The following is a 275,709-nucleotide window of genomic DNA, read 5'->3' on the forward strand; positions in this document are numbered from 1 at the left end:
TGACGATTCATGCATTTTATGTACGTGATTCCTTAACAAATTTTACTTTGTTAATTTCATGACCTTCAAATTTAGAAGCCGAGAGAGCATACAGTGTGGATGTGGACAAATAGAAGGCAATTTGATACATTGCCTTCAAACTGAACTTCATGTATCATAAATACGTGGGGTGAAAAAAAAACGAGTTTCTGTTTATTACATATGAAAAAAAAATCGGGTATATCTGAAACGGAAATTAAATAGAATATTTTTCAGCGTTATTTGGTCTTAATTTATATGTATATAGTCTAGTTTTTCCGTATCTTAATTTATGAATGTTTTTCATAAACAGTTAGCACTCCAGATATTGTCCTTTGCCTTTGTAATTTATTAATTTGATTGTATACCATATATTTTTTAAGGAAAATTTAACCTTGAGAAACTTCGTTGGAATTGTTTCAGAATTCGTGCGATAGCTATTTAGACAGAGAACTAAACTTGCACTAGTTTGTTAAAGAATCTTGTTCACATATATGTGCACTGCCAATAGCCAGAAAAAAAAATTATGTGACCATAATTTAGATTGTAAGTTAGGTATCCATGATTCCTTACTTTCTGGTACTCATCATCTTTGTCACAATTGTCACAAGAGAGCTCAAATACTGTCAAAGTGCAATGGTGACAAGTGAGAGAGCAGAACACAGACTCCTCGTGATGGCATCAGGGGCTTTGGTCATAGAAAAAATCCAATTGATCGATCAACAAATTAATACGAAAAAGACTTGTGCACAACTTATATATAATTAAATACTGATCGAGGAACCTTCTAGTTGTTAGTAACTGTTCCTCCTACCTATTGCTGCAGCTACGTACCGTGGAAAATATGGACATGATCGAAGAGGCCAATGTCCATTCTCTATGTATGATGTTACAAGACATGTGACTTTTGGAAACCCTGCAGGAGAGAGGAGCAAGTTTATTTGGTCATATCTTCTCCACATTTAGGATCCTATCCAACTGAACTTTTCTAATACCTACACTTCTGATTAAATGTAGTTTTTCCGAAATATCTTGATAAGTGTTTTTTTTTTCTTCACTTTTTTTCCAATAAGCTTTGTTTGGTCATAGGAACAAACAATATGATGTGTTGCCCTTAATTAAAATATAAAAAATTTACTGTGTTGCGTGAAAGCAATATCCGTTTCTGAGATTGATCAGAAGTTACAATCTCTACAAAGGAAGTAAAATGAATGGTTAAATAAAATTAAAAACAGGAAGTACACGAAATTTTAGAAAATATTGTTATAATTTGCTCTTGTTTTTATTTATCATATTTCTCCATTTTTACGTGCTTTGTTGGTACCCATATGCATGATTGTTAAACTCTCGATTTAAATCGTAAAATTGTAAGATTTTACGATTCTACCGAGGGTTGGCGAGTTAAATCGGAAGTAGAATTGAAATCGGAGTAGACTCGTCCGATTTTGCGTAGACTCGGACGAGTTTGGGTAAACTCGCGAGTCTGCTCCGAGTTCACGAGTTTATGAAAATCCGAAATTGCGTCATACAACAACCCTCAAAAATGACACTCGCGACTCTCTCTACTCACTTACTCTACCTTGTTCAAGCTACTAACCCCCTAAAATGACTCTCGTTGAGCTACTCGCGTTGTGGTGGTTGTCATCATCACTGTCGTGCTGGACTGTTGAGCTAATCGCGTCATGGTGGTCCTCGTCATTGTTTGAAACTTGAAAGCCCTCACTCGTCGAAAGCCCTCATTTCCTGACCTAGCTCCAAGCTTTGCTCCATGACACTAAGGTGTTTTCTTTCTCAAAGCTTCTTTGTTAATTCATCTCTATTAATTGAAAGTTTGAAACGATGCTTATTAAGGGAGTATCTCTTAATTGAAATTCTGGCAAGGCTATTATTAGCTTCATTGTAGTGTTGAGTTTTGGGTTCTGTTGGTAAATTAAGGGAGTATTTGTTAATTGAAATTTCTGTTAATTGAAAGTTTAAAACGATGCTTAGTGTTAAATTCTGACAACGCTAATGATCCTCCAAATATAGACAAATTATCTGTTAATTGAAATTTTGACTTCATCAAAGGTGGATAGTGTTTGTTGGTGCCTTTTGAGTAAACTCTTAAGAATTTACGATTCGAATCTACGAGTCGAGTTTACAAAACCTCCACAATTCTACTTAGAATCGCAAGTTTAACAACCATGCCCATATGTTTTGGTTCTTCATTACAGAGGCCACTTAGTTCACGTGGCTTATAAAACTACGCCACAACGCAACTTACGTTGGGATGAGTGTGGAAGTGCAAGGATAAGAACCTTCCCGATATATATATATGTTTACTGTTACTCTAGCCCACCTGTTCCCTAAGCTGGACCACATTGCTTGATTAGTTGATGCTCGTATGTCAATATGTCATAGCACCGCATGTGCTCTCATGCATGAACGCTTGAGTCTAATCTGATTGCGACTACACGGCACATTACGATGCAACTAGATGGCTGTATATTTCAGACTTTCATACTCGTCTTTATTTCTTTCAGGTTCTATTGTCAGGCAATAGACAGAGTGTAATGTTTTGGCTTATTTCACAATTAAGTACATACACATAAAATACAGAGAAAAAAAAAATGTATGCTATTATATATATACCTTTAGTTGGATATCTGTTCTCAACCACTTTTTTTCATCTAGCAGGCTATTATATGACTAACATGTTAATTATAAATGTATCTATGTTGAAAAGGATTAAGTTTTTTCTATTGGAATATGAGAGGAAAATAATGAATTTAGGGCTTTTTTAAGAATAAATTTAGGCCTATCTTTAAAATATTACAACATATATCTGAAAACTGCATGTAAACCAAATTGGCTAAAATTAATTAATTTATTAATGATAGTTTTTCAATTTGAGTCAAATATACCAAATGCTTACATTAGAGATAAAAAAAAAATCAATTGCATTGGATCGGTTGCATGTTTCTTTTAATTAAGACTGGTCTACAAGCACCCTGAATTCTTGAGAAGAAAAATAAAGAAACCATTACAACATCCCCCAGATAAGGGTTTTTTATTAAAAGATATCTTTTCTCTAATATTAATAACCATGGGCTTGTTCACTAGAAGGAAACCATAGCAAAATTTTGAAAAAAAGCAATGAAAACAATTAATACATGATGCATCCTTCATGAGTGGATTGAACTATATATAAGCAGTGCTGCGAAATGTTTGAATGGTGCATTCACTAAGAATTTTGAGGAGAACCGGGTTGTTAGTGCACCTGGGGGTCTTGAACTGGCCCAATCCTGCCCCATTCTCCACGAAATAATCCAAAATCTTTTTAAAAGTTCCTCTCTCTACAATGCACAGCATCAAAGGCCCTATTGAACTGGTTTTCCTTGCAACCACATAGCCATGGTCAACAAAAGCTGCATCCATTTCCCTGCAGCATGCCTCAAGTACCTTATCCTCGGCCTCACCTTTGATCTCCCAGAAAATGACGTAACAACCTGGCTGGTTTGAGACATCTGCATAGCTTGTAAAATCAACGAGCTCAGCTTTGGCCTTGTTTAGGAGCTGTGACCCTTTCTCTACCACTATTTGAAGGTCTCTCTCTGTGTTCTTGTCTATATTCACGGTTAGAATTAGTTTTCTTCTGCATATGAAGTTCAATTTTGGGCTCCCATTGTGAAAACCTGCCACTTCCACCACATCTCCTAGTCTGCACCTGTACAGCCCTGAAAGCAAAAATACTTTATTCAGTCTGTCTACAAATTTAAAAAATGGAAAAGAAATAAATATCTGTAGAAAAATCATACATATCAATATTCAATGTACACCACCCAAACACTAGATGACACGTAAGGACAGAAGAAACAAAAATATAAATATGATAAGTAATATTGAATGTATTAAAATAATATTATTTTAGATACATAAAATTATTATAGATAGCAAAATTTTAAATAATTAACACAATTATATATTTAAGCCTTAAACTTAAGAATATTAGTTAAGTTGAAACAATTAATCAATTCTTGTGATTTGTAGTATATAATAGGTTATTATATGATATGGCAGAAAAAATAAAAAGAAATAAGATATCTTAAGGAAGTATTGATGCACAGGAGTACCTTTATATCACGACTCATCTTTATATTAAAATGTTGTCTGAATCCATATATATTAAAAAATTCTAAAAATGTATAAACTGTAAATTTTATATTTTAAGAAATTATATCAACTTTATACATAGAGAGAAAGAGAGCCTGCGCGCTAGAATACAAACTCATGCATACACCCGATAGGTTAATGATTCACTCACACCAGTTCTACCTATCGGGTTATCTATTCACTTGAAATTTGAAATTTTTAGGTTAAGCCAAATTAAACTAATTTCATAATATTCTCAATTAATCTAGCAACCTGTCCATTAGTGGTATAAGGTTGGACCAGTCTTTGAAAACACTTATTGATAACATTTATATAGGATCGCTTTATTTAAATTTAAAATAAATAATTTTAAAATAGGCGATTTTTTAATAAATAATTATTTAATAAGAATATAAAATTAAACAAACATATAAAAAACATAAAACAAAACTATTATTTTATTAAAATAAACATTTTTTAAAAAATAAACTTAAACAAACACACTCATATTCGAAAGAATTACATTATTCCAGTTTGGATAGAATTTTGAAAATGACTATCACTGACAATGTGATGAGAACTCAGAAAAGACCGAGATGACAGGTACATAACATAATGGAAAATAACAAAAGGCGGAAGGTCACGACATATGATATGAACACTCCCGTGAGATGGGGGCACACAACCCAAAATATGACCAACACCCGCGAGAACTTCAGAAGTTTTCAAAACCCACATGCAGAATATTGTATTTCAATTCAAATATTCATCTCACATATCTAAACCAACTTTTCTAGAGTTGTGTAATGAACTAACAATTATATCAAAGATAAGAGATTATTCGGTACATATCCTTGTTCATGTCCAACTGAGGGTCATCTATAGCTTCTTTATGAAATAATGTTTCCACGCTAAGCATTATTTTATGTGAGGACAATGGTTCTAACCAATCCTGCCAAACCGTGTGAAAAATTTTCTGTTGAGTGGGTGACCCAAATGTTTGGAAGAGCTTATTTGGTGTTACGAAAAGAGACTTATGTACAACCTATTATAAGTTTTATTTTTTAACTTATTTTAATAAGTTCTACAAAAAAGAATTATCAAAATACTTTTTAATTTATTAAACTTTATATTGAAGTTTATTATTAGACTGTTATTTTAATAAACTTTTATCAAACAAGTATTTTGATTATTTATTTATCCAACACAATTTAAACTATTTAATACTTTAATTAGAAGAACAGTGTGATAAATGTCCACCAGAAAAATGGGGTGGAATGAGGTATAAAGAAGAGAAAGGCAGGAAAAAAAGAAGAAAAGGTAGACAGAAGGATAAGTGATATAATAATAATAAGTAATAATAAAGCCAAAACAATGAGATGGAAGAGATATTGAATGTATGTTGAGTATTTTCATCATTAAAAATAGGTTGTTATTATTTACTAAAAAAAGTCAAAACATACAGTTGGGATATAATTCACCCCATGTTAAATATTTGAATGAAGAATAAAATTTTCAAATATAAATCATGATCAATGAGAAAGCATGCATCGAATAAATGAGAGAAGAAGAGGAAGAATGAATGAATAATTACCAGTAAAAGTTGTGAGCACTATTTCGTACTGTTGGCCATCTTTAACCTGGGATAGTGGGATTGGCTCCTCTTCCATGAAATCATGATCAGCTACTGAGCTGCAACCTTGTTTCTGTCTATAATAAAGTGGTATGAACTCAAAGTAAGAAAACGTGGGTACTACAGCAAAGGTTACTTTCTCTGGAGCCAAACTAGGATCCACATTAACCCCTATCCAACTCTCAGTTGAACCATAGTCACCACTTATTAGTGGCACCCCATTTGTATAATGCCTTAGCTTTTTCAAATATGGTTGCATAGAGCCTGTCATTATGGAACAAACGAACTTTGCGTTTGGCCAAAGTTTTGGAACCAAACCAAACCAATCCACATCTTCTAGCTCCAAGCAAGTTGCTTCTAGTTTTGAGGCCAAAGAGGGGTTTGAAGTGATTATACCCAAAACAGCTTCTCTCATTTTGGGTAACTTGATTCTTGAACTCAAAGTGCCATCTCTTATGTCATTGCAAAGGTCTTTCCAAACCTCTTCGAAGGTGCAAAATGCTTGCACTATGCCATAGACAAAAGCTGAGGAAATAAACTCTACGTGATCAGAGAAGAAAAGGCCAAGAAGGAGGTGACAATACGTGGATTGTTTATAGTCCCCTCCAGAAATTACTTCATAGGGGCTGCAAGTGAATGCCTTTGTTTTCTCCTGTTTGGTTTTGAATTCTTCACTTGCATAGTAGTGTGTTGTGGCTGTTCCAACAGTTAAGCCTCCTTTTGTTTTGAACTGGTTGCTGCTGTATATAAATTCAAGAATCCTACCTCCTTCCCTTGTGGGATAAACCCTATAAACAGTTCAAAAAAGCATAATAAGAACTTATAACATAATTAACTATGTATCTCATACCTAGCTAGGTCTTTGACTCGTGAAAGAAACGAGACTTTTGAGAAGCACACCTTGATCTATAGGCTGCTGCTAAAGTGAATGTTTGAAGGGTCGTTTGAGCACTATGGCGGGTAAAGGGTACCAACTTTTGCTTTCCCTCTGTGGTTCCAGAGCTGCACAACCTCTACCATATAAGATTATATTTCTAAGAAAAATAAAAAAGTTTATCGCACAGTGGAGGAAGATCTGACATATATAAGAAAAGCCAATCATATATCTTAATATATATCTATAATCAATATGCATGAGCATGACAAAACTTCCATGGTTAATTTCTTCAGTTGGCCTATTATCAATTGATTTTGTCAATTAATTACTTGCACCTGCACTTGGTCATTATTAAATCATGGTATGAGATAAATAGATAGATATATAGAGAGAGATAGAATAAGGAAAGTGCCACATATGGCCTGTATTAAACATCACCCAAAAGAGGAAGGAAAGAGATAAAACTAATGGTACTACAATGAATCCCATAATTTATCACCCAAAAGAACTATGAAAGAATTAATAACACGTGTAAATAAAGAAATAAAAGGCAATATAGTACCTTAAGGAAAGAGTGGTTATGGGTTGTTGTGTGAGTATAGGAGCTGTGTCTCCATCTGCAATGTTTCGGATATATGGCTCGAAATCTTTATGTGAAGCAAGGGGAACCACAGAAGTAAAAAGAGATTCCAAGGCACTTGCATCCATTTCTGAGATATTGTAGTCCCCCAGCCATTTCTTTAGATATTCAACCCCACAGTTCTGCTTCAGAACCTTGCACAGTGTCTGAGTCTGAACAGAACCAGCGTTCTTGGACACGTCTTCAAACCAGGTAATGATATCAGAGTCACTGATGCAGTTGCCATTGTTGTTGTAACCGAGAATTTGGGGTTCCATTGAAGAAGAGGGTTGTTATTGGTGGTGGTGCTGCTGGGGCATTGGCAAGTGTTGCAATAGAAATGAATAAATTTGAGTGTTGCCGGTGGGAGTCTGTTTCCACAAGGCAAGTAGATAGAAAAAGGCCAAACTAGGCACTAGCCCACCATTGAAATATCCCTTTTTCTTTTCTTATTTTGGTTATCAATCAAGAGCAATTTCCCGTTATTCAAACGGTTCAGCAAACATAATCTTGCATAAGTGGAGGAGGGGAAAGTTATCAAGAGCGGTAATTCGTTTTGTAATTTATTAAATGGAAGCAAATTTTGAATTAATATCTACATGGGATAAGTCCTAGGATGGTCACAATTTTCCTGTAACAAAATCATAAAAATAGATGATTTTGATTTTTTTACTAAAGTCATACAAAGTCTATGACTTCCATTTTTTTTTTTAAAAAAAAATCATGTAAATTCGTAAAATAATTAACAATTTCAAATTCATTTAATTTTTTAATTAATTATTTGAAGTCCTAAAAAGTTATAGGACTTTATAGTTGTTCTAATTTTTTTTAGAAATTAATTTTAACAACTTTAAATTAGTTTTAATTTATATTTTTATTTAATATTTTCTATATTTTTGTATATTTTTTATTTAATAATTTTTATATTTTTTTCATATTATTTTATTTAATATATTTTGTGTATTGTTTTATTTTCTATATTTTTTATACTATTTTATTTTATATTTTTGTTATTAATGTTAAGGATTATTATTTATTTTGAAAATTAGAAAAATAATGAAAACAAAAGACTTAAATATAAATAAAAAAATAAAAAGTTTTACACATATTTATTTTAAAAATATTAATAGTGAAATGATATATTTTTTTTAAGATCTCTATTGATTTCCAACATCTTGCAACAAAAACGTACACGTCTAACGTGTGTTTTTTGTTAATCACTCTGAGCAAGGAGAGCAAAGAAAAAAGAGAATAAACTGAAAGAAAAAGAAATTTAAAATTCAAAACTGGAGATCTCTCTGTCTCTTTGATTTGGGGTGCTTTTATGTGAGGAGATAAAGCTAAAAGTGGAAGCTTTTTCAAATTGGTGAGTTTTGTCACACTTACATTAGGTTTAATTGTCCAAACGTACCTCCAAACAATCAGTTCTATTATTATTATTATAGATTACTCATTACACTATATATTGAACGCTAAGTTATAGGATTAACGTTTTTAATTGAAAAAATAAACTCTTATTTTAATCGTTCAAGTCATGGGAAACTGTATGATAGAATTTAAAATTAAAAAATAAAATAAAATTTTATCCATCAAATCAATCTTTTTTAACAGAATAAAAATTATGGCATTTCAAAACATGAATACAAGTGAAAATACAATCAAATACTTGATCGTAAATATAAAATTTTCAAGCTCTATAGCTTGGTTAACTAAATTTCATTATTTATTTGACTCCTTAAAAAAAAAAAAAACTCATCCTAGAGTAGAGTTAGAGAAATATTAGAGCATCTCCAGTTTTAGTATCTTTCCGGATTTCTTAACTAAGATACTGTTCCTTGTTTTTTTAAAATTGAAGATCCCCATCTCCTACAAGAAACTTTTGCTTAGGAAAAAAAAAACATTATTTTGTACCATGAGAGAGAAACTTGGCATTGTTTTTGAGATGGGGTTGTTTTAGGAGACAGGGGCGTGAGTATATGAAAAAAATATATAAAAATGCAGATCGCCCCAGTCATCATTTACTACTCTTTTTCTCCTCTTCTCATTTTCTTTCCTCTATTATTATTATTATTATCTCATAAATCAAACAAAAATATATCTCCCATGAAAACCCTTACACAGACACCATTTTGTAGAAGATCAAGAAATCCTCCTAAGCTCTCACCAGTTTTTTTTATATTTCTTTTCAAGTAAATATCTTTAAACTCTATCTATCTTATCCTTCATCTATTTTCATCCATATTAATTTAGTCTCTTACTCCGAACTAGGATGCCGTACAGCATCATACTTGATTGATAGAGTCAAAATTCGGCAGTGCTACTGTGGTTGGCATGCAGTGTTCCAGCTGGCCGTTCACACTGAGCACCCGGTGCAGTAACACCGTACAGTACCATAGCTCGTCTTTCGGACCTCTTTCTTTTTTTGTTTTAATTTTGTTTCCTTGAACTTGAAGCAAAAACAGACTTCTACGAAATATAAAAAAACAAAGAAAATTAAATGAAAAAAGTCTGGGAAAAGACGTTAATTACATCCAAAACATGAACCTAACACATTATATATTAGCCAATAACGTATGCAATAATATTTAACGACCTTAATTACTTGGAAATTCTCTTCTTCTCCTCTTTTTACCCTATAGATGTGTTCTCCTGTGACACAATTTTGATGCCAACAATTGTATTTGACTTATTTAGTATTGTCAATGCTCAACAAAGTATCTATGGAACAACCGAAATATTAAAAATTAAGGTTTTTTTTAGAGATGGCATGTATCTTTTATTCAACATAACTTTACTCAAATTGGATCATCATAAAACTTATTTTCTTAGTTTTAACAAAACTCTTAAACTTGAAAACACTAGTTAATAAACATGTCAAATGCAAAATTACTGCATGATTATATTTTTCTTTTTTCTTTCTGGTATTATCGTCAGAAATTATACTGTTGGGTCAAAATTCACTAGATCATCCAGGTATCAAAAAAAACTTCTAGACCATCTTCCTATAAGTGGTGGACCATGATGACACAAATTGCCCACAATGTGTATATATATGATTATGATTTTCTGTCATATGAGACTTATACCAAAAAGTGCGTTAATTGTTAGTGATTGTCAAAAAAATGATTTTTTCACACCTCCGGAAAGGGTATATATCTTGAAAAGGGAGAGAGATAATAACCAAAAAAGAAGGGAAAAATCGAAAAAAAAAATCCAAAAAAGAGATCATCTTTGTGTAAAAAATTTAATGTGTCGTAATATTGTAGCAAACAGTCAAAGTTTTGTAAAAAGTAAATTTTCAATGGTGTTATTGGCTTGTGAGTAAAAGAATGAGAAAATTTGAGTGAGAGAATGCATTATAGTATCAACCTTTGGTGAGGAAGATTAACAATATAATTTTAGTTCAAAACATGTTGGAAGATGGGATATGGGGAAATAAAATAATAAGCAGGACAAATCTTGACAAATAATCTTATTTCTAATAGAAACAGATCAAATTTTGTGCTGTGGCCAAGGACCCATTAAAACACATGAAAAATGGTATTTGAGTATTAGTTTATATATCGACATATTATTGTGTTTGTTGCTAACGTACGACGTTTCTAATGCATATTGTCGGCCATTCTGCTCAACCTGTTTGGACCCCTCTCTGAATCAACCTGTTTGTAAGGAGAAGAAAATATCCGTAGCTCTCTAAATGGTTTTACATATGTGATTCATGGTCTTAATTTGCTCACTTCCAATGCATTATACGTGGAATCTATGCTCTGCTGCCAGGATACGTGGGAGCCTATTCTTCATATGTTTTAATTAGTTAGGCAGCAACGCAATAGGGATCCAAAAGTTGTAATGCCAAGCCCAAATTGCATATTGGTTTTAAGTGTGCCAATAAAGTGACGTGTAGTTGGTCATTTGGAAATTTTGTGTTCAATGTGTATTGCAAGGACAAGTTATTGTCTGGTCCGAGATCATTACGGTCAATAAATGTATGACACATGTGTTTCGGATAAAAAAAAAATTAGGTTAGCATTCTTATCTTTTGTAAGTTTGCAGGGTGTCACAAGGAGTTTATAATTTTGTTTTCTTGGGGTTGTGCTTGTTGTAAGTAGGCTCTAGGTTAGCATTCTTATCTTTTGTACGTTTGAACTAAGTTGACATTCCTTTTTCTTTAACTTAAAGCAAGAAATAAAGACAGATGCTAGAGAAAGAGCATTACACCAGTTCACAACAAATTAATAACACAACAATAGAACAGACACATACACTTAGTCATTTGGCTACTCATACAGTAACCGTGAAAAACCTTGCTATAGTCTTAGACATTTATACATTCTTTTTTATAATTCCTTTCGGATTGACACTTGTTTAGCATCGATCTAAAAAAACACAATGAATCTAAGTAGAACAATGTTGTGTAACAGAAACAAATTTGACCATATATATAGCATTTGAGTATGAGGATATTATATAAGTTTTGTATGAGTGTTGTAAATCTGATATTGTGTTTAATTTTTATGGATAAAAAAATATAAGTTTTGTGTTTAATGTTTATGCTAATTTAATATTTATTATTATTTATTTTATCTAATTTCAACGAAAGGTTATAAGTTCTATTTCAAAAGTTAAAATATTACATATGCATTTTCTAATTTAATGATTAACATGCAGTAAAGAAAATTATTATATAGTTAAATTGTGGAACATGAATTGTGAGTGTATAGATTCGATCCTCCATGATGTTCTCTATCTTTTTAAAGGTAAAACACCATTTTAATTCTTAGAAGTGTAAAGTGAGTCACATTAATCATATTAAATAATTCAGTGACACAAGTTCAAATAACACAAAACAAATATTTTTGGTAGAATTACATATTTTAATTTTGGCGAATATTTTTTACATAAATTAATAATGCATAAAAAATCAATTAAAGATTAATACGACAAATTTGGGTTTTCTATGACCAGAAACAACTTTATTGACCAGCGACTGCGAACCAGTATGTAATATGTGGTTGCGTAAAAGGCAACCATAATTTTCCTATGAACATGCACGCACAGATATTATATGTATTTATGAATCATGAATTACGAGTCTGCTCTTCTGCTTCGATCTGTCAAACTGGCATGGTGTCCAGCACTGGGCTTCTTCTTCTCTTAATGCAATGTCATTCTCTGAAATCCTGTACAGTAGGGACATTTTATGATAATTGTCTCATTTGGTGGATGTGGAAGATTACCAATACTTTTATTTTTCTTTCAAAATATTTTGTTTGATATATATAGAGAAAAGGAGGAACAGTTAAAACTTATTCTCTTAAACTGTTCCATATATATATATATATATATATATATATATATATATATATATATATATATATATATATATATATATATATCCAAGAAAATCCATCCGATCTTATATTCAACCCCCAATGCTACATTTGTTGGTTTTCTTTAATCCATCCATGGTTCATGCCAAAATGAAGTTTCTTGTGTTAGTTTTGTAGTTTTCTAGCATCACAATAATAAAAAGATCAAATTGAATCTCAATATCAATGATTCTCATAATTAATACAAGAGAATATATACATTTTTCTATAATAAAACTTTTAAGAAATTTGAATCGTGCTTTGATTTTCTTGAAAGAAAAAGAAATTAAGATTTGATGATTAGGATTGAGACATTAAATCTTACCTATTGTCACTCTCCAACCTTCTTATAGATTGACTCTGAGAACCATTTTAGTGGAAAATGATGGTCCTTCTCCTACCGATGCTTTTCCATCCTCCCACCTCCTCTATCATATTTACCTTTTAGAACCATATATACTGCAATGCATTATGCTCCCTTTTCAACCACCACCGCCATTTTTCTAGTAGTGTCAAGCTAAAAAGCTCCTAGGTTTTTTACACCTATAACAGGAAACATGTTCCCTCAATAGTAATTTTGTAAAAGAAATTGAAAAAGTTGGAGGTGAACTTAACCAAATTGAGGTGGGAATAACACTCCCAAACTTAAAAGTTAAAACTACCTTTGGGTACTTGTACTGACAAATTCAGTCTCAAGAGGTGCTACGTTGAAAAATTGTTTGGTCTGGACCGTTTAGCCTTGTTTCAGCTCCATTGTACTGACAAAAAAAGTTATGCTCTTGTTAAATACACCTCCATCGTTTCTAAGTAAGCCCCCCTTTCTTCTCTTATTACCAACTATACCCTTTTAACCTTGTTTCTACACACCCCCACCCTACGACTGTGATCTTCCTTTAAACCACTTTTGTACCTCTTCCTTTCATTGAACCCCCATTTTTTTGTTCCTCAACACCCCATTTTTGCACACAAGCTCCTCGACCCCCTCATGCGTATCGAAGAAGGGTTTGGTGTGGGGCGCAAGGTTTGGGAGGAGTTGAAGGTAGATGTGAGCAACAAACGGGTTTGGGCTGAAAATCCCAACCCTCAGAAAACCGACCACTAGAAAATACGACCCATGTCCGACCGTTTAGCCTTCGGATTACAACGGGTCAGTTTCATTTTGGGAGAAAAGGACGCAGGGTGGTCGTTGTGGTTGAAGTGGAGACAGAGAACGTGAAGTTGCAGACTTGTGGGGAGCTAAGAAAGCACATGAACTTGCTGGTTCAAGAGATGAATTTCAGATTTTGAAGATTCGAGATCTTCAAATTTTGTTTTGTTTATTTTATTTACCAAAAAAAATATAGTATGAGATGATTTTTTCTCAAATTTCAAACTGTAGATCAGTCACTTGAAGTTGCAGAAGTTCACCTCTAAATGTCTCTTCAACATTTACTTTTATGGTGCCATCACATCAGAATGAAAGGGTGTAATGGGTAATAGAATAAGGAGGTTTACTTAACAAACATGTAGGTGTATTTAGCAAGATCCAAAAAAGTTAAAGATTAGCCTGTACAAAGTACAAGCCGATGCTTATAGGGCCTGATTTGGGCTATTTTCTGCCTCTTGCGCTGCTATCTAATATTTATCGACAAGATTCTAGCGTTTTGATCTCATTTAATATGTAGAGATTTCCTTGTGATTAAAAATTAATTATAATGAACCAATAGTTTCATTTTTTATATTGTCATTTAAGTATAAATTATTGCATATGATAAAACTGTTAATTTAAATAAAAACTACTTAAAAAGACATATGTTTCATGGTTTCTACTTGATTGGTAATGTAAAAAAAAAAAAATACATTGTCATATATGAAAACTAAACTCTAATAAAAAAAAAACTTAGATGTTATTATTGTTGCACGTGTAAAAGAATAATATAAAAAAATCTAAAAATGAGATCTATTTGAGGTACTTACGATCTTTCAATTTTTAATTAAATACAAATTAAAAAATTGTTCAATTACAATGATGTTGAATTAATTTTTTACTCAAATTTAAAACAAATCTTTAATTTCATTTATCTCTCTTGTGAGACTTATATTATTGTGAATACTATAAGCACCATTATTATCAATCGAAACATGAATATATATTATTTTCATTATCTTATCACTGTTATTATGATCATACCAACATATTTTGCTTTTATTATTAGTATCACTAATATTATTCTTATCACCAGAATTATTTTTATTATTCTCATCAATATTATTACTATAATTATTATCATTACCTTCATTAATTTGCATGCACTTCCTTTTTTACTGATACACTTCTCTTCCTTTTTTACTACTATACTATTTTTATTGCCTATACATTCGAGAAATTGACACCCGTTCCAAACTATTGTTTTTACTATTTTTTTTATCCTCCCTACACTCCATACTCATACGTACCTGAGAGTTTCCCCTTATCCCGGTGCCTTGAATAGCCATTTGTAGCAATGGAGAACATAATTGAATACAGTGATGAGAATGAAGAAAAATTAATGGTTAGTTATGTTTGGAAGGTAGTGCATGTGGATTTTTTATTAGGATTGTAACTTTAATTTAGACCAGGTCCCTATGGCGGGGCTAATCTTGAGTAGAGACTAGAGATGGATGGTGGTGCATGTTCCGTGAAGCTAAGTGCAACAATTGATTCTCAAGAGGAAAGTTGGAACCATTATATTATATTCAACCGCTCCATTATTCTACTTCGTTGTTAACTTGTCATATATATAACTTAATTTTTAAGGTGATGATATTTAAAGATCCATAAATAACAAACATCTCATCAACACCAAGGAATAGATCTATCTTAAGCCTTATGGGGTAATTCTCTCCACTAAGATATTTTTTTTTACTTAAATATATTTGATAAAAAATTATCCCATAAAAAATAAATGTTACCCCAATAATATGAAATTATTTTTATTAATAAATATAAAAAACCATAAGAGATAAAAGAAACAATAAATTAGTACTAATTTTATCTTTTAAACAAACAAGTGAAACAAAAGCACACACTGATCCAATTATAATTTTTTTTGCTGACCATAATATTAATAAAAACTAAGAAATAACTTTTGTGGAAGGTAGTAATTAATTTTTGTTGGGAATGTACGTACATAAGATTAAGGGACATAACTATCACCCAATCGTTGTTGGTTTCTAATCATAATTTCTAGAAGCTTAAATAATTTAAATTTTTTACCATTTGATTATATACTTTTGTAAAAACTTAAAATTAATATCTTTTCTCTACTATAAACTAGTATTTTATTGTCCCACTATAAAATATTTCTAATTTTTTTACATAAGATGGGTATTTTTTTTATTTTTTTATCACATTACATCACCAATTAAATTAATCACTCATTGCTTCTCTCTTTCTATTCCTCTCAAAGGTACAAACACTAAAAAATATCCAATAATCATTTTCCTTGTTTTTAACTTTGGCTTCGGAACGTGATCATCCAAAAGCTCTTTGTGAGCGGATGATAAATAAAGCAGTGGGAAAGTTTTTGAAGAGTTTTCCTAAATGAATTTAATTTATATATACTGAAAATTTAAAATAATTTTATATTATCATTTAATTATGAATTATCTTTTAAATTACTTTAAAATAATTATTTTAAAAGTTAATAAATTTATCATATATGATAAATTATAAATAGATGATCTATAAAATAATTTTCCCTTATCAATATCAATACATAACTCTTTTTCCTCTTCTTAAATAGACAAGTGAGAATAGTTTTCGGAATCTTCATTAAAGAAAAAAGAGGTGGAAACTATGAAGGTTCATGCCAGAGGGAGAAGAAAGTGGGAATAATTTGAAGATTTTTTAAAAACAAATGAAGGTGAAATGTATTAATAGAAACTTAAGTGTTTGAACAAGCATCATCCCTTTGAGATCTCAAGTAATAAAATATTCAGAAGTTCGAGTGTCGAATTCATATGAACTTTGTCTGAACTTAAATTGATGCAAACTCAATTTACAAGCAAGAGATAAAAAATTTAAAATAAAAGATTAGGAGAAAAGACAAAGATGTAAAGAGATATGAGATTTTAAAAAATAGATAAAAGATTTAAGGTAAAAGATAAGAAATATAGAAGATAGAGATAACAACGTTTAATGATAAATTCATAATTTAAATATGTTGGAGCCTAACATGCCAAAATTATTGTGATACAATGTTAATGATTTTCTTTATCTAATGATTTTTCAATTTCCACCCACGTTTGAACAACCTAATTTATCTATTATCTCTCCCGCAAAGATAGAATACTACATCTCCACAAAGTATGGAGACGCATGCAGAAGCAAAACAAAATCATTCTATCCCTAGTAATGAATTATTTAAATGTCTTTTCCCATTTATTTAAAAATTATCATTTCCCAATATATAACCCTTAAAACTAATGCATGGATGATCCGATCATATAATAACAATAAAGCACATGAAAGAAACAATAAAAATTAACATTGCATTAAATAAATAGTAAGGAAAAATTACATTACAAAGAAATTTGGCTATTAGGCTCCAATAATGGGGGTTTAAACTCTCATTGTCATGAAAGGTTTTACATTCTAGGGATTGATGTAGATAGAAAAAAAGAATTGGATAGAGGAGGAGAAGGAGATAATGGATATAGAAAAAGAATTTTTCCTCTTAGAGATACTCAAGTTTAGGATATATTCATTAGAGCTCTCAGTCTATGTGGGTGTCGGTGTAACAGTGTATTTTTCCCTTCTGTTTCATATTCCTTTTATAGGCATAAGGTAGTTTAATTTTTCGCGCTAAGCGCACCTTTGGGTTTCTTGGTGGGTCTTTTTCGCGCTAAGCGTGAGCTGGCCACTAAGCGAGGAGACGCATTGAGCCTGTTTTGTGCGCTAAGCAAGCGGTCTCAATCTTCAACTTTTTTTCAAGACTTTTTCTTTCCATTTTTGTATCAATTTTCCTCCAAAACACTTGAAATATTATTCTTTTAAATTTGGTTGATAAAAAATTATAAAGATATTGATTTCTTCATTATTTCATTAAAACAACCGTAAAATGAAGAAATTGTAATCAAATTAACTCAAATTTTACAATTATGAGCCCACATCCTTAATAATTAAGATGCATTTGAGTATTTTCACATCAATTTAAGAGAGATATGAAAAAAAATTATAGTTGCTTTTGCATTAAACATAATAAAAGAATGTTTGATCCATGTCCTTAAGTTCAAGTGAAAAATAGACACTAATTTATGTAGTTAAAATCTAACTTTTGAAAAACACAAATTACAAAAATTAAAATTTAAGGATCATTTGGTGGAAAAATATGTTTACACTTACAATCAATTAAAAATCATAATTAATATAATTTTTAAAATAATTATATTAAAAAGTCAACACATATAGTAACTTTTTATTACACAAAAAATATAAAATTATTTTAGATCAACCGTGAATAATTTATTTTCTTATATATAATATGCCACATAGCTTTTATTCTTTTAGATTTTTTTTAAAATTTGTTAAAAAATATATATATTCTATTACAAATTTTTAAAAATGAAATAAAATAATATACTGTATATATTAATAAAAAAATAATTATTAACAATCAAATCAGTAAAAGTGTCCAACATTCCAAAAACTGTAATATTTTGTCATATTGTGCACTTTTTCGCACGCTTGTAGCCCCAGAAAGCACGTCAAGGTACACGCTTGGTTGCATACAAAAAAGACAATCCACACTAACACCGAGAAGCAAAAGAAGGCTCTGTCTTCCTCTTACCCCTCCCCCATAAAGTAAAGAGGATGCATTGCTCTATTTCGAGGACCATTTCCATTGCTTGACATATTCATTTTTTATTCACTCTACCTGTCAAAAAAATACTACTGCTTATAATATAAAGTATCCATATGATTAGTAGAGATCAAATAGAGTTTAATTTGAACTACTAAATAAAGATTGAAAGGCACACCTTCTCTAACTATGCCGAGTGTGTTATTCTTTTACAATAATGAGCTCAGATCCCATAAGTTCATCACTTTTTATATTTCAATGCTAACATTTTTACATAATTTTTACTTTTATTAAAAAAATGAAAAAATATTCATTAAATACGCATCAAATATAATGTTAGTCATTTTTTAATCAAGTTAATTCTATAATCAATTAAGTCCATAAAAATTTATATAATTTTCACTTTGTAAATAATTAAGTCTACAAAATTTTATATTCTTTAATAATTAATTAATATTTCATCAATTAGGTTCATTTTATAATGTTGTAAATTTTTTATTTATAAGTATTATACTTTTTAAAATATAAATAAATATCAATTATACAATAAATATTTTATAATTTAATAACTAAATGGACCTTTTCTAATCTTAATTCCTACTGTTTTTTAAGTTCAAAGGCTTTTATCTGGATATCCTTCTCTCATTAAATTTTTGCAAAACAAAAAAAAAAATGAACCTCTTTACTTATGTTTTATTTAAAAATTGTATAAAGATATTATCAGAAAACAATTCTAAAATTCTCTTACTATTTTTCTTTTTTATTAATAAATATTGAATGCCTTTTATATTTACAGGACATTATAAGAATTTATTTTTCTATATAGTATTTTTTATAAAATAGTAGGAAAATTTGTATAAAAAAAAGGCATGAGAAGATATAGAACTACTCAAATGCAATACATATATATATTATTGTTATTATTACTGCAGAATGCCAGAATGATCACATCACATACAAGTTCACCATCCCTGAATTGGAGTATGGAGATATGACAAGAAACAAGGCAAGGACACCAGAAAGAAAGGAAAAAAAAGAAACAAGAGAAAAACATCTTTGGAGATGTACGTATTTACAAAAGCAAATTTTGCGAGCAACAAGTCCCACAAGGAAACAAATGAACTCCAACGTTATAACAAACAAGCACTTGAAACGGAAAACATGCCATTAGCTTCTGGGAAAGCAAAACCAGAACCTTGAAACCGAGAAAGAAAGAAACGTGCTTTCGAAACCTACAGAAAAATAAAGCACTCTAATGACACGTGTGGGTTTTCTAGTGACTCCTTCACTGAAACGGTGTCGTTTTCCTCCACAACACCCTTAGCCTTAGCCGGAGGAACTCGCCGGCTGATCCCTCCCGGCGGCCTGAGCTGACTCCGACCGCCACGCGACGGAGACCTCGACTGCCGGACAGTCCCCTCGCCAGAATGACGGCGGGCATGGTCGGACTCCCTCCCGCGAAGTGGCCGTGACCTTGCCGGAATTTCCGGCTTTCTCGCCGGAGATTTGGGCCTCCGGTCTCTGCCGTCGACGGCGTAAGAACGCTTCCGATTGCGAGTTCCGTTGCTTCTCTTGCTCGTGGCTTCGTCTTCTCGGTTTTCCGTGACGGTGGTGGCGGTGGTGGTGGTGGAGAAGCTCTCGCCGTTGCTGCATGTTTCCAACACGAGAGAAACTTCTTCTAAATCCAACGCTTTTCGGATGGGCACCTTTTGGGGTTGAATAACGGGCAATTGGGTCTTCGTTTGTGGCATCAAAGTTGAAACTTGTTGAGGTTTGGAGATGGGTGTCTCCGAGAGAACCTCTTTCACAGATTCCTCTTCAACGGATTGTCGGATTCTGATTCTGCAGTTTTGTTCGTGGGATCCAAGGTGAGGTTGTTGGTGTTTGTCGCCATTTTGAGGTGGCTTAGAGTTAGGGGTGCTGAAGCAGCAACCCATTTGGATTTTTGGACCAAGTTAATTGTGAAGAGGTTTCAGGTTATTGTAATGGTATAGTAGTAGTGGTTGGAACAAGACAGTGTTCGATGTTGTTGCATGGCTAGCTTAATTGGTTTTGAAAATTTTGATGGGAAAGTAAATGATGAAAAGTGGTTAACGGCTATAGAAATGTAGGGTGGTTTGGAAAGTGAAGTAAGGAAAAAGGTTGTTTGCGGAGAATAGGGAAGTGAGGAGTAAAAGGGGCAACACAGAAAGAATAGTGAGGTTGCATATAGATAGATAATAGATTGTAGTAGTTAGATTGAGTGAACAAAGAATATGTTGAACCTGCTTAAATAGCTTTGATCTTGCTCTAGATGAAGGACAAACCAGCATCTAACAATCTCACATTCTAGCTATCCTAATTAAAAGGGAAATTATATTTTACTTAAATATATTTTTTATACACTTAATATATCCATTTTTTAATTTATTATTTAAATTTTTTACTTAAATATATTTTTTACACACGTAATATATCCGTTTTTTTAATTTATTATTTAAATTTTTTACTTAAATATATTTTTATACACGTAATATATCCGTTTTTTAATTTATTATTTAAATTTTTTTACTTATACATTTCCAATCTTTTTACTTAAATATATATATATTTTTATAATAAAGTGGGATTTTTTTTACCATGAAATTCATGAAATTGGTATAAAGTGAGATACTTTGTTATTCCTTACACTTTAAGGGAAATAGATTTAACATCAACGTCTGTTGATATAATTTTTATATTATCAATCAATTAAAAATATTATTAAATATGAATTTTTTATATAGATAATTATTATAAAAATTAATAAATATATCATATACAATAATTTAAGATAAAAAATAATCTAAAATAATTTTACATGACAGCTACTCTCATACACTATTTGCTCAAATATAAATGAGAAATAAAGATAGTTATATAAATCAACTGGATGTTTAATGATGAAATTAAAAAGAAATTACATTTTGATTTTGCAACTAAAAGAATCTTAATTATTTTTGTATTTTATTGATTATATAAAAAAAATGTGATTTTTTTAACCAAAAAATCACTTGGCAGGATAATAAGCTAAATACTATAATGTAATATATTTTCCTCGATCTTAAACCAAAAAAATATAAGTATGTTATATATTTTGAATTTTGAATTTAATGTTTCTAATTTTTTAGTTGTGTTACTCTGCATGGGGGCAATTAGCATGTGTTCCATTCCATGACATACATAAAGGTTGCGCATTTTTTTTACTGAGTTGTCCGTATAGAAGTTCAAAAATAAAGATAAAGCAATTTTTTATTATTTTTTTACGAGAAAGATAAAGCAATTTTAAAGTATCGCCTTGGAATGCACCGAAAAAAAAGTTTATTTAGCAAAAATAAAGAAGCATCGCCTTGCATTGTTTTCAATAAGACATATATAAGTTTATAAATTTTATTTTTTTAGAAGAAGTTTATAATTTTATAAACATCACATATAAAATTGTATTAAATCGTAGAAAAAATATTTATAGTTCTGTTTTATGGAATTAATATTTGAAGCTTTGACCTAGGCACCTAGCTGTTCTTTGCAGAGTTTTCATAAATAGATATTTAAAGTAGTATTTTTGAAGATCTAAATATTTTAAATACCTTATTAATATTTACTTTTTTTTATTTTTCTGTTATTATTATATCTATGTTTCTCTCCCTTATATTTCTCTCTCAATAGGTATTAAATAACATTTTTTTTACTGAATTAAATAACAACTTATTAAAATTCCCATATCTTTACGCTAAGAATTTAAGTAATTTATAAGTATCAAAATTATTAAAAAAATAAGTTTTATGTTGCTATAGTAATGGTTAGATATTGAATTCATTTTATGACAACATATTTATGTGCTATGGCTTGTCAATTCAAGTTAGTTTATGATGCAATTCATAAACCGTGTTTATAAAACTCTATTCGTGTGTTGGGTTTATTAAAAGAAAGTAAGTATATTTTGAAACTTCAAATTGTTTTTGCAACTTTAACTGGGAAGAATTCAAATTCCAAATCTTCGAAATGGACGAATGCTATGCGGTGAACAAAAGAGATAAGTAGATTATCAATCTGACCTGCGTGCGTGTGAGACCACTAGTTTTTCAGAAGATTTAAATATTATATATTACTCGTAATATTTTTATGCTATTAAATATAGTTTTTAATGCTGTTTTAATTTTTGCACATTTTGTTAAATGGTAACACTTATTCTGCTAATTTTATTTTTGCGGATTGAGTAGTGTTTCTTGCATAATCATTGGACACTTTTATGTAATTTAGATTTCACCGTGATAATCTCGTAAATTTTCCCCGTCCCAAACATTCTGAAGTTTTTCTTTTCAGAAAATGGAAAAGATGAATTCAAAAGTGAATTCTGAAATTTAATGCAAAGAAACTGAAAAGGATGAATTCAAAAGGCAATTCTAAAAGTTTATGCAAGAAATGGGAAAAGATTATTCAAAAGCGAAACATGCTGGGCAAGGCTGTCAATGTCTTGCTAAAGAACGTAAGAAAAAGAAAGGTGTACATGTACTCCTTTCGAATTGTCAATTGAGAAATATAGTAATTTGATTTTAAACGAACAAAACGAATAGACAGAGAAAGCTATGAATACGTGAAAAAATTAGGTGGTTTTTTGCGTACCATTCTTGAAAATGTTTTTGTAAGCTTTGAATTAATTTTATGTTAATACTATAGAAATAATTCTGTGTATCTCTATGCATACACGAACATATTTTATATCGTTTATCTTTTTATAATATTTATAGAGTGCCAAATCCAGATTTTACAAAAAAAAAAAAAAAAAACACATATTCTAGATGTCATTGTGGACAAATTTGTAGTGTCCCAAACTTGGAATAATTTGTAAATATGTAGAAATTAGAGAGATTGACAAACGATTGGGAATAGAGATACCTAATCCATATCTAAATCTAGTAAGTAAAGCCTGTAACAAAAACTTCATACTGAATGTTAAGTTTAAGGGATAAAATCCTCTCAATTGTTGAATAAACCTTGATACGATTAAGTTTAAAGATCTTACTTTTTGTTCTTGTCAGCCTCATCTCCAAAATAAAAATATTTTACAGTGATACTTGTCGTTCTCGTACCGATACTTGTGGAAAGGTTAAATATTCAAACTCGAGATACTTATGCTTTCACTTAATTTCTATCTACATAAAATCAAAATTTGACAAGCAAAATTTAATATGAAAATGATACACTATATTATTACCATTATTGAAAAATTAATTCCCAATAATAGTCTTAAACATTCACCTTTTATAAAATGTCATATATATGTATTTTTTGGGTACAATAATCATGACTGAAAAATAAGAAAACAATTGTCACTTTAACTTGTTAAGAACGTTGGAGTACGTAATAATAAAAAAGTTAAATATTATATAAATAAGAAGAAATTTATGAATCTAAACTTTAAGATTTTGAGTTAAAGTGTGATATCAATTTTTTCTTGTATGATTGCTAATGACAAAACTTGGAGGATAGTTTCACACATGAAACAAATGATCCCCCCGTTCCTTTGATCAACATCAGTTTCTTCAATTGTAGTAGTAATAGACAATCAAGACCAGAGCCCCACCCAGATTATCCGAGCAAGCATTTTACACGGAGAAACCCATAAAGTACCAAAGGGACCCCCCAAACTTTCCATATTTCAACAGGTTTTTATTTGGTTGAGGAATGAATCGTAGCCAAAAATTGCTCAAAGTATTCCAGCTTTCAATAGTTTAACCATTAGTCCCCACAGGATGTTGTGAGACAGACACTAGCCAGCCTGTCACAAGTCACAACCCAAAAAAAGAATACCTCACTGCTCTTCCAGGCTATCCACCAGATGATTGTAACGGTAAACACTACACATGGATTCAGGACAATTTGCCAGCAGAGTTATATTATATAGGCTCTTGGTGGTGGTACTCTGCTATAAAGTAGTACCCAATTCCACTTCAAAATTCAAGTCCAGTGAGATAAGTTTGAATGTCAACCACCAAACAAACCCAAATTGAGTAAACACTTCAACAATATTAAAATCAACAGCTTTAAACAATTTCTCAAATAAGAGGTAAACACTTATTACTTTTAACAACTACAGCAGCTGGTGTAAGTTAGCACCAGTTAAATAGAGAAAAATGAGTTAACGTAAATGAGAACATATACAATCAACCTTTGAAATTTGCATTTTCTAAATAAATCAACCAATCCACTCATGGGTGTTTGGGTTGGGGAGGAGGCAGTGAAAAAAATAGCAGACAGCTTATGCCCGTTTATAGCTTTTTACTGATTATTACACGTGGCATGAGCATCAACAGCAATGTAGTAAGCCTGCGCTCCTTACATATAATGCACATTGAAGTGTGTAAATAACAAAAATGATGGTGGATCAAGAAGAAGTCAGCTTTGAGGGAAAGCGGCCCGATCTGATTCAATCATGGATTTGATATAGAATTCACCTGCCTTGTATGATGACCTCACCATGGGCCCAGATGCCACATATCGAAAGCCCTACATACAAAGTAGAATTATTCGTCATTCATATCACATGATCAAGCTATAATTAAATATAGTATGCAGCTTTTATATTAATACATTTTTTCCACAAATCATCATGATGCTGGATGCAGCAATTAAAAGGAGAGAAATGTGCCATTATTACACTCGCTTGATGTATAGGATGCCAGATGAATTGCTAGATAAAGATTGCTATTGGCAGGAGCCACTGGGGTGTGCTAACTCCTAAAGATTAAATAAGGGAATGACAAGTCTGAATTTACCATGGATTAGAAAGTTTAATCCTTAAGGTGCTCAAAATATTCTATAAGATAAAATATTGATAGTATGAGATATTCGTCAAATATTCTGACAATTACTTTGGTAACCAATTACTTATGAGAAACAACTGCTTTCTTTTTCAATAACTCCCACAAACCCACAAAAAGAATGATTATTTCTTTCTCCAAAATATGTTAATTCAAACACAAACAAAAGACTTACCATTTCCATGCCAAGTTTCTGATACTTATCAAAGGCCTCTGGGGTAACATATTCAGATACCGGCATATGGCGCTTTGAAGGTCTCATATACTGACCAAATGTCATCACATCAACACCAGCCGCTCTCACCTTCTCCATTGTCTTCACAACCTGATCAGGTGTTTCCCCACAACCTAACATTATTGAAGTCTTAGTAAGTGTTCCAGCAGGCGCATATTCCTTGGCCATCATTAGAACATCTAATGACTGCTTAAAATTAGCGCGATGGTCCCGTACAAAATTCTGAAGCTCTTCGACTGTCTCAATGTTATGTGCAAAGACATCTAATCCTGATTTGGCAACCTTCTCTACACAGTCAGCATCTCCTCGAAAATCTGGAACTGTAACAATAAAAAGAGTGCAACAATCATCACAGGAATAAATTTGTGAAGCTGTATTTAAAAAGATTTTTAATTAAGCATACTAGCATAATAATTGTCATAGTAGCATCCCCTAGATAATAATCCATCTCAACAAATATATACTCAGACTGAAACCTAAAACAAAAAATATGTAAAATGTAAATACAAAATCAAGCCAAATTTATTCTCCATGCTCTATCAACAAGATCTCTTTTTAATTCTATTAAAATTCATACAATTAAAATAACCGATTTCAATAATAAAACTATGTGTATGGAATTCATCAACAAAAACTGCATAGGGAATTAGTAATATAGGTACCACCTAATTCACCTTGCAACCTACAGTTGAAACAAACAAACAAAAGATGGTCTTTCCTTTCATATCCATTATCCCCTAACTATAACTGCAAACCATAAAAATGCTCAATTTTTCAAATAGAGCTACGTGCCCATCTATCAGGATTAGACTTGGTTGTTTGCTATTTGATAGAACTAGATGTTCATGCAAATATTCAGGAAGTACAAATATTCAAATGCATACCTAAGGCTTCTATCAGCATATTTGGCTTCAGTGCCTTCAGCTTCTGCACTGTTTCAGAAAAATGACCACTCCCTTGATCAGGTAAATCATCACGGTCAACACTCGTTATAACCACATAATCCAGGCCCCATGATGCAATTGCTTCAGCCACATTGGTGGGCTCATCAGGGTCAGGTGGTGGAGGAGTCCTGGATGTCTTAACATTACAAAATCTGAAAATTGACATAAAATAATTAAATTGAAGTGAACTAGTGAAGAAACTATTCCAAGTGCAACTATAACTCTGTAAGTCTATAACAGGTCTTGAGTAATTACACTAATCTCCCCTGAAGTTAGTTCCTATTACATCCAATACTTCTTTGGGAAATTACACCTACCTTTCTTACCTTCTCATTTACAAAGAGAAATAGTGTAGAAATATACATAAAGTAGGCAAGGTGGGGGCAATTTCTCAAATAAAAAAGGGTAGGTATTACAGAAGTACACAAAGTTATGGCTGTGTGTAATTTCCCAAACAAAAAGGATGCCAAGTGTAACAAGGCTACCCTTAAGAGAAGTCAGTGTGTAATTAACCCATGTTTTAGTAACCTATAAAAAATCACATAAGGCAGTACAGATTAAAATCAGACATAAGCATTATTTTCCTTTTAATTAACATAACAATTTGATCATAACTACAAGCTAACAACTAGATAAAAGAGGATTTGGCTCCTCTAGAGTGAGACAAGTACACTTTAAAAGACAGGGAGTACAATTTTAGTTATTGATTAGAAAATTAAAGTTAGCATTTTAACAACATAAAAGTTTGTTATACTTCCGAATCTAAATTCTAAGATTGTATCAATGCCTATTTTAGTGGTTGTTGTTGGGCCTATCAGACCACATGTTACCAGACCATTATCAAACCAATCACAGATGTTCAGTCTTTCAAACTGAACGCTATAAATATTAAGTCCTACAAACTTACTTCATGCTCAAGATATCCCGTCCTACAAACTTCACACTCAAGATGTCCAGTCTTCAATGTGAATGAGATGTGTTGGAGATCCTACATTAACTAACTATATTATATGACTAAAATAGTGTATATAAGTGGAGGAACAAGTAAAACCCTCAGCTCATGAGAGCTAACTTTTGGAGTTGAGTTACCCAAATTGTAAGACATACATGTATTTTGTTACAATCTCAGCCGACTATACCTACATTTAATCCTCTAAAGCGCACTCCTTCGCTTTGGAGAAATTAAATCCGATGAAAGGAATCATTCCACTCACCTCAACTCATCATTCCATAGTGTGAAAGTGTAAACAACTCAAACAATTAGAAAAAGTAAACAAATACATAAAAATAAAACGAAATGATTGGATTATAACCTGCAACCTCGAGTACACGTGTCGCCGAGAATCATGATAGTGGCGGTGGCAGTGCCTGTCTCGCCGCCGGACCAGCACTCCCCCAAATTAGGGCACTTCGCCTCCTCGCAAACCGTGTGGAGCTTCAATTCGCGGAGCTTCTTCTTTATCTGCACGTACTTCTCGCCGCCGGGAACGGCCTCCTTCATCCACTTCGGCTTCGGAAGCGGCTTCTTCTTCGTCCCGACCTCCACTGAGTACGCGCTGTCCGATTTAAGCGCGACGAAATCCGACAGCGACGGCGATTCCTCCGCCAGCCGGGCTCGGAGACCCGCCAGAGTCTGCGGGAGCTGCGACGGCGCCGCCGCCGGCGTGATCGTCGAAGATGAACAGAAGAGTCTCGCCGCGCATTTGATGTTTCCGGCGACGCTTCTGATCCGTGAATGCATCATCATCTCTCTCTCTCTCTCGGACAATCACAGATCGATCGCACAACGGAGATAGAGAAAAAACATAAGGATGAAGATGCACGCGACACGCACACACACACTAACCCCGCTCCATATGGGCCTGAACGTTGCTTGGAGCCAAGTTGCCCCAACTATTTTACACTATGGGCCTATATTACAATAGCGGCCCATTTTCATTGAATATGCACACTCAAATACTCTACGGATTGTGGACTTGTAAGTTCAAACTGGATAAAGGGGATGAAAAAACGGCATTACAAGTATACAACATAGAACAATATTTTTTTACTGCATTGTTATTATTGTATTTAAAAATAAAAAAATTCACACTACATAAAATATATAGCTGTCATCTCTACAAAAATGTCATTAGCTAAGATGATAATGAGTTCGTGTTGTTAATGTTATTGTAAAATGAGCTATGTTTTGTTTTTATTCATCAAGAAAAACAATATATCCATTGACAAGGACATAAAACATGCAAATGCAATACTGCTGGCGCTTTACACAAACCAATGTCTAAAGTTTAAACCGCCATCTAACAATGACTAAATGTTTTCGCGTATAACTCTACACTTTTTAAAACGGTGGCCAATTTGTCTTCTTGTTGTCAAAGATGCCCATTGGATTTGGGCTTTTTCGGCATTCATTGGAATTCGGATGCCAAAAGGGACGAAAATGTTCGCTTTTCACGTTCCTTCAATCCATTTTTCCCATATGAAGAATGCAAAGGTGTTGCGTTTTATGTTTACACACACACAAGTGTCTTTTTTCAAATAATTTATATTTTTCGAAAATTCTTAATTGAGTGTTATAAGTAATAGTTTCATTTTTTGTCAAGAGTGGTTTATGGGAGAAAGAAAAAGTCAAGTGGTTGATGTCAGTATATACTACGTATAAGATAGTGCTCTCGCCTCTTGACCATGATCAACTCTTGATAATCCTGCAACGATATTGAAAAATAATTTCAAACTGTCACTCTGTAAAGTGCTTTTTCCATGGCAAAGAGATGATTGAAAAAAAAAAAAAGTAGAGATCAATTGCAAGTGTCAGTCCTTCCAACTTTATTCATTTTGCAATGGTTTGAAATCCTTCATTTATTTATGGAGGAAGAATTCGTGAAATTGGTCCAAAAAAATCTTATCATCGGAGGAACAATCTTGAGAAGTATATGAGAACCCGCTTTGAAATATATCATCCATGAATTGTTCGATTATTTTCCATATTTCGACGATGTGAAAATTCTAAGAATTTGGATATTGTTGAATGGGTAGTAATTGAGGGGGAGTTGGGGTCCCGATACTGCTTAATTGTAAATGACTTCTAATATAGTAAAATGAACTCATAAAACTGTTGTGTTTTGTTTTTGGCCAATGGCTTCAAATGAAATCTATCTGGAAATATTTTTCTTTATGTGAGCTCTTGTCACAAAAATTATGGTTCCATTTGAACTACATTCCAAAATCTAGTTTTGAAGATGTTGTATATATCCTAGTGGGTTTGAGTTCCATTTAAGAACAAGTGTTTTCAAGGAGGTATATGTTTCCACAATTTTGAAAGCTATAGGTTTGGAAGATAAAGACATGGAAGATGCATGTTTTACCTCTAGGAGTATAATTTGTCTAACAACATTTATATGATCATTTGTCCAAATTTTTTATACCCCAAACACAAAATGTAATTTACAAATCAAATCAATCTATCCGTTTTTTTTTAACACACTCTTTTGTTTTGTATGCTGCGTATTTGTTAGCCACACAATTTTTTCTTTACAGCAGTTAGTAAAACAATTATGTACCAGCGTTTAACAATTTATCTGAATATAAGTTTCTATATATAACAGAAAGAAAAATAGTTCCAACAGTCGATTTCAATGAATTACGCAAAATATAGAAAATAAAATGATTTATTTGTCTGATTTCTTTCCTTGGAATTGAAAATAGAATCGTGTGCATTGCAGAGATTCGGTATGGTGAATGACAGCTATGGTTGAGGTAGATAAAAACACCAACCCAGCTTTTCGACATACATTTTTTCCCCGTTTCGATGCTTCGTTCCTCTTACCCTTGAAAGCTACCAAACTAATTTTCCTTTTACTTCACGGTCTTTGGATCATATATGCAATAAAATTATAATAATTTATATAATATTTGCTTATATTTCTTCATTACATTATATATTTTATTTCATAATTTCCTTCATTTTTATTTCTTTTATTTATATAAATTATTATACATTTCTTGTAAGACTATAGTTTTTCTTTTATTTTCTTCCTGAACGTGTAAAACTTTTTCCAAATGTAGATTTTTCAGAAAATATCATTGTAGAAAAGAGCTCCAAAATAAATTAACGTGGAATTTATTCTTCTCATTTATTATTGATGTGGAAACTATGCTAATAGTTGTTGTTTTATTTCAGATAGTCCAAATTTTTCTCAAGATATTTACCATTGACTGTTAACATCTGAGCAAGAACAAATAACCTGGCAAGATAATGGGATAATTTCATAAATTTAATTTTCTATTCATAAGTAAATTAAAATGCTTAAAATGCAATGAATATTTTGATTGATTAATTTATTATTATTATTATCATCATCATCATTGATATAAAATATTTTTAATAAAAAAAATTAATAATAATAAAATATAATATAATTTTTTTCATTTTGAATATATCTAATGAAAATTACATATATTATTTTTTTGCTGAATTATTATTAGTAGTAAATACTTTATAAAGTTAATATTTTTTCATGCGAACATATACTAGATTAAAGTAATAGTATAACATATATATATATATATATATATGTATATATATATATGTATATATATAAACATACTATTTTTATAAAATTGAAAAATAAAAAATATACTTATAAATTACAGTATAATTTAATACACCTACTTTATATTGTCATTTCTTAGTTCTTACACAAAAATATGCAGATATATCGTATAAAATTCAGTGGGTATTATTAATTTACTGACACGAAGCCGGTAACAATCATTGTTCATTGAGTCCAACACATGAAGACCATAGTCCATAGAGAAACGGGCGGCTCCGACACAAATCACTGTTTTCAAAACGTTATATTCTTAAGTTTCTCGCGTATATCCTCTTAGACAAGTATTTTCTACGCATTCATTTGTTATGATTTTAAGCTCTCTTATCATTTGTTATGCCTCAATCTTTAGAGTTCAGTTTATTGTTGGTCAATTTTATTTAATATCAATTAATTTTAAGATCAAATATAATATAATATTAGAGTAGACTTATATATTAGACAACCTTATTTAATGTCAATTAATTTTAAGATGAAATCTAATAATTAAGATTCATAGTACTATCTCAATTTTCACATGGATTTTTTCTATTAAGAGAAAAAATGTTAAAAATAGTGTGTGAAAAAATAAAAGTATTTGGGAGGAATAACAATAATGCGACTTTCTCCTTATTTATTTCATAAATATTATAAAATATTAAATAAAATAAATACATGTAATAGCTTAAAAACATTTTTAAAACATTTAATATATTTATAAATATAAAAAGTTAATCAGAAGATGTGAGCAAGTATGATTAATTGCATAATTGTCGGTCAATATAAATAAAAATAAAATAATATAATTAATAATGTATTTTTTTAAAATAGAAAAAATATTTTTTTGAATTAATTTTATTTAGTTTAAGAATTATTTTGGTAGTTTCCGTAGAAATTCATATGACTATTTTTTAAGACAATTTATATGACTGTTTTTTCTATTCATAAAATAAAAAATTAAAGATAAATATAAAAAAATTATAATAGTTGATGCCGAATTGAGCAAGAGACCCTTTGTAGACAATTTATACGACTAAAAATCATATACAGTAAATAATTGTAGTATTTTGTAAGTCCAAAAAATACTAAGAACTTCCCTTGCAATTTGGCAATATCATCAAGGTCACGCGGAGCAATGGCACGTGAAGGCACTCTCCAATCTCCATCACCTTATTAACGTTAACATGAGCGCCCCATCACAGCATAATGATAGAAAAAGTAATTAACGTTAATTAACAAGAGTAAGCGTCTCGTTATCAAATATTTTAACAATGTTATTTAAGAAATATTTAATATAATTCGCTTAGTTAAAAAATGAGACGTTTTATCGACTTAGTAAAAATATTTATTAACATTTCCTTAACAATAACGTTAAATTTTTTTAACACGGTTTTATTATACAATAAAGAATCATGCCTGATTATTAAGTCCTTCAATTTTAAAATTGGGTTCGGATGTTCAATTATCTTTTTCTTTGTACCTATATCAAGTTTTTATTTTATTTTATTCTCTAAATTTAAAACCTGTGTGTTTTAATTCTTATTTGAATAATTTATTTATTTATTATATTTTAACCCTTATCTCTTTATTATGTGACGATTTTATATCGTGAAAACTTAGAGAATTAAAACAAAATTTATTAGTATAGAATTCTTTTTGACAGACTTAAAACATATAATTTTTAGATAAAAAGAGTAAAAAAAAGTGAAAACAATTATAAATTGAAAATATAATTAAACTTTCCAATAAAAAATACAATTAAACTTTAATTTTTTCCCCTCCAATATGATCTTGACAGCTATTAAAAATTAAAATTTTAACACCCGTGTGTAAAAATATAAAATATTATTGTAAAAAAAATTTAAGATGAATTTTATTAAAAACATTAGATGTTTTTATCATACCACTGACATCAATCAGAATTTAAATCCTATATTACTTTGTTAAAAAACATTATCACTTGGGCGGAAACTATAAATTTGACACAATCTTAACATAACAACTAATAAATGCTGAAAAGGATACTTCGTTTGTTCAATTTAATGACAAGTAGTATATACCATGTAATCACACATGACACAGACACTAACAATTCCATCGCGAGTCTTTGTCACTAATCCAGTATCTTTTTCACCAGACAACACACACGCGAAGGATCGTACTTGCTATCTATGCAAGAACACATGCTAATTTGACAAATAATTGACCTGTTGTAACACGGGGACAAAGACAAGAATGCACAGGTACATATAACATAATAAGCACTCCATTATTAAACAACATCAAACATGGGCAGCATGTCATGGTAGAGTAGTAACCGCGTCCACCAGGGAGCGTGGCAACGGTAATTTCACCATTCCAATAAGACACTCCTTAAACAACACACACACTCATTTCACTTCTCTCTATTTTCTAGAGAGAGAAAGAGAGTGTTTATTTTGTAGAGAGAGAGACTGAGTGTGGTTTTCAGAACAGAATTTCCTTCATATCAGCTTTTCCTCATCCCTTTGGCTTTTCTCTTGTTCTCAGCTTTTTCTAAAGCTTAGGATTTTTACCAGAATTTTTAATCACTTTCGTTATTATTATATTATATGCCAAAACTTAGCATTGCAGTGTGTACTTACGTTCACCACTCAAACTTCTGAATAAGCTCAGAATCTTGGCCGTTAAGTTTATTTACACACTCTACAACACAAACCTTTATTTATTTTTTATATTGTTTTCAGCATTACTTCCCAAGCTTGTTCAGTTTCTCTCTTAGGTAAGTTCATTCTGTTTCTCAGATTTCATCCCTCGTGTTCATGTATAATACTCAACTCAAATTTTATCTTTTTATGTATTTTTTGTGCTTGGGGAATAATGGGTCTGTTTTTTTTTTGGGGATTGAATTTTCAGAAGAGAATGGTTTTGTGATTGGTTTCAAGGGAAAGGAGTGAGCTGAAGATTAACTTTGAGCTTGGACAAATGGGTGAGGAGAGATCTGGTTCACAGAACAAAAGAGTGAAGATCTATGGAGAAGTTCTATTGGGATTTATAATTATGTTGATCTGCACAGTCCAGTTTTCACTTGCAGACACTGATCCCATTGATGGTAATGACTAATGATTCTGTCCCTTTTTAGCCTTACCTATTTTCCTCTACAGTGATGCTTTATGTTGATAATTGTGCTCCTGTGCCTCTTGTTATGTGACACGCTCAACTATTTCTCATTTTTAAATCAAAATTAGATAACCTTGTGGTTCTGCTTCTGCCTTACGCCCTTACCTCTCTAGCTAGGCTAATGTGCTATGGGCTACTGAATTTGTGGCATGGTGTGGAATGTGTGATGTGTTTGTTTTGTTACTCTTTTAACTCATTATCTCTTGATTGTTTTCATCTATCTGGGTCTTTCATAAGAGTGTTAAAATTTCATAATTGGAGCAGTTGCTGCAATTAATAGATTGTATACTGCATTGGGAAACCCTGTTCTTCCTGGATGGGTTTCTAGTGCGGGAGACCCGTGCGGAGAAGGGTGGCAAGGTGTTCAATGTAATGGTTCAGTCATACAAGAAATGTATGTAACCACTTTTCTCTTGCTTCTTCGCACCGATTGAAATCTCGCAAAAAATAAATAACCATTTAGCTCTTTGTTATTCATGACAGAATTCTGAATGGTGCAAACTTGGGAGGAGAACTGGGTGATAGCTTGGGAAGTTTTGTTTCTATCAGAGCAATGTAAATAGCTTTCTCTTTCTCTCTCTCTCTCTCTCTCTCTCTCTGTCTCCCTCTCTGTGCTCCACTCTTGCTGGCTTGCTTTTCATGCATCTTTCTGTATGTCCCCAGGCATCTGCATGGCATGAACAAGTCCATTTGTTAATGTATGTCTGCATGTATATTGCATTTCCCTGCATTACCTTTACCATTTGTTTCATGTTTCTGGGGCAGAGTTCTAAACAACAATCACATTGGGGGAAATATTCCATCCAGTTTGCCAGTCACTTTACAGCACTTGTATGTGGTACCTACCTTTGTGATACTACTAATATTTCTTCCAACACATTGTGCAAAATAACATAATGTTTTGTACTTTCGCAGCTTTCTTTCAGATAATCAGTTCACTGGAAGTATTCCAGCCTCTTTATCCACATTGACTGAACTGACTGACATGTGAGTTTATTGCTTTTTCAGTCTCTATATCAAATTCTAATGATAGATAGATGATGTTAACTGTTAAGCAAGTTTGTCTAAATGAGATTGAATTACCCCCTTGTAGGTCTCTTAACGGCAATCTTTTAACAGGAGAAATACCAGATGCATTTCAGTCTCTTACACAATTGATCAATCTGTAGGGACTCGTTTCAAATTATTCTTCAACTACGTATATACAAAATTGAATGAAGATTATTTTAGCTTCATTACACATAAACTTATTTGGTGAACCACAAACTGTTGTGCAGAGATTTATCTAATAACAATTTGAGTGGGGAATTGCCTCCATCCATGGAGAATTTGTCAGCTCTTACCAGTGTGTAAGTATTTTTTAATTCTTTTCTCTGTCCTCTGTCAATCAATCTAACTTTTTTCCTCATTGGCAGACATTTACAGAACAATAACCTGTCTGGGACCCTGGATGTTTTACAAGGCCTTCCACTGCAAGATTTGTACTTCTCTTAACCATGTTTTATATAAATTTTGCATGATATTAGTTTGGTTAAAATAAACAAGTAGTTCCCATAGTTTCATCCAATTTAGATTTTGGTCCCTGAGAGACCAATGCTTTAATAATGGGAAACTCTAAAGATCATTATCATTTCTTCATAAAATAAGGAGTAATACCTTAAGTAAAAATTATAATGATGAAAATGCAAACAACTGAAAAATATTACAAGTACCTTATTGTCAAATGGCAAGGACCAAAATCCAAATGAATGAAACTATTAATTTAAATCGGCAAAAATGTAGGGGTTGATTTTATTTTTTTTTACCTATCAATTTAAAGAATTACTGTTGATATAGGTTGTAGATCTTTTGGAAAATTGGAATTCGTATAGAATTTGATGTCTTTAATTTTTCAACCACATTCATTCTCTTTTTAAATTTGTACTTATTCTGCCGTATTTGAACAGGAATGTTGAGAACAACCAGTTTGCTGGACCAATACCTCCAAAGTTGTTAAGCATCCCTAGCTTCAGGTGAAATCACTAAACATAGAGAATTGCTTCTTTATGCTTAAATGAGATAATTCCTGAGTTACAAAACGTGAAGATGCAAAAATGTCAGACATTATATCCATAAGCAGGACATTAAGGTGTTATTATTGTTGTTGTTCCAGCTATCTTGTGTCTATTGAGAAAAATGAAATGATTATTTCTCAATCAAAGTTTCCTTTATTCCCTGTTCCTTGGCGGATTTCTATTTTCTGCCACAACAGAAATTTTTGTATTATATTTTTGTAACTTTGGTTCTTCAGACTTCAATAACTCATGGTGATTTTTGTTATACAGAAAAGATGGAAACCCGTTTAATCTCAATGGCAATTCTACTATAGCCCCAGCACATCCACCTCGTTCTCCAGTGCCAGCAACACCATCAGGAACTGTGGTTTCTGTGACGCCATCGTCTGGACGTATACCTACTAAACCGACCGAGGGACCAACTGCAGCAAAGGAATCAAATTCTGAGAAATCGAAAAAAAACACCAAAAAGGTGGTTTGGATATCTGTTTCTGGTATATTGGTGTTTATAATTCTAGTACTGGGACTTCTTCTCTTCGTTCCAAGATGTAGCAAAAGAGAATGGGTTAACAGAAGTTCCAAGCAACATCAAGTTGGCGCATATGGAGTTGAAAGACAGAATCCTAGGGAATATGGAGCTTTTGTCCAACCACCTAACCAAACTGAGAAAGGCAAATAAATACAACTTTTTGGTCTCTCTTAATTTTGTTTAACATTTAATTTTTCCTTGTGAGGATTTCACTAATATAACCATTCCAGTTTCTAAACATTTCTTGTTTCTCTAAATAGTACCAAAAGGTGCTATTGTGAGGCCGAAAGGGGATCATCAAGAAGAGGCAAGGAGAGTGAGGGCTATTCCAAATCCACAAGGCGAGCAAGAAAAGGATGAACAAAGAATGGAAACAATCCCAAAGTTGTTAGAGCATGAGATAGATATGAGTTCATTAGATGTATTTTCAATGCCTTCTCCACCGCCACCTCCTCCACCGCTTCCTGTTGAGAGGGTGATTGTTGAACCAACCTTATTCCACAAAGAGGCTAACATCAATCCTCCCAAAAAAAGTCCAGTTCCTCCCACTTTTGCTAAAACTTTCACCATCGCATCCCTTCAACAGTATACAAATAGCTTTTCTCAAGACAATCTTATAGGTTTAGGCATGCTGGGGAGTGTGTATAGGGCAGAGCTTCCAGATGGAAAGGTAGGATTTTTGCTCATTAATTGCATTGGTGCTTATTAACTGCCCAGTCTACTTCATTTCCATGGCTTATGATTTATTTTCCTGAACTTAATCACCTTTAGGTAGCTAATAATGATTACATTAATAATTTCTTTTTGTGTAGTTTCTTAAGTGTTCTCTTATCTGGATAGATAATATTTATTTATCACATGTTTAACTACTGATATGTTTCAACTGCATTTTGACTCAAGTTGCTCTATTTCTGTTTCCATTGTTCAAACAGTCTTGTAAATTGCATATATACCGTGATTGGACTCAAATCTTGACACTCACTCTTTCTCTATGAATTGTTAGATACTTGCTGTGAAGAAACTAGACAAGAGAGTTTCTGATCACCAAACAGATGATGAGTTTCTCGAATTGATAAACAGTATTGACAGAATCCGGCATCCAAATATTGTTGAGCTTATTGGGTACTGTGCAGAGCATGGCCAAAGGCTTCTTATTTATGAGTATTGCAGTAATGGGTCGTTGCAGGATGCACTCCATTCAGATGATGAATTCAAAACAAGATTGTCATGGAATGCTCGCATTCGGATAGCACTCGGGGCAGCTAGAGCCTTAGAGTAAGTCAATTAACTATTGCGTATTGACATTGAGGAAAAATATTTGCCCCTAGATGTCGATTTGTTGCATATTGTGGGTTCAATGTTTTCATTTTTGAATTTAATTTGTCCTTCCTGAATTTTCAAGTATTCCTCCGAGTCAGAGGATTGATTTAATGCTGGAACTTTATTGCTAGAAATTTGGGGTCAGTATAGTGTGTCTATATATATATATGCTACAACTTTTTGAAGTTTAAGATGCTAAAACATAGTAATAGTTCTCCATAATGTGTGTTGATGTGGAACTTTCTGAATCTAACGCTGTAATGTTGTCCTCTGACAAGGTACTTGCATGAGCAGTTTCAGCCATCTGTTGTGCACAGAAATTTCAAGTCTGCTAACATTCTCCTCGATGATGATGTTTCTGTGCGCGCATCTGATTGTGGTTTGGCTCCACTAATAACTAAAGGTTCTGTAAGTCAGGTAAGAGATTATTAGGTACAGTAAAAAATATGTTTCTGCATTATGAGGGGATTGGTAAGAAAAGTTCTGCTAGAAAAATACATATTTTGTGTGGACTAACCTCCATAGTAGCCATTTTGATTATGGTAACTTTGTATAATGTTTAAGTTTTTCCCCCCTCATCGTTATAGGCATAATATTGATAATTTGTTGCCAAAAGATTGATAATTATTTTTACTCAAAAAGAAAACTTCAAAATCATCCTCAATAAACTACATTATACCAATGGTGCAACTACATTATACCAATGGTGAAATAGCATTTCATTGAAATGCAATTTTTTTTTAACTTTTATTTGGTTGTCCCTCTGAAGTATGGTGCAACTACATTATACCAATGGTGAAATAGCATTTCATTGAAATAATTGTCAGTCCAATTTGCATTATATAAACATTCCACCCATTTTCAGCTCTCAGGACAACTGCTAACAGCATATGGCTATGGGGCTCCCGAGTTTGAGTCAGGAATTTACACATATCAGAGTGATGTTTACAGCTTTGGAGTAGTTATGTTAGAACTTTTGACAGGCCGTCAGTCCTACGACAGGTGAGATCCAATAATTGAAGTACTTCAGCATCTATTTTAATTTATAAGTAAATTACAATAACTATCCCTGAAGTTTAATGAAATTACACAAGCACTCCTGTCTTTATCTATTCTTACACTAACCCCTTTAGTTATTTAAAAATATACATTGAGACTTCCTTAATATTACATTGTAAATGTTAAAAAAAAAACAGAATAAATTTGTGTAATTTTACAAAATCTCATAAGTGGTTGGTGTAATTTACTTTTAATTTATTTATGGTAGTTGTTAATTCATGTATTCTGAACATCTTGGACAGGACACGCCCTCGAGGGGAGCAGTTTCTGGTGAGGTGGGCTATTCCTCAGCTTCATGACATTGATGCATTATCAAAGATGGTTGATCCTTCTCTAAAAGGAAACTACCCTGCCAAATCATTGTCAAATTTTGCAGACATTATTTCTAGATGTGTTCAGGTAAGCTAGCTTCTTTCACTCTGAGCTTAAAAGTGTTGCTAAGCTTGCTAATCTCTTTGACATGGAATTGATTTCTTGGCCTTATGTGTATCTCTTATGCAGTCAGAGCCAGAATTTAGGCCAGCAATGTCAGAAGTGGTCTTGTACTTAATAAATATGATAAGGAAGGAATCTCAGCAAAGTGAATCAAATGAATAAACAATGGAAATGGTAATGATATTTGAACATGCATAAATGTGCAAAGAATAAGAATTACATGCACTGATTGCTGAATCTCTACTAGTTGAGCTATGCTTGATTGCATTTCACCCAAGGAGGGGCCCAATTAGATGCCCCCATATTCCGAAGTACTGACCCATCCAACATTCACATGCCAGGAGTTTTGACCAATCATCTTCAGAGAAATTATAGCTACCGACACTCCTCGCACTCGTGTAGTTTATATTTTATTTTGTTATTATACATATATGATCATTTAATGGTTCATTGAACCATGCCATGTTGCAGTGCCCTGGAAATGATTTGAACCCATTTGTTTGATGATTACTTCCTTATTGTTGATTTAGAAATATAATTTCATTGTGCATCCTAGTGATTTTTTATATCAATACTTGATGATGAAATTTTGATAATCCTTGAATACATTCAAGCATTGTAATTTAATATTGTTCTTCGTAAACTAGAAAAACGCTTATTGTCCTTTAGTTGTCTAAGATACGGGGGTTGATGGGAACTCAATTCTATAATTTAAATCAATGCAACTTTTGCTATGCGTTTCAAAAATACCAGTCAGAAATTAGAATGTATTGAGTGTTTACATCAATCAGCATGACAAGGAATTTGGGGCCCGTGTATGAAGAAAAAGAAATAGACTGGTCTATAAAGTGATTGATTTGGTTTTCCGTAGAGAAATGATTAGTTATTAAAATTGTTCTGCTTGAAAAAAATTTAGCCAGGCTGGTCTATATATTTCAATTGAATAATTAAGGAGAAAAAAATTTAACATTGATTTCAATTATAATAATATTAACAGTATCACTTGTGTTATAGTTGAAAAATGTTATGGACAGAAATAACAATCCAAGAGTTGTTGGTATTCTCTCTAAAATTATTTTAAGAACTCTACGTATAATAGTTTTATTATACTTATACCAAATGTATTCATTGTAAAATACTAAAATAGACAAATCTTTCAACATGATATGAAAATTGCATGATTTAATTTCAATTTGGGAATATCATGTTAAACCAAATTTAAATCTTCATTGTCAAACTGGTTTGTGTCATCCTTGCAACGAGAAAAGACTCTTATCTCCCAAGTCCTTTCTTCTATTTACTAAAAAAAATAGAGATCGAGAGCATATGATAAAATCCCCCAAATTGGATCACAAATTCATCATCATAAACTCTAGGAAATTGATTCAAAATGTGAAGAAAGGTCAGAAATGAAAAAACAAGAAGTAGAAGAGACACTACAATCATAGCATGATTGATATGTAAAGAAGAATTCGGCACAAAAAAGATTGATTTGATAAAAATCTAGTGGTTCATGTCAAGAACTAAGGGAGATACTCTTCACAAGCAAAATGCTATTCAGTATTCAATTTCAAATTCATAATTTTTTTTTACAATGAGTTAAAAACTCCTATTTACACCTCTACTAAACTAACTAAGCCCATGGCCCAATAAGCTAACCCAAGGTCCAACAAGCAAACCAACTAATCCAACCAATGCAATTACTTAACACACCTCATTTTATGCTTATTGCACATCCAAAATTTGTAAAGTCTCCATCTTCCCCTTCTCATCTCACTCACTCTTCTTCTCTCCATCTCCCTCTTCATTGCGGGTAGCACTTGTGTGGATCCTCTCGACTGGGACAGTGTGACTGATCAGGTTGACTTCGAACATGTCATTGTCTTTGACGTAGAACATGGCCTGTGATGCCAAGTTCGTGAGGGGGATCTTGAAGTGCTCATTCCATGTTGGGTTCCTTTGAGTTTGAGATCACGCGAGTATGGGGCATAGTGGTGTCGGCAACGCAAACAGTGATATAAGGATTGTCGATGATATTTTCCAAGGGTAGTGGCACTGCTAAAGAACAAAGTTGTGTCTGTTACGGATCACTCAATCCGTAAATATATAGAATTTTGTGTGGAGGAAATGGTGGTTTGTTGCAGCATAGATGTTCATGGATCATAGCGATGCACGTGGTGATTTACTCCAATATAACCTCAATCCTCTATCAATACACAATACAAAATAAACTATGCTTTTTTCATTGATCGTGGAAGAGCTAACAATACAATAAATCATCTTGTAACACAATCACTTATATTACATTATTAATTTATTATATTATATATGAGAAATGCTAGCAATATGCAATACTCTTTTTGACACACTATATGGATGGAATTTATGTGAGTTTTACTGCGATTCTTGTTTTTCATTTACTAGGTCTCATTTCCAAATTGATAGGAAATTAAAGAAATATTTTTTGAGAAAAGGAAAACAAATATTTATAAAATATACGATTCTAATTTTGCATGCAAGGGCATCTTATTGATGTTATATATTAACGCTCCAAAATTTAATTATCGGGAAACAAATATTGCTTTTATAATATTTAGACAAACAATAAAAAAGGAAAAAAAAAAAAAGAAGATAAAGTGCATGAACGGACGCTGGTTGTAAGATAGATGAGGAAACGATGCATGAATATCTTTCGTCCCTCGTATGGTAACGCGCGAACTTGTTTCTCTCCGTTCCTCTTCACTTTTCTTCCCCCCCCCTTGTTGACCGACAAACAATATCACAATCGCAAAGAGAAGCCGTTCATTTCTATTCCCCTCGCCACCAACAAATATCTTCATTCCCTCACCAAATCTCGCATCCATATTTTTTTTCTTCATTTTTATATAGATCTCTTTCTCTCTCACTGTGTCTATATCTCCGTGTTTGGCATGAGTACCTACGACACCAACCCCTTCGCCCAAGACGAGGTTAATCCCTTCGCCGTAAGTTTCTTTCTTCCCTAACTCTCTCTTCCATTTCATTCCTACCCTAACTTTATTTTCATTCACATTTTTCTCCAATTACGTACGTGTTTCATGTCGCAGCTGCATATTTGTTTGAATGATCTGATCCGTGTTTGTGGTGTGGTGTGGTGTCATTAGTGAATTAAATGAAATTCGTAATATGTAGCTGCAAGATTATTAATGATATATAATACGAATATATATTGAATATTGCAGACTCTGTTCGTGTATCAGATCTTAGAACTAGAAATTTGAAAATGATTTAATTTTTTGATTCGTTCGTTCTCTCTGTTTCTACTTTTTAGCAAAAGCAGGTTTTAGATTGTGGTTGTGATGCCATGGCAACATCTATCAGTTGCGGTGGCCGCCACAAATATCGCGCCATTTTGTGATTGTGAACCCCAACATTAACCGACGTAATGACTATTTGATTGATCTTTAGTTCTCTATATGTTTACTCGTCTCATATTATTTATTTTTTAAAGGCAACATACATTTCTGAAGAAAATTGTTGATTACATAAATTTTAACGATAGATATATTCTTATTAACAATTTTTATATATAATAGAATTTGATCATTATATTTTACTATATCATTTTATACTTTTACTCGTTAATATGATTGTCGTCAAACTTCAAAGAGTGAGTTTCTATTAAATGGGTAAAAATATTTTATATTATCAGTAATTTTAAATTAAAGTCAAGTGACAAATATTATTTTGAGAGAAACTAAAAATGTAAAAAGATATCGATAAAATATCTTGTATATTTTAAAAGTTATTTTCAAGTTTTCAGTATAAATAGAAAAATTGAATTGCAAAGCTCAAAATTTATATATGAATACATTTTTATGGGGGAGAATTTCATTCAAATTAATGCCATTAAATTATTTTAAGCACTTGGCCGAAAGAAGGTCATTGAACATGAAAATACATATTACCAGAAAGAAGCTCACCATTCACCAAAAAAGGAAGAAGAAAGAAGCTCACGATTTTAAGAAAGTTTTAAAAGAATATGTTAATAGTATTTTAAAAAAATATATATTTTAATCATTGACTCCCCTTTTAAATCATAAAGTGTTTTGAATTCTTTTTGTCTTGCTTATTATATTATTATTTTTGAAATTATATAGTTTTAAACATTTAAGAAAAGTCCCATAAAAAAAGACATTAAGAAAAGAAAAGATAATATTGAGATGATATTAATTAAGAATATATTTCAGTTATTTTTTAATATTTTCAGTGGCTGAAAAACTTATTCATTGTTTGATAAATAAATTTTTTTAGTATTTTTTAATATTTTTTAAAACTTTATTTGAAATAATATTTTTTAAGAGGATAGTTTTTAATTTTTTATATTTTTTTTATTTTATCCTCAATATATTTATTTATTTATCTTTTTTTAAAATAAATCATAAATTTATTATTTTCTATCATTTAATATATTTTCTAACTATTTTAACTATCAATCTTATCAAATATTTATGATTTAATAAGTTAAGTAACTAACTTTTTAGATAACTAACTTTTTAGATAACTTATTGCAATATATTGACATATTCATAAAACCTATAATACTGCAGTAACTTATAATACTATAGCTAACCTTTATTTATATTAATTATAGTCCTAGTTAATTAGGAAAGTAAATCATGACAAGAAATATGATAGCTAATCTTGAGGAAATAGAGAAACTAATCGACTAGTCGTACAGGAAAATTTAAAATGTTCTGTGATATTATAAAGATGTTTTTTATATATATATTCTACAATGATAATTACTTTAACATCTAAAAATTTATGTGTTTTCAATAATAATTTTAGGATGGAACTGCGAAAGGAAATGCATCGGGGCAATCAAATCGTGGTGGTGGTGCAGCCTCAAGGCTTTCACCCCTGTCTCCTGAGCCTTATGATCGTGCAGCAACTGTTGACATTCCTCTTGGATCCTCAAAGGTAGACCACATTATGAAACTGTTGAAATAAATTTCAAAACTATGCTATATTAATGTTGTCGACCAAATATTTAATTATGTAGATTTTATCTTTAGGACCTCGAAGCCAAGGAGAAGGAGCTCCAAGCTAGAGAGGCTGAATTGAAAAGAAGGGAACAGGTTATTTTTCATGATCTCAAACATACTTTTGGATAACCAAACATCATTCCAAACTGATTTTACTCTCAAACATACTTTTGGAACACTCCCATTCAAAATCCAAACATACCCTCATTTGATTGCTTTGAACATTTTATTAAGTTAGAAACTTGGTTTGTTAGATTCAATGTTTTAGGCTGTTATTTTACATAGGTGCCAGTAATTAGTAATGATTCTATCTGTTTTAAGTTGAAAAACAACAAGGTCCCAATTGGTAGTAAGAGTAGCTTCTGTTATTTCTTTGATATGGTTGTTTATTACCTTAATAAGCCATCATATCATACTTTTAATGTCATCATATCAGTGACTTTGACCATGCTATGAGTTAACTTGGCTATTGCATATATAAGATATTTTGTGTTGGTCAAGTAGTTCACGATCTCATGATGTTTTGTAGGAGCTAAAACGAAAGGAAGATGCTATAGCACGAGGTATTTTGAGTTCATCTATACTTACATAACCCAACAGGAATAATGCCTTTAGTTTGGTGGTTTACACTTTTTTCTTTTGCAGCTGGAATTGTTATAGAGGATAAAAATTGGCCACCTTTTTGCCCCATCATTCATCACGACATTGCAAATGAAATACCTATACATCTTCAATCAATCCAGTATGTTGCATTTACAACATGGTTAGGTATGTTGAAGTCTAGATTTTTTTTGTTATAGATTATGTTTTAGTCATAACTACTTGTTTTCTGAGACTTAGTTAATAGAAAATTACATCTGTTTTGCTTCATTTGATTAGTATTTTCTAGTTTTTAGCAACTTGCATCAAAGATTTCAGTATTAATTCAAATGTTGGACAAAAGGGCAGTTTCATATTCTTTTTAGTCGAAATATGAAATTCAAATTCATATGATAAAGAATCACTAATAAAATTCCATGCATAGAGCCTATTAGAACTCTGAAATATCACCTCCCTGTTTCTGTTGAAGCTTCTCGTATAAACATCCTTTTATCAACATATTTCTTCAATTACTGTCCATATTTTAATTTTGAGCTTTGCAACAATTTGCAGGTTTGGTTATATGCCTTTTATGGAATATTATAGCAGTTACTGTAGCTTGGATCAAAGGAGAAGGTTTGTTTTACTACTAGATATTGAACCAACAAACACAGTAGGGCTGTTGTTTACATAAATTTGTCTTACCTTGTAGGTCTTTCAATCTGGTTTCTATCTATCATATACTTTATTTCCGGTGTTCCAGCATCCTATGTGATGTGGTATCGTCCTCTTTATCGTGCGACAAGGTAGTTTTCAATTTGATTGAATTCAATTCTTATGGTATGGCATGGATAATTGATATTCAAGATGATTTCAGCCTTTTCCTAAACTATAAAAAATTGTTAATGTCATCCACATTGGCTTTATTGCCATTGTGAAGCATTAAACATTTTCTGTAGCAGCAGTATGTACATCTGGGGACTTTGTGAGCAGAATGTAAGTCAATAAATGACAACGTTGTCATTTTGAAACTGAAAGGCTTGTGGGTGCAAAGTTTACATTATAAAATACCTTAATCTAGTTTTCTCTAACGAAAGGAGGTGCCAGAAGTAGAAAGAGTGAGAAAGGAGAGAGCTGTGGGGACAGATGGAGTATGTTGATGTATAGCCTTTGACAATTGACATGTAAATGCCTTTTTGGGAATGTTTATATTGTGAACAGGAACCGTTTTAGTATCAGCAATTCAGGATTCTTCCTTTTTTCTTCCCTCGATTTTAACATTCCAAATTAAAATGTTATGTTTTATATTTTTGTGCCATCTCATGTTACAGGACGGATAGTGCTCTAAGGTTTAGTTTGTTTTTCTTGTCTTACGGGGTAAGTTTTACATACTTTCTACTTGTGCTCATTCATTCTACACTAAGTTCTCTTATCCTTTTTCCCATTCTTTCCAAGCAGGTGCACATTCTCTTTTGCGTTTATGCTGCAGTTGCTCCTCCAATTATCTTCAAAGGGAAATCTCTCACGTGAGTCCCTTTTTAAAACTGCATTCCTTTTATTTAATCTGCTACCTGGCGTTCTTCTTTAATCACTCTTTTGCTGATTTGATATTTTAGAGCCGAAGAAAACATTAATAGGCTGTTCCCATTTTAACACCAATTGCCTTTGCTTTCTTTACCTCTAGCTTTGATTTATCATCGAGCTAATTGATCTGTCCCTAAACTATTTAATCGAGGGGACATCTTTTGGAGGCACTTTATTAGGCATGATTTTGTCTCTTTTGCACTTCACTTGAGGATTATCTCATCATATTTTTCTTTTAAATTGTTGTTGTGCTGGATTGAAGGCATATTTATTACCATATCTCCTTTATAAATTATCAGTTATGTTATTGCCATACTGTTCTTTTTGCATTGTTGTTGCAGTTTTACTTTAATTAATGTTTGTGTTTGTGTGATGTTATGTTGTGGCCAGAGGTATTCTGCCTGCGTTTGAGGTATTGGACTACAATGCATTGGTTGGGGTAAGTACCATTTGTGTTACTATTATTTTTTGGCTTCTAATTTATTATTCTCCTCCCAAAGGGAAGGGTAATATATATTCATGTCACGATGACATGTTTAAATGATACTTGTGCTGAAAAATGACAGATACTCTACTTTATTGGGTTTGGATTTTTCTGCATTGAATCACTGCTGAGCATTTGGGTTATTCAGGTTTTTGATAGTCCTAACTCTACCCTAATGCATTCTCTTGACTCTAGTGTTTTTCTTTTTTAACATTTAATTTATATTTGCAGCAAGTATACATGTACTTTCGGGGCAGTGGAAAGGCTGCAGAGATGAGGCGTGCAGCTGCGCAAGGGGCCATGAGGGCAGCTCTATGACAAGGCGATGAAATGTGTAAATTGGCACTTCCAAATGTCTTACCAATTGCTACACCATAAATATAGATGTTTTACTCTATAGGTTTGGCCTTGGAATTCAGTCAAATTAGATGGTTAAGACAAACTCTAGTTGTGTACAGCATACATTTTTGTTTTATCTGCATGCATACATAGCGCTACATTATTTGAGAATTGAAATACTCCCTTGATGTATGTATGACTTGTTTCATAGAATACTTTCGATATTTGATATTAACAAGTATGGTTGATAAAAATAAATTAGCTTTCTATTGTTCTAACAACACAGGTGTTATACTTGTCCATGCGAAAGCCACAATTTTGTATTACAGGCAATTTGTTTTCCAAGAAGAATAACATAATGATTTTAAAGACACTTGTTGGTATTTATTTTTTTTAAAATTAATTTAATTGTTTCATAAATAAATATTTTCAAAGTACGAGAGTTATTAATAAAATTCCACGTGTTAAAAGAATTTGTTTAAAATATTTAGTATTTTTATTTTTTTAATGTTAAACTTGTGATATCAGAGAGCCTAACAACTACACACTAGTTGTCTGACTTTGGCTGCTTGTTGATTGCTTCTTGACTGGGAATTCACCCTTGTTATCTGCATTAACGATGAATATAGATTTTTTCAATGTTTACTTTACCCTAAACTGCTCTAAATTTTTCAATATCTACATCATACCTTGCTTAAGTTTTCCTAGAACTACTGAACTATGGTCACAACTCACAAGTTTATGTTACAAGACTTTTGAGATTGAAAGATGTGGTAACAAAGTATAGATAATTGGTGACCATAAAACAGGAAATGATATTGTATCTTAGGATTGGCTGAGGCATGCAAAATGCAGAGCTGAAGTAATTTTACTATCACAGGTAATAGGTAGGATGCAATAGCAAAAGAACAAAGATGTTAGTTAATTTGTTTTTGAGTATTTAACAAAAATGTTAAGACAATTTCATATGCTTAGATAGGGGTGGAACCTACAACTTTCTGCTTCGGAAACAAATGCTTTATCCACTGAGCTACAGGCGCTAACTGTCATTAAAGTTTTTATGCAAAATACCATATAACGTAATGATGAACGTTACCACACATTAACTTCATCCGACATTTGATATGTATGAAAATATTATGAAAAATATTATCTGATACTATCATATAAGATTTTGATTAATTAGGTTAATTAGATATGACAAATTATGTCACGTGACACATTAATTAGTGATTTAAAATTTTTAAGTGAATTAGTTTTAGTCTTTATATTATCTAAATTGAGTAACTGAGATTTGATGTATAAGTCTAATGACTTGTTGTAAACAAATCTGGACTCAATCTAATATTTTGGTGCTAAAAGATAATCTCCAATGTTTAGATAGAGTACATGTATGTTGGGATAATGGTTTTGATTTTGAATGTATTCTTGGAGGTTGAACATATTTTTGAAAAAAAATATCTTTGTATCTTTTATTTTAAATAATTTGTAGAGACTGTAATGCTAATTTAAACATATCTTACATTGGCTCAATTCTAAATTCAATATCCATTTTCTTTAAGCAATTATTTATGTCCATTGTTTCAAACCAGTGTTATGCTATGCAAAACATCTTAATGTATAAGAGTTATCATTGTAATGTTCTACCAACAATTCAAGGTTAGTGTAGGGGTAAAAAAAATAGAGGATTTTGTGGAATCTCACAAAACTCAAGGGTATTAGTGTACAATTATGAGTAATAGTAAAAAAAAATACACTGACACACTACATAGAAATTAAACTCTAAATGAATTAACTCAATTAATAGAAAAAGATTGCACAAGGTGAATAACATGCTTATGAGCTTATCACGCCTATACCTAAAACTGCTCTAGCGTTGAGTTTTAAGCATTTCGGATCAGTCGATTTTGCAATGCCTCATATAAGGCTATGACGAAATTCTAACAAGATTAACGTCAATCGTGATCAATTTTGTTAGCTAATCGCAAAGTAGTTTCACACTTATTTATCAGAATACCGTTATATCATATAAACTCAAGAGGTAATAGTGCATTTCATGAGAAAGGAAAAGGGAGACGAGTTGGAGGTCCCAACTTTCCAATTCATCATTTGCTGAACATAACTTGATCATGTAGACATTTATCTACGATCTTGGATTTATTTTGTACAAGTTCTTGTCAAGAAGTGAAAAAGGAAAAGGGATATAGTTTATTTTTCCAAAAATGCACTTGCACAAGGAAATTAGCAAAAAGTTGAGTTTTCATGCTAAACCTGGATTAATCTAAGTTTAAACCTGTAAACCCACTTAAAATAGAAAAGCTCTTCCAAGTTTCAACTCCCATTTTTCACACAAAATTCAAACTTGAGATCTTATTATAATAAACCACACAGCTAACGGACTCAACAATTAATCAGAAGCAACACTACTAGAGTAAAAAGTATGCCGCCATTCTTAGATCATAAACATTTCCATAATTATACATAACTAACTACTAACCACATCTCAATATAGCCCATAGAACAGAAAACACTTCATATAGTCAAAGCATAAATTTAGTCATAACTCAGCCACAAACATAATGGCATAATGTCAAACATAGTAGGTGCATAATTCTGGTCCATGACAATTAACATTTGACATCCTTTAACTACAACAAAAACAACGATGTTTTGTTTAAGTCCTGAGCCAAACCATGAAGAGATCCTCTAGCGCAACCTTCTTGCTTCTCTTTCAGACTCAAGTAGGGTGAGAATGTCTCCTTCTCTCACGGGTCCCTTCACGTTCCTCATGATGTGTCGGTTTTGATCATCCAAAAACTTCACTCTAACCTGAGTCACCTGCCCCCTAGACCCAGTACGACCCATAACTTTGACAACAAGAGCGTGCTTCACCTGAGATTCCATCCTGCTCAAACACAAAGCATTCATAATGTTAAGTGGAGTAAGGATTGTGGACAACATTGCTTTCATTCCATTTGGACAACAGAAAAGTGTAGGGCAACATATCAACCAAAGAGATTCAAATCTAAAGCTACACCTCTTAAAATGCAAAATTCAGTAGGATTCACCCAGCATCAAACTTGTAAACAAGTGAATAACTAAAAACCATTTAAACTAAAATGAAATGAAGATCCCCATGATTATGTGAAAATTATATCAACACCAACCCAATTCAACAGATATCAAAGATGCAAATGAGGTTTAAAGCCTTCAAGGGATTAACAACCACAATGCAGATGGAACTCATTTAGGCAACAACTTCAACCAGAACCAGTGTGCTCAAACATTAAAGGGGTGCCAGTTCATCGACTACACAAACATACAAAGTCCAACAGATTTCTGAACAAGAATGTAAGCATCTTCATTAATTAAACATACTTTCAAAAGCTTTAGAACAGATTTCAAATACATTTTAACAAATTTTTCCTGCAAATGCTTTATATAATAATATGAACAGAATCAAGTTCTTCAATCATAAAATGCTTCACATAATACCAAACAAAATACATCAAATTCAAGCTTCAGAAATATGCTAAAGCTAACTCAAACTACCTTTCTTATATCTATTTAAAAACCTTGAAGCAAATGCTACCAAACCTGGTATTAAATTATTCGGTGTAATACTAATTAAAAACAAAGACCCAAAATGCAAAACAAATTTAAACAATGCGACAGAAATAGCAATCACAAAAACAGAGAATAATAACAACAACAACAAAGGGAGAAAGCGACACAGAGCCCAACAAACAACGAAGAAGTTGAAACCCTTAGGGGATTCAGAGATGTTGAACGAATCGAGTGTTAGTGAGTGCAGTGGCGACACAATACTTAGAATGAAAAATTGAAACGACGGTGATGATACCTGAAACTGAAATGGGTAGAGGGGAAGAAGAGACTAGGATAGCGACGGCTTTCTCTTCTATCTCGCAAAGAACAACAACAACTAAAAAACCCTAGTTTATAAAGCCTTTTTTATTTACTACGATATTAAAAATAGTTTTTTAGGGAATAAAAAATATATGAAATAAAAAGATTAAGAAATAGTTACAAATTACAAATAATACGCATATGTGAAAAGTCTTGTACAAAAATAATAACATGACACATAATAAGAGTTTGGATTTATTTTTTTAATTAATCTGATTATTATCTTATTTCTTATAATTAATACAATAGAAAGACTAAAAAAATAAAAAAGTGAAAAGAAAAAACTTAACAAAAAGAAAAGATGATTGTCGTGTGATGTATTGCATTTATTATTTGTCATTTCTTTTATTAATTTGTATAAAATAAATAGATTAAGTAAAATATATACAATTTTGTACTAAAAAAATTATGTCATGCTTATAAGATATAATATATATCATGATAATCATAACTTACATCTCCATTTTCAATTTTTACTCTTTATATCTAAATTTTATAATATATTTTATGTTTCATTTATTTTATATTTGAGACTAATTGTGAACAATAAAAATAAAGGATTTGGCTAAAAATGGACAATTTTTTTAAACAAACTAAAAATGTTGACAAAAAATTAAAGAAAGATTAAAGGTTGTAAAAAAAATAGAAAAATTAAAAATCTATATATCTATATATTATCTACCTCTCTCTCTCTTTATATATATATATATATATATATATATATATATATATCATTTAAAATAGGATTATTGACTATATTTGTTTGCATGGTGATTAAATTAAGTCTCACTAATTAATTTATTTTTTTCCATTAAAACAACAAATAAAATAAAGTTCAATCAAAACATGAAAAAAAAGAAAATAATTAATTTATTTGGAACCTTTGTTTAAAGGTATTATGTTATATTTTTAGAAATCACATTATGAGAAATTTATATATCTATATCTATATTATTTAAAACAAGATTGTTGATTGTACCTGATCTTGCATAATTAATTTTTTTTTTTTGTTAAAACAAATAAAATAAATTTCAACCAAAACATGAAAAAAAGAATTAATTTATTTAGGACGTTTGATTATAGGTATCATATTATATTTTTGGAAATAAAACTTTGAAGAATATTAATCTTTTATAATATTTTTTCTCATTTAATATATTTTTAAAAAATTAATATTAATAAAAAAACTCATTTACTTTAAAAAAAGTTGGTATAATTTATTTGCTTAACGCTAAAATGATTGATAAAAATAATTAATATATTTATTTTGATAATTAAGATAATTATAGATTTGAAGATTCAATTTTTTAAAACTATGAAAATGTTGAAATATAGAAACTAAAATAAAATTAAAAAAAAAAGAAACCAAAGAGAAATAATGAAATATGAGAATGCCAAAATTTTAAAATAGCTTAATGCTGTTTTAGGTTTTAGCTTGGTTTATGCCATTCCGATATAAATTTGAGCAACTAGGTTTTTACTTGCCCTTCTTTGCGAGATTGAATCGTAAGCAGCGGCTACCCTAATCCTCTCCTCTTCCTCTCTACTAATTTCAGGTACACTCACTCACTGGCATTTCAATTTTTTCATTGAAAGTGTTGTTCTTTCTTTCGCTGTACCCTCCAACACTTCATTCGTTAGATATCTCTCTTAATTATCGAAACGGTTTCAACACTCTGCTTCGTTCTGCATTGGTTCTCTTCCTTTCCTCTTTTTTTCGCTTTCTGTAATTGTATCTGTTTGTTTATGCAGCTATGGCCGACGAAGCTGTGGTTGTTCCAGATCCCACCCAGATCGATGTCAAGCTCTTTAACCGCTGGAGCTTCGACGATATTGAGGTACCAATTTCCATGTTTTTAGGGTTCAGCTGCTTATTAAATTATATCCTAAAAATCTGTGATGTGTATTTTGTTCTGATGTTTTTTTCGATGTGTTCTTATGTGAAATGTGTAATTATTGTTGATTTTTTGTTTTTGTTTTGTGTTATTAGATTACTGACATTTCTCTGGCTGATTATATCGGAGTGGCGACATCCAAGCACGCCACGTATGTGCCTCACACCGCCGGCAGGTACTCGGTGAAGCGGTTCAGGAAGGCGCAATGCCCCATTGTTGAGAGGCTGACCAACTCTCTCATGATGCACGGTAGAAACAATGGCAAGAAACTCTTGGCTGTTAGGATCATCAAGCATGCTATGGAGATTATTCATTTGTTGACTGACCAGAACCCCATTCAGGTTATTGTTGAAGCTGTTGTCAACAGGTATGTATGGTTTAAGTCTAGATGATGATGATGATGAGTGTCCTTTTATAGTAAATTTTAGATTGACAATTTGGTATAGTAAAATTAAGCAAGTTCTTTGAAAAAGAGATTCTGAGTCTGATATTTGTAAAATTGTCTAATTTTCATATATTTGAACCTCAATTTAGAGTTTACATGGGAAGCTGCTTGTTTTGTCTGGCTTAATTTGGAGGATGGAATGATGATTATTGGTATCCCTATTGGTTTGATTGCCTGAATGATGGCATTTTGTATTAGCTCTATCTGACCATTCTCCTTGTCATCCTTTGCATTTTTTGGGTAGTTTTTGTTATAGTAAGATATTTTGATGAATGTGTTGTTTTTTGGAAAGAAAATTTCTTTTGAGAGGATGGTCTTAGAGCATGCTAATTCTGTGGTAGTATTTCTTTACTGATGTGGTAGTTGGAGAATGACAGTCGTAATTGGAGAATGACATGATGATTGTTTGTTTCCCTATTGGTTTGATAGCCTGTATGATGGCACCTGTGTATTAGCTCTATCTGATCATTCTCCTTAATTACTTAAAATAGAATAATGGTTGGTTTATTTTCATGTCATCAACAGCGCACTATTTTGATTGAGCAATTTGTGTATGATGGATATAAGTCACAAAAAAATGTATTAAAAAATTGTATTGTGTGTATTGATACTCTGAAGTCTGAACAGTAAGTGTTGCTATATTATATTCATTCCAAAGAAGCATTAATATGCTACCACAGAGCTGTAGCGACATGAATACTATTTTTTATGTTCATTTTTATGAATTGAACATTAAATTTACTTTAAAATGTCAGTAATTTATCTTACTGATTTGATGTTGTTTTGTTTATTCAGTGGTCCACGTGAAGATGCAACAAGAATTGGTTCAGCTGGAGTTGTTAGGAGACAGGCTGTGGATATCTCACCCCTTAGGCGTGTTAACCAGGCTATCTATCTTCTAACAACTGGAGCACGGGAAGCTGCTTTCAGAAATATTAAGACAATTGCAGAATGCTTGGCTGATGAACTTATTAATGCAGCAAAAGGGTCATCCAACAGGTATACTTCTAAAATTTTATATGTGGAGGATACAGTTTCTGATGTATTTTATCTTCTATGTCTTTCATTTTTCTAATTGGAGTTTGGGTTCACTGAAAAATAATACTCCATTTCAGCTATGCTATCAAGAAAAAGGATGAAATTGAGAGAGTTGCAAAGGCCAATCGTTGAGCAGTTGTGGAAGCAATATTTGCGATCGGGAAGATTTTGTTTCAGTCAATGTTTGTCATTTAATGATATTTGATCTTTTGCTTGCATTAGTTACTTTTTAGCTTTTTGCTCGCTGGCTTCGCAAGTTATGAAAGATTTTGTTGCTGGGACGAAAATTTGTGTTCTAAGATCGGGAGTTTAAGTACTAGCATGTTTCATAAATTATACAATGATAATTTCCATGATAGTGTTGGGGAGTTTTGACCACAATGTTTTTTTTTTTGCTAAGTATAACTTGTGAAGTTATTTGCATAGAGTAATCCAAAATCAAACGTGCCTGCTCTGGATGTTATTTGCACGTTCACCTGTATTTTGTCGCTTTTGACTGATTAAACTACATGTGAACGTGCATACAATTATTTTTGAACTATCATCTAAGGAATAACTCTATATTGTAATTTATTTCTGTAACGACGTTAACTTGGGAGCTTAAGCTTCCTGCCTGAAACTATAAGGTGGACCGAGGAAGGAACAAGTTGATTAACCTTGACGGAGTTACGAGTGGTGGCTTGGGAATATCAGTTGAGATTCTTAATCATCAAGAACAAGTTGATTTCACGGATAACGTCATTGTACCTTTCTGCCCCAAATCTAGGAATTGTGTCGCTCAATATCTAGGAATTGTGTCATCATCTTGCAAATTTAACAGTTTTTCATTATCTTGAGTTTGTTTATGACATTATCATCACCCTTATAGGAGTAAACTTTCGGTATTGGTGAATTGCCTTACATTAGTTGAGATAATAAATTTTTTACCTAGGAAGCTCATTGTGGATACCGATGATTGTATGTTTTACAATTGTAATATATTCTTATTCTTACTCGCTTGTGTAGCATCCTCATATCCTCAACATAAAGAACGTCATACCAATGGCAACAATATTGGATCCCCAGATAATATCCATACTCAGCAAAGCACCAATTGCACGTTGCACCTTAAAAGTTTTCATTTTTGGATCAGCCTCTTCCTGCAAATACCTTCTTTGAACAAAGGTTCATGACTTTTATCGTTGTGTGCACTGATGAAAATTGTTCAAGTAACTTAGGAGTCAAATCTTTCATGATCATACTCAATTCTAGAGAATGAAATTGTAACACTACAACTTAACATCATACAAACAGGAAGGAAACCATAAAAAAAAAAACTAATTAATATTAGGCAATGAAGCGTGCAAATCATGATCAAGATCAAACCTTTTTTTAAGAATGCATGCGTGTTGAGATTTTCATGATATTAGAAGGGGTTAATAAAGTGACTGAGAAAATAGAAACACGGTTTAAGAATTAATTGAAATTCTTCACTCAACTTTGTTCCTTACTCTTCCACCAATAATGCTACTGGCAATCTGGTACACTTGCATTGCATGCACATCTTAATCTTATCTACAGAGTATTTGTCAAATCGCAGCTAGTCTCCTGATCCAAACATTGTGCACACCTGTATACTTGTATTGTGATGCTTCCACATCAATTTAATGAAAAAAAAAACGTCAGCCTACCTTTGTATATGAAATAAAGCACTGTTCCACTAAACATGAACATTTAGCTTTGGTCCTGCGTGACAGTAATGTTATTTTAAACTTATTTCATGGCAGCAACTAGTGTGGATGTAGCTCAAACGGTAGAACGCCCGCTTTGCATGCGAGAAGTACAGTGTTCGATCCCCTGCATCTCTTTTTAATTATACAAGTGTTATTATACTCCTTTCTTCTTTTGTGGTAAAAGGTTAAAACCTAATCCTACCCGACCCCTAAATATTTATATTGAAATTTTATAGTTCACAAATGACCATCCAAACAAAGCATTTTATAAAATGACATGAGATAAGTTATAAGTAGATGTAATTTAATATCCATGAATTTTAAATTTCGAAATACTCCATTCAAGGACTGCATAACATTTAGTAACACTTTCTCGGAATTCATCATTAAACCCTATACTAGTACTACAGTTCAACCACCATCATGCAGGTATTTGAGAAACAATGACCTACCTAGTTTGGCAAGGGGAGGGGGGATGCGATTTAGGAGTCACTATTGAGAGTATTAAGAAAATTTCTTGACAACGGTTTTTGTATAAAAAAAAGGATTCATTTCATACTCTTCTTGGTGTCTTAACTCTTAAAGTCTTAACCCCTTAGGTTGCCTATAATTTTTTGGGGTATCCCGCATTCCTATGCAGTGATCTTTTGTTTTGCTAAACAACTGAAGTATATTTACCTCACTGTACATTTTGACACCTTTTGTAGTTACCCTTACTAATACAATTATATTTTGCCTTTCAAAAAAAATACCTAAAATAGCAAGACTTAATATGAAAGGAAGTGGCCTCATGTTCCTGTTGGTCCTGAAAATTAAAAGAACAAATATACATAGACATGAATGTGTTATATGATACCTTGAGAAAAAAAAATATATGTATGATAAGTGATATAATTTAATAAAAAAAGAGATATAGAAAAAAAAAAAAAGTGTCAACTAATTAAGTTTTTAAATATAAACGCTCAAACTGAAGTTTGCTCACTGTTGCGGTGCCTACTTCGGCGTTGTAGTTCGGCCCAGGCGGTGTGACTTCCAAGTTTTCCATTTTATAATTTCAAATTGGCCTGTGCAAAATTCTAGCCTGTTAAAATTTATACAGGCAATGACGCAGTGTACTCAGCTTGAGTTTAATACAAAGGGCTAACTAAAAAGTCGGTTTTTTTATTGAAAAAAATGTCTATATTTAAAGAGTAATTATGTTTTAAATATAATTATCTTAAAAAAGTAAGAAATTTTTTGTTAACCATAATATTGATATGAAATAGTTTTTTAAATACTGATTAATCTTCGTCCAGAATTATAAACACACAAAAGATGAATGTTATGAATATTCTCTATCTAATATGATTTATTTCTTATCCAATTATCAATTAAAATTTAAATTATAAATTATTTGATTAAGGGATACATTTTGATCTCAAACAAATTTTACTAATATCAAGAGATCTCAAATTTAAAAGAATTTTAGATAATCATCTCTTTCATTCAAGAGTTAATCTCACTGTTATGTTTATAATAAGTTTCATGGTCCAAAACCAAAAACAAGAAAATATATCAGAAATGTGAGTAAGAAACATTAATATCTATTTCCTAATTTTTTAATCACCACCATTTTAGTTATCTAATAATTGCAAGTAATATATCTATAGAGCGTAATTTTTTTTAGTAAAATTAATTTAATAAACAACTTATTTATGTGAACTTTTTTTTAAAAAATATGATTGGTTTTAAAACGGAGAGTAGTAAATTAAAGCATTGAAAGTGCAGTTGCATAGGCAAACAGGGAATTAGAAAGCAAGAAATGAAGAAGGACCTACCAACTGCCACCAATATACGAAACAAGGTCCCACACAGCAAACAATTGTACCTTTTCCATTTATTACAATGTCGCTCCCATTTCATCCTTGGACCAACTCTGAATGATCTCAACGGTCAAGATCCAAAGACCCCCTCAAACATGTTCGAGCTTTAACCGTCCGCCAAAAACCATAGCTAGCTTCCCTATAATACCAGCTCAACCAACGAACCACTCTCACATCGATCAATTAATTTTTCAACATTTCATTTCACCGCCAAATCAAAAACGAGAAATGGTGTTCTTCTGCTTCCTGGTGGACCAGCGGCGGGAGGTGCAGCGGAGCAAGCCTGCGGCGGGGATCTGCTCCCGCTGCGGCGGCGGAGCCAGCGTGGCCGACATCAAGACCGCCACCAGGTTCTGCTATGTCCCCTTCTACTGGAAGTCATGGAGAGCCATCGTTTGCACTTTCTGCGGAGCCGTTCTTCGCTCTTACCAACACTAGATCCATTCATATGTACTAATAATAGGTTACTACGAGTATTATGTAGTTATAACTAGCCACTTCTTAATTGTGCTTCCCGATTCCTATTATTATTTGCTAACACATGAGGAGCCATCGTCATATCATGTATTCATTCTAACTTCCAACTCTTTCTAATCATCATCATTGTTAATTTCTATGTATTAATTCTTTCTTTCTTGTTCTATCTAAGTTAGTTTTAGTTTCTCTTAAATTGTTTTCCTGGTCAGAACTCTCCCTTTATGTATGTGCTTCAATTAGTACAATTCAAATAACTTATTTAGTGACCTTTGGAGATTTATATATAAGAGAAAGGATTAAGGTACTACAAAAGAGTTCTTCTCCATCTTTATTACTGTTCTTTTTATTTTAGTTCGTTAGAATTGTTATATATCATCAACAATTTTATTTTTTAATTTAAAATACTCTCACCATGTCTAATTTGTTATTTCCATCATTTTATATCCTTCAAATTAGAGGGAATGCCCACCACAAAAATTATTTTCATATTTATTAAAAAAAGAAATAGTTAACTGGATTTTAGTATTTAACAATGTCTCCAACAGAATTACAGTATGTTGGAGAGAATATTTGTGGACAAAAAATGACTCTTTATTGATACTATTTGCTAATACGCGATCCTCGGTTTAAAGGAATCATGTGTATTTATTTAGCCTTCATAAGTGTAATGTTTATATTGAGTTATATAATTCGTGGTGTATAGCAAAGAGCATTAACGAAAGGGCGAGGAGGCAGGTGGAAAGTGATGTAAGGGAAGGGAATGGTGTTAATTTGTGATTAAATTAATTAAGGTGAACTGAAGTGACACACCACACCACACAGGACAATGGAACTGTACGCCCACTGCCATAAAACTTGCTTGTTTCTTCGGAATGATTTTTTCCACCGTTGCCTTATTTGGTATGATTATGATAGACAATGACAGGGAAAAAAGTTAAAATTTAAATCCAAAACATAAAAATAAAAACACATTTTTACTGGAATCACGTCTGAGAACAGGTAAAAAGACACACTCGTGTTCTCATGCATTTTGTTTAAGGCATAAGTAAATACTCTGCTCACATTCAACTTTTTTTTTCCACATTATGTACATCCTAATATTTTCCATTAATTATTCTAAAATTTTAAATGAATTATATATATAGTTATACTTCTCCAACTTATGTTATTAGTGTGCGATTTAAAGTAAAAATAAAGGATCAACAAATATTAATTCAAATATTAGCTCAGTAAGAAATGAACTTATATTTTAAAAAGATGAGTTCAATTTTTATTATTGTTGATATGAGAATCTTGTTAATGAATAATTTGTAAGTATTTTTATAAGTGTTTATTGAACCTTCAGACTTGTTAATTATGATCCTAATGAATTTTGAGGATTTAACTCGCTTAAACTTTCTAATAAAAAAAATAAAAATACAGTCAGTATAGTATAAGCCGAAGGAAAATAATATTGATAAAAAAAAAGAAGGTAAAATAAAATGGTGATGACAAAACAAATTAATAAATGAAGCAAATGGGGTGTAACAGCTGGAGAACTACCCGAGTTATTGCATAGAGTGAAAAATCTCTCCAAAACAGGCTAGTGGCTACACTACTGTTGATGCACACTTGTCGTTCACATGATTCATATTTAAGACATGTAACTGACTCTGACTACCAAATTTAATAGGATAGATACAAAGTTGAACTTGATGTAAAAAGAGAGAATTTATTGCTCAATTAACTTAAGTTGAACTCACTAAATTTATATAATAACAATGAATTACATGTACCTTTGTACCAGCGGACGAGCGTTTTCATTTTACAATGCATAAGATATTAAGGTTGTTGCCTAGATTCACATGAATTAAACAAATGATCTGTTATCTATGCATGTATCTTTGTCTGGGAAGTGACGATTCTGGCTGGAACATTTGGCTATATGATGCCACTATTATCCTAATTTTGTTCCCTTGACCATACCACTGGCCATGGCAAGTGTACAACTTGAGGCACGTGAATGAGAATTTAAGCTGTAAATGCGACGTGCATATACGAACTCGTGTCGATAGCATGACAACCTTGCATGAGAGGTATATAGTGTGTCTGTGCTACAGGACCACAATTGCCATAGCAAGCAAAGACAGTGTGGGTAAACATGCAAATGCAGACTAGCTAGTTAATGATTCATGGGTTTTGTGGTCTGAAATCAAATGCAGTGACAGGGTAGCTTACCAAATACTATTGCAAACATCATATGGATGAGACTTCAAAAGTCTATCGGTCGACGCAAGTAATAAATTTTTTAAATGGTGAGAATCAAGTATCATTTTTAAGAATTGATGAGGTTGAGGGTTAATTTGTAGTTTCAGAAGAAAAAAAAAAGTGAGAAGGAAATTATCAAAGAACCCATTAGTCTACTGAAATTGATCCAAAAAACATAAAGTCTACCAAATGGTTTGTTTGTAAGAGATTAAAAGGAGAAGTAACAGGAAGTGATGGAATACATTAACAAGATGCTTTCTTCTTTTGTTTGAAATGTTACACAATAATATAGGAAGAAATTATTGCATTTTTACTGTGCAACTAAAAATTTCATTCCTCTAAATTGGAAACAAAATGGGAGAGAGAAGGTTTTGAAAATTAAAATGACACAAATATCCTTCTTACTGTTATCTAACTTTAAATAATATTGTTTTACTGAAACATAAAGCATATAACGTGAAATTGTTTATATAAATATTGTTATTTAATAATATTATATCATAAATAATGTATTTTTAAGTATTTTAAGACCTATAAAATTAATTTAAGTATTTATTTTAATATTCTTAATATATGAGTAAATTTTTATTTAAAATATTTAAATCTATATAAAATTATAAAATCAACAAAATTATGATAAACAATTCATATAAACAATTATGTATTTTAAATACTCTAAAAAAAAAATTCCTTATACTTTTTCTTTTCTTTTCTTTACCTTTCCTTCCCACGGAAATATCCTTTTTTATATCATATTTTGATTAAGGACATTGTTATAATTTTATATACACATTTTTTTGGTTTCTTTTTTCTATGCAATTAAACAATCTAAAAACTCCTCACTCATACTTTTTTTTTTCTTTCATTTTCTTTCCTTCACCTATCCTTTCTCAACCAAATATACCCCAAACGTAAAGGTACCGATCGTGTTTTTTTTTACTATGAACTAAAAGTACCATTCCTAATCAGTCTCAACGGCAATAATTTAACTTGCTGATACCTACAGTGTCATACATTAATAACCTTACTAACCACAAACCATTATTAAAACACCAATCAGGCAATAGAAAGGCAGAAAAATGGAGCGGATGCAGACTATTTTACAAATTACAGAAAACATACAAATCACCTAATTCGTGTTTGATTGAAATGGGGGAAAAATAAAAAATGAATCGGGTGGCGTTTTAGAAAAGAAAAAAAAAATTGGGGAGATGTAATTTACCTCAAACTAGCTCAGTAAGTATTCAATTTCTTTTTAATTCATAAAGAATTGTCACACCATTTACCTTGTTTTTCTCCCCATAGACATACCAATTTAGCTGATGAGAATCGCCACTGTACACCCTCATCCACATCATTTAACAAGTCACATATCAATTTTACTCAAAAATATAAATATATTTGAAAGAGTATATAATAAACAGTGTATTAGTTACATTTCTTTCAGTATCTTTTATGCACAATGTCACTTTAAAGTTCAAACCCACCACGGCCCACTCCCGTTGTTTCTCATACTATTTCCCATTAAAGAAAACTTTAAGATGTTGCATGTAAACCACCAAACTAAAATATACAGAACATTGTTCATTAGAAGGATAAGCAGAACTGGGAGGCAAGTCAGAAGCTAGAATGACATCTATTAGGGTCAGTTTAATCTCTTGAAAACGAATGTAAAAATTTAAGAATGACCCCTTACATGAAAAATTCATCCTTGGATTTTTTTTCCAGCTTAATTTCAAGGAAATGCCAAATTAACTTTGCCTTGAGAAGGAAAATTCACTAGCAGATAGTGCACGAGAAAGTAAATTTCCCCGCTGAGAATAATTCTATATGCAGTAAACCAAGGCACTATGACAGTATGACCTCAAATTTTCTCTTCAAAGAACTCCAAGTAACTTGAAATGATTTGATCCTGTGAAAAGTCTGTGTAGTATCCCCTCTCCACAGAAATACCTTCTTCCCTTGCCAGGTTCTCAACCTCTTGTTGTACTCTTTCACCACCAACTTTATTTGGATCCAACAAATTACAAGCTACCTCAATGACACCTTCACCATGTGCAAGTGCCATGGCCTGCACAGAAGGAAGTCCACCACCTCTTCCACTAACCCGTTTTGCAATTCTCTGAACAGCGCTAATATCAGAAGATAATAGAGGGACATTGTAGTTATCAACCCAATTGGTTGCTCCAATGACCACAACACCTTTTGCTGGAGTAACTTGAGATGGACCACTATCAGGATTCAGTGGCAAAGTGTCTGATTTCAGCCCCCCAATCCACTGGTTTTCGCTGGAATTCGGTTTAAAATAACCAAATATTCTTCTGATTGAGTCAAGTGTCCTCCCCTCTTCATGTGCTGCTCCATATAGATAAGTGGGAACTGCACATAATTTTAATGATCACTGACATGCAAACATAAAAATTACAGAGATGGTTGACAGCTCTATAATCACCTTATCAGTGAGTAAAGTAGTAGTTTTAAAACTAATCATGTACGGACAAGGAAATATCCAAACAAATTGAAACCGGGGAGCTAAGAAGAATATATCATGAAGACATGATTCTTAACCAACATTCAAACAGAATGAGGTTCAAGAAATTCATTTCTGCATAGACCTGAAGAAGTTATTTGATTTTCCCATGTATAATACAATAGTAATCTACAAGATTAACTCTATATTAGAGCTGGTGACCCAAATTCTTGGCCCTGCACAAAAAGCTCCCAGTGCGAGTAATTTGGTGAAAAAATATCTACAATTTTTTATTGGCAGTCTATGGTGGTAGCAAAGTCTCAAGTCGATAGGTAACTAGAGCTCACCACTGGTCATGTTTGGGAGTGTGGTGGGCTTATGTTAGAATCCTACAACCGTTATTTTTCTTGTACAAATTTTCTATATAGCGAATTTGCTTCTCTTCTGCCATGTTTTTTTTTGGTCATGGATTTTCTGCGTTACATCTGTGTGTTCATTATTCTTTCTTTATCTCTGTTGCGCATTATTTCTAACACTCTCAATTAAGTGAATATTATTCAACTATTAACATCACCCTTTTAAGCATATACACATTACCCTTTTATCTTTCTAAATGCTAATAAGAGTGTTTTCAAACTTGTGATACAGCATAAATACAAGTTAAGCAAATTCGAAGACCCCGAAAGCCATACAATATTTACTGATACCACTAACCTTGCAGAGTAGAACCCATGTCTGTGGCTAAACACCTAGCAGCGTTAGCTGCTTGATCCAAGGAAGCATCAAGCAAGGGGTGAAAACAAATGTGGTCCACAACACCAAGTCGAGGATGAGTTCCAGAGTGCACCTCAAAGTCAATGGTGTCAAATGCAGCCTTCACCATTGCCAACACAGAATTTGCCAAGTGGCATGGCCCTGAATGACCCAATTCAGAGACAAGGGTGTAACCAACTCTGTTGTAGGTCACATCCTCGAACTTGTTGATTATTGGAGCCAAAGGGAAGAGCTTGGAAGCTCGTTCTATTGATTCCAATGCAGTTCTGTTTCTGCTCTCTGATATGTACACCTTGCAGCAACCCACTATGGACTTCAGCATGTTTCTTTACAAATTACAATCACAACCTATGTGGAGGGAGTGAGTAAGTGAGACAACAAAAATCACTTACCTTAAAACATGTGGTCACAATCCATTTTAGACCACAAGTCCAATAACAAAAACAAATCATCATCTCAAATATTATTAATTAATCAATTATTTTATATTTTTAAACATGAATTAAGAGATGTGAAGTGTGAAGAAACCTATATAACAGCTAATCTTGGTGGATATGGTACGAGGTAACGGTAATCTGATAATCTCCAACATAGATGCAGTAGAATCACAAAATCGTATCCATCCAAAATGGAAATTTAGAGTTTTCTTAACCGAACAAGATATTATGAAAGGGAGGAGGGGAAATCAATGAGAATTGCAATAAATTAGTTAAAATACCTGTTTTCAGTTCAAGCCTGGGGACGAAACAGAGGAACCTCGAGTCTCAGCTCAGGCAATTATAAACCAAAGAATTTTCTTTTTACTTTAGGCCATAAAACCAAACAAATATTTGTTTTTTCTTTTTTTGTAATGGGCTTTTGCTATTTACACTTAGTATTTACTAAGTACACCCCCTGTTAAGGGTTTGACAAGTGTACTAAATGTCCAAATAATAAAATCTTGAAAGTCCGAGTGTCGAATTCTACAAAAATTTTGTATTGTATTTATCTTGGATACTTTTTAATTTATAAGTGAAGAATTAATAGAGAAAGGGATAGAAGAAAGAATAGGAAACAATTAAAGGAAGTAATAAAAAGCAAGAGAATTAAAGCAGAATAATTAAAGAAGGAAATTCAATGAAATACGAATGTTAAGATCTAACATGCCTTGTTTGCCTAGGATGTATGAATTTATGATTTATCTTTATCAATTTTAAGTGGATCTATTCTACCCACGTCTATCCATTTACTTGCCCATGATGCCTCATGATGACAAGTCTATTTTATTTACCTATCTCTCAAATGCCTTTGAAAAGACTCAATAAATAAAATGTATGAAGAATAAATTCTAGATGTTTGCTATGAGCATAAAGTTACCATTTTATGTCTAACAATGATTTCCTTATGATACTTTTTCTTTATTGTTCTATAAGAAATTACCTTCTCCCAAGCATCTAACCTCTAAAACTAATGCCTGCATCTTTTCTTTAAATCTTATTAGAAGTTACCCTATCCCGAGCGTCTAACCCCCAAAAGAATGTAAAGATGAAAATGCAAGATAAAATATAAAAGATAATAGAATAGAAAAACCGGGAAATAAATCCTTTTGCATTGATAAATTTGAAGCCTGTCAGACCCTACCTAGGGGATTAGCCACTCATGCCCATGAGGGTTTTACAATGAGAGGGGAAAAGAAAGAATGGATACAAAAGAGAGAAGAGAGTAGGAGTTCTCAGGCCTTAGGTAGTAATGAGAGTGCTCTGAGACTCGATGTGTCGTTCCCCTTGGACTGACTCTTTATTTATAGTTGTTGAGGTGGGCTTTGGACCTTCTTAGGCTCGCTTAGCGCGACCTCCCTTGCTCAGCGCATGCTGCTTCTGTTGGATCGTGCGCTAAGCGCGCTCCTCTCGCTTTGCGAGCTCTGTTCTTTTGGATCGTGCGCGGGTTTAGTTTTCTATTGCGCGTGCTTAGCTCGTGTTGTGCGCTGAGCGCGAGTTTTGACTCTCGTGCTTAATGCCTCGCTTAGCGCCTGTGTCTCCTGGCTCGCTTAGCGCAAGCTGCACGTTAAGCGAGATGTTGGGTTGGGCCATTTCTGATTTCTTCTTTTTTTTATTTGTTATTTCCCACTTTTTGCTTATAACACCTCCAGTTTTTTATATTTATAGCCAAAATTCAACGAAATATCAATTCTTTAACATTTAAGCACAAATAACTGCTAAATAATTATTTTAAAGATAATTTTGCTTCATTTTCTATTATCAAAGTACAATTATTTAGCAATTATCACCCCCTTTCCTCCTTTTTTAGTTTTTATGGGTAAATACCCATTTTGGTCCCTAAACGTATGGGACAGTGAAAAATATACTCTAAAAAATGAAAAATTAAAATCTAATCTTCAAAAATATAAAAAGTACAAAAAATTTATCTCACTAACATACGATTTCAAGCCATTATATAAAAATTCCAACTGAAGAAGTACTCAACCAAATTTTAAGTGAAATTAAATAAGTTCCTACGCAAATACCATATTTGCACAAACTACTGATTTGACATGAGTATAGTTAAATGAAAATATATTTAATCTCAAACCCTCTTTCGGGTATGAAATAGGTTGAAGAAAATAAGGGAGATAAAAAAATGGAAAAGAGATAAGAAAATGAAGTGTTAAGAAATCATAATTCTTACAGACGTATAAATAAAATGCAGAGAGACAGTAAAATAATTAATGTTATTTTAACATAATATTCTCACAATAAAAAGAAACTATAGATAGAAAGAATGAAAAAGATAACTGTAGACTAAATATTGTGACAGAGAAAAGATGAAGAAAAAAAATGTGAGATTTACGGGGAAAATATCATTTTTTAGGAATACATTATTTAATTTGTATTTGCTACTTTATATGAAGGGTCACTGTAACATGTAAACCAATCGTACATGCTCGTGTATAGAATAACAATTATAGTTTTGACTTTTGAGGACCATATGTAAACAGTTGCAATATTAGCAAAATTTGTCAATCATTACTTCCATATTTCTCTGAACGTCCATTAATTATCTAAATATATAGCGATATATGAACTATGAAGTGATCTCTGGTAGTAATTGCTGCCGTTGATATTTTTGTTGCCAACCTTCAAGTTGAACGAGATTGCACTTTACACTTCTTTCCTGAACCTGTCAACATATGTTGTGATAAAATTAAAGATAAATAAACCAAAAGAACGTTATATATTTCCAAATTAACAGTAAGTTAGCAATGAGTATACCCACTAGGGTTGGCCTATTGTACCCAAAAAAAAAAAAACAATGAGGACATATTAGGATGAAATTTATTTGTGAATGTGAATTTGTATCACAAGCATTAAATGAGGATTTTTTTAGTTCTAGACTTTTTAGTTTAACAAAATTTTAACACTTTTTTTTTTTTGTACTTAAATGGAACTTTGAAACTTTCTCCTCTCTTAGTCATGTATTAAAAATTAGTTACCTCAAAGACACATATGGCCTGGAAAAGATCATAGAACTCCTCTAAGAGCTGTTTCTCTCGTGCAACAACTTTTGCTAATTCTGATAGCGTTGCTGAAATCTTATCAACCTCCTGATGAAGCAATAATATATATTTCGATTTCAATTTAAGTCTCATATATAATAACAGAAATAAATACCAGTGTTAACAAACATACTGAGGATGAAAAAGTAGTTAAAATTGACTTGATGGAAACTGTGAGATCAGATGCATGCCGTAGAGCAATGGACGTTGGTTGCATGTTCACCTGAAAGCATAAGATTTAAATTCAGTCAATACATTTTTCCTATCACTTCTGGTAAATGTTTCTATTGTACATTTGTACCTAGTTACCTACCTTAGCACCTTCCAAAATAGGAACTCTGCAAACAACCGAATGCAAACACTCTTTGATGGCAGTAATTGCTAGTAAGTGTTGCCTTTCCATTCCTCCCCAAGCTTCCAGTAGCTTCATCTTCCAAAACAACAACATATGTACACGAGAATAAAAATCAAACCATTGAAGTAATATATATGTTTAGCAAATCTTAATAACGTGAGATTTAGTACTGACTTGAGAATACAGTACAAAAGCGATCTTCATTTCAAGTTTTTCTCTGACAAACTGTATCTTCTTTTTCAGAACAGATTGCTGTAACTTTGTGAGACCGTCCCAAACACATATCAAATTGCTCTAAAGACAGACATTCACAAATTACGAAACCATCAATCAATCCATCATTTCTCATTCGTTAAGAGATTATTAATTGAGGCATACACCTATGTATAGGCATATATAAGAAACACATCTAACGAGAGATGAGAAATAAGAAGAGCGGATATTTGATATACAGATATACACAATCTTCATCATCCATTTTAATTGTTAATATAAGATTTATAATCTTCTTACACTCTTTTCTCTAACCATATATATACTTCTTGTATGTATAAAAATAGATTTCTTTCATTGACACTCATAATTTTTTTAATCTGTCTTTTCTTATGGAGAAATTATTATATAGCTTCATTTTATTACATGTCTATAATTACAATCAATTCTCATGACAATCAAAATTTTCAATTTACTAAAAAAGGTTAATTATTTGTCCCAGTTAATCTCTTAAATATGTTAGTTGAGACTATAGTACTAGTAGTCTCGATAATCTCTTGTTTTATAGAAAAATTATTAGATAGTTCAAAATTGACATGTATATTTAAGTTTTTTAATTTATGAAAAAAGAAAATATTTCTCCTTATTATCACGCGTGAAGTTTGCATTTCTCTCTTTTATATCTATCTGATTCTTTCTCCATGTGTCTACTAGTATAAAGTGCGCATGAAACATTTTTCATATAATTAAGTATGTACATGCATATATACATACCTGAGCCTTGTGAGAAGTGTTTCCATTGACAACTTGTGCTCTAGCATTCGCAAACCGCCATTGAACCAAGCGATTATCAAGCAAACGAAGCCTATGAACAACCTCCGAGTGAACTCCAAAACCAACGGGCGACAAAGAGCCAAAGCCACCACTTTTCTTACCCTTGAAGAGATCAAAACCCATGTTGAGTAACTTCTCCACCCCTTTCACCTTCGTAGGACTAGTGGGTGGGACCTTGAAGCTCGAAAACGACACCGCTTTATCCATGCTCTCAACCGACATAGCCGGTGACTCCGACCTCCCCGGAGACAAAGCCCACGAAGTCTTGGAACTCTTGTACGTTCCAGCGAGCGAATTCGCCCTCCTTATAGCAGTTTTCAACGTGAACCGTTTCAAAACGGAGGAGGAGGAATCACCATTCAAGTTCGCAACGTTGGAATCTGAAGTTCCTCTCCTAGCCCTTCTCGGCGTTGTTGTTGCATCACTTTTAGCAACTTCCAGGTCTGCTTTTTTTGACGTTAATTTTTTTCCCGCGTCAGAGTCTAATTCAAGAGAGTTTCTGGAGTGTCTCCGAGAAGAGAAGGACTTAGCGTTTTCATCCAACGACAATCTTCCAGGAGCAATGTTGTTGTTATTATAACTTAGTTTCTTAGATTCTGAGGGTGTTGAAAATCTTGCCACGTGTCGCGCGGAGCCACCAATTGTTGTGGGTGTGTTGTTATTTGCGGTTGAAGTGCGCTCTATGATTCTGTCTTCGGTTATGTGATCGGCGAGTGTTCCGGAGCTTCTCTTCGCGGTGGAAGGCCATAGTTGGTGGCGCGTGGGACCGGCGTCCTCCGTGATGACGACGTGTGGCCGGCCGGGGCTCGAGGATTTGCGTCGGACCGGGGAGTGGCATTCGCTGGAGTGTGTGGCTGAACCGGGTTCGCGGTTTCGGTGGTGACGAGGTTTCGGAGATGAACTAGAAACCGGAGAGCCGTTTGGCGTTTTCATGGGAGACAGAGACAGAGGATGTTGGAAGTTGGAACCGTGGCGCGTGTGTTATTAATTGTATTGATTGCATGTAATTACAGTTGACACTTGAAAATGGCGCGGTGAAATGTTTAACATACTATTAATAATGTTGCGCCGGCATGGATTCAAATTACTTGAATGCCCTTGTACAGGAGGAGGACTGGCTGGAGGAGCAACTGTTGTTGATTGATGAGGATTGAGGAACAGTTAACGTTTGGCAGCTAGACAGGAATGGAAGTGGAAAATCATTGCCGATAATTTGGCTCTTCCTGTTTGAGGGGTGAAGAGTCTCTATTAGTGCCACATGTTTGAAGGCTCTTCAAAGTTGAAATGGCCTATTTTCACCCTTTCTGTTTGGTTGGACTCCACAATTTTTTAATCTAAATTGTTACTAAATGTGAATTTGATTTTAAGGTTTTATTTATTTATTGAGTAATGTTGTATGATGTGAGCACGTTTGGTTACATGTTGACTAACAATTTGTAAAACATATCAGAAAATAGTTTATGGGAATAATACAATCATATTTAAATAACGACTTCATTTCTTTCAGACAAATGTTGGAAGAGGTACAGGCACCTTTGAAGAGGTAGATGAGTGCAAGAGTTGGCATATGTAAGGTGGATCGGTCCAATACTGCATTTAAAATGACTGGGCAAGCAACCTTTAGCATGAGCTAAGTATAAATGCAGGACAAATTTATTCCCTTTGACCAACTATAAATTCCATAAGCCAAGAAGAAATTTTCTTGTTCTTTCGTTGCCAGTTTTTACTACCATATACTGATATAAGCTTTCCTCTAAAGGTAGTATTATAACTTTGCTACACAACATTTACACCTTCTCAATAGTTATCCCTTAAACTAATTCATGAAATGGACTAAAAATGATTAATGAATGCGAGAAAAATGAAATCATGGTAAAAGGTAATTTTAGCTCACCAAAATTCAGCTAATGCTATATCTCATATTCACATAATCAACAAGTAATTGAATTAAATAGTACTAAATTCTTAAGAAAGATCTAAGATTCAAACGATAAAAAAAATGATTGAAAGAAATATTTTTACTAATAATAATCAATCAAATTTTACAACAAAGATTAATTATCAATAAAACTAGTCTAAATACTTCACATTAATGTCATGGGTAAAAAAAAATCATAATCACATAACTATCCTTTATATACATACATATATAAAATCGAGTGCACACAAACTTTCCAAGAAAATTAGTACTTTGTAAATTTTCTTCTCATTTCTACATGATCCCGAGCAGAAAACAAAATCTTTAATTCCTTGTTTTCTTTTCTTCTTTATTTCCCTTTTCTGAATTTCTTTTAAAAGAAAAGCAGTATGGATAGTTGTTTTTGGCTGCAGTCTCAGAAAACTAACCCTTCAGTCGGCTGTGTTTTCTATTAAAATTTTCTTCATACCAACACACCCATGAAAGAGATTAATAAAAATGTAGAAAGTACAAATATGATCATAAATTAGTTCCATGTCAACCAAAAAAATAAAAAGAAACAACAGTAACGATTATTAAAATACCTCAGTGACTTCATGCAAAGTTGAACCAGTGTCCTAATGGGCTAGAAGGAAGCATTTGACTATCATGCTGACAATGAGAGAAACATTCTCCACACAACAACAAATGCAGCTGGAATCTATGGTAGTGGAACAAATAAACTATAGTTTTTTGACGCATGCTAAAGTTACAGCAAATGAATGTCACAGGAAAGAAAATCTGGTCTTGCAAGGAACAGTAATGAACATTAAGAAGTTTGCAGCACATCTCATCCTTGACTACACTTAAAAACTATGAACTGATATAGTCTAATACATGACAAATGAACGTGTATAATTATATATGCTACAATAGAAGAGCCGGATTCAATAAGGCACCAAGTTAAAGCCACCACACATGCTTGGCCTTTTAAAATTGTACCAGCATTTTCTGACTACAAATCAAGACCTCAATTCGCTGGTCTGGTAAGGATCACCAAGCCTGCCAGTTCCCCAAACAAACAATGATATATTTGCCGACCCCACCAACAGAGGCTAACTGTGAATCTTAATCTTCCACCAAGGTTTGAAGTATCAATTTAAATGCAATTCAAAATCAATGGAAGTTACATTTTTGCAACAAAGGATGAGAGTATTCAACATATTTTTCCCATAGGGGCTTGTACTTCTCAATCCCAATCTTCAACCATGGTTTGGAGTTTCCATTGAAGTGTAGTACAGCTCCTCTCTCTATCAACTGAGGATCAACATTAGTGTAGCCAAAACCCAAAACATGCCATGATGGATCCAAGGGCTCAGTTAATCCATAAAATGTCAACAGTCCAGGTGGCAAGGTACCAAGTTTCCACAATGTACGGTCTACGTTCTTTTCCTGCCAGTAGTGGTAGAGGCCAGTTACATTCTTTTTCCTCCATTCAACCAAATCAAATACATTCATCCCAAATGCCCATCCACAAGCATCAGGGTCAAAATGTGCACGTATAAGAGGATGGGAGTAGTTCAAATATTTATGGTATCTGTGAAATGTCTCCATGCATGTTTCAACAGCTCCATTTACATTCCCATTCAAATCAATGGAAAAAAGACCAGAAAGATCCTTCTGAACCACAACATCATCATCCAGGAACACCACCTTCTTCAGTGCAGGAAAAACTTCAGGGATGTAGAACCTCAAGTGATTAAGCATGGATAAATATTTAGGATTACGGAACTTGATAGGTGTCCTGCCCTCATCACTGTTGCCAGAAAAGTAGTAGCTCTGTATTTCTGAGTCTTGAAGTTGCTTGAGCACTGGAACATATGAAGCATTTAACCAAGTAAAGTCTTCAAACTTCTGAACTTCCACAGTCACCCCACGGAAATCATTCATGGCAAACCATGCCTTCATTGCAGCATAGTTTATTTCATCAGTGACAAGGTGGAAAACAATCATATTGGGATTTTTACAATTCATTGCAGTTGAATTGACCACAACAGAAGTTGCAATAATGTTATCCGAGAAAATGCAAAAGTGGTGAAGATTGCTATCCTTAAGCTTCATCTCCACGTGCCTTTTGTCCTTCAATTTCTTTTGCAAATTGAAGTTTTTGAACCATTCTGTAGTCAATCGGACACCTAGACAATAGAGGCTTTTTGGGACTTCTTCAGCAGCTATTTGTCCATATTTTGAACTCTTTTCACTAACAGAATTCATCTGTTCCTCAAGAGCTTGAATTTTTGCTTTGAATCTCATGATCATGGTTGCACTATCATAATGGAGCTGCTGGGCCTGGTATAACAATAATGCCATATCATGGATAGCCCTTTCTGTTTCCCTGGTTGTTAAAGGAACACGCCTAGTGGCAGCATTCGAGAGGAGCATCTGAGAATTGTGGATCTGGGCACTTAATTCCCAAGCAAATTGGAGATTATTACTTTCTTTTGCAATTACAACAAAAGCTTTTGCGAGAGATATCTGATCATTGAGTTGTCTCGTAACTGAGTTAGAGTTTAACATCTCTTCAGTAATATTAAGGCCTTCCATAATCTTATCATGCTTGTAAGTTCTCTGTACAACAGGATATAAGTTATTGTTAGCTAAAAAAAGGACCTAATCTACACCCACCCTCCCCAATAATAATGCAATATTCTTTGTAATACACAAAATCAAGCATGCCATGTAAGCTGCATTATAATAACGTAATCAAGTTCAAGTATTGTTTTTATGATCCATGCATGATCCTTTCTGGAAAAACTTGACCAATCTGTCACCGATCCAATATTAGGAAAAAAAATTATAATAAATATATTTATAAGGAACAATGGTTTTTCTCTCTAATAAGGATAGGAAGTGTGTGTGACATAACTTACAACAAGAGCAACATCTGAAAAAAAAATCATTATTCACCCTATTGCAAAACAAGATTTAAGCTCTCCATACATAGCATCATGGTATGGATTAAAATCCAATGAACTTGCAAAATCAATGTCAGTGAGCCATCTAAGACTAAACAAAAATAAATTTTGCAGGTGTTCAATCTGTTGATATATCTAATAAAATCAGCATTTTAAAACAACAGATCTAGCATAACACTGCTATTCCAAATTATTAGGCATTCGAGTTCTGTTTGATGTAAAAACATTCAACTCACCCCTTAACCTCCCATACAAAATACAGAAGAAACAAAAAGAAAAGAAAAATTAAAGAACATACAAAGCAAAGTAGTGAAAAAAGCCAATTCACACAATATCCTAAATACACACAATCCCAATAACTCAAAATCAGTTTGCAGCATCATATTAACAAAAACAAGCCACACAAATCACTCGTTCACAGTCCCCACCTCTAAAAATAAAATTAACTTAACAGAAGTTGAACCCTCAAAAGCCTGAGCTAAAAATTTAATAATCAAAAAAACTTTTTTTTAAAATTTTCCCACACATTTTCCGGCACCCCAATAGGACATATCTATGAAAACCAAACCAATTGAGAAAAACAAGAAACATTACCTTGGACAAAGCTGGTCTGGACTCCATTTTGTTCCCTTTGCTCAGAATATAAACAAAGAGAAGAATTACTGCACAGCACAATGCCCACCACAACGCATCAGGAACCCTCCTACGCACTGGCCTGCGAAAATCCGTCGCTCTTCGCCGCATTTTCCAAACCCCAATTGTGCCCTTCCTTCACTTCTTTCCCCGGAAAACCGTTTTCCGGGAATGTAATGTTCAAAGAAAAGAGAAGAAATTAAAAAAAAAAAAAAACAAAAAATTCAAGATCACCAGCTATACCCGAGATCTGGGGTTTCTTGATTTGGTTATAAAGGGCGAAAAGATTCGGCCTTTGGAGAAATATTTGGTTTTGCTTTGGTGGGCATTCGATCTTGAAGTGCTTCGTGAGCACTACAGTGAGAACAAATGAATGAGGAAAAGAACACAGAGAGAGAAGCAAGTGGAAGTGGTTTTTTCATGGCACAGGGATTTCATTTTCAGGGACATTGACAAACGGTCCTGATGGTGCCATGTCAACTTGTGATTAAGATTTCGATGATCTAATTAGAGTCCAATCAGGAATGGTCGGTTCTCAATTTTGCCTTCTCTTCTCAAACACTGTAAAATGAGAAACTAACTACTGAAAAACTAGACAGAAAGAGAGAGAATAATAATAAGTAGTATAAAATTGGAGTTTTATTTGTGGCGGTGCCGTGGTGGATTATAATATGGCACGTGGGAAAATAAAAGAGCTAAAATAATTATATATAAATTTTTTAGTAAATAGTTTTGGACTGTTCTACGTATATACTGTCATTTAAATCTTAATTATAAATTGTTAGACATCACAAATTAGTAAGTTTTTTTATAATAATTATTTTTAAATTTATATTAATAAGATTTTTTATTGATTAATAGTGTAAACCTTTTTACATTAACAACAAAAAAAATAAACTCATTTTTTATGTATAAACATCTCTATCTTCTTTTATTTCAGTAACATTTTTTGGCTTGGTTCTTCCATCGTTATTATGACAATATTGGGGAAATAGGCAATTTATTGTTCACATTTTATTTTCATTTGATATGTCAATTGCACAAAATACTTTTGAGTTTAACATGCAACATTTTCAAATATTTTTTAAAATTTCTACGTATTTGGTTTCTCTTCATCTGTAATTACCAACAGCCTGATTGTTTATAATTGTTATTTTTTTATTGATGCTATAATTGTTATTGTTATTAGGCATGGACCAATTTATTAAAGACTTGGTAACACTTAAATTATGGCCATGTAAAAAGAATTCTGACGACACTTATTTTTGCGGATAATTGTTTGTCAATAAGCCATAAAAGATTATTTATCGTTGACATTTTATTTTTTGCAATTATCAATAGCTTTGTGATCATAGATAATTGCAAAATTTGTCATAATCTATGCCAAAGGTACAATGACTTGGTTGTTTTTCACCTTATCATCAAGGGCTTTGGGGTACAGGTGTTTAGGATGAGATGAATGATTCCTTGCACCCGATTTCTTCAATTTCTCACCTAAATTCGACACATGAATTCCTAACTTAAGCATTTTCCTTGTTTACAGGTTTGATGTTCAAAGTTCAAACCATGTCCTTACAATAAACGGCTTTATAGGTCGGAATAGTATTTATATCCTTTGATCACTCAGCTGTACCAAAAGTAAATTTTGTAATGAAATGTAAGTGGGATTTATTAGCACCTAAAAGAAAAATGTACATCCTACCTATCTGTAGTTTTTCATGATTTTTTTTTGGTCCATATTAGTTTTTTGGTACATTGTAGTTTCATGTTGAAAGATAAGTTGATTTATGAAACTACAATGTTCAACGAATCAACGGGTTATTTTGCTACATTATTAGTATAACTTTAAAACAAATATCCTACAAGTTGAAAGATAAGTTGATCATTGAACAATTAAACCACATGCAATTTTAAGTACAAATAACCCGTTTGTATATAAAAGTAAAACTTGTATATTTTTTTTTTCACTTTACCTTCTTTTGCTTACTTTTAATACATTTTCCCTCCACTTAGGACTTAAAACCAATATTATACTTTTTTTGGGAAGAATATTTCATGAATGTCAAAATTACGAGTCTTTGTAATTATCTATAATTATGTCCATTATAGCTACAACCAAAATTTTCCTCTATATAGTCCCTTACGCCAAAATATCCTATGCTGTCGTTTCCTCCTCATAGCTAAAATAGATTTCCATTACATGGCAGCCAACTAGCCAAGTCTTTCTACTAATGGTATTTTATCCTATGCGTACTTTAATCAAAATGGTTTTATTTTATTATGATTACAATTAACAAAGGGATTGGCAAGTGTTTTAGATAAACCCAAAATTGTGACTTCTTATCTTCAATATCTTTTCAAGCTGTTGTTCTTGGGGAAATTTCAACAACGTAGCTCAAAGAAGGTGATCGAGGACAAGCAAGCCAAGTCTTGAAAGTTGAAAATGAAGTTGTAGCAATATGGCAACAACAATAACAACATTAGAGTTTTATCCCAAAAAATTTCTTCTTTCTTTTTATTTACTAAGCCAAAAAAAAAAAAAAAACCGATGTCATTCAACTTAATTACTGATCAAAGTTTAAGAGATATGTCAAATTCTTAACTAATGATCATTTTTTTACGGGTGATACTGCTGCGTGGATGATGTATCTTCGAGCAGGTCCTTTGTTTCCCAAACTTTGGCCCCCAAATGGTAGGAATGATTGTTGATCAGCTTTGGCTGAGGAGGAACAAGTTTGTGTTTGAAAACAAATAGACTAATTAATGTCCAGAATTCCTTGCAAGATGAAGGAGACGACCGAGCTAGGATGACACAAATTAAAAGTTGATGGTGCTGTCCTAGCCTTGGATCATAAAGCAGTTTTCAAGATTGGCTTTATGGTTCCCTGGGGGAAATGTTCAGTTACTCGTGCTGAATTATGGGCAATGTTCCACAGTCTTAAACTAGACTTGGAGTTGGACAGAGGTTGTTTAAACCCACAAATTCTACATGCAATATTCATGTAGGCAATTAAAGTCATTTAACAACAATATTTGGATTCAATATGTAACATTACCATTTGTAAATTAGATAAAATATTTTGCTTATGTTTTTTAGATCATTTAATCCAAGTCCTTATGCCTTCAAAAACATGGGAAGTCCACATTTTAATGAGATCCGAACCCTTTAGACTATAGGATACAATATAGTTATGCAGAACAAAATCTTGTGCTCAAGTTTTTTAGATTATTTAATCCAAGTCTTTATGCCTTCCAAAACATGGAATATAGTAGTCCACAGAGTTACTTATTAGGTCAGTTCATTATGCTGCATATGTGACTTCAGATTGAGATCACTGCATTTCAACAAATTAATATTCACATTATTTATCGACAGCAGAAGCATCAACACAGAAAAATAGTTTACAAATATGAAGCAAAAGCAATGGTTCAAAAATTGTTAAAAATCAATTCCTTATGCTAAATGTCTTATGCCTAAAATCAAAGAGACCATATGTAAGATACATAACAAGAATCCAAACACACCCTTCAATCACATATCCATATGTTTCGAAGAATACATCTCAGCAATTCAACATGGACAAGTAATGACCACCCTTCGACCATGATTATTACCACTAAAGCTGCTTCAGAAAAATCACTCAATTAAAAGAAGTAAAACATGATTAGGAGGAATATAACTCTACCCATAATCATGATGTGACAGACCCACAGATCCCAAGTCCAACAAGGTTAGTATAAAAAAAGATAAAATATCACTGATTTCACTCTGCCGAGGACTCATACATCCAAGACGTCGGCAAGGAATGCCAAACAAGAAGACCATCAGGCCCAATTGCCCCCCTTCGGATCCATCGGCAGAAGAACACGTACCCAATCCAATTGTGTCAGGAACACATATAAACTCGATAAAAGCAAATGTTATAACATACATTCCTCACTGCAAAGCTAATTGTAAGGAACCTGAGAACAACCTTTGTTGTAATAGAAAATGTAGCCACACTAAGTAGGATCTCCCTCAAAAGAGGGTCTTGGCTAAACTACAGCCCTCACATGTTGGATTGTAACATCATTGGTTCAGAACAAATTGACTTGGAGCAGGCAATTCAAACTCAAAAATTAGAACCTGCAGCACGTTTTAGGAACACAAATACTTCCAATGAATGAAGATGCAAAAAGGAAATATAACAATAGCTACAAACTATTTGGATATAATAGTCAAACGATTATAAATACTATTAGAAAATAATTGGTGCAATTAATTATGTAATTAAGGATAATTGACATACTTCTTAATTCCTCCAATCATTTTCTACATAGTTTGTATAATCTCATTTTTACTTCATGTAACCCTATAGAATAGCCATCCCATCAAGATAAAACGCAAAGCACGCAATTAATACAATTTGATATCAAAAGTTCAAAAACAGATACACGCATGAACAACATTCGAAAAGAAATATTTGATGCAGTTTCATAAATACGGACTCAGAATATATTACAGCTCTATCAATCACGATTTCTCAGAAGCAGAACTGGCATTAAAGCTGAAACATTTATCCTCACAGCCAACCATCACACCAAAAATTGAAACAAACAAAAAAAAGTACAACCAAAATTAATTTCACATGTATTTACAAATCAAAAACACGGCTCATATCAAGAAATTCAACCATTTTGATCCGTTATGCTTCATCGTGAAACCTCAGAAGCGCGGATGATATTGAATCATCGCCGACAATTTAATGTTACAAAAAAAATAAAAAATAAAATGCTAAAAATTGAAACCCTAATGTGGCGGACATTTTTAGAGGCACAATCATTGAAAGGTTAAACCCCCACGTGAAAAACCGCCGACATCAGTCTGTGCCTCTATGACTAGCTTCATTTTCACGGCAACATTTCGAAAACAAGCTAAAGGTGTAGTGAGGCGAAATCCAAAAAGAAAATCGAAGAAAACACAGAAATTTCAAAAAAAGAAAAAAGAAATTTCGCCGTTGCTTTGACACAGATCAGCCGTGGATACAATTGGGGCTAATCTGCAACACCAACTGCGCCATTTTGGCACGTGTATTGGGGCTTTCACGTCACGGATTAATCGGAGAAGCCCGGGAGACATCGTGCGGAGAATTAACAAATAAAGACGGAAAATTTTGAGCCTAAAATCGCTAGTTCTGTTGTAATGACTGAGAACAGAAGCAGCCACTGCCAAACCCTACACCACACAATAGAGAGATTGATCTTTACGTGCTTATATATAGGCGCACCAAAACCCTAAAATTTACTCTATCTAACGTTCCAAAGTCGAGACTTTTACAAAGGGGGTAAATTAATTTTTATTTTTATTTTTAATTTTTTATTTGGGATTGATTTTAAATTATTGCTGGAAATTTAATGAGACAGATGTTAAAGTCCTAAGTTTTTTTTTTGTTTTCAAATTTTTTTTAAAAATTGTAAATAATTTTAAATATTTAATTATTAAATAAATATTTTAAAATTTATTTATTATTAGTTTTTTTAATACCTTATATATAATTTTTAAATGATTTTATTTAATATGTTATATATTTTTTATTATTGTTTTATTTAAAATATTTAAATATTTTTTGAATAATTTTTTATTTAATATACTTTGTATATTTAATATAAAATACTTAAATTTTAAAAATTAAAATTTTAAAACAAGTAAATTTAAAAATCTAAGATATTTAAATGAAAATTACATATTTTTTTAACATAATCTTAGTAACCGTTTATACAATCAAATAAACGATTTATATAATTTGTATTTTTTATTTTATATTAATATATTATATTATTTTTAATTTGTATTTTCATTTTATATTAATGTATTATGTTATTTTTAATTTAATAACTACTTTTATTATTAAATTATTAGATGTTGTTAATAATAAATTCCTTTATACAAAATAAATTATATTATTTCATAAATTATAAGTTAATATTTATAACAAAATATTTTAAAATTTTAGTTTTTTAAATTTAAGTATTTAAAATAAAACAAATATTCAAAAAAATATATTAAATATCATTATGTTAATTTTTTTATTTCATTTACAAAATAAATCAAATTAAATAACATTATTAAAAAAATATCTAAATTTTATATATACAAAATATATTTAATAAAAAATATATAAAATATTTTAAATAAAACAATATTATAAAATACATAACATACTAAATAAAATCATATAAAAATACATACAAGATATTAAATAAAACTGATAACAAGTAAAATTAAAAATATTTATTTAATAATTAAATAAATAAAATAATTTACAATTTAAAAAAATTTTGACAGCAAAAGAAAAGAAAATACAAATAAAAAATCCTAAAATGGTGAAAAAAAAACTTACAACTTTAAAGTTGGTAAATTAAAAAACTAAGTTAAAAAAAAGCTATATAACTTTGAAATTGAAAAAAAAAAAAACTAAAATCATAAGTCGTAACACAAAATTTATTCTATTTCTCGCAATAATTTAAAATCCACCCCAAATAAAAATAATTGAAAAAAATTTACCCCTTTTAATAAAAGTCCCTCCAAAGTGAGTTTGGATTCAAATATGTTTGTTATTATTTTTTTTCAGGTTTATTTTATAAAAACTAAGGGAAACACGTACTTATTGTCCTTGTATCTGTATTCATATTATGTTATATGATATATAAATTAAAGAGAAAAAAATTATTGTATATTTATTTTATTGTCTGAAAAATAATTTTTATATTTCTTTTAAAAAAATACATTTCAAATTTTTTAGAATAAAAGTAAAATTAAAGAAAGTAGTGAGAAAGTTTGAAATCACTCCTCTAATTGCTCACGTGTTGCTATTCTTTAAGTAGTTATTCACATACTTTAAAAGGTTGCAACAGTTGAAGAGAAAGATAATAGATAATAATTTCCTAATTAATTTACGGACAAAAATATCAAACAAAATGTATACACAAAAAAGGATATCTCATTTATATATTATGTTATAGATTACTTTTATTTTCTTATTTTGAATTGAAAATTTTGAAATGTGAATTTGTCTTGATGTCTTGTTTCTTATTTTAGAAAATAAAATATTAAAAAGTATGTTTGTCTTGTATTTTTAAAAAAATCAAAAGTTCAGAAAATGTTTTCTATATTAAGTTTAGAAAAGAAAAAAAAAAGTAAATTTATATTTTTATTGGCTAATGAGATTTTTCTATATCAAGTTTAGAAAAGTAATATAATTTATGATAATGAAAATATCATACTATTCTTTGTATGTTCAACATTATCATAAATTTTCAACTCATTTCCCCAAAATTTTAGAGATTTTTCATTATAAAATTTTTATTTTAATATTTATAAAAACTAAATAAAAAAAAAAAATTGGTACCCTCTTAAAATGGACCCTGAACAGTTGTCCATCAGGACAGTGCTAAGGAACACACTAATGTTTACTTTAATAATGATGACTTAGAAAGTTATACACAAGATATTTTCTATTTCTAATAGGTAGGAAATGGACCAACATGTTCCTAGTCACATGATAATATTAGTTATATAAATGAGATAATATTCTTCATAAAATGTAAATTTTCGTGTCTTTTATGGAGACTGCTAAAATTAAGAATATGTTTTATCACACATCCTCGTGAAAACTATTTATCTTCCCTTCCTGTCTTATATGTTTTATCACACATCATACCCATTGCTAAATATTCACCAGAAAATAAATTTCTCATTGCTAAATAAAAGACGTGTTTTTAGTTTTTTTGTTAAACAACTGTAAAAGGATAAATATTTGGCCAAATCAGAGCATAACGTTTTCTGATAGTTGAGCAAAACTTGATTAAAAATATTTTGGGCTATCTTTCCTTTGAGTTAAAAGTACATTTTGTAAAAAAAGAAATCCAGAAAAAAGGTTAGAGCATCACTTGTAGAGTGCATGATGTAACACTAAATATCAATGTTCATGAATATTAAAAATAGTATGATGTTTAAAATAATGAATGAGGGTATCTTGTTCCTTTTTCTTGCTTTGTCCCTATCTAATGAGTAGTAATGACTGAAGTTTTGGCTGCATATTATCATAAAAGGTATAAGCATTTTGGGTAATTTGCTTCCCTTGGTGGGAGAGCAAGCAGTCGCAGAACTTCCTGGAGAGCGGAGACTGGGTTTCCATGGGTCACAGCACTCAATGGCTTTGGTATTCTATATATGCAAGGTAATTAATGAATGAGTAATGAATAATGAGCAATGCTATCAAGTTCACATAGTTGCTTCTAATATTTGTGTCTAATGTCTTCTTTGATATCTCTGTTCTACTCTCAGCAAACAAGTGAGCTGGCGCACAAGGGTGGTAGTCATTTCAGGTTGGACAAGAAGATTCATATTTGGGAGAGATTCTAGTCGTATTTAAGTCCCCAGAATCAGATTACATTTATAAATTTTGAGTTTGCTATGTATCTATTTCTTGTACCTACTATCCATTATGTAATATTGTGATATTTTGAAGTTACATCTCTTTGCTCCTCCTAACGTTGGAGACAGTTTGAGGATTGTCATCTGTTGGACGAACATGCTTCTGTCACAGTTGTAATTTTCCGGCAAGGTACTTAGGTATATTGCAATTGCCTGGTTGAAACTTGAAAATCTTGACACTATCAATATTATTACTCTAGAAATGAAGTATATGTATAGGCAGTTCTATACATGAATTAAATTTTATATATACAAAACTATATACAATTTATAACTATTTCTATATAATGTTATATCCAAATTTTATATCTAGCTTATGTTTTGTGAATGAGGCCAAAAGATGATCAAGGAGAATCTTATGCTAGATGTTAAGAGTAATAATTAGTTTGTTAGGAATGTGTTCTATAAATAGAATGCTTAGGTACTGTAATTGTATCTTTTATCATTCTAATCAAATACAATATGTTACTTCGTTGGTACTCCGCTCCTCTTCTTCGAGCTCTATAATGTTTGACCTCATCAATTAGGGGTTACTTGCACCCAATCTCCTCAGTTTTCTGATACTAGATGCTTAAATCATGCGAGCATCAGTATTACCAGAAAAAGTGTTGGCAGAAGCAGGATGTGCTTGGTTCAGTAGGTGAAAAGATTGAAGGTGGAAAATTTAGAATAAAAAACATTATGCACACTTGTTTCTCATTTGAAACACAAGGATGGACTAGTCTGCTTAATATTAAGAACTAATTGATTCTAGTATAAAATAATCACTAGATTATTTTTAAGGATTTTTAAAAAAGCAGAATCTAATTTATATTTTTTTACAATCATATTTATTTTTTAAAAAAGCAATTGATTTTGTAAGAAGCTATAAAAAAAAAGCTTCTGATTTTAACCAGATTTTAGATTCTTTTCAATTTCTGATTAGTTTGAAAAACTGAAACAAATACCAGGAATACTAAAAGAAGTGATTCTTTAAGCTGTAACAAAAGGACCCAATATAGAAAAGAAAATTACTACGTAATTACTCTAACAGAAAATCATGTCATCTAATTTTCCAAATTTCACTTTCACAACCAAAGTATACTCATGTTCAACGATGACCAAATGATAATTTTTTTAAAAAATAAGCAAAGTGAAATTTGAAAAGTAGGTGGTTTCAACAATGAATTTTAACATTGTTTGATATGAATCCAGTGAGCCAATTAAGATGAATAATTACCAAAATATGTATTTTTCGCACAAGACACTCCATGACAAAAATTATTCAATTGATCCGTCTCTATTTGATGATAAAATTCAAAGAATGCCTCGACATTATATTCTTCCCTTGCATGTCTCTAACATCAACATGACAACATGTCATACACACGTGATGATCCATCTCGTTCCAACTAAAGACATTGCAGAGAATGACATACCAAGGTAAACTTGTGAACTTGAATAGCTCAGACAACTGAAACTAAAAACTAAAAACTTTTAAAGGTTTTCTTTGCTTTCTTTTCTGCTTGAAATCTGCTGGACCAGCTAGACAAGTTGATGACGAATTCAACTCCTCTAAAAGTTCTGTTGCCAACTCAACCTTCCCTGTTTTATTTAAATTATGGATTAGTGATCGATAGATATATATCGAAGGAAGAACACCCTTCAGTTTCATCTCCCTAAAGCATTTCAATGATTCCTCAACATTTCCTGATCGGCCAAAAATCTCAATTATTGCAGTATATGTAAGCAGATCTGGTTCAACCCCTTTCTCAGTCATTTCCTTAAAATAAACAAAGCACATATCAAATCTTCCAGCCTTCCGCAAGCCATTTATTAGAGTATTGTAGGAAACCGTGTCAGGGACAAAACCAGTATCCTTTATGGATGCAAACACATCAAGCATTTCATCCACACGGCCTGTGCGACCCAAGATATCTAGAACAATATTATATGTGACCAAGTCCAGACCATACCCCTGTCTTTTAAGATGATCAAATATCACCAAGGACTTATCTCTCTGTCCACATTTGGCAAAGGCAAAAATGATCTTGTTGATGAAGGATGATGTGCTTGAACATGTTATCTCGGATATTTCCTCAAGAAATCTGAGTAGCTCCACACAATCATTTACCTTTGAGAAAGCCTGGGCAAACTTAAGGCATGAGGTTGCACTTGGGGATTCACAAGACAACAATAATTTCCTGAAAACTTGACAAGAAAGGTCAATGTCATTCTTCTGACTTGCCTCCACTAATATGAGATTATACACATCAAGGGTAACAACAATGTTCTTATCATTTAAAATTTCTAGCATTTTACTGGCAACTGAAAGATTTCCAGCCTTGCATATCTTATCGATATATCCGTAATAGACTTTTGCATTGGATGTTGGTGCATTTTCAACAGTGGCAAGAAATTCTTTCAGGACTTCATGTGTCACTCTCTCTATGCCAGGAGATGCCTCTGTCGAATAAACCTGAAAACTGCCAAGTGCCAATGAACTTTTACTGGTTAAAAACAGTCAGATTCCAAAGAATTTGTATGTGATGGTAATGATACAGTTCAATATTGTAATGAGAGTCATCATCATTTAGACCAAAAAACTTTTTTTCAGTTAATTAACTGTAAATTCTTAATAAAGAAGTTTAAATCAATGATAATCCAAGACAGCTCCACGTGACTGAAAACTGCTTATCCAAAAGACATTTACTTATATTTTGCTGCTAAATGCCCAATAATTGAAAAATGTAATAAGACCATATAAATGTAAGCTGGATTTGGACAACTATTTAAGTGCTAAAGCTAAACTAAAATAAGTAGAACATCTTGAAATATGCTATATGTCAAAATTCATTTATATATGTCAGACATGTATATATCTGTCATCTTAAAGAACACGTATCTAAGAATGAGACTATCACACACTAGCACTTGATAAGTCAAGCTCAATAAAAAGAAGCAAATCTATACGGAACTATTAAAAAAAAAAAAACTCAAGCAAAATGCCAAGTTTGATGATGGGACAATCTTCTTGGATCAAGTAATTTCAACAAGGAAAAAAATATAGCTAAAGTTCATTTGTTCAAGTGTCACAGTTTGATCTAGCTGAACTCCAAACCACTTACACTACAAAAGGGCAAGATGCTGCCCTGAGCAAACAGATATGAGGAAACTCAAATTGTCCATGCATAAGCTTTACGAGAAATCAACTCTCCTAAAGTGGTTTGTCTCTAGAAGCACACAAGTAATGGTGTATCCACCCTAGACTTAATTTAAAACACATTGTGATCTCAGCCCACTACAAATCAAATTAATACACCTTTACATGTGCATTTTAGAGACGAGGAGCCTCATCTATTTGTGAAAATGTGTAGTCAGTTTTGAGTCCTCCTCTTGCATTCTTTAACATATGAAACAACATTTTCATTGCTTCTCAGCCCTCACACTAGTCACTTCTTCATAACAGGTACCGGATAGTTTACAACAACTCACGCACTAATCAACCAATTGAGCTGGATCCCCTTGGTTGATAGAACAACTTTGAACTTCAACAACAACAACAGTAATAATAATAACAATAAGAATCACTGAACTTACACTCCAAAATTATTATAGCATAGCAAATTACAAAGGCAACAGTATACTGATAATCATGACTCATGAGTGGGTGTTCTGAGAGCCAGCCACCATAGGAATTTTACTTTCTACAATGAAGAGTATCATCATTCAAAGCAATAAGAGAATTATAAAGAAAAAAAATAAAAAAAGCTGAAAAATTGGTTTAGAAGGGTTTACCAAATGGTTTTTGAAAGAGCAGAGGAGTGTTTGAAGCGAAAGCGGAACGGAGGAAGAAGTTTAATCAGGGAAACGCCCCTTGCTGTTGCACCTCCCAACATCATTTGCAGATGAATTGAGATTACCAAGTTTATGTCTTTATTCCATAGGGTGCGAAAACATGTTACGCAGGGGCGGAACTCCTGATTTCTTTTTCTCCTTAGTTCAAATAGATTATTACTTATTATATTTATATAATTATAGAATCCCCTAATTATAGCAGCAGCGTGGAATCAAATTCAATAAATAAATAAATAAATAAAGCAGCTTGGGATCTTTAAGGGAGCATCCAATTTGCCTATGAAAAATAGATTAATATTGTTTTAAAGAAATCTAATCTAAAAATTATTATTGACTAAATATTTTTAGGGTTAATTAAATTTTTATATTTGAAATATTTGTAGTTTTCATATTGTTATCTAATATTTATATTTTTTCATTATGTGAAAAAAAAATTAGTTTCATTTTATTAGATGACAGAATATTTATCTTTCGTTATGATGTGACAAGACAAAAATGTCATATTATTATTCTTGTCATTGACACTTCATTATCATGTCATCACTTTCAAGTTTTATCAAAATAAATAATTTAATTTTTGATGTAATGATAAATGATCAATTTCATTATTTTATTGAAAAATAAAAATGAAAATAATAATAGTAAATTTGTTATGTTTAAAAACAAATCTTATAAGTCAATAAGAAAAAATTGTTTCTCAAATATTTTTATTTAATCAAATATTTATAAACTTGTCAAAAAATTGAAAATTAATTAAAATAATTTGATAAACATATATATAATTTACTTTTATATAGACTTAAACTTTGTCTTATTTATTTTTTTAAGATCATTTCTCGTTAAAAATAAGAAATACATCTAATTAATAAGATATTTTTTATTGGTAGGAATAAAAAAATACTATTTTAAATTTAGAATAACCCATCTATCATTTTATCATGGTTAATCAACTGAATTGGATTAATAAGATAATATTAAAGGTGAAATTAAAGAGTTATGAGGTGTACATTTAATATTCATAAAGAGCTAAAAGAGAATCCAATGAGAACAAATAGTAAGATATATATTTTGGGTTTAGAGAATAATCAAGGAAGAATGGAAGAATACATAACATGTTACATGTGTATATTGATCGCAAAACACTAATTATAGTGGCGGATCCAAGATGCTAAATCAGTAGGTGTAAATTATAAAAAATAAAATCAGTGGGTTCAATTATATAAATATAAATAAAATAAAATATAAAAATATAAAATTTTATTTACAAATTTATTGAATTTTAAAAAATGAGGGGTGCAAGTGCACACTCTCAAAACAATGTAGGTCCGCCACTTATATGATTTAAATAAGTTTTTTTTACACTTGTACCTGAAAAATAAATCAGTTTCAAATTATCACTTAAAAATTCATTTTTTAGAATACTTATGGGAAAAAAATTTCAATAAAGTATCTATGTCACTAATGTAAATTTTTTTTTCCAGAAACTTGGTTGAAAAGAATAAATGTAAAATAATATTTTAAAAACAATCTATCTTCCATATATGAAAATTTTAATTAAATCATATTTTCATTAAATATTTTTTTTGGTGTATGTTATTATATAATTTGTTTTTATTTGTTGAATTTTTTTTCAAAACTATCAAATTAACAACAATCCTCTATCTTCTTTTGAAAAATTTTATTTAGATATTATATTTCATCAAAGTTTAGTTAATGTACAGTTAGTTTATATCCCAACTATTTAAAATTACATAACCAATAGTAACTTTATATCTTTTAAAAGATTTTTTTGATCTAAATTTATATTTTTTAATTTTAGTTTTTTATTTAGTATTTCTGTATCCTAAGTTCACATGCTTTAGTCCTTTAGATTAACTATAAAATTAATAATTAATTAGAGGTTAATTACATTTAAAATTTATTGTTTTACGAGAATCAAAACACAAGTCTTTTGCACAAACTCATCATATGTTATCAAAGGTAAACTATATAACCATAGGATTATTAATTTTAGGTTTTATATAATTGTTTTTAGGTATTGAATGTTTTTTAACTATAAAATCAATAGTAATCTTATCTCTTTTTTGAATTTTTTTATTTAAATATTATATTTTATCAAAATTTAGTTATTATAAATCAGTTTTTATTTTTTGACTCTTCAAGTTATAAAATTAATAGTAATTTTATGTTTTGGTAAAAAAAATATCTGGATATTATATTGTATTAATTCTAATTATTATATAGTCATTTTTTATATTTATATATTATATTTGCTAGATAAATTTTATTTTTTATGATTTGGCTTTTTCATCTAAGTTAGGGTCCGTTCCTGATCTTACGAATACTGCTGTTTAGTCCCTGTGACCGGTTTCACAATACAGACCTCAAAAGTTATGTTTCTTACAAAAAGGCCCCTTTATAAAAAAGCTCGAAAGGTGCCATTTTTTCAGCAAATTGGGTGTGGAGAAGAAGAGCACGTCCAACGCCAACGGAAATTCCTGCTCTTTGATTCGTAGACAAAGACAGACGTGGTGGTATTTCCAACGGTAACCCTTTTCCTTTTTCAGTTGTTTTTTGTTTCCCATTCACAATGGATGTATTAAGGTTTCATTCGATTTTTTTAAGGTTGTAGCATCAGGTCCGATTAAAAATTTTGCAGTTTTTATTTTTTTTTAAAATTTTTTTAAAGTGAATTGATTTCTGAGTGCCAAGTTGTCCGGAAGTTAATTTCAGTTCTTGCTTTTACAGCTGAGTTTAGAACCAAGTGCTTCTGTAATGATCATTTGAAATTTGGAGTGTGGACATCTTGGATTTTGTTAGCTTGTCTTATAATTTTTTTTACCATTATCCCAACTCAGTCGATCACCACACCAAGTTCAATAACATTGAATGTTGTGTTTTTTTAAAAACGTTGTCTTCATTTTCATAATTATAAAAAAAATTATATGAAATTTTGTGCAAAACAGAATCAGATCGGGAAAATCTGAAGACTGTTATAGCGTGTTTGGTTCCGAGTCGAAGATACACGTTTTGTAAGAAATCCATGTCCAAATTTGAAAAATAATGCAGAAGCTAGTATTTTTTAGCTTCAGAGGTGATGCACATCAAGTGGGTTGAACGCCGAACCAAACACACTATTAACCATTAATGTTTTAAATCGCATAGAAAGAACATTTGTTGTTTGGACAACTCATGTGTTAGTGTGCTCCCATTATTCAAACCCGAGTTCCCTTGTGAAAAACACTTCATTCTTTCAATAATCAAGTGAGCTCCTTTTTCGAAACTCAAATACTTCTATTTATCTTCTTAATTGCCCGTTATTGACCATTTTTTCTTCACAAAAAAGATTGATAGATGGATCAAGGGAGGCAGGTATTCACAGTGGACCTTCTTGAACGATATGCTGCAAAAGGGCATGGAGTTATCACTTGCATGGCTGCTGGAAATGATGTCATTGTGATTGGAACCAGCAAAGGATGGGTCATCAGGCATGATTTTGGGGTTGGCAATTCAAATGGTGAGTGAAGTTTCAAATAATTTTTCAGCTTTCTATTCCTGGGATACTCACTTTCCAATTTCGATTGATTTTTAAATGGTAGAAATGAATTGGCATTTGACATCCAGTTGATATGGGTATTTCAAATTCAGTAACCTTTTCATTTTGAATGTCAAATTTGGGGGTTTAATTGTAGTTTAACATAGATATAGAATAGGGTCACTGTTTAAATGATTTGTTTTAGGGTTCTTGATACTTGATAGTGGTGTGTACTTGAGCTTATGCTGGGATTTGGAGTTGTTTCTTGTGCTTCAATATCCTGCTTCTTCAATAGGATTGATGAGAGTCTGATATCTTCTTTGTCTGTTTCGAGTGTAGAGATTGATCTCTCTGTGGGTCGTCCCGGAGACCAGTCAATCCATAGGGTTTTTGTTGATCCTGGAGGGAGTCACTGTATTGCCACTGTAGTGGGTCCTGGAGGAGCTGAAACTTTCTATACTCATGCCAAATGGACCAAGCCACGAATTTTAAGCAAGCTGAAAGGTCTTGTTGTAAATGCTGTTGCATGGAACAAACAACAGATAACTGAAGGTAGTTAGTTGATCTCTTACTTGACTTATGCCCATTGCTTGTTGATTTATTTTCAACAAAGACTTTCACATATTCTTTTCTGCTTGAGGTTTTGAATAAACTTTTGAAATACAGTTTCCACAAAGGAAGTCATTCTTGGGACAGAAAATGGTCAACTTCATGAGTTGGCTGTGGATGAGAAGGACAAGAAAGAGAAGTATATCAAGTTTCTCTTTGAATTAACAGAACTTCCAGAAGTTTTTATGGGTTTGCAGGTATATCTTTTTAATATTTACTGTTATAGGTTATTTTTTCAAGATAATATCCATGGTTTCATCCCATTTTTGAGAAATTTAGAGTCTGTTTTTTTGTCTCAAATGTGAATAAGGCATTCAATTTCTGTTCTGGTTCTTGTCCATTTTGTTCAGATGGAAACAGCTAGCATGATAAATGGGACTAGATATTATGTGATGGCTGTTACTCCTACTCGGCTTTACTCTTTCACTGGCTTTGGGACACTGGAAGTAAGTCAAATAATATAAATGTCCATATTTTTGTTTTTTTTTCTCCTTTATGTTTTGATATTTGAGTAACCTATCCATACTACCATTTTCAGAATTAAAAAAAATGTAATATCATATATACTAACAGGTAATTACTGTTATATGTTCTAAAATACAATGTCCTGTTCTATCACATTATTGAAGATTAATGTAGAGCTCTATCCTTTTACATTATACCCTTCATTATATTCCAAAGTTTAATTTTTACTGATTGTTATACAAATTTAGACTGTTTTTTCAGGTTATTTAGATCGTACAGTACATTTTATGGAACTTCCTGGTGACATACCAAACAGGCAAGTTGCTCGCTCTCTCTAAAATAAGAATATTACTGTTATATCATGGGAACATTCAACATAAAATGTAAGTGGTCTAGAGGCTGAAAATTACTTTATTTTTTACAGTCTTTCACATTTGTTGTTTATATATGGTTTATCCTTTCTAAGATTTCATTTTATTGGGTATCTTCCAGTGAGTTGCATTTTTTCATTAAGCAACGAAGAGCTGTACATTTTGCATGGCTTTCTGGAGCTGGTATATACCATGGTGGCTTAAATTTTGGAGGGCAGCAAAGGTAGTAGAGAATTACTTGAGTTTGTTGTCTGTTTCATCAATAATGCATATTGATTCAGAACATGTTCACTATGTGGGTCATGATTCTGCAAACCTCATTTCAAAACATGCTATATGTGCTTAATGAATGGTTCTTATTGTTGTTTTGTGAATCCTTCCATATTGAATTTTTAGGAACATATTCACCTTTCTCACACTTTTGACAGCTCTTCAAGTGGAAATGAAAATTTTATTGAGAACAAGGCTCTTTTGGACTACTCCAAATTGTCTGAAGGAGCTGAAGTAGTTAAACCAAGTTCAATGGCTTTGTCTGAATTCCATTTCTTGTTGCTTTTAGGGAACAAGGTCAAGGTGTGTATGCACTTATGTATCATAGTTTTGTTTACATCATAGTGCATGTGCCGTGCACAATCTAAATTTTAAAGAGTTTTATCCATGCTAGCTAAATTATTTGAACATTCGTAGGTTGTAAACAGAATTAGTGAGAAGATCATTGAGGAACTTCAGTTTGATCAAACTTCTGATTCAGCATCTAAGGGTATTATAGGATTGTGTAGTGATGCCACGGCTGGTTTGTTTTATGCTTATGATCAAAACTCTATCTTTCAGGTTTGTGTTATTTGAATGCTGTTTCTGAATTTTGGATCTAACTGGCTTGGTTGTAATTGCTGCTGCTTCTTTATTTGATAATTTAGTAGGTGTCTATCAATGATGAAGGCCGAGATATGTGGAAAGTATATCTTGACATGAATGAATATACTGCTGCTTTAGCAAATTGCCGTGATCCTTTCCAAAGGGACCAAGTATATTTAGTCCAGGTACTGTTCACTTGCTTTATTGTGCCGCCCAAGAAACAGTTTGTCTGGCAACATAAATTCATGTACTTTTTATTTGCTACAAGATTGTAGTTTGGTGTTTTATTTGAATAATTTGTGGTGCAGGCTGAAGCTGCATTTTCTTCTAAAGATTATTTTAGAGCTGCATCTTTCTATGCCAAAGTAAATCCTCTTTTTAAGTTCACTATTTTGGTGTATTTAATTTATGTTATTAATGCAGGAACTTCCATTGCTTTTGTGACATTTGATTACTTAAAAGTAATTGTGCTGCCCCTTGTGATTTTGATTAATACATATTTAGTGGTGGACTGGACTCTCATGCCTATAAACTTTTAACACTACCAAATCATGGTCCAATTATACTGAAAATTTCCCAAATCATAATGTATAGATATCATTATACATCTTTCCCCAATGAATCTTCTTCAAACAGGGAGATCAGTATGTAAAACTATCATGACTTTTTCATTTAAGAAACATCACTCCCTGAAGATAGGCCACTGAATATTTTAGATGAGTTCTGTTTATGAATTGAACTTTGGAGGTGTAGAATTTTTTCACAGCATCATCTTTATATACTGTGCTCAATTCTGATAATTTGGTGATAACTGTGATTGTTTTTTACTGAATCAATGTGCGTATCATGCTGTCAAAGGAGTTTGTTTTGATAATCCAAAAGAAAAACAAATCTGACAGGAATTTGATTTGCAGATCAATTATATTTTATCATTTGAAGAGGTCACTTTGAAGTTCATTAGTGCTGGTGAACAGGTACTCTTCATGTTGCTGGTCTTTAAATAAGAATTATACGGCTGCAATGTTTGTCAATGAGTGAATTTCTTGAAGAGTTTATATTGTAATTTTGTTTTTCAAGAAGAAAATCTTTTTGCTTGTACTCTTCTCTATTTCATTCTTCTTTTGCATCTAAAACTTGTGTATAAGTTTGGTAAATGGTAAATTTATGTTGTATCATAGAATTTTCCTATGTGCATTTAATCTTTACAATTGTTGCTTTCCTATGTGGGCATATGCAAACTGATTTGAATTGGCTTATCTTGAATTTAATTTTTAAATTCTTGGATTTGACATTTTGACTCATGCTTATACAAATTCACTGGTTTCTTTCTTTTCTGTAGGATGCTTTGAGAACTTTCTTATTGCGGAAGCTTGATAATTTAGAAAAGAGTGACAAATGTCAAATAACAATGATATCCACCTGGACAACTGAATTGTACCTGGATAAGGTTCTACATTCTTGACACTTGGAAGGAAATTTACCATTTTTATTCCTTTATCTCATTTTCTATGAACAATGGCATGACACACCTTATACAGTTATCCAAATTTAAACTAGAATGGTGCTTATTTCTGTATAATATGTCCTGAAATTCCATATGTTTACCACTAACTCCTTATTGTTTCACTTATACATGGTGCATGAAGAGTAAGTGATAGGAAAACAAAACAATGAAAATTGAAAGTATCATAACTGAGTTACAGAAATGAAGAGCAGAAACTGCCAGGGATAGTTCCCTCAGGCCATAAGATAAATACTGAAACAAACAAAGAATAAGAAAACCATGATCTCATCAGTAAGCGCGATAAAAAAACCATTCTGAACTGCTTAAGTATGTAGTGGAAGTTAAATATAAACTTGTTTGTATGAAAAGCAACAAACCCCGACCTTCTGTGTGAAATAACCAATTTGTGTTGCCAATTCTTAGTGGCTGTTTGGTTCCATGTTGTACAACAATATATCACATCCCACAACTACTATATATATCTTTCACGTTTTGAAATTGATTTAGCATGAAAAAATGAATATACGTGTGTTCACAACGTTAATCCAACCAAACACATGGCAGTAAATCAATAATCTTGATACTCATTTATGCTTTAGTTTTTTTGTTGAAAAGATGGGTAGATCTTGTGAGCAATTTCTGATACTCTTTTATGGCTTTAGGCAATTAAATTACTACTTCAGTTGTATTCTTTAATCTTTAACCTGTGAGTTTATAGATATTTTTTGCATGCAAATTAATTTGGGTTTCCTATCTTGATCTTTTAGATAAATCGACTGCTCTTGGAAGATGACTCTGCATCAGATAATAGCAATTTAGAGTACCAATCAATTATTAAAGAGTTTCGTGCTTTTCTCAGTGACAGCAAGGATGTATTGGATGAAACGACTACAATGAAGCTTTTAGAAAGGTAGTAGTTGATTCTTGATATGCCTGCATGTTTTTTGGCTGGACAATAATTCTTGGTGCATACCTGTTTTCTTCAATTTTATTTATAAAGTTCTGGTAGCTTGTGTATATGAAATTCTATCAAGCACATATTATTTCTTTTACAGTTAAATTCAACAAAAAATGCAGGAAATAAAGGATGTGCTTTGAGGGCAGAGTGGAGGGTCCCGATCCATGTTTGTTTGTGTTGATTAGTTTTGTAGTTTTTTGAGATTTTTAGAATTTAGTTATCATAATAAATTATTCAAGAGAAAACTTTAGATTTCTAAAATGAGGAGACCCTTTGTGTCTACAAAGTTTGAAGATGACAGGATTAATATATGAATTATTAGCCATCTAGGTTCAGTGGTGATGACTCCATCCCTCTGCCTTGATCTGGTATTGCAGCTTTTCAATTTCACATCTATTACATGTGTTAGTCAGGTTCTTTTAGGGAGTTAATTACTTCTGGGAATTACAAAATGAAGAAGAACACTTACAAGAGAAATCACAGGAAGTACACTCATACTGGTTTCATTTTGCAGAATGTGTTACATTTAATGAACAATAAAAAAAGATGTAGTTTCTTGTTATGAATTATGATGTGTACGGGCTAGAGTCCATTGTCAGCAATGTAAATCAAAATTAATTTTACACCAGTGATTAACTTTTTATAAGATCGTAAAATCTACTTGGGATTGAAAATTTGTCTCATGGTCATAAAACTTTTTATGAAGTCTAGATCTTCTGTACTACATCAATATATATAAGCTGTCAAATGCTATTTATTTGTGAGTAGAACTTACTAATTTTGCCTTTCAACATGATAAGCACACAAGCACTTGAGGAACCCTCCCTTATAAGATAGTTGTCAAGAGGGGGAGAATTGAGCATCCCATATTACTCGATGTGGGACTTTGGGACCCCATAATACCCTAGTTCTATCATAGCACCGCTCCTGAGAGTCAATGTCCCAGTGGCTTCACTCTGATGTATTGATGTGTCACTCGGTCTTTCTGATCAGTCCCTCCATTGGCAACCAACTCTGATACCTATTGATAAGCATCCAAACACTTAAAAAACCCTCCCTTAAAACTAGTTGTCAAGGGGGAGAACCAAACCACTTAAGCACTCCATTGAGTATCCCATACTACTCGATGTGGGACTTACGCACCCCATAATACCCAAGTCCCTAGCACAATAACATAATATTATTGTTTATCATATCAATCCAAACAGAAGTAGCACTCCAATTTACTTAGAGGTTTATTTCCTTGTGATTTATAAGTTTGACCAGAGCTAGTAATATATCATACAGCCATTAATCTTATATAATTTTGCTTTTTGCAATTTTCAACAGTTATGGAAGGGTTGAAGAATTGGTATATTTTGCTAGCTTAAAAGGGCACTATGAGATTGTAGTTCACCATTACATTCAGGTGCCCTGATTCCACTTATGTTCCATGCCATTTTGGTTATATATCCTTTTCATTGTTCTTACTTTCTGTGTTTTTTTTTTTGTTTCCAGCAAGGAGAAGCAAAAAAAGCATTGGAAGTGCTTCAGAAACCTTCTGTGCCTATAGATCTTCAGGTATGATTCAACTTTTATGATTTGGGGTGTGATAATCTATTTCGGACTGTAGCCTCTCAATCTTTTTTGAGAAATATTAACATGTAATAGACTATATTGACTGTCCTATGCAGTATAAGTTTGCTCCAGACCTTGTTGCCCTTGATGCATATGAAACTGTTGAATCGTGGATGACTACAAAGAATCTGAACCCAAGGAAACTGATTCCTGCAATGATGCGTTATTCAAGTGAACCACATGCAAAGTACTCCTCCATATTTGTATTTGCATTTTCAATCAGTTAAATGCTTTAGTCAGAATTGTGTTCACCAATTTAATTATTTATTTATTGTTTTTTCGTGTTTTCTCTGTGTTTCCCTTGTGACAGATTTCTTAAATTTATTGATATTCTGTTTTGGAATTTTAAGTTCATTAATATCAACTGTTTTCACATGCAGGAATGAGACACACGAAGTCATTAAATATCTTGAATATTGTGTTCATCGATTACATAATGAAGATCCTGGAGTTCATAACCTGCTACTTTCTTTATATGCAAAGCAGGTTGTGTGGCTTGCTTTGTTATACATGATCCATGTACTTCTGATGTGTTGATTATAAAGGGTGTTTCACATTCCTATCGTATTATGATATCATCCATATATATGTATAGATGAACATATGTTATGCGTGCCTGCATGTGAACAAATGGATGCTATATCAATCATCCATGCTTGTGAAATTTTCATAAGGAATTGGTTATCTCTGCTTAGAACATGCTATGCATTTTACACCTTTAAACTATTTAACATCAATCTACTTGTTTTTTCACTTCTCATATACATAAACAAAAGCTACTCTTACCGTATAGTGCCATTAATCAAAACTGAAATGACAGATTTGTACTGCAATTTAAGCATATTTGAATCTCCTAAGATCAAATCAAATTGTCTGTATTTCCACTCTTTCCACTCTTGTGAGAAGATGAAGATCATATTCTTCATTGTATGTTGTCTTTCATTAAAACTGACATCAGGTGATTGGGATCTAAATTGTAAATGTAAATTGAACAAGAGCCTTCAGGGAAATATTTTATGGAAATTCTAATGTGTGACAGACTTTTCCTTGACAAATCGATTGAGGCTTGATTGAGTCTTAAAGTTGTCTCATTTCTTGACTAGATTTGAAGGAATTTACGACTTCCTGGATCTGTCCGATGTTGACAATAGAGCCTATTTATGTATTTGTTCTGTTATTTTTATTATTCAGGAAGATGATAGTTCACTTCTACGTTTCCTACAAAGCAAATTTGGGAAAGGACCAGAAAATGGTCCTGAGTTCTTCTATGATCCTAAATATGCCTTGCGTCTTTGCCTCAAGGAAAAACGAATGCGTGCATGTGTTCATATATACAGTATGATGTCAATGCATGAAGAAGCAGTTGCTCTTGCCTTACAGGTGAGACTAATATGATGATTGTTGTGTTCCAACTTTACCACTGCTTTAATACAAAAAATGGTGCAGCTTAATTAGAAATACTTGCTTTACAAATGTTTTTCATTGGTGATATTTTTCACTTGTAGTCATATCTTATGGGGATGTTGCAAGAGCAACCAATTGTAACACTTGTTTTATTCTTTATGCATTAGAAGTCTTAAGGAATACTTCATAAATGAGGCCCAAAAGTGCCTTCCAGTGGGAATTTTTCTTCTCTTCTCATCCCTTTCTCCACTGTGGCTAGAATAAGTTAGTGGTCTTGTAGAATATACAGTTCTCTGAGAGCCAGGTTTTTGAAAAAGTAGTACAACATATCCAGTTAGAAGTTTTTTAAATCTTAAATAATTTGACATCCTAACAATGAAATAAGAATAACACTTTAAATATTTTAAAGGATTTTTTTTTTCATTTTTTAAGATTGATCCTTTCATGCTAACTAACTTTTCTGTATTAGATTGATTCAGAGCTTGCTATGGCCGAAGCTGATAAGGTTGAAGATGATGAGGATTTGAGAAAGAAGCTCTGGCTCATGATTGCTAAGCATGTTGTTGAACAAGAAAAAGGAACTAAGAGGGAAAACATAAGGAAGGCAATTGCATTTCTTAAAGAAACTGATGGCCTGCTAAAGATTGAGGATATATTACCATTCTTTCCAGATTTTGCCCTGATTGACGACTTCAAGGTACAGTTATTTTTGCTTTGTTTTTGCCATGTTGATTGACAATTTTCAACTCTGATAATCTTATGTAGTGATACTCACAAGCTAAATTGTTTTTATTTATTTATTATTATCTGTTGAAATTTACATATAATATAGTGGCTTCTTTTTGGAATATTAACTAAAGAATCTTTTATGTGAAGTCATTTCTCTACATGTTTTGGGTAGTTGCAATTGTTTTTCTTAAACTTCCATTGGTGAATATCTAAATTTATGCAGGAGGCTATCTGCTCATCATTGGAGGATTACAATAAGCAAATTGAACAGCTGAAGGAAGAGATGAATGATGCAACCCATGGTGCTGACAACATCAGAAATGATATCAGTGCACTTGCTCAAAGATGCACTATTATTGATCGAGATGAGGAGTGTGGGGTATTGCCCTTCCTGATATATGTTTGACAAAACTGCACCTGCAATTCTTTTTTTGGTCTTAACCCTTTAGTTCATCAGGGGAAAGGGACCTTGACTAATCCGAAGTTTGGCCAGGAGGTAAGTAAAGCCTGGTCAAGAATTGTTTCCGTCAAGGGTCGAACTCGGGTAGTATCCGAACGATTAAACCTTAACTTCAACACATTAACCACTTGTGCCCAATCACTTGATTACATGTAGTTTTTTAATTGTACAGTTGTTTACTTTTGTAGTTCCGTACCCCATATATATTAAGATCGATATGCTTTTGTTTTTCTGATTTAGTTTGCTGAATTTATCCCCTCATTTGAAATGATTTGAATCTTACTCCCTAGGTTTGCCAGCGAAAAATTCTAACTGCTGGCAGGGAATTCGGCACGGGCCGTGGCTATACATTAGTAGGGCAAATGGCACCCTTTTATATCTTTCCGTGTGGACATGCCTTCCATGCAGAATGCCTGATTGCTCATGTGACTCGCTGTACAGTTGAGGCCCATGTAAATATACTACCTTTTTTCTCATATTTGTCATCTCATTGTGACTATTTCACGTTATGCTACTTAAAAGTTTATTGTTTTCAGCAATATCTGCAATAATAATAATCAAAGCCAATAAGTTGTTTGCTTCAAAATAAAGATACCAGTGAACTGCACATTATTTCAGATGAGTTGAACACTGATGTGAGGGTGAGATGCCAATGTAAGAAAGTTGAAAGGACACAATGATCTGATCTTTAGCTGTTTAACACACAAAAAAAATAATATTAAAAAAATTGGATAGTTTTGAGAGATGATATCCTAACTTCTTTAGTTGTTGCTTAAGTTAATTAAAATGACACAAATACATTGTAATCGAGCACAAAAATGCTGTTTGGACCCTCAAATTTGGGTTAATACATTGGTCATAACTCATAAATTGACAATATTGTAAGTTTTATATCTTAAAGAGGTTGTATTCATTAATTTTATTCTCTAGTGTAGTCATAATTGTCAGAACCTCGTTTGCATGCCATAAAAAATGTTGTCCCGTCCTCAACCAGCATATTCTTATCACCTCCAATATTGTCATTCAGATTGAATCTATTGGGAAAATGTTGCAGGCTGAGTATATACTGGACCTGCAGAAGCAACTTACTTTGATGGGCAGTGAAGCAAGGAGAGAATCCAATGGTACCCTTTCCCCAGAGGAGTCCATTCCTAGCATGACCATAGACAAGGTTTGTCCATAACTTTCTTTCATGTATCAGTAGGCGACGGCAGAAATTTGTTGCTCAATATTATATTTTTCTTGCATTGAAATTTAGGCTTCAAATTCCTTTTCTTGATATACCATTACTATTTCCATGGGTTGTGACTGTGATTATTGACAACTTATGATTTTTAAATATTCATTATTGTTTGCATTCTGCATCATGTAATAATTCCCTTTTATATGTACTCCCTCCTCCGTCTTGTTTTGTTTGACGTTTTAGTAAATTCTTTTGTTCCATTTTGATTGTCATTTTACAATATCAATAAAACATTAAAACGATTGAAAAACTTATTTCATTTTTTTTCTTCTAATTTTTTCTCCTAGAAGAAATTTATCCTTTAAACATTTATTATGGAGTGAAGAAGTTTATCAAACCAGACCCTATAGATCTTTAATGTGAAAGACAGAATATTAAAAAATTGCACTAGAGTTTTTATGAAATTTAAAACAACCATTATATTTCTTAATTCCTGTGCCAAAACCATAAACAAGTCCAAACAAAATGTAACAAGGGAGTACTTGGCTGCTGGAATTGCTCTTTAGACAAGCTTATCTATATTTATTAAGTTAATTTGGCATGAAAGAAGCTACTTTTGTGTGTTAGCATCTTGATGAACTTAACATTGTGGTGTTAAATGCTTGTACTTTGATGGACTTTAACTAATAACTTTATGTACTCATGTAAAAAATATCATGGGCAGCTCCGATCACAACTGGATGATGCTATAGCTAGTGAATGCCCATTTTGTGGCGACTTGATGATCCGTGAGATTTCTTTGCCTTTCATCAATCCTGAGGAAGAGCAGCATGTGCTATCATCATGGGAGATAAAACCAAGCGCTGGTAGCCAGAGAAACAGTATCTCGTTACCTGCATCTGCATGAGTTGTAATATGCTTGCATACTTGTGTCAATAACATTGCTATGCAGTATAGGACTATTGATTGATTGTCCAAATTCCTTGCTAGTTGCAATGTGTTGTTTGGTTGTGAATGTCTGAATCCATATTCTTTTTAAATGTACTTTCTCTTTCCTTTTTGTTATGCCAAAGGAAATTGCTGCACCCCAATACACACTGCAAATCCTGTACCTTGTATTACGGTTGTCTATTTTTGTTACTATAAGGTTTTGAAAGTTCTTTTTTTTTTTTTGTTTGTTATAAGTTCATTTAATTTCTTGGCTATATAGTGTTATTCATTTCATCTATTGAATTCTTGAAAATCACTTCTGCTTACTAAATAAACACTTCTAAAAAAATGCTTATTTATAATTTTTTTTTAATTTTAAACAAACAGGCCCTTCATCGTATTCTTAAATTAAATTAGAATCTCAACTCAGTTAGTCTTTAACCCAAATTTTTATTAGGCAAAATTATGGAAAAAGAATTTCAACTTTAATTGAAAAAGATCAAAAGCACCCTTTGATTTGGACTCACTTTCTCTTTCTACCAAGTTGTGCTTAATAAAACAAGGAAGTCAGACCCAGAGCACCTCGCATTCAAATAACAAGTGATCAATCATCATTAAATTATTAATCTTGTTTTAATTGATGCCCAAATTTGAAGTTTTGAACAGTCTTCGCAAAATCTAAAGTTTTGGCTAAAATTTACCACTATGGATCATGTCTCAAAATATGCTGTACTTAGAAAATTGTTTTCATGATGGACTCTTAGAAGCAGATTTGCAAAACTTACCATTATGGATCTGAATGAACTCAAGGCGGAAAATGCCTAATCAACTTCTGATTCTCACTCGGTTAGAAGCATATGTATGCTCAAATTTTGTTTGGTTCAACTTGTGATTTTCGGAAAGCTATTAAGCTAATAATAAATTTTTCATATTCCAATCGTTATTGATTCATTATCAGATTTGTTTTCCTTGAAGTAAAAACTGTTTCGGAAAGGACCCTTCAACTCAAACCTTGATTTGAAAAATACAATCTGCTTCAGATAAGAAGAAAAAAATACAATACTTCAGAAATTATTGGTAAAGGCATCTCTATAATTAGAAGTTATTTTGTTTAATTTTACCCGAAATTGACGATTAATAAAATGGAAGCAGAGTGAGTTCGTATAAGTTTAGGTATTCTTATTAATATCAGATCTCATCGTCATCATCTACTCTTGTGAGTGAGAAAAAACCCATATCCTCTATACACATACATAACCTATTTACAAGATCAGAACATTCCAAGTTTTTTTCTCCAACCGAGTCATCCGATCAGACTCGGCCAGGTCAACTCAGATCCGAACCCGACCCGAAAACAGACCCGGTTCACTTTCTCCGGCGACTACTTTAATCTCCACCGTTCATCACGTGTGGTTCAGCCCTGACCCCAGCAACTAAAGTACATCACTTTCCTCAGAGAGTCATCGGCTTGGCTCACCCTATTCTTCGCGTCGGAGCTCCCCGCTGCCGCGCCAGCGACGTCAGGTCCAACGACGCCGGACAGCGGCCGGAGATCAGACAGGGCTCCGCCGGAGAAGAGGCGGCTCCGGTTGTGGTGGATGGAGTTGAGCGCCGTCTTGCACTTGTGGCCGGGATCGGTGTGGCCTTGCGCTACCGCCACCGTTGCCGCCATCCAAACACGATTCAAGTAACTCATATTTTTCTTCTTTCTCTTATTTTCTTCTTTTTTCCTTTCTGTTTGCAACACAACACAATTCAGAGAAACGTTAGTAGTGAAATAAAAGGGATGAGGAAAAGGTAATTTATAGAGGAAATGAGAACCACTTGGGATATGATTTTCTGTATAATACTCATTGCTGGTGGGTCCCATTGTCTACCAAAACACTTATCTCTTTTTGTTAATTAATCCATATTATAGATTTCGTGTATCATTGTAAAGTATTTAATAAAATAATAAATAGATGATGTGCATGTACTTAGATTCACTAATACTACTATATTTCTTGTAAATCTTTCCATTGTTTTAGCAAGATAGTATTAAATAAATAAATAAAAATCAAATACATTTTTATTTAATAACATATTTTTAGTTTTTAAACTTATTGAAAGATTAAAATCACATCACTTTTGATATATGAAAATTATAAACATTAATTTTTTGTTGAAATTAAAATAATTGTATTTTTGTTTTACAAATTTAATTCTCTATTATTTTAACTATATAATTTTAATTAATCCGTTAATTTAACATTTAATATTTAAGAAAAATGTTAATTTCGTATTTTACATGTGAATACAGTTACAAGTACATGACACTATTGTGTTTTTATGTTACTTTTTTATATTAAACATAGATATTAAATTAATAAAGTGATCAAGATTGTACAGCTAAAATAATACGTAGTAGAAGATATTGCATAAAAAGTTAACAGGATCAAATTTGAAAGAAAATAAAAATAAAGAAAACTTGTAAAAGTGAGAAAGTAGAAACGACTGCAATAGTGTAATTAATTAAGGCTTGAATTTAATATTAAGAGTGAGAGTTAAATGCAATTAGTGAGAGAGAGGAGTGGTGGTTCCAGGAAACAGGTGGTGGACTTATCCGAAAGAGACATAATTGTCACTCATGACTCATCTTTTGTTTCTCCAATTGTAATTCAGTGATCATTCATTTTCCTGACATGAATGTCCCTCTCTTTTTTCTTTTTTTCTTATCTTTATTCTCTCTCTTCCATTCTTCACGGGGCGTGGGTCCCACCTTCTTTGTCCGTTTCAAAGACTCTGGCTCAGGAAGTATTGGTGTTTTATGCAGGGGTAATTTCGTCCTTCTTGGCAGGACCACTTTTTCTTTTACCCATTTTTTTTTAAATTGATTTGATTGTATACGTGTTGTGCGTTGAACTGTGGCAACGACGCGTTGAAGTTTGAGGGATGATGGGCCTGCAGTCCGATGAATGATCCATTTGTTTATGGGCTCAGGAAGGGCATCACGTGCGAGTGCATGGCTCCATGGACACTGCCAAGTTCATTATCATCCTCTCTGTCAGCACCACTCCATTATACTTGTCAATCTCTTATTGGGGTGGTTTACGAGGGAAAATAATAGTACAAGTCAACTAATTTTGCACCTTCAATTTACATATATTTGTAGTATGCTTGGATTATGGTTTTTTATGAATCAATAGTTGATAACTTCTTTAACTGTCAATCATTAGATATGCTTTGAAACTCTAAAATATTCAAACATGATTCAGTCATATTGTGTTATTGGTATATAAAAATTTGTTTAAATAGGATTTATTGGTTTAAAATTTGCTAAATATAACCTTGTTTATTATAAGTCATATATATACTAAAACCAAATGGTTAGATGAGCTTTGTGATTGCAGAGTTGAATGAAATTTTCTTTTTTAAAAGATAGATGTGATTTGGAAAAAAAAATGTTTCATTAAATAAATAGTATTCTTTTTCTTTTAGTCTATACGTATTTTTTATTATTATTTTTATTTGAATCAAATGAAATTATCATAAACAATATAATTCTTTATATGAGTATTTGATGCAACCATATATATTCAGGATTTAAACATGCTACGTGTACCTTGCAAAATGAACTTGTAAAACCTAGCTAGTTTCGTTTGTACTTGGATGCACACGTTCAGATAGAGGACAAGTTGAGTAGCTGGTTTTACAACGACATATTTTCAGGTCCAAAATCCATGCACATGAAGCCACTAGAATTGTAAGAAAGAACGTTGTTTTGTAGAGGATGAATTGAAAATGACCTATTTATGTGCAATGAATCTTAAGCTTCACCATTTTATGCTTTGAGAACGAATCAATTATATGCCCTTCATCATATTCCGTGATTCCAATAATCCAAAACCCGCAGTCTATGCTTCCTCCAAATTTTTATTTTATTTTCTTTACCATCAAAATTTTAATGAAATTATTTAATATCACAGTTTTACCACTATAATAAATTTCCACATTTAATAATACACTATTTATTTGAACTATTATGCTATTCATTTTAATTTTTTAATAAATATTTAGTGTTTGAACAAAAATTATAAAATTAAATAAAAAACTTAAAACTATAATTACCTAAAAATATAGTCTGTAAAATTTAAAATATAAAAAATCAAATAAACATCTTTTGTCATTTTACATTTGCTATCAAATTTAATAGCTAATTTTATAAAATATTTGTAATATAATAAAATAGTTTAACAACCTTTGGCTTTCAAATTAGCTTGTCAATATTTATACCCAGTATGGCCTTTTCTAATGACATTTAAGTTTTCAGCTGACTTATCAAATTATTTTTACTAAATAAATCCTGAATTGTTCAATGAAAATATTATTATTATTATTATTATTATAACATCTCTAACTTTTTACTTCACTCGAGTCCTTTGAACATGAAATCTAAATATTATATCATGATTTAACGTCGTCTAAAGGGCTTTATTGTTTTATGATTCACTCGCCCGCAAAGAGGAATTGGGAAGAAGAATGGATTTTTATCTTTTGTCCAACATGTTGGGAATTTAAGCAAGAGATGATCCTTGCCATTCATTCAGTAATGAAATGTTTTTTTTTTATTAACATATTATAAGTATAAAGTGGATAACTAATTTTTATATATAAAAAAAACATAATTGACAATCTTTACTATAGTCTCATTTTCAAATAGCGTTTTTATTTTTATTTTTTATTTATAAGACTTGGAACCAAGATTATACTTAAAAAATTCAGGCTCAATTTTATTCAAACTAACTTAATATAATTTTACATTGTAATGTATGCCACCACAATTAAGATTCAAAACAAACGAGCACTAAATTGTTTAATAAAAACACATCAATAATTATTCTTCTACAACATCTAATACTCTCTACTTCACATGGCATAGCTGCTGCTCCATCAACAGTTATGGTAACCTCAGGATTTAACATCATGATACGCCATAATAACAGGCACTTAAATATTGTACTTTAGAGAAAGTAGATATGCTCACTTTTTTAAGTGGACCTGCCCACTTTGTGAATCTTAAAAGACTAGATTACCTGTTAAATCAGCATGTATATACTATATTAAAGATATATAATGACATGCCCCTAAAAAAGGTATGTAGAATATGACAGTGACTGCTAGCTAATTATCTATTAATTAATTGTCCTGACTGATTCAAACCACTAGCTTCTTTGCCTTAACAGAAAAAGAAGTATGAAATCTCTTCATTTGATCTCCAAGTGAAGTGATATTATATACATTGTTTAATAATAATAATAATCCTTGCTTTTCTAAAATAATAATAATAACCCTTGCTATTTTGGGCCAATTACTATTTTTTTTGAATCAGCACTATTGTTAACTTTTTACCAGCAATTACCTTTGTTTTTCAGAAATTAAGACCAAATCTTTTTAAATGAAAGCTTTTAATTTCGTTTATAATACTTGTACAACCAGATATAATTAATATAGTACGTGTTAGTAAATAATTTAATAATATGGTTTAAGTACTCTCACGTCTCACCACATCTAACATCTAAAATATGCAGAAGCTATGGACTTGGATCCCTTTGGATTCAAAGGAAGCAAACATTCTGATAGAAGCCAAAGCATTTCTATTTCTGGAATGTTGCAAACTTGCAACATTACCATGTTAGTATAACCAAATCATGAAACCAAAAAAAGTATCACCAACTCAAAGGAGAGATGGGAGATCGTTTAAAATGCGCATTCCACTGTCCCCAACTAATGTATAATGACATGCCCTAAACAAAGATTTATAATGATAGTGACTCCTAACTCTATTGATTAACTTTCCTGACAGCTTCAAACCACTAACCTCTTTTTTTAACAAAAAAGAAGTATAAAATTTCTGATTTCATTTGATCTCCAAGGGATGAAGCTGAAGCTTTGTATATATTGTTTAATAATAATACTAATAATAATAAAAGAATCCTTAGTAGTAATAAACAAAGAATAAGGAGATTATGATGTTATAGCCGCCATGGATCCTACCAACTTTGTTTTCTCTCACCTGATTAATAATGGCTACGAACAACTAATGACTTATCAATATCAAAACTATTTTAATATAATTAATTATATTGATCCATCGTTCAAAGAGGCAAATATATTTTTTTAAAGCAGGCAGAAATATGTTGAAGACACGAAAACTCCATATACTTCTAAAACAAACAAGCTATCTATAAGTATAACTCCTAAAAAACCAGATATGTATAAATTATAGATTATGATGTAAAAGTACAATTAAGTACAGCTGATTATAGTATTAATTCACTCGCATTTAACATCACAAACATAATTGAAAAGAAAAATGAAAGGATTTCATTATTGCTTCATAGCAACTTTCTAGGCCACTCAACCACGTGAGACAGATCAGATCAGTGAGCTAGGAATTCAATTTCAGAACATACATTGAAGATAATTAAGGGCTTGACCCAACAAAAAGGAAGAAAGAAATGCTTTACACTGAATCAACACCTTGGACCTGCTGTTGAGCCAAGTATCTTTCTCTTCTTTCTTTCTACATATGGAGCAAGAGAGTAGAATATGAGAAATATGGAAAGAGAGCATCCAATATATAAACGAAGAGTTTAACATCTATGCTATGTTAGCATAAAAAATTTACATGGTCGATTAATAAAAAATCACAGTAAATATAACTTTTGAGATAGTTATTGTAAAAGAGAACAAAGTTATCATATATTCTGTGATTGGATGACAACATAAAATGTCTTTACTTTGTCAGTTCATATACTATGTATTCAAACAAAAAAATGTGTTGAAAAAAGTGTCTAACCCATTCATCTATAACAAGGCCCTCCCCAGCAACACAAGGACCTTTCTCCTCCAGTGGTTTCTTTCGCGCTTCAAGTGCAGCGTCGGCCTCAGCCAACATTTGTTTAAGCTTATCCAGGACCTTTAAGAAACAACATCTTTCAATTACAACTCCACATAAAATGGTAGAGGTTATATGACAAGTTTGAGATATATAGTCTTACAGGACTAGGCTTTTCAGGGTCCAGAAAAATAACCCGCAGAATTTGCTCTATTGCCACTTGATCTCTTTGCTCATCAAACTGTAGGAACAATCATGTGACATATACATTTTAGATTCCCATTTGCTTCCAATACTGAATGCATGATCTATTTATGCTAGAAACAAAAGCACTTTGTCCTAAATGTTCAAAGTAACATATTTGAAGCACATAAACTTAGCTTATTTGTCATTGCAGGAATAAATCTGTGAATTGAAAGACACGGCTGCAAAAGATGAATTATGAAAAATGATTTTGTGAATAAGGTCAAACCTAATACTTTCAATCAGCTTAAGGCTTTTTGAAATGTATTCTTCATTGTTATATATCTTTAATTTGACAATTGCAATGTAAGTAGGTTGTGTAGTGAATTTAGTCAAAAGTTGTAATGCTAGCAATAAAAAAGTGTTTGACAAGATATTTAACTTTTAATAGCTTAAGCATAAACCTTAAATGAAATGCATTGAGAGTAGAATACACTGGAGAAGGCAGTTCATATAAAATTAAGTTCTGACAATAATTGTGTGCACAGAATCAGGAAAAGTTCATGAATATATTCAAGTGTAACACAAGTTAGAATACTAGTCACAGCAACCTCACAAAAGTATCTAATATAGATGTGAAGACAACAAATAAATAAGCTACACTGACTCAAGTCTCCAGAAAGAAAGTAAAATCAGGTCATGGAAATACATAAAGGTTCCAGAGCCTCCTTCCACTTCCAATAACTAACACACATGCCAAATTCCCATTTGTACAAAATGGAATCTCTTTGAACTATTTATAAGCAAAAATTATCTTAAGAAATTCAACAAAAGTCACATGGAATATAATTTTCTTGTTGATTCAGTTTTCTTGATAAAAATCTTGGGTTAAACTGATTTTTTCAGTTTTTCCACACAAAAAAGAAAAAAGCGGATTTTAGGACATAAAACTTTAATTAGCGCAAGGACAGAAAGAAAGTTTTAACTTCATCTTACATAAACAAGCAAAGATATACATAAAAATTACAATGACGTTGATGCAAGATATCATGGAAAGGAGCAATAATACTTTACCAGTTCCGGTACATAGTCCATTTCACCTTGCACTTTTAAGCTCATAATATTAAACTTAACCTTGCTTTTTTGATCAATTGGTTTCTCATTGTTCTCCGGTGGCTCCACAAACTTGAATACTGCCAAATATGTAAGAGTTGTAAGAGGATTCACCAAATTCTAAGCATTTGACTATGTTTCACACAAGTATAGAAGCAAAAATTACCGGTGGCAATAATACTTTCACCAGGGGCAAGAATACCAGCTGGAGGGCGCATATAACAACTCTTGGGTGCAGTTGTTTGAAACTAAGACAAAAGAGAACATCAACATTAGTCGTAACCTAAATAGAGGATAAATATTGGAAACAAAAAAAAAGGGCATTAGTATATAACTAGGCAGTGTACAAGAATACAAGTGTTCATATCATCCTATAGAATATGTCATGAAACCCAATATGAAGATGGTCATGATCAACTGTTACATCTCCTATCATTTAGTTACTAACTTACTATAGTAATTTAGTAAAATTTTCCCAAGATTTTGAAACTGTTTAATGGAAAACTCCCACGATGAAAACTTTCTCAATGTTCAGAAGCAAAGTTTCTTCTCCAGTTTTGTGACAGCTGTTGAGGCAGTCTAGACTCTAAGAAACATTGCTCACATAATATTTATAATTTCCTATTACATTTGTTGAATACAATGAATGACAAAATTAGTCGCCAATTCACCGTATGGAGTAACATGATGATAATGTTGTGTCACACATCATTTCTGAATACAACAAAGTAATGACAAAAAAAGAATTGGAAGCATAAACCACACCTTGAAAGCTACATGAGACTTGAAAGTGTTTTTAATTGCGATTGCACTCCTAACTTGCTTACCAGGTTCATCTTCAAAATCAAAACAAAGTCAAGTCACATTATATCAGGCAAGGACAAACCTAACATCCACTGCAAACAAATCACATTCTTGATTCCACTTCCACCCATCATTAGAAAGCTTACCTTAAATATAACATAACAATAAAGCAAGGGGAAAAAAAAACAGAATGCACAAATGTGAACGTTAGCCATGATAACTATGAATAGAACAACCCATTCACAAGGCTCTTCTAGAGAATAAAAATGATACAAACCAAATTAAAAACAAAACATGAATTTCACAAGAAATTCAAACTAAAAATGAATATTCTAAATCTTCTTATAATCTCTTCATACTAATCCTCCTGCTTGCTGTATCTAGTAAGTATTGAATAATTTTTTTTTATGTTTTCAAGACATTATTTATATGTATTTACTTTTTCATTTTGTTCTATAAAATATAAAAAAAATCGTAAGAAAGCATATAACATTACTCATGAGAAGATAATCCTCCCAAAAAGATTCCATGAGCAAACAAGTTTCAAGAGACACATACATGGAAAGTAGAGCTTGTTGGAAGGATCAAGACGGAGCCTCCTCTTCGTAGGGAGCAGAGACTTGGCCATAGATGAAACTGTGGTTGAAGAATGATGACTGGATCTATCAACAGATTGAAAGTTATTCTGATTTTGCGGATGAACATTGTGCATGTAAGACATGGAAGTAGTAGAAGAAGAAGGAGTGTGAGTTGTTTGCCAAAATGGCATTCTACAAAAACTCCAACCCTTCCCATCAGACCCTGATTTTTCAGTCTCCACCTCCATTCCCACTGGGAACCGCCACTTCCGGCAACTGGGTCTCAGAATTGTCTGCAAAGTTTCAAGCTTTCTAGTAAATAACAAGTGAAGAGCCAGAAGGTAGATTTGGTAGTTGTAGCAAAAATACAAGTTGTGTCTGTTGGTAAAAGCACTGAAACGTAGTAAGGCCGAGGTTGTTGAATGTGACCTTTGGCTTTGGTTGTGTTGTGTTGTGTGTTGATTTACAGCTTTTTTTTTTTTTTTTTCTAGTTTTGTCAAAAACAGTGGTAGTTACTGCGTAGTGGTTAGCACCTTTATGAGTGAGACAATTTGGTAGCAGAGAGAGAGCGAGGGAATGGGGGTGTCAATTCAATTTTACTGTGATGGAATGGAATGCACAAATGCACAATTGGGTTCGGACCCAATGGTGCGAATATTGTGCATTTGATTTGTGTGTTTGAGATCCGATTGTTTGGTTATGGATTCCTGGACTTTACAGTTGGTTGGATTCTACCGTCTCTGCAATCATTTGCTACTTCTTTTCACATGTAGGATTGGTATCCCACCTTTTCCGTATCTACTCGTAATTTCTGAATAAGTCTACTTTTACACTGTGTGGATTGAAATTAAAAATACATATATAGAATAGAAAATTAAAAAAAGAAATAAGAAACGTGAATAGAGTATTTAAAATAAAAGATGATTTGTCAATTATTATTAAAAAATTTGTAAGAAATGAAAAAAGATAAAAAAAATAAATAAAAAAGTAAAAAATAGAATGAATATTTGATTTTTCGTCCAAATTGTCATCGTGAATTTAGAGACAAATTCAACTGTCCAATGAAACAAAATACAAAAAGAAGAATCTTAATCGGTTGGCAAACTTACACATTATTCAAATGAAAGATCTCTCACTAAATTTTATTTTATGCACATTCTTATCCTCCAAACTAATTTGATAACCACTACAGCAACCCTTAATTTTTGCAAAAGTAAGTTGGAGGCAAGGCAAACACGCACTACTTGGGATGTTAAAATAGTCATGTATTAAATCGGAATCTTTACTTTCTAAAAGGTTTCTTAATATTAGTTGCTCACGATATTTCAGAATTGGGGTTACTCAAATTGACATGTAATGAATAGGTCGTGTGTAAGTTTTGGATTTACTTCTCTTTTATTAATTTTATAAAAGTATTTTTTTAATATTTGTTGAGGGAGAACTAATAAAATTTATAAATATTTAAAACACATATTATAAATAATTTTATCACGTGAAATTTTAATATGAAATTATATATGTTCGCGTAAATGCCTGCCGAATGATATATGCATTATGTGCCATTTAATTTGTGTTTCTTTTTTTTCCAACAATTTATTTGATAAAATCATCCATTATTAGTGGTTAACACTTAATAGTAACAACAGAGAAGGTATAGGATGAGCTTTGATTTCTTCTTTTTCAAGCAAAACGCAATTCAGATAAGAACAAAAATAAAATCAGCATCCACAATCAAACTTGGCTTCAAATCTATCCACAAAAAGGGACGAAATAAATCTAGCCATGGATGTGTGCTTTTAGCAAATTGACATGTCTCTTTCTCCTCTCCTTTTAATTTTATCATCCTTGTGCTTGAAAAGAACAGAGAAAAGCTGCTTCTAGCTTAATCTATCCAATATTATTATTAGTCATGATATAATATGGTTGTAGAGCATTACTAGCAAGTGATTTTGCTAAGACTGACATTACGGGAAAATCCACTGATACTCGTTTGTGGCCTTCTTGAGCAACGGTATCTGTCCCAAAGATTATTTTTTTCTTGAATTCAAACTGTTTTTTTTTTCTTTCTATTTACAATAGGTCTAATGATCAATAACAATAAAAGGTTTAAATTTAGAATTTTGTGTAAATTATTTAAAACCTCCTATCACACCGTTTGTTTAAAGTTGAATGAAATCCATACTAAAAAATTCATTAAAAAAAATTCTACTTCAGTTCTATTGGTTTAATGTAATCAAACCTTCAAAGAGCACATTCATAATTTCGTACTTTCATTTTTTTATCCTAAATCTAGTCTTTTAGCTCATGTAACCCAAAAAAAATCCTAAATCTAGTAAGTTTTAGTAGACAAAATGAAATGAAAGATCAAATGATGTTTCACCCCCTGAAAGGCAGCATTAATCATATGAGAGTGTAGAATGTTAAAAATAAATAAAAAAGTATTAACAAAAATAAAATTTGGAATTGCTTAACAGTTAACACTTCTATTTTTCATTTATCAAGATTTACATCAATATCTGTCGCAACTTTGAATGCTAATTAACAAGCATCATTACAAGTCTACAAATCTCTGCCCCAACTTTCCCTATCAAATATTTAGTTATTTAGTAATTGCCTTATGACTCTAGTTGGGACCCCAACAACTTAAGTACATGACTGTCCTCAATGATTCCTCTGACTGCTTCGCACCCTCTTCCTTTAATCTACTAGAAACCACAGCAGAAGATGAGGAAGAAGAAACCTTGTTTGCCTGAGACAAGGATCTCACATGGTTTTTCACTTGATATTGTGCTGATCTTAAAGCATTGTTCCACCTACACAGACCCTGGTCCTTCAAGGCCTCCACAACTCCAACACTGGCTGCCACAGCCCAAGTTCTGCTTGAACTCATCTTTGTGTACAAGTCTTCTTCAAAGAAACTCTTGCTTTGATTTTCTTTTTAAATGACAAAAAATAACCCAAATGGGACTTGATAATGATTGTAGTGTCTAGTGTGGCTTAGTGGTGATGAATGGAAGAAATCTCTAGCAAGATTTTTAGATTGAGTTTGAGAGAGCAATTGAAATGAAGGTGTTATTATATAGAGGGGAAGCACTTGACAGTTGACATGTGATGTCAGTATTATTTTGCTAAACTAAGGAAACGGCCAAATATTTGGAAAAACCACAGGCATAAAGTTGTAGTTAGCTGGCTACTGGTTTTGGTGAGGCCAGTGGTTTTGTTGTGTGTAAGATTTGGAATCAAGTTCAATGTATCCGTAGTTTTAGGACCACGTATCTTTGTCACACGAGTGTTGGACTCACTATGGTACTATGCGGCCTGCTTGCCAAATCAAGACAACTCTCACTCGTTTTGCATCTAATAATTGAGGTTCCAAGGTGAATGAGTTTATTGTCTATGTAACATATTTTGAATTTATTTATGCTACATTATTAAGTAGCTTCTTATTTGTTTTTTTATTGAGTAATTTAAATTTATTTTTATTTAATATACTCACATAAAAGCTATCTAACAACAAAATAAATTTAAGTATATGTTATAGAACAAGAAAAACAAACATATCTTTTTTTTTTACTGAAAAGGTAAATCGATTTATTGTACTATTCAATTTTTTTACTATAAAATTACTACTTTCAGTATAATATCCCTGTAAATAAGAATGACACTTTATACAAGGCACTATTGATTCTCGTAGAATCATAGTGTCCATCTGAGAAATTTTAGTTGTATATTAATTAATTAATTTTATGCAGCACAATATTTATCTAAAAATGAGGTAAAAATATATAAAAATAAAAAGTGATAAAAATAACAAAAATAATATTATAAGAAGTGGTATATATATATATATATATATATATATATATATATATATATATATATATATATATATATATATATATATATATAATATGCATGATAATATAATTCATGCACTCCACTAGGTATCGCGCCTATCATATTTTAGCTACCTTTGAGAAAGAATATGTTATATCATCGCTCAATTAAAAGAAATTATCGGTTCATATATAGGTGCAGAATCACATGACTAATGCATGAATTGAGAAAGAACATGCAGATATTTTATTAGAAGGGACACCGGTAAGAACTGACACATTCTGAAAAAAAAAAAAAAACAAACACCAGTAAGGTTATTAGTAATTTAATATTAACAAAACCTTTCAATATAGTCCATAAATCTTGTGTCTACCATTGTTGAATGCAGAGTTAACCAAGAAAGCTTGCAAGGAAAGTTAGAGAAAAAAGAAAATAGGAAACAATGAATGAAATTTTGTATGTTGAATCAATGTTGAAAGTTGTACCCATGATTATATATAATCAGTTATAACAACAATTAACTCCCAATCAACTAAACTAACTAACTACCACTAGTTTATACCAACTAAACTAACTAACTACCACTAGTTCAAACCAACTAAACTAACTTTCATTCCTAGTTTAAAATGCAGAAATTTAAAAGCACCAGGCATTAGGACTTTAGTATAAACATCATCTAATTGATTTGTAGAAGGAATAGGAAGCAACTTCACAAGACCACTTAACACCTTCTCTCGAACTATGTGACAGTCAATCTCAATATGTTTTGTTCTTTCATGAAACATTGGATTCACGGCTATGCGAAGGGCAGATTTGTTGTCACAATACAAAGTAGCAGGTTGTTGAAAGTCTACTTTGAAATCTTCCAGCAGATAGGTAAGCCACTGTAGCTCACAAATGACACTGGCTAGTGCTTTGTATTCAGCTTTTGATGAGCATCTGGATACAGTGACTTGCTTCTTAGATTTCTATGAAATCAATGAGTCACCAATGTACGTAGCATAACCAGTAATAGACCTTTTGATGTCAATGCAACTAGCCCAGTCACAATCACTACACCCCTTTAAATGAATTTTACTTGTAGTAGAAAGGAAAATCCTTACTCTTGGGGATCCCTTAATATATATGAGAATTTGAACAACAACATGTTGATGAGTTGAGGTGGAAGCAACAACAAATTGGCTTAGATGTTGCACATCGTAAGTGATATTTGACCTTGTATTAGTCAAGTAAATAGATCAGTCTTTCAATTAACCTTCTAAAAGAGGAAGCATCTTCCATTGAAAGAAGAGTTCCTGATTGTTGATGCATCTTAGTAGCATAATCTGATGGAGTAGATATTGGCTTAGATCCAAGCATACCAGCATCACTGAGAATGTCTAAGGCATACTTCCTTTGACACAAGTTGATACTAGCAGGTTTTCTGGCTACTTCAAAACCTAAGAAGTATCTCAAGTCACCTAAATCCTTTATCTTAAAAGCATTGTCCAACAGTTGTGTAATACCTTGTATTTCAATCAAATCATTGCCTGACAAAACAATATTGTCCACATAAACTAACAGAGCAGTCATAGATTCCATGTTTGAGAAACAAAGAATGATCTGAAGCACATTGCTTGTACCCATGTGAAATCATAAAGGAAGACAACCTGGCATACCACTGCCTGCTGGCTTGTTTCAGTCCATATAGGGACCTTTGCAGCTTGTAAACTTGCCTAGGCTTAGCTACCTACATACCTTGAGGAAGCATAATGTACACCTCTTCATTCAAATCACCATGTAAGAAAACATTATTTACATCTAATTACTTAAGATACCACTGATCGATAACAACTAAGGCCAATAAAACTCTTATTGTGGTTAGCTTGGTCACTGGAGAAAGGATGTGTAAGTAATCTTGCCCTTCCACTTAAGTGTAGTCCTAGGCCACTAACCTTGCCTTATGTATTTCCACTGACCCATCTAATTTGTTCTTTATCTTATACACCCATTTCCAATTAACAACATTCTTATGTTGAGGCAGATCAGTCAAAACCCAAGTATCATTAAGTTCTAAAGCATTAATCTTTGCATTCATTGCCTCTATCTAGACAGGATCCTTAGAAGCTTCATTATAGGTCCAAGGTTCAAGACTTTGTGTAATGGATAAAATGATAGAGACAATCTGCTATAGGAAAGAAAAAAATTAAGAGGATAAAGACAAGTACCCGCAAAAATAACTGACCACAATTGAAGATGAGTATGAAACATAGAAATCTTTATACTTGCTTGGTCTGTGTGTCTGTCTCAAAGATCTTCTGGTTATATTAGAGGGTTGCTCTAAAGTCAAGGGATCAGAATCATTATTATTTGACACAGGCATGATATGATCAATTGGTAATTTTGATGAGACACCCTCAGATTGATCAATGCATTGAGAAAAAGGAATAGAAAGGACAATGATAGGATCAGGTTTGTCTTGGCCAATGAATGGAAAACAATACTCATAGAAGATCACATTCCTAGAGATAGAAACAACCTTGGTTTTAAGTTAAAAAATAATGAATCCTTTGGTGTTTGGCTTAAAACCCAGAAATACAAAAGTGACAGCCCTAGGATCTAGTTTCTTTCTTTTAGCTGCTAGAGTATTAGAAAAACATAAACACCCAAACACTCTTAAAGACTCAATATCATAGATGCTTCCATGTAATTTTTCATAGGGAGTATAATTGCTAAGAAAGGGAGAGGGCATGCAATTGATAAGAACAATAAAGTGAACCAATGCATAGGACCAAAAGACAGTTGGAAGATTTGATTGAAATAACAAAGATTGAACCACATTGAGAAAATGTTGATGTTTTCTTTCAACAATGTCATTCTGTTGGGGTGTTTCAATACAATTAGTTTGATGCACAATACCATAATCATAAAATTGTTTCATGATAAACTCTAATCCATTACCTGATCTAATCACTTTCACTTTTGACTCAAACTGCCTTTCAACATTGGCAACAAAATTCTTTAAATGAGATTATGTCTTAGCCTTTGAATGCATGAGAAAAACCCAAACAAACCTTGAGTAATCATCTATTATAGTAAGAAAATACTTGCAACCATTTAATGAAGTTACATTGCAAGGACCCTAGATATCAACATGTATAAGATCAAAAGCACAAGAAGAATGCAATTCACTACTAGGAAATGATAATCTTTTCTATTTTGAATGATGACGGGTTTCACACACAAATTGCTTATCTGATGTAAGTATAGGATAAAATTGTTTTAATAACAATAATCTTTCTAAAGATGGATGACCAAGTCTATAATGTCATAGATCTATAGGTATTCTATTACATGAAAAGGCAGAAACATTGGAAATACTAGAATTAACAAAATCAAACTTGTACTTAGACTTGAATGGAATCATCTTGAGTCTATAAAGTCCTTCCACCATCTCAACTGTACCAATCTTTTAGTAGTTCATATCCTAGATAAAACATTTATCATTCATAAATGTTAGTTTGCAAGGCAAGGAAGAAACCAGTTTATATACTGAAATCAAGTTATATTGAAAACTAGGAATGTATAAAACTTTTTCCAGATACAAAAATTGAGTATTTTTAATTTTGCCTACAAGGGTTGCAGTAACCATATGGCCATTAGGAAGCTTAACTATTATAGGTTTTATTTTCTTACATAAAGAAAATAAATATAAGAAGGCTATGACATAATGTGTGGCTCCAGAATCAAGAATCCATTAATCTTGGCTAGTCTTGCTAACATTACAAGTAGCAAATAGTATACTACCTTTGTTAGTAACTGTACCAATCTGATTTACTTGTGAATTGTTTTGGGCTGGAGCTTGTTGTTGCAGTAATAACATCAAGGCTTTATATTGCTAGGTAGTTAATCTCACATCTTTATTTTTTGTCTCTTGATTTCGATCTAAGGGTAAGCCATCACCTTCTTCTCTTATAACACTTACATTATTGATGTTTAGACTTTGAACCTTGTAAAGTTTGTGTCCAGGTGGGTACCCATGCTTCCTATAACAATCATCAACAATATGGTTAGAAAAACCACAATATGTGTAGACCTTGTTTTCTTTTGCTCCTAAATTTCCTCTGCCAGGATTGCTTTGAGTTCCCTTTTGTCCTCTAGAAGCATAATTCTGAGGAATTACCATTCTTCTTATAAAATCCATCAATAGTGTGATTATCTTTCCCACAATAAGTGCATGAATGCCCAAAATTCAATGAATTGTTGCCTATTGCATTGATCAGACTCATGCTTCTTGTTAATTAATTGTTATTGATCTGTCTTTCCCACTAAACATCATATGAGAAAACCTTGGATATGTTTGGTAATGGGTCCATCATCAATACATTGGATCTCACAATACTAAACTGATCATTTAAACCTCTAAGGAACTGCATTACATGATCTTGTTGCTTTCTTTCCATGACACTAGTAAAAGCATCACATACGCACTTTGAATTACATGAACATGTTGGATAAGGCTTGTAACTTTCCAATTCATCCCAAATAACTCTCAATTTTGTGAAGTAATCTGTAATGCTTTGATCACCTTGTCTTGTAGAAACCATTTCTTGCTGCAACTCTGAAATTCTCAGCAGATCTCCTTGTGAGTATCTTGACTGTATTCCAAATGTCTCTAGCATTATCCATCCATAAGATACTCTGCCTTATCGAGGGTGTAATCGAGTGGACAAGTCAAGAAATCACCATTATCCATCTACGTTTGACTTTATTTTTTGCGCTTAATGCAGTAAGCATCGAACAACTCCATGAGTTGTAGTTTGTCGGATCAATAAATGGAGAAACCAATGCAATTGTAGGATTTTCTCCTGGATGAAGGTAGTATGGACTATGAACATTCAAGGATTGGTCTTGTGAAGAGGAATCGTTGGTCATGATGAAGGAATCAAAAGAAAAAGGACTAAAATTCAAGGCCAGGGAGTTGTGCAGCAGAGCACTTCAATGGAAATGCTTTGATACCATTATAAATCTCGTGCTTGCCATTGTTGAATACAAAGCTAACCAAGAAAACTTGCAAGGAAAGCTAGGGAAAAAAGTAAATAGAAAACTGAATAAAATTTTGTATATTAAATCAATGCTAAAAGTTATAGAGATGGTTATGTATAATCACTTATAACAACAACTACCAACAAATTAAACTAACTAACTACAACTAGTTTCAACCAACTAAACTAACTTTCAACAAACTAACTAACACATATTGATATTTTATTAAAAGGGAGACAGGTAATAACTGAGACATTGTGAAAAAAAAAATAAACGAGTAAGGTTATTAGTAATTTAGTATTAACGAAACCTTTCGATATAGTTGAAATTTGACTGTGAGTTAATATTCATCATGATTAGTGATTACACCAATTTGTCACAATGAACAAATAATTACAATAATAATAGTAATATACATGAAAGGATACAAGCCAAAAAGGAAAGGAGAATCTCATTCTCTAGGCACAATTTCTTCATGGTCTAGATTCAAAAAACAGGTCTGTTTTTTCTCCATTGTGTTTCTCTTCCTTCAGTTGGGACCCCAGCAACTTAAGTACATGACGGTCCTCAAGGATTCTTCTGAATGCTTGGCCTTCTCTCCATGCTGCAGTGTGCTAGAAAGCATAGCAGAAGATGAAGAAGAGAGCTTCTTTGCCTGTGACAAAGATCTAAGATGGCTTTTCACACTTTGTTGAGCTGACTTGAAAGCCGAATTCCATCTGCAGAGGCCTTGGTCCTTCAAGGTCTCCACAACTCCAACACTAATCGCCACAGTCCATGCTCTCCTACTTGAACTCATCATCGATTTCTTGCAAGTAAATGTAGTAAAAGTGATGTGACACACTCTTAATATTCTTCACAACCTCAAGTTGATAATAGTGTAACTCACTATGTATTAGAAGGAAATACTAGCAGATATGTAGTTTTTGGTTTTGATTGAAGAAATGGAGTGAAAGGGTAGACATATATAGGGATGCAAAAGTCGGTCTTAAAAGAAAATGCGATTTTTTTTGGGGGAAAATGAAATGGTTTTTAATTGCTCAGTATCCTGTTTTACTGTTACACTGCAGGGCCACCTGTCTGTTATTTATGTGCCACGTTGCCACCAGTTGCATTGCAGAGCAAAGATTAAGTTACACGTGGAGATTCTTGTGCTTGAGTAAAAGACAACGTGGGTACCCCGTTTTATATCTTTCATAAAACCAATTAATGCTAGATCGACCCCGGTTTCTGCGCAGAGAATCAATCCACTTGGTTTCTTGTTACTTCTTAATTTCAAGGCATTAATTGAATTGAATAATCCAAACTTAGCCAAAAGGAATCTATCTGTATGGTTATTTTACACTTAATTAATCTGGATTGGCCAATAAAGTCATATTTTTAGTTGCAATTTCATTTTCAAATCTAGACCTTAATTAAGATATTTAAATACCAAATTATTTGTTTTAACAATTTTCGATATCTATCTCTATTTTACATTTATGTAGGTCTCCCTCTCATTACTGAACTAAGTAGTAAGTCTTAAGAATTTTTATTCGTAAAAAAAGAAAAAAAATATTAGTAAGAAAAAGTTTTGGAAATAAATTTTTAATGATATAAGGTAGTATTCAACTTGACCTTGCATTAATGTATTAATAAATGTGTTAACAATTTTGTATGATAATTTTTTTAATTTAAAATTATTATTTTGAATTTTAAACTTATAAAAAAATTCTATTTGAATTCTATTTTCTATAATATCATCACTAAAATTTTTTGCAGCCTGGAATATTTTTTTTATCATTTTAATTAATGACAACAAATAATAAATCATAAATAATATTATGATTAAAATTAATATATCTGATTTACAATTAAACTGCTTGTTTCTGTTACAAGAGAAGCATAGATATATCTGATGAAGACACTTTCATCATTGAATAGTATATTAATTAATATTGTTTGGCATTACAATTTTCATACAATCTATCATATCTCTATTTACACAAAGCAATATTCATTTCAAATCACAATTAATCCCCAGCAATTAAGAAAATCTCTCTCCTTTAAGATCAGTTAGGACCCCAGCAGCTTAAGTACATGACAGTCCTCAAGGACTCTTCAGCCTTTTTAGCCTTCTCATCACCCTTTAATTTGCTTGCAACAAGAGCAGATGAAGAAGAAACATTTTTTGCTTGAGACAAGGATCTAAAGTGGTTTTTCATGTGCTGCTGAGCACATCTCAAAACATAGTTCCACCTGCACACACCCAGCTGGTCCTTCAAAGCCTCCACGGCTCCAACACTCGCTGCCACAATCCAAGCCTTGCTTGTTGCACTACTCATCTTAATTGTGATGATGATGTTCACAGTTCACAGATATAAAGATGTACTCTTATAATTAAGATGTACTCTTATTTATAGAGAGGAGTAAAGTATATATGTTACTAGCCACTATGTGCTTGTGGTTTGGTGAAAAAAAGTTTAATTTGGAGAAACCAGAGGCTGTATCTAAGCGGTTTCGGAGATTAAAAGGAAAAAACATGCGGCAGCGTAATAATGGGATGAATGGGGACATTCACTTGGACCTTGGACCACAGATAATAAATTACTCAAATTACAAGATTTTTTTTATTCTTAGTCAAAATACTAGATTAGTTATATTTTCTACAAATTTTTTCAGTTTTTTTCTACTTCCATTTTTTATTTTTTAAATGGATATTTAATAAAATATTTTTCTTTATTATTTAACTTTTCATTTCATTTAACTTCATTATTGTGAGTTTTTTTATTTAATCTTCAAAATTAAAAAAAAAACACGATATTTAGAAGAATTGAGTAAAAGATAAACATACGAATGGAAGGGTAATTTTTTTATAATTTATTTTATGAAAGATCATATAAAAATATTAATAAGAAATCAAAGAATCATAACATTTTAAGTGATAAGAACTTAGTTAAACCTAAAATATTTTAGTTTAATCCTGCTTTTTGACTTATTGTCCTAATCTTATCATTAAAGAACTAATTTAGGATTTTAATAATTGTTCGACAATAATTGCATCAGTTTTACTTTTACATTTTGTTTTTAAAATAGATTAAAATATTAAAATAAAAAAATTATCGCGATAGAAATTGGGATCTACAACTAAAATGAACAAAGTAAAATAATTCTGGGACAGGTTTTGTCATTCCGAAATGAATTGAGTCCTCATTGACATAAATTCAGAATTTCACAATCTCTGAGATTCTCTTGTAATTGGAATAATCTATTGTAGCTAATCTAAAGTTATAAAATTTGAAGTTAATTATAATTATGAAATACTTTAATTTAAATTAATGATAGATATACTCTTATTTTCTCCCTGGGCAAATGTATTCTTACCTCCTCAGTATTTACATCTGTTCACAAGAGCTAAATTCCGAACAGAGTTAATTTCACATGATGTATTATCAGGTAAATTGCAGTGCTGTGACATTCCTTTATGGGATGCAAATCTTAGGCGCTTGGAAAAAGGTTTGGGTATTTTGTTTCTCCATGATCACTCCGAAATGGGCTGCTAATAATATTGTGACTATATAATTAATTTACTTTTATTCAGTTGAGCACTCCACATCCAGAATGGGGGGAAAAAAAAGATAAGTTGAGTGACTATTACGTGTTGGTCAATATTACAATACTATCTAGGAGCACAAACCAGGAAAAAAAGTGAAATCCTAAAGCTTGATGTTTATTGAACGGCATAAGTCTTATTTCCTTTAATTAACTTTTTTCATAATAAGATGGGGATGCTACTAAAAATAACACAGGAAAAATTCATAGAGAAAAGTCATTTCTCAAGACTTGTTTAGCTTTATAAATTACATCTTACAGTTATTCAGCATAATACATAACCTTGGTGTCATCATATAAAAAATCCTATACATAATAGCAATTTCTGTCTGAAATTTCATCATTCCAATGATGACCCCTCTTCCAAATCCATTTCATGTCTCTCCAAGGCAGCAAAATGCATGCTTCAGACTCATTTCTCAATTAATTAAGCTTCTGATTCGATCGGATCAAATCAACAGCATGCATGTAACATAACATGTTAGTTGGGAGTTGAGACACTTCTGTGATTGGTGCACCTTCTGGCTCTTTCATTCCTCATCATATTCCGAGCGAAAAAAAAAGGGAAATCCAAAATTGCATGAAGTCTTAGCATCTTTGTTTAGTTGGGACCCCAGCAACTCAAGTACATAACTGTTCTCAAAGACTCCTCTGACTGCTTAGCTTTCTCATCTTTCAATTTGGCAGAAGCCATCGCAGATGATTGAAAAGAAAACTTCTTGGTTTGAGACAAAGACCTCATATTATGTTTAGCATGTTGTTGTGCTGATCTCATCACACTGTTCCACCTGCATATACCCTGGTCCTTCAAGGCCTCCACCACTCCAACACTTGCTGCCACGCTCCAAGTCCAAGCACGGCTTGTTGAACTCATTCTTCACAGTTCACAACTCTTGAACGATTACAAAGTAGTAGAAGGTGCTAAATTGCTAATAGTTTGATGTGTTTATGGAGAATATAAGTTGAAGATGAATGAATGGGTTGCAGGTTGTTGTTAATATATAGTGTGAGATTGAGACAATGGAAAACACAGACACTAGTTTAGTTTGTGAGCAAAACCAGAGGCAGTGGAAAAAAAAGGCTCATGGTTTTGGATTGTGGGGTGTGCTGCGTGTGTTTTGTTTGTTAGGTGAGGATCTAAATTGGGTTATCCAATTAAGAATCTATCCACAGTTTGTTTCACTAGTAGTTGTAGGACCACACAACTTCAACTTGCACACATTGGAACCGACAAAAGATGATGCATCAGCTATCTACCAACATTGTTTATTAGTAGGTGAATCTTATATAGGAACCGTGGTTTAGTCCGTGGAACCAAAACCACTACAGAGATTGAAAGTAACTGGTATAGAGATATAAATTGGTGAGGCCGAACCTTATCATATTTGGATTAACGTTACCGATATATGTGTGGATAAGACGCATGAAAATTCAATTGGAAGGTAAATCATTTGGTAAGAAAATATTATTTTCTGATAAAAATTCATTTTGTAAGAAGAAAAACTCAATCGTAAAAAAAAAAACTCTTAACTTTGGAAAAAAAACATTTCTGGATATCAAATCTTTAGTTAATGCCTGGAGAAGCAAAGAGAGAGAAGTGAATAAGTCATATCATGTGATAGAAAAATAAAGTTTAAAAATGTTTTTAGTACTTATAAAATAAGTTAGTTTTGATTTCAATTCTTCTAAAAGAAATTCTTTATTTTTCATTATTCAAAACTTTGAAATCATTGTTTTGTTCCTGTAATATGAGAGAATTTTGTTTTAGTTAAGATTTTGAGTTTATTCATCTTTCTTTATCTCAGCTGTGTATTATCAACTTTAAGAAAATTATATTTTTTTTTCAACAGAAAATTGCTGTTGATTTAGATACCGTGCATGGAAGTTAATATATAATAAAGAGAATTTTTGGCTTATTTTGTTTGGCTCATTGCCGCATTGATATTTACCACAATCCTTTCCATAGAACTTGTGTCTGGCTGTCTGCAAATAAATTCATGCCATGAAATACACTCCTACAATGTTATTATCAACCGGTTCAAAAGGGGATGGTCTACCCAACTATATAAGCGCTTATCATGTTCATGAATTACCCGATGTGAAACTATTCTTAACAGTTATTGTGATAATTGGACATTGGTCCATTTTCCTTCTTTCTCCGAGGATGTAGGCACATGGTCGAACTTCGCTAAATCAAGTTTGTTCTGTGTGGGTTTATTCTGTTTTACTTTAGATTCTAGTCATGTGTTGCAAACAAAAATAATACTGGGATAAAAAATAGAACTGCATACATAGTTATGTTTGTTGAAAACTAATTGAACACATTCCTCTCGTACAGAATCAATTGAACTTTATTCCTCAAAATTCAAGGACTTTTGAAGCTTTATGCGCATCTCATATCCTATATATCATAGTTGAGGCAGAAATATTTATCCCATATTACAGAACAATCCTTTGACCCCTATCTTTTGCTATTTGAATCACATTACAGCAGACCCAATGACCAAATATTGTATACTCAAAATTACCACCTTATTTCTATGAAAAAGAAACCAATTCGTGTGACTATCAATGCTATAGACATTGCCAATGACTCCTACCATGCTAACAATCACAACCATAACTACAATGACCATCGTCTAAAAAAATAAATAAAGCCACGTGGCAATTTCAAGTTGATGGAACAAACTTCTCAGTAAATAGTTTCATAACTTAATTTTGATAATTGGTTTGTAAAATTGACCCACTTTAATCAACCATTCCTTGAAACCAGGAAAAATAGTGAAATGCTGTTGCATTAAAGTTTTATGTTTATTGAACAGCATAAGTTTTAAACTCTTGTATTGAACAAGCTAGGTGGGGCTCCCACCAAAAAAATAACACAGGAAAAATTCAGAGAAACATGTCATTTCTTTATATTTGTTGGGCATATAAGTTACACTTTACAATTATTCAGCATAACACATAGTCCCGTTCATCATGTAAAAAATCGTATACATATGTAGCAATTGCTGTCTCAAATTTCATCATTCCAAAGATGATTATCGATCAAATTAAGGCGATTGCCATGAATTGGTACTGGCGCACTCTTCCAAATCCAATCCATACGTCTCTCCCCAGCAGCAGAAGACATGCTTCAGACTATATATTCTCAGTTCAGCTTCTGATTCGGTCTGATCAACAGGTGTTCAAGCATAGCATATTAGCATCCATGTAACATGTTACTTGAGAATCTTCTCTGATTGGTGCATCTTTTGAGTCTTCCATTTCTCATCTTCCTGCAATTCATATTCCAAGAAGAGAAGAAAAAAAGAAATCCAGAATTGCATAAAATCCATGCATCTGTGTTTAGTTGGGACCCCAGCAACTCAAGTACATGACGGTTCTCAGAGACTCTTCTGACTGCTTAGCTTTCTCATCTTTCAATTTGGCTGAAGCCATAACAGATGATTGAGAATAAAGCTTCTTGGTTTGAGACAAAGACCTCATATTATGTTTAGCATGTTGTTGTGCTGATCTCATCACACTGTTCCACCTGCAGATACCCTGATCCTTCATGGCCTCCACCACTCCAACACCAGCTGCCACGGTCCAAGCCCAAGCACGGCTTGTTGAACTCATATTCTTCACAACTTTTGAATATATAATAAGCTAGAAAGTAGTTGGTGATGCAAATAGTTTTTGTTGTGAGTTTAAGAACAAGGTAGTGTCGAGTTTGATGTGTGCATAGAGAATTGAAAAGATTGATGAGATGAAGATGAATGAATATGGGGTGCAGTTTGTTGTTAAAATATATAGTGAGCTTGAGACAATGGAAAACACAGACACTAGTTTAGTTTGTGTGCAAAACCAGAGGCAGTGGAAAAGGCACACACATGGTTTTGGTTTATGGGGTGTGATGCGTGTGTTAAATTTGTTTGGTAGGTAAGGATCTTAAATGGGTACATATCTAATTAAGAATCCCTCGACAGTTAATTTGTGTCAAAGACTTCACTATAGTAGTAGCTGTAGGACCACACAACTTCAACTTGCGCTTGATACTGCTGGATTATTGTTCATTGGAAGCGACAAAAGATGACGATGCTTACGAGTTTTTGAGTGCTTTATCAGCTAAGTGCGCTCATTGTTTATAAGGAGAATCGTATAGTACGGAACTTAAAGTTCATGGGAAAAGGTTGTATAAATAATTTATTGTAATAGTTATTGAAGTAAAGTTTCACTACAACAAAATTCATTTCCTTTTTTCACGGGAACTCCTAATTCTGCAAGTAAATAATCAAGAAAACTGCACGAGATACTTGCGTTAAACAGTACAGTGACGAAAATCCATGCTCGATGTTAAGTGGTGTGGTGATAAAAAAATAATAATAAAGTACAAGTTAAAATTATATATGTATACAGGATGTGGCACATATTCTTCATTGACTTCAACTGAATTTGTTATATAAAAAACTCCTCCCCTTTTGGGTCTTGTTTCCTTTAACATGAGATTTCTACAACAGTAGGATTGATATGATAACATAAATTGATTTCTGTAATCCACTTTTTTTTTTTACTATTAAGTGTAATGATAGGTGAGTTTTTCTTCACCATAAATATTACATCAACACTCATTATTTTCCTTTAATTTTCTTTTGTTATTACATTATATCACTACAGTCTACAATTATCACTCTCTTTCTTTATGTCAATTAGTAAGTATTAACCCATCATTTTTAACAACTATGGGTAAATGGGGAGATAAGTATTTAACTAGATAAAATCCTGAGTATTGCATGAACGAGTAAATAACAGTTGAGTCAGAGTTGATGTTAACAAAAATATATTTAATAATTTCTATTTTATTATTAATAATAATGTATTTAAACTTTTTTTTACCCATTTTTCTAAAATACATATGGACTCTGGCCTTTTGTTACCTTAGCCTTCTTTTGTTGTTTGAGAAGAGTGAGGGAAGGCTGGGAAGCTCCTTTTTTTTATCTAATTTTTTTTCCTTATGTTTCAATATTTCAAGTGCACTGAGATTTAGAGTTGAGTATCAATCGAGTTCTATGATGGATTGATGAACTTAAAATAACTTTATTCTAATCATGGATGAAAATAAATTGTGGGCAATGAGTTAAGGCTCGAATATATAAACATCTATCATACATGAATATAGACATGAATTTTTTTTTTAGGGTCGACATTAAAGTTATTAGTAATCACATTTTTTTGTTTTTTTAAATTGCATATATGATATTTTACCCAATTCTAACTATTAATTATCGTGCCTATTTTTTGTTGATTATTGAGGATTTGTGGAGACAAGGAAATTAAGCTTTTAGGCAATATATGGTACCCTTTATTTTCAATTTTTATATTATTTACATAATTTTTATTCATTTATTTATTGCATCTATTTAGGTTTTTTAATATCTTTCTCATCGATCTATTCGAAGGTCCTAGTGTAATATATATATATATATATATATATATATATATATATATATATATATATATATATATATATATATATATATAACTTTAGTTATATAAAAATATCAAACCCATCGCAAGTGATAAATATCGTAAAGGACAATTATATTGTGTGATATAAGAAGACATCTATTATTTTCAATGTGTTATAGGAATATATTTTATACAAATATAATCTAATACGCTTTTAGTGTTTTATTGTGATTTAGTTAGGCATAGCATAGTGCCACTGATAAATATAAGATCTCGCTCTATGATAATATGAACTTAAAGAAAGCTTTGAATGAAAATTTGTAATTGTAAGAATAGCTACCAAAATTTTAGGAAATTAAAAAAAAAAAAATCACACGAATTTCCGTGCAAAAGCACGTAACTTTTTATTGATATGATATGGCAATTTACAGTCACATACAAACCCACCAACAATCAATAAGGATCAAAACCTTGCACAATCAATCCATCAACAGTGCTATATGTTATGAGCACTCTCCAGTTTTATAGAATTACGTGGCTGAGCTGATCATCACTGGCATCATATTTTTGTGCCTTGCTGAATTATACTAATATTTATCATTAATCTAATGTTTTCTAACTCTAAGAATTGGGACCCCAGGTGCTCAAATACATAACTGTTCTGAGAGACTCCTCTGCCATCCTTCTCTTCTCATTATTTGAAGTTGCTGAAGAAGAAGAAGGAGAAGGAGAAGCCAGCTTCTTGGCCCGAGTTGCTGACCCTAAGTGGCTCTTGGCTTGTTGAGCCACCGACTTCATCATTGTGTTGTTCATTTTGCAATACCCTTGATCCTTCAACGCCTCCACCACTCCAACAGTGGTTGCAACCACAAAAGTTCCACGACACATGTTATATAATAAATTGGTGCGGTTTCAAACTAATAAAACTTCCCTAATAATCCTTCACTGTTTTGTGATATGATATCAGTAGTTGAAGTTGCTACTATGACTACAAGTGAGTGTGAGTTTTGGTGTTTATATAGATTAATACGTGAGGCTTAGGGGGGGAAAACCGGATGCTATATTGGTTTGTTAACAGGTGGTTTGAACTGTGTGGATAGCCAGAGGTTTTCATTTTCACTAGCCCTATCTTAATTGCCACATAGATATCTCTCCTTTGTCTTTATTCTTTAGACTTTAGTCGAGTTTGCATTTTTAATTATTGCTGTCTGCTGCCAATTGCATTATTGCAAGGCCATTTGGCACATGGTTTTGCCACAAGCCCATAATATATGTAAATTTGAACCCGTAGTTTGGGAGTGAAACCATTGTTCATTAAGTGATGATGATTGGGTGGGGGCATACCAAGATAGCCACCAATCCAATAGTGTAGTACTTTGTATTTATTTAGCATCGCCCACTTACACTTGCACACGAAATTGTCTTTTATTATGCAGAGTAGAAGGATTTCGGTCTTTGCTTAGATTATCATCGCGCATCCTAAACATATGTTGAAAACTCAAATAAACAATTTTCTATTCATATGTTGTTTGTGCCATGGAATTAATAGCCTAATCTGAAACATACAGTACAATACAGAGCGTGTATACCATAACATCGTGAGGATCACTAATTACTAGACGAGTGCTAGTGTGTGTTTTGTTACGAGGAATGGTGTAAACTCAAGTATGCGTGTTCTGTTTTCCTTTTTAAAAGTTACCAATTCCAATAACATGGACATGGAGAGTGCTGTGTGCAGCTTGTTAGACCAATCATTAATGTGCTTTACTTAATAACGTCGTTTCATCATCATGCGTACCTTCCGGAATTCTCTTCATGGACAAGGCTATATTCATTAGAAACATTGATATCATCAAAATCATAATAGAAAAATTATAATTTTGGAGAGGTAGATCACGAAATCAAGATGGTCGACAGAGACATGTTAGTTTGTTTGAAAGATAAATCATCGCAAGATTAAACCCTTGGTAATAATAAAACAAGGAAAGAGTAAACTTTATCTTCTTTTAAATTGGCATTCTAAATTTTAATTTTAATAATTGATTCTTAAATTTTATCTTCCTACAAATAAATAAATTTAATTTTTGTCGCAACAGATTCTTATTTTTTCTTTATAAATAAGCATGGTAAACTTTAATTTCATTTCAATTGATCCTTAAATTTTACCTTATTTTACATATAGTTGTTTCTATTTTTCAAATTTTCCTTAAACTTTTTTTATTCATATCCATCTACAAAATAAATTTAATATTTTGTTTGTCTCTGCCATCATATGACATTTACTAGGTCTCTAATAAAATGTAGCATGACTATTTCAAGTGGGATCCAATAATGTGTATGTGATGTCATATTAATACGCGACTCACAATTTTTTTTAGCCTTAAAAAATATTATTTATTTATCTTAAAATGAATGCTAGATATTAAAGAAATTATTTCAAAAATTGAAGGAATAAGAATTAAATGACAGCACAACATATGTAATTCCCATATTGTCGACTCTCGAGTTATTAGCACGAAACTCTAACCAGTGGTGGACCTACGTTGATTTCAGGGGGTGCACTTGCACCACCTCATTTTTTAAAATTTAATAAATTTGTAAATAAAATTTTATATTTTTATATTTGATTTTATCTATATTTATATAATTGAACCCATTGATTTTATTTTTTATAATTTATTCTCACTGACTTAGGGTCTTGGATCTGCCACTGACTCTAACCAACTAAGTTAATAGGTCAATTATGTTATAAAATAATTAATGTTGTTATATATAATACTAAAATTTTTAATGTATATTTAATGCACATGTAAATTTACATAATAAATTTTGTGACAATTAATTTTGATTTAATAATTAATATTTTTACATATATGAATTTTAAATGAAACCTATGATTTTTATTTAAAATTTATATATAAAAAAATACATTGTTAGATCAAAATTAATTGTAATGAGATCAAAAAATACATTAGTAAATTTATGTTAATAATGTATTTTTTTTTACATATATAAATTTTTATTAAACCTATGGTTTTTATCCGTAAACCTATGATTAGTAAATTTATGTTAATAATGTATTTTTTTGAAATTACATATGTTGTGCTGGGTGTACCAGCAAAACGAATGGTGCGCATAGCAATTCCCAAAATAATTGAGTTAAAGGTCCATGCCAAGGTTTTTTTGTTGGATGGGCCTACGATTCAAGCAAGGTCCAAACCAGATTTGGATTAGGGAGTAGTGGAGCCCATGAAGAACGTGAATGGGCGAAGTTTTGTTCCCCTCATTGGCTGGTTCCTTAGTAAGTAATTTTTTTTTTCTTTTTGGCTATTGTTTTACCCTTGATGTTCTTTGTTTCCTCCGTCAAGTTTAGCCATAAATCAACTTTATTATTTATAATGCACTGTTTTGGATAAAGATGCGTGAACAAGCTTAACACAAAATTTAGCAACTAGTCAGCGCATTTCTTTCCACCTGTTACTGTAGAATCCACAACTACGGATATTCATCACTAATCACTTATCATAAAACACCACGAACTTTTTTCGTTTTGGTAAATATAAAGCATAACACTCCAATCCCAGTTCTTCACGCACTCTGTATAATAGTTGAACCATTTCTTACACACTCCAACATTCTCATAATGAAAGGAAAGTAGAGAACAGAGATTCGTTTATTGAGTTTCAACTCGACATTTACAAAGCTCTATGTACAGTACAGCTGCTGCCAGTATATATATCTTCCAGAAAAACAGTAGTAATAGCGAAATATGAAAAAAAAAAAAAACTAGTGATGATACTGATACGAACACCCTTTTGGATAAACTCACTTGTAGGAAAAAAAAAAAGATATAATGAATTATACTTATCTCATAAGTTAAAATTAACTTAAATAAATGTCAATCAACTTGCAGAGAAATTAAACAAGTTTCTATAAATTAGCTTATCTATAAGCTAATTTCAACTTATGAAATAAGTTTAATTCAATTTTTTTACCTTTTTATTTTTTTCCTACGAGTACTTATTTAAAAATGTATCCAAAAAGGGTCCAAATATCATACCTGCCACTACACACAGTTCTTGAGGGTTTGAAGGTTGCCCCTTTAGTTAGGACCCCAGCAACTCAAGTACATGACAGTTCTAAGAGATTCTTCAGCTTTTTTAAATCTATCAGCAGCATCAACATTACTGTTCTTGGCTGCTTGATGAAGCACATTTTCATAGCCATTACCAGCAACACGGTTCTCTGGCTTAGAGAGACCTGGGATTCTTGCGGAGCCACCTTTGTGAGAAGAACCAACGAGGTTTTCTTTTCTTGGTGTTCCATCTTTGATTCCTTCCTCCATGTTTGGAACCACTTGGAGAATGAATACCTCAGCTCATGTTCATCTCCAGGTTCAAATGATGATACTTACTTCACTCTTGGATGTTTCAGGAAGAGGGTTAGAACTTAGAAGTGACTAGATTCGATCGGACAAGGAAGATTAAAGAAAACAACTTGCTATAAAAGAACACAAGAGGGCACACCCATTCAGGCATTTAAAACTCGGGGAACATGTATGTTATTAATATATACAGAAATGGAAATGATACAACTGAATTTTTTACTGTTATAACTCTGCAAAACATTATAAAAAAGTTATTTTTAATAAACATATAAGAGTTTATGTATTGCCTCGGTAAAAACTTAAAACCATAACTAAATTAGCAACATGTTGAGTTTGAAGGGGACCTGAACTAGATCCCTATCAAACATACTCCTAGAGTGGTGCGAAATAGTCTCATAATCAACTAAAAAGATTAAAACTTGTAAAAATATTTAAAGATCTCACAAAAAGTGAAAGACCTAAATTATGGTAATTGGAAAAAAAATATAAAAACTTAGAGTGAAGATCAATCATAAATTTAACATATATAATAATTATGATTAAATAATTATGTGTACAACTTGTTTTTCCAAACAATAAATAATATGTCGCATTTTATTTTATTCTAAGAAAAATTTAATTTTCAGTGATAATGTAAAAAATAATTACACTATCAATTAATCATAAATGATCTTATTGATATGATCTTTAAAGAGAGAAAGAATTATATGTTAACGGTGTATAATTATTTTATATTATCATTTATTTATAAATTATTATGTATAATAAATATGTTAACTTTTACAATTTATTTTAAAAATTATTTCAACTATATAAAATAAGTTTTCAGTAGATCATCATTCAATTCATAAATTAGTAATTTAACAAACTATTTTATCATACATAATAATTTTTCATTTGATGAGTGTGTAGATATATCATTTACTGTTTGTGAGAATTTAAATTTTAAAATGGAAAAAGAAAGTAAAAGCAAAAAAAAAAACAAAAACAAAAAACCTCCAATGGGAGGAATAAGGCCCCTTCCATTCTCTTTTAGGTTTCTTGTTCAGAATCACTTCTCTTTTAAAAATATTAATAATATTTTTGTTATCTTTTTAATACTACGTCATTCTTGTATATAAGAAATAAATAGAAACAATTTTTTCATAAATATATGACTACTTTTAAATTACTGGGTTTTTTCGGGTTTTAATTGTCCATTCCCATCAGAAAAAAATATTACTTATAAGTCATACTAATAGATGAAAAAAATTATCTTTTGAAAAATGAGTAGTATCATTTAATACAATCATCACTTGAATCAATTAATTTAATGAGTATTTTTGAAATAAAATTTAAGGTTATGATATCATTAATTAATTGATCTTAACAAATTAATTAATTATTTCTTATAGATAAAAACAAAATATGAAATATTTATTAATTTTATTAATAATTACAACTTAAGTTTCTATTTATAAGACTCAAATTATAAATGATGTTTATTTTTTTTTTATAAGTCTCAATCTATAATATTATTTGTATTTATTATTTTTAGACTAAAATATTTCTAATCAAAAAATAATATATGGACCGTTAATTAAAAGAGAGGAGAATACTAATAATAGGGATATTTTTAAAAAAATTATAAATTTAAGATAAAATTATTATTATTAATTAAATTATTTTTAATAACTATTTTTATTAATTTGGTTGAACTTGATAATTGAGTCTTATAAAAATAAAACTATAAATATTTAAAAGAAAACCTAAGTGACTATTTTTTTTATTCCTTGTTGATAATAGTATAAGGCAGACTCGATCCCTATATTATTATTATTTTTACAGGAACCCCTTACTATTTTAAAAACTATCACATTTCTCTTCAATTAAATGGAATAGCATTCTACCCCACAAAACGATGCTCCAATTTTCTCATTGCAAGTGAATAACAATAAACGACATTACGACAACCGAAAACCTAAATAACTGATCCGAGTATGAATGTGTATATGTTTCTGTTTTGGTATCAACTCTTATAATATTTATAATGTATGACTGCTTAAATAAATTATTTATTTTAAATTTGTAAGTTTTATAATGTTATATAAATTTAAAAGTTTTATATAAAATTTTACTTTAATGATAAAATTGTTAAAATTCTTTATTTGAGTCACATAAAATTTTATAATTAAAAAATGATTTTTTAATTGATAAAAATAAATTAAGTAATGATTGTTTATATAATTCAATGTGAAGTTTTAACGGTAATAACTTGTTAAATAATATTACTTAAATTTAGTCACTCATAAAATATTTGCTTGGAAATGCTCTTGGGTGATATTATAATTTGTTTTATTTTATTATGGGTTAGAGATCAAATATCTTATAATTTATTGAGTAAAAGATTAATCTCATTTGCGATGTGAGATTGTCAATGGTCTAATTACACGAAAAAAATTAAACACAAACTCTTTTATTAAATAAATCATTTTCTCACGTATGAATAAAATAAAATTTTATATCACTATATTAACTCTATTAGTTACATGGGATTGTAATTTGATTAAGATCTTTATATTGTATACCATTTTTTTTTGGAACAAAAATTTTATATTTTGATCTTATATAAATAATAATTACGAATTTATTTTAATTTTTTAAAAAAGTTACGAGAATATTAAACTTGGTCTATATACATGACATTATTTTTCAATTGTCTTTATAAAAAAAATACTTCGTTTTGATTCTAACTTGAAAAAAAAAATACATTTTAGTTCATACATTTGACACATTGTTTTTTATCCATAAAAAGTCTAATATCGTTAAATTTTATAATAAACTAAACAAATAGTTTGTAAATAATTTTCATATAAAAATCACATTTTAGAAAATTTTCATATTAAAAATAAAATGAAAAACAATTGTAATGATTAAATTTACAGATTAAACTTTAAAATTTCAACATATATGTAAGACGTAATTACCTTAATATTTTGATTTTTATATTATTTAGAACAAACATTTTAATTGAAGTATTTGAACTATATGCAAAAAATTTACCTAAAAAAATGTAAACACAAATTAAAATGTACCTAACAAAGTTCATAAAAATTAAAAATAAATTACATTTTACATTTTATAGTTTGTTTTTGTTTTACATAAATAGAATCAATTCTAAAATAAAATTAAACATATCAAAAATTAAATACATTCTTAATGCATACACTCTTTCAATAAAAAATAATTTAATTCATTATATTGTGATAGATTACTCCCTTTAACTATATCTAACCCGATTAATTTACTTTTTTCCTGACCAGGAATCCAGCAACGGCAACAGCAGGGTGGTCCAGTCACAAGAATGGTTTAAAGTTTCGACGATTTTTTAAATTTAAAATATAGAATTAAAAATGCAAATTTTGTCCAATTGAAAAAGCAACTACAGGATTTAATTCAAACGCGTTTTTAAATTTAATATATAGAATTAAAAATGCAAATTTTGTCCAATTGAAAAAGCAACTACAGGATTTAATTCAAACGCGTTTTTTCCAACGGACCTACGCTTATGAGTGTTCCTTGTTGCAGCGCACGTGCAGACTCTATCTAAAACTATAAGCATGTTTAATCGCGTTATAGTTATACTACGTATATTTGGATAACTATCAATTTTTTTATATTTATTTTAACATTCAAAATCATAGCGATTTTTTTAAAAAACACTATTCATTATTTTTGTTTTTAACGTAGAATTTAAATTGATTTTGGGAAAATTAAATTAAATTTACAACACACTATTTACTTATCAGTTATCATCTTCCTCTTTCTGTTAGCCGTGCCAAAAAGAATAAAATAATATATAAAGTCTACTTTTTTATTGCTTAAAAGAAAAACAAAAAAAGAAGCAATCGTACGTAGGTACTAACACGTAATCATTATATTTTATAAATTTGAGGTAAAGAACGATAGATGATACTGTATTAAAGTTGGCCAAAACAAAGTATTTATTGCCAAGAGTAAGTAGATGGATTGCTCTACAATATTTATATGGGAGGCCATATTACTCGAGTGAAATAGAATTATACGAACCACAAATTTATTCTTTTTTGAGTTATACATATATATATATATATATATTATAAGGATTCATACATCAAATCATTGTTAAATTAGAAAAATTTTACACTAATTAATTTCTTTGTTGAGTGATATATATGTTCAGCATATATATTTAATTGATATTTTTTCTCGTTCTCTTTTTTTAATCTTATTTTACCGTATTTAACTTTTTCCAATCTCTTTTGCCACCGTTATGTATCCTTCGAATTTAAAGAAATATAAAAAGGTGGTAACTTTATAAATTTTATGCAACCATAAACAATAAATTAACATACAAATTAAAAAAGATTATATATTTTAATTAAATGATATGATAGCATATATTAAATTTTGTTAATTTACCTTTTAATATATTTTTATGATATAAACTTTTTAAAATAAATTGCATTATATAATATTACATTTTTATTTATATAATAAAAATAGTATATATGATTGAAATGAATTATTAATGTGTGATTGTGTGTTTGTGGAGTGCAATGACTAATGATTGAAAATAGTTCCTTAGCTAGATATATATAAAAAAGGAATGAAAACTATTGCCTAGAGCATTTTATTCATTTCTATTTTTTTTATTATAACGACCTCCTTGTATCATTAGCATTTTGCACGATCACTCTCGCAAAAGAATGAGCTATCACATTTGCTTGTCTCTTAGTTTGGATAAGTAGAAAGGATATTTTTTGCAGTCCCTTATTATAGAACCAATTTCAAAAAACAACACCACTGATATTTAGTATGTATTTGAAATTCAATTAGTATCACATAAACTTTTTAAACAATTTAGTGTGATAAAATGATGAAGATTGGATTCCTTACCTTAACATTTTTTATTTTTCTTATTTAAATTATAATTTTTATTATTGTATTTTTTTTGTGAGAAAAAATATTACAATAATAAAAGTATTAATTTAAATAATATTATTGTAATTAATATATATATATATATATATATATTAATGTAGATACTTTTCTTTTAAGTATTTAATATTATTACACACTTAAAGAATCAAATTTGAGATTATTGATTTAGTCAGAAAATTGTTTCTGTGGGTTGATTTTTTTGTTCGATGTAAAAGGTATATATATGATTTTCAAAATTATGAATATTTTTGACAATTCAAGAATATTTTTTGAAGAGAAAAAAAATTATGCACATAGTGTAACTTTTTCTATAGAATCACCACATCATAATTTATTAATAAGGTTATTAATTTTTAAAATAATTATCTTCAATTAATTTAAATAGTGATTTTAATTTATGATTATATGTCAATGAATAAGAATTATTCTCTTTTTTAATAGTTAAACCATTAGTAACTTTTGAAATAAACATTTTTGAATTGTCAATTTAATATTATAATTCGTCATTGTAAATCGTTAGCATGTTTTAGTGGAAGATAAATAACTTAGTTAAATATTTATTGATAATTTTTTATTACAAAATATATTTATATTTAAGGATATAAATAAAAAATATTGTAATAAAATTTACGAAAATAAATTTTATACAATAAAAACTTCTAAATATTCACTAAGTATAGAACTAAAGATCACGCCCAACACGGTAACATGATTTTGTCTCGTAAAACAAAAGATTTGTTATTTGGGACACGTCTAATGTTCGTTTTTTTATGACGCTCCATCTGTCTTTCAGGCTAATAACTAAATTAATTGTGCAAATAAATAAGGTGTTCCAACTGTCATGCCTCATTGTTGTTTAGGCACTACAAAAATTGGTGATTACTGACATCAAGATTCTCTATTTCGTATTGAATATGAATTTAATAAAGTAATACTAAAATAGTGTCTTTATCTCACTGAATCTTGATATTATCTTTTCAGATTTTTTTTTTTATCCTTTTTTATAAAATGTCCTTTTCGTTACTTCTTATGCTTTAATTATTACCTTTCAGTTTCACATAAAAAATTATAACTACCTTTTCTTTAAGAGGACAATTTATACAATTTTCTAATCAGTTTTATTAATTTATGTGTAATTTGATCTTAAAATCTTAGAGTGATAAAATTGATAATTATCTGTATAGTATATTTGAACATGACAAAAATTCATTTAACTGGAATGAAAGAAGAACATAATTTTTATTTAAATATATCGTATTATATTGTGATATAATAATGGATCTGTTTCTCAATTTATCTATTTAATTTTTACCTGAGTGTTTCTGAATTTATTGTCTGCATACAATCGTATCAAAAGGTTTTCAAACGTAAATTTTCCAAAAGTTCATTAATGGTGCTATATAAAAACCGTCTTCAATTCCTTACAAAAAATGTCTTCAATTATCATGGTAAAAGAAGTAATCAACGAAACGTTTAAATACATTTTTAGCTCTCATAATAATTTTAATTTTATTTTTTGTACATTAAAAGTTTGATTTTAAATCATTTTAGTCTTTAAAAAAATGTTTTCATTCTTTTTATCAATATTCTAAAACACGTATTATAAAGTACAATCATTCGTATTAGTAACTAACATATTAAAGGGACAATTTGAATACAATAAAATTTAAGAATTAAAGCATAAACTTATAAAAGTATAAACAAAAACTAAAAATTTAAAATATAGAAATTAAAATTAAAATCGTGAAAAACTATAAGCACAAAAAACGTACAGATCGAACTTAAAAAAATAAAATTGATTGAATTGACTCATTGAAAAATTACGGAATAAATGAAATAAAGTAAGGAGTTTCCTTTTAAAATTATTGGAAAGCATTTGTTAAATACGTCAAGCACGTTCTTTCCTAAAGCATTGGAGCAGAAGGCATATATCCGTCCACGTGAAGAGAAGACAATACTCTTGTAGACTAGTTCACTAGACTAAGCAGATAAGATTAACAGAATAGCTCCACGTTTGACTGATAGAGATAATAATTTAGTTGAAATAATTTTCTTTCAAGCTAAGTTTTTTTATAACTTTTTTCATGCCACCCCTACCTTATAGGTTATGTTTAATTTAGGAAAGAAAAAAAGTGTAATAATTATAAAAACAGTGAGAGGGAGAAAAATAAAAGTGAGTTTTTTCTTGTTGGATAGTGTAGAAACTAGAAAGTTAAAGAATATACATATATGAAATTTGGAAATGTTTATCCATTTATTTACTTTTTAGTTGGAGTATGTTTCGTGAATATATTTTAAGATATTTTTTAAGTATAATTTGATTATGTATTTTAAATAAAAACAAGTGAATGTACGTTTTTAAAAACATAAATCTATGTGGGTGCATGTAAAATGAGTTTAGATTTGTATCGTTGGGAATGAGTTTAGATTAAAGCTAGGCACATTATAACAAGAGCAAGAAGGCATAGGTCTTAAGTTTTCTAACTCTTTCCAAAGAGACTTCAGTTGAGTGTAGTAGCCTAGTAGGCATTAGTACTTTGATAATCTTGCTTAATTAAGAGAATAAGTCTACTTCTGAATTTCTACAATTATGAAGATATGCCCTTGATAATATCTTTATTGGAGATCCTTCCAAACCTTATGAGCCATTTGCATATCTAGAGAAAACTTTGTGACGTCGGAGATCTAATGCATGATTGATACAAGAAAATATCATAAATGTTCCCCTTACCCATGCTACAAAAACAAAAGGATCACTTGCACTTAACTATGAGTGATAATTGATACAATAATTGCTCTCAAATTCTGATTGGGATGTAGAAGTATATATTAGGACCAGATGGATCCAAAACTTAATTTGCCATTTTTTATTGAAAAAATCACGCAAGAATCTGAGAGAAAGAAGGGATTCGAATTGGGACAAATGCAGTGTGCATTATATCATTTACTGAATAAACTAGTCTGAAACCAGTACAAGTATGAGAAAAACTAAAATGATCAAACCCACAAAATGACTACAATCTGAAAGCTATTTATACAAAGGTCTCTAACACTAATTAATTCTTAACAGAAAACTAACTCGTAAAGTATAGCTTTTTTTTTTTTTTTTGCTGTATACTCGTAAAATATAGTTAAATAGAACAAAAGTTAAACTAAAAAAACCCTTATATATTCTCATTCCACTGATATTAATGTTTTAAACGTCTTGTGTTTAGGTTTATTGCTTGAGAGGAAAGCAACAATTCTCAACTAGTCTACTTCGTATTTTCCTTTCAAAGTGAGACTATTAACGTAATGGCACAAGACATTTAGTAGTTAATTTACATATCAAAAATATAATATTAATCTATTCATTTGAATTTCATGGTGGCTTGGACTTGCTAGGCATATAAATGTTTCCTTAATTTCTTTCTTTCTTTTCAATTTGCTTGACAAGGGAGAAACTACTAATATGGGTCAAACATTAAAACAATAAAAGATTGAAAACATTAAGGGTTACGAATTAACCTTTGCAGTTCTAAATTAAATAACTGCAGGGGGAATTCTCACCCTAATTAAGTTGTTTTTGTTTATGTTAAAATATTAAACTTAAATCCATTAAATAAAACTTTAGTGCTTTAATTTTACCTGTAGCCGTAGGAAAAGTTAAAAACGGAACTGCAGATGAAATGATCTAATTTCTTGTTGTGAACCACCGAATGGACCGAGTCATGCATATATAGATGGAATTCTTAAACAACCTCTCCCATTTTCCAATTTAACAAAACACAGCATTTCCATTTCTCAAACATCTTTACCATTTTTTCAACTTATTATAATACAACAAAATATGTCACATGTGAATGTGACTGGTCCAAAATCAACCTGCTTTTAGTTGCCACTCAACCACGAGTTAGAGCGAGAAATATCAAATTACCGTGGAAGAGAAGCAAGTGTAGCTTCCTCTAACAAGCGACTACAACACTCAATAATGATATAACATATATTCTGCACATAACTATTGAGCAAATATCAAAAGTTATCATATTTTTACCTTTCTTAACTATATATTAAAATTAAAAATCTATTATAGAAACAAAAAGGCCTTAAAAAATTGGTAGCTATTACTCTTATTTTGATCATTTTTCTTATTTTGTTTTAAATAAATTGAACTTGGAAATAACCAAATATACTTGGTATAATTTTAATGATATACACACACACACACACATATATATATATATATATATATATATATATTCAGAAGACTAAAATTATTTTTCAGTAAACGTGTAATGTGAAGCAATTATATTTATAAAATATTTAAATACAAACTAACAATAAATATATATTTTTATTTTATCACACAGAATACATTTATTATTTACTAGAGTTTTATTTATTCGAGAAACCTCAACTCAAACTACATGTCTAGAGAAAACTCGAATTTATCACCTAAAATTGAATTAGAATAATACTACGCTAGTCAATTCACCTATTATTTAGGATATGTTTGTTTTATCATTTCACTCTGTTAACATATATTTCGATGCATCATCTTGTGAGAAATAATAAGTTGTTACTTCTTCTTTAACAAGATTTTTGTAGCTTTGCAAAAAATCAACAAAGTTAAATTTTTTATTGTGATATTGTTGCGGAAAACTGTAACATCGTTATAACTATTTTGTTTAGAAAGAAAAAAAAAAAAACCGGTGTGAAAATTTCAACGTGTCACTATGTGAGCGGCTGGTTGGAAAGTGGACAAAAGAAGGTTTCGATCAGTTTCAGTTTGAGACTTCACAGTGTGGATAAGCTTTTCGGTTGTGCCTTGTTTTCATTCCAACACAGTTTGAAAGCAATGCAGGTCACCTATGATTTTTGTCCTTCGTAGAAGGACACTTTCTCATAGCCACGATCTCTCTCTCTCTCTCTCTCTCTCTCTCTTGCGTTGCATTTCCATTTCCAGTTTCCACCCATGGCTGCTCTCACTTCTCTCTCTTTCTCAGCAGTGACTCATTGCTCAGAAAGAAAAGTAACCCTTTCCTCCACTCGTTTTCTCGCTTCCTCTTCAGAACTCTTTGGGTTCCGAACCGATTTCTCGTACCACTATGTTGGTGTTCGAGCTTCCAATTCTGCGTCTAAAATGGTTGTTCAATGCATGTCTTCTGCCACAGGTTAGTGTATTTGAAAAATCGTTTGTTAGAGTAAATATTCTTAAGAGAAAATAAGTTATGCATTGATAGTAAAAAAATAATTTTACTATTATTTAATCACAACCCATAATGTTTAATAAGTTTATTGATTTTTATAAGTCATATCAACAGCTATTTTTGGTTCTATACGTTAAGTTTGTATGTTGACTATGTAAATTTTGTTACACTACTGGCAGTGCATTAAAATTAATCTTGTTCTGTTATCAGTTGAAAAAAGAACGGGAAAATATGTACACTACACAGTCTAGATTGGTTATTCTCATATCTCACAATAATTTAGTGTTGTCATCTAACTATCTACGCATATATGTGTTTTGGTTACATTTTGTGTGACGTGCATGATATTTATTCTCACTTTAATATCTTCCGATAATTGTTCTCACCTCATCTCTCGAAATCATAAAGAACATATAATCTTGTTTTGGAAAGGAAAAGGTTATGCAATCTACATTTTATTGGTTTCTTTCTATTAGTAAGCATCCCTGTTCAGATGTACCAATGCATGGTTAGGCGTTAAGCTGATCAAATTGACACGAACAGAATTTAATCATAGTGCATTATAAAGGTTTTTTATTCATTCAATGGTGAATTGTCAGATTCCCTAGCACGCAGGGGCTAGTTAAATAGTTGCAACCGGTAAAAACTGCGTGCGATTTAGGCCTATATAATAATTTCCTGGGTGAGTCTCTGGTGGCAACTCCAACGTGCCAATTCTGTCAATTTTACAGCATGAAATTAAAATCAGAGTGTACCAAATTTAACTCAGGAAAACATGTTTTGGTTACCCTATGTATGACATGGTGTGAACAGTTCCACGCTAGGTTATTTCATGGCTCAAACATATTCTGCCCAAAAGGGAAGAATGAATAGCAATCGAAAATTTTATGTGCTTGCATGATGTGCAGATGTTCCTCCCACTGTTTCTGAGACAAAGTTAAATTTCCTCAAGGCATATAAGCGACCAATCCCTAGTATCTACAATACTGTGCTGCAGGAGCTAATAGTGCAGCAACATTTAATGAAATACAAGAGATCATACCGCTATGACCCTGTGTTTGCTCTTGGTTTTGTCACTATATATGATAAACTTATGGAAGGGTATCCTAGTGATGAAGACCGAGATGCCATCTTCCAGGCCTACATTAAGGCATTGAAGGAAGATCCAGAACAATACAGGTTAGAACATTGTGTAATTATTGTTTTCTTTATCTTGTTTTTGTGATTCCTGCTTCAAATCATTAGCAAAAATGGAAGAACTATTATCAGTCCCATCTTGAATAATTTGCATTTGAGATTAATTTTTTGAGTTTAGTTTATATGCACTAACAATCCTTTACAGCTTCAACCAATTATAAATAATGATACGTATAATTTTAAGGTAACTTTTGTAAAAGTCATTAAACTTGTCATATATGTCAATTTTTTTATTGAATGATAGTATAAAAACTCTTTACACTATTCGTATGTAGACTATTTTCTCTATTTTTTTTTATGTTACATTAAATGATGTTTTATACAGAATTGATGCACGAAAGTTGGAAGAGTGGGCTCGAGTTCAAAGTCCAACTTCTCTTGTTGAGTTTTCATCCAAAGAAGGAGAAGCTGAGAGGATTTTAAAGGACATTGCAGAAAGGGCTGGGGGGAAAGGGGAATTCAGTTATAGTCGTTTCTTTGCAGTTGGACTCTTTCGTCTAGTTGAGTTGGCAAATGCCACGGAACCAACAATTTTGGACAAGGTTAACCAATTCATTTAAGACTTATTATTATTATGACTTGGATTTATTCAAATACTCATTTCATTACTGTATTTTGTTTTTGCAATTTGAAGTTGAAGCTACCAAGTCTAGTTCTCACTTCTCATCTACACATGTTTTAGCAAATTACAAATCAAGAAATTCCAACATATTTTGAAGTGCTTAATAGATTTTGCCTGATAAGTTATCATCCAAGGATCGCTCTCATATCATGATTGTAAAAATTTCTATTTCATACATCCAAATGAATCTTTGGTGTTAACATAACAGCTTTGTGCGGCTTTGAACATCAACAAAAGAAGTGTCGATCGGGACTTGGATGTGTATCGTATCCTGCTTTCAAAGTTGGTTCAAGCAAAAGAGCTGCTGAAGGAGTATATTGACAGGTATGCACCAAACCCTTCAATGCCGTTCATTTGTTTTTCTCTGTTCTCATGGCTTTCAATTTGAGATACAATTGGTGAATGTAAAAGCTTCTACCAAAAAAATTCTAGACATTGCCACAAGTTTGAATTTGCAATTATATTAAATATATGTGATACATGATGATCATATCAGGTTTGAACAAAATTACCTCTTAAAGGACACTTATGGTTTCTACTAAAAAATTGAATTTATGTTTCAACGCGTAATTTAAATGAGATGTTTTACTTGATCTATTCGAGCTTGCAGTTGTAGCTCTACTGAGTGTCCATTTGATTTAGAATTTGATAAAATTGATTTTGAAATATCGAATGTGATTGAGATGTGTGCTTAAATTAACCCGACAGGGACTAAGTTCTTTAGTTTTAACACGACTGACATTCTATCCTAAGTAGCCCCCTTTTAGAAAACATGAGATGAGATTCCACAAGTTTTTGGTAACGAACTGGCAAGTGAGATCAATAATCTCAAGCTCACATTTTATTTTACTTCAAAGTCTATGTAGTCCTGAACATAAATTCTTGTACTAATAGCTGTGACAGATTTATAGTTATAATAACTTTATTGTTTTCCTCAACAAAGTTTTGATTCGTTGAAATGATATTTTGCTTCAGGGAGAAGAAGAAAAGGGATGAAAGGGTTGAACCACAAAAGGCTAATGAGGCCATCACAACATGTTTGGGACAACAATTGCATGGTCTGTAGTTATGGTCTTCTGAAACAATCTCCTACTCAAGACTGACTTCTTATTCTTACATGTTTTTCTTGTTGATCCTTGAGTTGGATAAGGCAAGTCGGAACTTCTATCATCTTGATTTTGCAGGATTTGAATCATCTAAATGTGCAGAGTACATTTCAAAGGATAAAACGTAATAACAATTGTTATCAATGATTGAGATTTTAATAAAAATATGTGTAAAATAAATTGAAATTTATTACAATCTCAATCGTTGATTAATCAGCAATTACTATTCTCTACTTTATTCTATGTAGTGTACAATTTAGAGTCAACAAATCCTTGATTTTACTTATTGTACTTGTTGTAAATCGTAATCTTTGGTCATGATGGTGATGCACCTAAATCTTGTTTCACTAAACCCACAATTAATTTATCCGTCCAACTCGACTCGTTGGCACAAATGTATTTTGTGGTTCTCAAACGCAAGACTGATAGCCTATGTTGTTGTATCTATCACTAAAATTTTCACATTTCAATGTGTATCACCTTTCGCATATCGCTTACATGGTAGGAATTTGCTATCACCAATCACTATTCTTAGTGTGCACCATACTCCTTTTATTATAATGGTAATTCACGGTCTTCTGTTTCTTTCTTACCGACACTGGTGATGAATTAAATTTGTTTGAAAATTCATGTCATGTAGGATTTCTATTACCCATGTGAACATCTGTTTAACATCGTCACAACATATTTAAATAAGGGTCTAAAATGCCATGTTAATTTTGTCTAAGGATCAAAAGCTAGAAATTTTTCATATATAAACTAATCTATAACACCAAAATAAATAAGCATAAAACACCAAAAAAAACTAATCTATAAATGAATATAAAGTATAAGGATTAAATAATTAATTTCATCAAAAAAAAAGAAACTTACAGTTCTACTTAATTTTGTGGAGGAAGTAATGTTTTTCGAAAGTTTTTTTTTTAACAAATATACGAAAAACGGTGAGTTTCTTTTCTTTTTTTTGCATCAAAAGTAAATTATAGTTTTATACTTTTAGAAATACAAAATTTTGGAAGTATTCTGTCATGCCATGCTTTAGTCTCGTGAAGAAGGAAAGCAATAAAAAGAGAGGAGTAATAAAAGGGTGATGAGATTTTTCCCAATAGAAGAAAAGTAAATGGTAAGAGAAAGAAATTATTTGATTGAAGCGTGAGGATAACAACTTTAGTGAGGAAAGTAATAGCATCAATATGCAGCATAGTAATCCCCATTTACAGAAATAGATATATATTAAAAATAGGTATGTATTTCTATTTTCAACTGGACAAAAGTTTACAACAAAGCAGTTGTTGCATCTCAATTCTAAACAGGTAGTATCTGCACAAACGTTTATATCAAATGAATTATTGCATCTCAATTCTTAATTACTATTCACATGTTTACAGACATAACGCTGCTAGAATAGATCAAATAGGTGATACAATTAAAAGGCAACGAACAAATATTTATAAAAATCCTATTAACAGCTAGGCAGACAATGTTGTCAAGTGCATAACTCTGAAGAAGAATGGCTTTCACAATGAAAGACCTAACTAAGATGAGCATGGTCCACCTCGTCTGGGATTTTAAATGTATCTGCCGTGCCAAACTTCCGGAATTCATCTGCTTTAGCTTCTTCGTCATCACTATCATCTTCCTCAACATCATTATGGTGTGGTGATGATGGATCATTCACACTTTTGGACTTGGAATCATGAGTGGCGAGCATGTTAACCTGGCCATGGAGAGAAATTTCCACCAAAACTGTATCATTGTCAACTGGGAGGGGTTGGTTCCAAGGTTCCCCATCAATCCTCATGAACGTATACTCTGCTGCACCTTTGTGAAACTCAAAGCGGATTCTGTGTGCCTAGTGCCAAGATAATTTGAAGCCATTTTAAATTTTAAAATCGAAAAAAATAATAGGTACAAAAACTCACAACTTTGAAATCAAATTTTAGAAAAATATTTCAAAAAGTTTGATTTAGAAAGAAGAATGTGGCCTGAGTATCAAAATGTACAAATGCAAAAGTGTACCCACATACCTGAGCAAGGCGAGTTCCATTTCCATTTGGAGCAAGCAAAACAAGGCCATGTCAGGCATCTCTAAAACCAACCACCTCTATAAGGCCATCATCTACATATGGAGGTGTCAAATCTCTCTGTAATGTATTGAATCAAGATAGCATACTTAAGAGTTTTGGTTGTTGACAAAATAATTGCATAAAAATATTAAAGACTATTAGTTATTATTACTACCACTTGTACTTCAACTTAAAACTAATAGGGAAATTTTTTTTACAAAATAAATCATTTCAGAATTAGCTTAAGAAGCTTACATCACGCCGCTTCATCCTGTTTGGTGTACCCCATGGATTCAATCCACCAGAAAAGCTAGGCAAGTTAAGGCATACAATTGACCTGATGGTGTATATAAAATGAAAAGAGTGTTAATAAAACATCAGATCTTTATTCCAGAAGTAAACTGGAGCAGAAAGAACAGAAGATGGACATAATGGAAGTTGATTAAATGGCTTTTTAATCCCAAAAATATCCATACTCAATAAGGTGCCGATGTGACGAGACAGTAATCATCAACTAAACAAGAGAAACATCAATAAAAGCAAAAGTTCTGAAAAACGTGAATAGACATGATATAACAATAAAATTGGAAAGCTATCAAGCATAGTTAAGTGTGGCTTTGGATCTTTGGTAGTTTGAAAATCCAGGAGTTTACCCCCTAACCTGAATTTTTTTAGACATTCACTTTTGTAGATATATGCTAATGAGCCTGTAGCTCAATGGACATTGGCCCAAGTTTTAAGACTTGCATGCTGTTGACATCAGAGGTTCAATCCACCACTGCACTCTTTTTCCTCTTGCCTACTCAACTGTTTATACTTCCAATATAACAAAAGAAAAGGTCATATATGAGTATATAAAATGATATACCTGGAAGGAATATGCAGGTCTTCCCAACAACCATGTGTTTTCATGACTTTTACTTTGCAAGATGTGCTATGTTGCTGCATTCAAAGATCAAATTACATTTACTTAACTGGTTAAGTAACAAATATATATTAAAAAAATGCTTAAGATGGACCTATGAAGGATTGATATTGTGAGTAGTTTTTGGGCATATGCATGTACAACTGACCAATCTAAACCAGCATTAAAAATTGATAAGAACTACAGATAACAAGCGACTAAAAGCCAAACCAAACCATCTGACTCAACTGAAAAACTGGTGAACCAGCCAGTTTGTCACTCCAAACAACTCAACTGGTGGAGCATATAATTGCTCACATATAAGGTCCATTTATGGATTGCTATTATTTATTTATTTAGTCTATATTGTTAACAAGTAACAACTTTAGGTTCTTGATGGTGACACTGTACAAAGTAGTTTCAAATTAACTAAAGATAACAAATTCATGGTTGGATGGAGAACTCATCATTCTGAAGACTCATAAGCCAAAATAATAAAATTAAATTCAAGATATCCTTATATTTAACTAGAGAACCAGTTGCAAGGAGTCAATTTAACTAATTTTCATAAACAGATTTCCAATGGGACTCATAGCATATATTACAAGCATGAACTTTCATGAATTTGCATGGCCCTCTAATATATACCTAGTTACATCAATTAGCTAATTAGGTTAGCTGGTTGAAGAAATAAGTCATGCTGCCTATAAATAGAAAGAGAGATTGAGAGGAGGAGTTATTCAAGTTGTGACTAGGGAGAGTCTTGGATCTCTCAATGTCACAGGAATTTGTGCATTCTTTCTGTTAATCAATAACAGTACTTTCTTGGTGTGTTAAATCTGAACCAGTTTCTATCATCCTCCTATATTAGATGGTTTTGCAAATTTACTGCAGCGGAAAAAAAAAAACCTAAAAATCATAAAAGGAATTCTTTGTCCAATCAATCTACACAGACTGACCTGGAAGGAGGAAGGAACAGAGGAGCAAAAAACCATCCTTGTGTGCATCCAAGCTTAGCATAAGTACTCTATCATGATTAAAATCAGAATAAAATCAATCACAAAAATAAGTAGATGAATTACATCTCCATGGGCTAAAAGATCAAAACTATATAGGCTTTCCAATCAAGAGTGAGAAAATCAAAATAGTATTGTTATCAACCTTCAATGTCTATGCAATGCTTTTATGTATTTACTATGATTACTACCAAACAAAAGCATACCAGATTGACCAACTGATTTTTGAATTTTTCAGGATTCATTTTACGTTCAGAATGAAATGCATATGAGACTTGAGCATCCATTCCTACAATATGTAGTCATGAGAACATTATAACAACAGTTGAAGTAGGATAGATTGATGAAATGAGGAAAAAAGAAGTCCTTGAATATATTCTATTTCCATGATCAAAATATTCTAAGAGATGCTAAGAATAATCAACACCAATGATGAAGGTAACCAATGAATTTCACTTAATCAGCATACTGACATTACATTATACAAATCATGTCTCCATCATTACAAGTTCATACTTTCAGCTTACATGATGTAAGTTTTCTTGCTAAAAATAATTTAAAATGGATTTTATATTGTCAAAATCTGATGACCCAAGGATGTGAAATAGACAAACTTAAATATTATAATGAAGTGTCAACTAAATCAACTAATCGGAACATGGAATTATAAAGTCAGCAAAGGTAAAGTTAATGTTTAAAAGAACCATGAAAGGTATTGTTACCCATGCTGAAGTAATTCCAAAATCCCCCACGAAAAGTATGGCAACCTTCCTGAGGAGCAATAAGAAACAACAACAGCCCCTGCAAGTTTTTAATATGTGAAATCCATTAGTTAAAAGCAAGTATAAAATATTAAATATTCAGATACATGGTACTTGCTTGAGGAAAACAGGGCTCATGCCGATAAAAGTTCGAAACAAATCATCCCAAAATCAGTACAATTTAGTTATAACTTATAAACCCTATATCATCTAGTCATACTTTAAAGAAGTTGTCACTTATCATAGCTACGCTGAATTCCAGTCAAATCATAAAATATAGCATATGAAACTCAAGGTATCTTTCGTGAAATTCCTTAAGTTCAGAAATATATCTTCTAGTCACCATGAACCAGATGCAGATAAGATTGCAAAATAGTGAATAGTATAATCTTACCACATTAAGTTCATCTGCCTCAGATATATGATGGAAGGCATGCAAAGAATGTGGTAACTCAAGAGGAGGAATTGGATCACATGGACCATGTTTTGGAGCTCTCATCCGCATAAGAATGTGCCAGCTGAGGGTTCAGGAGTGGAAAACAAACACCAAGTATCAGCAATCAACATTTGTAGAACAAATCAATAAAAAAATTAATATATATCTTGAACAAAGAGTATCCATTAAACAGTAAACATATATTTACTTTGAATTAAAGGGCACTAAGGACATGGGGAGTCAGTAAGGGACAAAACGAAATCTCAAAAGAAGAAAAAAGGACTAATACTAAACTAGAAAAACCACTACTATGCCCCATATGAGAACAAAATAATGAACAAAAAAGAGTGAATGAAATAATAATGTTAAATAACAGCTAGCTTGACAGTTTAAGATTAACAAGGCATGTAAACACATGACAGAAGAATCTCATATTGAAGTGATATCCTCAAAATGGAAATTAAATTAGTACAGTAGATCATAAGCTTTCAGTTTGGATATCCGAATAATCAATTAATTTTACATTTACTGGTATTGCAGTGATCCCAACTACAATGCCTTTAACCCACAAAAAATCAATTAGGATCACAATCATAACCAGGCAACATACAAATACAAATCTATTACATTCAATAATAAGCGAGGCTGAAGAATATCCTCAATAGTAGGAAGGAAATGGAACTATAGATTAATAACCAAACTATTCAAGTAGCAGAAAAACAGAATAATACTCAGTTGTAAGATGAAAGAATAGAACCAAAATTCATTACTTGTCTATTTTCATTTCCTTAGCTTTCATTGCTTGATCTAGAACTGACTTGACCGCCTGTTCATCCGTCCCTGGGTTCTTCTTCCCCTGCAATAAAAAAGCAGCAGAAAAAATGAGTTCCATAGTTTTTTTAGTTAAAAAAAAATTCTGATAAATGTTTATCATCACAATCACAGCAACTACTGAACTCAAGAAAATTTCCTTCACTACTACTCAAAAGTGAAGGGCATAGTAGGAACCACAAATCTTCATATATATAGGGAAACATAAAAGCACTGCATGCTATTTTTATTTTATTTTTACTTCTAAAAAGTAAATGGTAGACATGCAAAAGTTCAGGAATAAACCAGCATAATATGCTTAATCTTAAAGATCATCCAATCAAACAAGGAGCAGGAATCAAAACAATTTAATTTCTTTTTTTTTTGGTGAAAAAACTAGCAAATCACTGCAGAGTCAGTACAACATTTTACATGCACTTCGAACTTTCATTAAAATTTAAAAGTACATAAAATAGAACTGTAATTTCGTACCCAACCAAATGCAAACGGTAGATTATTCCCTGTGCCCAACGGAACCGTGGCTATGGGTGGCGGATGAGATAACTTGAGATCACAAACAACTCCGGACACTTGGGTCCTTCGATATCGATGTTGCTACCTTCAACCACGGACTCCGACACGAGCACGTGGCCCATCCGAAAATCTCTGTGTTTGATGAAGGAATTTAAAATAGAAATTTTAAATTTTAACAATTTTAAATACTAAAATATTTTTATTTTTAAAATTTTATATTTAGATAAAAAAAATTATATAATTATGAGATTGAAAAAAAATGAATAAAAAAATAAGAAAAAATATAATTGATAAAAGAAAATTGAAATTCCAAATTTTTATTGATTTAAAATTCTATTTTAAAATTTTAAAATTTTAAATTCTTAAAAAAACATCCAAACAATGAATTTTAGATCGCAGAAATTTAACTTCTTTCATAAATTATTTTTACTAAAATTCTATATCCAAACATATTCTCAACCAATTAGGTCGATGTCAGAAGTCATTGCCGCATTCAGCAAGCGCGTTTGCAACACGGAGATTCTAACAAGTGATTTCAATGCACCTGCAATGCGTGGTGACGACGAGGAGCGTTACTGAAACTGTTGTCAAATTCAGCAGTGTTCATTCAATGACAACACAAAGTGATTGAGCATCGAGAGTGTTCAATGTGTGTGAAATTCTGTTGGTGAAACGTGATTACTTACCTGGATCTGAGTGGTGAGGTGACGCCGAGTCGGAGAAAACGGTGAGGGCGAGTTGACTCGGTGTGATAAGGAATCGGAAAGGAATGGTCCCTTGCCTTGGGATCAAAAAAGGAAAGTGAATGATGACGTGGGCGGACCCTGATTCTATGCAACCAGAATTTAACGATTTCACGCATTAAACTAATCATAATCGTTGATAAAGATCTGACGGAGTATATTTTATCTCGTAAATTAGATTTCAAATATGCATCCGAAAATGTAGCCATGTGATTTTTCTTTGACGGACAGACAATCAACCATGATTTCTTATTGGACTTCCTTTCTTCATTCTCACTTCTCAATTTCCCCCACTAAGCTGTTCATGGTTTATATTGATTTTTTTTAACAAACAAAAGTTATTTAAACTAAACATAAAATATTTTGATTAACTTCCTTTAAGACATTTCAAGGAAATTCAAAAGGTGGGTTACCTTCGTTAAATGTTAAATGTGAATAGAAAAAAGTAATTAGATGGAGAGATTTTTTTAAGATAGTCAGATAATTTTTTTAATAAAAATTAATTATTAGTAAAATTGATATACTAATAACATATATAATAATAAAATAAAAAGATGAATTGTTTCTTCTCAACTAGGTTTTTTTTTTAAAAAAAATAATATTAAAATCTGATATGAAGAGTTTTACAACAATTTATACATATACTTTTTAGCAAGTGATATTTTCCAACATTGCCTTCCCCTACATACTCCATTCTGGCTTTAACATGGTTACGTTTTGATGAGTATTTCTGAAAATAGTAGTGGTTATTTTGGGGCATAGTAGTGGTTTTTCTAGTTTAGTAGTAGTCCAGTTTTCGCCAACAAGGTTCGCTCTACTCTTGTATTGAGTCGTGAACAAGTTCAGGAACTCAAGAAATGAGTCTCGATCTCTTGAATGTGCCAGCTACGATGATTCTGAGGCGTTACACATATCAACCTTCGTGGTGGCATGTTCCTTGGTTTGGTTTTGTATGATAAAATCAGAAGAAAGCAAAGTCAAAAATTGTGTTGCACAAGACAGTGATGACGATGAACTGTGCTACTTGGTGTTTCTAGCAGATTGTCGTGATAGTACTCCTGAACTTTCATTTCCTTCAAGGTACTTTGGGAATTGTGGAAATGATCAAGAGGAGTGAGGCCGTGAGAGAAAATGGGATCGTTGAGGTGGCAAAATTAAAGCTGTTGAAAGGAGGGTTAGAGATTTTAAGAGTGATGCTTTGACAAAAACTGAGACGTTGATGTCAGAATATAGAGTTATGGAAACCAGGTAAATCTGTAGTAGTAATTGCAGGCTCACCGAAACTCAACCTGTACCAGACTGATTTTGGATAAGGAGTAAGCCTAAGAAATCTGATGCAGTGCATATTGATGGATCAGGGATATATAATTTCTCTTTCTAATTGTAGAGACAAAGAAGGTGGAATTGATGTTGGATTGGCACTTGACAAGAGTCGAATGAATAGTTTCACCAAGATCTTAGAAGAACAACTTAATATTATGGCTTGTGAAGAATGAAGCATTGACCTATGCCATAGTGCTTTTCGGATTCTAGCTACAATGGTTTTTTTTCCTCCATCCATGGTCCCAATTTTTGGACAGTTGATTGCCGGATTTCCCTGTTTTTAGTATTTAACATTACATTACATATGTATTAAACATTACTTACAATATCCACCACAGCATTTTGCAATAAATCCAGAGGTTCACTTGTATATAGTAACTTGTCCTAATCTGTGCTCCAAGTAAAAAACACGAGTCATTGTCGAGAAAATCAAAGGCAAAGATGGCGGCTTGAGCACAGATGAGTCATCATTGTTGGTTCCACAATCTTCTTAGAAATTATATTGTTCTTCACATAGGAGGAACGAGGGAGAGTTGTTTAGTTCTGTTCTTTTTGGTAATGAAGCAAAAATATTATTACTTTTCAAGAGGATCATGCTGCAACTTGAACATAACAATTAACAGCCTGCGGAATAAGTTGTCGTCTTTAGTTTGAACCACACCCTAAATTATAGAAAAATTATTAGCATCCACATATTTTTTTTCTAATATCTTATTTTTATTTCATTTTTCTTTTCTTTTTTTCGCACGCCAATTAACATAAGCTTGTAATTCATCACTTTCTTTCTTTATTTATTTTCTCTCTTTTTCCATTATCATGCATGACTCTACTTTATGAATAAATCAATGAATATTAATATTTGCATCATAATGGTCTAAAAGTTGTTGGTACCATTGAATTACAACTCATTTTTTTTCAACTTTTCTTCCCCTTTATTTTTTTATCATTTCGGGTAAACATTCCGCAGTTCTATGCTCCTGTATTTTCGGATAGATTCGTGGGTTTGGACCCCTTAAATTAGGGTCTACTTAACATTTATATAAACTTAAAAGGTGAATTTAATTTACAATCAATCTTTTAATGATCAAATAATTTATTAAAATCATTACTACAACTTAAACAAAACAGTGTAATTTTAAACAAAACAGACAAATTAAAATCTAAAATTATTTATTAAATTATTGTAATTAACCTAATTTAATATTTTTTTTAGTTTATAAAAATACTAAAAATAAGGACAAAAAAGTAAAGTTTTTTTAATTATATGAACCAAATAAACATATAAACCATGTTTTAATTTTCTTAAATTCAAGGGCTAATCTCACAGTACCATATACATACTAATTAATTTTATTAAAAAAAATTAATACGATAAATTAATTTAATATCTTTTAGATAAAAAAACATTTTTTTCAAATTTTAATTAACTTCTCCAGTTTTAACTAATATATAAGTTTTAAAGTTAAAATTATTGGGCATTTTTTAAGTTAAGATCTTACAAATAGCATTTTTTTATAACAAAAATCGTGTTAGTGTATAATTATGATGTGTCGGTTCTTACAAGATAAAAAGGATGTGAAATGACTCACGTACGAAGTTTAGAATATCTTTAACTCACGTACGATGTTTAGGACAAAAAGGATGTGTGGGTAAAGATGTGAGCTTAAAAAATCTGATCTTTTACTGAAGAGAAAGTTAAGATCTCCAAGCATGGGGATTGGGGTCTATTACAAAATCTGCATATTTAGTAAAATTCTCACTCACTAACAGTGGTAAGGGAAGAAGAAACAGAACATGATGAAGGGAGAGGAAAGAGAAATGTGAGAAAAAGAAAAAAAAGAAGGAAACTCGAAGGGGTGTGCTCAATTTTTTTATTTTTGCTTTCTACCATCATTTGTCAGGGTTGACAAGTGAGAGTGTATTTGTTTTTAACGCTGCTAGTCACATACAGCATTTTCAACATTTACTGCACTTCTGAGACAAATTTTACCGTTTGCTATATTTGTAGGATGTTATTTTTTAATTAAATTATTGTTAAATTTATAGAAGAAGAATACTATTTAATTTTTCTTGGGCACATTACGATCACAATAATGATAAAATTAAAATTTTCTTACTTAATGATCTATATTTTGTATTTTATTATTTATATATATTATGTATTTTTCGTTGGTTTAATTTTAAGTTATAAATAAAAATTTTAATTATCAAAATATTTATTTTTTAATATTCATTGTTTAATAAATAAAATATTTATAATTAATTATGTAAATTTAATTTAAAAATAATTAATAAAATATATTAAGTGGATTCATTCTATGATCCACACAAATGATTCAAGATTTTAAGTTCAGATCTATTATTAGAATAAAAGATAAATGAAAATGTTAATATATATATGTGTGTAATATTATAAGATATGATTTAAGATCCATAGTTAATATGCTCTTAGAATTAGAATGGGAATCACGAGCATAAAGAAAAAGATAAATGGATGATTGGATTCGAAATGAAAAAGATAAATGGATGATTGGATTCGAAATTTTATTCAACACTTAAAAGCGAGTTAAGAAAGAAAAATATAAATAGGTAGACAATGTAATACAAAGAAAAAAAGAAATATAAAAAGTAAAAAATATTAATAAAATATATGATATATTAAAGTATTTATATGTATTATTTTGTAATATTATTCATTCCCACCGATAATTAAAGAGATGGAATCTAAGAATATATTGATGATGCCACGAGAAGTGTGAGGTGCTTAAATAAATAAATAATCTTCCCAATTCCCATTTGCAGGTAAATCATCTTTGTCCCAACACCGCAACAAGGTTTTGTTTCAGAGCCACAGTGCCACCAACATGGCTCAAGTGAAGATCTTAGAGCAAAGTGAAGTTGGTCCACCACCATGCTCACTTCCCTCAACCACCCTTCCCCTCACTTTCTTCGATATTCCATGGTTCTACTGCCACCCCATCCAACGCATCTTCTTCTATGACTTTCCCCACCCCACACACCACTTTCTCCAAACAGCACTTCCCATTCTCAAACACTCTCTTTCCCTAACCCTCCAACACTTCTTCCCCTTCTCCTCCAATCTCATCGTTCCTCCACAGCAACCCCATCTCTCTCACATACGCTACCTTGATGGAGACTCTCTCTCCTTCACCGTTGCAGAGTCCACCGCAGACTTCACCCTCCTCACATCAGATTCACCACAAGACGTTCAAAATTGGCACCCTCTTGTTCCCGCGTTTCCTACCCCACGTGTTGACCAAGATGGCGCACGTGTGTTCCCTCTTATGGCCATTCAGGTTACAATTTTCCCAAAGTCTGGCTTCACCATATGTCTCACCTTCAACCACCTTGCCAGCGACGGCAAGTCACTTCACCATTTCATCAAGTTCTGGGCCTCTCTTTGCAAAGCAAAAGGAAACACGGCTTCCCTTCAAACCTCTTTGTCTCTTCCTTCTCATGAGAGGGACAAAGTTAAAGATCCAAAGGGGCTTAAGCTCATTTACTTTCAAGAACTTGAACATCCTGAGTCCAGAAACATGGAGTTTGCGGGGCTCGTGAGAGAAGTCTCCTCTAACAAGGTTCGCTTCACAGTTGCATTGAGTCGTGAACAAGTTGAGAAATTTAAGAAATGGGTCTCTCTTAAATGCGCCAGCTACACTTCTGATGAGACATTGCACATATCAACCTTTGTGGTGACATGCTCCTTAATTTGGGTTTGCATGATTAGGTTAGAGGAGAGCAAAGGCAATTATGTTGCACAAGATTATGCTGAATTCTGCCACTTGGTGTTTCTTGCAGATTGTCGTGGTCGTCCTGAGTTTTCATTACCTTCAACGTACTTTGGGAATTGTCTAACCACTTGTTTTGTGGCTATGAAGAGGAGTGAGATAGTGGGAGAAAATGGGATCATTGGGGTGGCAAAGGCTATTGAAAGGCAAATTAGAGATTTGAAGAGTGATGCTTTGAGAAATGCTGAAAGGTTGATGTCATATTATAGAGAGTTAGGGAAACCAGGAAAATCTGTGTTGGTAGTTGCGGGGTCACCAAAATTGGGTGTGTATCATACTGATTTTGGATGGGGTAAGCCTAAGAAATCTGAAGCAGCGCATATTGAATCGTCAGGATCAATTTCTCTTTCTGATTGTAGAGATGAAAACGGAGGAATTGAGGTTGGATTGGCACTTGAAAGGATTCAGACGAATAATTTTTTCAACATCTTAGAAGAGCAACTCAATAATATTAATAAATTCTAAGGGAATCGTTCACGTTCTTACACAACCGGTATTTTCACGTTTTTTTCTTCTTTTCTTTGTTTGGTGGGTCAGTAGTTTTTTTCGGTGTTCTTATAAATATTTCATTTTTAGAGTGATGTGCTTGTAGTTCTTAATATGCACGGAGACTAAGTGGAGGGAGTGACGCCTCTGCTACTTTTGGCATTGGCTTTGCTTTTATTGTGGTTGTTGTACATGTAATTTTTGCGTTGTTATCCTTACTAAGTTGCTGCAATGGTGTTTTTCACTTTGGGCGTATGATCTGTCATGAGAATATGGAGGGAAACCGTAACAACAATTGAATCCTTTTGGGTTCAATTGAATCCTTTTGGGTTCAATTGACTAATATAGGTTTGGTTCACTGACTTTCCAAACTCCTCATTATACGGATGTTTCATGTATTTTGGTTCATTTTGCACAGGACCTTGCAAGATGCAAGGTAAATTAGCATTAGCCTAAGGCTCCAAAAATAAAAAAAATTTTAGGTCCCTAAATTTTTTTTTCATTTTCTCTCGAATTTCTCGTTGTGAGTTAGTTTCACTCTTTTTATTCTGCTATGGTGGAAGGAGGAACTGCGAAGAAGTGTTTTGGTTCAGTCTGGGAGTGAAGAGGAGGAGATGCTAATTAAACTTTTGATTTCCACTGTGTGGCTTTTTGGCTCTACGCGCTGAGGACTTAGGGTTTAAAGCACGCTCCAATGAGGTTTTGATTAGGGGTTTAAGTGTGGGACCCGCCACTACTTTCATTTAAGTGGATGAAGAAACGGTTCAATTTGGAGAATTATATGCTACTAATAAGCAGTTAATTACCATGAAACGACGACGCGCGTGGGTTTTGTGGGACCCGCACGGGGTTAGGGTCCGTTTGTGATGATGAAAAGTGACGGCTCTGATCTGTGTGACGCTGGGGTGCGTGGGGATTTGATGTGTTTGATTTTGAATTTTGCCACAGCAGACATGGGCTGAGAGAATCTCTGCTTGGATTGGAATATAATAATATAATTAAGATGATGTGGACTTAAATAAAGAAATATTATTATGTGTGTCAAATTAAAAGAGTTCATTAAAAAATTAAATAAAATGATATGGACTTAAATAAAAAAATATTATTGTTGATCTGTTAGAAAATAATGAAAATTATATTAGGTTAACATAGTATAATAAGGTTATTGTTTCAATGAGTGTCACACATAATTTTTCTTGTTGAGAGAATTACAAAGGTTTCATTGAAAAATAAAAAGATGGACACAAATTTTTTGTGGTATTAGTGTGAAACATTAAACAAAAATTCTATTATAAAAAAAATGTGTAGCAATTTTAACATCAACACCGTATAAAGTTGTTTATTTTAATTAGGATATTCCTCGGCAAAAAATATATGCTAATTTTTTAAGGTATTAAAATTTATTTAAGAGGTTGAGTTCTTTCAATAAATATTTTTCATATGTCAAAGTTAAGAATTAAATTCATGATCACATTTAAAAATTGAGGGTTAAGGGTTAAGGGACAAAATAGATTAAATTTTTTTATTCAAGTACTACAAAAATTGTAGATGAATGGCTGACATGCATGTAGTCCAAGAAAGAAAGGCAGGAGATCTTGATTCATATGCATGCTAGCTACCATAGTTGACAGGTTTTAGAGGAAACTATAAAACGGTTAGTTATTAATTATTGATCAACAGTTATTAATTATTTAGCAACACATGTTGATCCAAGTAAGAATGAGTTTGGTATTGTTTCGACCTAAAATCTCTCATGCATAACAACGTTTTTTTTTTTTATTTAATAATTTCACGATCATTTAATACATGTCTTGTCCTCAAGCTTTTTCTTCGTTGGTCAATGACAATTTTTTCTTGTTTGAAAAACTCATTTGTCATTGCATGTTACACATCTTATAAAGAAAGTGCCAATGGAACAACTCACATAATTGCAATGGATTACATATAAATAAAAATTATAACAAGTATTAATAGTTTTTGCATAATAATATGGGGAAAAAGCAGAGTAAAGCAATCTGTACTTGAAGTAAACGTTGCCATTCAATTACGCCCAAACAAAATTGCATAAATGTAAACAAGGGTCATCAACAACTTCGTCTGCTTTTGAAAGACGATGGGGCTAACGTGTTGAAGCTTTCTTTCACACCTTGCAGAAGAAAATCATCTCTCATATAGTTTTTATGGTTCACTAGCTAATTCTTTGTAGTAGAGTTTGTGATTATAAAGCAAAGAGAAGAGGCGTAATCATGACTCAGGAGTAAGGACAAAGGTGCACTTTTTGTGCTCTTAATAGCGTGAAAGCAGGAGCTTTCAAAATTCAAAACATTTTGCGTGGGCGGTGGGCGGTAGAAGGACCAGAAAGATAAGAAGAAAAATATATGAATACTTTCTCAAACCAACAAGGGAAAGCACATGGAACTTAGTTTATTCATTAGAGAATAGAAATTAAAACATTCTAAATCATATTAAGACGTGTGCTTTGAAAAAAAAAAAAAAAAACTAAGTCTAGTTACAGTATTAACCACAAGAATACAAAAAGTAGAATTCAAAGAGAGATCAGCGAGAAATCATTGAGTGTGGAAAAAAAAATCATAAATAAAACAGAAGCCTACACTTTTAAACGGGTCCGATACCAACTAAATTGGATCGACTTGGGCTTAATTTCAAATTGCAATTCAAAATCCAAAACAAAGCGATGTTGCTAGGTGCTAGGTGCATCCAGCGGTTGCACTCAACATTTTTTGTTAATATCCAAAATGCTCCTGACTTGTTATTCTTTTTTAAGTTACTTTTTTTGGCTGAGTGATGATCCGTAAGTAGATTTTTCACATATGGATCAACTTGATCCGTATGAATTATACGGATGAAGTTGATCCGTAAGTATGAAGTTCATCCGTATAAACTATACGGATGAAGTTCATCTGTATTGGTTTTTTTTTTTTAATTCCTTAAATTTTAATTTTTTTTAATTATTAATATGTTAAATTACTCATTTGCGCATTAAATTTTTTTTGCTATTACAAAATTTAATATATATTAAATTTTGTAATAGTAAATATTTTTTATTTATAAAAAAATATACGGATTAAATAATTTGTATGAGTTATATCAAAATTAATTGTAATAAAATTTATTATTTAAATTTACATGCATATTAAATATAGATTAAAAAATTTAGTGTTATGTATAACAATATTATTTATTTTATAATGTAATTGGTTTATTAGTTTAGTTGGTTAGACATTGTGCTAACAACCTAAAAGTCACATGTATCAGGGGTATTTTTGTTAATTCATGTAATATGCTTGGTGCACCTAACAACATCCAAAATAAAGTGATGTAATTCTACCGTATTTGGTGCGTCATGAATCACAAGGTATCTCAAAACATAGTGGCCCAGTTTCCTTTCAAGTCCAAAAAAAAACACTTTACATCAAGACATGTCAAAAAACAGTGCAGACTATATTCTGTATTCAAATGCCACGCTGGCAGCTGGTCTTGTAGAGTCCAATAATTTTATGGATTTAATTTAATTTCTATACACTCTTTGAGTCCAAAAATACTTACATTATTAATAAGAAATTATAATAGTATGATTTTTAGAGTAAAATTCAATTGATTTATCATATATATTAACTTGTGATACATTATTATATATTTGTATATAAAAAACTTTTGTATACTCACAATGCATAGGATATTTACTCTATTTTTACTATTTAAACTTCAAATAATTGACATGGTATAACATTTTATATAAATATTTTATTGCTTATTTATTTTTTAACGTTTGCTATAAATTAAGACATTTTAAAATAGGCTTTCTAAATTAAAAGGGGTAACAAAAAGTGTCCTATTGTCTTCACACACAAAAAAAAGTGTCCTATTTTGATTGCATAAAAAGCATTTCAACAAAGTCCTTGTTTCTTGAGAAAAATGCGCGTGTAAATTCACCAATCTCATGCACTTTAAAGTCACTATCTCATTGCAAGTTGCAACTGAGGGATATGTGGTTCCATTTTTGCTTCTTTTTCTTATTGTCAAAATAAAAGTTTGCTTTTAGGACTTGGGGAGAACGCACACACAAAAGGATAAGTCAATAAACAGATTAACTCTCTCACAGTATTATGAATGATGTGTCCCTTCTTTTCTAGAAAATTAATCCACACAAGGGATAACTGATTTTGCTTCAAAGCGATAATAATAGTTTCATGCATGACACGATTTTTGCGTCCGCTTTTGTGGAAGATGCTTTCCGTGTTTGAAATCTCTCCAACAGAAAATATAGAGGAAATTAATTAGTACTTGTAAAGCTTTTTAATTTCAACCCTGTAAAGATGGAGTTTCTGTATAGTGCGTAAGGAACAAATCCACCTTTATGTCTCATCAAAATATGAAAGTAATAACTCAATTTGTATGAGAAGTAGAAGATACCGTATACAATGTAATATGGGTTGTAAATACGGAGTTATGGGCACAAATGTGCCGTAACAAATGTCTATCATATCTAAAAGGAGTTGAATTAATGCGGGCAAGGTAGAGTTCGTTTCCCACGGAAGCAAATTTTTTGTGGATCTCTTTTACAGATGTGGGCACGTAAGGACAAAGACATTTTTTTTTATCGCCGAAGAACGTCAAAAAGATCGACATTCAAATGATATCTCCACAGTGTTTTGGCATGGTGAATGGTGATAAACTTGGCTAGTTATAGCGATTCCATTGTTCAAACACTTTGTGGAAGAAAGAATAGAAGTGATAAGCCGAAAGATGATCAATAGTGGTCCCGTGAATAGATTGATCAAAACACGATGGAATTCGTGTGTGCTTTAGTTAGTTTGTCCAATTATAGTAACTAACATGCTTTTTAATTCAAAAAGTATTTTAAAAATAAACAAAATGGAAATAGAATAATTTTGGACAAAATATATGAACTAAAATATATATCTTGTTTAAAGACTGAGTTTTGGAACAAGGGAAATAGTTTGTTTGAATGTTTATTATGTTGAATACTACTATGTTTAAAGACTACGTTTTTTGTTTGGTAATCTTTATTTTTTTTTTAATTTTTCAATAGGTGCCTTTGACATTTATTAGCAATACCCTTTTGATTGATAAGAGGTCAATAGATATTTATTTTTGGGGAAGTTCTTTAAATTAATTGTCTCAAGAGTAGATAAGTGAAGGTGTATTTATTGTTGATCTAACCTTTTTATTAAAAGGCAAAAGTATTGTATTATTGTATTATGTATATTAAGTAGATCTTTACAAGGTGTACGACCACATTAATACATTCACAAAAAGAGTTAGCCTATCCACTATACATAGGAATTGCTTAAGGGTCTCAAAACAAGTCTCCTATCAGATTTTAACTTTCTGAATTAAAGCAAGATAAGGGGTTAGTACACCAAGAAGAGAAAAAGATCACGGATTTAGTTCTTCCCTTATATAAGAATCACTGCCAAGAGATGATCTTGATATCTTCCAATAGCTTGAGCCCATCAAAATGTTGTTCTCAAAAAACTATGGCATTCCAAATGTTCCATAGGCACCAGCAGGTGACATGCCATATAAGATGCTTCCATCTTTTGAATTTTCTTCCTCTGATAAGAAAGTCAAAATGAACATAAAGCTGATTAATCTTCCGAGGAAGCACGATGTCTAGCTACAACCAATCATCTGAACACTCCATATATACCAGATTTATGCGGACTTGGGACCTGATTGGAATAAGCGCTTTATATTAACTGAGTTAAAACATCAGCGTTAGCTGCCTTGTGTTTCTATATATTAACAAGCTTGTAGTTAATTGGTATTCGCTCAAAGACTGTTTGTCCGATTCCTTTAATTTTCTATCAAGTGCTTTCAGCTCTTTTATATATAACTTATTCAAAAAAGAAAAAGAAAATTTGGCGTTTATTTTATGGATTATTTGTTTATTCTTAAAAATATGAGATTGGAAAAATTTGTTTTCATGTTTATTATAAGATAATAAAATAATTAATATAATATATATTACATTTAAAAAAAATATCTGAGAATAACATTCTCACATGTTATATTTTTAGAAAAAAAAATTAACAATTAAAGAAATAATTCATGAAACAAATGCTCTCTGTGTACTTGCATTTAAATCCTTTGAATAAAGTATAATTGGAATAATTTAAAAATCAATAGTTGAGACTTTAACAGCTTTAAAATTCTCAATATATGGATTCTCAAGTCATTTCTCTACACTACTTGAAAATATTTATTTTAAGCAAACATTATTATTTTTTAAAAATAAAATAAGATATGTATTAAAAATAAATAGCCTTAAAGGATATATTTCCGATTGATTTATGATTTCATAGTAGAAATTAAATATTCTAAGGCCATTTTTATCGTTGAAACTATAGTACAAAATTTACTTACAAATTCAACGAGTAACTTTCCTCTCTCTCCCCCTCCTTTTAGATAAGAAGACGTGTTAAAATAATTATAAAATCATGTTAATCCTACATTTAATTTAAAATATAAATTAAAAAAATCTTGATAGCTACACATTTTTAATATATTCCCAAAAGAATCAAGTTTCATATTATTTGATACTATGGTCGCTCTTACTTTAACTTAATGATGTTTCGTAAATTATCCAAACTCTTTTTAAGCAATTAATAGCCCGCTACTAAACTTTTAAGTTCATTATTGAGTTCACTCTTTTATAAGAAAAAAGTAATCAGCCTGTTAAGCTGTATTCTGTATGTTTTAATTTGTTTCAAGTTCATTATAACCCCATATATGAGCCAAGGAAATTTTGTAGTTCCTAATTAAGACGGTACATTTTTTTTTCTAATTAACGTTTAGAGAGCGTAATCAACTATACTCCACCACACAAAAAATGTGACTATAGAAAGCATTCAAAAGAAAGACACTGATAAAAATTACAAAGACTTGGCGTCATCATATATCAGAAATATTGACAACTGCAAAGCAAAAATGAACGAAAGATTTAAAGAAATAACCAACCCGACTGCAAAATTCTGCATGACCCACATATTTAAATAACAAGAATAATAGTACATAAATGCAAACTAAACAGCAGAGTGCAAATTAAACGCAATCACACCGACACATATATTTACAAGAAATCACTAATGTCAAGACTCTCTGGAATTTCTAACTTGAATATATCGCTGCAATAGGTGTCCCTCTCTTCCTCCGTGCTGCTATTCACATACGTGGATGATGAATTCAATGGGGTTGGGGTCGACAAAGGTGTAACTGATTCATAGCCAATGTTTTGGTTTACACAGTTTAAGTAATGTTCCAATTCATGGTCCAGAAGCAAATCAACTTGGTTAATTTGTTGAGCATTCAGCTGGTAATTATTATTCTCCCCAAGATGGGAAAGAATTGAATTCTCGGGGGAACTTGATGATAAGCCATTGTTCACGTGAGTTGGTGTCTGAAACGGATCATTTGGAGCAGCAACTTGGTTTTGTACTAGACAATTCCCAGCACTATTGAATTGTTGTTGTACTTGTGAAACTAAGTTTGATGGGTTCTCATTATTCTTTAGAGATAAAAGTGTGGCAGTGGCAGCGAGCTTCAAAAACTCTGGGTTCATCAACGCTTGGGCACCCAATAGGCCTTGCAGATTCAGAATCGATGGATTAACGTTGCCTATTGCTGACCTTAGAATCGAGGAGATGTCAAGAAGATCGAGGCGTGGAGCGTGTGTAACTGGGTCTATTCCCGTTCGAAGCAACCTCTTCCTAACGTGCGTGTTCCAATAGTTCTTTATTTCGTTGTCGGTTCTCCCCGGCAACCTAGCTGCTATAGCCGACCACCTAAATTTGAACACATAAATATTAAACAACATAACACATAAGCATAAAATTATTTAAAAAAAAAGTTTATTTTTTTTAGGAGATTAAGGAAAATCAAACAGTGGAGATATAAAGTGAATTTGATGATTAAAAGAGAAAAGAAAAATGAAAGATTATGGGTTCAATCTTTTCTATTAATAAAATTATTATTCTAACCAGTAAGATTTGCCCCCGATAAAAAAATAAATCAAACACGTACTTGTTTCCCAAGACACTGTGAAGCTGAATGATGGCCTCCTCTTCTTCAAATGAGAACCTTCCTCTCTTGATATCGGGTCTAAGGTAATTAGTCCATCTAAGGCGACAACTCTTGCCACATCTTTGTAGACCTGTCATTCATTAATATATGTTAATATTCAATAATTAGTGGACACATAAAACTTATAATAAGAATTAGAAGTAGAATAATGAAAATGGTGTAGATCGGTACCGGCATTCTTGGGGATGGTTCTCCAATTTCCAGGTCCATGAGTTTGAATGTAGTTGGTGAGCAAGAGATCCTCCTCGGAAGTCCATGGACCTTTTTTGAGGCCATTCTTGTCACAACAAGGTGCTCTTCCCATTTTGAAATTGAAGCAGATGAATAGTAAAAAGTATAATAGAGTGAATGAATGGTTTCTAAAAGTGCAGCCGCAAAGTGCACTCAAACACGAAAGAGAAGAATTAGAAAGAGGGTTGTGCTGAATGAAACTGAAACTCAAAGAAAGTAAACGTTTGTTGGGTCTAATGCAAAGCGAGGACGACCCCTGGCTTTATAGCAAAAGGAAGTGGGGATGTTCGCTTGAAGTCAAAAGGATTTGGTGCCGTCCTTCTGCTATGTATTATATTTATCAACAGATGTATACACCTGTACGTATAATTATACACATTTAATAGGTATGCATACAACATACTGCTTAAAAATTAGGACAGATATATGATATCTTGTTATTATTATATAAATTAAGCTCGCTAGTGAGGTTTATGTAGGGTCAAGAAGAGACAGTGATCAAGTGAAATTTTGTTAAACTTTAAGGAGCACGAGAGTATAGTTTCCTTTTAAAAATATATGCCATGCAATACACACTTATTAGATAAAATTTCAAGAATGATATTTTTTTTCATAACCATTTTTGTGAGAATAATATATACTACCTAGAGTAATTATTTTCACTTACCAATTATTATGTTACACGATTATTTTGCATTGATTAATTATTTTATATTTTTATTACTTTATTACAAAAATTTAGATCTCTCAATTGTAAATTCAATGTTAAATGTTAAAATTTGAAGCATCATATGAAGTTAATAAATATAAAGACTATGCATATATAAGCATAAACAGGTGCAATGATGTTTTAAATTACCTAATAATTTCAAATTTAAATCCAAGCTACATATATATAATTATTTAAAGGAAAATTTTTATTACCTATAATAATTTTTTTACAAATCTCGAACACATGCAATACCTTATTTTAAAAGATGTGAACTCATCTTTACTTGTACCAAATTAATATTAGTAACTAAAAACACATTTATAAGCAATTTTATAAATATTTTTAATTTCATGTAAATATAAAAGAAACATAAAATTTGCTAATCCTATATTATATGTGAATCTAAACATAACTAATAACTAAAACAACTTGTGTTATTGGAGTCATAATTTTTTTTTAAAAAAATAAGTGTGCATGATTTATTACTATCTTTGTTTCTCAATTATATTTTCACTCTGTCTTGGTAGTTATTTCAACCATTATAATAATTTTAAAATATAAAATCACTTAAGAATTAATATATTTTTTATAGACAAGATGATTTTTATTATAAATTAAAATAACTCATACCATAATATATGACAGATACCTATTAGAATCAACTTAATGGTGAAGAGTTTGCATAATATACATTGATTATAAGATCTAAATGCAGTGTAACTTTTATACAAAATAAAAAATAGATATGATCTCACTACATACCAACAATACTTAATATTTTTTTTTACAAATAATTAAAAAATTACACAATTTATGAAATATTTTTTAAATCTATTTCACATGTTTCTTTATTTATGCAGTAATATTTTATTTAATTTTCATAATCTAAAGTATTGAAATATAAAAATATTGATTTTAATTCCATTTTTTTGTCAATAGGCGTATTTTTAAATAGAATTACATTAGTTTAATGATTTTTTGTTGTGTTGTTATAAGTACAAAATATCTATTATTTTTTTAATGATTATTCTTTGGTGGAAAAACTGATTGTTTATTTTTAATAAATTTTTTTCCTAGATATTTTTTAATCCCCCATAGTGGAATCTGGAATCTTGTTTAAGAATTCCAAGCTTAGTTTTGCTTGAACTATGTAATGTTTGTATTTAATTTTTTAAGTACAAAATATTGGAATAATTTTTAAGACAAGAATCTAAATTTTATTTTATGAAAGAAATTAATCTTAATATTTTTAAATGGTTAATTTAAAATATTAAAATATAAAATTAAGCTTTTATCATTATTTTTTGTATGTTATTAAAAATTGCAGTTTATTTTAGTAAAAATTCTTTGCCAAGCTAAAATAGTTATCAAAAGTTAAAAAGAAAATGAACAAATTGAGTAACAAGGTGTTTGATTTTCTAAATTCTAACTGCACCAAGTGATTTAAAACGAAATATAAAAAAATGTCTTTGACATAGAGAATTATAAGTTTTAATTTTGTGCTATCTTACATTTTAATTCTTATTTTTTTGGTGAACCAAGTAATTTTAATTCTTATTAGAAGTTTCAAATAATTGCTTTTGAGCAGTCATGAATAAATTTAGGTTAATTAGTTATTGATTTATTTTGCACTGAAGACAAATGTCTCCTTCCAAAGCTCTTATTACCTGTGAATGTGAACTTTCAATGATTTGTAGCTTTCAAACAGAACTTTCACATGGAGAATAGCATATTCTAAGAACACATGCACCTATGTAGGTTTACAAGGTGAAAGAAGACGATGCCGATGAATCAGCTGGAATTGCAAATACGGCCACGTCTACTCCCTTTAGTAAACCTCTGACAATTATCACTAACAATTTTTTTTAAAATTAATTAATATAAAAAGCTATAAGAGATAAAAAAAGAAAATAAATTATTATTAATTTTATCATTTTACCTTTCTCATTTTTATATAGTATTGTTGATAAAAAATCATTCAACATTTTTAAAATATATGAAAATATGTAGAGGGGAATTATAATTTATAGAAGCTTAAATATTTATCATTTATTTTTATCATAATAACGTATAATTTATAAAAATTTATAATATTTTTTCCCGCAAAAATATTAAAAGTTATTTTTTACTCCCACAAAAAGTATTCTATATGATTGTATATATCGACCACTTCGTATACTTCTTAATTTTTTTGCAAAGCATGCCACTGCGTGTACTGCATACATATTTTCGTAGATTGGGGCACTCACAAGTCACACCCATATATTAATCATAACACGTAACATTAGGTTGAAGGAAAATGATTCGTTTACACGCCACTTTTTTGTGTGTGTGTGTGTGATTTTTACTAATTAAGTTAAAAAAAATATAGAGTTTCTGTTGAATAACTAAAGCATGTCTGCGGTTGTTTATAGAAGGAGGGGTTTATACAAAAGACACATAGGGGAGAGGTGACTTTTTCTTTTTCATCGTAAAACTGTATGTTGGGATAAGGGTGAGAAAATAAACATTGAATTTGAGTTTGACCTTATTAGCTTTAGGTGTATTATGGGGAATGATCGGGCGGTAAGGTTGTTCAGTTTCCTTATCAACAATTGGAGAAATTTTGTTCTACTCTTTCGTCATATTACTTTACTTGGCTGTCTCCTTTCGTTCTGGCCTTCTGTGGCTCTGACTGTCAATTTTGGATAAGAATATTGTAAGATAAGTTTACGTTTAAAGTATGTAATAAATGCGTTTTTAATTAACTTTATTTGAAACTATCATGATCTGGTCTAATAATCCGACCACATCCAACGTTTAAAAGCAAAAGATCATGAACACAAATTGTTAATAGATTCGGTAAATCACACAAAATCAGAAGCATTTACCACATCTTGTTATGTAAGAAATATTAAGTCTTACAGGCCTCGCATAAACCTTTCTAATTTTATACATTTCATCTTCTCCTGCAACTATGTATCAAAATCCTTACAATTATTCTACCAAAGCTTAACTCATAAAGATAATCAGAGATTCCAAATTCCCTTTCAAATAATTATATTTTCCTGTCTTGGGATGGTGCTGAATTAAGTGTGTTTAGTTTAAGAATTTATCGCATTCCAATACATGTTGAATATGATTTTATTGAGGGAAAACTTTGGCGTTTAATGTACTAAACACCATACAAACACAGCCTAATTAATTTATCAAAATTCAAACGAAAATATACTTTACTTAATGTATACACTATACACCTCAATAATTTTAGAGAATTACTTTTTTTTCATTGAAATTATGTAGTCTAAGTTTGACTTTTTGGCTATTACTGTCCAGGGTCAAACTTAAACACCTTGATGAACTGATGCACGCATTGAAGGGATTTTTTTTACGGGTACAACACCCATTAAAATGTGCGAGTATATATATATACACGTCACATTTATAATGTTCAAAATATACATACATTTTTTGCTTATTAAATTTATTTTTATTAATGTAATAATTTATAAAAAATTGTTATGCAAATTGACATGCAATATGATAATTGATTATTTTTGTGTTTGGTTGTTCTGTTAAGCCTAACAAAATTAGTGTTTATTGTTTAAAATTGTTTTCTGAAATTTAAAACTATACCAAACTGATGGGCTTTGATGATGTGTCAACCTAAACTCTTACCTTTTAACAAGAGGTCAACCCCAAATTCTTGGACACATGTCTGCTTATGTGTGGCCAAATTTTTGTGGCAGGGAGTATTAACGATCGATCTTAAATATATGTACAGTTGTCCATTTTTGTTCCTAAGAGTGAAGTCAATGATGCCATAGGCTCTTGACATTTGTGAGTTGCAGTATGTTGCTTCATCTATTTTAGCATCCGTGGCCATATATTCAAAAGCCATTGAAAATCAGGTGCCAAAATTCATCAACCTTCCATCTAACAACGTGGGATTTACAAGTCAAATGCTATTTTAGTTCATTCTCTCTTGTTAGTTTTTTACTTTTTCTACCAAGAAAATATTATTATTCATATCCCTCGGAGATCTCACACGATTGTGGTTCCTGTTTTGTTAAGTTATAACCTGCAGAAGGAGAAAAGCCCCATACTGATGTCACTTTGTTGTTGCTTGCTAATTGTGAAGTCCTTGTACTTCACTGTAGGCATGGTGGCCAACTATTGTCACAATCACAAAAAATGATCTAGAAGAAGTCTAGAGTCGTTTGTTGATTATTAATATGCCCATTTGAATATGTCTGTTTATGGTGTTGAAGAATTAATGCGCTAAACTAAGATAATAAATGTTAATATTTTTCTCTCAAATAGATGATGATGAATGTGAATCTAACAAATTTTTATTTTTCTCCTTTTAAAAAATAATTACTAATGTAAAAGAGTGAGTCCGGAGATGACAAAAATAGTCATATTCACGGATTTCCAAAATAAAATCTATAACAATTTCAATTTGGATAATTAAATGGATATTTGCGAGTAATTTAAATTGGTCTTTTCTCTATCTATTTATTGACAATCGCGGGACATATATATATCAATGTACGTTGTATGCGAGTAAAGAATCGAACCATCGTACTCGCCCCTTTTAGTTAAAACTCTATGTCAATTCATTTGTGGAATTATGTTATTGAGTATTGCTTGCACTCAACTCAATGCTTTAATAATATTCATTTTCCTATATGTAAAAAAGGAAGAAAAAAAAAACTCCATGTCAAATTGTCAATAGTATTTGTTTTTTACTTCCACATTTTTTAGTATAAAGTTGATAAAAGTTGTTGTCTCCTTGTTTGATATTTAGAAGACATACCTATTTTATTTTGCAGTCAGTTGGATTAAACAAAGATAAGAAACAGTAGATATAGTTAGAGTTGCATTCTCTAAACAATAAATTAAATATGAAAGTTATAATCAGCAAAAAATAAAATATTATAAAGTAATTAATGTGTTTCAAAAGCGAGTTATATATGCATGGTTTTCCTTTGCGTTTCGTAAATGTTCATCGATCGTGCCTAGATCTATACTACATGATCCGAATCTTAGTGTTGTGGGAGAGCTGGATAACAATAATTCGTCACTATATCTTTATATGCATTTTTAATATATGGTTTTAATTTATTTATTTTAATCACCATATCACACCTAATCTTAGTCAAAAGGCTGAGGAACGTATTTTACTTAACGCACATATCATAGACATAGCCACATAGATGATCGCATAGCACCTGCTTTTGGCAATTACTTTGCACAAATGAAAGGTGGGTGACGACTGCCTTGCCTTAAACAGTAATCTAACACCTCTTAATTAATTGAATAACAAATATGCGTTTACAATGTGAATTTTGTATGTTAGTTGTGTGGTTTTCAAAACTCCAACAAACTTTGAATCTTGCATGGTCTTAATTGTTTCGTTCATATTTTTTGGTGGGGTTCGCGGTGCATGGAAGAGCTACACGACTACACGTAGAGGGTCACGCTGGTCTCAAGAGCTTCGAGATTGCAATCTTTGTTTTTGGTGGAAGCTTGCAATATTACATGGCGACGTGCTTATGTTTATCAAGTGGGAATCACACGGAACTTAATTAATTAAAAAAATATTAACAAAAAGTGAAGTGTTGGCACTTCACTTAATGAACACGTATTATCATTGCATAAGTTCCTTCAACGATAATTTTTTATATTTAGAAACAGAATATTTCTGTTTTCATGATCATAACAGTACATTATTTAACGAAGGCCAGTTTTTTTTTTTCTTTTTTTGTTTACACAAACCGAAGGCCAGTTAATTCGAGTAGAACATGCCTAATTTTCTTTACGTAAAGTTTTGACTTAATTTTCGAATAATATTACGTGATACACATGTGGTTTTAGACTAAAAATAATACTCGTTATTCGTTTTATTATAAGTTTGGATTATTATGTGTGCAATTTTCGTTTTTCGGGTATTATTTTTAATTAATTGAGTTCCTCTATTTTTAAAATTAAGTAAATTTGGTTCCTTATTAGTTTTCAATTGTCTTAGAAGAAGTTTCTTCTACTAAATCTCTTAAATCCTTATTTTTCTTTTTAAATACTTGAAGTTTATGATGAATTTAAGATAAGAAACGTGTGGGCTTTTGCCCCGTTGAATACCAAAACAAGAAAAAAAAATAAGAAACGATTTTGAAAGTTGATAAGTTAAAATAAAGTGAAAGTTTGGTATACAATGAGAAATATTGGTTTGAAGAAGCAAAATTAGGATAATATATATATATATATATATATAATCTTTTTTTGTTGAAATCTGATATTTCTTTTGGTAAGTTTTATTTAAATAGGAAAAATAAATTAGTTTGTGAAAATTTTGAATAAAAAAAATGAGAATTTGAGAGTTTAGGTAAAAGAAAATCGAAGGAGAGATAGAATTTCTTGAATGTTAAAACAAGAGACTTAATTAGTTAAAAAAACTTTGGAAGATCGAAATCATACACAATTCAAATTAAAAAAATACAGTTAAGTTTAATTTTATTTAACATTTTTTGGAGATGAACAAGGGATTGAGATCCGTCTGTCAATAGCATCAATGAGAGAAGAAAAGACACTCTCCATCATGCAATGAGAGAATAGAGATGTACTGAAAGCATGATCTCTTTGACTTCTCTAATAGATATGGATAACATTCTATATTTTCTCCCTGGCTAATGTTATTAGGTTCAATTCAAATAATATATGCGGCTTCAACATCTCTTGATCAACGTAATTTTTTTTAAAAAGAATAACTTATTCCTCTGTATCTCATGTGGGTTTCTTAATTTTAGGAATTGGTTCTATAAGCAATACATGTCTCAACAGGGCTATTTTACAAAGGTGAGTGAAAGAACACTATTTGAAGGTTCTTTTCCTCAGATACTTTAAGCTTGAGAGAGAGATAAAGTGTGTCGACTATTCATAGAATGTGAGAAGCAGATGAAATATTTGCTTCCGCAGGAAATTTGATTTTTTTTTAATGCAATCTTCTTCGATTTTTTTTTAATAAGAATTTTGTATACTTTGTGTTTAAAAGAGGATCTAACACAATTGATGGAATATTATGCTGAGTTGTTATAAATATTTCTACAGATAAAAAAAAATGACTAGACTTCCTAATTAAATTATCTATCTTTTTGTTTGGTCCCAGTAAATTTGCTAACTAGTGCTAAATGCAAGCTAACGAAATTATCTTGGGCTAATGTTAGAATGAGTTAGCCCGTGGGCTATAACAGAACTTCTTAACAGTGCCGTCTTGTAATGGGCCAGAATGATTAGGCCTACACCCTGAGGAAAAGGATTTCCTAGGCCCATGCTCCTTCTATATAATATATCCCAGTGCGGATAGAGAGTCAGAGTATTACTTTTGTTTATGATTATTAATTAACTATTATAATAATCCTAAAAAAATAATTATTATAATATGAATTTAATAGCTAATGTACTGTAAAAACTTGTGCATTGTCCATTAATTCTTTATTGTTAGGATTTTTAAAATACTTATTATATAAGTTAACAAATCTATTACATATAATAATAGTTTGTTATTGAAAGATTATATAAACTGAGTGTAAAACGTATATTCATCCTCTCAAAGTAGTTATTATATGCTCCATGCTAAGCTTTCTATTTACGTCTTCCATCCAAACAATCTAACAACCATATGGCACATAATTGTCAACAAAATAAATTATTGAAAAAAGCATCCATTAGAAATGAAACAAGATAAATCACCAAATCAGACTAAATATAAAAATCCGAAGATCCTTATTACAGTAGGGGAAGCTAAAATCAACCCTGACTTTTATTGAGTGATGAAATTCTTTTATAGACCTTAGCTTTACACGAATGAAATTAAGACTTTGAAATTTGAAGTCCTTGTTCAATGAGGGAAATTAAATATTCATATTCTGTACTTGTGCACACCAAGCCAATCTCAAGTCCTCCTTCATTATCCCCAGTTTCGGCCAGAGACATACCCTTAAAGGAATGTGCCATTTCCACTTTGGTAGGCCTTCCAAATCCAAAATCAGTCTCATAAACAGTGAATTTTGGTGACCCTGTAACTATCAAAGTGCTTCCCAACACAAACATCTTCGTAAAAGATTCCCTCCAATTTTCTGCATCTTTGAAGAGTTCACTTTTCATATCAGCCACTGCCCTTTCAATGACCTTGACCGCATTCACAAAACCACTCTCTCCCTTGAGGTCTTCTCTCTTAAGCATTGCATAACAGAGAGTTAAGCAGTTTCCAAAGTAAGTTTTTGGCACAGGATGCTCAAGGCGATCTCTGCAATCTGCAGCGAAACGAAAGAACTCCTCTTTGACATCTTCTTCTTCATCATTTCTGCATCTTGTTTTAACCAAACTAGCCCACACAAAAGCACACGTCACCACAAATTTTGATATATATTGTGGTGTGTTGAATTCCTTACTTCTCTTCCACTGATTTAGCACCCATCTTCTCAGCCCCTCGACATCTTCTCTTCCAAAAACAATCGTTGCTTTGACATAATCTTCACTATTTCCATTGGAAACCTCAGAAGTTTTACCAACCTTCCAAGTTGACCTCTCTTCAAAGTAATCTCTTAAGAAGATAGCTTCGAGTCCTTTGGGGTCCTTCAACACTTCCCTATCGAAGCAAGGTGTTGACTTCTCCACAAGAGTAAAGTCAACTCCACCACTTCGACAAATGGAGGACCAAGATTTCATGAAATGGCTGCAACAACTATCATCCATCACGTGGCAATACGTGATCGCGATGCAAAGGCCATGGTTGGGGAAAACCGTGGCTTGCAATGCTACCAATGGGAAAATGAACGTGTCATGGTGTGTGTTTGAGCATGTTAACTTGGGAACCAAGTGATCCAAATCTTTGAGGCTTTTGGGGCGGTTGGATGAGAGATTTTTGAAATCTGCTTCGGACTCAATGATGGTTAAGGTGACAAAGTCATCACCGGTGCAGCGAATGAAGGGTTTGTGGGGTGGTGGTGGACAGAGGAGGTTTCCAGCGAGAGGGAAGAAGTGTTGAAGGGTTTGAGAGAGAGAGGTTTTGAGACAAGGAAGTATGGTTTCACAGAAATGGAGTGTGGAGTGGGGGAAGTGATAGAAGAATTGGCGTCTCACATAAATAGGACCTGCTAAAGGCAAATCAAGGAATGTGAGGGGAAGAGTGGTGATTGTTCTCACTGCTGGACCAACCTGAAATTTTTCTACAAGTTTGTGTTCTCTAAGAACTACCATTTTCTTGGATGGTATATTTCTGAAAAATATGAAAGAAACTTAGGTGAAGAAGCTAGCATGTTTAAGAGATGCAATGTATGTATCTATATATAAGTTCTGTCATCTTTTCGTGTTTGATGGATTAAAGTAGAAACTAGAAATTTAAAGTAAACTTGTCCACGAAACGCGTATATTCCATGTCTATATGACAAATAATTCTGATACATATATATGTCCTACATCAAGTTTTTATTTGACTCTTGAGAAGAAGAAAAAAACGATCCTTTTTATTTTTATTTTTATCGGTCAGTTATTATTAAATTATTAATTTTTATTAATGAAAAAAAATCGAATTGATAATTTATTTGTTATCTTTTTTTTCTTCTTTAATAACCACTAAGTCTTCGGTTACTCTCCGGATGATCTTAAAAACAATCAAAGAAGTCTTTTAAGTTAATTCCATAAATGCGGAGAAACTTCCAATTACTATTTGCCCATATGAAAAACTGATTATTCAACTGTTTATTTGTCCCTGTTTTGTATGTTTATTGTCAGTGATAAGATGTTAATCCTAAAATTGTAGCTTTTACATCGCTAATTAAGAATTAGGCTCGTGGACTTTTTCCTAGAACGCAACTTATTTATTTTTTATTTTTGAAAGGAAAGGCAACTTTATTTCTAATCAGTTGTTTTCATATAACCGACTAGCACGAAACCACATTGGTTCTTATCACTAAATAAGCACCGATTTTGACAAATAAAATTAATTAATATAAAGATGTTAGTTTTTCTTCAATACAAGTTCTACGCAAGTGGTTGGAAGGAACTAGGTAATTTTTTTAATATAAAATGATTCAGTCGAAGTCATCATGTTTGTCTACTAATGATTTGGGGTCTTGTTCTTCTTTCTGTGCTCCACTAGCTACGGCAAGATCGTAGGAAACTCATAAAGGGTTTTGTGATTTAAGATTAAAAAAAAAGTAATTAAGTTATAAAATAATAACTTAAATATGTTTTTTTTTATTTCTAAAAAATATGTGATTTTTATGTTTGTTATATAATAATTTTTTTTTATTGAATCTCTAATAAAATAATAATTTTATTTTTCATTAGGAATATTCTTTTCTTATAAATTAACGAATTTTATATTTATTTTTATAATATTTTTAAATTTTTTATTAGTCAAAATTAAAATAAAATTTATTAATTTATGAGAGAAAAAACATAAAATTTATTAATTTATCAGAGGTTAAAATAAAATTATTATTTTATTAGAAACTTAATACAAAACAAAAAATTGTTAAAAAAAAAACAAACACAAAAATTGAATGCTTATTAGAAATTAAAAATATTTTTAAGCCTAAAATTATTTAATAATTATTTTTAAGATATTCTAAAAGAGTTTAATGAATATTATTGAGAAAACAAAAACTTATACGGTGAACTAATTAGAAATTAACGTTAAGATAATTATTGTTGTAAAATAAATAAATTTATTATAAATAATAGTTTATAATTAGATGATAGTATATTTTACCTTATCAATTCAAAACTTATTTTATTTTGTAGAAAGTACGTACAGCCTACTTTATGTTTGTTTACATCTACAATTTTTTTTAAAGTTGATTTTATGATAAACTAATTAAAATTAACAAATTTTGATTTTAATTAGATTTTTTTAACTTCTGATTATTTTAAAAAGGTGAAACAAAACCCTATATCATGGATAGACAACCGAGTCAAACTTAGTCATAAGTCAAAACTAATCACCCAGTACCTAGTTAAATTTAGCCACAGACAACACAATCACCGAACACCTAATCAAACTTAATTAGGAACAAAACCTAGTATTAGGTATTGTAATCACGGGCCAAAATGAAGTACTAGACACCTAATCAACCTTAGCAATGAACAAAAACATGGACCGATCACCAAGCCAAACTTAACCATGTGAAAAACTAAAAAAAGTGATTCTTTTACAAATGAAATTATAACAAAGGGCCCAAAATTAAACACAAATATACGATTTGAATTTTAAAATATTTTAGAAGATGAGTTAGATCCTAAACCCAAATTTAATATGATATCATAATCTATTGTAGTCATTATTGTTGGATGATTCGCATTGCACTCCAGGTCAGTAATTATGTGCGGAATGAAATGTGTTAAACTTCCTGTGAACACTTTTGACCTGAATCTCAGTTTACGACCTCATGTAACTTTATTATGATAAGAGTAAGGGCTAGGGGTAGGTATAGTCTCACATATATTAGATATATAACTTAATTAAATAAAGCTTCTAAAGCTTGGATAATCCGCATTGCACAAACTAGAGCTTGTAAAAAGAACTCTTATCTTAGTTTATTTATACATGGAAGAACGTTGTCTCACCATCACCAATCTTTAACCAGTCACAACTCACAACAGACTTTGTGGTATAAGAGGGACTCTGATCTTGAACCAAGATTGCATTGTCCTATCCCCAAAAAGCTATCTCCGCATCCTCTAAAGCTTTGTACTATGCCTCCCAGCCAAACAATAAAATAACCTTATTGTCACCTAATTAACTAACCTAAGACCTAACAATGTTATTCACCTTCAGAAAAACGTCTTTAAAATCATCCATTAGAAATGAAACAAAACAAGATAAATCACCAAATTGTACTAAACATAAAATTCAAACATCCTTATTACAGATTGGGAAGCTAATTAAAATCAACGCTAACATGTTGACTAATCAACTTCTTTTATAGACCTTAGCTTTCTTATAATAAGATGTCACATGAATAAAATTATGATTTCGAAACTCCAAGTCCTTGTTCAATAACAGAATTTAAATATTCAATTTCTGTACTTGTGCACACCAAGCCAACCTCAAGTCCTCCTTCTTCATCTCCACTTTCAGCTAGAGACATACCCTTGAAGGAATGTACCATTTCCACTTTGGTAGGCCTTCCAAATCCAAAATCAGTCTCATAAACACCGAACTTGGGTGACCCTGTAACCATCAAGATAGTTTCCAACACAAACATCTTCGTAAAAGATTCCCTCCAATTTTCTGCATCTTTAAAGAGATCACTTTTTAAATCAGTTACTTCCTTTTCAATGAGCTTGACCGCATTAAGAAAACCCCCTTCTCCCTTGAGGTCCTTTCTCTTGAGCATTGCTGAACATAGGGTTAAGCAGTTTCCAAAGTAAGTTTTTGGCACAGGATGCTCAAGGCGATCTCTGCAATTTGCACCGAAAAAAAAGTAATCCTCTTGGACATCATCTTCAGCATCATTTCTGCATCTTGTTTTAACCATACAAACCCACACAAAAGCACATGTCACCACGAATTTTGATAGATATTGTGGCGTGATGAATTCGTCACTGTTCTTCCACTGATTCAGCACCCATATTCTCAGCCCCTCGATGTCATCTCTTCCAAAAACAATCGTTGCTTTGAAATAATCTTCATTTCCACCAGCAATCTCAGAAGTTTTACCAATGAGTTTGTCCTTCCAAGTTGACCTATTTTCTAAATAATATCTCAAGAAGATGGCTTCGAGTCCTTTGGGGTCCTTCAATACTTCCCTATCAAAGCACGGTGGTGACTTCTCCACAAGAGTAAAGTCAACTCCACCACTTCGACAAATGGAGGACCAAGATTTCATGAAATGGCTGCAACAACTATCATCCATCACGTGGCAATACGTGATCGCGATGCAAAGGCCATGGTTGGGGAAAACCGTGGCTTGCAATGCCACCAAGGGAAAAACAAACGTGCCATCATGTGTGTTTGTGCATGTTAACTTTGGAACCAAGTGATCCAAGTCTTTGATGCTTTTGGGGTGGTTGGAAGAGAGATGGTTGAAATCTGCTTCAGACTCGATGATGGTTAAGGTGACAGAGTCATCATCGGTGGAGCGAATGAAGGGTTTGTGGGGTGTTGGTGGACAGATGAGATTTCCAGCGAGAGGGAAGAAGTGTTGAAGGGTTTGAGAGAGAGAGGTTTTGAGACAAGGAAGTATGGTTTCACAGAAATGGAGTGTGGAATGGGGGAAGTGATAGAAGAATTGGCGTCTCACATAAATAGGACCTGCTAAAGGCAAATCAAGGAATGTGAGGGGAAGAGAGGTTGTTGTCCTCACTGCTGGAACAACCTGAAAATTTTCAACAAGCTTGTGTTGTTTAAGAACCACCATTTTCTTCGATGGTATTTCAGAAAAAATGAAAGGAACTTATCTAGAGAAGCTAGCTTGTTTAAGAAATTTCATGAATATTATATATATATATATATATATATATATATATATATATATATATATGTATATATATATATATATATATATATATATATTATCCTTGTGTTTGAAGGATTCAAGGTAGAAAGTAAAGTCTTCCTTGAAACATATATTAATTCCATGCCTATATGACAAATAATACTGACATCATATTTATATTTGACTTTTAAGAAGAAAAAAGTTTGAAAAGATATGTATTAAACTATCTATATGGGGTTTTATTTATTCATTTTAAAAAATAGTTTGCGAGTAGTGTAAATTTTTTATGAGTAAATACCATTACTTAATACCTATAATAATTAGTCTCGTTAGAAGTAAATTGTAATTCAAGACGAATTTATATATATTCAATATTGGGAAGAGAAAGAAACGGTTAATAATTGCAAAGCTATACTTATTAGAATTCCCTTATTTACTTCGTAAAAATAGTTAACAGAAATCTATGCATTAAATTAACATTTAACATTGTAATAGTATACATTAATATTTTATGTCAACAAATTGTTTGTTAAAAAAATATATCATATTATTATTTTTTATAGAGATTACATGTACTTTTTACATGAGATAATTTTATTTTAATTGGATAAAATTAGTGTTATTAATATAAGTTAACAATATTATATTAATGTGATGAAATTAATTTGAAATTATTTTTTAAATAAAATGTCAAATTTAAGTTTCATAGATAAAAAAAATATAATTGGAAAAATCAACCCTCCTAACTACTAAAGTTTCTCATAAGAAATTAATTATTAATAAAATTGATGAATATTTTATATCAATATTTTGGTAATGCAATAAGGAGGTTTAATCCAATAATCTTATGTGAATTATTTAAAATTCTATCCCTATCTAGGATTATTTTTTTTAGATGGAGAAAACAAGGAAAAAAAACAGATTGAAAACGCAAAAACTCAACCCCTCTAACATCAGCATCTAGAAGAGGTAACAACGATGAGGCACAGCTTATCTTGAACGACTTCAAAAGATTTATATACATTGATAACAAAATTAATATTTTCACCCATTAAGAATATAATTTCATTCTTGTATTTCAACTCAATACTTTCATTTGAATCAAGTGGAATATCTCAATATATTTTTATAAATTAATAAAACAAAAATATAAATGTTATACGTAATTAACTATTTTTTTTATTCTTATTATCATGTGATAAATGCAAAGTATTTGAGTACTAATTAAGTTTAAATCCAATTATCATTTATCTTAATTGCCTAAACTTTACATTTCAGTTCTTAATTTATTATTATACAAAAGCTTAATAATCATTTTCATCACTAATTGTACGTCTTTAAATGTATGGATTTGAGTAACTCCACTTCATCTTAATTTTTTTAAAAAAACAATGTTTTAAAATAATAGCACAAATGCGGAGAAATTTCCGATTAATGACTGAGACCATGTGAAAAATTGCATATTCAACTGTTAATTTGTTCCTGGTTTGTATGTTTATTTTCAGTGATAAGAAGTTACTGTACATCATTTCCCAAAAGCGTGTTAATGTAAGTATGTAAAGTGTGTAATAAGTTGTTTTCATATAACTGAATTAGGCTCGTGGACTTTTTCCTAGAACGAAAGGCAACTTTATTTCTAATCCCTTGTTTAAGTTTCCATATAAGTGAGATTCAATTTAAAGTTGAGGAAGTGGAAATTGACGAGTTTGTGTATGGTGCGCATCATGTGATTTAATTTGTGGGGTTTATATTCTTTTCTTGTGCATTCAATATTAATTGGTAGGGGCCCCTACCAATTAAAGGCACGTAGTGAACAAGTGTGCATTTTGGTGTCCTGAATTGGCGCCTCACCTTGTGCTGCTTTCGGGATTTTAATACAATCTTACTTATTAAAAATAATTTGATATAATTAAGAACAATACTATTCATACATCTTATCTTACGACTCGCTTACATTCCATATTTTTTTTTTCTCTATGGGAAAGATACTCTGTCAAAAAGTGTTTCAAAATTCCAAGTTAAAATTCACTATTAAAGATACTCTAAGGACACTGGAGGGGTTTGTTTGTTCCGTCTTGTCGTGGTGTAGCTTTGTTTTGTTTTTTCTCTTTACAAAAAAACAAAATAACCTATTAAATATAGTGACATAATAACGATGAAAATTAAATAACGGAAATGCTATCGCGGCTACGAAATAAAGTCCATTATTGGCTTCAACATGTGACATTTCCACGAAATTTTACCATAATTCAGACATGCCCAAACATTATAGAAGTATTGATGATTACTTTTCATTGGTTTTGTTTTTTTAAGAAAGTTATCATTTTTACAGCCATTAAGGTATCTTTAATGCAAATTTTTAATATAGGTTTTTTAATTATTTATTTTTATTCCCGCAATATTTTGTGTGATTTTCACAATGTTATATTATTTCTAAGAAATTCATATAAAATTTTATTCTAATCCTAAAAAATCACAAGAAACTTTAAAAAATACACACGTTTATATTTTTTATTATAACTTAATTATTATTCAAATAAAATAATTAATTTATTTTTCAAGTTTTTATGTATACAAATAATAAATATGAATAATTGAAAAAATATTAAATATCAATTAAAAAAATAATAAAAATTACATGACATTGAAAGAAAATGCATAACAATAAAAAAAAATACATTTTTACATAATTATAGATAATTAAACACAATAACATTGAAATAAAAAACATAATGATAAAAAAAATATTACATAAAATGAATTATTATTATTTTATTTTCTGAAATGTTCTCAAATGCATCCAATTAAATGTGCTTGAAATGAACCATGTTTTTGTTTGTCATGGATCATTGTTTTCCTCAAGGAGGTATCTTGAAAAACAAAATTATTATTTTTCACCAAAAACCCACCACCCACCATCATTAAAAAGAAAAAATTACACCCAACTTCAGAATCTTCCTTCCCCTTCCCCAATGTTTCAACTTCATTTTTTTAAAAAATTAAAAAAATCACCCACCTTCATTGTATTGTTAGTTGTCAATCTGGTTTTCCTCTTTCTCTTTTATTGAAGATCTCTTCAATTTGGTTCATGAAGGCCATTTTCTCCCTTTTTCTCTTTTATTGTATTATTTTGAATTGAGATCTATGAATTTTAGAATTTATTGTGGTTGTTCTTTGTTTATTTGAATTTCTGTTCATTGTTTTTCTCTTGGACGATTATTTTTCCTCTACATGTGTTGAACCTATTAGCTTTAAAGATTTTTTTTTTTAATGTCAAGATATCTAAGAAATGAATTCAAGAGTGAAGAAACCCCACCCTGCCATGTGGGCTTGCTCCAATGACAAAATAATTTAAGAAATGATTTTTTCACATTAAACATCTAGAAAGAAATGATGGTTGGAGATACTTTAGTTGCACATATCTTTGACATTTCGAGTGAAATAGAAATATACTTTTTTTCTTACTGCAAATAGAAACATACTTAACATCCAAAATGCTATCCAATACTTAATAATTGACCTCTCTCAGTATTCAGAAACAGATGGCTCAAGAGATGAATGAGCCTGCAATGAACATCATAGAGCAGTCTCAAGTTGCTCCTCCACAGGGCTCCCTTCCTTCAACAATTACCCCCCTCACTTTCCTCGACATTCCATGGCTCCTCAGCCGCCACGCCAGACGCATCTTCTTCTACGACTTTCCCTTTCCTACCACCCACTTCTTGCAAACAGCACTTCCTATTCTGAAACATTCTCTTTCCCACACACTCCAACACTTCTTCCCCTTTGCCTCCAATCTCATCCTCCCTCCACACCCCCACGTCCCTTACATCCGTTACCTTGAGGGTGACTCTCTCTCATTCACTGTCGCAGAGTCCAGTCCTGCAGACTTCACTCTTCTCACATCAGATTCCCCTCGAGACTCCTATGACTGGCAACCCCTTGCTCCGGTGCTACCCTCGCAACGTACTTCTCACGACGGCACGTGCGAGTTCCCCCTCATGGCCATTCAGGTAACGATGATACCAAACTCTGGATTCAGCATCTGTGTTATCTTCGACCACGTTGCAGGAGATGGGAGAACCCTTCATCATTTCATGAAGTTTTGGGCCTCCGTTTGCAAGGCCAAAGGAGATTTGGATTTCCCTTGCTCTATGCCTCTACCCTTATATGATAGGAACATAGTCAAAGACCCCAAAGGGCTCATGCACGTTTACATGCAAGACCTGAGAAATTCAGCGTTGCTAACTAAACAGTTCCGAGGGGTTTTACGTGGTGTTTACACTGACAAGGTACGTGCGACTTTCATATTCAGTAGCGAACAAGCTCAGAAATTAAAAAAATGGGTCTCTCTTAAATGTAACGGTTCGCGGACTTTACATATATCAACCTTTGTGGTGACATGTTCTTTGATATGGGTGTGTATGCTCAGATCAGAACAAAAGGAAAAGGAAGGTAATAATGAGCCAGGCAACATCGGATTTTCCGCAGACTGTCACAACCATCCTCAGTTTTCATTACCTTCAAACTACTTTGGGAATTGTTTGATCCCTCTCATTACAAGGCTAAAGAGGGGTGAGTTGGTGGAACAAAATGGGATTGTTGCAGCTGCAAATGCCATTGAAAAGAAGATTAGAGATTTCAAGAGTGATGCTTTGAGATGGGCCGAAACAACGATGTCAGATATTAGAGGCTTAAGGAAATCTGGTCAATCTCTTGTAGTGATTGTTGGCTCGCCAAAGCTGACCGCGTACAACACTGACTTTGGTTGGGGGAAGCCCGTGAAGTCTGAAGTGGTGAATCTTGATTCTGTGGGAACAGTTTCTCTCTCTGATTGTAGGGACCAAGAAGGTGGAATTCAGGTTGGAATGGTACTCGAGAGGATTCGAATGAACAATTTCACCAGCATCTTGGAAGAACACCTTAGTCATGTTGCCGTTCTTGACTAATTAAACCATTCACGTATTAGTCATCAATAAACTGTATCTTTCACGCTCTGCGTTTAATTTGTTTGTTATACTCTTTTATGGTTTTAAATAAATATTAAAAGTATTGTTGTTCGGTATGAAAATACAGCTTAATTCAAACTTTTCTTCATAAACTGTATCCTACTTGCTCATTTTTTATCGGACATGTAACTAAAACAATAAATAAAATTAGAAAGAATAAATTACAATTATTCAAATTAAATATGCATTTTCTCCATTGTTTTATCTTACAAACAAAAAATCTCCTAACTTTTCCGTTTCAATGACATTTGCACCCCTCTCCCTCAAACACTATTAAGTCTGTTATTTAAGACATGTGATTGGCATGTGTTTTTTTTAAAAAAAAAATTAACCCAAAAATACGTCTTTCTCTTTCATTTAATCTGTTAAAGAATTGAAAAAAAGGAAATCCAAATAGCCATAAACACCAATTAATGATATGCAGAGATACTAAAACGTTTTAGTTAACTAATTCATTAAAAAAAAAGCACAAACAAAAGGAGATGGAAAGTGGTCGAACAGTTATGTACACTAGAGTGCATTCTATTGAGTCAAAATATGCACATGTGTTGGGAGATGTTAATCTTTCATTCTTGAAAATTTTGGAAAATTTCTCAAGTTTAATTCATTACGGGATGTTTGGTTTGATTGTTTTATGTTTTTCAATTTTATTGAAAATAAAAAATGTCATAAAAATGTGTTTGGTTGGATTTCTTTTTTTATTTTCAATGAAAATATTTTTTCAAACGAATTAAAAACTGAAAACAATATAATCTTATTTTTAGTTGAAACTAAGAACCTCATTATTAATAAAATGAAAACGATAAAGAATGTAATTTTAAACAAATCTAAAATAATTTTTTTTTTAAAAATGTATTTTCAATATTTTTATTTCTTAAAAATAAAAAATAAGAAGTCAAATCAAACATATAATTTTAATCTATTAAAAATGAAAATATTTTTCAAAAAAAAAAAATACAAACCAAAGATAGAATTTGATTTATGTTATTTGATGGGGTACCTCGTTTTCTTGGCGTCAGTATTGTTAAAAAGAACAATGACATACAAGTTTTAGAGAGAATGTTCTTTTTCTTAATCTTCAAAAATACAACTACTGTAGTTACAAAGTTACAATATATAGACTACTGCAGTTACAATATATTTAAAATGACTCCACATAACTACTCCATATAACTACTTCACATAACCTCCTATTTACAAGAAACTACCACTAACTTCTTAACTTCTATTAACATCTATTCACATCAACATTCCCTCCCTTAAACTAAAAAGAAAAACAAACATTTAGTTTATAATTGACGCATCAACCATTCCCAACATACTCCGTAATTTCAAGAATTGTTCTAACTTGAAAGGTTTTGTCATTATGTCTGCAACTTGTTCTTGAGAATTACAGTAACTCAACTCCACAATTTTGTCTCTGGTCAAATCTCTAAGAAAATGAAACCTTATATATCAATATGTTTGCTTCTGCCATGAAAAATAGAATTCTTTGATAGTTGTATGGTAGAATTATTGTCACATTGAATCAAAGTACTATTTTCCTCCTTATGACCAAGTTTCTCTAAAACTCTTCTCAACCAAATACATTGACTGGCACAAAACGCAGCAGCTATGTACTCAGCCTCAGTAGTAGACAATGTCACTATAGGCTGTTTTTTAGAAGACCATGAAACTGCTCCAGAACCAAGTAAGAATGCAAAGCCAGAAGTGCTCCTACGATCATCCAAATCACCAGCAAAATCACTGTCGGTGTAAGCCACCAAATTTGTGCAACCATTCTTTTTGTAGAAAATTCCAAGCTCAGTTGCACCTTTCAAATACCTTAATATTCTTTTTGCTGCAAGCCAATGAGATTCAGTTGGGCAAGACATGAATCTACTAATAAGACTCACTCCATACATCAAATCAGGTCGAGTTGCAGTCAAGTACATCAGACTGCCAACCACCTGTTTGAACAAAGTTTCATCAACTTTGGTTCCTGCTTCATCCTTTGACAATTTCGTGCCTAGAACAATAGGATTCTTCACTGGATTGCTTTTATCCATTCCAAACCTTCCTAGAATTTCATGAGCATACTTTCTTTGACACACAAAAATCCCATCTAAACTTTGTATTACTTCAATCCCGAAAAAATATCTCATCCTCCCCAAATCATTCATGTCAAATTCCAACATCATGGAATTCTTAAAATCATCATACATACTTTTATCATTTCCAGTATATATTAAATCATCAACATAAAGACTTACTATTAAAATTTTACCTACTTCCTTCGAATTTGTGAACAGTGTGTGTTCACATAAACACCTTTCAAAGCCTTCTCGAACAAAGTAAGCCTCTATCTTGCTATACCACGCCCTTGGTGCTTGCTTCAAGCCATACAATGCCTTTCTTAGCTTGTAAACTTTGCCTCCTTCACCTTTATTCTCATATCCCAATGGTTGTTGCACAAAGATTTCTTCATTGAGTTCACCGTGAAGAAATGCACTCTTTACATCTAGTTGAAAAACATCCCAATTGTTTTGTGCTGCCAAAGCAAGTATTAATCGAATGGTGTCAAGTCTAGCAACTGGAGCAAAAACTTCAGTATAATTAACTCCATATTGTTGTGCATACCCCTTCGCCACTAGCCTTGCTTTGTACTTGTCTACCTCTCCTTTCTCATTAAGTTTGGTTTTGAAAACCCACTTAACTCCAATTGGCTTCACCCCTTTCGGTAGAATAGTTAACTCCCAAGTCTTGTTCTTTTCTATTGACTATCTCTGCCATCATTGCATCCCTCCACTTCTTACTCTTGACAGCTTGTTCAAATGTAAGTAGGTCATCTTCAGTGAGCATTATCATAGCATTCAGACCATCTTCATCTGACAAACCTTCACCTGTTACATAGTCTATTGCCCAAGATGGTGGTCCTCTTACCCTCCCTTCATTCAAAATTGGTGAATCATTTTCAGTTGATTCACTAGAAGAAACACCAGTTTCACTTGAGTTTCTTGTATCAACATCACTGCCTTCTCCTTCAATGTTACCTTTTTCTTCATTGTTTTCTATTCCTTCTTCCATGTTATTCTCATCACCATCATCGTTCCACTTTAAAACATCTGATCTGCATTCTTCATTGCTTTTGCCCCAATTCCAGCATTCATCTTCTTGAAAAATCACATCCTTGCTAATGATGATTTTCTTGGAAACTGGATCATATAATATGTATGCCTTTGATTCATCACTTACTCCCAAGAAAACACACTTCTTGCTTTTTTCATCTAATTTGCTTCTCTTCTGGTCTGGGACATGTGCATGAGCTACACACCCAAAAACTCAAAAATAATCAACCATTGGCTTCACATTGCTCCATGCCTCTTCTGGAGTTTTGTTCTGCACAGCCACAGTAGGACATCTATTGAGGATATGCACACTCCATTTTACAGCTTCGGGCCAAAACATTTTAGGAACCTGCTTCTCCGCTAACATAGAACGCACCATGTTCATTATCATTCTATTTTTCCTCTCTGCAACTCCGTTTTGTTGAGGAGTATAGGCTGCAGTCAATTGCCTACTAATGCCTTGATTTTTGCAAAATTCTACAAACTCATTTGAGGTAAATTCACCACCTCTATCCGTTCTCAAAGAAGCAATATATGCACCAATCTCCTTTTCAACATGAGCTTTAAAATTTCTAAACATGGAAAAAGCTTCTGATTTTTCATGTAAGAAATAAATCCAAGTTTTACGAGTGAAATCATTAATAAAACTTAGGATGTACCTCTTGTTGCTATTTGATTCTGGTTTAATAGGCCCGCATATGTCTGCATGCACAAGTTGTAACTTGTTTGATGCTCTCCATAAACTCTTCTTAGGCATAGAGTTTCTGTGTTGCTTTCCAGTTAAACATTCTATGCATATCTTCTTTGGAATCTTGACCGAAGGCAACCCAATTACCATCTTCTTATCAAAAAGTGTCTTCAATCCGTTATAGCCTAAGTGACCAAAGCGGCAATGCCAAAGATGAGATTCATTTTCTGATACAATTTGGAAACACGAGGAAGCTTTTGGTATCATGGTAGCCAACACAGAAAACATTCTATTTCCACTCATATCTGACTGCATAATTAATCCTTTCTCAGAATGATATACCCTACACTTCCCATGTTGAATCAAAATAGTTAAGCCTTTTTCTTGAAGTTGCCCTATGCTCAATAGATTATTCTTAAGTTCAGGAACATAATAGACACCAGAAATTGCCTGAGTAAATCCATTCACTTGCATACAAATGATACCTTTTCCCACAACAGCCATTCTGGTATTATTGCCAAGTTTTACAGTTTGGCTAAAGCTTTCATCCAGTTCTGAGAACCACTCCTTGTTTCCAGTCATATGATTGCTGCAACCGGAGTCAAGGAACCACACTTCTTCCATTTTGTCTTGCTCCAATTCAACATAAGACATTAATAACAATTCTTCATCTTTTTCCTTCTCTAATTCAACATAATTGGCATTTTTCTCCCAATCAGGACATTCATATTGATAGTGTCCTAACTTGTGACATTTGAAACATTCAATAACAGGTTTATTGAATGATTGTCTTCCCCTTCCTCGACCTCCTCTGAATGAACCATTACCTCTACCTCTACCTCTACCTCTTCCTCTACTTGCTTTGTCTTCATGGGAGATCTTCAGAACCTGCTCTTCTTCTCCACGACTTCTCATCCTCTGCTTATGAACAAGAAGACTACTTTGCAACTCATCAATAGTCATCACGTCTAAGTTGTTGGATTCTTCAATTGAGCATACCACATAATCAAATTTTGAGATCATTGATCTCAAAATCTTTGCAGTAATGACTGTTTCACTCATACTTTCACCATGAGCCTTCATTTTGTTGGCTATGGTTAAAGTACGAGAAAAATATGCATTCACTGTTTCTCCTTCCTTCATTTGAAGAATCTCAAAATCTTTGCGTAAAGCTTGCAGTTGAGCCCTTTTGACCCTGGTTGAACCTTGGAATTTTTGCTTCATTGAATCCCATATATTTTTTGCCGTGTCCCTCTTGAGGATTGTTTCAAGGACTTCACGATCTATTGCCTGGAAAAGGTAATTCTTTACCTTTAAGTCCTTCAACTTCTGCTCCTCGATCAATTTGCATTGTGCCTCTGTAGGCTCTATTCCATCTGCCACCATAAATATCCCATTCTCAATGAGATCCCAATATTCTTTGGAGCGGAGAAAATTCTCCATCAACATTGCCCAATGATCATAATGACCATTAAACCTTGGAATTGCAGGCTGCACGAAACTGCTACTCCCACCTTCTGCCATTCTTCTCAACTCGTTCTACTCGAAAGAAAGAAAAACTGCAGTTTCTTTCTTGACTCACACTCACTGTTTTCCTCACACACTCACTGTTTTCCTCACATGCACTCAATATTAGGCCCCTACAATGGAGCTCTGATATCAATTGTTAAAAAAGAACAATGACATACAAGTTTTAGAGAGAATGCTCTTTTTCTTAATCTTCAAAAATACAACTACTGCAGTTACAAAGTTACAATATATAGACTACTGCAGTTACAATATATTTAAAATGACTCCACATAACTACTCCATATAACTACTTCACATAACTCCTATTTACAAGAAACTACCACTAACTTCTATTAACTTCTATTCACATCAACAAGTATCTCACACTGTTCACAAACTTTGGACTCCAAAACCGTCCCCGCATACCCGACCCAAACCAGTCCCAAATTTGCTTCTCCAATGTACAGCCATAACGCATAAGTGTAGCCAATGCTTCGTTTTTCATAATTTTTTTCCTAATGCAGATAAAAGGAGAGTGAGAGGACTGCCAGCTGACGTGGTTGCTAGGGAGGAACAAAACGGCGTACATACCAACAGTTTCGGCGGTGTTGCGTGCTGTGATGTACAGTGCGCATCCCCACGAATCCTCGTGTAGTCCGGATCAGGAGAACATGCCCTTCGCCGTTGATTCGCTGCGATATGAAACGAGCAAGGGTTCATTGTCGCCGTTGAGGTTGTTTTGGATTGTGCTGGTGATCCTTTTATTCTGCATGTGATTGAAGGGTCCACCTGTTTTGTTGATTGCGATTTGCGAGGGACGTTTCTTTGCTGCGTCATGTCCGGATTGTTTCTAATGTGCATTCGGGGATGTCACATCTGTCTTTTCTCACTGTAAATTTTGGATTGACCTATTAATAAAAAGTAGTATGTATCAACTAATGATAAAAAATAAATTGGGAGATTAAAATAATATAAAGATAAAAAAGGAATATAAGATGAGATTTTGGACTCTTTATTGTTTTGCTCGTTGTTCTTTTCTTTTTTTGAAAGTATAATATTCTTTTACATTTCTTTTAAAAATAAAAAGTAGGATGATATGATTAAAAGGTAACAGGGCATTCTAGCCAACTGAATTATTAAGTTAATTATATTATAAAATTAATAGTATTACTATATATAGTAATAAAATTTTTAATGTATATTTAATATGCATGTGAATTTAAATAATAAGTTTTATGATAATTAATTTGATATAACACATACGATTAGCTAATTTATATGTTTTTTTAATTTATAAATTAATTAATTTTATTAAATAATAAATATTTTTTATTTATAAAAAATATACAGATTATATAATCTGTATGAGTTTTATCAAAATTAATTGTCACAAAATTTATTATTTAAATTTCCATGCGTATTAAATATACATTAAAAAGTTTACTGTTATATATAACAATATTTATTTTATAATATAATTGACTTATTAACTCAGTTTTTTATTAGAGTGTAATGCTAATTCGTGAAACATATTTTTAAAATTAAAAAAAATATTTACGAATTATGAAAAATTCATTTTCTATGTTGGGTACATAGACAATATGTCTGGTACCCCCTCTTTTGTTTAGAACCTAGGGTTTGAAATTCACACAACAAATGGTTAGGCCCAAGATGTAGCATCATTATTATGTAGCTGCTTCATGCACCCCAAAAATTGTTTCCTACATCAATCCGAAATATTTTTTGACCTTTCAAATTGGCTAATATGGAGTGCAAAAGGTATCACCAATCCAGAATGTAAAAATCCGGAAGGTTAAAAAGGTGCAGAGAAGGATTTTCAAAGTGAGGAAGCAACTGCCTCTGTAATAACTTTTTTAGGCATAGTTAGTGAAACCAATTAGATCAGACCCAAACAGAAGAAAACCCAAAATGAAGTTGTACAATTGGACTTGGATTTAGAGTCTTGCAAGTTGCATTGCAAACAGATTTGTACAGAATATTCAGAAGAAACTACTGGCCAAATTGGATGGCGTGTCTTTATAACAGTACTGCATTTTGCAAATAGAGACATTGAGTTGAAAATTTCGGAGTCCTTGATCATTCACAAATTATACTATGTGACTGCTTAATTGAAATTCTTTTTTTTCTGATCTAATAATAGACCTTATAAGTGAGATGGGAGAGGGAACTGAAATCATGTTTAAGCGATGACAAAAGAACATTGGTATAATTCTTAAAAAGGGAATGTCATTTTATCAGATGTTGAATTTCCTGGGCTCTCTATGATAAATATCAAATGTTACATTAAGAGTTTATGACGAACCAAACAGAGAAAGTAACGAATTCATTAGCTTAAAAGTAGAAAAAGAACATGCTATAAACTATAAACACTTATCAATGTTTTACAAGGAATGAACCTCACAACTATTCCTCTAATCTGGCCTTAATGAGATCTCACCATCCTTTACCTATTAACCACAGCCAGTCAAGTGTCACCCCTGCAAAAATACCTCCAAGAAGAAACAACACCAATAGGTTTCCCAAGGCATTTTGTTCTGGACCCTACAAAAAAAGTCAAAACAAAGAAAATTAATGTGTCTCTACTTAAAATTCTAAAACACTAAAACCTTTTGACTGTATTTAACAAGAAATTATATGGTAGTTACTGAGCGCCACTTGTCTATGATCCCAACCAATTCTTATATGACATTGACATGTATTTAAGTTTACGAAAAAGAATTAATAGCACTCTATCTATCATGTGTCATACAAAGATCAGTTGAGAGTATGATGATCTAAAATTACCTAATAATTTCTCGTATTTAACACTTATCAAACTCACCTTGTAACCTTTGGGTGCAGATGTTAGAACACAGACAGTGAGGTAACCATTGGATAGCCCCAAGAAGGACGTTAACACTATCATCCACCCTTGGTCACCATACTTAGCAGTGAAATAAAATGCTGGAACAAGTAAGAAACGGCTAAGAATTGTTATAGTGATCAACTTTCGGGACTCCAACTTCAAGCATTTCAAGAGTGGAATGTATCTTCCAATCAGATCCCACACATTATACATAGCAATTAAAACAAGAGCATACCTGAAACAATACCAGACATATCAACTGTTACATTCAGTGGTAAATATAATCACAGAATAAATTTGGCCAATTGTTTTGCGTCTAGTCATAAAGGAATAAAAGAGCTTTTGCATGTAGAGTAAAACAAGGAAAGAAACCAAGCAATCTTTTAATGAACATACCAGGTGCCTAAACTATGTGATCCAGTATCTTCTAAGAGGAATCCAGGGAAAATAGACAGTGTTAGCATATAAATTAGGAACGTGTCAAGTGCATAGTCAATATTTTCTAATAACAATTGCTTGTTTCCCTTCCTCTCTGGATCTTTCGTATATTCCTTCTCCTGGAAAAAAAAATCGTTATTGCATAAGCTGAATTTTGAACAATGAGAAAGTTTTGGGATGCAATGGAAATAAAAAAGGACGAAAGAAACAGTACTGTTCCAGGTAATGTCCGGATGCCACCAGCTGCAAGGTCAGCTGAAACAGTTTTGGATCCTTCTGATGCTGCCTTTGAACGGTAGTACTTCACAATTGGTATTTTAGGGAAAATAAATGCATAGAGAACAACACAAAGAAGCTCAAAGAATGTTGATATGGCAAAGAACAGAACTGCATGGACAGTATAATATGACATGTGATCGATCAGTAGCTAAATACAGAGTGAGATAATTATATATGTTCAATCATTCAATGACAATAAACGAGAAATGGAACCACCATTACTGAATTTCAATGAATTCAAAGAAATTGACATTGCCTGTTTAAAAAACAAAGTAACTTCAAATTCATAAAGTGCATTAGATGGTGATAACATGATATTTCAAATTCATGTGACAATTATTAGGAAACATGGTGAAACTGAAGAGAAGAGAGTGAACAATCAGTAAGATGTAATTAATTGAAAATAAGATGATCATCAAGCCATCTACTTGGCTTATATATCAAGTGACAAGATAGAAGTAACTAACTTGTAACTAATTAACTGTATTATCTCTGATAACAATCTCATTTAATAGCAATGATAGAGGACCGACCTAGCAAGGGAACTATTGACTTACTAAAACAAAAGGAATTACTCTGCTATATCATTTATGTTGCAGATAAAACAACTAATAATATTCAATAAACCACATAAACATAAATGTGTTCATGGAACGAAATATTAGACTGAAGAACCAATTTCCAGACTTACTCCTAACAAAATTGACAACACACAAAACGAAATTGATAAAAGTACACAAGTTAGTCATAATCAATTTGGAAAGAAGAACACAAACAAGAAACAATTGATATCAGAGGTACTGGAGAGTTGAACTTACTGGCTCCTTTGCGGAGACCGTCCTTAGAATTCTCAAATGCTGCTTTTGTAACCAACCTCAAAGCAGAGGTTAATGCACCGGATGCTGCCAAACCAGCAAGGAAAGACTAACAATAAAACCATGTTAAATAAATTCATAAGCTGAAGAATGAAGATATCTTCAATACCACTACATAATAACTATATCATTGATGCTCACTTGAATGAATTCTGGTTTCATGTAGGAGAGGTCTCCCACCATTCCACCTTGAACATGAGCATCTGCAACTCCAAAAGCACCACTAAGTGCGCATATACCGATGAAAGTTCCAAGTCCTCCTTTACCAGATGTTGCTGAATTCAACTATGGCAAATTGGTAGGAAAAATAAAATAAAAAACCATCCTAAAGGAATTAATTACTCCTAGTTCACAAACAAATGAATAGGACTTACAATTAACACCAACAAAGTGCTTATGAAAAAAAGTATATATCCAAACAGATTCCTTAGTCGAGTATTGAGTTTGGCCTCATTATATGCCAGTATCGCAAGTGTTCCAAATGCAAATGGCTGATATACAAGAGTAAGCACCCTAGAGGGGTGGTATTTCTGCACAAGGAGAAAAACAAAATTAAATTCAAAAGCAAACTTATGAGGTGAGGATTACCCCTCATTTTTATATTTTAATTTGGCTTTATTTTTAGTCGATGTGGGACTTGAGTTTTTTCCAAGACTTGAGTTTTTTCCAAGTGATATATAACAATTACAACATCTTAGAATAACATAATAGATTGAGAAAAAAAAAGGTCGACAATTCCGCAGTAAATTAAGCAATGCTACTGCCATTTGAATTAGAGGTCAGATAATTAAGCAGAAAAGTGCATGAAAATTATGATACCGGAAACAAGTAACCGTAGTAATCTTCTATTGTCAGCATACTGTTCCACGAGAAAAGACATCCATTGCCAAGAAGCCAGCACACCACAATTGCAGCATATTTTCCCTATTCAATGCCAAATAACGGAAATTAAAACATATTTAACTTTCTGTTTATAAGCTGAAGTAGTGATAGATAGATCCATGCACAAACCTCAAGACGTGTAGAAACCTCACTGTTGACCATGCCTGCCGTGGATGCTTCTTTGCAATCAAGTTATACAAGAAAGTAGATTTATTTCCTCAAGGCTTCAATGTGTATTATAATGAGTTTGACGTATTGTAGATAACTATACTAAGCCACCCCAGGCACTACCTATGAATTTTTTAAGATAAAAATACACGAATTTAATATATCAAGTTTTTAAAAACAATAATAATATCTCACTCATTACAGCCATTATCAATAAATAAACAGCTAAATACTACTTGACAACACCTTTATAATAAATAGCATCTAAGTAATATTGTGGTTGATTAAGTCAAAGCATGTGTATTTCTTTTATGATAATCATGATTTATGAGCACTCCACGGCACTCATAATATTCGCAATTATATAATAATTCCGGCGCAGAACAGGCATTGCAACTAATAGTGAGGCATTGAAATTTGGCAATTTGCAGCCACCGCTTTAGTTTCAACTTCCAAATGATGACTCATGAACTAGCTTTTTAGCTGAGCTGCCAAGGCAATATGCAGAGAGACCAACAATTAGGCTATGTTTGGAAACATGCTTTTTTGAATTTCAATAAACATATATTCCTGAATATCAAGACACAAAATAAATAACGAAGGAAAAATTTGTTGTTTTGAGAGTAAAAATACTTTTCAGTTCTCCCATCTTGTATCTTAATATTTCAACCATATATAGTACAAAAATATTACTATTATCTTGCCCTTAATAGAAAACCTATTGAGGAAATAAAATAAGCATCAATTGTGTAAAAGACCAAACATAAATTCCCAATTCCAGGGTCACCTTCTTCATTTATGACACACAAAAGATAGTGGAGAATATAGGGGAAAAAATAAAAATAAACGAAGGGTTGGTGCAGAGCATCTACAGTACTACCTGTAGTGGAAAAGATCATGAAGAAAATATTGAAGGGGGGAAGAGCTTACTATATATGTCTTAGTAGATTACCACAAGGTACCCCAGAAGCGCTGAAAGGAAGTTGGAGAAGCAGAATCTTCAAATATTAATTATTCAATCGCGTGGTGTGGAAACTGGACAGCTATATAAGTCAAAGGTGGAAACTTGAGTTGCGTAATCACTGCGACCAAAAACAAAAAGCAGCATCCGGTGTGGCGCGCACACAAAAATAGATAAGCTTCAAATGACTTTGTCAAATACCTGTGTTTCCCTTTATGTCGATGAGATTACCATATAACAAAATCTGAATTCAACTTTTTCATGTTTTGTGTTCATACTAGTGTTCTTAGCGGCGTTGAATCTGCCGTCATGGTGACTGTGACTCTTCGATCTTCACATTGATATGGCATCGATTTAAATTTCAAACAACACTTTTTGATTACTGTTCATATGATTGATTTTATTTCTATTTTTATAATAAAGTCTAATAGCGAATGACGATTATCTGAAAAATAAAGATGAGAACGTGGACGGCTCCTTCATGCATGTGGTTAAGCGGATTAATTAATACCTATTTGTATTTAAATGGAATTGCATATGGTGTGATTTTTTCTATTAGTAATTATTATGGGTAATATATTCTGCTTAATCTAAGTGAACTAGACACGTGTACGTGTGTTTTAATAACCATATGATAGGTATGTTCTTTTTATGGGAAATATTAGGGTTTTTTTTAAGTCTACGGTCTACATAAAAGAAAATACGGTGAGAGAACCGACTTGCACATTAGTTCACATGAATTTTGCTTGGTCCAAAACATGAATTATGTGGACCAGCCAGCGGAATGTGAACAGTATAGCTACATCTTACATATCAAGAATTAATTTGCAGTCCCTGAATTATTTTTTAAAAATTAATTAGATCCTTAAATTATTTTTTTAATTCGATTTCTATTATATATATATATATATATATATATATATATATATATATATATATATATATATATATATATATATATATATATATATGGTTCCGGCCGTTAGAATGAAAACAGTATCCCTTAAACGTATTACCTCTTATGGAGAATATATGTTAAATTTAAATAAATTCTTTTAAATCACTTATAATATTTTCATTAAATACATTCATTTGCACATGGTAATGGTTGTTGTAAGACCTAACTAATAGAAGGTTAAAAATGATTATTCATTGAATTCAATTTAGTTTTTACCAAGACTAATTATTGATTTAGAGGTTGTAGCATTACACACAAATTTATACAAAAGACAGCTCGAAATGGATGATTTTTTATTTTTTTTATGGTTGAATTGGATGATGTATCTTTAACAACAATATTGTATGTAGCTGTATCTATAGAACAACTTGATCTTCCACTACATTAGAGCTATAAAATGTTAGACATTAGTTTGAAAATTAGTTGTCCTCATTGAAAATATAAGTTTCACTGTACTTGTAAAATTATCTCTTTTTTCAATAGATTTATATTTTGAATTATGTACATTTTTCTACAATTTTCTCTTCTCTGTTGAACCTTTACTCACATGGTATTTACCAAGGATCATATGCTGCTGCATCTTTCTTTCGATTTTGTTCTATTTACTTTGTCTCAATTTGTATCATTTTCAATTTCTCTATTACAAAATATTTCATCTTGTATATGATCTTTCTCCCTTCGTATCATCAAAGAAATTGAAATCATAGCGTTTCAAGTTTTTTTTTTTGGTTTCTTCTACCACTATCAGATCCATCATTTATTTGCTTTTTCAAGTTTTTTTGTTCTGATCTTTCAAGAATCCTCAGATCTTTTCCGTATGTGCAGAGATCTTCGGTTTCGATCTCATTTTTTCCACTTTTCCCCCTATCTCTATCTTTCTCTCACTTCAAAATCCAAATCCATCTCTGCTTCTTCGTGTTTCTTCAAATTCACGAAAGACTTACTTTTTTTTTTTTTTTAGTTTTGTCAACACTTAAGCAAATTTATTCTGCTCCTAGTCTTGTTGCGACTCTTATTCTTTGCCACAGATGTCACCTTCACTAATAATGTAATGTAATTGTTATCATAATTACATAAAATCAAAGTGTTGTGTTGTGAAAATTAATCAAATTTATTATCACATTCAATAACTAAACATTGGTTTTAACTTTTAAATCACAAGAACCACATATTGACAGCTAAAAAAAGAACATCAGCGTTATAAAAAGGCATAGCAAGGATTCTAAAGGTTGTAAAAAAAAACAAGGATATTTCTGAAGGTTAAATATTTGGCAACACTATAAGCTATGTATTGAATTAAATGAAGAAAATAAAAGGGAGAGAAAGGCCACGGGAGAGGTGATGGTGAAAAATTACACGGAAAAAAGTGACCTGTTCAGGTTCTTTTTCATCTTAGCTTCAGTTCACAAAATATCAATTTGATTACAAAATATATTTATGCATTAATACAAAACAGAATGTTTGAATTTCATGTTTAAATATATATTATGACAACAGAGGTTTTAAGGAGTCTAAGCCCACCATGGAGCATCACCTGTTCTGAAATCTGTTTCAACCCAAGGAACAAACACGACCTTCCCATCATCTATATCACAATGTGCTAATGCCAGAGACTGTCCAACAAGAACAACAAAAGTATACATCACTGTTCTAGTAATAAATAAGTGTAACAAAGACTGAAAATTGAAAAGTAAAATTGGGGTTGTAAAGAAACTAATCATTACGAATTCAGGATACTTCTAAAAGTGAAAATACCACAATTTCTCAAAAAGACATGGTTTTCAAATTGAATAATTAAAAACCCTCCTACTAATCATTCTAAGGTAAAACACCAGTCAGATCCGCCAAAGTATATGGTACTGTCACATTAGTCCCTGAAAATGCAATCTATCAATCACTTGGGTCCAAAATTTAAAATGTGGTATGACTTAAGTGATAATATTGACATATGTTTAGACAAAAGTAACAATAAGTAGTTTAGGGACTTATTTGACATCTAGGGACTTATTTTGAATTTGCTTAGTTTCAGAGACTAATGTGTGATATTTCTTTACACATTTAGGGACCAAAAATAGTGTTTTACCCAATCACTCTACTTTCTTGTATGATAAGTATTCAATGCATTTTATATTTTCAAGACATTAAATGCTTAACTTTTTCATTTGATATTTTCTTTTATAAGGTAGAAGGACTCTTTCCAATTTACTTACCAATGGAGCAGGTCCTCTCACAACTCTTCCTTGGTCATTGTACTGAGATCCATGGCAAGGGCAGATGAACTTGTTCTCCGCTTGATTCCATGGCACGACACATCCAAGATGAGTGCACACGGCATTAATTGCAAATGTTGCAAGGGTTCTGTCTTTCTCCACAACAAGATAGGTAGGATCTCCCTGTAAATAAAGGAGGTGGATTCAAATTGTAAAATTATGAAAATAGTTACTATGGTTGGAAGGTGAGAAGGAAATCATTTCCAATTCTACAAAGCCAAACCTTTGGTTTTTGTAACCAGAACTACAGTTTAAATTTCTCTAACACTGCCACTGGATAAAATTGGCATAGTGTAGCAAGACAAATTTGTTGAGGAAAGAGAAGAGGTCTAATAATTGAAGGAAAGAAGCAATGAGAAATGACGCCAAAGAAGTCTAGGGAAGCTATTGCTTTCAATATTACATGTAAAGCATCTGCAACTTGTTGAAGATCTACCGGTACACTAACTAAACAGCGGTATACTTACCTTCAATCCTTGTGTAAGGGTTCGGTCACCAGGTCCATGTGCCTTGAGCCAATTCTCGGCAATTACATCATTTCCAACGGCATCCTTGGCAACAGTACCGCCAGCTGAAGAACCTGAACTGTAATTTTTTTCCCCAGTCAGGTTAATATAGATGAAGAAACTGGGATTGAATAATAAAAAGCAGCACATTGGAATGGAAGGTTAAGAGTTAATTATCAAACTTTTGGATGCTACATGCAACAAGTAATGAGCAATATGATAGATTTTCTTCCCTTTCAATGAAACTTTAACATGTTCCTCTTTGAATCAACTGACATTTTAAGTTCAGAAGATAGCTTTTAAAATTTAAACCAGTGTGACAAGGATGCAAAACTAAAGAATTGAGGCAAAATTCCAAACAGTAAGAAATAATCAATTCAGTACTCCTCCCCCAATGTTAGAAATGTGCAAATTTTTAACTTCCATCGCTTCTTTCCATCCCACTACAAAAATCAATATAATGATAATAATGATACCAAAAGTAACATGTACAAATTAGCTTCAAGTAATAGTACAATTATTGAAAAAGAGGCTGCGCATGTAGCAAAGCAGAAGCTAATTATTCAACGTTTAAGAGAAAAGCTTCTTATGGAAGTACCATCAAATAAAAGAATCCCCTAAAGCTGATCCTATTAGTACAGGAGCACTACCAACACCTGTTATTTTATATTTTGGGGAATTCATACTTCTGGAACTTAGTTCTCCAAAGTTACACACGACACGACATTAGCCCTTGACACTATAGTTATTGTAAAAATCAACAATGTTATTGGTGTTTTGTGATTGAATTACGATGTACAAACCCTTTACACTATAGTGCATAAACTATTTACTCCAAAATAAAATCGAAGAGCAAGTTTAGTGACAAATTAAACCTATAACTAAGTAATCCGATGACAAAATCTTTCAAGGACTAAAGCAATATCTTTTCTGCATCTCTTAAGGACTAATTTGGTGAAGATGTAAGAACTAACGTGATGATAAATATTGTTGTGTAGGAAAACAAAACGTACCCTGGAGGGACAAAGAAGTAGGTGTAGGGAATAAGCATTCCAGCAGTGGGGAGTGAAATGGCACCAAGAAGAAGAAGATTCATGAGCTGTCTTTTGCCCATGTCAGGGACTCTATCAGCGGAAATGCTGGTGGCTTGGCATGCAATTCTCAATCCCTTGCTCTTCCCCATCATCTGCCTCTTCACTGGCTTCACAAGAAGTGCCTGTGAGGAACTGAAAATCCCACTTTTTCCTGAGCATAGCTGAAATCACAAAGACATAATAGTCCCTTTTGTTAACTCAAAAGCACCAAGCCTATGCTACACATTATAGAGAAAAAAGAATCTTTTTTTTTTAGTACCTGAGAAGGGGTTGTAGGGGATAGAGTGGTGGATGCCATGGTTACAGAAACACTTGTTGGTGATGAGAATGAGAGGATAGAGAGATGTGAAGTGAAGATTTCAGGTTAAAAATCTTGAACGACCACCACAACTGTCAACACAACAGTTGCTGGATAAGGCACTAATCAACATATAGGTGCCACATAGCCACATGTTCTTCAGCCAATCAACAACAAACAACCCTTGTTATCTTGTTTTTGGTCCAGCAACTTGATTTTTGGCCCTCATGGTCCAGCATAATAACTTTATTTTTTTTATTTTTTATTTTTTTGTCATGGAATTTTAGCTTGTTAAGGATTAAGGCTTTTCCCTTCCATTCTACGATAGGCTTATTCCCTATTGGGGTTCCTGAGATAAACCCATGCACATGAAGGGTTAAAACTTCTTGAACCTCCTGCTTTTTGCACCCCATTACATTCTAAAAAAACTCATTTTAGAATGTAATTTAACATTCTAGAATGACTTTCCATAATTAATGGAGGTGCAAGAAACTATAATTGGAGATACGAGAAACAACAACCCACATGAAGTTGATGGATAGGGCTATAATTTGAGCATGTCATTCTCACTCCCCTTTTCTCTATTTTCACACCCAAACTTTTTTTAATCTCTTTTGATAAAAATATTCTTGAAAGAAAATATGTTTTCCTTATATATATAATACATAACGGAAACTTATTTTGATTGTGATATAATTGAAAATAAAAGTGTGAAAATTTAAATACAAGAGACACATTTCTCCTTTATGTTCTTTTTTGTATAAAATAAAAATATGTTTTCGATTAGTATTTATATACACAAACATAATAAAAATTAGTTTTTGTCGAATTAACGAGAAGCAAAAAAAATGAAATGAAACGGCATAAAGGGGGGTGGGGGAGAAGAATAGAAGAGACAGAGGAAAGAGAGTGTCTCGTGTAAAAGAAGAGAGTGGGGATGGGAGGGAAGAGAAAAGGGTTAGAAGAGAAGGAAAGAGATGAAGAAAGGGGTAGAATATGAAGAGAAAAAGACCAACTGAGAATAACAAAGCCCCATGAGCAGCATACCAGGCCGGCCCAAAATGTTTTTAGTCCTTAGTTCCGTTTGGCAAGGCACATAATATCCGTCAGAAAATGGGCTCGTTTGATGTCCTGATGCACTTTAAATATCGGAATGTTCATTGTTATATGAATTGATTTTAAGACCTTTATGTTTAACTGCTAATTAACTTTGACATTATCCCTTTATAAAACTTAAATTTTCATACTAAATACGGGACTTCGTACCAAATGTGGGACTAATTTTTCATTTTTACGTGTCAGACACTTAGATTTAAATCTCACTACACGTGTAACAAAAAAAATCCCACTACATTACCATCAAATTATTAAAGTTGACATGATGTATAAATAGTTGAATCCTTTAAGCTTGATAAGAATTTGACTTGTAACTATATATGTATGAAAAATGTTTTATTGAATGCGATAAAAGTCATCTTCGTGATCTTTTATGCCTAAAAGGGATTCATTTCTGACTGTTAGCGGGAAGATACTCTATAATTAATATATGAACAACAATTTACTTAGCTACACTTGAGATAATATATGTAGATCTAAGATAAACCTCATCACCTCCTCTCGAGTAGTCGTAGGCAATGCACATCAAAAGTAAGACTCGGTTTTTACCTCATCTTGACGTTGAAGGGAGGCAAGCAAGAATGGAAAACTACTGCAGTCTTGAGTGAAAAATGGTAAAAAGAAAAAAAAATGATCAAACCTATGCCTACATATGCTTTCTCTCCTAGGTACATTACAATGGTAATGCCCTTCCCAGAAAACATAAATAATTGATGTGTATTTTTTAGTTTGTCCCAAGTAGCTAGGTAATGGTCCACTTCTTTGTCTACGCCCTCTATGGCAAAAATAAAAGTATAGAATGATGCTGTTATCTGCATGGGAGGTATGGCGTGCCACATGCACTCACCAAATCATCATGCACTTCTCCATCTCTCTATATACCCTTCTGTGTTTATATTATTTGCTTCTTCTTTTGGTTAATAAAGTATTTTGGTTGTAAGCGTGCAATCTCTTTTCTTTGTTTATATATATATATATATGTTCTTATAATATAAGGTCATTTTCGTTTTAATCCACTTCAAACTTTTCTCTGTATTGATTTTTATTCAAAAAATAATTGTCTTAGATTTAAAATAAGAAAAAAATTAGGAGGAATAAAATGAAAGCAAGCTTACGTTATAAGGACTTTAAATCATTGTGTGTGCATGTAAAAAGGATATCAAGTGAGATATAACTTATAAGAGCATGAGAGAAGTAAATATAACCGTATGATTAAAATTAGAATTAATTAAAATAATTATGACTATTCGTATATAATTATATAATCTAAATTAACTCTTTTAATACCTAATAATTGCTACATGTTATATCACAACTTTTGAGTGAACTTCAAATTCTTTGAAACGAGAAATTGAATACAACTATCACAAAGAAACATTCACAAGTAGCTAATAATTAAGTACAAAATCTGAAAACTTGCATCTAATTAAGATCACTAAAGGACTACTTGTTTAGTTATTTATGTACTAAAAGTAGTAAATAAACTATATTAGAAAGTTTAAACATTATTTAACATTTAGAGATTCTTTCATGTAATTAATAATCTTCTTATACATATATAATTTGAATATATTTTTTTATATACTATCATCTAATCTAATTCATTATAAATCACCTTATAATAAGATTTTTTTAAGTTGATAATAAATAGTATTTGAATAACTATTAAATTTATGATAATTTAATTAGTTGATTGTATAACTTTTATACTGACCACGCTATATCAAAATTAAACTCATGTATAATGAAAGAGGGAAAGTGAAAAGGAACGGATAATAGTCTTCCAACAACGAGAGTAAAAATAATGGGTCTCTTTATGCTTTCTCTTGCATCAAGGCAGTGAAAAAAGAATATGTGGTTTTCGTCAAAGAAGATAACACCCAACAAGAAAGCAGCAGAACTACTCAACAAAATTATGTATATTTTGTACCAGAGAGATACAACAACTACAAGCTTGAAGCAACAATGAAAAAATAGAACGTTCTTCAATGTCGCGTTTCTAGGTGATGAAACACTTGAAAGCCATGTTGCATTTTGCAATTGATGTCCCAAAGCTTTTTGTCTCACAAATCAATTAACACGTTAACTAAACGATTTTATTAGCGTCAACTCTTAAAAGCTGTTTTCAAGTAATTAAAAAATAAAAATTCTTGATTAAAACTTTGGTGGAGCTAGGCCAAGTTAGTCAGAGTAATCAAATACAAAGACCTTACATGGTTGATGAAAAAAAATGCCCAAGACCAAATTAAAATTAAATTTGAAGTATGTAGTATTTTCTTTTTAATTTATAGGCAAAATTTTGTACTTTAAGAAAACGTTGGGGAGCTGATCACACAGAGAGGTTCTGTTCTCAGTGTCCTGCCTACTTTTATTCGCATTTTTATGCGTAATTTGATTATGAATTTTTTATTTTTTATTTTTTGCTTCGATTTGATTATGATTTATTTACCGCAAGTAGATCTCATTGATATTACGTACTAGACTACTACTAGTGATATAAATTCCCTCTCTCCACACGGAGATTTTCTAATACTTATTCTTAAGAAAAAAAAATACTACTAGTATAATGTATTTTAAACACGAATAATATAAACAATTACAATTTGATCTTTTCTCATTTTAAATTTTGTGAGCATCACGTAATATATTTCATTACAATATAAATGTTAATAATATAATCTCTAGTATATTATTTTAAGTATGATTCATTATTAATTAAAATTTATTAAAAAATTTATGAGTCTCACTCCTTATTTTGTTTAATAGTTATATTTCAAGTGACATACTTATTATTACGAAAAATAATAGTTGTCGTATGTCACTCCAAGTTAATGATAAAAACTTCTTCACCTAACTAGTCAACAACATATTAAACAGGTTGATGTCAGACTCTACACCCGGGCCAATTTTGTTGTCATGGGGCTACATCCTTGGCTACTTTATCATGTAACTGCTTAAATTATTACATATGAATTTAAGACTGAGATTAATATTCTGTAAAGTTATTACTTTATTTTCTTCCTTTCACATTTACTCTATTAATTATTGGATAAATTTTCTTTTATCAACAATTATTAATTATTAATTGTATTAGCTTTATTAAGAAGAGGAATCAAACTCATAATTTTTTTTTCTGTTTCTCAGTTATTCAATCAATTTTATATTTCTGAGTCAATTGTGTTTTCTTATTATACCAAAGAGTTACTTAATGCTTTTATGCTACATGCACTAAATATTACTTCTCCATCCTATATTTAAACATGATTATATGCTAACTTGTCACACTATGTTAAATGCTATATTATTAATTGTAAAAAAAATATTATTAAATTTCTCAGGGTCTTTTAAATTTTTTTTCTAATATACTCGTAAGGATCAATATATATTTGCAGGAAGCAATTTTTTTTAAGTACGATGGTAAATGCAGATATCAGTCTCAACTAAAATTCAAATCCTATTCCATCATTATTGTACGAAAAAATAGTTCCTAATTAATCCAACTCTCAGCCAAACATAGAGTTCTAACCAGGAAAAAAAAAAGACTGAGTCAACATCCCAAAGTCTTACAAACTATCTTTAATTTCCTGCATCTTAATGAGGCATGTCCCACAGACATACTTACCAAAAATTAACCTCAATGATATGTTCCTTTGACCAATATATTGGCGATGAGGCACACAAAGTTCGAGAGTTCTCACGTTTATTTTTAATTCCCAACCGTCAGATGTAGTCCAATAATTTTAATTTTTTCTTTTGAAATGGCAGATATGTTTCAATATTGTCTCTTGTTGCTCAAGATCAAGCCAGGAATAAAATTTTATCATTATATATATATATTGTATTATTGCTGTCCCTCGTCACACAAGAGTGACTTACTTATAAAAGGAACTGCGTGCCTCCATGTGGTTTCAGGTCTGGCCCCAAAGCGATGGGGGCAATGTTTTGAATGAATCTGTTCTGTTGGTGCAATTGATTTGAGAACCGTAGTAGCTAGGTTGTGACATTTTTTTCCCCTTAACAATGACTACTCTATATGAATATATGATCGTTTTTGCGCTACAGGGTTCAGAGTGGGACTTGGTGTCTTGCTTTCCCAACCTACCATGTTGAGTAGCAGAAAAACGAATACGGAGCCCACAAAATTAAAGTATTAGTGCGTTATATAAAACAAAATTTCAACATAAGAGAAATTATTTGCATTGAAGCTTCTTTATTAATTAGCTGGAACCTTTTCTTCTTCTTCACATATATAGCTGGAACCCTGTTAAAGCTGCATTATGTCCCTTCTCTTAAAATGAGCGCTAGTTATATATGCATATAATGGAAGCTGTATAATAATATGGTTGATAGATAAATTTGTAACGTGATTAAGTTTTAGTTTTCTGATCTGTGTGTATGAAAAATGTAATAGATGTTAATCTTTTAAATAAATTTTAATATTTTGAGATATTGACTTTTTGTTTTCCAAAAGGAACACCTAGGATTAAGACTAACTCAAAGATAAAATAATTAAAACTTAAGTTTTAGGTTGTCTACTAATAAAAAAATTACTTATCTCAGTTTTTATAGAACATAAAATTTTCATATGTTAGCAAAAAGATCACTTGATAAAAAAGGTTAATATATAATTTTCATTTAAAGTAATAATTTTTTCTTAAAATTTATTTTACGTATACAAAAAGTATACTTATCACGTATCACTTGTCGTGGAATCGATCCTATCCGCGTAAAGAAAATGTTAGGGCACTGCAAAAATCAATCCATTATCTATATTATAGTGCATACACAATTGGAGGTTCATATAATTTGTATGTGGATGCATGAATTATAGTAATTAAGTTGACATGTTTTAGATTGAATGTGTCTTTGGACAGAATTCCAGAAATATCATCATTTTTGTTTTTACTTTTAACTTATTTTTATATATTAGATTTTGCATAGAATCGTGCATATTACATTTCTAATTTTAATCCAAACACACACTGAGTGGTACATACATAGACATGTTCGTCGTATCCGTTGGACAAGTAGGTTAAGGCTCTCTTACAGGTTGGTCCCATGTTTCATGCATGGGTTAAAATGGGGTTTGTAATTTAAAGTTTGTACAGCTGTAAGGGAAGTAGTATCACACTATCACGGCACAGTAGCAGTTGCACTTATTTATAGTAATCTACCCGACTATTTAATGCCTATTTAATTATATGGGTTCCTACGTACTGTTACGAACCTAGGATAAGAAACATGATCTCTTTTAATTCTTACCTATTCTTTCTCAGTTTCACACATGTATATGTGGTTCAAAACATGCAAAGGAAAGATTTCAAACCTTATCACTCTTGTTATTACTCGTCCATAATGAAAACGTATATATGATGTGAATTTTAAAGTAAGAACGTATGACAACGTCCCCGTTCTCACGTATGTATACGTAGGTCAATTAAGGTGGGGAGTTAGTTACATGTTATGTGAAATACTGATCTGCATTATGAACTTCAGCACACAACATGAATACATGATATTAATTTGCTTTATATTTATAGGTTTCTAGTTTGTTTGATTTTACCAAATTGCATACTTTAACCTTAATTTTCCATTAAATTTCTCCAACTGGTTAATTTTATCTGTTTAATGTCATACAATGCAGTTAAGAATCAATAATTGAATAAGTGACAGCAATCTTTCAATTCATTAAAGAACAGTCTTTCTTTATCTCTTTACACATGTCATGCGCTAGTATTTTTAAATCTTAATTGTGATCCAAGTTGCCTCGCACGAGCCTGAAGCTAAGTGACAAAAAAAGTCTAAAAAATTACCCAGATATGGAATTCATACATATACGCTTATTTTAATCCAAGTTATAATAGTTCTCCCATTTCCTTTTGAACGATTTTTTTTAAGTCTCTTAATTTTAAAAAATGTTCATTTTAGTTCCTTCTGATTGTTTTTTAATGATTTAAATGCACAATTTATGGTATCATTTTAATGTAGGAATGACTAAAAAAATATTTTTAAAATTAAGAGACAAAAAGGATAATTTAGACCCATTGTGAGTTATTCATTTATTTTTATTTTATTTTCAAATTCAATTATTGAAGCATGTTTAAGTCTTTACAATAACTTATATATAAAGGTCTCTATATTATTTCTGTCTTGGATCCATAACATATTAGGATTGACTCTTATTATCCTTCATCTATGCGATTATGCTAAGTCCCAATTGGCCTAGTGATGTTGCTAAGATTAAGTGTGATGGATGTTGAATATTATTACAAGCAAAAGGCGGGGGTTATTTATTTATTTATTTATCATTTTCTTTTTGTATTTTCTAAGTGTGCAGTAAGTGTTTTTGTTTGTGTGTTTCCTGGATCTAGTTACCTAAGGTTAAAACATTTCAATGTGATGAAATTAGTAGTAGAAGAGTGTGGTTGTATGGAGTGATGAGTTGAAAAAAAAAATGATTTTTTTATCAGATTTTTTTAAATGCGAACCTGTTTTCAAGTTTTTCTTATTTTATCCCAATCATTAAATATTTTATGAATATATCTAACTTTAATACAAAGAACACAGCGAAACAACATGTAGTAATGATGACATGGTCCATGTATAGACCCAAGCTAAAACAAAACATGTCTATCTTATCATAAGTATTTGACTTATTGTCTGTTCAATACCAAACTGACTTGGAGATTTTCAAAGAAACTGGGCACTCGATCGTATCTACTGCTTATTAGAAACGTAATGCTTCATTACTTGTAATAATTGAAATGCAAATTTCATTACGTGCAAGTGTCATTGCACAAGGGGAATCACGAGGGGTATATTTGATAATTACATTCCGATGTTGAACGGCTACGCCACCAGCCAAAACGGAGCGTACATGTATTAAATATATTGATTGACTTAAAAGTGGTTAGAACATATAAGTGTGCTACTATTGTGTTTAATATACCGTTTTGGTGGATTAATGCATAATTTTATTTTTTTTTATATTATACTGACATTAAGATAATGATTGTGCAATAAAGCTTGAATTCAGTTTATTAATAGGGGGGATTAGTCTAGTAGAAGGAATGTCACTCACAAAATAACAAATTTCGTTTCGAAGCACATGTAATAAATGTTCAACCTTAATTAGAATCGGCATTTTAATGCTAACAAATGCACACGTAAATATTTTTTAATTTGATTAAAATTTATTAATAATATAAAAGAATTGCATCATCATTTAATCGCATTAATCACATATTTTCATGCTTGCTAAGTTTGATAAATTTTATTTAAAAGTTAAAAAAAAATCTATATATTTTTTATGTAAAATAGTTTTACACTATCATCTAATAAAAATATTATTATTTGACAAATTTATTGATTTTAACAAAATTGTCGTAAAAAATATATCAATGACTATTTGTTATTAAATGAAAGTCTAAAGTTGTTTTAGACTTTCAATGCATCACCTTAAAACTTAATTATCCTTAACTAAAATGATTTTTATTAATTAAAAATAAAAACTTTATATCACATGATTATGTTTGACAAAATATTTTATCTAGTTTTTAATTTTTTTTATTAACTGAAAAGTTTATTTAATTATTTGATAATTAACTTTTTAGTAGCTTTTAGCATTCGGTAATTAACTTGAAGTAGAGTTTTTTAAAATATTAATTTCTAACTTTTAATTTTTTTTATTTTCTTTTACTTTTATCCTTGTTAACTTTTTTAAATAAATTAAATTTTTTTCTGTCATTTTATACTTTTAAGTTATTTCAACAATTAATCTTATTAAGTATTTTTAAGTTAATTTTTCAGTTTCTAATTTTCTGTTAGGTTGTTAACTTTCAATAAATTTTTCAACTAGTTTTGTTGAATATAGTTAATATCTAAAAATTAAACTTATATTTTAAAAATTAATAATTTAATTGATATAATTAAAATCACTTTATTATATTCTTCAATGAATCTTGTGAAAATATAAAACTAATTTTTAATTTAAATTTGAAAACAATATGATATTCATAATCACAATAATTTAAATTTAAAAAAGTGTTAATTTTTAAAAAACCAGTTTCACGTTCGTAAGTGAAAGTTACAATACATGTTGTATATGTGTGTTTGGTTTGGCTTCTGCAAGCCACGTCTTGGGAAAAATTCACGTCAAATTTATCAATTGATGCAGAAGCAGCTAATGCTAGCATTCATAATGACGCGCGTCAGAAGCCAAGAAACGCCAATCCAAACCTGTAAATGAGAGGAGAAAATATAAAAGTTGAGTTATTTGAAAAAAAAAAACAAACAAGAGTCTGATTCTCTATTGTGAATTCTCAAATCTGTAATATACAAGTAAATTATTTTTTTATTATAAACATCTTAATTAATTGGATAACTAAAAAGGAATTTGAAATTACTTTACCTAATTATCTAGCTAGTCTTGATAATGTTATCTATTCGTATATTACTGAATTACAAAATATATTTATCGATCACAATTTCTAAATTTAAAGAATTCACATATTGGTGCAAGACTTCAAACTCCAAACTGAACTGCAATTATAAATGTTATTTGTATAATAACTTTTATAATAATATTTTTTATGTTTCTTTTTTTAAACCATTATTTATTACATGTTATAAGGATGGAGAAAGATAAATATAAAAACAAAATCTTGTATAAATAGTTGTAAAAACTATTGGATGTGTATTACATATCTAAAAAAAAAAAATAGAAATGCAGAAGAAGTACGAACAAGAATTTCATAAAAGAATATGATTGGTGTTTTAAGTTTCTCTATCCTATCAATTAAGCCAAACTCTTATTATGATTTGCAAATGCTATCTTTTTTATTGGTTAATATCTCTTTTCGTGCACTAACTTACTAAAAATATTTAACAAATATTATTTCTGTTAAATAAGAAATATATTATTTTTATAATAATATATTTTTTCTATTATATCAACTTCCTTATTGTATTTTTTATTTTCTGAAACACTTAAAAATAATCATTTTCTTTTATTTTTCTGATTTAATCACATTATGTCACATTTAAATATGATATCGTTTCACATGAACATACAATTTAGTCTATCTAGGTCTAGGTCAGATTAGATTTTCTTTATATATATATATGGTCATGTTAAGATTTTTAATAAAATCTATTTAATTAAATAGGTTAGACCTTAAATCATTTAAAAAAAACTTTTAAGTTTAACAACCTCACTATTTAAAAAATTATTCATTGTTATTACTATTATTATATTAAATTTATAAAAATTTTATATTTATTTTTCTTTTTAAATGTTAATCATAATAATCTACATATAAAATCGAGTTAAAGTTTATAATTAAGTATTGGAAAATAATTTTATGTCTTATTTAAATGTTATATTAAACCCTATATGCTTATATCATATAAATAAAATAAGTTAGATTCGATTTTTATAAATCCTTATTCTCTCACACACATATATATACCTCTATTTTAGTATTAAATAATCACAAATTAGACCATTAAAATAAACTTGTAAGTGAAGTTAAACTTTTATGTAGATTAGGCATAAATTTTTTAAAAAGTATTTGATAGATAAATATATCAAATTTAAGTCATATACTTTTAACTCTAAATCAGATTCAAATCTAACATAACTCAACTTAACCTATTTTTATTCTCGGTCAGAATGTCATCTAATCTTTGTATACTTAAGTATAAGATAAAAAATACAATTTGTATTACACTAAAGTATAAACAACTTTTAACTGACTCTTTATTATTTAAGTACTTTAAAAAAATCTTTCATTTAGTAAAATTTTATTTTCAAAAGTCTTTTTTTTAATATTATGTAATTAATATAGAGGGTACTTTAGGAAATAAATAAACTTTTCTATTATGCCTATCAAAATTAAATGATATTAGCTAATTTTTTTATGAGTGTAATTTTAAATTTTTTATATTTCAGTTTGGAGAAAGTATTATATATATATATATATATATATATATATTTAATTTATAATATGTTTTCAATTTGAGTGTAAAAAAAATTATTTTTGAAGTTTTTAATTTGAGTCCTCGAAAAAGGGACCTGAACTTATGGTTATTAACTGGTCTTAACCTTTATTTCTGGCACAGCATCAGCACTGCACAGGTGAGGGACCAAACCAACTACCTCCTCAGTCCTCTTCTCTCCTATTTCCCATATTTTATTTGCCAATCACACACTTACCCCTAAGAGAGAGTATCTGTGTCACTCTCTGCGCACAAAAACACTAATAAAGAGAGAGACAGAAGGTACCAATTAATTAGCAAACCCAAAAGAAAAACTCAACCTTCTTCGTAGTAGCTTTCATTTGAAGAAACCACAAAACTCTCTCAACACCTTTTTTACCTCATCATTCTCTCTCTCTCTCTCTTTCCCTTTTATTTACGGTGCTTCTTCTTCTTCTTGTTGCTCACTAACTAACACCAACTTCACAAAAAAAAAAAGACTTAACCATGGATTTTGACCTTGAAAACCCTCTTGGAAACTTCCACGACCTTCCCTGCGACGCTGTCCCTTCCCTCTTCCTCATCGAATCCGACCACATCCCTCCTCCGAACTACTGTCAGAGTCTCAAAGCCAGCGACTTCGACATCTCTGTTAGAAGAGATGTTGTCTCTTTGATCTCGCAGGTAATTAAGCACCAACCACAATTCACTTTTTTTGACAAAGACAAATCTCCAATTTTCATGTTCCAAAATCTTGTCGTTTGTTTCTCACGTGGCTTGCTTGTTTCATTCTCTTCAGTTGTCCTGCACCTTCGATCCGGTTCTCCCTTACTTAGCTATCAACTACTTGGATCGCTTCCTCGCTAACCAAGGAATATTGGTAAGTAACCAAAACCAAACAACTTGTTCATAATTTTCTCCACTTTGTTTATCAATTTTTAGAAAAAAAAATGGTTTGCTACCGCGATTTTGACTGCAACATCAAGGCTTTTTAGTCTTTCTGATTGCAATGTGGTTGCAATTACATCCATATTTGTCCATAATTGTGGTCACATTTGTTATAATTTCCTTAATAAGAAGGATTGCGACTGAAACTGCAATTTATAAATTTGTTTAATATAGTTATCTAAAGAATATTAACCAATCAATTAGAATATGCTTCCTCAAGATCTAACTAAAATTGGGTAAGTGCAACAGCAACCAAAGCCATGGGCAAACAAGCTTCTTGCAGTCTCTTGCTTTTCTCTAGCTGCCAAGATGTTGAAAACAGAGTACTCTGCCACTGATGTCCAGGTATAGTGTATGTTTGCCTTCTATGTAAAATGATTGAATTGAAGCCAAATGTTTTGTGAGAGATTGGTATTTATTTGAACTAGTATTGATTTTGACTAGGTTCTTATGAATCATGGCGATGGAGGTGCCATTTTTGAGACACAAACAATTCAAAGAATGGAGGGCATTGTCTTGGGAGCTCTACAATGGCGAATGCGTTCGATCACCCCCTTCTCTTTCATTCCCTTCTTCGTGAATTTGTTCAGGCTGAAAGACCCAGCATTGAGGCAGGTTCTGAAGGATCGAGCATCAGAAATAATACTCAAGTCACAAAGAGGTAGAAATATAATTAATGCTTAATTGACTATAACACTGTATATTAAATGAGTTAATTTTGATTGCTAATATAGAATGAGAGTTAAATAATATTTTGTTACTTTATATTTTTTTCAGAGATAAAGGTCTTGGAATTCAAGCCATCTACAGTTGCTGCGTCAGCCCTTCTGTATGCTTCACATGAGTTGTTTCCCTTTCAATATCCGTGCTTCTTAAGAGCAATATCCGATTGTTCATATATTAATAAGGTACATATTCTTTTCTTTTTACTTTTTATTACCCAACACTTGTAAAATAATGAGTGGTGAAAAAAAACAAGTTCTTTATTTTTACTATTGCTTTTATTGTTATTATTATATGGATAATAGAGGGTACGATAATTTTACTGCAGGAAACTGTAGTGCAATGTTATAATGTGATACAAGATATAGCCAGGGAGGAGTACGAATCGGTGTTGAATATAAACTCAACTTCAGACACACCGGTTAATGTGTTAGACGAACATTTTCTGAGCTTGGAAAGTGAAAAAACCAACGGAACCAACGTTGTTGTGACACAAGAGCAGGACTTCAAAAGAAGGAAAACCACCGATTATGGCAACAATCGCAGGGTCCCGTTTTCACATTTTCATCAATGCTGAAAGTACCAGAACAAGACCACATTTAATCATCATCAGGTCCATCCCCGAGCGATTAATTAATATTACATTTTCGTGGTTTAACAACAAAAATAATGTGGAAAGCAAATGAGAACACAATAATAGGAAGAGGGATAGTGATGGACTCAGAATGAGAAGAGAAGAGAATTCGATCAATAGTTAGTGGACAAAATCACTGTAACGTGATCCTTGTACGACCTTCATTAAATCTGTTAGTTGTGTCAAGGAGCATGGAAGATAAGATGGATTTTTTTTTTTTTTTTGGGTTTCCTAGGAGAGCAAACAAAAAGACAAAACGTGACTTTGAATTGTAGGGTTGAGTGTTTTTTTTTTTTGTTGGCTGTTTTGTAGTCAAGTGTGGTTCTGTCTCTTAGCTTCTGGCAAAGGAATAATCACAATAGTAATAGTGAAGCAACCAAGTTTCTTGGAAAATAAAATATAGTACTTTTATGTATTAACACTGCCACCCATGTATGTTGTTCATGTTGCTTCTTCCTTAAGTGAAGTTCAGGTCAGCGCAAACCTAGAATAGCGAAATCCCGTTTTAACCTTGTATAAATGCCTTTTTTTATATATTAAAAAACTAGAAATGGTAATAAATGCATGCTATTTGTCTGAGTGATTCGCTATAAATATGTTGAGGCTAAAAACCGTTATGTAGTAATTGAGCATCTAAGAAAAGTGTATCCAATCTTTGTTATGATTGTGTCTCCATTGGTTATAATTCTGGTTAATTTTAGTTGACAATAATCAAGTTTCATTAATATTTTTAAAATTAAAAAATTTAAATATATGTCAGGAGAAGATTAATCAAAATTATATACACATGATAAGATTTATCATCCTTAAATAAAAGTGCATTGTATAAAGATGAAGTTGAGATCATTTCCCACAAATTTAAAATGTATTCTGTGTTCAGATTCTTCTCCATAAATTTAATATGTGTTATCGTTATACTCATACTCATGATATTTCAAATGATATAATGATTTCTCGTATGTATTTGTTGTCATTTCATTTTCGTTTTTTTTTTTCTTTTTTTACATTTATATACACATGATACGATACTTTGGACTATATAATAATTTTTCTCGGGTGTATCTGTCTTATTTTTATCTTCTTTCATCTATCTTTCAAGTTCTTTAATATTTTTTTAAGTCATCAATGTGGTTACAGAACTCGTGAGCGTCTGATTTGTGAGAATTTAGTGAACGAGTGTTATTTTAATATATTTGAATCGTTGAAAGGTCCCAAAGACTCAGACTTCTTTATCAAAGATATTTGTTTGGACCCATTTTTGAGATCTCTGTTCTTGTACCTGGGAATTGATTGCAACTTCTCAGAGGGAATAGGGACCACCGTGGGTTTGTTTTCTGTTAAAAATAATAATAATAATCTTTGCCCTTTTATAAAGTTTTGTTCTCTGTTTTTATGCTCCTCTTCCTCTTTCAACTAATAACGTTTTTCGTGTTTTATTATAATGGCGACATGAGTGGCGTTTTCAGTCGCAGATGGTCACTTATATTACCTAGCAGCATTTTCAATTCAAATGATAAAACATTTTAAAACTAAACTAAACCTGCCACTGAAGACTCTTCTTGTCACTGTTGAAGTAATAAAATTTCTTACCTGTTACTCAATTAGGTGCCCTGCCATAGAAAAGTTTGAGCTTGGTCGTGCTTTTTTTTTTCTTTCCACTTTTGAATGCGCTGTCAGATTCCTAACATGAAAGCGCCGTTTGTTGAAATTCTTGTTTGACTCGAGATAAAGGTGAAGAAGGAGCATGTGTAGCGGGTTCGGGTAAAGTATATCACCAACCGCTGTTTGTAATTTTTTTTCGCAATAAATTAAAGTATGTCTGCAAGATTCATTATTACCATATGAAACAGGTTTTTTTTTTTTTTTTATAGAAAGAACGGATAATTTCACGGTGTTAAAAAAAATCCCACGAAAAACAACGCAAGAATTCGCAAGAGATAAGAGACCCATAAACTAAAGCTGGCCTTTGTAAATATAGTCAAGAGTTTGGTATATTACTTGTTCACTTATACACCCTTTATTTCTAACCTTGTTTACAGAATCAAAAAAATCTCAAACCTTGTTTATATTCGGTAGCTGAATTTCTCCACAACACGCTCATGCAGTTCTCTCAATCGGAAGTAAAATTTCTGTGTATAATTTACCTTGCATGTAAATTATTTCTAAAGTTTTTAACTCACATAAAGCATGATGTCGGTGGGGTACCATAAATTATTTCTAAAATTTTGTATTATATATATATAATACAAAATTTTTAAATAATTATTTTGAGAGTCAATAATTTTATTATAAATGATAATTTATAATTGAATGGCAATAAGAAAATTATAAGTTTCTTTTAATAAAATTTTATAAACAAATAAATTAATAAAGGTTCAAAATTAGAGTTTGAAACTGGAAATCAACCCCAATATTTTGTTTGCATTATAAGTGAAATAGGGAGAAAATAAAGAAATATAATTAATAGAAATAAAAGAGAAATGCAATAAAAATATTGTATTGTTTAGATGAATAGAAATAAGCAATAAAAAGGTGGAGGAAATTCTCTCTACTTATTATTTACTCATTTAAATTAGCGAAAAAAGAGTAAAAATAAATAAATAAGTTGTACAAAAAATATGTTTATAATAATTAAAAAAGAACAGTTAAGTTCATCTTTTTTTCTTAATAAAAAATATGTATTATATTTTTAACTTTTATGTTCTAAAAAATTAAAACAAACAAGAATTAATAAGAGACAAGCCATTTTCTTCCCATTAATTTTGTCAAATTGAGAGGAAAGTATTTTGATAAGTTCTAAAAAAAGATCTCAGTTTTTTTCTGTCTCCAGTACATAGTGAAAATTTAATCTTTTTAATTTTTTTCCATTTTCTTACTCGATTTTTATAAGGACGGACTGTTTGGACATGAAAGGATCTTTGCTGTTCGGTAAACTAAAGTAAACGTACATCGAGCAACACTTCTCAGGTTTTGCTGAGCATAAATTATAGTGAAATGAAGACATGTCGTATTATAATTTTACTGCTTGAGATATAGGCACAAAAACAGGTGAAACAACAATATGCACAATTATACCTTAAATTGATCCACTCATTTCCTACCTAGAAGGACAAAACTTGAAAACTATGACCAATCCTTGCGGGCCTTCGTTCGTAATTTCTGGATTGTGCACGCTCCCGCCACAGTAGATTGGGACAAAAAATACGATTAAAGAAAATAGTACGTAGGAAGATTTGTCACTAAGTACGTCCAATTTTGCAACAAGCCCAAAACTAGTATAGAGACAGGCTGGACAAATAAATTTGGGTGTCATGCACACTGAGGCCATATTTTATGAACGAACGAGATCGATGATGGGTCGGTGAGACTGCGACACTGTGACAAAGATAAGCTGCATGAATAGAAAGTTCAGCACAATGGGGTTGCATTGATACTGCCAAGGATAACTCTACTCTTGCATTTATTTTTAACAATAAATAGTTCTTACAATTTAAGAGATAACTCTATTAATTCTTAGTTGTGAACTTTATAACCGTGAAGGAAAAACTATATAGGAATCCACCGGCTATGCAATAAACACATAATCACAAATGTACGGAACAAAGGGTTATTTTCACACTAAAACCATTAAACCATTCTTACACTTTTTAATTAAGCAATATTGAATAATACGTACTTCCAAGAAATTATTCATATTTAACCACTATACCTTTTTTATTTATATAAAAAAAAAACGTTAAGCTTAAGACTGCTTACATGCAAAGGAAAAAACTACCGTTTTCGTTAAGAAAGAATTGCAGCGTGTTTTTTTAACTTCTGTAATTAGGGTTTTGTTTTCCTGGTGAAATCTCAATATATATTCTTATAAGTTTTGGTGTTTTGATTTTTGAGTCAGTTATATAGAACTAATTTTTTATTTGAGTCTTATTCGTACTGAAAGTTTCTTAGCTCTTCTCAATTGTTTTCTGTAGGTAAGAATTACATATAGTCTGCTTTACATAATATTGAACTCCTTAGTTCATTAATCAATCTATCTATATGCCTTCTTAATTAATGATTTAGCGTCTGTTAAACAAATTTACTGCTGTAAAAATAACGTATACGTAAAAAATTGCGCAGAAAATTACATTTTCGTATATACGTAATTAATGCAATGTGAGAATCTTGCAGGAAGAGATTTGGTACCAGTTTCTTGGTCGAACTGTCTTTGGAGGGCTACATGCAGGTGGTGCAGAGCAATTAAATTCGTGGAACCCCCCAGCCCTGCCCAAAGTCACATGAATTCCGAGACAGAAGAAAGAGAGTTGGCACTTGTCATAGTTATCGTTAAAGTGGTCACACAAACTAACAATGATAAGCCTCCAAACTCCATAATACGAGGTGGTCTTCATCCTTGTCTTATTTGCTGCGGTGAGCTTAGTAAAAAACAAATGTCCATGAGATTTATTTACGGCTACAGCTAGCTGCGCGCTTCGTACGCTTACTGAATAATGCGTCCGTGCGTGCATGGAGCAGTGTCACACCTTGTTTCATTCAGGATATGGCATTGAGCAATTTTGATTGCACAATTTTAAAACTAATTATTTCCTAAATTCTCTCCTCGTGTTGTTTCTCTATTATATATGGACAAAGTTTATTTGAAGTTTAAAAAAAAACAATTTCTAAATCATACATGCACGTGACGATCGATGTATTTACTATTACCTAAATTAAAGTAAGTTAAATTTATTCAACCATAATTTTAATGAAGGTTCCAAACTAAGATCCAAATACACGTTAATGAAACTCACTAGCTAGTAGGGTCGTTCTAGTAATGAGAGATTAGGATAGATACATACTTAAGTTCGATCTTCATTAATATTCCTGCTGCATTTGTAAAAATAAAATAAAAAAATACATGTTGGTGCGTTACCAAAATAAAGATTCACATTACCAAAAAAATACATGTTGGTAGATTTGGTTAATACTTTAGGTTCTTTCTTTTTCTGTAGAGGTTAGTTAGAGCAACGAATGCTTGATGAAGAAGGAGGAGGATTCATCAAACTTCTTTGCAATTAAATCAACTTGTTATTTTTAAAATTTATTGGAAATGTTCTCATCCTCTAAAAGAAATTGCATTATCTTGACGGATTATTTTGGATAGGTTGTCAACTTAAGTTATAATTTGGTGTAATAGAGAAGTATTAACACATGTGTCACTCTAACCCAAAACTTTAATCCTTTGTTTGGATGGAGTAATTTAACGGAGGAATTCATTTTTTTAAGGAATTTAAAATGATTCATGATAAAATAGCTTGTTTGAATAGAGTATTTGAAATGAGATTTAATTTCTGATATTTTTATGAATCATTTTGATTGACTAAAATAATGAGATTTCTCTCTCACAAAATATAGAATTTGAATTTTTTTCAGAGATGTTCACTCTAACTCACGTTCTTGCTCGTGACTCTTTTTCACTCAACAATCACAATTAGGGTGACCAAAATTTTTACGGCCGATATCGACATAAGTTGTTTTTCACTAATGTTGGCCGAGATTTTTTCGGTTAGAATTTTTTAGTATGATGTCAACCAAAGCTATTTTTTGCCGATATCGACTAAGATTTTTTTTAGATGATGTTGGTTGAGGTTATTTTCTCACTAGCGTCACTCATGGGAAATTTTTGCTAATGTCGACTAAAGATTTTTTTGGCCGTTGTCATCTATGTTTTCTCAGTTGATGTTGACCAATAATTTTTTTGGTCAACGTTGGCTAGATTTTTTCTACTAACATCGGTTATGACTAACTTTTGAGTAAACACCTGTTAGGGTTTTTCAGCTGACGTCAACTTGGTTTTCCAACCAACATCAGCCAAAGCTATTTTTAGCCAATATCACTTAAGGTTATTTTGTAGCCGATGTTAGCTAGGGTGTTTTGGTTGATGTCAACTAGATTTTCTTAGCCGACGTTGGTTAAGACTTTTTTGCTGACATCGACTAGGGTTTTCTGGCTAACATAAGCTAGAGCTATTTCTTAACCACATTAGCTAGATTTTTTGGTTGATGTTGGTTAAGGTAGGTATTTTTTAGCAACATCGTGCATGACTATTTTTAGTTGACATCGACTAGGTTCTTACAGTCGACATCCACTAAAGTTTTTTCGGTCAACATCAGTCAGAGCTATTTTTTAGCCAATATCAGCCAAGGCTATTTTATATCAAATGTTGGGTAGGGTTTTTTGTCCAACATTGGTCAAGGCTATTTTTTTAGCCAACTTCGACTAGGGATTTTTCGGCCAATGTTGACCAATGATGTTTTTTGGCCGACATCGGGTAGGTTCTATTGGTCGGTATCGACCAAGTTATTTTTTAGCCAATATTGGATAGATTTTTTTGTCAACACCTACTAGAATTTTTTAGGTTGACATTGGCTAAAAATAGCCTTAGTCAATGTTGTTCGAAAAGACCCTAGTCGGTGTCAGCCAAAAAAGACTAGTCGACGTTGCTAAAAAAATCTAGTCAACATCGACTGAAAAATAGACTCAACCAATGTTAGCCAAAAAATAGCTTTGGCTGACGTCAATTGACAAATATGCCCGACATACTTTGACAAAAAAAAAATCTTATTTGATGTCAACCAAAAAGTAACCTTAGTTTATGTCAGTTTAAAAACATTACTGGTTGTCGTCAGAGAAAATAGCCCTAGTTAAAATTTTCAATATTTTATATTTATAAATTATTAAAATTTAAAAATATTTTTTAATTAATATTTCAAAATTAGATTGTGTTTATTTTCTATAAAGTTTAATATTAAAATTTCATCTATTTAAAATATAAAATTAAAATTTTGCATATGAAGAAAATTGAATTGCCCTTCCAAACAAAGAATTTAAAATGGAATAAATTTGAATTTAAAATGGAATTTAAAATAAAAAAATTAAAATCAAAGCAATTCAAATTCTAGACATTTCAAATTCCTTAAAATTTTGAAATTCCTAATCCAAACACAATGTTACACTTAAGCTTATAGGTCTTTTCTTCACTTATATGGTGTTTAACTTTTCCATTTTTATTCGACGTGAGATTTCACCTCATACTTGTAATCCAGCAGTTATGTAGGTTGAATTATACAAATTGTATGACGGAATCAAATGATCCAACCTATTTTAACAAGTTAATTGATAATAGAAAGTTTTATTATTAATGCATGAAAATTAAATTCCTTTGATTTGCAACTTTTTTTTCACGATAAAAAATGAAAAGAGAGAAGAAATGGAATTTAAAAAAGCAGAGCATAAAAGAATTATAAGTGCCGGCTAAATCATTTTCTTTTTTTCCGTTTTCCAGTTTCCAGTCAGCGCCAAAATGTGTTCATCTGGGTTTTAAGTATTGTACACACTGGCGAGACACCGCTCATATGCCGATTTTGAAAAATAAATAACGAGTAATAGGCCTGGCCCATGGTATATTTGGCATATTCAAAGCATGTCAGTCTATGGACCAAAAACAAAACTGACAAAAATAAACTGGTCACTCTCAAAATTACTTAAAATTGTCAATGGATCATGGTAATTAAGCGTCCCTAGCAAGGCTGGGAGCTCTAAAACTTTCTTTTTTTAGAAGAATAACCTTTTTTAAAAAAAAAATTTGTAACCAAGTGTTATTTGAATTCGTGTACTCTTAGAGTTTGTTTTGGATGCATAGAGAAGCAAGAAGAAAAATAAGCAGGGTGGGAAAGAGTAGGAAATAAGAAAAAGAAAAGATGCTTTTTTAGAAAATTGTTTGGATTGAGAAAAATTAAAATTGATTTTGCTCTCTTCACTTGTTTGATTAGATAAAAATGATAAATATATTTTATCCTTTTTACGACATAAATATAATATTTTTTTAATGATGATTAAGTAATTGGTAATTGAGTATAAGAATCAAAATTAGATTAACAAATTCACTTTCTTGTATATAAATGCCTTAATTGTTGAAGCTTGATGGCTTATTTGCAGGATGGATTTGTTTGAAATTAAAAGTGAAATAGAGAAGAAAAGGATAGGAAAGAAAGAAAAAGCATAGACGAGTGGAAGAAAAAGAACTGTAAAGAAATTAAACAAGAAATTTATGTTATTTGAATGGATATAAACAAAAAGTAAAGAAGTGAAATTCATGTTTTGGGACATTTGTAGTTTTTTTTTTTTTTGCATTCTCTACATTTATTTGGATGAGTAAAAATGAAGTAATAATAAGAAATAAATAAAATATAATTATTTTTATTCCATTATTTTTTTTTCTTGACTTAAAATTATTTATTATTTATAAAGAAGTTTTTTTTATCAAAACTTTATTTAAATTTTTTAAGACTTTACAATAAAGAAATGATTAACTCCCTCCCATTTGATGCCAATTTAGAGGAAGTGTTTTCCCGAGGTTTCACAAAAAATAACACTTCTCCTTACTATTTTTCCTCCCATTCAATCGATGAAAATTTAATATTTCTATATAATTCCGGTCATTTCTATTTTCCTTCACTACAAGGAAAATAACTTTTACCTACAGTCAAAATCTATCACTAGAAGTCCAAAATCCGTAGGTAGATGTATAAAGGACTTTGTCCTACAGACGTTTTTTGCGTCAACTTTGAGGGGGTATACAGTGACAACTAATAGTCTGTCACTATAGGCTTTACCTACGGATATATTTTTACCTACAGTCAAATTTAACTATCACTATAGATAACACCCACTATTTCAAATGTGTAGGTAAAAGATATTAATTTATACCTATAATCTCTAACTGTAGGTAAAAGTCAATTTACTTGTACCTACGGTCTTCTGTAGGTAAATGTCATATAATAATAATAAAACTAGTTCCTAATTACATTTTGTTGATCAATCTTTCCTGTACCAGGTGGCCCCACAACCATAATTAGACCAGGCTGAATGCCAGAGATAATTGCTTCAACCTGCTTGATAGGAACATTTCACACTATTATTAATATTTATCCAATACTCATAGATAGGGAATATAAATAAGAGGATAAAGACATAAAGTACATCTAGGGAAGTATATATGGGGGATTTTGATCACCTGCAGTTGAACTGCAGCTAGAGAGAAAGGAAGAATAGGAAGGCCCCACAATTTTTTAAAATGTGTGAACCAAGTGCTCTTTTCCTTGCTCTCCTCAACTGCACCCACTGACAGAAAGTACAAAGAAAACAGAAAACCAACATGGCCAAAAAGAACTTTCCAATTTCTTTGCATATCAACAATGGAAATTTCTTTAAAACAACCATCAGCAAAACATCAACAAGTAATGGTAAACACAATCCTATTCTTTAACAAATTTAAGGGTAACATGAATCTACATTGTCACAAAATCATGGACTCCTTATTCTTGTCAAAACTTTTAAAATATATCATGGCACACTGATCATTCATTTCATATTACTGACGAGGCGACAGTACAAAGGGAAATAGGACATGACTTGTGATGCTAACTACACTACATACTTAATATGTACTGGATCAAGAAACACAAGCATTGTATTTTTTGCATTCCACATGCATCAATTTAGCCATATGAATCAATTGGATTTTGTTCAAATACTCAGATTCAACTATTGTGAGGAAAGCAGGGGGCAGAGAAAGATTAAAAGAAAAATCATTATGCATGAAAAGTGACAGTATATGATTGAGATCAAGAGCTGAATTCACCTGGGTGGGTGTAAATCGAACTGAATTTTGTTTAGGCTGATCTTGAGGATAGGGGCCAGGATCTGGAGGAGTATATGTCTCAATAATTAGTGCTTGAGGATAGGGGCCAGGATCTTGAGGAGGAACTTGATTATCTGTATATGTAACTGTATTAAATATACAAATGCCAACTAATTCAATATGTGTGTGTGAGAGAGAGTGAAGATCCAAAATCAAGATTATTAAAAAACAGAAGAGTCAAAAGTTACATCTTTTAATCACATACCTTACAGCAAACAAAATCTCTTAACTCCTCCGGAGAAAGAACAGACAATTTCTTGGACAGATTAGCACGTAAAAGTTGAAGGGAAGGAATATTAATCAGATATCTAGAGTACCATTTGGCTAAGGCTATAAGAAACTTGTATACCTTAAGGAGCATATCCTTTGGCAAGTGTGATCTTAATAACAGGGACCCCCTGTGGATAGACAGTTGCACAAGACAGAAAGTGAATGAGAAACTTGTGACAGAAGACTAGACCAGTAGAAACCAATTGCAAAATTTACACTACAAATCTCTTAGATAGGTATATATGTCTTACCTTGCCACAGGTTACTTCCTAAATCATCTTCAACCCCATCTTTCTTGTACAACTAAATAAAAAAATCATGTTAGGTGTTGCTAGTAGTATGAAAAAGTATCAACCAAATAAAATACAATAAACCCAAATAACAACTAATCATTCTTGTATATATATATGAATTTGTCTTGAATTCTATACAGGGCTCAGTTTAACATGATCGTCTAGCTTTAAAGAAATTTGGTCTCTGCAAATTTCTATCGAGTAACTCATCTTTCCAATGAAAAAAATATTTACATTTGATTTGAAATAGCAAAGCTTACAGTATAAATCAGCCCAATAAATGCTTTCAATCACACACATCTACTATGGTCTTTTGGTAGTAAGGTTTTGAAATAACTAAAGTATAACTATAAAGAATAATAAATGTAATCACCAAAGAGTTGTATCCTGAATCTTGTGTACTCTTAGGACAAGAATATATGTCTTGGCCACCATAATGTATTGATGAGCTAAGTTGACATGGTTGAAGTCTTTGTTCCTGATATATAGAACTCATATCCTTTTGTGTTGTGTTCTGAGTTTCACCATGATTTCCCATGCTGATGTAATCTGTATTAATAGAAAAGAAAAATTTTTAATCATTGCCAAAAATTTATAGAAACGTAACAAAACTTGAAAGTTGTAAGCAAGGTTTTAAAAAAGGTCTGCAACCACGATTTTGACGGCAACATCAAGATTTGTTGCAATATTGAGGAACGCGACAAAACCACAAATGCAACTGCAATTTAAAACTTTGCGTGTACGAAGAGTGTCTAAAAACAGAGTACACTAACCAAATTTGGAGTTCCACCCCTCACTGGAACTTTTTCCACTCACTTCGAAGCACAGAGAACCTCTCCTTAACACCTGAATCATCACAACCAAGAAAAACCTCAGAGCTGTTTCAACATAGTCCATATGCAATGATGATGATGAAACGACAATATGACGAAGATGCTCACTGTTTGTTTCTTTTGTACATAAATTAAACTCGCTGAAAAGCTGAAATTAGATTTGCTAAATGACACATGAAGCATTAAATCACAGACCATTAGCAGCAGAACAACAAAGCTAGTAAAAATACAAAACAGAAACTTTCATGTAAAACATGAAATGCACATAACAAACACAAAGATTAAACTGAATTGAACTATGAAAAATCAAACCAAACAAACATCACACCTTAGGAGGTGGAGGAAACATAGATTCAAAAATCCCAGAAGCAGAAGATTTCTGGAACTGGTTAGACCCAAAGAGCTCAGAAGTGAAAGAAGAAGAAGAACCCAAAGTTACAAGCTAGCTGGTTACGTATAATAAGAGCGAAGTTGCTTAACAATTCTTTTAATGCTGCTGCATGTGTTTCTCTATTGTATTTATAAATGATTAAATGCACTGCTACTCTATTGTAAGATTGTGATTCACTCACTAATAATATTTACACCACTTATATTCACCTTTCTTGTTTTCAAAGATCTAGACGCTGCAATATTAGTGACTTTCGGTTACTTACAATATACAAATCACTAGTTTTAATTTATCCGATCCCAGCATAGGACGTGTGTCGCCCAAGGCTAACATGGGTTGCTTTAAATTCGTCATACCTGCAGCAGGCATTTGAATTATTAGTTTAATAAAATAAATACTTTTTCTTATCGAATTTTTGTTTTAAACTTTTCAAGACAAGATCAATGTGAAATTGTTTCAGCAAAAATATTCAAACTATTCATACGGTACATGTACTAGCTTTTTTAAGAGTTACTTTTTAAGTTGTTTTTTTTTTCAAAGGACTATTTTTAATAACTGTTTGGCCCAATTTTTACTTGTAAGTAACTTTTAAGCTCTAAAAAAGCTGGGCTAAACTGACTATAAAAAATACGTTTATTTCTTATGCTAGCTGCTAACAAACACCTTGTTTGTTTAACTCTTAAATTTTGAACTATATAATTGCTTCTTCTTTTTTATGGGTTTTTCCACTAACGTCTTCCATGAGGTTAGAGTTAATTACATTTACATCCTTTTTAATTACAAAATTAAATTATCATTTAGACGACTCTTATTTTTATATTATTATTTTTAAGGGTACTAGCCTACTAGGTGTGTGGTCTGTACATAAAAATAGAATAAAATTATAGAATGACAATACCATTTCATTTCTATGTTAAACTGCCTTATCAATTCTCTAAGTAACACCAACTGACAATCATTAACCTTAAGCCAAATTCCAAATGGGCATATTTAGGATGGGATGACGGGTTGCTACAGTACATGTTCAGAGACAAGAATTGATGACTTTAGAAATTGCAAATTATTTTCTTCCTTTTGGTATTTTCTTTCATGATGACAAGTTTTTGCCAAAATTATACCTAGATGGATTGGATGGTTAGTGGATAAATGGATTGAATTGTCACCCCTATTGAACTGTGAACAATGAACCTATCTATTCTATCCTACCTTTTGTGAAAACTTAACTTTTACTTAGAAAGAATGGGAGAATTAATAAGGATCGAACTCTATACCACATAGTCATAGAGTAACATTCTGAAAAGCTTATGCTATCAGTGCACAGGAGGAATGATTTTATATCTAATCTAATAAGATAAATAAGTTTTATAACACATGCTTTGGAAAGAAGAAATAAAAACCGCACCTATATTATAAGACCATAACTAGTAAAAGCATAAAGTTTTAGTTAGGGAAACAACTGAAAAGAAGGAATTCTTACAGGAACAGGTTCCAAGTTGGTAAGGCGCCAACCAACTGCTCCATCTAATTTGGCATACTCTTCTGACAACACAAGAGCAATCATCCTATCATCCTCCACATCCTGCTGACTGCTATGGGAAGTTGAACCCGAACTTTCGCCCCAATACTTAGTCTGAGTACCATTTCCATTCATCATAATATCCTGAGCCGGCACTCCAAGTTTCAACCTAAAGGAAATTTTTTACAACAATCCACAGCAACTGAACCTTAAACAATTGAAAGATTCCACGGTCATAAAACATTTAACAATCTCAAATTTATCTAACAAGTGATGAACTCACTACATCATCAATCCTAAAAGTCTAGTTAGAACAAAACACCCAACAAAGCAACACAAACACAAATATAATGCACCAATTCAAAGATGAAATCAGTGCGTGTACGTAAAAAGTAAATAACACGGATGATAAAGAGAATCATAATATCAAATGATCAAACATGAAAATCATGTTCAAATTATTGACGAGCCAAATAAAAAACATAAAGCTTCAATTTACAGATTCTTCTCAATACATATATTAAAATAATAAAATAAATAGACCGATACATATTGATCAATGATCACAAATGGATGAAATTAAATTGACAAGAGACAATCAAATAACGCACAATCGGATCCAAGATTGTTCTGATCACAAACCAGAAAACAATCACAAAAGGGTTAGGTGGATATAATCAGCAAAATCCAATCCCAAGAAATGAGAATAACAAATTTATTCTAAATTATTAATATTATTATATTTAAGAGGAGAAAAAGAAATAAAAACCTGTGATTCTGATGCGAGTGAACGATGATGCAATGAATAATGGGTGCGACGGTGAAAAAGAAAGAAGGTAGCAAGTAAGGTGTGAGACTTAAATAAAGGTTGGTTTCAACTCTGCTGGTGCCGCCAAAAATCGTATAACCCCGTGCCGTAAACTTTCGTCATAGGGAAAGTTGTGAAATTAGGGTTTTGGTTCTATTGTTTAAAACCCCTATACTATACTACACACTTCAAATGTCTTTTTCTTTCCTCTTCTCTTAACTTAAGATGTAGTGATTGTGAGTGGTGTTAGGAATTTGGAAATCCACCGCCACGCACCCAGCAAGATTTAGAATTTGGGATCAGGGCCGATCTCTTTAAACAAATGCAGATTATAAATCTTACCAAGTCACGACAACAAGGCAAAATATTTTTAAGTATATAATTCAAAATAACTAAATAGTTTATCATAAATAATCATTTAGTTCCTACAATATTAGGTTGTTTTTGTTTTCACCTCCTTAATTTTCATTTTGGTTTCTATAAGTTTTTATTTTTTTATTTTGGTCCATTTAATTATTTTGGTCCATTTAAGTTTTTATTTTTTTATTAAAAAAAAAGTATTTTTGAGGTTATTTTCGTTGATTAATGTTAATGTTCTTTGGATTCTCTAATTTATGTCTTAAAGAGTTTTACCTACACCAACAATCGTAGGTATAAGACTTTTGAGGTTATACCTACACCAACCAATTATAGGCACTACAAGAAAAATAACCTATGCCTACAGACGTTTTTTTGCTACAGACATAAATTAGTGTAGGTAAATCTCAAAAATACTTTTACCTACAGCTGACTAATGTAGGTAAAACTCAATCACTTGTACCAACCATTATTTGGTGTAGGCAAATTCATTAAAACTAAAAAAATACTTCTACCTACAACTATGTTGTGTAGGTAAAACTCCAAAAAACTTGTGCCTATAGTTGATTAGTGTAGGTAAAACTCAAAAGAATTACTACCTACAGAAGCACAGTGTAGGTATAGGTTTTTTAAAATTTTGCCTACACTGTGCTTCTGTAGGTAGTAATTCTTTTGAGTTTTACCTACACTAATCAACTATAGGCACAAGTTTTTTGGAGTTTTACCTACACAACATAGTTGTAGGTAGAAGTATTTTTTTAGTTTTAATGAATTTGCCTACACCAAATAATGGTTGGTACAAGTGATTGAGTTTTACCTACATTAGTCAGCTGTAGGTAAAAGTATTTTTGAGATTTACCTACACTAATTTATGTCTGTAGCAAAAAAACGTCTGTAGGCATAGGTTATTTTTCTTGTAGTGCTTCTTTTTCATTTTTTATTTGAGCAAGCAAAGCGTAAGTGAAAATTGGGAGATATTCATATCTTTTTCTCTTAGGCGTATAATAAGAAGCGTTAGTTATTTAATTTGTTTTCAGACGAATAAATGACAGAAAGTGACTCATAAAATTATATTACTACTAGCTACCATAAAAAATATTTATTTTATTGTGAAGTCTATATAGTAATGGGAACTCATCTATTTCTAATTGTAAAGTGGATGAATAGTCTTAAAAGTTTACATTATTGGAACAGTTTTTTCGTGTGTAGATTAATCATTGGTGGAAAAATTTTGTGGCTAGGATTTAAGAGTGATTAAGTTAGTGTCATCAACTATATATACTAGTCACCACTTAAATTATTTAATTTCATAAGTATTTTTAAAATAAATTAAAGGTTTAATTAATCATTTTGTTTTTATAGTTTCATTATTCTTATTTTTTTAGTTCCTATAATTTGAAAGTGATTTTTTTTAATTTCTGTAGTTTATATTTTAATTCTTTTTTAGTGTTTGTAGTTTGAAAATGATTTTTTTAGTCTTTATAATTTTTATTTTAATTTTCTTTTAGTCACTATAATTTGAAAGTAGTATTTTTAGTTCCTATATTTTATATTTTAATTCCTTTTTAGTTCTTATCATCAAAATATAAGTAATATTATCAATTGCAATTAACTATAAAAATATTAACAAATAATTTGTAATTAATTTGTTGCAAGATAATTTAAATAAAAAAAACTGATAATTTATAACTAATTATTTATATATATATATATATATATATTTTTTTTTTTAATAAGGACTAAAAGATAATAAAAATATAAGAATTAAAAAGATAACTTGGGTTAAAAGAAAATTAAAATATAAATTATAAGAACTAAAAAAAATCATTTTTAAACTATAAGGATTAAAAGAGAATTAAAATATAAATTATAAAGAATAAAAAAATTATTTTCAAAAGAATCAAATTAGTAATTTAACTTAAATTAAAATTTAAACTTATGACATTGTTAATTAAGATGAACTAGTTTAAATATTTTTCATTAATCCTAATCATTTGCTTATTTATTTAATTAAGAAAAAAAGTATTTATAGTAAATCGTAATCATGATCCACAATTTTGCAAAATTTATATCCCTCTAGTTCTAATTTGCACGCAGCTAAAAAAAGTTGTAATGAAATGAACTAATAATATTAGGATATTGTTGCAAAAATGGTTAAAAAGAAAAACGCAATTTATTTATTCAGTGGAATAAGCCCAGGTGCAAATCATGGAAATTGGTCTGACACCAAAGATCCGCATCGAGAAAAGTATTCCTCGGATTCGTTCACCCAAGGGGCAAGTAATTCATTTGGAACAAGGGACATGTCAGCTGCGTATACCTCTGTCCAAAAATTCTCAGTTGTTGCTGTTGGCTGCAATGCTACTAGAAACCCAAAATCATCATTCTCCAGCACCAAATTTTCGTTATAATCCATGATGGTCCCTGCAGCATCTGAACCATGAAAATTACTGCTACCTTTACCATTTTCTGCCATTGGGGTGTTGGAGTTGGAAATGTTAGCTACATATGACTCTGTCCAAATATTCTCGTTCACGTCCTCTGACTCTAAGCATGCATCTAGAAAATCCGAGTAACAAGTTTTCTTTAGTGGCAGATGTGGCGTAAGTATAATCCGAGGTTGTGGACGAGAATTCGCTTGAGGATAATTGTGGGGACAAAGGGACAGAGTCAGAGGCTTTAGAAGTTGTTGTAGAACTACTGTGAAAGAAACCACCGTTCTCAATTGAGTCCTTATCTTGCTTGGACTCAGAACTATTTGATTTTGTGGCTTTCACTTTTTTATTGGAGTGAACTGCGTTTTTTCCAAAACGCTTTCTGAGAGGGGTGTGCCAGTGGTTCTTTATTTCATTGTCTGTTCTTCCCGGTAAATGAGTGGCAATCACAGACCATCTGCAAGGGAAGAGAGAATAGACAAAATTAATATTCCCCAACTAAACTTAGATATGGTTCTAGAGATATTTTTTATATTGTTATTCAATTAAAAATATAAAACTTTATTTTGAATAATCTCTGCATAACTTTTAATAAAAACTTTTATTATATAGATTACTTAAGCAAAAAAAATCAATTCTAATTTGGAAACACCACTAAAAAAACATGTGTGAACTACTTTTAAGTTTTGTCCCAATTATTATTGGCATATTAATTATGAGTGGAATTTGCAAGATGCATTGGTTTGTAGGTGTTGAAATAAGGGAAAATTTAATAGTTCCAGTGTCTCTAGCTTTTGATGTTGTACAATGTTGTGGGAAATTTAGTTTAGCTAGGAATGTGGGAGCATACTTGTTACCCAGCTTTTCGAGCAGTCTGATTATAATCTCTTCCTATTCTTTAGTATAGTTTCCTCTTTTTATGTTAGGCCTGAAATAATTCAGCCACCTAGTCCTTCTACGTGAAATTCTAAAACTCTTACAATCTTTTTTTTATCAACAAATATTAGTTGCTAGAATTATTAATTTTTGTTAGTACAAGGATTTGTAATCTCAACCTCTTCCTTCTTTCTTCACCTCTAAATCAACTTTATATCACTTAAAACTTTGAACTTAACATTATACATATCCAACCTAAACTCCTAAGATATGGTTATAAATCTTTTTGACTTATATATTATTGAATTTATCCATGTTAACTAAAATAGATTTTTTACCCACACTCACACTTCAAAATAATTAACTAACTTAATTTTCACATCTTACAAATCTTGGGAGTTGGCGCCAATTCCAAGAGCCATAACGAGAGACATAAGCTATTAAGTTTCTATCTTCCTCTGGAGTCCAAGAGTTCACTTTTGTCACAGGAAGAAGGGGTTCTCATCTCTGTTGTTGTTGTTGGCAATGCACTTAATTCCGTTCGTGTGTGTGAGAGAGACAATAAGAAACAGATGATGGGACGATGTTGTTTCACTCTATTAATGCCGGACCAGAATCATCGAAACCTTTACTTATTATTTATACTAGATGCGTTCCCATTGGCAAAACGTGTTTCATGCCCCGTAGAATTTCAATAAACTAAATAATTATTCCTCCCAAATCTGCGTCGATCTCAGCAATCATGTCTTAATAACCGAGCTTTGTGACAAGAAAATGACCAATTTGGAACTATAAAGACTTGAGGATGAAATTGCAAATTGAAGGAGTTTTGCCAAAATATAATACACGTATTCATATTATTTAACTCCAGACAATTTAAAAAGGGGTATTCATATTTCTAATGTTTTTTTTACAACAGATTTCTAATGTTTTCTAATATTTATCAATGGCTTTGACCATCAATTAATAATGATATTATTATCAATAGATTTGTAATGTTTAGTACCAAATTGTTGTAATGTTTAGTACCTAAAAAAAAATCTTTATTCCGGTAAAAAAAACTTATATCTTTATTAATGTATTTTTTTGGTACATATATCTTTATTAATGCCTTGGGAGATATAAAATTAGTTTGTGGTTAAAAAGAGAAAAAAAATCACATATTCCATCCTTTTTGCTAATAAAAAAATAATAAATTAATAATTAATATTTATCAGTAAAAAAATCTTTATCAATGTCTAACAACAATCACAATGACCAAAATTAAACAACTCCATAAATTTTAAATAAACATATTTCCAAACTCATTTTGTATTAGATTGAAAATAAAAGCAGAAAATAAGGAAACTAAACGGGCCTTAGAAACTCAAATTTGGATTTCTAGTTCATATGATATCCAAACCGATCTGAACTGGAAACAATATGGTTATTTTCTCTAATATATTAATTTTTTAAACTGAGGTTATTTGATGTTTATAATTAAATTTTAAATAGTAAATATTAAAAAATGGGTGTAATAATTAACAGAGTGGTTTATTAATAACTTGGGAAAGCCGAGACCCGAGAGTAGTAGTCTATTGTTTTTGTTAGTTTTCATTGTTAATTAATAACATTTAATTACATCAATTTTATTAAAAAATACTAATTTTTTAACTTAATAACGCACATGCTTTTCTTTTTCAACAAAAATGGTATGGGTGACTCTTAGTAAGTTCCTTTATTTTGTCACAATCTGAGATATTTGAATTTACAGAAATGGTATCATTCTAAGTCATATATTTAGATTTTAGAGTAATAACCTATTAAATTTAGATATGTTGGTTATAGCTTATCCCATATAAGAAAATTCATAGGAAACAAAAAAAATGCAGGAAAGTACGTAAAAGCACAAATCCACGAACAACATAATTTCAAAAGAAAATTCATCACAATTAAATGTAAATTTGAAGAAATATCTATAGAAACATCTGAAAAAAAACTAATGAATTTTTCTGCAATTTTTTTTCCATAAAAGTACATTAATTGGCTAGGTTATTTTTTATGAGCAATTAATTACCTAGATTAAAACTTACGTTCTTTCATTCTTTTTCATGCACCTTACTTTTCTGTTATACTAACTACCTATATGTATATTGACCCTGTTTTACCATTATACAAGGACCTCTTTTAATATTAATTTACATTAGAAAAAAATCCATTTAATTATAATTGTGGGTAAGTTATATTACATTTTATCCCTTGTAGTTTTACACACACACATATAATTAACTTACCCTTCTATACTGATTTTGCATGCAACACCATAAATCTTCTAAAAATTTGGGTTAAAGTGAAATATATTGTAACTATATATAGTTAAAACTGTAAGTAATAAGCTAAAAACCGTAACTAAATTATGTTTGGCCAAACAATTTAGGGGGTGTTTGGTTTGGTTGTTTTCTGTTTTCATTTTCACTGAAAACAGAAAACGGTGATGAAAACATGTTTGGTTTGATTTCTGAAAACATTTTTAGTGAAAATGAAAACAGGAAACAACTAGAAAATGAAAACAATAAATTTTCGTTTTCAGTATTTTCAGTTGAGAACAGAAACCTCATTTTGGTTAAAATGAAATTGCGGTGACAATGAATGTAGTTTTAAGTAAATCTAAAAATACAAAAAGACAATAAGTCAATATATCATAAATTTTCAGTATTTTATTTCATGAAAACGGAAAACAAGAAATCAAACCAAATATGTTTTCAGAATTCAAATCTTTTAAAAATAAAAACAGTTTTCAGAAACTAAAAACAGGAAATGAAAATGCAAACCAAACACACCCTTATTGATCTAGAAATTACTTCATAGTGCTAAAAGGTTAAAATATATAAGATCATTTGAATGGAAACAACTATCATGCTTGGGCTCCTTCAATGAGAAGAGTGATTAATTATTCTCTCAAAAAACAAGTTTTGTTTTCGAGATGGCAATATACAGTATATATTAGAGTTCGATCCCGGCTATGATGCTTAATTGGGAGAGATATAACAATTTAGTGCAACATACTCGCTGCTAAATTTGGTCACTCCTATTCTAGTGCACACAGCATTGTCTACATGGAGGTTGTTAATTTAATTAGAGGTATATGTTAACGCATTGACAAGTATATCAATTTGTTTTGAGCAGTAAAAGATTTGAAAGTTTGAGTGTTAAATTTACAGAAACTTTGGTTGTACTTAAGTGATGCAAACATAATTATTAAATAATTAGAAAAAATAGGAAATTGTAAGTGTGAAATTTGGAGTAAGGCAAAGAACAAAAAAATAACAAGAAAATAAACAATAATTGAAATGTAACAAGAAAATTCAAAATGTGATAATGTTGGAACCAAGTATGTCAAAACTACTTGTAATGTAATGTTAATGATTTTCTCTATCTAATGAAATCTCTGTTCACCCATATCTACTCAGATACTCTATCTTTAATTTCCCGCACGAAAAACTTAATTTATTTATCTTCTTTTTTTCTCCAAATTTCTTTGTAGAGATAAAAATAACAAACTGCATTCAGATAAAAGATGCAAAAATTGGGCAAAACAAATATCAAGTTATTTCTAGCAATGAATTTTTGTAGATATCATTCCTAGTTCTTTAGAAAATAATTATTTTTCAATGCATTATCCTCTAAACATTATATGGACGATGAGACCATAATAACAAAAAAGCATAGAAAACAATAATAGAAACAAAATTGCATTAAATAGATAATGAAAAAGAATTACATTACAAGAATTTGGTCTGCCAGGCTCCCAACAAAAAAGGTTTTAGTCTTTCATAGTCATGAGAGATTTTACACTTCAGGAGCTAATATGATGGAAAAAGGGGTTGGATGATTAGAAGAAGAAAAAGGAGAATAACTAAGAAGGAGAGTTTCCCCTAAGGGATAGATTCAAGCTTTATATTTCTTTACTAGAGAGCTCTGAGATTTCGTGTGTCTTTCTCTTCTGCTTTCTACTCCTTTTATTATAGGTCTAAGGTAGCTTACTTTTGAAGCTGACTTCGCACTTAGTGCGGATTTCGCGCTAAGCGCACCTTTGGGCTTCCTCGTGTGTCTTCTTCACGCTAAGCCTGGATTGTGCGCTGAGCGAGAGTGCGCGCTAAGCCTGAACTTGCCCGCTAAATGAGAGTGCACGCTAAGCCTGGATTGCACGCTGAGCGAACTGTCTAATTCTTTCAATTCTTCTTCATGACTTTTTCTTCTAGTTTTTGCATCAATTTTCCTCTAAAGTACTGAAAATTTTTTCTTTTGACTTCTGCTAATAAAAAATTACAAAGATATTAATTTCTTAATTATTTCATTGAAAACAATAATAAAGTGAAATTTTTTTAATCATTATTAGTCAAAATTGATTATCAAATTAACTCTTATTTCACAATTATCAGTTTGAAAAGACCCATTATTAACGCTTCCCTCAAGGAGATTTGGTAAGGATGATTATAGAACTGCTTCAAGATCTGTACTCCTTTAAACATAATTCTCTTTCTGTATCAATGATTATTTTACTAAACTTAAGGTTCTTTGCGAAAAGCATCTTGAGCATTATCAAGTTGTGTCAAAATGTGTTTGATACAATTCGTTGTTCTTGTCAAGCTTTGAGGAAATTAAAATTTCATAGACCATAAGACTAAGTGATACGTTTTTTTAAAGGACACTTAATGATATGGATTTGTCTGTAAGGTCTCAAGTGATTTTGATGGAACCCTAGCATCATTGAATCGAGTGTTTTCAATGGTGATTCAGCATGATATATACAATATGTATTGAAGGCTACTCAAGATGTTACTAAGATGATAACAAAGGAAAGTCCAATTTCAATGGCAGAATCTGTACCTATTACGGGAAGCTAGCTAGGTCACACTGTTGAGATCGACTTGCTATAGGAAATATGGTTTGCCTCTTAGTCTAAAGTTCAAGGGAGGAGCCTCAGTGCGTAATTATGAGCAGGGAATCAGTTTCTAGTCAACATGAGGATATATCATACAGAAGCAACCAATCATATTATTAATTTTGCCTCCCTAAGGAGTATAAGTCCTTGTTAGATCTCTTGAAATATGTCCAGAAACTGCAACATTTCTATGAAAGTTAAAGCTTAAAATATATTAGGGCTTTTTAAATCAAGTAGAAACTGTTTTATCATTTTCATGCTCTTAATTATGAAAGGAATTTGGTGTCCCTTAGTTTCACATAGTTTTTGTTTTCTTTTTTTATTTACTCATGAAATTATAATCGTTGGACTTTGTTGTTTTATTTTAAAAAAAAAATTACATTTCAATCCCAAGGTCTTATTTGGATATTTTTTAAAAAAAATTTACGTGATAATGATCCCTTTATATTAGCTAGTCTAACAAGATAGTTTATGATAAGTATAGATATACTAGCTACTAGCAACATATTTCTTACTAGAATTTATTAAAAACTACAAAATTATAAGTTAGGTTTATTATATATAGTAAAACTTACAAAAATATATATATTATTTTTAATAAATTTCAATTAATAATAAAAAGTATTTTAAAAAAATAAATTAAAGAAAATGTTATTAGTATTTTTCTTACAAAAAGGAAATACTGAGGAGCAATACTACCAACATTTTCTTTAATTAACTTCATTGGTTCTCCTTTATTCTTAACCAATGAAATTAATTATGATCTCTGTGTGTCTTTATTATCCAACCCTTTTTCCATTCTTCTGTTTTGGTTTTAAATTATGATAAAATACGATTTCGGTATGGTGTTATCGGATTCGTGACAACATCAACATGTGTTTTGTTTTTTGCATGACCAAAGTGAGCGTTGAGTTGTGCAAACTCGAAAAGAAGCAATAGTAGCTGTAGTCCAGGGTGACGTTTACATAAGACTGAAAAGTGAGAATTAAACAGATGCAGGGGCTAAGGTACGTAGACAAAGACTCGGCTTACTATTTTCTTCGCTTCTCGATCATCACAAAATTTTGAATCTTTCTCCTCGATCCTGTATATAGCATGCGTTCACAACTAAAACGTGTTGCACGGTTTTAAGGTAATAATTTAATTCGAAACAAAAAAATTGTGTTACCATTGAGTGTACATGTAATCAAGAAAAGATAATAAGAAAAAACCATGTGATAAGTAATGGAAAGAAAAGAAAGAAAGAGATTGAAAAAAGTAATTATATTGCTTAAAAAACACAAAAGGAAAAAAAGTAATGAGATATACTGTGTTAGAATATATCATAATTTTGAGATTCTGTTTTTTTTTTTTTGAAGCAAAGGTTGTGTTTGTTAGAATTGGTTGATAAGTTAACCATTTTAATTATAAAATTTTCTCGGTTTCAATATGTTTTTTTAGTTTAAATTTGAGACAAATTTGTTTTTGGTTTTTCAAATTAAAAAGTGATTTTTCCCCTTAAATTTAAAAAATATTTATTGTCATAAACGACGTTACATTTATTTCTGACGAAACTAATAGCTATACACTATTATATGCCACATGAAAATAATAAATATTATTTTGGTTTCACAAATTTAGGTCAAGTTTTTTTTCCTCCAAATTTAAAAGTGATTTTTCCCCAAATTCAAAAATAATATTTTAGTGCCTAAATTTTATAGTTCCCTAATTTGGATATCGTATTAACTTATTTTGATCCTCAAAGTTGACACTCTTAAAAAAGTTGTGTGTATCTGTGTGTGGGCGAGAGAGAAACAACTATAACTATATTAGTGTATTTTACAACTACTATAGTACTATTCAATTTTTTTAAGTGGACATTTTTAATCTTAAAACCTACTTTCGGACTATGTTGTGCTCAAAGTCATCCATCATCATGAATCATTTTGCGCCCTAACTTGACAAAGCTGACTTAGTACAAAAAGGGGAAGATGACTTCGTACATGTTTGAGTGGCCAAACTTGCGTATTAAACGTGAATATCTACCTCTATCCAAAAAAGCTTTTACATCAAAAATCAAATTGGACGTGATTTTTGATTTAATTATTGAACACAGATCCAAATATGGACTTAGTTGAATAAGTATTGATAATATTAATTTTGAATTAAATTGATTTTGATTAAAATTGAGATTTTAAAATGATGTGATTTATATTTAGATATTTTTAATATAGAATAAAGTTAAAAATAAAACTTACTATAAAATTTTTGATTTAACATAAAAATTACTTAAAATTGCTTTAATTTAAAATCAATTTTAGATTATACTCTAACATGCGACCAAACATGTAAAAATTGTTTAAAATCAATTTTGAATTTAAAATGAATTCTAAAACGTGAAATATAAATGCATGTTTAGATGAATATTGACAAATTTGAATTTGGTTAAAATTGATTTTAAAGGGATGTAATTTAAATTTGGATGTTTTCATTATAGAATTAAGTTAGAAGTAAAATTTCCTATAAATTATTTGATCCAAATTAAAAAATTACTCAAAGTTATTTTAATTCATAATTTTTTTAGGTCTAAATTTTAACTCATAATTAATTATGGATCTAGAATTAATTTTAAAATGTTTTCCATGATTGAACCAATTCCAAACATATAAAAATTAATATAAAATTAGTTATAAATTCATAAATAATTATCAAAACATGAAACCGAACATTAAGTCTAGACATTCAGACATTATATAACATGTTGGAAGCTGCACAATCTACATTTTGAGATGGATGGAGATGTTTAGAGTAATAAATTATTTACATGCATGTACTCTATCTTATTCCGGTCACGAAATACTAACTGTTTAGATCACACCAACCTTTTAATTAATTGGCATCGAATTAACATTTTCAAAAGACAAAGGCAAGCAAGAGTAGCAAAAGGCTGGCTAGCTAGAAGTTCCCTGGTACTGGAATTAAAACATGTGATCAGCAGAAGAAACCCTCGCAATATTCGTGCATGTACAAATCATTGTGGCTCCAAAGTTCTACTACATCACCCTCAGGAGGGACATAGGAATTGTCAATTAAATAAGGCTCTGTCCAGAAATTTGCACACACATCAGGCTCCGTGTATGTGTCCAAAAAGGAAAGGCCATAATCATCACCTTCTAGAACCGAATTTTCATGGTTTGTGATGGCTGCAGCAGCATCTGTTGTTATCACAGCGTACTCACTGCAGTTCTCTAACACCACTCTCTCCATTGACTTAGAAACAACATTGCCTTCTTTTTCAGTTCTGCGTTTAGCTTTTGGCTTTCGTTCAAAACGCTTCTTAAGGGCGGTGTGCCAGTGGTTCTTTATTTCATTATCCGTCCTCCCTGGCAATTCAGCAGCAATTGCTGACCATCTGCACAATTATTATTGGATATCAAACCAAAGCTCAACACACCACACATTAATTTGAATTGAAATTTCTTCTTTTAGAATAATGTTTTTGTAATTTATTGGTGGTCAGGGTTTTGGTATCTTTTTTTTTATTTTGTCAATAAAATCATTATTTGTCTTGTTGTCACATCAATTTAATTAGTGGGTCTATTTAATGGTCTAAATATTTTTTAAAATTTATACTTTAATTGTAAAGTCTTATATATTTGGATAATTTTTATATATATATAATATTGATCCATTTTCCGTTGATGACGGTAGAATTTGTGACCCAATATTCTTAGGAATATAGGTATATTATATTATTATATCTATATTAAATAATAAGACTCTCACATGCCATAATGTTATTAGTTATGTAAAAAGAATAACTAAAACCCTGTGAAACAAACGGGCACCAAAGAAATCATTTGAGTTTGACATGTTAGTATATTAATTAAACAATGTTATTTATAAAAAAAAAATCAGTAGTATAATTTTTAAATAATTATTATAAAAATAAAAAAAACTTACTATATGATAATATGTAATATTGTTCTAATTAAATTCTTATAAAACATAAAAAGGAATAAAATTTATTCTTTCTATTATTTTACGTTGCAATTGTGGTGTTATTATGATAATATGTAATTGTGGGTGAAATTTAATTTAGTAATGCATAAAATATGGTACATTATAAAAGACATAAAAAGTTAAGAAAAAAAATAAGAATATAGATAACACAAATAGTTTGAGATGCTAATGTTGTCAAATAAAATTAGTAATACTTTTAAATAATTTAGCAACATTTTTTAATGTTAAAATTTAGGATTTACGAAAGATAAGACATGTAATATTTTCTCACTTAAAACTATGTAGTCTTTTGATTTGTCTTTGTCAATCCAAATCGTATCTGAAAAGACTCAACTCTTTTTCCATTATTCTTGTGTTTTGATTTTAAATTACGATCACAATGCACTGCGGTTGCAGTATGATGCATGTTATCGATCGGATTCGTGGCAATATGTGTTTTGCATTTTGCACGACCAAAGTGAGCCTTGAGTTGTGCAAACTTTAGAAGAAGCATTTATGTGGGTGATAATATATAATATACTACATGAGCAACGCTACTCCATTCTCCTATAGATCCTCTGACTATCTTTAGTAAGTATTGAATAAAAAATGAATGTATTTAATGTTTTAGAAATATAAAACACATTTAAAATTTACCATAAGATTTGTAGGAAGTTTGTGCACCAGGATTTAGAATTATTCATGTACTACACATACCTATTACCCAACTTTTCGTGAAGTCTGACAATGGTTTCTTCTTCTTCATGACTAAAGTTCCCTCTTTTAACATCTGGCCTTAGATAGTTCAGCCATCTCAGCCTGCAACTCTTCCCACATCTTGCAAGACCTGAAAACCAATCATGGTTAATTAGAGCTAGAGATGAATTCCAATATGATCAAAGTCAATGCAGAAGAAAACTCATGCAGGTATTTTTATTTTGTGTGTTAGGATAAGAGAAGCTTGGGCTTAGTTCTCTTGTATATATGTGCTTACTTGTACCAAGTAACTGGCCTATCTTTGTAATGTCTATATAAGGCACTTTGCCTAACATGAATAAGATGAGGAAACACCCTTACACTAACAATTGGTATCAGGAGTCCGCAGAGGGTCCTGAGTGCTAACAACCGCAGTTTGTTACACGCGTGTGATTGTAACCGTTTTCTGTTATCGTCTTCCTGGTTCTTTCATTTTCTGTTTCGTTTCTTTCTGCAAATCCATGGCGGAATCATCCTTTCTGCAACCCTCTATTCCCAAATTTGATGGTCATTATGATCATTGGTCCATGTTGATGGAAAATCTCCTTCGTTCTAAGGAGTATTGGAGCATTATTGAAGATGGAATCGTGGTAGCTCCTGCCAATTCCACTGCCGAGCAAAGCAAAGCAGCTGATGATAGCAAACTCAAAGATCTTAAAGCCAAGAACTATCTTTTCCAAGCCATTGATCGCACAATCTTGGAGACTATCTTGAAAAAAGAAACTGCTCGTGATATTTGGACTTCAATGCGCCAGAAATTTCAAGGCTCCACCAAGGTAAAACGTGCTCAACTTCAAGCTTTGAGAAGAGAATTTGAAATTCTTTCTATGAAAGATAATGAGACTGTTAATGAGTATTTTTCAAGAACTTTAGCAATTGCAAATAAGATGACTGCGCATGGTGAATCAATGGGCCAAACTAAGGTGGTAGAGAAGGTTCTTAGGTCCATGACATCAAAATTCAATTATGTTGTATGTTCAATTGAAGAGTCTAATGATGTCACTGCTCTCACCATCGATGAATTGCAAAGTAGCCTCTTAGTGCATGAACAAAGAATGCAGTATACTCTTGAGAAAGATGAAGAACAGGCCTTGAAAGTCTCTTCTGCAGGAAGGGGTGGTAATCGAGGAAGAGGGAGGAATGGTGGTAGAGGAAGGGGTAGGGGAAGACAGAGTAAAGAACTTGTTGAATGCTATAGATGTCACAAGCTTGGGCATTATCAAAATGAATGTCCAACTTGGGAAGAAGGAGCCAATTATGCTGAATTCAATGAGAAAGAAGAGGTGTTGCTTATGGCACAAGAAAGCTCGAAAGAAGAGGTGTATGATGAGTCAAATGTGGAAATGTGGTTTCTTGACTCTGGGTGCAGTAACCATATGGTTGGAAGAAAAGATTGGTTATTCAATTTTGATGATAGTTTCAGAGATTTTGTAAAATTGGGTGATAACTCCAAGATGCCTGTCATGGGAAAGGGAAATCTGAAGCTGTATATTGGTGGATTAGTTCAGGTGGTAACTGAGGTTTACTACCTTCCAGGATTGATGAACAACTTGCTCAGCATTGGTCAGCTTCAGCAAAAGAATCTCACCATTGTCTTCTCCAATGATTTGTGCAAAGTCTATCATGAGAATAGAGGCTTAATAATGTCAACTCAAATGTCTGTCAACAGAATGTACATCATACATGCATCTGTCCTAACTCCCATGTGCATGAAAGTCGCAAATATGAGTCAATCTCAATTGTGGCATCATAGATATGGACACTTGAATTACAAAGGATTGCGTGTACTGGCTAAAAGGGAGATGGTCAAGGGGTTGCCTGAAATAGAAGAAACAGAAGAAATATGTGAAGATTGCATCATTGGCAAATAGCACAGAGATTCTATACCAAAAACTGCGAATTGGAGGGCAAATGAGAAGCTACAACTGGTTCATTCTGACATTTGTGGACCAATCAACCCTACATCAAATGGAGGCAGCAGGTATTTCATGACATTAACTGATGACTTTAGTAGAAAAACTTGGACTTATGTGTTAACAGAAAAAGCAAATGCTCTAGCTATTTTCAAACAATTCAAGGCTGTTGCTGAAAAAGAGACCAACTGTCAAATTAAGTGTTTAAGAACTGATAGAGGTGGTGAGTTCACTTCAACTGCATTTAATGATTTCTGCAGTAAAAATGGGATCAAGAGACAGTTGACTGCAGCATATACTCCACAGCAGAATGGAGTATCTGAGAGGAAAAACAGAACAATTATGAACATGGTTAGGAGCATGCTTGCAGGGATGAAAGTTCCTAAGAGGTTCTGGCCAGAAGCAGTGTTATGGGCTACATATGTATTAAACAGAAGTCCAACAATGTCTGTCAAAGATATCACTCCTGAAGAGGCATGGAGCAATGTGAAGCCTTCTGTTCATCATTTCAAAGTGTTTGGATGTTTAGCTTATGCTCATGTTACTGATACTCAAAGAAAGAAATTAGATCCCAAGAGTATCAAGTGTGTGAACTTGGGAATCAGTGAGGAGTCAAAGGCCTACAAGCTCTATGATCCTGTTGCTAAGAAGATCATAGTGAGCAGGGATGTAATATTTGATGAAACAAAGGGTTGGGAATGGGATGGCAAATCTCAAAAATTGCAAAGTATTGATGTAAAAGAGAGTGTAGATCCATCTGTAGCAGAAGATGTAAATGCACATGGTGACTCAAGTGATAATGAATCTCCACTGCAGCATGCTAGTGAAACTGAAAGTGAAGAGCATGATGCTGAACCAGTAGTTACTCCTAGAAGCAGAAGACCACCAGCTTGGGTCAGAGATTTTGTGACAGACATTGAAAATGTAGAAGATGCAGAATTGCATAACCTTGCTGTGTTTAGCAGTAATCATGATCCAACCACCTATGAAGAAGCTGCTAAGTTTGAAATATGGAGAAAAGCTATGGATCAAGAGATTGAATCCATAGAAAGAAATGATACCTGGGAATTGACTGATCTACCAAAGGGAAGCAAGAAAATAGGGGTGAAATGGATCTATAAAACCAAATACAATGAAGATGGTAAGGTAGAGAAGTATAAAGCCAGATTAGTTGCAAAGGGGTATAGTCAACAGCATGGAATTGATTATAATGAGGTTTTTGCACCGGTTGCTAGATGGGATACAATCAGAACTATACTTGCTTTGGCTGCAAGCAATGGCTGGAATGTGTATCAACTTGATGTGAAAAGTGCTTTTCTACATGGTGAGCTAGTGGAAAATGTGTATGTAGAACAACCTCTTGGCTATCAAAAGCAAGGAAAGAACAGTGTGTATAAGCTGAAGAAGGCTTTGTATGGTTTGAAACAAGCTCCTAGAGCTTGGTATAGCAAGATTGAGTCATATTTTGTGCAGGAAGGATTCACAAAATGCCCCTATGAACACACACTGTTTGTTAAGCAAGACAATAAAGGGAAGGTTCTGATTATAAGTCTGTATGTGGATGACTTAATATACACTGGGAATGATGAGGGAATGTTCTGTGAATTCAGAAAATCTATGAGGAGCAACTTTGCAATGACTGATCTGGGAAGGATGAGATATTTCTTGGGAGTAGAAGTCAAGCAAGTGGATGATGGCATTCTAATCTGTCAACACAAATATGCTCAAGACATATTGGCAAGATTTGGCATGGAGAATTGTAATGCAGTGTGCAATCCTATGGTACCAGGCAACAAGTTAACCAAAGATGAAGGAGGAAAATCAGTAGATGCTACTAAATACAGACAAATGATTGGAAGCCTCATGTATCTTTTGGCCACAAGACCTGATCTTACTTTTTCTGTTTGTCTCATTGCAAGATACATGGATAGACCCACTGAACTTCACTTAGCTGCAGCAAAAAGAGTTTTGAGGTATTTGAAGGGCACTATGGAGTTTGGAGTGTGGTACAAGAAACAGAATGGAAGAGTAAATTTGCAAGGGTGGACTGACTCGGATTATGCAGGTGATTTAGATGACAGAAAATCCACTTCTGGATATGTTTTCACCTTTGGATCTGGACCAATCTCTTGGTCATCTAAGAAGCAGGCCATTGTGACCTTATCCACCACTGAGGCAGAATTTGTAGCAGCAGCATCGTGTGCTTGTCAAGCTGTTTGGCTCAAAAGAATCCTTGATCAACTTGGCAAACCTCAAGACAGTGGAGTTGTGATCTGGTGTGATAATAGTTCTTCAGTCAAGTTGTCTAAAAACCCAGTCATGCATGGGAGATGCAAGCATATCGATGTAAGGTTTCACTTCTTAAGAGATCTTACAAAAGAAGGAGTTGTAAAACTGAAGCATTGCAGCACTCAAGAGCAACTGGCTGACATAATGACCAAAGCCTTGAAACTTGACAGTTTTTGCAAACTAAGGGAAGAGTTGAGCATGTGTGATGTTAAAGATGTATAGCTTGTTTTTTTGTTGTTTTGATTGTTTGTTACACTGAATTCCTTTGTATGTTTGTAAAATTCAGTGTAAGGGAGGATTTGTTAGGATAAGAGAAGCTTGGGCTTAGTTCTCTTGTATATATGTGCTTACTTGTACCAAGTAACTGGCCTATCTTTGTAATGTCTATATAAGGCACTTTGCCTAACATGAATAAGATGAGGAAACACCCTTACACTAACATTGTGTGTGTCTCACGATGCTAATTAATAACAAGTTTTCAACCTAATACCTCGTACAACCTACTCAAATCCATATAGCGCTGACCCTAGTAGTTCCAAACTCAGGTATTGTAAATTAAAGTATAAAGTATAATTAATAGTTACAAGTTACAAATGTACATGATCTCAATCAAGTACCTGCAAACTTGGGGAGTAAGCGCCAATTCCAGTGTCCATACTTAGTGACATAATCGATCAACTTCCTATCTTCCTCTGGTGTCCACGGGCCTTTCTTCAGTCCATTTTTGTCGCAACAAGGGGTTCTCACCATCTCTGCATGTACCTATTTTTTTCTAATATGTTCGGTGTGTGTGGTTGTTGTGTTTGTGTCGTTGTATTCTTAAACTTAAACCTAACAGATGCAGGGGACAAGGTAGACAAAGACTTGGTTTACTTTCTTCTTCGCTTCTCACCTGAAAATCTTGGAATCTTTCTCCTCCTATATAACATGCGTTCACAACTAAACGTGTTACACGGTCATACCGTAATAATTTAATTCGGGAAAAATAGTTTGGTACCCATTTGATTAGTGTGCATGTAATCAAAATATTTCATAATTAATTAATAAGAAAAAATGATCTGTTAATTAAGTAATGGAAAGAAAAGAAAGAAAGAAATTAATTTAAAAACGTTAAGAGATATGCATTATAATTATTAAATATTTAATCAATTTATATTTATTTGAGTTTTTAATTAAAAATCTCTTTAAAAAACTAACCGATCATTTCAAACAAAACTAGTCATGCACTTTCTATTTTATTTTAGGCTAAATTAAAATAGAATTTTAGTCCCTTATTTGCATTTTAGATTTTAATCTAGTCCTTTAAATTTAAAAAGTTTCACGTAGGCATAATAGTATTTTTATTAGACTAAATTGATCCTTATGTTAATTTTTGACAAATTAATGGAAGGACCAAGGCCTATCTAGGGTCGGAGGTGTGATTACATAAGATTCGTGACTGAATTGGGCCAAAAAATTAAATGGTTGTATAATAATTTTTATATTAATTATTTCATATTGTTTCTATTACTAGATTTAATACTGTTTTATTTTATGTCTCTTTTTTGTTTAAATTAAAATGTAACATGTGCTTAAATAGTATTATCATGTTGTTGGTTCTTCTTTCTTTTTTGTGTCACCTTCATAAATTCATATTGAATGAATTTTAAGCTTTCTGTTTTGCTGGAAAAAAAAAAAACTGAATGCTTGTTTTTCTTTCTTTTTTTGTCACCTTCATAAATTCATGTTAAATAAATTTTTAGTTTTTTTCTAAAAAAACTGAAAATTATAAAAAAAATGAATTTTCACAATTGACTGTGACATATATATCAACATTTAATGGATATGATAATAGACTTAAAATATTTTTTTTAACAAAATAAGAAACACAAACAAAAACTTTAATTATAAAAAAAATAAAACTAATAACTAGTTGCCTTCTGTAATGACGTGGATGAAGAGAGTCAAATTTGTCTTCGTCCTGTTGTCATGTCTATCTTACACAAGATTAATCTTGAGATTTTTGGTATCATAGACCAACCAAGAATAAATTATGTCCTCATAATTATTGAAATATTATTCGTCTTGAAAATTTTTGTTGCAAAACTCATTAATAATTCATTCATAATCAAAATTATTTAAAGCAACGATAACATTGATAATTAATATTATTCCAAAAGTCATTATTAACAATAACATGAATAGTTAATAATTTATACAAAACCATCTAAAGCAAAACAAAATTATTTAATCTTCTTTGTGACACAGTAGATCACAAAATAGAATTTTAACCTTATCGGTACAAAATTGAAAATGTTAAAATTATATTTGTGATATATTATGTCACAGGGTAGATCAATTGTATTAAAAAAATGGAAATCCACTCGAATTTGTTTTTCATTTCAAAAAAAAATTGTAAATATAGTGTTATTTTGCATGATTAAAGAAGAAGAAAAAGTAGGTAAACATCATAATCTTATGGGACTAACAGGATTAAAGTAGATAATCTTAAAAAAAGAAAAAAATAACAACAAAATTTCAATGATGAATTACAAGTTTATTCTAAAAAGTAACAACAAATAGTTTGCATAATGATTATACAGATTCATCACACATTAGATCAATGATCTCATCGGACATTTTTGGTTTCCTTGGTTTGTGTACCAGGACAAGGATTTCATTTAGAGAACGAAAAATCATTTTTCCCATGTCATTGTTGCATTAAAGTTCCACACAGTTGTATTCAACACAACCATCAACTATGTAGATTGATTGATGGTAAAAAAGATCAAGTAAAATTTTGTAACTTCTATTGGCGTCAAAAATTATTTTTCATAAGGCATGAAACAACATGTCCTCATTTATTGTGATGACTTTAAGATCACTAGGATATTCAAACACTATCCCTTCATATGATGAAATCATGTGATCACCATCGCAATACACAAGAGCGGATACACTCTCTATGTTTTAAGTAATATGGTGAATATCAAACAAAGGTATTAAGTTTCATCTAACCCCTACCGCTATATATATATTAGGTGATCAAGTGTTCTCCATGACTTATATCATCATCTAACCTCTACTGCTATATATATATATATATATATATATTAGGTGATGAAGTGTTCTCTCATGACTTATACCAACAACAATAAAAATAATTTAGATCGAGTCTTAATTAATTACATTTGATTTGCACAGTTTGAACAAAATAGTTCAATCAAATGGTCTCGTAAAAAGCATAGTCTAATCAGGATATTTTGACAAATAATATACTTATGATTTGAATAAAGTAACCAAATACTAAATAATTGGTATTTTTAAAAACTTTGTTTGGTAATATATTTTATTATTTTTTGTAAAAAAAATATTGATTATAAAATGGAAAAAATATCCAAATATATACTTCACAAAAAAAAAATCATAATTTTAAAAGTGGTTGAAGCAAACAAAGCAAATACATATCTAATGAAAAAAGTAGGGAAATAAAAATAAAATTATTAGTAGAAATAAATAGAAATGAGATTAACTATTCATCTAAGAAAGTGATCTCAAATAATATTTATGACGAAAACTCTAGGAGAACTTAATAATAAAAAATATAAATCAATGTATATAGAATACATATCAAATCCGACAATTATAATTGAAAGAAAAAGAAACATTTTTTATTTGAAATGGTAATTATGATATAAATAAAATTTGTGAGATTCGTTTTTTTTTAAAAAAAATTGATTAAATTCTTTTTAAAATAAATAAATAAATAAATTTGGTCTTGTGGCCGGTTGTGTTTTTTCTACTCAAAATTATTGATATATTATTTTTAATCTAAATATGAGGTATAAGATAAAGTTTTTTTAATAATAAAGATTAAGGTTTGACAAGGAAATCAAAATAATAAAAACATATATATATTAAATGAAAATTTAAAAAATATATTGCATAAGTACTAAACGAATAGGAGTAGTAAATTATAAACACATAATAATAATAATAATAATAATAATAATAATAATAATAATTAGTCACAATTTATTATTAACGTCCAAATATATTTGCCACACTTTTTATACTTTTAGGAATTAAATTTTGCATTTTCATCTTTTAGGGACACATTTGTCAGTAGAGTGGGAAGACGAAAAGTAGAAAAAATATTATGACAAATATGCTCTTATGCTGATAATTCACGTTACTAATCATTTCTGCGACAAATTTGTCACTTCATGCCGAGTAAACTATTTTACTAACGGTAACGGAAGGAAGTTAACGGTAGGACATATTTGAAACACTTTTTAAACTTTCAGGAACTAAATTTTATATTTTCATCTTTCAATGATGTATTTGTTAGCAAATTACACGTTGAGGGACAAAAATGACTATTTATCATTTTTTGTTTTCATTTACTCACCAAAAATCTATTTTCACAACTACCCCAACTTATATATATATATATATATATTATTTTCAAATACTTAAATATAAAACAGTCCTATTTATGATTTTGTCATGGACCTATAAAACCTCAAAACTGACCATGATAAGGACCAAACTGATCTAACATATAAATTTAATTTAAAAGATTAAAGTAGAAAATTTTAAACTTGAAATACCTTATTGAATCCTAAAATATAGATAAGAGATCAAAATTTTAGTCTAACCTTTATTTTATTTAAATTAAGTTCCAGCATAATATTTCTTAATATGAAAACTATTGCTCCCCTGGCATTTTGCTTGCACTTACGTGATAGACAAATATATTTAAACAAATTATTAAAATAGAACAACACTCCAAATCCTTATTTCTCCTCAAAATCATGACTATTCATCAAGGAAATGAATTCAGTGAGTCCCAGAGATTTTCATGGCAAATCCTTCCTAATTTCTTATCAAACAAACAAAGGAAATACCCACAATCGTTCCAAAATTCCTCCATCATAAATATATCGCCCAACACAAACAAAGTTTGTGTTAGAGAGTAAGTTTGTTTATCCGTCAATTTTAATTTACACATAGTTTAACATTGTTGTTTTTATTATTTCTAACATCCATGTGCCTCTTCGATCATAATTTATGTTGATCTCCCGAGAAAGCACCAACCCAATATTTTGGACTTGCATTAATTAGGAAATTGTCATTGCTTCTCTAATTTGATTTGAATACTATGTATATGCTACTTTCAATGTTATTAAGTCGTATGATTTTGTCACATATGTAAAAAGGTGTTGCCAATCTGTGTTCTTAAGATTAGTTAGTAGCGGAACTAGAAGATTTGCATTAGGGTGGCCAAATACATACATACACACACATATATATATATATATATATATATATATATATATATATATATATATATATATATATAAAAGTTAAATAAGAGATTTTTTATCTTTATTATTTTAAAATTTTAAATAAATTACTTTATGAATATAATTCAGAATTTCGACAATAATTTAATATAACCTTAGGACAAATTTATATATAGAATTGGTTAAAAAAAGTAAATCAAATTTCAAATGCCTAAGCAAAGTTTTAGAGATTTGAGTAAATTTGCTTAATTTTTTGAAACATCGATTCTTATTGAACGGATATCAACTCAACTAAAAAAATGTGCTCATCATATATTTCAATACAGGAGTATGTAAAAGAGTTATTGCATCGTAAACAAAAAAGTTTTGAGCCATAAAATTATTACTTGAAGTAAAAAATAAATAAATATTATTACCTGAGCCATAATAGTCAATAAGTTATTCTCTTAATATAAATTTTATTATATTATTTTGTATTATAAATTATATCCCATAAAAGACATCACCTATATATAGTGGGAGATTTATTAACTAACATTGTAAAGTTGAATGAATTTTTAATAAAACATTTCATCTTTTTATAAATTTTGATATAAAAAAATGTAAGAGGGGCATGCCGCCTTACTTCACAAGGTAGCTCCACTTCAACTTAGAGCATTGGTTAAAAAATTAAAAGAAAAAAATATTTATTATAAAAATCATAAGAGAGGATAAAGAAGTCATATACAACATAATTTTACGTATTCCAATAAAAAAAATTCATTTTTATTCCTCAAGGGTGTTCACCTGCTTAACCTAAAATATATGCAAACTTAAAGGATTGAGACATAACTTTTAGTGAGTAATCTAAGACTCATTATGGTAGGCAAACTCTTCTTCCATAAAACCATTTCTCAACTCTCATGATTTTACCTCTCACTAAAACTTGATCCTATTTGTACTCATTCTTACAACTATTGTTTGCACCGAACTCAAACCTCAAACTTGACTGTGTCTAGCGTGCAAAATTAAAACTAAAATTTATTTCACATCATGTGGAAGTCTATTTTTTCCTTTTTTTAGTTTTTTTTCTTTTATTATTTCCTTTCCCAGTTTGTCCCTTATTCCAAACCTAAACTCACAATTTCTGCCATCACAAAGAATAGTCTCTTTCACTATTCATCTTCAACTTCGACCAAGTCATCTGCCAACACTTGCCTCTTCCAACAATTTCCTGCGCAGTGCTTTGTGACCAGACAATTTTTGGCGCCTACTATTTTACTGCTTTTTTTTGTTCTTCCTCTTTTCCCAAAATTGTGTTCTTCCCTCCTCTTCGACCACAAACATCGACCCACAAAAAAATGCATATGGGTATGTTGAAACCCAGATAAAAAAATTGCATATGGGTATGTTGAAATTGACATAAAAAAATTTGCGAGCTTGTTCCATTAACAACACACATTTCTCAATACTTAAGCACCAACAATTTCATATTTAAAAAAGAGAAGCAAATCTCATATATAGAATCAAAATAGAGAACTGTCACCACAATATCCATTGATGGCAGAGAATATTTAGATGTGCAAATTTCTGGATGTCTTTGATTTTTGTGGTCGGATTCAAATTTGTGATTTTTTTATTACAATCTCTGCTTTGTGTTATGGGGTATGATTGTGTTGGTGAGGGAACGATGAATTGGAGTTTCAGAGCAACAAGAATGTGGTGGTTAAACTAGGAGGAGCATCATCGTAGACAGTAGCAACGCTAAAGAAGGAGATAAGAAAAACAGATGAGGGACAAGGGTAAATCAGTAAAGATGAATGAAGAAAGAAAAAAGAAAAAAAAATCTCATCCATCTAATTTAAAATTAATATATTTGATAGTCTGCCTGACTTTGGTACAAATAAGTTTTCCTTTTGCATGCTAAAGAGCATCCCCAAACTTACTAACTCTTAACGGGCTTAGATCTCGAGTCCATTAACTCACTTTAGTTCATCTCTTGAATCAGTTGCTTTCAGATGACACCAAGTAAGGACCCACCTTTCCTTTTCTTAACCCTATACTGTATATCCTTCTTTGTCCTTTGGAGTTTTACATAAATCTTTAATCGGTGTATAACCTTTCTTGTATCCACATGGGTAGCATAAAAGCATTTACGAACAACATCCTCAAGTAAAGCATAGGTTCACTCATCAATTTACCTATCAACTAGGCATACTTGTACACATTATCTAAACTAAACCCAATAAGGCAACAGACATGTCTCACATAGACATATTCACAGCATATATTTCATGATTTCATTTTTGTTTGAGTTGTTTGCTTAGTTTTATTATTATGGTTTCACCTGACTTACTGTCATCTCAATCGACTGAGCTCTAGTTGTCAAGAGACATTTCTTTTGCTCTGACCTCTTACATAATTCATCTCAATAAGGCAAAGATTAACCATGTATTAGTTGGGTATGAACCATGCATAATTCATTCTAGAATACGAGAACTTTAGCTGTGAGTTCCTCAAGTACGTGATATGTGTGAACGTGGATCGTTATCGTAGATGACTAATAATAGTACTTTTTTTTGGGTCTAATAAAGGAACTCGACACTTGGACTGCCCTACATCCACATTTGTCGTTTGAACCACGTGTGCCTCGCTGCACAATGTATATTAGCCACTGAAATATGCTATATATATATATAATTGAAGGAAAATGCAACCGACAGTTATTATTATGGTCAAGTCCGGAGAGAAAGAGAATGGAAATATCAAAAGGGAAATGGAAAATCAAAAGGGAAGTTTATCATATTAAAAAAAATGATTCGGGAATTTTATAGTATAATTAATGACGTCCGCATTTCAGTTTGACCATTTCAAAAGAAAAATTACTTTTGTTACGGCATGCTTTACTATAGAAAATAGAATTTTAGAATGGTAACTAACACACATTTAAAAATTCAGAAAGTGAACCAACAAAGTAATAATATATCAATTTATTAAACATACACAACCTATAAATATAATTTCAAACAATCTAAATATCATATAACATCTGAGCATCCAATAAATTTAAATAACATAATAAAAATAAAAATATTCAATAACTAAGTTTCAAAATGTGTCAACAAATTAAAAGAATAATAAAGTCAACAGTCAAGTTTAATAAAAAAAAAAAAGAGAGGATAATAAGTCCTCAAATGTATGACTCAAGCTCTCATCATCATTTTCTTCGTTTATCACTGTACTGATTGTTTTGTAACAGGAGATCAATTTTTAGATAAGAAAGTAGTAAAACTGAATAACCAAAAGAAAATCTTTAACAAAGTCAATATATACATCTGTGTTCCCAAAACAAATATGATATGACTTGCTTCCACTTAACAGGTTCTTTGAAAACGTAACATGATGATTAATTTAAATATGTTTTTAGTTTTTAAATTTAATTAATTATTTTTATTCCCTTAAAAATGTTCTTATTAATTCTTTAAATTTTTAAAAATTTAATTTTCGTGTTTCTTTTTATTAAGTTTATTTTTTTAAAATTTATGGTAATTTTTATCGTCATAAGTTATTTTTTAATTTAATTTCTTCAAAAATAATTATGACAGTTAAAAACTGTTAAAATATATAAAAGAAATTACCTCAATTCCACATTTATGTTTTATTTTTTTCTTGACATATTTTTTCCGTTTTAAATAACCAAAAATCATTTTTTAAATTAAATTTAAAAAAAAAAATCGGACGGTAAAATATCACCACAAATTATGATAACGTAAAAAGAAAATGACTGAAAGTAACATTTCAAAATTTTAAAAAACTAATAGGAGAATATTTTCTTTTTGGAAGACTATAAAAACAATTAGTCAAATTTAAAGAAATAAAAATATATTTAAGTTATTATTATAAATATGAAATTTTGAATCCAAGTACGCTGGAATTTGATATATTTCAAAATTTAATGTTAATATAAAACCAAATGAATAAAGTAATGTTTTATGTTATATATATGATATACATTATTTCATGAATTTTCTTAGTAGTATATAAAAGTTTAAAAATTCAGATCTATAAATTATATTTGACTCAGAACTAAATTTTAAAATTGATGAGTGGATTAATTTATTTTAGACAAATAATTTTTTTGAGATTTCTAAAAATTGTTTAAAAAATACTTAATTTTGTGAAAATTAGCCTTTGTAGCATGCTAATTTAATTTCACATATATAATGTTTACTTTATTTAATTCTTAAATGAAAAAATAGATTCAATTTTCATTTGACGCTTTTCTTTTTCTTTCTCTTTTTGCTTTTTGACCAAGTTTTTTAAAATATATAGCAACAAAAAGATAGGATCACACATGTTTTCCTTCTAAGACCAGACATATAACCTTTATATATTATGATGTTTTCTGCCCTCCACTATCCAATGTCCAAAGAAGAAACAAGATGCATGTAGAATTTAGTGCGCAACCACATGAGAATTTAGTGTGCTTGGGTTAGTTAATTTTTTAAATAATTATTAATGTCTTAATTCGTTTATTTTTAAAATAATGTATCATATCACTGATTTTTTTTTCTTAAAACTTTTATATTCTTATTTTTTATTCAAAAACTTTGTTCTTTAAATCAGTTATTATTTTAAATTTTTTTCTATGCAAAAATTTCATGGTAAATTTGATTTTTTTTTGTCTCCTCATGCTCCAAAATATATATGTTTTCCAATAAAATATTGGTAATAAGAGGGGAAAAAAATCACATCTTTCGTAAAACTGTGTTTTATTAAAGAAACAAAACTAAGTTATCAAAAGTAAAAAGACTTGAATTCAACAACTTTGAGGCAGTACCATGCAATTACACAGTTTGACTATATTTAGACTTGCAAAAAGAAAAAAAGTCTAGCAAGGTGTGTTTAATGCTTCAGACCTTTTTATGTTGTCTGATAAAGATCGAGAGAAAAATAAATGAAAAAAACGACAGAAATAAAAACAAACAAAAAAAGTCTAGCAAGGTTTGTTTGTTTTTTATTTTTAATTTAAAATATTATAAAATATAAATATTATATTATATAATTTTTTTAATTGGTTTTAAAATTAATTAAAAATTTTGCACAATAAAAATTTTGACTACTTTTAACAAACCAATAATCAAAATGCAAGAAGACATGAATCTTACGCAACATATATTTCAGATCATCATTAATTTTGTCATATTTGTGTTGTAATTGTATTTTTTAATATATTTTATTATTTTTGACTATCATCTCAGTTATTACACTTTTGAAATTTTATGTCTATTGTATAAGATAGATGTATCAATTATTTTTTCATTGTGTTTTTTAATTTATTTTCATACTACTGACTAATTTTTTTATTTTTTAATTAACGAATATAACAAAAAAATATCAACAACACATAAATTTAACTACAAAATTACATGTAACATAACTAAAAAAATATATTCTAATTTTATCCAATTTATTTTCTCTTTCTTTATCTGTATATTTTTCTTTAAAAAAATAAAAAAAATTATAAAATTTAATTTAATAAATAAGTAATTTTTAAACCAATTTTAAAAAATTATATAATATACTATTTATATTTTATAATATTTTAAATTAAATAAAAAAGACAAAATGTGAAAGATAATACGTTCATTCGAGTCTATAATTGTGAGATCTCTTTAGTCACGATTATTTACAAAATGATGTGAATCAAAACATAAAATTTAAAATAGTATAGATTAGAAATTAAATTATAAAGTGATATAAATTACGAAAAAATAAAAGAGAGAGTATGTATTCACGAAAAAAAAAAAAAAACTGAAAAACATGCATATTCATACCCCAATAATTTTAGAGTGGATGAGACAGGCCTTTTGTGTGGACAAAAAAATGAGAGTAATTGTGATCCACACTCAACCTCGTATGCAAAAAATTGAAAATTTATGCACCACGCTTAAAGCACACATTGGCAGCACTGCCGCGTACACACACACACATATATATATATATATATATATATATATATTTTTTTTTTTTTTTTTCTGAAAATCATCAACAAGTCTCATTGTGAGACCTATAAAATTTTATATTTTTCTGAAAAATATAATCAAAATTGAATAGTGAAAGAATATATTAAAAAGTGTATTGTAATTCTCCACATATATTAATCCTTTTTTTTGTGAGAATAGAATAAAATCAATACTTTCTTGCACTGATTATCCTTTCACATTAATCCAATTGCATTCAACATTGTGGCCTATGTATATGCTCAACATTAAAATTATTGAGTCATTTAAACGATGAACTAATAAACCAAAGTAGAAAAAGTATGATCCGAGCAAAATATGCTTACTTCCAAAATCACTTTTCTTCCTCCTCCCTGAAAACTGAAAATCACTCAAACCATTGGCACAATGAGCAACACATTGAAAGAACACAAATCAACGTAAAAATAAATAAAAAATCAACATATTATTTTCTTTCAGTCACATAAAAGCACTAGCCCAATTACTTATCCTAGGAAGTGTTAATCTTTGAAAAATCGAAGAAAGGCATGATCAGTACACTAAAGTTAAATTACAAATAACAATTAGGATTCAATTTAGTTAGTTAAATAAAATGTTTGAATTGTTGTTGATCTCTTTATATTTATCTTTGATTCCAATATATTAATAGCAAATGCCTTGAAGATTAAAAAAAAGAAGAGAAATGATTTAGCCTCCGAAAAGAAAGAAGTCGACCCATCCTCTGAAATCCTTAATTTTGATGCATATCAAGTTACTTGGTTTGGATTGCAATCAATTAAAAAATTAAAATCAGAGAACTAACATCTGTTTCCTTTTTATTGAGTTGGCTGATAACTCGATTAAAAATGGTCAGAGACTTTAGCATTACTCAACAAAGAAACTTGTTTTTTTTTCAAGAGAACAAACAAACTTAATTACTTTTAGAGTGCATTTGGACAGTGATTTTTAAGTAAGAAAAGTAATTTATCAGATAATTTAAATTTTTGTAATTTAAAATTTATTATTTGAATGTTTTTTACGAAGAATTTAAATTTTTGAAATTTTAAAACAAAATTTTAAACAACTAAAAATGTGAAATTTCAATTTTCTTCTAAAGTATGAGAAATTAAAATTTTTTTCTTGATATAAGAATATTCTAAAACGTTCGCGTATTTTCTTTATAACTTTTATCCTCTCTTCCCCCTTAAAGTTCCTAAAATCTCATTCTCGAAGCGACTCTTCTCTCACGCCGATGATCCTCTTCTTCAAGAAACACCGTATGAACTTGTGTAGCATCGATCGGGTGTGGGCATAGGGGGACACGTAGAATTGTACCCGCTAGTCAGGGGAGCAGCCGTTGCTATCCATCATGTGGCGGAGGTGCTCGCCGGCGCAGAGAGCTTGGGTCATGCCTTGCGCCATGTGGTCGGGGTGAGGTGGTGTACGCCGTCGTGCCCCGGTTCCTCTACGACTTTCCATGTTGCATCAATATTCTTCTTTTTGAAAGCACACCAACCATATCTTTTCTTTTATTTGCATTCATTTTTTTTCACCTTCACAATTTTAATTTTTTTGTCCAAACATAAAATTTTAAAAATAAAAGAATTTCAATTGAAGTATTTAAAATTCTTAAAATTTAAATTTTTTCAAAAGAGTGAATAGGCAATTTAGTCCTTGAGATTGTACCCATTTTGCATATTAGTCCCTAACTTAATATTAAATTCAAAATAGTCTCTATCTTTACAAAAGTGTTGCAAAATAGTCTTTCCGTTAAATTTTAAAGTAACGCCGTTAGTGAGGTCAATTTTAGTACCACATGGACTATCCAACATGGCACTAAAGGATGACGTGGCATGACACGTGGATGTGTCTCCTAAAAGATGCCACGTCATTTGATGATAACAAAACGAGTAAATAGACAATTTAGTCCCTGACTTTGTACCCCTGTTGCATATTAATCCCTAACTTAATGAAAAATTCAAAATAGTCCCTATCTTTTGCATAAGTGTTGCAAAATAGTCCCTAACTTATAAGATGTTGGAAATCGTGCTTAAAGTGTCCATGTATTGCAAAGGTTGTGCCTAACACGATTTCTGGCGGCACAGATTCCTCCTTGAATTCCTTGTCATATTTTGATTCCTCTGGTTTTTTCTCTTCTTCTTTCTTTTCTTCTTCATTTGCTTTTTTCTCCTCCACTTTGTTTTCCTCTAGTTTTTTCTCTTCCTATTCAAAACACACACAAAAAAAATCAGAACCCGGAATGATATATTGATGGTAATTGAAGAAAAAAAAAAGAGGAAAAGATAATGATTTTGCAGACCTCGCCCATTGGTGTTGACGGCTACAAAGATAAGGTTGTTGCTGTGGATTTTTGATTCTTTTTATTTGTGCAAGTGTGTGTGGATTCTTTTTCGTATATATGCCTCAATTGGTTCAGAACCATCAAATTTGAAGAAGCCACTCATTTTATCATCATCAAATGATGTGGCACTAAAATTGACCTCACTAACAACATTACTTTAAAATTTAACGAAATGACTATTTTGTAATACTTATGCAAAAGATAGGGATTATTTTGAATTTTTCATTAAATTAGGGACTAATATGCAACAGGGATACAAAGTCAGGGACTAAATTGCCTATTTACTCGTTTTGTTATCATCAAATGATGTGACATCTTTTAAGAGGCACATCCACGTGTCATGTCACGTCATCCTTTAGTGCCACGTTGGATAGTCCACGTGGCACTAAAATTAACATCATTAACGGCGTTACTTTAAAATTTAACGGAAAGACTATTTTGTAACCCTTTTGCAAAGATAGAGACTATTTTGAATTTAATATTAAGTTATGGACTAATATGCAAAATGGATACAATCTCAGGGACTAAATTGCCTATTTACTCTTTTTCAAAATTTTAAATTCTCTCCTACGTACTCTTATTTTATTACGGGGAAATGGTGAAAAGAACTACAACCCTACAACGCGCGAAATAATAACCCCTCTAGCATCCTCTAACAATAAAGACAACATAGATATTGAATCAGTGTTGTGACCACTATTCGCCAAGAAACCTGCATATTTATATGCCTCTCTGTAAGAATGGGACAGCTTAGTCGACCAATCTGTTCTACTTAGATATTGAACAATATCATCAATACCTTAAAACTTGGTAAATGATGCAGTTATGTCAATAGACATCAAACAAGGTTGGGCAGCCCATGTTCATGTCGGCATTAAAATAAGGCTTGGGCTACTGACCCAACTTCTTATATATATATATATATATATTTTTTAAAATCCCTGTTTATTTGAGCTGAGGCCTAACATTCACGCAATGGCAAAAAAACAAAGTGGGTTTACTGTTTTCGACTAACAAAGTGAGTTTAATAATAAATATATTTTGAATACTAATTAAAATTTTAAATAATAAATATTATCAATAATACCATATATGTTATATGAACCAGCTTATATTTATTTACAAATTATTAATCAATTTATTCTTGTATTGCAAGTTTTTATAACTCAGTACATGTTATAACAAATTACAAAAGCTTAATTACAAAAAGTTGGTATAATCCTTTATAATCATAAGGAAAAAATAGGCTTAATTATTTGATCCTAATTTTTAACTTTTTGATGAATTTTATTTCTAAACAAATTATTTTATCACATTTTTTTATTTCATCCCTTGCTTTTAAAACAACTTGTGGTCAATTGGAGATCTCCCGGTGTTTCTACCCGGTCCCTTATATTACCAACAACTTCTTGGTAGTGTGGAGGTTAGGCAGCGGCATGAGCTAATGACAGATCAAGCAATAATGTAAGTATCTATAGTATATTGGCATTAATGAATAAACTCTAAGGGCTTGAATGGCGATACCAGAGCATATTGGTAAGAATGAAACTTTAATTAAGGGTAATACTTATAGATGAATAAAATTTTCAGAATTATCGTACCATGTGAAAAAGACTTACACTTAAAGAAAAAATTGTTAAAATATATATGTGAATATAAAATCTCACATCGAATATAAATGTATAAGTTGAATAATAATATATAAGAGAAAAATTCACAAATTTAATACCTTAATATTTTCGATTGAACGTCGTATAAGCTCACTTGTATGATTTGCATTGATAAATGTTTTTTATCCTTAATATATATTACCAACATATATCATATCTATAAAATCATATATACACTAATCATCAAACGAACTCTTAAAACTTTTTATGTAATTTTTTATTCATTCTTGGAAGACTTTGTTAGATTGGATTGACAAGTGCACTAATTCGTTTAAGTAGTAATTAAAACGATAACACTCAATATCGTGTTCACATAGAATTTATTATACTTCGATTATGCATATTCAGTGTTTGTAAACAATTTTAATTGCAGGGAAGTAAAATGGAATAGCTCATTCATGTTTCAAATTCCTGTAATAATTTTTCTCAGCTTAAAAGCACATGACAAAGACAAACGTAGAATTGTAAAATAGAAAAAAATACCAAGGTGAATGTATTGGAGAGTATTCTACTGAACTTCTTTTGACGTGATTAAAGAAGTTTTTCTCTACTTAACATTATTCTAATGTTCATTGCATCATTAAATTACTCTAGATGTAATTCCTCACACGAAAGAGTCTAGCTCTCCTAGTTTCGTTCTTGATTCATCAACAAACTCATTCTAAGCAAGCTGCATTACGCAAAAGATGCAGTATTTACTAGATTACTTCACTATTCCTATAAATGAAGGCCTCTAACTGCTCTACCAAGTTTCAAGGACTAGAAGCATTTTCCAATATTTAAATTAAACTCATTCTAAGCAAGCTGCATTACGCAAAAGATGCAGTATTTACTAGATTACTTCATTATTCCTATAAATGAAGGCCTCTAGCTACTCTACCAAGTTCTAAGGACTAGAAGCATTTTCCAATACTTAAATCCTAACAAAACATATAAATGGGTGATAAAGCCACAAATATGGACAATAAACATAGATAGAAGCAGAGAACAATAGCAATAATATTAAATAGATAGTTAGAGTTTTTACATTAAGGGTGCTCAGTGGAAAAACTCCCCAACAATAAAGTGTTTAGCCCTCCATTAGCAAGGAGGGCTCAATGCAAGAATGAAATGGTGAAGTGAAAGTGTGAAGAAAAATATTTTCTTTTAGCTTTGGTGTTCTGTTCCTTCCTTTCTACGTTGCTTGACACTTGGTTTCCCCCTCCTCTTCCAGTTTTAAAGACTTTTGGGCTTCTCAAATTATGATTTTGTGCTCAACGAACATGTCTCGCTGAGCGAGAGTCAGTGACTGGGCGCTTAGGGGGCTTGGACGCGCTAAGCATGAGAAGAGACAAAAGTTTTGCTGGACGATCTGGCTGCGCATTGCTCTCTCTGACTTAACATTCTCTAGGGTTTTTTCTCTCGTCGAGCGAGCTGGCTTCCTCGCTAAGCGGATGAGTCTCACTTAACCAATCTGGCTCACTGAGCGAGCCCTTTAGCAGCATTTCCAAATCTTCTCTTCTTCAGCCTAAAAATTCAAATAAGTTCTACATTAGTCATCCAAATGGAGTTTCCACTGTATAAACTCACAAAATTTAATTATTTACAAATCTCACAAAAGAAACCATAAAATTAAAGATACATTGTTACTTTTTATCCATTTTTAATGCATTTAATACTCTTGAATAGCAATTAACAAACTTATCGCATGGTTTATTCTTATGATTTCATATTTAGCCATATATATTATATTATATTATTTTTCCTTATGCGTATCAAACGTTTGAGTCTTTACGTATCCTGTATATATATATTATCCATGTAAAAGTCTTTCAAAAAATAATTTTCAGTTAATTGACAGCGTAATTGAGTTCATAGAACAGTACAATTAAACTCATGTTTTAAATTAATATATAATATATTCCCGCATAATTAAATAGGTTACTGGTTCTCTCTTTGACATTGTCATGCATATGTCTTTGATACTTGTCGATTAATGTCGATGGATTGATAAGTGCACCAATATATTCCAAGTAGTAAAGTTAAGAGAAAGTTCAAGTATCATATTTATAAGAACTTTATTTGTATTTAGATAAATGAATATTTAATTAAGAAAAAATTAGAAAAGGTAGTAGAAAACAGTAAATTAAATTTCTAAAAATTAAATCCTACAAGAAAAACAATTAAGCATGATTTTAAATTAATTAATTAAAGACAGAAAAGATAAGAAAATCCAATATTATTGTAGAAGGAAATTCAGAAGATGAGAGTGTTAGAAACTTAGCCTACCAGAGCTATTATTTGATATAATATTAATTATTTTTCTCTATTTATAATTATTCAAATTTACATCAGCATCTACTTGTATACTCTAATTCTAGTCCTCGCATGAAAGAGCCTAATTTATCTATTTTCTCTCCCAAATTCCTTTGCAGAGCTAAAATAATAAATTGCATTTAGAATAAAGATGTATGATAAGCTAAACAAATATCAACCTATCCTTAGTGATAACTTTATTTAGATATCATTTCCGAGTTCTACTAGCTAATAATGTTTCCCAACACTACCCATAAAACTTACCACACAAATGGGTGATCAAACCACAAGCAATAATATTAAGAATATAAAAAGATAATACAAATGTAATATTCATAAATAGATAGAAGAGAAATTACATCCGTAGTTGGCTATCAAGTTTCCAACAAAGGGGGTTTAGACTCTCGTTGTCATGGAGACTTTACAATTGTAAGAGAGAAATATTTAGTAGAGGGGAAAAAGATAAGAAATGGAAGTAATGACTCACATTGTTTGTTTCTCTTTCTTCTAGCCTTTGTCTTATAAAGAATTGTATTCTGTTGGAATTTTTGTGTATCTTTTCCTTCTTCTCTCTTCATCTTTTACACATGTAGATTAGCGGACATCTCTCAACTAGTCTGATTTTCTTAATTAGTCATATTTTTCTTCATTAGCTTATTTTCTTTAATTAGCATGTTTTTCTTAATTAACCTTTTCTTAATTAGTTTTCTTTCCTTAATTAGTCTTGTTTTTCTTAATTATTATTATATTTTCCTTAATTAGTCATACTTTTCTCAATTAGTTCTGATTTTCTTAATTATTACTGCTTTTTGGGCTTTATTTTATGCACTAAACTTCATAAATCCATCACTTTTAATATTCTCTGTACAAAAATGTAAATGATATTAATTTAATAATTATTTGTTCAAAGAAAAAAATAGGAAAAAAAATTACCAATTCTTATATAATTTAACCCCAAAATATATTCATAATTAACCATTATCAAAATCCAAAAATTAAGGTAAGGATAAGTACGACCGTGGCATCTCTAATTATAGATAATTGGGCTATGCATGGTTTCTTTCATTTGCATGACACACAAATCCCAATCCATCCATAAATTAACCATTCATTACGTCTCAGGCTGGCTGAAACAGAAAGAGACCCTCAGAATTCTAGGAACCTTTCCTTGAATCGTATTTGACCTGTTTTCCATGCGATTATATATGAAGTACATGCAACGTGTGGCTGAAAATATATTATAAAGCAAATGTTAATCAAGTTGTTAGGATATTAGTTAAAAAAATTAAAATATTTTTTTTTATTAAAATGTGTTAAATTGTGTTGTTAATAAAGTTTTTTATGTTTTCTTATAATTTTTATAATATATATATATTTTTTAAAAAATTTAACTAATGTTTTAAAAACACTTACTGGCAATATCTTATATATATAAATACATCTATGTGCTGTCTAAATTATCAGTCGACAGTAAACACATGTACGGAAAACGTATTTATCTGAAAATACACTTTTTCGGGAAGATGAACATGGACAACCTAGTTCGTGGTCAGGCGACCCCAACTATCTAATCAAGTTAACTCACTCTGTTGTAAATGAAACTTACGGCCATTTTCTTAGAAGACTTTTTTTCTTTTTTTCTTTTTTTTTTTACTTAAAAGGTCGTATATTTTTAGATATATGATGATTATGTATATTAAAAAATTATTTTAAAGTTTAAAATTTTCATATATTGCCAACCAATTATTTATTAATAAAATATATACTGTCAATAAAAAAAATATACATTGTCTAAAAAATAAATAATCATAGTAAATATCATTTTTAAAATAATTATTATAAAAATTGAAAATTTTATCATGTATAATTGTTTACAATTAAATGAGAGTGTCAATAAACTTTTTTGTATTTTAAATTAAAATTGTAATATAAGAGTTATAAGCTGTATAAAATGTATCATAATTTACCTAAAAAATGTATCATAAAATCACTTTTTGAAAATTAAACAACATAACGTTTTTTTTAGAAGAACAACATAACCTTAATTCATAGACTTTCACACTAGCCATGGCAGAGAAAACAGTTTTCTTAATGCATGTTCATTATGAACTATAAAGCAAGACACTAATGTGTGACCCTTTAATTTACAACCGATTGTTTGAAAATTGCTAATATAGTGATTTTTTAATGTATTTCTTAATTAATCGAATATGAGATTAAAATGATGTTATTTTTTTCACTGCAAAATGATGTTATGTTTATTAGCATGATTTATATGTGAAATAATATATTCTTTTTTATTATTAGCATGATTTGTATATGTTATGTGTATTGCAATTATTTTGAAATGAATGTCGATCCATTGCTAGCTCTGTTTATGTGTCTTAGTATTCTGGTACAAAGAGAAATAATCTTCTCCGAAAAAAGTAAAATTGCATTTTTTATGATACCAAAATTTAGATAAGTATATAGTAGTGTAAAAGATGCAAACCAAGATGGAAATGACATGCAAATAAAGGATTCAAGATGGAAAGCTTTGCATTGGCATTCAAATAAATTCTCTACAACGAAGTAAAATTGATCGCCAATACTTTAAAATTTGGTCACAAATCAATAAACTTATGACTTGCATTGACTATCAATGAAATGCTTTTGATCGATCTAGCTAGAATATCACCAAACAGTAAAAAGTTTTAAGAAGTTTAATTTGTGTGGCACTTTTGGAATGAAGTGAGTCGAGGATCAAGAAAGAGTGAATAACAAACATATGTAAAAGTCATATATGAGGATCCTCACCAAATTTCCCACTTCACATACTCATGTATGCCGTAACAAATTTTTTAAACTTTTGACAGTTTAGTCAATGTTATTTTCCAGATTGATCAAAATCAATTGAAATTTTTTCCACATCACTACAGCAGAGGATCAAGTTTTTCAACTACGTACCATATCTACTTTTCCTGAAGGTATACTGTTTGTCTAACCGAAAACTAGAGGGTCTTTTTTTTTTTGAACAGAAAAAAAGTATTTATATATATATTATGTATAAAGGTTTAGGATATGCCACAAGTAGTAACATATCACATAATCATATTAGAGTCCATCTCTATACATGCTTTGTACCTCAACAGAATATCATAATCATAATCTGTTATGTCCACCTAGCATTGAAAATAAGATACACTAATAAACAACTTCCACTTAAACATACTATACTAGGAGAAACAGATCCCTGTATTGTCAATATATATATATATATATATATATATATAATTCAAATAACATATACATTAAACAAAGTGCAAACATACACATTGTTAGTTGTAACATGTAAACAAATATGCATTTATTTTTATCATTTTCAGAGACTACTGCAAAATTAAACCCACACAACTTTTTTTTATCATTTTCAAACACGAAGAGTAATGCAAACACAATGACACAGTTTACAAAAGCAGTGACTAACCTATTTGTGCAAACTCACAAAGTCAAACATAGTAAACATAAATAGTAAACACGATTTACAAACAGAAGGCAAGCACAGTAAATGGGAAGAGAACACACATGCTCATGAGAGCAAGCACAACGGTGAAAATGATTATAAAAGCGACAATAGTGGTGAGAATAAGGGTGAGTGCAAGAGCAGCAAAGGCACAAAATGAAATATTGTATTGTTCAAGAATGAAAGGATTCTGGTGGAGTCATATAAGGGGATCTATAGTAAGACTTTCTAGATCAATTGTATTATAATTGATCTTGAAAGTCACTTTCTAGATTAATTCCAGTCCAGATAGAATTTCTAAAATTTGTAAATGCATGAACACTTTAGATGGATTGCAAAAGAAACCATCTAAAATACACGCTCTAGACCAATTAAAATACAATTGGTCTACAAATTATGGTCTAGAATTTCAATTTTTTTAAAAGACATCAATATTCTAGAGCAGTTGCTAAAGAGTTGATCTTGCAGAGTACTTTTCAGATCAGTTCCTATACATATTGGTTCTACATGGGATTAATCTCTAGAATGCTCATCTCAATATTAATACAAGAGTGGCCTTGTCTCACATGCTTTAATTTATTAATTTTCTTGAAACTGCTGCAGATTATCAATTTGAAAATATGTATATATGACTTACTCTTTATGAGACAGATTGATCAACTAAGGTCACTTTTTTTTTTTTTTTTTTTTATCATTACCAAGGTCACTTTTATTAGCGGTTTTGGGTAAAAACTACCAAGTCTTTTTCTAAAATAAATAGATAAGCTTTATTAACATTTCCTTCATATAACTATTAACATAATTGATCTTTTGTAACATTTTCAAACCACCGACAGTTTTTTATTTTTGTTATTTCTCACATATTTTATTTTAATTTATGACAGTTCTCACATATTTAACAACTTAAAGTATTAATATAAGTCTTTTAACGGCTACTAAAAACTTGGTTATATATAGTAGATCCATTTGTTTTTTTTTTAAAAAATGCATGTAGTAGGTGCCACTTGTAAATGACAGTGGGACCAGCGCACTTGAAGGTTAGGTTTTAGTATTGACTAAGGTGTTTTTGATTTGAAAATTGAGAATATAATTCAGAACTATCCGTTTATGGGCATATACATGCATAACCTTCATTCGGGGTCCCTACGCCTGTGACCCGTCGATGACATACAGCCACCAGCCGTTGCACATTTTGAGTTAGGTTTAATTTTAGACTTTTTAGTGTTGATTAAGGTGTTTTTGTTGGAATTTTTTATTTCAATAATTAATGAGGGTTAATATTATAAAATTCTAGGATCTTATAGTGAATTGTTCTAGGTTATAAAAATAAGTTTGTGACTTTCGCATAAAGAATAAAATAAGAATTTAAGATGAAAAATTCCAAAACAGTTTTTATTTTAAATTTGATTGCATTCAAGATATACATGTATGGCCATATTTTCCACGTGCCTCTAATGAACTTACGAACGTGAATATTCTGATATGTGTGTACAAAGTAGTGAAGTGATAGTTTTATTACATATTGTTGAACTGAAATTAATTGCTACTCGTGGAAAAGATTACATTACTTGCGTAACGGTTCCAATCTGAGAGTACCGAATACGTCTATGTTCAGCAACATCTTTTTTTAATGCTTCAGAAATAATTAAAAGGAAAAGAGCAAAGCAGAAAGAAACTACTAACAAATAAAAATTTTAAGCTAGAAATACAGGACAGAGTTGAAGGACAAGAATCCCAGATCTTGTTCTCATGAGACAACGTTCCAAACTTAGCAATCCGCAAATATATATGTCTCTATTCATCAGCAACATCTAAACATCACAAACAGCAAGAAAATTAATTAACAGCCTAACTAAACAAACATTGACAGCTAAGTCAAACAATCAACCACGCGTGTCTGGATTAGATTATTTTCAATATTACTATAATTTTGTTGAACAGAAAAAAAGTACTATTGCTTTCTCTTTAAATCTATTTATTAATTCGAAGCATAATTAAATATTATAATGTCAATATAAGAATATGTTTTTATCATAAGTACTTTTTTTTAGATTATAATTAAAATACTAATAATTTATTTTATTAATATAAATACAAACCAATTTATATTACAAATTAACATTGTTGTACTATTTTTAATTTTATTATAAATATAATTCTTTTAAACAATTATATAAATAAAATATATTGTTTTAAAGTACTATTTATTGAACGTTTTCAAACAAATTTATTTTAGCTAGGCAATTGATAAAATTAATTAAATATATAATTATCAATTAAAATAATATATTTTTTCACAATTAATCCACAGACGCACTGAACATATGCATGCGAGATTGAGAGTTATAATAAGATCATGCGCAAAAGTTGTCGACTGATGATTAACCTTTTTTCTTCGCTTTAATTTCCTTATCCTTTCAATTGGATAATGACAGGCTATAATAATATTTAAAAATGTCATTTTTCAAATAATAATACCTTTTCAACTAATTTATCTGGAAAATTATTAATCTGATGAGCCGAAGAAATTATTAACTTAAAAAAACCAGAAAATTAACACACACAGATATTCATTATTCAAGAGTTAATTACGTGTGTAGTAACCCTAAAACGTTCGGTAATAACGATTACTTCCTTCCTGTTAAAAAAACGATTACTTCCAATGAATTAATTAAATTGTTATAAAAGATTTGTACGGTTTCTCAAAAAAAAAAAAAAGATTTGTACGACCATAAACATATTTAAGAATCCATCATGAATTAGACTCTAAAGTATTTTACTGAACTACATAATAAAATGAGTTTCCATTGTTTTAGTGATGGTCATCCACAACAAAATTTTGTCGGTGAAAAAAAAAACAAAATATTGTTTCCTTTGTGATCATTTCGGTCATTATAATCAATTTCAACGTCCATGGAATGCTATTAGCAATTGGGGTGCCAATATAAAGTAAATGCTGCTATTGGTCTCATTCCAATTATTTTTTATCTCTACCAAGAGACCAATTCTTTTTTAATTTCCAAAATATCTTTTTTACGAAATTATGATTTTGTTGAATAAAATACATAACAAAATTATGATTTCTTTAACAATCATTTTCGCGCTCTTCTTAATAGAACAGAATCATGATTTCGTAATATAATGTACAATGAAATTACGTGTTTATTGTATTTTTTTTGTTTCCTCAAACTTAATAATGAAAATTCTATTTTTTTCACCTCCTTAACACAATGGAATCTTCCATTGAATACAATATGGTGGAAAAAAATTACCAAGTTAGGGGTGCAAATCAAAGGGGAAGGGAAGGGTTGGGAAGGGGGAGGGAAGGAGAAGGGAAGGGAAGAATTTTGGGGGCAGAATGGTATTTTTCCCTAGAAGTAGGGGGCTAAAAGCAATTTTAGTTGGCGCTAACAATAGTAACATTCATGATTATCAAACTCTCGAGTTAACTCGCTAACTTTTACGAATTTATGAATTTACTTGTCCTCTGCGAATTGACTCTTAAATAAACTCTTTTTTAATTGGTAGACTCTGGGTAAACTCTATAAACTCTAAGTAAACTCGGTAGACTCTTGAGTTTATCACCGAGTTAGCCAGTTAAAAAAAATTAGATCAATATGTAAGTTATTTTTTATTATTTTCTATCTGTTTAACATTCAACATATATTCATTTAGTGTGTTATTCTCAAATACAAAATTCTCACATTTAATAATATCAAACTCTTGTTCTCTAATAACATCAAATCCTTGATGAGAATGATCTACCACTACTATAACCTCTACAAGTTATTGTCTAGTGGTGATGTATTATTACTAGACTTGGTTATTTAAATATTTTGAACTTTATGATTTAATGTTTTGTTTTATTATATTGTTGAAATGTTTAATTAATATGTTATTTATAGATATTTTGTTATTATTTTTATATAAAACAGACTCTTACAAATCTACGAATTGAATCTATGAGTCGAGTGAACTTTCACGAATTTATATAAATTGTTGAGTTTAATAACCTTGGTAACACCCTAACAAAGTCATAATTAATTTGCAAAGGCCTGTCATTGTGGCTACACGCCCACCATATCATAATCACTGTCACGGTTTGGTGCTCACATTCACTATTTTCTTGAGCACTCATCCAAATAATTAATAACACATACTAAGTATGAGTTTAAAAAAATACTCATTTAAAAATAATATATATATACTAACTATTAGTCCTATCGAAATTCTCCCGAAAATGGAAGTTACATCCTTGCTAATCAGAGGTATAAGGTTGATGGATTGGAAGAAGGGTTTAAAGGTTGAAGGAGAAAGGGAGAAAGAAGTCTTGGGTAGAAATCTCTCGGTAACAACAAAAAAACTCTAACAATTAACATCCGCTGACAAAGAAAAAAAAAAACTTGCTAATGATATTCTAAGGCCACTTCAATGTGCTAATTTGTCCAATTATCCAAATAGACAAATATCGTTGCAGGCCTTCTAAACAAAATCCAAAATTCTCTCGTCAAATGCAAAGTGTGATCCTATTTATTTTCGTCTAGCTTGTCCCTATATTTGACTCAATAAAGTATGGTCATATACTGATATACACACATGTACCTCCATTCGTAACTCTCCAAAAACCGTTAATTCATAATTATTATCTTTTTTGTCTACGTTACGCAACAAGGAAAACTATGAGAAATGTTTTAAATACCAGGTTCTTAGCCTGTTTCCGTCCAGTGGTTGATATAGATGCCATGCTCAAGTCTAGAGCTGTTGTTGATCGCTCTGCTAATCGTAGTTTTGCATGTATCCATGTCGCAGACAAACATGACACCAAAAATAATTCAGCCACCATATCCACGTTTTTGGACCAAGAATTGGCACATAAATGGGTTGTGCCAGCGTTTTTGTTAAGGTGCATGATTAAATTAAGCTGTGGTGTTTGAAATTAACCGTGTTGCATACTTTGTAGCTAGTCTTCATATATATATATACATTGCTTTGGTTTTGTAGATAAATTGAGCGTATATATTTATTACCATAAATTTATATAAAAATAATATATAGTTATCGTTTTGAATATCTTTGCCTCGGACAATACAAGAGCTCGCAATAAGAATCGTTATGGTCAAAATTGTTTCGAATCAAAGAACACATCAAAGCGTGAGTCGTCCACTACTAAAGGCCAAGTAAAGAAGCAAAAGAAGTTCCCATGCGTTGGAATATACTGTCTTGTCGTAATTAGCTTAGCAGTTATGATCTTTTTGGGTAAGATTAATGTTATTGTTTTGACACCATTGTTGTTATGGAACGCAAGCTTTTGTTGCTGGCCAAAAGAGATTCCCAAGTTGCGTAACGGAAGGAGTAAGGAACGTTCGCAATGGGCATTAAATCTGTTACGCAAGATACTCATTTCTGTGCTTGAGGGTCTACTTCTTTAACAATAAACATTTCTAGCGACCTTAACCTTTTCACATTTAGCAAGTAGTCAATAGTTCAAGCTTCAAGGTTTTTTTTTTTTGTTGTTTTGTAAAATCCAAGGTATTTCTCAGTTGGAGGTTAAGGATTAATCACTTGGGTTACTAATCTTTTGACACGTTTTTTTATACATACATTATTAGAGATAGAATCCCTGTTTGGTTTTGTTATATGTATATGTATATTTAACAAATGGTAAGTTGAAAAACGTAGTTACGAAATTCGATGA

The 275,709-nt window shown here is 31.2% G+C and overlaps 33 protein-coding genes and 6 non-coding genes across 58 annotated transcripts; 11 read left to right on the plus strand and 28 right to left on the minus strand.

Annotated features, from left to right (window-relative positions):
• Nucleotides 1–2,865: 2,865 nt before the first annotated feature.
• LOC114375890 (indole-3-acetic acid-amido synthetase GH3.10-like) lies at nucleotides 2,866–7,739 on the minus strand. Its single transcript, XM_028333751.1, has 4 exons — nucleotides 7,222–7,739; nucleotides 6,683–6,784; nucleotides 5,744–6,570; nucleotides 2,866–3,734 (listed from the first exon to the last, which is right to left on the minus strand). Exons 1-4 carry the CDS (start codon nucleotides 7,554–7,556, stop codon nucleotides 3,199–3,201), a joined length of 1,800 nt encoding a protein of 599 aa, XP_028189552.1. The 5' UTR covers nucleotides 7,557–7,739; the 3' UTR covers nucleotides 2,866–3,198.
• An 11,962-nt stretch (nucleotides 7,740–19,701) lies between these two features.
• LOC114373366 lies at nucleotides 19,702–20,406 on the minus strand. Its single transcript, XM_028330838.1, has one exon. The coding sequence runs from the start codon at nucleotides 20,404–20,406 to the stop codon at nucleotides 19,702–19,704; it is 705 nt and encodes a 234-aa protein (XP_028186639.1).
• A 4,110-nt stretch (nucleotides 20,407–24,516) lies between these two features.
• Nucleotides 24,517–28,270, minus strand: LOC114377126 (lipoyl synthase 2, mitochondrial). The gene is made up of 4 exons (XM_028335528.1): nucleotides 27,801–28,270; nucleotides 26,428–26,639; nucleotides 25,484–25,863; nucleotides 24,517–24,994 (listed from the first exon to the last, which is right to left on the minus strand). The coding sequence occupies exons 1-4, from the start codon at nucleotides 28,232–28,234 to the stop codon at nucleotides 24,884–24,886; spliced, it is 1,137 nt and encodes a 378-aa protein (XP_028191329.1). The 5' UTR covers nucleotides 28,235–28,270; the 3' UTR covers nucleotides 24,517–24,883.
• Nucleotides 28,271–33,470: 5,200 nt separating this feature from the next.
• Nucleotides 33,471–40,206, plus strand: LOC114377180 (protein STRUBBELIG-RECEPTOR FAMILY 3-like). Of its 3 annotated transcripts, none has more exons than XM_028335590.1 (17): nucleotides 33,471–33,837; nucleotides 33,959–34,167; nucleotides 34,500–34,629; nucleotides 34,719–34,790; nucleotides 35,001–35,066; nucleotides 35,151–35,222; nucleotides 35,329–35,400; nucleotides 35,513–35,584; nucleotides 35,651–35,716; nucleotides 36,182–36,247; nucleotides 36,560–36,960; nucleotides 37,079–37,488; nucleotides 37,822–38,093; nucleotides 38,417–38,555; nucleotides 39,004–39,140; nucleotides 39,440–39,596; nucleotides 39,699–40,206. In XM_028335590.1, the coding sequence occupies exons 2-17, from the start codon at nucleotides 34,041–34,043 to the stop codon at nucleotides 39,792–39,794; spliced, it is 2,355 nt and encodes a 784-aa protein (XP_028191391.1). In that variant the 5' UTR covers nucleotides 33,471–33,837; nucleotides 33,959–34,040; the 3' UTR covers nucleotides 39,795–40,206. The 3 variants fall into 3 exon arrangements, with proteins under 3 accessions (XP_028191391.1, XP_028191390.1, XP_028191392.1); XM_028335589.1 differs by having other exon boundaries at nucleotides 33,972–34,167; XM_028335591.1 differs by lacking the exon at nucleotides 33,471–33,837 and adding an exon at nucleotides 34,899–34,933 and having other exon boundaries at nucleotides 34,030–34,167; nucleotides 34,516–34,629; nucleotides 35,001–35,073.
• A 2,197-nt stretch (nucleotides 40,207–42,403) lies between these two features.
• On the plus strand, nucleotides 42,404–47,822 carry LOC114377183 (secretory carrier-associated membrane protein 1-like). The gene is made up of 12 exons (XM_028335595.1): nucleotides 42,404–42,616; nucleotides 44,463–44,594; nucleotides 44,690–44,752; nucleotides 45,189–45,222; nucleotides 45,305–45,427; nucleotides 45,812–45,874; nucleotides 45,951–46,044; nucleotides 46,570–46,615; nucleotides 46,697–46,764; nucleotides 47,213–47,261; nucleotides 47,389–47,454; nucleotides 47,538–47,822. The coding sequence occupies exons 1-12, from the start codon at nucleotides 42,563–42,565 to the stop codon at nucleotides 47,622–47,624; spliced, it is 879 nt and encodes a 292-aa protein (XP_028191396.1). The 5' UTR covers nucleotides 42,404–42,562; the 3' UTR covers nucleotides 47,625–47,822.
• Nucleotides 47,823–50,072: 2,250 nt separating this feature from the next.
• On the minus strand, nucleotides 50,073–51,600 carry LOC114377182 (40S ribosomal protein S28). 2 transcript variants are annotated; one of them, XM_028335594.1, is made up of 3 exons: nucleotides 51,508–51,600; nucleotides 50,322–50,550; nucleotides 50,073–50,259 (listed from the first exon to the last, which is right to left on the minus strand). In XM_028335594.1, exon 2 carries the CDS (start codon nucleotides 50,547–50,549, stop codon nucleotides 50,352–50,354), a length of 198 nt encoding a protein of 65 aa, XP_028191395.1. In that variant the 5' UTR covers nucleotide 50,550; nucleotides 51,508–51,600; the 3' UTR covers nucleotides 50,073–50,259; nucleotides 50,322–50,351. The 2 variants fall into 2 exon arrangements, with proteins under 2 accessions (XP_028191395.1, XP_028191394.1); XM_028335593.1 differs by having other exon boundaries at nucleotides 50,073–50,550.
• Nucleotides 51,601–52,978: 1,378 nt separating this feature from the next.
• Nucleotides 52,979–55,331, plus strand: LOC114377181 (40S ribosomal protein S5). The gene is made up of 5 exons (XM_028335592.1): nucleotides 52,979–53,128; nucleotides 53,325–53,410; nucleotides 53,563–53,834; nucleotides 54,708–54,911; nucleotides 55,028–55,331. The coding sequence occupies exons 2-5, from the start codon at nucleotides 53,327–53,329 to the stop codon at nucleotides 55,080–55,082; spliced, it is 615 nt and encodes a 204-aa protein (XP_028191393.1). The 5' UTR covers nucleotides 52,979–53,128; nucleotides 53,325–53,326; the 3' UTR covers nucleotides 55,083–55,331.
• Nucleotides 54,045–54,126, plus strand: LOC114377740. The gene has a single exon (XR_003659177.1). It is a non-coding gene; the product is annotated as a small nucleolar RNA Z102/R77 (small nucleolar RNA).
• On the plus strand, nucleotides 54,301–54,383 carry LOC114377739. Its single transcript, XR_003659176.1, has one exon. It is a non-coding gene; the product is annotated as a small nucleolar RNA Z102/R77 (small nucleolar RNA).
• A 3,276-nt stretch (nucleotides 55,332–58,607) lies between the features above and the next one.
• Nucleotides 58,608–59,267, plus strand: LOC114375570. The gene has a single exon (XM_028333396.1). It carries the CDS (start codon nucleotides 58,753–58,755, stop codon nucleotides 58,960–58,962), a length of 210 nt encoding a protein of 69 aa, XP_028189197.1. The 5' UTR covers nucleotides 58,608–58,752; the 3' UTR covers nucleotides 58,963–59,267.
• Nucleotides 59,268–62,717: 3,450 nt separating this feature from the next.
• LOC114374125 (formimidoyltransferase-cyclodeaminase-like) lies at nucleotides 62,718–65,289 on the minus strand. Its single transcript, XM_028331726.1, has 3 exons — nucleotides 65,211–65,289; nucleotides 64,433–64,840; nucleotides 62,718–63,627 (listed from the first exon to the last, which is right to left on the minus strand). The coding sequence occupies exons 2-3, from the start codon at nucleotides 64,812–64,814 to the stop codon at nucleotides 63,113–63,115; spliced, it is 897 nt and encodes a 298-aa protein (XP_028187527.1). The 5' UTR covers nucleotides 64,815–64,840; nucleotides 65,211–65,289; the 3' UTR covers nucleotides 62,718–63,112.
• A 2,024-nt stretch (nucleotides 65,290–67,313) lies between these two features.
• On the minus strand, nucleotides 67,314–70,679 carry LOC114374124 (QWRF motif-containing protein 3-like). Its single transcript, XM_028331725.1, has 6 exons — nucleotides 69,367–70,679; nucleotides 68,554–68,673; nucleotides 68,338–68,454; nucleotides 68,158–68,247; nucleotides 67,962–68,072; nucleotides 67,314–67,648 (listed from the first exon to the last, which is right to left on the minus strand). The coding sequence occupies exons 1-6, from the start codon at nucleotides 70,357–70,359 to the stop codon at nucleotides 67,553–67,555; spliced, it is 1,527 nt and encodes a 508-aa protein (XP_028187526.1). The 5' UTR covers nucleotides 70,360–70,679; the 3' UTR covers nucleotides 67,314–67,552.
• A 1,237-nt stretch (nucleotides 70,680–71,916) lies between these two features.
• LOC114376565 (probable galacturonosyltransferase 10) lies at nucleotides 71,917–75,500 on the minus strand. Its single transcript, XM_028334740.1, has 2 exons — nucleotides 74,893–75,500; nucleotides 71,917–73,951 (listed from the first exon to the last, which is right to left on the minus strand). Exons 1-2 carry the CDS (start codon nucleotides 75,040–75,042, stop codon nucleotides 72,500–72,502), a joined length of 1,602 nt encoding a protein of 533 aa, XP_028190541.1. The 5' UTR covers nucleotides 75,043–75,500; the 3' UTR covers nucleotides 71,917–72,499.
• Nucleotides 75,501–78,892: 3,392 nt separating this feature from the next.
• Nucleotides 78,893–79,008, minus strand: LOC114377724. The gene has a single exon (XR_003659163.1). It is a non-coding gene; the product is annotated as a small nucleolar RNA Z278 (small nucleolar RNA).
• Nucleotides 79,009–79,411: 403 nt separating this feature from the next.
• Nucleotides 79,412–79,505, minus strand: LOC114377721. Its single transcript, XR_003659160.1, has one exon. It is a non-coding gene; the product is annotated as a small nucleolar RNA Z223 (small nucleolar RNA).
• A 76-nt stretch (nucleotides 79,506–79,581) lies between these two features.
• On the minus strand, nucleotides 79,582–79,668 carry LOC114377747. Its single transcript, XR_003659184.1, has one exon. It is a non-coding gene; the product is annotated as a small nucleolar RNA U36a (small nucleolar RNA).
• A 249-nt stretch (nucleotides 79,669–79,917) lies between these two features.
• Nucleotides 79,918–80,057, minus strand: LOC114377749. The gene has a single exon (XR_003659186.1). It is a non-coding gene; the product is annotated as a small nucleolar RNA snoR134 (small nucleolar RNA).
• A 4,556-nt stretch (nucleotides 80,058–84,613) lies between these two features.
• Nucleotides 84,614–87,392, minus strand: LOC114373210 (pentatricopeptide repeat-containing protein At1g11900-like). 2 transcript variants are annotated; one of them, XM_028330730.1, is made up of 3 exons: nucleotides 87,185–87,392; nucleotides 85,709–85,872; nucleotides 84,616–85,597 (listed from the first exon to the last, which is right to left on the minus strand). In XM_028330730.1, exons 1-3 carry the CDS (start codon nucleotides 87,286–87,288, stop codon nucleotides 84,867–84,869), a joined length of 999 nt encoding a protein of 332 aa, XP_028186531.1. In that variant the 5' UTR covers nucleotides 87,289–87,392; the 3' UTR covers nucleotides 84,616–84,866. The 2 variants fall into 2 exon arrangements, with proteins under 2 accessions (XP_028186530.1, XP_028186531.1); XM_028330729.1 differs by having other exon boundaries at nucleotides 84,614–85,872.
• A 2,273-nt stretch (nucleotides 87,393–89,665) lies between these two features.
• LOC114373672 (vacuolar sorting protein 18-like) lies at nucleotides 89,666–102,106 on the plus strand. Of its 2 annotated transcripts, XM_028331185.1 has the most exons (25): nucleotides 89,686–89,790; nucleotides 90,211–90,508; nucleotides 90,591–90,761; nucleotides 91,119–91,331; nucleotides 91,446–91,585; nucleotides 91,739–91,834; nucleotides 92,102–92,169; nucleotides 92,346–92,447; nucleotides 92,653–92,797; nucleotides 92,912–93,055; nucleotides 93,145–93,264; nucleotides 93,388–93,444; nucleotides 93,994–94,053; nucleotides 94,419–94,526; nucleotides 95,351–95,493; nucleotides 96,871–96,949; nucleotides 97,039–97,101; nucleotides 97,215–97,345; nucleotides 97,539–97,644; nucleotides 98,350–98,538; nucleotides 99,032–99,259; nucleotides 99,515–99,670; nucleotides 100,042–100,203; nucleotides 100,806–100,922; nucleotides 101,659–102,106. In XM_028331185.1, the coding sequence occupies exons 3-25, from the start codon at nucleotides 90,599–90,601 to the stop codon at nucleotides 101,839–101,841; spliced, it is 2,973 nt and encodes a 990-aa protein (XP_028186986.1). In that variant the 5' UTR covers nucleotides 89,686–89,790; nucleotides 90,211–90,508; nucleotides 90,591–90,598; the 3' UTR covers nucleotides 101,842–102,106. The 2 variants fall into 2 exon arrangements, with proteins under 2 accessions (XP_028186985.1, XP_028186986.1); XM_028331184.1 differs by lacking the exon at nucleotides 90,211–90,508 and having other exon boundaries at nucleotides 89,666–89,790.
• Nucleotides 102,107–103,018: 912 nt separating this feature from the next.
• LOC114373673 lies at nucleotides 103,019–103,655 on the minus strand. The gene has a single exon (XM_028331186.1). It carries the CDS (start codon nucleotides 103,558–103,560, stop codon nucleotides 103,279–103,281), a length of 282 nt encoding a protein of 93 aa, XP_028186987.1. The 5' UTR covers nucleotides 103,561–103,655; the 3' UTR covers nucleotides 103,019–103,278.
• A 4,448-nt stretch (nucleotides 103,656–108,103) lies between these two features.
• On the minus strand, nucleotides 108,104–111,916 carry LOC114374009 (vesicle-associated protein 4-2-like). Its single transcript, XM_028331591.1, has 7 exons — nucleotides 111,400–111,916; nucleotides 110,803–110,873; nucleotides 110,204–110,285; nucleotides 109,999–110,117; nucleotides 108,905–108,982; nucleotides 108,703–108,822; nucleotides 108,104–108,426 (listed from the first exon to the last, which is right to left on the minus strand). Exons 1-7 carry the CDS (start codon nucleotides 111,665–111,667, stop codon nucleotides 108,367–108,369), a joined length of 798 nt encoding a protein of 265 aa, XP_028187392.1. The 5' UTR covers nucleotides 111,668–111,916; the 3' UTR covers nucleotides 108,104–108,366.
• A 1,959-nt stretch (nucleotides 111,917–113,875) lies between these two features.
• LOC114374766 lies at nucleotides 113,876–114,478 on the minus strand. The gene has a single exon (XM_028332440.1). The coding sequence runs from the start codon at nucleotides 114,307–114,309 to the stop codon at nucleotides 114,043–114,045; it is 267 nt and encodes an 88-aa protein (XP_028188241.1). The 5' UTR covers nucleotides 114,310–114,478; the 3' UTR covers nucleotides 113,876–114,042.
• Nucleotides 114,479–120,600: 6,122 nt separating this feature from the next.
• Nucleotides 120,601–121,254, minus strand: LOC114375611. Its single transcript, XM_028333441.1, has one exon. It carries the CDS (start codon nucleotides 121,081–121,083, stop codon nucleotides 120,811–120,813), a length of 273 nt encoding a protein of 90 aa, XP_028189242.1. The 5' UTR covers nucleotides 121,084–121,254; the 3' UTR covers nucleotides 120,601–120,810.
• A 918-nt stretch (nucleotides 121,255–122,172) lies between these two features.
• LOC114375462 lies at nucleotides 122,173–122,694 on the minus strand. The gene has a single exon (XM_028333241.1). The coding sequence runs from the start codon at nucleotides 122,603–122,605 to the stop codon at nucleotides 122,333–122,335; it is 273 nt and encodes a 90-aa protein (XP_028189042.1). The 5' UTR covers nucleotides 122,606–122,694; the 3' UTR covers nucleotides 122,173–122,332.
• Nucleotides 122,695–124,075: 1,381 nt separating this feature from the next.
• On the minus strand, nucleotides 124,076–124,973 carry LOC114374202. The gene has a single exon (XM_028331816.1). The coding sequence runs from the start codon at nucleotides 124,744–124,746 to the stop codon at nucleotides 124,474–124,476; it is 273 nt and encodes a 90-aa protein (XP_028187617.1). The 5' UTR covers nucleotides 124,747–124,973; the 3' UTR covers nucleotides 124,076–124,473.
• Nucleotides 124,974–126,696: 1,723 nt separating this feature from the next.
• LOC114375037 lies at nucleotides 126,697–127,787 on the minus strand. Its single transcript, XM_028332774.1, has one exon. The coding sequence runs from the start codon at nucleotides 127,491–127,493 to the stop codon at nucleotides 127,221–127,223; it is 273 nt and encodes a 90-aa protein (XP_028188575.1). The 5' UTR covers nucleotides 127,494–127,787; the 3' UTR covers nucleotides 126,697–127,220.
• Nucleotides 127,788–129,691: 1,904 nt separating this feature from the next.
• LOC114375537 lies at nucleotides 129,692–130,324 on the minus strand. Its single transcript, XM_028333329.1, has one exon. The coding sequence runs from the start codon at nucleotides 130,209–130,211 to the stop codon at nucleotides 129,945–129,947; it is 267 nt and encodes an 88-aa protein (XP_028189130.1). The 5' UTR covers nucleotides 130,212–130,324; the 3' UTR covers nucleotides 129,692–129,944.
• A 13,145-nt stretch (nucleotides 130,325–143,469) lies between these two features.
• LOC114373145 (protein THYLAKOID FORMATION1, chloroplastic-like) lies at nucleotides 143,470–147,256 on the plus strand. The gene is made up of 5 exons (XM_028330681.1): nucleotides 143,470–143,825; nucleotides 144,770–145,040; nucleotides 145,384–145,600; nucleotides 145,889–146,004; nucleotides 146,656–147,256. The coding sequence occupies exons 1-5, from the start codon at nucleotides 143,627–143,629 to the stop codon at nucleotides 146,744–146,746; spliced, it is 894 nt and encodes a 297-aa protein (XP_028186482.1). The 5' UTR covers nucleotides 143,470–143,626; the 3' UTR covers nucleotides 146,747–147,256.
• Nucleotides 147,257–148,012: 756 nt separating this feature from the next.
• LOC114374298 (diacylglycerol kinase 5-like) lies at nucleotides 148,013–153,394 on the minus strand. Its single transcript, XM_028331926.1, has 9 exons — nucleotides 153,272–153,394; nucleotides 152,740–152,825; nucleotides 151,928–152,051; nucleotides 151,495–151,573; nucleotides 150,979–151,061; nucleotides 150,716–150,783; nucleotides 149,108–149,794; nucleotides 148,814–148,930; nucleotides 148,013–148,638 (listed from the first exon to the last, which is right to left on the minus strand). The coding sequence occupies exons 2-7, from the start codon at nucleotides 152,766–152,768 to the stop codon at nucleotides 149,770–149,772; spliced, it is 408 nt and encodes a 135-aa protein (XP_028187727.1). The 5' UTR covers nucleotides 152,769–152,825; nucleotides 153,272–153,394; the 3' UTR covers nucleotides 148,013–148,638; nucleotides 148,814–148,930; nucleotides 149,108–149,769.
• Nucleotides 153,395–158,148: 4,754 nt separating this feature from the next.
• Nucleotides 158,149–159,929, plus strand: LOC114373973 (coumaroyl-CoA:anthocyanidin 3-O-glucoside-6''-O-coumaroyltransferase 1-like). The gene has a single exon (XM_028331551.1). The coding sequence runs from the start codon at nucleotides 158,244–158,246 to the stop codon at nucleotides 159,651–159,653; it is 1,410 nt and encodes a 469-aa protein (XP_028187352.1). The 5' UTR covers nucleotides 158,149–158,243; the 3' UTR covers nucleotides 159,654–159,929.
• Nucleotides 159,930–166,592: 6,663 nt separating this feature from the next.
• LOC114373974 (transcription factor MYB41-like) lies at nucleotides 166,593–168,248 on the minus strand. Its single transcript, XM_028331552.1, has 3 exons — nucleotides 167,973–168,248; nucleotides 167,742–167,871; nucleotides 166,593–167,503 (listed from the first exon to the last, which is right to left on the minus strand). The coding sequence occupies exons 1-3, from the start codon at nucleotides 168,103–168,105 to the stop codon at nucleotides 166,792–166,794; spliced, it is 975 nt and encodes a 324-aa protein (XP_028187353.1). The 5' UTR covers nucleotides 168,106–168,248; the 3' UTR covers nucleotides 166,593–166,791.
• Nucleotides 168,249–176,428: 8,180 nt separating this feature from the next.
• LOC114377611 (coumaroyl-CoA:anthocyanidin 3-O-glucoside-6''-O-coumaroyltransferase 2-like) lies at nucleotides 176,429–178,067 on the minus strand. The gene has a single exon (XM_028336212.1). It carries the CDS (start codon nucleotides 177,979–177,981, stop codon nucleotides 176,593–176,595), a length of 1,389 nt encoding a protein of 462 aa, XP_028192013.1. The 5' UTR covers nucleotides 177,982–178,067; the 3' UTR covers nucleotides 176,429–176,592.
• A 2,502-nt stretch (nucleotides 178,068–180,569) lies between these two features.
• Nucleotides 180,570–182,197, minus strand: LOC114374872 (coumaroyl-CoA:anthocyanidin 3-O-glucoside-6''-O-coumaroyltransferase 2-like). Its single transcript, XM_028332590.1, has one exon. The coding sequence runs from the start codon at nucleotides 182,145–182,147 to the stop codon at nucleotides 180,753–180,755; it is 1,395 nt and encodes a 464-aa protein (XP_028188391.1). The 5' UTR covers nucleotides 182,148–182,197; the 3' UTR covers nucleotides 180,570–180,752.
• Nucleotides 182,198–185,711: 3,514 nt separating this feature from the next.
• Nucleotides 185,712–187,307, plus strand: LOC114375474 (coumaroyl-CoA:anthocyanidin 3-O-glucoside-6''-O-coumaroyltransferase 1-like). 2 transcript variants are annotated; one of them, XM_028333259.1, is made up of 2 exons: nucleotides 185,712–186,517; nucleotides 186,658–186,795. In XM_028333259.1, the coding sequence occupies exons 1-2, from the start codon at nucleotides 185,768–185,770 to the stop codon at nucleotides 186,682–186,684; spliced, it is 777 nt and encodes a 258-aa protein (XP_028189060.1). In that variant the 5' UTR covers nucleotides 185,712–185,767; the 3' UTR covers nucleotides 186,685–186,795. The 2 variants fall into 2 exon arrangements, with proteins under 2 accessions (XP_028189060.1, XP_028189059.1); XM_028333258.1 differs by having other exon boundaries at nucleotides 185,712–187,307.
• Nucleotides 187,308–194,765: 7,458 nt separating this feature from the next.
• On the minus strand, nucleotides 194,766–199,396 carry LOC114377324 (equilibrative nucleotide transporter 3-like). 6 transcript variants are annotated; one of them, XM_028335785.1, is made up of 11 exons: nucleotides 199,209–199,396; nucleotides 198,999–199,089; nucleotides 198,008–198,169; nucleotides 197,816–197,920; nucleotides 197,371–197,526; nucleotides 197,138–197,281; nucleotides 196,940–197,045; nucleotides 196,057–196,229; nucleotides 195,801–195,961; nucleotides 195,381–195,639; nucleotides 194,766–195,100 (listed from the first exon to the last, which is right to left on the minus strand). In XM_028335785.1, the coding sequence occupies exons 3-11, from the start codon at nucleotides 198,038–198,040 to the stop codon at nucleotides 194,993–194,995; spliced, it is 1,245 nt and encodes a 414-aa protein (XP_028191586.1). In that variant the 5' UTR covers nucleotides 198,041–198,169; nucleotides 198,999–199,089; nucleotides 199,209–199,396; the 3' UTR covers nucleotides 194,766–194,992. The 6 variants fall into 6 exon arrangements, with proteins under 6 accessions (XP_028191586.1, XP_028191583.1, XP_028191580.1 ...); XM_028335782.1 differs by having other exon boundaries at nucleotides 198,008–198,534; nucleotides 198,977–199,089; XM_028335779.1 differs by adding an exon at nucleotides 198,293–198,534 and having other exon boundaries at nucleotides 198,977–199,396.
• Nucleotides 199,397–201,310: 1,914 nt separating this feature from the next.
• On the minus strand, nucleotides 201,311–204,238 carry LOC114377041 (cytochrome b6-f complex iron-sulfur subunit, chloroplastic-like). Its single transcript, XM_028335421.1, has 5 exons — nucleotides 204,095–204,238; nucleotides 203,755–203,996; nucleotides 202,703–202,820; nucleotides 202,176–202,358; nucleotides 201,311–201,578 (listed from the first exon to the last, which is right to left on the minus strand). The coding sequence occupies exons 1-5, from the start codon at nucleotides 204,131–204,133 to the stop codon at nucleotides 201,477–201,479; spliced, it is 684 nt and encodes a 227-aa protein (XP_028191222.1). The 5' UTR covers nucleotides 204,134–204,238; the 3' UTR covers nucleotides 201,311–201,476.
• An 11,160-nt stretch (nucleotides 204,239–215,398) lies between these two features.
• Nucleotides 215,399–218,030, plus strand: LOC114374937 (putative cyclin-D6-1). The gene is made up of 6 exons (XM_028332663.1): nucleotides 215,399–215,911; nucleotides 216,027–216,107; nucleotides 216,425–216,520; nucleotides 216,620–216,836; nucleotides 216,953–217,083; nucleotides 217,227–218,030. Exons 1-6 carry the CDS (start codon nucleotides 215,735–215,737, stop codon nucleotides 217,473–217,475), a joined length of 951 nt encoding a protein of 316 aa, XP_028188464.1. The 5' UTR covers nucleotides 215,399–215,734; the 3' UTR covers nucleotides 217,476–218,030.
• Nucleotides 218,031–225,928: 7,898 nt separating this feature from the next.
• Nucleotides 225,929–231,707, minus strand: LOC114374490. Of its 9 annotated transcripts, none has more exons than XR_003658570.1 (9): nucleotides 231,347–231,707; nucleotides 230,539–230,785; nucleotides 229,327–229,417; nucleotides 228,611–228,683; nucleotides 228,211–228,386; nucleotides 227,796–227,847; nucleotides 227,480–227,672; nucleotides 227,215–227,348; nucleotides 225,929–226,462 (listed from the first exon to the last, which is right to left on the minus strand). XR_003658570.1 is itself a non-coding variant. In XM_028332137.1 (9 exons), the coding sequence occupies exons 2-7, from the start codon at nucleotides 230,713–230,715 to the stop codon at nucleotides 227,500–227,502; spliced, it is 540 nt and encodes a 179-aa protein (XP_028187938.1). In that variant the 5' UTR covers nucleotides 230,716–230,746; nucleotides 231,347–231,707; the 3' UTR covers nucleotides 225,929–226,462; nucleotides 227,215–227,348; nucleotides 227,480–227,499. The 9 variants fall into 9 exon arrangements, 8 of the variants coding, with proteins under 8 accessions (XP_028187938.1, XP_028187939.1, XP_028187941.1 ...); XM_028332137.1 differs by lacking the exon at nucleotides 229,327–229,417 and having other exon boundaries at nucleotides 227,480–227,530; nucleotides 227,624–227,654; nucleotides 230,539–230,746; XM_028332138.1 differs by lacking the exon at nucleotides 229,327–229,417 and having other exon boundaries at nucleotides 227,480–227,530; nucleotides 227,624–227,654; nucleotides 230,539–230,779.
• Nucleotides 231,708–242,683: 10,976 nt separating this feature from the next.
• On the minus strand, nucleotides 242,684–249,790 carry LOC114375678 (transcription factor MYB4-like). Its single transcript, XM_028333527.1, has 3 exons — nucleotides 249,534–249,790; nucleotides 244,676–244,805; nucleotides 242,684–243,368 (listed from the first exon to the last, which is right to left on the minus strand). The coding sequence occupies exons 1-3, from the start codon at nucleotides 249,664–249,666 to the stop codon at nucleotides 242,948–242,950; spliced, it is 684 nt and encodes a 227-aa protein (XP_028189328.1). The 5' UTR covers nucleotides 249,667–249,790; the 3' UTR covers nucleotides 242,684–242,947.
• Between the last annotated feature and the right edge of the window lie 25,919 nt (nucleotides 249,791–275,709).

This window comes from Glycine soja, chromosome 11, assembly GCF_004193775.1.
Source record: "Glycine soja cultivar W05 chromosome 11, ASM419377v2, whole genome shotgun sequence".
Taxonomy (NCBI): Eukaryota; Viridiplantae; Streptophyta; class Magnoliopsida; order Fabales; family Fabaceae; genus Glycine; species Glycine soja.

What these genes read in the sequence shown, in the direction of transcription:
- LOC114375890 (XM_028333751.1), bottom strand. Translation starts at nt 7,556, where the DNA reads ATGGAACCCCAAATTCTCGGTTACAACAACAATGGCAACTGCATCAGT. An exon ending in GCAGCAGCCTATAGATCAAG is followed by an intron (nt 6,571 to 6,682) that starts GTGTGCTTCTCA and finishes AACTGTTTATAG; the next exon opens with GGTTTATCCCACAAGGGAAG. An exon ending in AGTGCTCACAACTTTTACTG is followed by an intron (nt 3,735 to 5,743) that starts GTAATTATTCAT and finishes TTTTGCTTTCAG; the next exon opens with GGCTGTACAGGTGCAGACTA.
- LOC114373366 (XM_028330838.1), bottom strand. Translation starts at nt 20,406, where the DNA reads ATGGGTTGCTGCTTCAGCACCCCTAACTCTAAGCCACCTCAAAATGGC.
- LOC114377126 (XM_028335528.1), bottom strand. Translation starts at nt 28,234, where the DNA reads ATGATGATGCATTCACGGATCAGAAGCGTCGCCGGAAACATCAAATGC. An exon ending in ACGTGTACTCGAGGTTGCAG is followed by an intron (nt 26,640 to 27,800) that starts GTTATAATCCAA and finishes GTCAATTTTCAG; the next exon opens with ATTTTGTAATGTTAAGACAT. An exon ending in AGAAACTTGGCATGGAAATG is followed by an intron (nt 24,995 to 25,483) that starts GTAAGTCTTTTG and finishes CTTTGTATGTAG; the next exon opens with GGCTTTCGATATGTGGCATC.
- LOC114377180 (XM_028335590.1), top strand. Translation starts at nt 34,041, where the DNA reads ATGGGTGAGGAGAGATCTGGTTCACAGAACAAAAGAGTGAAGATCTAT. An exon ending in TTGTCAGCTCTTACCAGTGT is followed by an intron (nt 35,585 to 35,650) that starts GTAAGTATTTTT and finishes CCTCATTGGCAG; the next exon opens with ACATTTACAGAACAATAACC. An exon ending in CTAAAGGTTCTGTAAGTCAG is followed by an intron (nt 38,556 to 39,003) that starts GTAAGAGATTAT and finishes ACCCATTTTCAG; the next exon opens with CTCTCAGGACAACTGCTAAC.
- LOC114377183 (XM_028335595.1), top strand. Translation starts at nt 42,563, where the DNA reads ATGAGTACCTACGACACCAACCCCTTCGCCCAAGACGAGGTTAATCCC. An exon ending in ACGAGGTTAATCCCTTCGCC is followed by an intron (nt 42,617 to 44,462) that starts GTAAGTTTCTTT and finishes TAATAATTTTAG; the next exon opens with GATGGAACTGCGAAAGGAAA. An exon ending in CCTCTTTATCGTGCGACAAG is followed by an intron (nt 46,045 to 46,569) that starts GTAGTTTTCAAT and finishes CTCATGTTACAG; the next exon opens with GACGGATAGTGCTCTAAGGT.
- LOC114377182 (XM_028335594.1), bottom strand. Translation starts at nt 50,549, where the DNA reads ATGGAATCTCAGGTGAAGCACGCTCTTGTTGTCAAAGTTATGGGTCGT.
- LOC114377181 (XM_028335592.1), top strand. Translation starts at nt 53,327, where the DNA reads ATGGCCGACGAAGCTGTGGTTGTTCCAGATCCCACCCAGATCGATGTC. An exon ending in GGAGCTTCGACGATATTGAG is followed by an intron (nt 53,411 to 53,562) that starts GTACCAATTTCC and finishes TTGTGTTATTAG; the next exon opens with ATTACTGACATTTCTCTGGC. An exon ending in GCAAAAGGGTCATCCAACAG is followed by an intron (nt 54,912 to 55,027) that starts GTATACTTCTAA and finishes ACTCCATTTCAG; the next exon opens with CTATGCTATCAAGAAAAAGG.
- LOC114375570 (XM_028333396.1), top strand. Translation starts at nt 58,753, where the DNA reads ATGGTGTTCTTCTGCTTCCTGGTGGACCAGCGGCGGGAGGTGCAGCGG.
- LOC114374125 (XM_028331726.1), bottom strand. Translation starts at nt 64,814, where the DNA reads ATGCTGAAGTCCATAGTGGGTTGCTGCAAGGTGTACATATCAGAGAGC. An exon ending in CATGGGTTCTACTCTGCAAG is followed by an intron (nt 63,628 to 64,432) that starts GTTAGTGGTATC and finishes AATTATGTGCAG; the next exon opens with TTCCCACTTATCTATATGGA.
- LOC114374124 (XM_028331725.1), bottom strand. Translation starts at nt 70,359, where the DNA reads ATGAAAACGCCAAACGGCTCTCCGGTTTCTAGTTCATCTCCGAAACCT. An exon ending in CTATTTTGGAAGGTGCTAAG is followed by an intron (nt 68,248 to 68,337) that starts GTAGGTAACTAG and finishes TTATGCTTTCAG; the next exon opens with GTGAACATGCAACCAACGTC. An exon ending in TAACTACTTTTTCATCCTCA is followed by an intron (nt 68,073 to 68,157) that starts GTATGTTTGTTA and finishes TTGCTTCATCAG; the next exon opens with GAGGTTGATAAGATTTCAGC.
- LOC114376565 (XM_028334740.1), bottom strand. Translation starts at nt 75,042, where the DNA reads ATGCGGCGAAGAGCGACGGATTTTCGCAGGCCAGTGCGTAGGAGGGTT. An exon ending in CCAGACCAGCTTTGTCCAAG is followed by an intron (nt 73,952 to 74,892) that starts GTAATGTTTCTT and finishes CCTGTTGTACAG; the next exon opens with AGAACTTACAAGCATGATAA.
- LOC114373210 (XM_028330729.1), bottom strand. Translation starts at nt 87,288, where the DNA reads ATGATGTTGGGAGGTGCAACAGCAAGGGGCGTTTCCCTGATTAAACTT. An exon ending in GCTCTTTCAAAAACCATTTG is followed by an intron (nt 85,873 to 87,184) that starts GTAAACCCTTCT and finishes GGCACTTGGCAG; the next exon opens with TTTTCAGGTTTATTCGACAG.
- LOC114373672 (XM_028331184.1), top strand. Translation starts at nt 90,599, where the DNA reads ATGGATCAAGGGAGGCAGGTATTCACAGTGGACCTTCTTGAACGATAT. An exon ending in CTGCATCTTTCTATGCCAAA is followed by an intron (nt 93,445 to 93,993) that starts GTAAATCCTCTT and finishes TTTGATTTGCAG; the next exon opens with ATCAATTATATTTTATCATT. An exon ending in TTTCTTTATATGCAAAGCAG is followed by an intron (nt 97,645 to 98,349) that starts GTTGTGTGGCTT and finishes TTTATTATTCAG; the next exon opens with GAAGATGATAGTTCACTTCT.
- LOC114373673 (XM_028331186.1), bottom strand. Translation starts at nt 103,560, where the DNA reads ATGAGTTACTTGAATCGTGTTTGGATGGCGGCAACGGTGGCGGTAGCG.
- LOC114374009 (XM_028331591.1), bottom strand. Translation starts at nt 111,667, where the DNA reads ATGGAGGTGGAGACTGAAAAATCAGGGTCTGATGGGAAGGGTTGGAGT. An exon ending in ACCCTGAAAAGCCTAGTCCT is followed by an intron (nt 108,823 to 108,904) that starts GTAAGACTATAT and finishes TGTTTCTTAAAG; the next exon opens with GTCCTGGATAAGCTTAAACA. An exon ending in GCCTTGTTATAGATGAATGG is followed by an intron (nt 108,427 to 108,702) that starts GTTAGACACTTT and finishes CTCCATATGTAG; the next exon opens with AAAGAAAGAAGAGAAAGATA.
- LOC114374766 (XM_028332440.1), bottom strand. Translation starts at nt 114,309, where the DNA reads ATGAGTTCAAGCAGAACTTGGGCTGTGGCAGCCAGTGTTGGAGTTGTG.
- LOC114375611 (XM_028333441.1), bottom strand. Translation starts at nt 121,083, where the DNA reads ATGATGAGTTCAAGTAGGAGAGCATGGACTGTGGCGATTAGTGTTGGA.
- LOC114375462 (XM_028333241.1), bottom strand. Translation starts at nt 122,605, where the DNA reads ATGAGTAGTGCAACAAGCAAGGCTTGGATTGTGGCAGCGAGTGTTGGA.
- LOC114374202 (XM_028331816.1), bottom strand. Translation starts at nt 124,746, where the DNA reads ATGAGTTCAACAAGCCGTGCTTGGACTTGGAGCGTGGCAGCAAGTGTT.
- LOC114375037 (XM_028332774.1), bottom strand. Translation starts at nt 127,493, where the DNA reads ATGAGTTCAACAAGCCGTGCTTGGGCTTGGACCGTGGCAGCTGGTGTT.
- LOC114375537 (XM_028333329.1), bottom strand. Translation starts at nt 130,211, where the DNA reads ATGTGTCGTGGAACTTTTGTGGTTGCAACCACTGTTGGAGTGGTGGAG.
- LOC114373145 (XM_028330681.1), top strand. Translation starts at nt 143,627, where the DNA reads ATGGCTGCTCTCACTTCTCTCTCTTTCTCAGCAGTGACTCATTGCTCA. An exon ending in GAAGATCCAGAACAATACAG is followed by an intron (nt 145,041 to 145,383) that starts GTTAGAACATTG and finishes TGTTTTATACAG; the next exon opens with AATTGATGCACGAAAGTTGG. An exon ending in AACCAACAATTTTGGACAAG is followed by an intron (nt 145,601 to 145,888) that starts GTTAACCAATTC and finishes TTAACATAACAG; the next exon opens with CTTTGTGCGGCTTTGAACAT.
- LOC114374298 (XM_028331926.1), bottom strand. Translation starts at nt 152,768, where the DNA reads ATGAAAGCTAAGGAAATGAAAATAGACAA. An exon ending in AAGGAAATGAAAATAGACAA is followed by an intron (nt 152,052 to 152,739) that starts GTAATGAATTTT and finishes CTGAACCCTCAG; the next exon opens with CTGGCACATTCTTATGCGGA. An exon ending in AAAATCAGTTGGTCAATCTG is followed by an intron (nt 150,784 to 150,978) that starts GTATGCTTTTGT and finishes TAATCATGATAG; the next exon opens with AGTACTTATGCTAAGCTTGG.
- LOC114373973 (XM_028331551.1), top strand. Translation starts at nt 158,244, where the DNA reads ATGGCTCAAGTGAAGATCTTAGAGCAAAGTGAAGTTGGTCCACCACCA.
- LOC114373974 (XM_028331552.1), bottom strand. Translation starts at nt 168,105, where the DNA reads ATGGGAAGAGCACCTTGTTGTGACAAGAATGGCCTCAAAAAAGGTCCA. An exon ending in AACCATCCCCAAGAATGCCG is followed by an intron (nt 167,872 to 167,972) that starts GTACCGATCTAC and finishes AATGAATGACAG; the next exon opens with GTCTACAAAGATGTGGCAAG. An exon ending in CACAGTGTCTTGGGAAACAA is followed by an intron (nt 167,504 to 167,741) that starts GTACGTGTTTGA and finishes GTTCAAATTTAG; the next exon opens with GTGGTCGGCTATAGCAGCTA.
- LOC114377611 (XM_028336212.1), bottom strand. Translation starts at nt 177,981, where the DNA reads ATGGTAGTTCTTAGAGAACACAAACTTGTAGAAAAATTTCAGGTTGGT.
- LOC114374872 (XM_028332590.1), bottom strand. Translation starts at nt 182,147, where the DNA reads ATGGTGGTTCTTAAACAACACAAGCTTGTTGAAAATTTTCAGGTTGTT.
- LOC114375474 (XM_028333258.1), top strand. Translation starts at nt 185,768, where the DNA reads ATGGCTCAAGAGATGAATGAGCCTGCAATGAACATCATAGAGCAGTCT.
- LOC114377324 (XM_028335785.1), bottom strand. Translation starts at nt 198,040, where the DNA reads ATGGTCAACAGTGAGGTTTCTACACGTCTTGAG. An exon ending in CGGTCTCCGCAAAGGAGCCA is followed by an intron (nt 196,230 to 196,939) that starts GTAAGTTCAACT and finishes CTGTCCATGCAG; the next exon opens with TTCTGTTCTTTGCCATATCA. An exon ending in TCACATAGTTTAGGCACCTG is followed by an intron (nt 195,640 to 195,800) that starts GTATGTTCATTA and finishes GTATTGTTTCAG; the next exon opens with GTATGCTCTTGTTTTAATTG.
- LOC114377041 (XM_028335421.1), bottom strand. Translation starts at nt 204,133, where the DNA reads ATGGCATCCACCACTCTATCCCCTACAACCCCTTCTCAG. An exon ending in TACTTCTTTGTCCCTCCAGG is followed by an intron (nt 202,821 to 203,754) that starts GTACGTTTTGTT and finishes AAAAAATTACAG; the next exon opens with TTCAGGTTCTTCAGCTGGCG. An exon ending in TGAGAGGACCTGCTCCATTG is followed by an intron (nt 201,579 to 202,175) that starts GTAAGTAAATTG and finishes CTTGTTGGACAG; the next exon opens with TCTCTGGCATTAGCACATTG.
- LOC114374937 (XM_028332663.1), top strand. Translation starts at nt 215,735, where the DNA reads ATGGATTTTGACCTTGAAAACCCTCTTGGAAACTTCCACGACCTTCCC. An exon ending in TCGCTAACCAAGGAATATTG is followed by an intron (nt 216,108 to 216,424) that starts GTAAGTAACCAA and finishes TAAGTGCAACAG; the next exon opens with CAACCAAAGCCATGGGCAAA. An exon ending in ATTGTTCATATATTAATAAG is followed by an intron (nt 217,084 to 217,226) that starts GTACATATTCTT and finishes ATTTTACTGCAG; the next exon opens with GAAACTGTAGTGCAATGTTA.
- LOC114374490 (XM_028332137.1), bottom strand. Translation starts at nt 230,715, where the DNA reads ATGATGAATGGAAATGGTACTCAGACTAAGTATTGGGGCGAAAGTTCG. An exon ending in CCAACTTGGAACCTGTTCCT is followed by an intron (nt 228,684 to 230,538) that starts GTAAGAATTCCT and finishes GTGATGATTCAG; the next exon opens with GTGTTAAGGAGAGGTTCTCT. An exon ending in AGGAAGTAACCTGTGGCAAG is followed by an intron (nt 227,655 to 227,795) that starts GTAAGACATATA and finishes CCTGTTATTAAG; the next exon opens with ATCACACTTGCCAAAGGATA.
- LOC114375678 (XM_028333527.1), bottom strand. Translation starts at nt 249,666, where the DNA reads ATGGTGAGAACCCCTTGTTGCGACAAAAATGGACTGAAGAAAGGCCCG. An exon ending in CTTACTCCCCAAGTTTGCAG is followed by an intron (nt 244,806 to 249,533) that starts GTACTTGATTGA and finishes ATTGGTTTTCAG; the next exon opens with GTCTTGCAAGATGTGGGAAG. An exon ending in CACGAAAAGTTGGGTAATAG is followed by an intron (nt 243,369 to 244,675) that starts GTATGTGTAGTA and finishes ATAATTGTGCAG; the next exon opens with ATGGTCAGCAATTGCTGCTG.